Here is a 288,358-nt window from a genome sequence, read left to right as displayed (position 1 = left end):
GGAGCACAGCCACTTAGTGAGAGCTTATTGGGCCCAGACAAGCTATTTGGGTTGCCAGATGACCACACCCGGAGACAGCTGAGTTCCTGACAGAAGGCAGGTGCTGTCCCATTTATTGCATTACTCAGTTTAGGCACCTCATCCTTGATCTGTACCATTCCCCCGATATTCCAGCCCCAAGTCTCTTTTGAACAGACATTGCCAAGCTTTCCAAACTGAGGTAATTTTATATGTAGATTCATGTTTACTGGAACTAGATGGAGACAATCAGGGTATGTCTACTCTGCAAAGAACCCATAGCACCAAGTCTCAGAGCCCGGGTCAATAGACTCAGGCTCACCAGGCTCGGGCTGCAGGGCTAAAAATAGCAGGTTAGGTGTTTCCACTTGGGTTGGAGCCCAGGCTGTGAGACCCTCCCCCTTTGCCAGGTTTCAGAGCTTCGGCTCCAGCCCAAGTGAAACATCTACACTGCTATTTTTAGTCCCGCAGCCCAAGCCCAAGTCAGTTGACCTGGGCTCAGCGACTCGGCACTGTGGGTTTTTCTTTGCACTCTCGCCATACCCTTAGATTCATTTCTTCACTTCTGACTTCAGTCAAATTTTAGCCAAGCTCTGCAGTGGTAAAATACAACTGCGCCGCCTCAGCTGCGATAATTATCAGTTTGTTTTCCAGCTTTTATCAGGCTGAGGCTCCTGCTTTTTGAGTTATGTTTATTACTACTCGTTTCATGTTCCCTTTGTCAGAAATGTGCTACACTTTGATCACTATTTTGATTAAAACTAGTGAACTGAATTTCTGGAGAAAGATTAAAGGTCATAGTTTCTTCAGTTATTCCAGAAACATCATGGCTATGGCTGCCTATGAGGAGCTGTATGAAAAAACCGTTCTACTCCGAGCCTTCTAAATTACATTCAGCAATGCCTACCGAGGAGGAACTTGGTGGAAGCAGACAAAGGAGTTGATGGGTGCTCCACCATCTGCTCTGACTGAGGGTGTATGTCCATGTTTGTGACCAAAGTCCACCCTCTGGGGCTATGATTATTTGATCTACTACCTTTGGACTGTCACATAGCACAATGCACAATTAACATGTTGAACTCATTGCCACCAGATGTCATTGAGGCAGGGCCATCCCTAGGGGGGTGCAGGGCCGGGACAAATGTTTTAACATTTTTTATATAGGTGAAATCTGGTTACAGTGAACTTCGAGGGCAGCTGCTGGCCGCAGGTTAAATATTGATAGCGCCCAGCTGGTATAAATATAATGTTGTTATATTATATTGTAGTTCATTTTAATAATTATAATGAAGTTCAGATAATTAAAAAAAAACCTCATCGATCACGATTAGTGTCGCGCCACTTACATTCTGAAATCCACCTTCCTGGGCTTCCTTATAGCAAATTCACTTCCCAGGTGCATGTGGTCTCGCTACACTCAATGGATTTTTTTTAAAAGTAATTACACATTCGCACAGGCTTTACTTTAAAAGTAATTACACATCTCAGGAACTGGGTGGCTCTTGGAGGACTTATATGTGCACTGGTGCTGGAGGACCCCAGACCCTCCAGCATGGAGGAGGGGCTCTAAGATCTGTTTTCTCTGGGGGTTGGGAGAGGGAGGGGAGGTGGAAAAGCAGATGGATGGAGGACCCCAGTCCTGGTGGGTGGTGGAGAGAGCAGAGTTGTAGGACCCCAAGTCCTGGTACTGCGAGGAGGGGGACCCCAAGGCTGGAGAGATGAAAGGCAAGGAGGCCACTGAGGCAGAGGAGTGATAAGGGCTGGCCCTGGCCTGGAGGTAGCATTGGAGGACCCCACCCAGTGCTGGGAGAGGGGAGAAAGGGCAGTGGAAGTGGGGGGTGTGGGGCACTGGGAGGACACTAGTGCTGGGCAACAGGCGAGGGACAATGAAGACTATTGGATGGCACTCACCTGTGCTAGGGGCGAGGGGGCCCCCTGTGCTGGTGGAGGGTACCACTGGAAAAGTGAAGGGTCAGTCCGAGGCGGAAGGGCAGGGTCAGGGTCAGCCAGGGTCATCTTTCCCAGGCACTAGTGATTGGGGGTGCTAGGACCCTGCGGCAGCAGGCAACACCGGGGGCAGGCAGAGTGGAGCAGAGCGGGCTGGGGCCAGGTTGCTCGCTGCTGCTGCCACAGAGACTGAGCCTGAACCCAGGGGGCTGTGGGCAAGAAAAAGAAATAAATGCCCAGGCTGGTGAGTGCAGGGTGCGAGCCTGATCCCTGCTGCCGGTGCCAGGCCTCCCACTAGCCCCCCGGGCCGCCCTGCCCCCCACCCCCCGCCGCATCCCTCTGAAGCACAGGGTCCCCCAAAGCGCAAGGCCCAGGGCGGTTGTCGCAGTCTGGCCTATGGACGGAGCGTCTCTGCATTGAGGCCAAGAGTGCAGAAGGATTCAAAAGAGGAATTAGACATTTATAGGGATAATAAGACTATCCAGACGTGTCTGACGAAGTGGGTATTCACCCACAAAAGCTTATGCTCCAATACATCTGTTAGTCTTAAAGGTGCCACAGGACTCTTTGTTGCTTTTTACAGATCCAAACTAACACGGCTACCCCTCTGATACAAGAATATCTAGCGTTATAATAATAAACACTAGAAAGAAATAAAAGGGTTTTGGAAAGGATATAAATCCTCTTCCTGCGTGGGGTTAGCAGGAAACATTCCCCGCAGGCAAATTATCCCATAACTGCCTCCTGCAGGGTTCTGAAAATCTGTATCATTATTTTTATAAATCCAACAATTATACATTGCTTACTCATAAGTATTAAAAATGCATTACAAAAAATCAATTTTCAAAAAAGAGTCACGAAATTCATCAGTGTTCCAATTATTTATTTACATTGGGACACTGCTGAATTTATTTTATATATATAATCAACAGCCCTAATATATATATATATTAGGGCTGTTGATTAGTCACAGTTAACTCACACGATTAACTCAAAAAAATTAATTGCGATTAATAACAGTTTTAATCACACTGTTAAACAATAGAATACCAATTGAAATTTATTAAATATTTTTGGATATTTTTCTACATTTTCAAATATATTGATTTCAATTACAACACAGAATACAAAGTGTACAGTGCTCACTTTATATTATTTTTATTACAAATATTAGCACTGTACAAATGATAAACAAAATAAATAGTATTTTTCAATTCACCTCATACAAGTACTGTAGTGCAACCTCTTTATCATGAAAGCGCAACTTACAAATGTAGAATTTTTTTTGTTAAGTAATTGCACTCAAAAACATAACAATGTAAAACTTTAGAGCCCACAAGTCCACTCAGTCCTACTTCTTGTTCAGCCAATCGCTAAGACAAACAAGTTTGTTTACATTTACAGGAGATAATGCTGCCCTCTTTTTATTTACAATGTCACCTGAAAGTGAGGACAGGTATTCACATGGCACTGTTGCAGCTGGCATTGCAAGATATTTACGTGCCAGATGCACTAAAGATTCATATGTCTCTTCATGCTTCGGCCACTGGACATGCTTTGACCTCTGGCTACAGCTACAGCTACAGCTGTCCCCATCCCCCCATTCATCTTCAGGGGGATCCCTATCCCCTGCTTAGCAAGTGAGGTTCAGTTTAGGGTGAAATCCTCAATCAAAGCATGCTAAGTGTAGTTCTGCTACCCTTTACTAATACAGTAAGGATAACAACATTTCATTATCCCAGCATTCAATTTAAAAATGTTTATTAAAGCTAATATTAAAATGATCTAATACACAGGTTAAAAAAAAGAGTTTTTATACATCTGGGTATGATGCTTAAATTTTCCAAGAGTGCAAAGTTTGGTTTATAAGGTCATAAAAATACATATAATACATAACCTGCAATAACCCAAATTAAGGTTAATAAATGTAATAATACAGTTTAAATATTAGCATCCAAATATTTGGATACATCACTCATAAAAAGTTATACTAAGAGTAGCTTGTGGAAAGCAAATATAGCAATGAGTGTAGATTGCCCCTCAGTAATTGAGAATTTAGGATAGGTTGTCCCTCAGTAAATACAATCCATCAGAGAAGTACTTCAGTTACTTTCCTGACTTTGTTTCTCAATGGCACTCTAAAGTGAATTGCAACCCAAAGCCAGCCATAATTGATCACTTTGGCAAAACAGGTCTATCTGCCGAATACCTAGGTATGTCTATGCAGATATGGACTGCTCAAAAGCTTGTCTTTTTCACCGACAGAAGTTGGTCCACTAAAAGATATTACTTCACCCACCTTGTCTGTCTGTCTCTCTCTTTCTACACACACACACACACACACACACTCCTGTGTTTCGTAAATACACTTCTTATGGCATATTAACTCATTTCCTGTACTCTTATGGAAGAAGACAACTATGTTTTAAAGTTCTAAAATCTGTGAACAGATGGAAGATGATGCAATTGATTGTAGACTATCCACATCGTCAAAAGACTTTGGAAATATCCATAGATATTGGCACACTGTACTTCTTATCTTCTATATTTCCTTGCTTTTCTGTAATATTTTGAGCTTTGAACCCTAATAGTGTATTAATCACCTGATAGGAATACCACAGATTGCAGAGATCTGCTGGGAAACAGATTTCGGAATGACTTCACACTGGTCAGAAGTTCATGATGTCTGTGATTTATTGACTCTGGTGAGTTTCTCATTGCTATTGAGAATTTAAACTATTTCAGCTGCTCTGAGTGATGAAGCATGGAAGGAGAGTGCAAGGCCACAGCAATGTCTATGAAGCCCAAGGTTGAAAGAGACTTTTCCAGAGTGTACTGACAAATTATGCATTTAGCCCTCAGGTAAATAAGAGAAGCTGATTCTTCAGCTGTTGCAACATTTCTTCATGGATGTGCCATAAAGCACTACACATATCAGAAGAATAAAAGACCCTTTGGCTTTCCCTAGGCCAAATCCTGAGGTTCTTCTTCAGTCCTTACACAGGCAAACTATCATACCCATCACATGCTTCTCTGCAATAAGAGTGAGAGGTCCACTCCTGGGTATGATCTTGTGTGTGTAGATCTAAAAGGAAAATATCAGGCCCTGGGTAAAGATCTCAAGATCTTAGCCTGAAAATTACTTGAGAAGGAGACAGTAGGAAAGCCCAAAGACTCTCTATGGAGCAAAGGACATCATTTGTGTAGTTTGGCCAACATACTTCAAAATTACCAATTCACTTTTAAAGCAATTTTTGTTAATATTGTCCCATCATAGAGCTTTGTTCTTTAACTTTTTTCAGGGTTGTCACTCTAAACTTTTAAATATGTCATTAATATTTTCTTCCGTTTTTATGCGTGATTAGAGGTAGTGTTTAATTATAGAAAGCTATTGCATAAGATTTTACGTAAGTAACCTTTTGCAGTGTCTAAATAAACCTCAGGGAATCAGATTGCCTTCGGAATAGATATTGGCCCAAAGCAGCTTAAAAGGCTGTTTTTACATGTTATAATAGAAGGATGAAACTATTAATGACCTTCCAAATGTTTCAAGTGATGATACAAAAAAAATCCAGATCCCCAGAAAGATTTTTCATTTATAAAGCTAATATATTTCTTGTTATTGTATAGAAGTTTGAGCGTACAAAAAAACACAAAGGCCTGATTCTCTCCTGCCTTGAATCTTGTCTAGTCATTTGCAAAGTAGGTGTCAAATACTACTATTCTGATTTGGCACAAGTGTAAATGACTAGACAAAGTGCAAAGTAGTGGAGAATCAGGCCCTCTGTATCCAATTCATAACTGGTAGTAAACAAAATCAGTGAGTCAAATCATTATCTTTTCATAACCATCATTATGCAGGTATAAGTCTCATGAAATTGGGGACATAGCAAAAGGATCTCTCATTTAATTGTCAGGAGACAAGAAACCACACAGGGGAAGAAGCCACTGTTGCATGAATGGGAACCATGATCCAGGTAAGAAATTCTTCCTGGTATTATTTCCCTTCTTACCCTGATGTCTTTGTCCTCCATTTTAGGAAGCTTTGCTGTCCCCCTTCAGTAGAGGGAGGTTTGAGACACTTCTTGCTACCATAATCTGCCATCATACACACCTCCCTGGTAGACTTTCAATTGCCCAGGTCCTTATGACAGGGGGTGAGTGAAATCCTGACCCCACTGAAGTCAATAGAGTTTTGCCATTGACAAAGTCAGGATTTCACGCAAAGTTTATATTGGTAAAAGCCCGGGCTGAATGTAGCACATTGCTTGTAATGTATTTTGAAGCTGGGTACTACAGCGCTGCAAGTATTGTTATTATTGTTATCTATTATTATTAGGGCTGGGCTGTCAAATGATTTAAAAAATTAATTGTGATTAATCATGTGATTAAGAAAATTAATTGTGATTAATTGCACAATTAATCACACTGTTAAAGAATAATTGAATACCATTTATTTAAATATTTTTGCATGTTTTCTATATTTTCAAATATATTGATTTCAATTGCAACATAGAATACAAAGTGTACAGTGCTCACTTTATATTTATTTTTTCTTACAAATATTTGCACTGTAAAAAAACAAAATAAATCGTTTTTTTCAATTCACCTAATAGAAGTACTGTACTGCAATCTCCTTATCATGAAAGTTGAAATTACAAATGTAGAATTATGTACAAAAAAATAACTGCACTCAGAAATAAAACAATGTCAAACTTTAGAGCCTACAAATCCACTCAGTCCTACTTCTTGTTCAGCCATTCGCTCAGTCAAACAAGTTTGTTTACATTTTCAGAAGATAATGCTGCCCGCTTCTTGTTTACAGTGTCACCTGAGAGTGACAACAGGTGTTTGCATGGCACTGTTGTAGCCGGCGTCACAAGATATTTACAGGCCAGATATGCTAAAGATTCCCTCATGCTTCAACCACCCTTCCAGAGGACATGGGTCCATGCCAATGACTGGTTCTGCTCGATAATGAGCCAAAGCAGTGTAGACCGACTCATGTTCATTTTCATCATCTGAGTCAGATGCCACCTGCAGAAGGTTCATTTTCTTTTTTTTGTTGGTTCAGTTCTGTAGTTTCCTCATCCAAGTGTTGTTCTTTTAAGACTTCTGAAAGCATGCTCCACACCTCGTCCCTCTCAGATTTTGAAAGGCACTTCAGATTCTTAAACCTTGGGTCGAGTGCTATAGCTATCTTTAGAAATCACACATTGGTACCTTTTTTGCGATTTGTCAAAACCGCAGTGAAAGTGTTCTTAAAACGAACAACATGTGCTGGGTCATTATCCGAGATTGCTATAACATGAAATATATGACAGAATGCGGGTAAAACAGAATAGGAGACATATAATTCTCCCCCAGGGAGTTCAGTCACAAATGTAATTAACGCATTTTTTTAAATGAGCATCATCAGCATGGAAGCATGTCCTCTGGAATGGTGGCCGAAGTATGAAGGGGCATACGAATGTTTAGTATATCTGGCATATAAATACCTTGCAATGCTGGCTACAAAAGTGCCATGCAAACGCCTGTTCTCACTTTCTGATGACATTGTAAATAAGAAGCAGGCAGCATTATCTCCAGTAAATGTAAACAAACTTGTATGTCTTAGTGATTGATTGAACAAGAGGTAGGACTGAGTGGACTTGTAGGCTCTAAAGTTTACATTGTTACATAACTGCAGTCAAAAAACAAAACAAACATCTACATTTGTAAGTTACACTTTCACAATAAAGAGTCTGCACTTGAGTACTCGGATGAGGTGAATTGAAAAATACTATTTCTTTGTTTATCATTTTTACAGTGCAATTATTGTTATTGTTATTATTAAAAATAATAATAGACAGTGAGCACTGTACACTTTGTATTCTGTGTTGTAATGGAAATCAATATATTTGAAAATGTAGAAAAACATCCAAAAATATTTAATAAATTTTAATTGGTATTCTATTATTTAACAGTGCGATGAATCACAATTATTAATTTTTTGAGTTAATCGCGTGAGTTAGCTGTGTTTAATCAACAGCCCTAATTATTATTATTGAGTGAATGACAAAGAAGAAAGGTAGAATACCTCAAAATGAACTGGCAGAAATGCTGCTTTTTCAAATCTTTCTCAAGGGACAGTTCATGAAATTTTTCTAACCATTTCCTTTAAATGTGTCTAGTAAATTTCTCTTTCAAACTAAGTACTTTGTTGGCATGTTAATCAAAATCAGACCTTTCCACCAAGTGCAGTCATCCTGACTGAAAAAAGTCCCATCTTTTCCTTTGCCTTCTTTTCCTGGAGCTTTATTATTGCCCTCTATGGATTTACTTAAAAACTCTACAGTCAGAGTTGAAGACCAGAAGGGAACACCAGATCATTTAGTCTGGCCTCCTGTATAACACAGCCCACTAAACCCAACAACCAAAATTAGACCAAATTATTACAGCCCACAGGAGACTAGACTATGATGTGTCACAGGCAGAGAATAGGAAGGACTGAAGTGCAGCAGTGCCTGAGGCCCCAAAAATGGCAGGGAAATGATTAAGTGAGATAATCCTGGCAAGTGACCTGCACCCACACTCTGCACAGAGAGGTCAGCTAGTCCAGTCCCCTGCACTTGTGGCCGGACTAAGTATTATCTAGACTATTCCTGACAGGTGTTTGTCTAACCTGCTCTTTAAAATCTCCAATGATGGAGATTCCACAACCTCCCTCGGCAATTTATTCCAGTGCTGAACCACCATGACTGTTAGGAAGTTTTTCCTAATGTCCAACCTAAACGTCCCTTGCTGCAATTTAAGCCCATTGCTAGCCAAGGCTAGAGCAGGACTAGGAACAGGACAAGAGCAGGCTAAGGCTTGTGGAGTCTGTTGCCTCTATCAGGCAAGGGAGAGTTCCAAGCCCTAGAGTGATGCTGAGCAGACTGAGTTTCTTTTCCTTCTGTGAGGATTATACGCCTGCCCTGAGAATCACAAGGGCAGTTCCTGTCTTGTGGATTGGCAGGAGCCTAGCACAGGAATGACTCATCAATGCATGTGGTTTAATCAGGCTCTAGTTCACGGATGACTCATCACCTTACAACATATGGTGAGCAGTTAGACCCTGAGCATGTGGGCAAGAACCAGCCAACCAAGCATCTGAGAGAGAGAATACTGGGTGCACCTCAGATCATCCTCCACCCCATTTAATGTCCCATCTCCAGCTCTGGCCATCCCTGATGCTTCGGAGGAAGGAGATAAAAGAAACAGGATATTGGGGGTGGGACAATCCTGTCTGACCGCTGCCCTTGGCCAGCTGAAGCCCTGAAGCATGAGCTTTGGGAATTTGGGACATAAACTGGAAGTCAGCCCTGGGGCTGTTGAGCCCTGCCCCCCACCATCATAAACAACCCCATCATACAATTGCGCTCATAAATTTGTCCAGCTCTCTCTTAAACTAATTAAGTTGGTTGCCTCCACAATTCCTGTTGGGCAGCTGTTCCAGATTTGTTCATGGCCAGTTTATATCCATTTGTTCTTGTGCCAACATTGTCCTTTATCTTAAATAGCTCTTCTCCCTCCCTGATATTTACTGCCCTAATGTATTTATAAAGAGCAATCATATCCCCTCCCAGCCTTCTTTTTTCTAGACTAAATAAGCCAAGCTCTTCTAGTCTCCTCTAATAAGGTAGGTCCCTCCATTCCCCTGATCATCCTTATAGCTCTTCTCTGCACCTGTTCCAGTTTAAACTCATCTTTTTTGGACATGGGTGACAAGAATTGTACACAATATTCCAGATGAGAGCTTAAAATGTTTTCAGCAACTGCAAAACCCAATTGAGAAGGGAGTAACAATTGTTTCCTTTCTACCTGTCTGTTGATCTTTACAAGTACAGTGTGGCCTTTGCAATCCAGGTCAATGGAATGGAGAGCTTGAGATTCAGTAAATGCTATGGATGATGAGCTATTTCAGTAATTGGGCTCTGTTACGTATTATCAGCAGAGAAGACAAGAGGTGATCATAAGAAAGATAATTATCCCAATTGGTTCTGTCACAGATTCATTCAAAATGGTTTTCTAGTTGCATGGACATCAATGTAATCAATGAAATGCATTAGCTGCTACTGTAGGAGTTTGCATTTAGACCTTGTCTGACTGTCATTTTCAATCAGGCTGTAGCATGGGATCTCTTCCAAATATCTTCAGTCTACAAGGGCGTTGCAGTATCTCTTTATTTTTTGTTCATTAGCAAAGAACATCTGGGTTTAGATACCCAGGGGCAGATCCTCAGATAGTGTAAATTGTCAGAGCTCCATTAACATCTACAGTGCTATGACAAATTTTCACCAGCTGAGGATCTGTCCCCACATCAGCAGATGTGAGCAAAGGATAGACTAGAGTTAGGTCACAGAGTCTACTCCAGCAATTGTGATTCAGCCACTGGCACACCCGCTCAGTTGAGAATTCCCAACCACAGCCTACAAGTGGGAGTTTTTACATCTTGATTCATCACATATCGTTTGCTTCTTTCACTCTCTCCCTTTTTTGGTCATCTCAGTACATAGGAACATTCCCAGGGGTTGAAAGCTTCACTAATCTTAGTCATGTGGGCCCATGCTAAGACTCCGGCTGGCAAGGGGCCAGCAGCCGGAACCCTCGGCCAGCAGCGGGTTGAGCGGGGCCAGTGGCCAGGACCCCGGCTGGCAGCCGGAACCCCAGACTGTCAGCAAGCTGAGTGGCTCAGCCCACTGCCGGTCTGGGGTTCCATCTGCCGGCTCCTGCCAGCCAGGGTCCCAGCCACCGGCACCGCTCAGCCTGCTGCCGTCCGAGGGTTCAGAGTCAACTACATTGAAAGGGGACTCTAACACACTCTTCTATGATTAATCCACAGTACAATAACCTGAATAGGGCCATTTGAATCAAGGAATAATTTGTCATTAAGCATTCAACTAAATATTTAATAGATTTAACTATAGCTGAATAGAAACCTTAACAACCACAAGCTAAGAACTACACCACATTACTCTCAAAAGAGTACCTTAATATCACCTTCCTCTGACTTAAGCCTAGCCTAGTAACAGCCTACTACTGCTGATGTGCAGGATGTCTGGATATTAGTTGGGGAAACCCATGCATGTTAAGCCCCTAGAAAATGAGATCATGCTAAATTGATTGAGATTCAAATTTATAAAATGTATGTTACAAGGCCAACAATTTCAAATGTGGGTGCCTAAAGTTAGGCTCTCAACTCCATAGTTAGACACCTCAATAAGTAGCTTGATTTTTAAGTGGCAGATTTCAATAAGTAGAAGCTCAGGATTTCTGAAAACCAGGGCACTTATTTAGGTGCTGAAATAGGGATCTAAGTGCCTAACTTTAGACATCCACATTTGAAAACGTTGGCCTCAGTGCTTGAGGCTCTGGACATATGCACAAGTAGCGAAACCAAAATGAATCACATTTTTAAATAGTTTATTGGCAATAATTGGCTATAAAAAGGATATGCTCCACTGTGAAAATTAGTCCAATAAAAATGATAAACTCAAAGGCAACATCCTAGCCAATGGCCAGGACCATTCTTAAAGACATAACCACAGCCTTTTTTACCACCTTGTCTCAGGCAAACAAGATGACATTGTTAGTTTTGTGATGGTGGAGATAAGTATTGCAAAACTACTCCTAGTGAAGCAATTCATGGAGTACCACTGATAATGAGGAGGTAACAGGATTTTTTTTTACTCTCCCCTCATCCTTTCTTCAGAAAAAACAGAATGCCATACAGGTCAAAAAGGCCCCAAATGCAGCAAATCACATAAGCATGTGAGTAGTCCTATTGATTTCAATGAGCTGGGTGTAGAAAAGGAGGAGGGAGAGGGAAGGAACGTGTCCCTAAAAAGAAATTGGACTTGAAAAGGTTACCTAAAAATTAGGCAGATTAACAGCTCCTTTTACCATTGACTTCAATGGGGCCAGGATTTCACCCTAACTGTTTTGCCTAATACAAAAAAGCATTACCTTTTGCTGGAGTAAGTCATTTTGCAGTGTATCAGCCATAAAAGACAGACAGATGCAAATAGGCTCCAGTATGCCAACCTAAAACACTAGAATGTAACTAGAGCTTCCAACCCCACTGTGTAAATGGGCTCACACCTGTTAGCAGTAACAGTGAGTAAAGATTATATTGTGATGTGTCAACCCTCTCTCCCCTGCTGCTGTGGACACACTGCTGTCCTCTGGAAATGTTACTTATTTCCTCCGCAGCCCTGAAGGCCTGTGGTGGGTCGGCTCCACTGATCAGCTGGAGATTTTGTTTAGAAGGGTTCTTCATGCTGTTTATGTTGCTGTCAAGCCCAGCTCACCACAGACCTAACACTGCCACCTCATTGTTTACATACCTCCATTCCAGGACATTACCATCCTCAGCTACTAATGTGCTCAGTGTGTGAGAGAGCAGTTTCTCTTTCTCTCTTTTTTTAAATAAGGTTTGTTAATTGCAGTGCTGTAAGATATGCATTGAAATTCCACCCAGAGAGACCTCTTGCTGTCAATGTTTAATTATGCCCGCATTCCTATGTAAGTAGAGTTTTAGCCAAAGGAGAGCTCTCCTTTTATGGAAGATAAGGGCAGGAACATCTTTACAAGAGAAGGAAGACTTGGGAGCTTCTGGGCTTTTGACAAGAGTAGCTTTTTGAATGCAAAAAAAGTATAAACTGGAGCAAGGTCTGCTAAACACAGACCAGTCCTCAGAGTAGCTCTTATGCCTTTCGCTGTGCATCTTCCTCGTCTGATGCGCAGTTTTATAAGACATATTTAAAATGCCAGTGGATATTTATCATACATATTTAGATTCTCTCTTTAGGACTATCCATGAAAAATAATGCAGTCTATAGAACATCCCTTTTTAAAGGATCCGCTGCTCAGGAGAGATTTCTCCAGGATAACCACTGCTTTCCCCCCAAGCTGGGTATCAAATGATTTAGCAGAATCGTCACTATTCAGTTATTGTATGTAAAAACATCTGCAGAAACACAATGTTGCATCTCAGTTTAACCCCAGATTGTATATCACAGGATAAATATATATTTTAAAAAACTATAATAATCCTAATGTAAGACTTCAAATACTGAAAGCTCACAAACTCAAATGAATTCCCGGTCTTCCAAATTTAGATGCATACTACACTGCAGATATCTTGGTGCTGGTAATATATCCCTTCAGGTAAGAATTCCAACCCACAATACCTTTGGATTTGGAGAAATTGTGCCAAGCCATTTGGGACCTTTCCTCACATATGTGAACCTCAACACAATTATCCACGTCTTTGTAACCTACAGCCTGAATTACTTTAGAGCAGGGGTCAGCAACCTCTCAGAAGTGGGGTGCCAAGTTTTCATTTATTCATTGTAATTTAAGGTTTCGCGTGCCAGTAATACATTTTAACATTTTTAGAAGATCTCTCTCTACAAGTCTATATTATATAACTAAACTATTATTGTATGTAAAGTAAATAATAGTGCAGCAAGGTGAGCGGGGCTGGCAGCTGATATCCCAGGCTGGCAGTGGGCTGAGTGGGGCCGGTGGCCAGGACCCCGGCTGGCACAGGGCTGGTGGCCAAAACTCCAGACCAGCTGCAGGCTGAGCAGGGCCGATGGCCAGGGCCCCGGCTGGCAGGGGGCTGGTGGCCTGAACCCCAGACTGGCTGTGGGCTAAGCTGGGCCAGCGGCCGGTATCCCAGGCCGGCAGCGGGCTGAGCTAGGCTGGCGGCCGGGACTCCGGCTGGCAAGGGGCCAGCAGCCGGAACCCTCGGCCAGCAGCGGGCTGAGCAGGGCCGGTGGCCAGGATCCCGGCTGGCAGCCGGAACCCCAGACTGTCAGCAAGCTGAGCGGCTCAGCCCGCTGCCGATCTGGGGTTCCATCCGCCAGCTCCTGCCAGCCGAGGTCCCAGTCACCGGCACCGCTCAGCCTGCTGCCGGCCGAGGGTTCCGTTCATCCAGGCAGGCAGCGGGCTGAATGGAGCCGGCGGCCAAGACTCTGGCTGGCAGCAGAGTGCCACTAAAAATCGGCTCGCATGCCGCCTTTGGCACACGTGCCGCAGGTTGCCGACCCCTGCTTTAAAGGGTAGTACAGAACTGATGCAGAATGTTGTGGCCCTCTCTTTTGAGTACACTGGGTCACTAAGGCTAAAATCCAGATTCCTGCACCCATCCTGAATAGCCATGCTGAATGCTGGGAAGATGAGAGGCATGCAGGTAGAATCCTGTAGTACAGCTGCAAAACTATTCCATGGATGGGAGATAGTAGTTAAACATGTATGTAAGTGTTTGCAGGAACCGGGCCTGTGTTTCAGCCTTTGTACAGGTCAAACTCCCATTGAGTTCAATAGGAGTTACAACTGCGGACTGGACTTTACATTGATGTGAGCAATCATCACTTTATATATGAAACTGACATCTTTCTGCACTTGAATCTCACAGCTGTTGCTATCAAAGTTAGGGCATGTCTGCTGCACTACCATGCAGTTTGAACTAAGAGGGTGTGAATAGTAGCGAGCACCAAAGGGCTTCATTGTAATTTTCCCATGTGGATGCTGTGGGCATAAACGTAAAGGTCTTGAGTTCACACACACACAGGAGTTACAGTGCAGCACTTTGGTGCATGCTGCGATTCACACACACCCATAGGCCGAACTGCTGGGCCGCGTAGACATGCCCTACCTTTGGCAGCTGCGGTTGTGAGATATTCCTCACAGCCCCCATCTGTGTTACTTAAAATATCCCATGACTATTTAAAAAGTGTAAAAACAAAATTTACATATAAACATCAAATTAGTTTCACACAAAGAACTATACATAAATGCATGCTGCTGTTCACATTAAAACAAAAGGCATTTTAATTTGGTTGCAAAGGATTTTGTAAACAAGAGATCTTACTGATGGTGATACTGATATGCCCTAATGAATTTTTAATGTATTTGGTTGTTTTACTGGATCATATTACAAAGAAGCTGAAGACACAGAAGTGTGGTGTTTCTTCTACTAGCCCATGTAAGAAATCCAGCAGAAGGAGGCGGGAAAATGTGATGCAGTCAAAACAGGACTTTGAAAAATAACTCTAGGAAGTGTTTAAAGAAAACGTGTTTTGTGCTGGTTTTTAGAGTTAAATTACTGTCATTGACTTTAAAACCTATATTGCTGTTTCCTAAGACTGATTGTGCCTCTTCGGATTTTTACTTCATTGCCAGTATGATACATGGGGCTATGATTTGCTGGCAGGCGGTAGGAAGTGCTCAGCTTTGAAGACAAATTAAAGGCCACAAATTGGCAATGATGTAGGATTAGATTCTCATATTAATACTTGCATGATTTTCTCTTTAAAGCCAATGGGAGCAATAGAAGAGCTTCAAGAGGAGGGTAGGGTTACCATTCGTCCGGATTTACCCGGACATGTCCTCCTTTTGTGTGCTAAAAATAGCGTCCGGGGGGAATTTGTAAAGCACTCACAATGTCCGGGATTAGCAGAGCGAGTGGCTGGGAGGGCTGCAGGGAAGTCCCGGGCTGGACTCAGGAGCAGCTGTAGAGGAGCCGGATCCGCCCTGCATTCTGAGCCGGCAGCTCCCTTGCAGCCCAGTCCAGCAGCACTGTGCAGGGCCAGACCGGGTTTTGTTGTGCAGGGCCAGGGACCGGGTTTTGTTGTGCTGGGGAGCTCAGCCACGTGTCCGGCTCGGCTGCACAGAGCCCAACACTCTGTTCTGAGCAGCAGGGTAAGGAGGTCAGGGGGCAGGAAGGTTCTGGAGGTGGCAGTCAAGAAACGGGGGGGGCTTTTTGGGGGGAGTGGAGAAAGTTTTGGGCAGTCAGGGTACAGGTAGGGGGTAGGGTCCTGGGGAGCAGTTGGGGGGGGTCTTAGGAGGGGGCAGTTAGGGGACAAGGAACAGGGAGTCTTAGGTAGGGGGTGGGGTTCTGGAGGGCAGTTAGGAGCAGGGGTCCCAGGAGGGGGCAGTCAGGGGACAAGGAGCAGGGGGGGAGTGTTTGGGAGTTCTGGGGGGGGCTGTCAGGTGGCAGGGGTGGGGAGATGGATCGGAGCAGTCAGGGGACAGGGAGCAGAGGGGTTTAGATGGGTTGGGAGTTCTGGGGGGGGCTGTCAGGGGGTGGGGAGTGGTTGGATGGGGCGTGGGAGTCCCAGGGGTCTGTCTGGGGGTGGGGGTGTGGATAAGGGTTGGGGCAGTCAGGGGACAAGAGGCAGGGAGGCTTAGATAGGGAGTGGAGTCCTGGGGGGCAGTTAGGGGCAGGGGTCCCAGGAGGGGGCAGTCAGGGGACAAGGAACGGGGGGAGGGTTGGGGGTTCTGGGGGGCGGGAAGTGGGAGGGGCAGGGGCGGGGCTAGGGCGGGGCTCCTCCCGTCCTCTTTTTTTCTTGCTGAAATATGGTAACCCTAGAGGAGGGTATACCTCATATATTATTGTTACAGTGTTGACAGACTATGCAAAAGGAAATTCTGTCAAGGGATCCCACATTAATAAAGAAGATTAAGAGGATTATCCAGCCACAAGAAATCAGTATGCTCTCCACCACGGAAGTGAAGCTGTTGAGATGGTCAACTGGTTGGACACTCCGTGGTAGAAAACGAAATGAGGTTGTGAGGGGTCAAAGGCGGGTTGGTGCAATTGAAGACAAGTTGAGGGAGGCTAGGCTACGTTGGTATGGACGTGTCCAGTGGAAACCTGAGAGTTATATTGGTAGGATGGCCCTTGCAATGATCTTGTATGGAAGACAACCAAGAGGAGACCAAATACTTGGTACATGGACCAGATATCAGCAGACCTTAGAAAGACCAATATGAATGATAGCCAAGCATCCAATCATGACTTTTGGAAGAAGACTATAAAAGTTGCCAACCCTGAATAGGGAAGTGGTAAGAATGAAGAAGATTGAGAGAGTCAAATCTTAGAAAAAATCTACAAAGTTTCTTCATATAGTAACACTTTGTTATTAGCATTCTGATGTCTGTGGTAAGTTTAAATCTCATACCAAATACTGAACAACATCAATCTTGGAACTTAAAGCAGAATAAAATTATATACACATCAATCATCCCATTTTTTTCATTCACAGATCCCATTTTAAGGATTCCTTAGCAACCTGTCAGTTATACTTTGAAAAGCTTTCTAGTTTGCCTTGAGATTTGCTTGAAAAACCCATGTGATGGGCTCAGGGCATGATGGTAACACAGTGCACAGAGAATAGCCACATTCAGAAGGGGCCACAGGCATGTGATACAGTGGGTCTTTAGAGTGTTAATGCCGGAGGAATTGACATGCTAGCACTCCATTCAATGGGCTGCTCCTTCTGGCTCATCTACAGAGCACTATTAGTACTGGTCAGGAAGCCAGGTCACTTGCCTAACTTCCTCATGAGAGAATGGGTTTAGAAATAAGAGAGGGACTTCATCGCATACAAAGACATGAAAATGGTGTCCACAAGTGAGCAGAAGGGGGAGCCTTCACATATTGGCTTTCAGCTGAGTGCCAGGCATTGTGGGAAAGGACACACGTTCCGATGTTCAGTTCTTTAGTTTAAAGAAAAGTAAAAATGAAGAGGGTCTCCTTTCCACAGAACACAGTGGGGATTGTTTCATTGATTTTTAAACTGAAATGTTTGAATAAGGCCAATCAGTACACGAAGGATGTAGGGGGTACCATATTCCCCATCTGCCTACCATCTCTTCCCCTGCAGCCCCAGGAGTAGCTCTGGTGTGAGCTGGGGGAGCTCTAAGAAGCTGCTGTCCCTTCCCTGTTTCAGCTGCTGAGCCGCTTTCCTGCTAGCTGCTTGCTGCATCACAGGGAACAGAGAAGAGAGCAATCCTGGTTGTTCTATTGCCTGCTTCCCTGCTGGGTTATAGGAGCCCCGAGGGAACTGGATAGGAGTATGATTTGCTCTGCCTGAACCTGAGGGTTGTTTGGAAATGGCCTTTACTATATTTTCATGTCTATCCTTTTCCTTAGATCCTTTGCTGGAAGATGCTTGTACTTCCATGTGTCTCACACTCAGAGGCACGTTGGGTTAGCACACAAGAGATTTGCCTTGGCAACCTGCTTCACAGGAGAGACTAAAGTTGAATTCTCACTGCAGCTGTCTGAACCAACAATCCTGAAGAGCTGGGAGGAGCGAAGTGGGGAAAAGAGGGTTGGGTGTTCTGCTCTAAACACCAAGTCAGGCAGCAAGTAACAGAGATGACTGAATACATAGTTTGAAAATGTAACATTTTGTAAAATTGCAGGATTTATCAAAGCTTATTAGCACTGTGGTGCAGGTGCCGACAGTCATGACATTCCACAATGAATGAATGAATGAGCTTTGGGCAGAAAATTAAGTGGGAAGTATGAACAGACTGCAAAGCACCCTCTCTCCTCAGCCTATGTTCCCCAAATGGTGCTTCCCAACCACAAGATCTGCCTAAACCCCTTGACTTCAGAATTATTTACATTTGCAAATGCTCCTCTCCAGATCAACTCAAATACAACCAGTAGGATGGAACCCACCTCCATGGCACGTAGGAGATGCAAAGTGTATGCAGGACTTCCACAACCCAGAGAGCCTTGTGCAGGCCATTCCCAAGGCAGTGAATTCTGTCCAAAGTTAATTTATTCACACGGTCACAGAAGCACCAAAAGGACATTTTGCAAAACTTTTTGCTTGGGTCTAACAACAGGGCACATCTCCTCAGAGAAGTGGCAAGCTACTAAAAGAGGTGAGAAAACCCAAAGGGATTAATTCCAGATCAAACACCAATTAATGTCCAAGGAAGGTTCCATTTAGGGTTCTAGACCAAGCTTTTGGAACAAACCAAACAGGATAGCAACTAAGGAATCTGTCCCCCATTTTATACTGCATGCTGAAACATGACACTCTGCTAATCTAAGTATACACATCTAGTCAGAATAGACATGTTGAATAAAGCTACTAAGTCATTATCTTGACAGAGTGCGTATTAAGGATCTCAATGTTTTAGGACACAACTTGGAGCTGGCAAAAAACAGGATAGAAATGGGAGTTGTACTCTTCCATCTGAAATCAAAATTGGGCTTCATATATGATGCAGCAAAATGGATTGAGAAAAACATATCCAAACACATAAAGGGTAGCTTCCTTCAACTCCCATTTGAGTCCTACATTTTAACATGAGGGCCAAATTTGGGTCCCTTAAATAATAACCTCACCAAGGTGATTATATCACCATGTTACCAAGCACCAATAGTGGATCACCATGACAAGAACTCCTTAGCCATTCTACAGGCCACTGCCTGGATGAGATTACCTTTTTCTTTTTTTAAATGGGAAATTATGAAATCACACTGAATAAACTTATAATGTTTAAGTGTTCTGGAAAGGGAAGCCTACTGCGCTTGTAAATTCTGATATCATAATAGTGGAATGCCACATATCCATTACGCAAGCTTTTCCATACCACAATATATGTCACCCTTTTCTCCAGCTGATCGTCTTGCTTAACCTTCTGCAGTTTCCATGGCATCATGACGATTTTGCTATATAGTAATATTTACTTTTCCCCCATCTTATAAAAAGTGTCACCCAAACCTTACTGATTTAGGATTAGTTCATGGCTGGTTCCTTGCATGGGTGCTCTAGGGAAGGTTCAAGGAGTACCTGCTCTCTCAAATGCACTGCCTACCCTTTTCAGTGCATGTGGACTGCTCCCTACTAGTGCTCCATGCAAAGAAAGGCAACCAAAGAAGATAGGAAGGGTCAGAAAGGAGGAAGGGTGATGGCTTCCCCCACATTGTACTACCCAGCAGGGGTGGCTGACCAAAGAAGGGAGCATACACTGCATCCTCCTAGGTATGCTCCCACTGTGCCTGAGGGAGCTTAAAGTCTGGTGGCTCCTTGAAGAGCAATGCATTCTGTGCTCCTACTAACAGTGCTATGTTGCACAACTTCCAACACAAGGCAATGATTAACTGCCCATTTGGCACTTACTGTTAACTAGGTAACTGGCTGAGTTAATTGCTGCTGACATTTGCACAGTATTACTAAATACCAAAGGTAGACATCATTGTAAGTATAACATACATGTGCTCCTGACTATATTGAGGTATATTCTCCTCCTCGTGCCTTCTCATAACAACTGAATATTAATATGAGTTTCCAGTATGTGTCATAGGGGTGAAAAACTCAAGTCTTTGGGGAAGAGAAGCTCCAAGTAGACTATTTTCACCAAAACCAAGACTCAGAAATAGATACCATAACAAGTAAAAGTCAGAAGTATATTGACCTACTTCCACACTTCCAAGAGTTGAATGGGGGACTTCTATTTATTAGTTTATTTTCACTATATTGTCAGAATGGGTGGGTTCCCAGAAGAGCTGGATAAACTCATCGACTTTGGTGGTTCTGCTTTCACCAAGAGAAAGTCATGTCACTTAATTATTGTTAGAAATCTAAGGATACAGTTTGTATTCTTCAGACCTTGACAAATGAGTGGTGTGGTAGAGTATGCTCTGAGATATATGCACCTCATTTTCCAGAATCCAGCCCTGGTACATATAACAGTATATCTAGTGTAATGTTTCTATTTTGCAAGAAAACTCCAGGAACATATGCCTTCCATATTGTATGTCAGAACAGAGGTGTCATAAAATTGCCAAAGCTGCATGTGGCACTTTTTGACTTGTAAGAAGAAAATTTGGTGTTAATGGATATTATGTGCATTACAGCTTCTGTGCTTGGCAATCTGTTCCCCTATTCTGGGGTCACCTACAATCTCTGCCTTGGAAATACAATTAGAATGCAGAAATATAGTCTAAGAAAATACTGAGACAGAGAGTAAAACCTCCTGAAAATGGAAAACTCCTGCCATCCTTTAAATGTAGCAGAATCTGAAAAGAACATGGAAACTTTCCATTAGCTTTCCATTAATTGAAGATAATTAAGAAAAGACAGAGTAATGATGACCTCTGAAACAGTCTTTGCCTTTGGTAATTGGATGGAATAAGTAAAGCAACAAATACAATTCAGGAAGATTCAAAGAGACAAGTACTTTTCTAAATGTTACTGACTATTCTGAACTTCTGAGCTCTCTCCTGACTTTATTTTGACAATGAGAAATTCCAATATTCAAAAAGCCTTTAGCTCTTATTTTCTGACCATTAAAGATCAATCCTATAATGACAAAGTGTTCTGTTGGATAGTTTCCAATTATGTAGTGATTGTGAAACCAATCCTCCAAGGATCATTTTTAGGTCAGTCAGACAAACCCAAGCTATCCCATCAGAGAACAGTAAATGTTATTTGTGTAGGTGACTGCATGCATGTATAAATTCTACTAAGAAATAAAAATAATTACCAGATGTTGGAGAGATTACAGACAGATTACATAGGCTTTAAACACTCATATTTCCCTGTCTATATGGCAACTCAGTGTGTTAAAATGTAATTTTTACTCCTACTGCTCTCTCGCTTCTGTTGGGATTTGAGCTCAGGGTTTCAACTCTTTCAAATATATCCCAGTTTTTACAGCTTCTTCTTCCTCTATTTAAGGTGGGTGAGGTAGGAAGAGAGATTGGTGTTAGGAACAGCACTTGCTTTCCCTTCCTCTTTCCCCATAGTGCATGACATCGCATAAAAGCTAGATAAGCTCTCTAGAAGCCTGAAGGAATGCAAGAAGCAGCTGGGGGAAATATGCAGGAATCTCTGTGAGATCCAGACCTAGCACTGGAGATTCTTACAGCACCTTGGGTATTTTTCTTTATTTGTTATAGATGCTTTAGAAATTTTGGCCCCAATTCTCTGGAGTGTTAGGGCTGTACCAGCGTGACATAAAGTAGCCCAAATGCCACTTTACGATCCCACTCACATAGTAGAATCCTCCAGTGGAGTAGAGCTGCCATAGCTGATTCTCAGGCAGCCACTTCCCAGCTCCCAGCATATAAGGGAAAAGGAGACAACACAATAGTAAAGCCCCCTGAACTGTGCCTAAGTCTTTTCTACCCTTCAACCCCCAATTACAGATCCAAAAAATGGTAGGGCAGACAAAGCCTCAGACTCTCTCCCGACCCCCACCATCCTCCTCAAGGATAAGCTTGCACGCTGATTGTATATGGAAAGGATGCTGTGCAAATTATATGGGATTTGGTTTTTGGCTGTTTGAACTCACTTTTCAAGCTCTTTGAAAATGGGGCTTTTAGGCTTTTCAAAGGTTTTCAAATTTTTGAAGTTTGATTTTTTCATCAAAAAACTGAAAAGCCCCAAAACAGGGGGGAAATTGCCAGATCAGTTGGACACCAAAATGTTTTCAGTTTTTGATTGAAAATGTTGGGGGGTTGGCTTTATGACAAAAAATTAACTAATTGAAAATTTTCAAGAAAAGCAAATACGTTCTGCAGAAATATTTATTTGGTTAAAAACCTGTTTTCTGTTCAAACAAAAGTTTCAATGGAAATTTTTCAAAGAACTCTATTTGGTATGTGATTTCGAATGCTAACAGAGGTGGTTCAAAGTAAAATGACCCCCACAATTTTCACACAGATTAGATTTTCACACACTAAAAATGGGTTTCTTTTAAGAGCTAACTGTGCATTCTGAATTGCCAAACATTTAATTTTCTGTGTGGTCATTAACAGTGGCATACATACTCATGAAACAAGTCTGAAATGTTCCTCTAAGTTTCCAGTCTATCAAGAAAAGACAAATGGTAATGCTGTTTCTGCCTGATGGGGTGGACTAGGCCCTGAGGCCCCCTGCTGGAGGCATTGTGGCCCTGCCACACACCACTCCAGAAAAGGGCAGTGGAGAGGTCCTCCAAGCTGCCTCTGTGTGGAAAGCAGCCAATCAGGACCCAGCAGACTAGTATAAGAAGAGGTGCAGAACCAGAGCAAGTTCTGTTCCTTGCTAGAGCTGGAAGAGAGTGGATGGTGCTTTGGGCTGGCTGCTGGGACTCCATCAGAACAAGGCCCTGAGACAAGGGTGAAGAATGTGCTGGAGGCACGGGGAAGTGGCCCAAGGAATTGTAGCACCAATGCCATTTATTTAAAGGGACATGGTGGAAGGCTTCTATCTATAGAGTCCTTGGGCTGGGACCTGGAGTACAGGGTGGTCCTGGGTCCCACCAGCCACTGAGTAAGTGGCCTGGACTTTGATGCAGCCCAGAAGGGGAACTGAACATTCTTAGTGGCTCACCTGAAGAGCTGGGGCCAGAAGGAGCCCTGGGGGATGTGGCCCACACTAGGGCCAGAACTGCTTAAAGAGCAGGAATAATTCAAGGGAGCCCAGCAGGGGCTGAGAGACAGTTTGGACCAGGTTACTGTGATAGGCCCTGCTGGACTGATTGAAAAGGGAGCCCCAGGACTGGGCTGCAGATCGAAGGACCTTACAGAGGGTGCTGAAATAGGCCCCTTGTTGGACTTATACCCCAGAAGGGGTTTTCTTTGTTTTTATCATGCACACAGACTGTGTGTGACTCCACCAGAGGGCTGAGTCACCGAAGACCCAACACAAACAGGTAGAGAGAGAGTGCAGGCACACACACTTGGCCAGGGGGCACTCATGAGAGATGAGTGCCACCCCATTACACTGCCTTACAATATCATTTCATTTTGAGAACAATTAATGTCAGAACTGCCACTCATTCACATTCAGTTCAGCAGTATGTTAGGTTTTAGTATGTCTAGTGGTTTAACACAGTGATTTGCATTGCTAAAAGCAACACCTGGATACAGACTGTATAACCCCGTGACAGAGGATCATAACAGAAATGAAGGATTTGTTCCCTTCCTGTTTGGAATGGGTGCTGCTGGGCACTGCTTTCCCACAGTTCTGCCCAACTACCTTACCATATACGGATCACATAAGCCATCTATGATGTGAAATACATCATCAAAGCACTGGAAAAGAAATGTCAGATAACATTGTAGTCATTGACATTGCACGGGGATCCAAGTAGATAGAATGTAAGTTACCTGAGTTGGAATGGGCCAGGACACTGACACCCCTTCTCTAACTACTCAGAGTACAGTTGTCAGGGCCATATAAATACATTAGGCAGATTAGATAGAGAGATGATCAATTCTCTTTTATGAGAAGCTGATTGAGATCTCTCATGGCCACAGATGGTTGGAATCTTGGTTTGTATCAAACCAGTAGTGCCATTAAGAGATACTGAGCTGTTGTTTCAGTGAATCTGGCTGTATTCGGTCATCAGAACCGCAGAGCCACCCTCTGCAAAATTTAATAATACTCCTTCTGACAATTCAGTCCTATACATAGGTGCATTTATTCTCAGTGAAAACTGACTTCCGCTTTATATCGATTGCATTCATGTTCCCAGGGGTTATATTTTTCTGTTGCTGGAAGTCACTGGATCATTCAGCAGGCTCTCCAGAAACATGAAGCCCTTGAATAATCTACTGTCATTATCTCTTCTCAAACATCACATTCATCCTTTATCAGTAGGGGAAAAAATAACATCAATGAATCAAGACCCATTGCCTCTTAGAGCAGATTATATGGGAATTCAAATGTCCTTGTAAAATTCACAGACTCCTAAGTTCACAGGAACAGCAGCAGAAGAGGAAAACTGCTCCACATCCTGTAGAGAGGAAATGAAAGGTATCAGGGAGAGAAGAATGTGCTGTGCGGTGCGAAAACTCTATTTTGATCCTTGATGCTGCACATCTGCCACATTTTTGTGTAGAATCACCCGACTTAGTGGGAGAATATAGCATCTTCAGTCTCATATTCCAGACTCTATCTGTCTAAACTGCCAGCTGTGGGAACACCCACAGGAAGCATTGGACCCTGGAAGAAAGTGTGGGAGTATATCCTGTGGGGACAGATAAAAAGTCAGAGCAGGGCTATGGGAACCTCTTCAGAACAAGCATGCAAATGTAGTTTCACAAGTTCAAGTCCCAACTGTTTGTTTAGGGATTTTTGTTATTTGTTGCTTTTTATTTGGCTTTAACTCAATTTCTATAAATGTATCTCAGTAAAAGATGAATGGAATCAAAACCATAAAGCATTTTTTTATTCTTCTCTTCGCTGTCAGTTCAGCTGACTGCACAAAATGCCATACCTTTCTTTTTTCACACTTCAGGATAGAAGAATTGCCACGGGGCACAGACCATTGGCCCATCTATTCTAATATCCTATTTCCAAGCAAGACCAATTTGGGTAGTATTACAGCAGAGGAACCCGCCTTTTTTTCATAGTGTGGAACACACCTTAATAGAGAGATTGTCTCATGGTCACCACTCCCCCACACCTTCTCCCCTCTGCCCCCCAATAGGCAACCACACAATTATCCTGGTAGCCACTACAGCAGAGGTCCCCAAACTATGGGGCACACCCCCTATGAGGGTTCAGAGGAATCTTCGGTGGGGGCATGGCAGGGCCCTCTCTGCCCCCAGCTCTGCTCCAGTCCCTCCCACCCTGCAGCCACATCCCCGGGTCCCAGCCCTGCTTCTGGTCCTGTCCCCAGCCTTGGCTGGGAGCAGAGCCAGGAGCAGAACCACACCTGGCCCCAGGCCCAGCTACCGGCCCAGATGTGGCTCCGCCCCTGCCCCCAGCCTCGGCCCCAGATGCAGCTCCATCCTTGACCCCATTCCCAGCCCCAGGCCCACTCCTAGCTGCAGTCCCAGCCTGGGTCCTCCCTTACCCCATCCACTTCCCCCCCACCCACCTCAAGCTACAGCCCCACTCCCAGCCCCGGCTCGGGAGGGGGAGAGGGCGTGAGCAGGGTAAGGGGGGACACGACCCTCAAAAGTTTGGGGGATCACTGAACTACAGCAATTGCTTACATGGAAAAGTAACACTGGGAAACAATTTCATATATTGTAATGATCTTTAAAATGAATTAGGAGCTAGAAGTAAGTAGAAGGAGCCAATATCGTGTAAACTGCCCACTCTCCACCGTTTCTTCACAGAATGCCAGCAAGTGCTCAGGGGCTCCTCTGCTCTGAAGAAAGGCATAAACCCCCTCAGTGCACCTAGTTTTATACTATTATGCATTGGGGGGAAGTTTATTACATACCTCAATTATATACCCTAAAGTCTGAGGCTTGATGGTCCTTAGGAGATCCTGATTCAATTCCCTCATTTAACAAGTCATTTAGCCTCTCTCTGTGTGCCTCAGTTCCCCATCTGTAAAATGGGGATGATAATAGCAGTTCACTGTCTCACAGGGGTGCTGTGAGAATGAATACATTAAAAATATTGTGAAGTGCTTTGAGATCTACTGATTAAAAGTGCTAAAAGCTAAGTATTAGTAGTAGTATCATTTTTATCATACTTAATATAATTGTAGACTGGTTTAAATTATTTTAAGTGTCTGATTGTTTTTGAGTCTATTTGCTAGCTAGCTATTTTTGAACTCATATCCTATGGAAATAGGTCCCATCGGTTAATTATAAGGAAATAATAATTTACCCAATATAAATTTTTGAGTGTGCCTTATTCCAGTATGGTGGGAAAGGGTAGACAGGAGTTCTCAGTTGGCCTTCTCTCTACTATCTCTTATTTTGTATATAGTACCTCTGTTATATCATCTCTTGTAGTCAAAATGAGGCCATATCATAATTATAATACACCTATATAATATTTTCCTTGTAATTCTTAATCCCCTTTTAAATGTACCTAACATATTATTAACTGCATGGAATAGTGAGAGCAGACATGCATTCAGCTGTCCATGGTGACTCCTAGATCCTAGAGAAGGTTCAGGGAAGGGCCATAGGAATGATTAAGGTTTGGAAAATATGCCTTGTGGTGATATACTCAAGGAGATCAATTTATTTAGCTTAACAAAGGGAGGGTAGGGGATTTGTTCACAATTTAAAAGTACCTACATGGGGAACAATAATTAGATAATGGACTCTTCAATCTAGCAGAAAGGGATATAACAGGATCCAAACTCTGGAAGTTGAAGTTAAACAAATTCAGCCTGGAAATAAGGCACACATTTTTATCATTGATGGTAACTAACCCCTAAAACAATTTACCAAGGGCTGTGGTGGATTCTTCATCACTGGCAATTTTAAAATCCAGTTTGGATGTTTTTCTAAAAGATGTTTTTCTTAGTTCAAACAGGAATTAATTCATGGTGTGTATTATACAGGAGGTCAGACCAGATGATCACAGTGCTCTCTTCTGGCCTTTTACTCTAAGAATCCCTGAATCTTTTTTCCTCAGAACCCATTCACATGAAAGAGTCATTTAAAGCAATTGTTCAATGTGCATTACCATGCCCTTCTGATGTTGTTCTCTTTTCAAAAGAGAAAAACACCAAGAGTAGAGTAGTAGTTTAAAGAAGCAAACTTTCGACAAGTTTTAATGCAGTGTGGAGAATTGGTGACCATCTCTCAAAGCATCTTTTGAATCCCCAAATGCTCATGGGAAATATTCTGAAGGCATAAATAGAATGCAGATGTTGGAGAATGCATCTTAGAATTCTGCTGAACATATTACCCTACTGGGAGGCTGCTCTTAGTCTCCTGGGACATTCCTTAGAGAGCCCAGCTGATTGTCTCATATCAAAACATGTCCAAGCTACATTCCAACTGAAAGAAAATAGAACAGGGGTACTCTGACCAAATATAAATCAGAAGGCTAAAGGGCAGTTTATCTTCCTTCTTTCTACTCTTTCTTTTCTCCCCAACAAATAGTTCCCCAAGGGAAACAGAGCACAGGGTAAGCGACTGCCAAACATGATGACTCAGGCACTAGGCACTGTCCGCAAGTGCTTCACAGATGGCTGCTGGATGGGAAGTTCACAGCTTTCAGCACTACAGACCTCACTTTGTTAACGTCAGTGCCACATTACTTCTGATCTCCTGTCAATTCCTTACAACATCATTGTGTCCCATTATAAGGTCAAAATCAGAATTCTATAACTAATGCCATGGGCAAATAAAAAAAGATAAGAGAGAGTCCAAGCCAACCTAAGAGAGAGTGGAGAGGACTACAGCTAACACAAAAACATTGCTTAAAAGATTATCTTATCTCCAGTGAAAAAACTACTACCATATATTTAAAGGGGGGACAAGCTGATGTTCCAAAAGATGCTCCAAGAACTGAAGTGCCTTGGCAGAGTAATATATGAATAGATGGTATGAAAGCAACTGTGCTATGCCGAGCTTATTGGTTTGCTTCTTTTTATAACATCCTTTTTCTTTCAGTTTGCTTTATGTTCCCAAAAGTTTGACAATCCCCAGGATGCACATCTGGACATGGGCAGGTCTTCTGGGAATGGCATACGGTATGTACTTCTCTAGTACTGTATGTTTACACTCAACACTGGAAAAGTCCTCTGTAAAAAAACAGTTAATTCTCCCCTCCCCCCATGTAGACAAGTTCAGGAAAAGCCCTGTAGAGGCCTGCAGATCATGCACTATGAATCAAGCCATCACAACTGTAAACAAAACATATCATGGGAAATGTGAACTAGCCCTTCCTCACATACATGCAAACACAAACCCAGCTGCAGGGGATAAAACAAGAGGGATAACAAATTGAGAAGAAACAGGTCCAGAGTATTTTTTTTCCTTTTAGGATTCATCAGCTGTATCATCCATAGTGGCTACAGGAAAAACGCCTACTGCAGCTGTCTTAAAGTGGAGAAAATTGGTTCAGGAGAAATGGGTGTAGCTGCTTGTTTTTATGGGTTCTATTACGTTTCAAAGACACTCCATGCAACATAACAATACATTGGAATCTGGGCCTGATTCTCCTCTGACTTACATTAGTGCAAATTAGTAGTAATTCCACTCAAATCAATGGAATCACCTTGACATTAAACTTTGCAAGAGAAAAATGAGACTTTTTGCCTCTAAATACCCAATTAAGTGTCACAGAATGATTAAAACTACCACCATAGCAGTCAACCCAGTTCCCTTTTTCCCTCCATTTAAGTGACTTGACCAAGGTTATACAGGAAATCTGTAGCTAAACTAGGAACAGATTGCAGGTCGCCTGTGTCACAGTCCAGGGCCCTATCCACTAGACCAGTGGTTTTCAAACTTTTTCCCCCGTGACCCAGTTGAAGAAAATTGTTGTTCCCCTGACCCAACATAATTATATCTTTTGACTAGATATTAAAATCATAATATTGCAATACATTCCAGCTTAACCCACTTTACATAACTAACAATAGACACTAGCCTTAGTAAGCCTATGGTAAGGAGTGTGCGAGGTGGCCCAGGGTAGGGCTGAGGGTGGGGTGTGGGGGTGAGGTCTCTGTCTGGGGGTGAGGGCTCTAGGGTGGGGCCAGGGATGATGGGTTCAGGATGCAGGAGGGGGCTCAGGGCTGGGGCATAGGGTTGGGATGTGTGGGGGGTGAGGGCTCTGGTTGGGGGAGCGGGCTCTGGGGTGGGGCCAGGGATGAGGAGTTTGGGGTGCAGGCAGGCTGCCCCAGGGCTGGGACCAGAGGACTCTCCCTGCCGATAGCAGCTAGCTCCAGGGGAGGGGCCTCTTTCTCTCCCTGCCGGCAGGTACCACGGAGCTCTGGGGGAAGGGTCCCTCTCTGCCCGCTGGCAGCAGCGAGCTCCAGGGGCGGGGTAAAGGCCCACAGCAGCCCTGCAAGCCCCAACTTGCTCCTCTCCCCAGTTCCCGCCCACCCCCACCTCTCTCCTCTCCAGGTCCCTGCTGCAAGGCCCTTTAGAGCTGCTGCTCGGCAATGATCGTTATAATTTGAATCAGCCAGGCAACCCAGTGCCTGACATTCCACGACCCAGTACTGGCTCACGATCTGTACTTTGAAAAACACTGCACTAGACAATCCATTCTCTCTGGTAATTCCTTTCATAGAGAATGTCATTATTTCAAAAATTGGTGTCATGCCAATTCAGAACATATCCCAGCATTTTGAAATTCACCTTGAAAGGGGATGAAGACATAATTCTGGGGCAGTCCCCATGACGAGCTGTCCTGGAGTCACTGGCCCTGAAAGCCCTGGGGTCTGTTGTAATAATTGGGCCTACAAATTTGCCTTAATTGTGAGCTCAGGTGTAAGAAATAAGTGAAAGTTCATGGAATACCACAATAACCAATAACAAATGTTAATGGGAAAAGGTGTAGAAGCAAGGCAGACAGATTGAATTAGTACAAACAAAAAGAATATAATTCAAGGACTATGTTAAGATTATTACTGGTAAATAAGAGAAGCAGAGGACCAGAAATAAATGAACCAAAATTGGTATGTCAGAAATTAGGCCTAATTAGTGGACAAAATAATAGGGTGTGGGCTATTCCGCCCATCAGCCCCTTTGGGGGTCCTTAAAGAAAGAGACTTTGGGAGAAAAATTGGCAACTGGAACAAGCTTCATCCTCATGTCTGCCACCCCCACCATCTCCTGGGAGCTCAGGCCTTAATCATCCTGATTCTGAATGATATCCTGACCAGACCAGACCAGAGAGAGGGACCAGCAAGACACCACCACCTCTATTGGTGCTGGCTAAATCTCAGGTACCACTATTGGTGCTGGCTAAATCACAGGTACCACTCAAGATATGAGAATTTTTCTTCCACCATCTCCCCACATGTTCTTTTCCTTTCCTACCTTAGTTCTTCTCTTTCCTATCCCCCTTCCTTTTTTCCTTTGGTCTAATCAGAGTCTGGCTTAGCTGGCCAGGACTGCATATTTTGCAACACTGCTGTGAGTCTGTGATCAGAGTCAACTAAAAGCAATGCCCTAAACAGACTGATGCTGGTACATATTTGTCAGGTGGCTGATAAGACTATGTCTGTTCCTGTGTTTTTCCAGCATTGAGGCTGCAAGTGACAATCAATGCCAGAGACAGAAACTGCATTTTCTATCTTTGTTGTTCTTTTCTCTCCCCTCTTGTGTATATGTGTCTCGTTTTGTCTTGTAGGAAATGAGATTGGACTTTAACAACAACAGCAGTAATAACAACAGCTCCAGCACATCTCAGACAACTTCATCTCTTTTCCCCAACAAGGACAGTAACTACCTAGCCAGATTGCGCAGGGAAAAAAAAGCTGTGTGATCATGGAGGACTTCAATTTGACTCTCATATTGTAAGTACTAACACATCCTTGGAATTTCTAAATATTGTAGATGACAATTTCCTAACTTAAAAAATGCAGTATCCATCATGGGGAAATTTGATATTAGACTTTGTCTTGATAGATAAAGAGGAACTGATCACATAATTAAAAAATAATAGTAACTTAGGTGCAAATGATGATGATTTGATCACATTTATAATATACAAACTGAATAAAGTCCAGACCAGTGATATATACACTTGGTGCTTTGAAAGGGCCAGTTTCTCAAAGCTGAAAACAATTATAAACCAATCAGCAGGAGGGGAGAATTTAACCAGAAAAAATGTGATTGATAATGAGGAATTATTTAAAAACACTTTACTAGGTGTCCAAAAAGGAGGGGGGGAAGGAGGGATAGAGAGAATGAATATAAATCAGAAGCTAGGAATTGAAGAAAATTGATAAGGGAAGGAAAGTGACACAAGGAGAAATCTATGTCCAGCAGAGTTAGAGACAATAAAGAGGAGGTTTTTTATTTATATTAGGAACTAAAAGAATCCTTACAATGGTATTAGTCCATTACTAGATTGAAATGGTAAAATTATCCATAATTCAGAAAAAGCAGAAGTGTTCAATAAAAATATCTGTTCTGTATTGGGGAAAAAACAATGATGTAGTAATATCATATGATAACACTCTTTCCATTCCACTAGTATCTCAGGAGTATGTTAATCAGTAGCTACTAAAGTTAGACATTTTCAAATCATCAGGTCCAGCTAATTTGCATCCAAGGAACACCAGAGAAGTTCCAGAAAACTGGCCAATATTTTAAAAGGGTAAACCCAGGTAATGGATGACCCAGGTAATTATTGGCCTGTCAGTCTGATGTCGATCCCAAGCAGGATAATGGAGCAGCTAATATGGGACTTAATTAATAAAGAAATAAATGAGGATAGTATAAATAATGCCAATCAACACAGGTTTATGGAAAATAGATCCTATCAAATTCACTTGGGATTTTTTTTTTGAGCAGATTACAAGTTTGGTTGATAAAGATAATAGTGCTGATCTAATATATTTAGACAACATTGTAATTAAAAAGATAAAAAGATATAAAATTAACATGGCATGCAATAAATGGATAAAAACTGGCTAACTGATAGGTCTTAAAACATAACTATAAATGGGGAATCACCATTGAATAGGTGTGTTTCTAGTGAGGTCTTGCAGAGATGAGTTCTTGGCCCTATGCTATTTAACATTTTTATTAATGATCTGGAAGAAAAATCATCACTGATAAAGTTTGCAGATGACACACAAATTGGGGGACTGGTAAATAATGAAGAGGACTAGTCACTGACACAGAGCGATCTGGATCCCTTGGGAAGCTGAGCACAAGCAAACAATGTGTTTTAATAAGGCTAAATGTAAATTTACACATCTAGGAACAAAGAATGCAGACCATACTTAAAGAAATGGGGGACTCTATCCTGGGAAGCAGTGTCTCTGAAAAAGATCTGGGATGTTGTGATAGATAGGGCAAATGCAATGCTGTGATGGAGTGCCAGGAGTGAACAGGTTAGCCTACACTCTGATCACTCAGATGTCAATTAGTTCTTGAGAAAGCTGACAGAGGTAATTAGTAATCAGGCTGGTTGGCTGGATTGGATAAGGAACCAATTAGGCCATCAGCCCAAGGTCAATAAGGAGGCAGAAAGGAAGTCCCATGGGGGACAGTAAGAGAGGGGGGACTAGAGCTAGGTTAGCCCAGTTATACAGAGGCCTCTAGGGAGGGACACCTCTGCTCCCCTAAGGTCCTGGGGAGAGGGCCAAAAAGTGCTGTTGGTGCTATAAATAGACTGTTGTATGGGAATCGTTGTAGAAATGGAAGAGGGAACGTAAAATAAAAGGATATGGTGAAGACACAACCACTAGAGTCTGTGCAGTTTCTGCAGGGAAAAAAGTGGGAGAGAAGCCACTCCCTGTGACAGATGTATAACCAGGGAATCTTGAGTAGGAGTAGAGAGATTATTTTACTTCATTATTTGGCACTAGTGTGACCACTGCTGGAATACTGTGTCCATTTATATGTCTGCAGTTCAAGAAAGATGTTGATAATCTGTAGAGGATTCAGAGAAGAGCTGCAAGAATGACTAAAGGATTAGAAAACATGCCTTATGGTGATAGACTCAAATAGCTCAATCCATTTATCTTAACAAAGAGAAGGTTACGGGGTGACTTGATTACAGTCTATAGATACCTACATGGAAAACAAATATTTAATAATAGGTTCTTCAATCTAGCAAAGATAGGTGTAATACGATCCAATGACTGGAAGTTGAAGCTAGACAAATTCAGACTGGAAACAAGGCATAAGCTTTAGCAGTGTGAGTAATTAACCATTGGAACAATCTACGAAAGGTCATCCTAGATTTTCCGTCACTGACCATTTTTAAATCAAGATTGATGTTTTTCCAACAGATATGCTCTAGGAAGTATTTTGGGGAAGTTCTATGGCTTGTGGTGTACAGAAGGTCAGCCTAGATGATCACAATGGTCTCTTCTGGCCTTGAAATCTAATCTATGAATCTACAAATTTGCAATACTACCTAAGAAATTGTCAAACAAGGGGTTTCTTCCTTCTAGGGTGACCAGATGCCCCGATATTAGGGGCTTTGTCTTGTATAAACAATTATACCCACCCAATCCCACCCAAAAAAGGGTCCCGATTTTTTGCACTTGCTATTTGATCACCCTACTTCCTTCTAAATATTGTCTCCAGCTAAAAGGAAAGGGAAGTTGTTAAAATAAAAGCCTTATTTAATACTTGTATGCAGTGTAGTTGTAGCCATGTCAGTCCCAGCATATTTGAGAGACCAGGTGGGTGAGGCAATATCTTTTATTGGACCAACTTCTGTTGGTGAGAGAGACAAGCTTTCAAGCCACACAGCGCTCTTCTTCAGGTCAGGGAGTACCTTTCCCAGCCTGGAAGTAGAGCTCCGTGTGGCTTGAAAGTTTGTCTCTCTCATCAACAGAAGCTGGTCGGTACAATAAAAGATTTCACCTCACCCACCTTGCCTCTTTATTTAATACTTTACATTTCACATGTTTTAACTGCTTTTCCTCCTTTAATAAAAGTTCAAAAGGATTTTTCAAGGTGTGTAAGCAGGCTGAGGTCTCTGTATAACAAAGCCTTGTTTAAAACTGTTTAATGCTGGAAAGTGACTGAGTGATGTTAACACCTTTGGGCCCACATAGTCCATCTAAATTACTACAACAGGTCCCCAGCCTCAGGGCAGGCCAATAATGGACTGTCCTATTCTGTATGATGGGCTGTTCTGGCACTGCAGGACCTAGAAGCCCAGGCTTCTCAGCAGAATGCCAGGTGAGTGGCTGAGGAGCCCAGCAGGCAAGTTGGCATGATACCATGACAGTTTATATCAGAAACCTGCCTGGCAGACAGGTTTCAAACCGTGCCTGATTTCCAGAGGAACGTTGTGAAAATGGAACCATCTCTGCAGAGCGTTTCAATTTCCATAAATCAGAAAATTCCAGTGAAAACCTATTCTGTCAGAATTTTTCTGACTAGCTCTACTTCCTGCCACATATAATGATGCTGCAGGTTTTCTCCGAACCCCAAAGTGCTATATTAAGATCAGTAAAGTACCATTATCCCCATTTTGGAAAACTGAAACCCAGAGAGGTAACGTGGCTTGCCTATGGTCAAACAGTGAAGCGGTAGCAGCATTGAAAATAGTTCCTATGTCCCCTGACTCCTAGCCCCCTGCTCAATCCACCAGACCTTAGCTGCTGTAATGTATATCTACATGGTTAGATTTGCTTTGAATGTCTAACTATCAGGAACTCCCATCTAGTATGGGCGTGTATGTGAAACGGGGTGGAGGCTAGAAAAGAAAAGGCCAGAATTATTTTCAGAGGTTTCCATCCTGGGCTGGCAAAAACAATGCACTGTGCTGAGACAAGGTGTTATTTTTTGCCTTTAAGTGCACCCTCCCTTTTAAGTCTTTTCTTTCTTAATAAAGTATCTGAGGTCATACTATTGTCATTAGAGCTTGGCGAGTGCTCAGCATCTGTCACCGTGGCAGCAGGAGTGTGCCTGGTGCCAGTCCTCGTTGTCACGACAGCTGCAGCAGTGTAAGGAGAAGGGCCTTGCAGGATGCAGGACAATACTGGGAAGGAAAAGGAGGGAATCCTCGACCTTGGGCCAGGGCCTGGTGGCAGACTATTGAACCCTGTGTGTCTCGACAAGCCACAAGGAGTAAAAATTCTTGGAAGCTGCAAAGGTTGCAAGTGAAAACAAAAGATTCTATCATGTAGGAAATAGAACAAAATGCCGAGCAAATTGTTTTATTTTCAGAGATAAAACAAGCAGAGAGCCTTCCACTAGGGTCAGGAGCACTCTGTATCCTTCATATTGAACTGACAGCAGAGAAGGGGGTGGGGAAAAGCAGGCATGGATTTGATTGCAGGTAGCAAATTGTTCCACAAAGATATGGCTTTTTAAACCTTAAATTGAAGCTTCTGGGGAAGAATTTCCATTCAAAAAACGAACAACTGAGTCCCTTATCAGAATTTACACAAATAACTGTACTAAGACGAGGCCCTGAAACATAAACTCTTGTGTCAGGGACCCAGTCTGAGGCCTGAAGCCTGAACCAAAGTACTTCCAGGCATTACTAAGCAAAAGCTGGGCTGTGAGCCAGAGGCGGGCCCTGCTCACAGAAGTTGGCGAGAAGAGGGTTGCTAGAAACAGGTGCATCCACACATAAGTGCTAATAAGGGGAACTTGTGCCAAGATGGCATCAGAACACTCCACAGAGATAATGAGGAACAGGCAGGTGCATCTTAAAGACAGGATCAAAAGGACTCACTCATACCAGGAACTAATATGTATTTGGGCCTGACCCAGCAAATTAATTTATTCATGAGAGTGTAGTCCTTACTCATACAGATAGGGAGAACAAGGTATGCTCCAATTTGGGACCGCAGCAACAGGCCATAAATGTATTGTCATTTGCCTGTATTCGCTGGTGTGGACTTGCCAATTTAATGGATTGCCTACATTGTAGAGTATTTTCTGTCTTCTTTACCTTTGTTTGTAACAATGAAGTTTTAAAAAGTGGTCTGGACTAGAAGTTGCCTGGCTATTTCTTTCTCTGTACTGCAATACTGTTCATTTTTGACTGCAGGTTATGATTGTAATAATAATAATTAATAGCTCTGTTATATAGTACCTTTTGTTCCAAAGCATCCCAAAGTGCTTTCTTAACTATATGTAGTTTGAATCACTTTAACCAACTTGTGGGTGTTCCTTTAGGACTGGAAGTGAAGGAGTATTTCATATCCAAGTGAAACTACAAGTGGAATTTTGGGTAGACAGAATATTATCCAAAGTGGAATGTGGCTTTAACTCTAAGATTAGCACCCCTTACTATTTTGAAAAGTTCTTTGGAATTTTTAATGACCACAGGTGGCCAGAACCACAATTTTATCTAATTGAAGGGTACACCAAGATAGTGGAGAACTGGAAGGTGCCATCGGCTGACTCTCTAATGTCACATCTGAGCTTTTCTTGGAGACTTCCCATCAAAGGCCTGATTCTGCTGACAGTATCTAACAAAATCATTGGCCAAGGTGCTATTACTACAGACTAGTAGTACTTGTTTATACTATTCTATTCCATAAGTGACAAAGGTAATCCCTTTCAAAAGTGAGGTTTTTTCATTTGCTTACACAGTTTTTGAGCTCACAAAACTCTAAATCACTGTCTCCATTACTAATAGAGGAGACAGGGCCAAGAAGTCAGGTGATTTTGTGACACAAGAGACTCTCATGTTTCAGGAGAAGGATCTGCACATTTAAATTTTTTGTCAGCAACTTGGGCTGCATTATTCTTTGTGCAGATAGCATAACCTGCAGATTTCTTTTTTAAATTTTACAGCCATGCTGTTTTCTTCTTCTCCTCCTCTGCTACTCTCCTCCACCTCTTGGACCCACTGACAAAAGATCCCCTTATCCTTAAAGCAGAGGTGTGAATAGAAGCAGGCTAAGGCTGCATAGACTTTCACTCACCTTTTACCAGCTCCGTCATCTTGGACTCAGGCATTCTCTTATTCTCCTGTCTGATTCAGCTTGAGTATAATTTGAAGGAAGGAGAACTTGTCACACAGTTCCCCCTACTCTCTACAGTACTGTACAGTCAGTCATCAGGAATGACTAAGAGCCCAGTTTCTACAGTCAGGCAATGAAAGAGGGGCAACCCCAGTATTCACTGATGGCAGGTGCTGTGGTCTCCTGAATTATTTCCAACATAGAGTAGGGTGGTCTCCATGTGGATTGTCCCTCTCTAGTTATGCTATCCCTATCTGGAATGATACAGTGCTTTCGAAGCTGGGAGACACGTCCCTGATGCAGCTCAAAAATACAGAAGAATGACATTGGTAAGGGAATAAATGGAACTCATTTAATCTAGCATCCGGTACTATAGGACACAGGACAGAGAATAATAAAATATTAGAAATTGAAACAGGGTGGAAAGCTTATGATCCACTCTTCCAAAACGTAGGCTGGTTGCCTCTACAATCTGCATCACAGTCAGAACGCAGGAAAGAGGTGAATACTTTTATTCAGTTCTGATACAAAATAGGTACACTGAATGACTTAGGACAAGTGTGTGTGGCATGTATGTTTCCAGCCATGCCTACAGCAAAAAGATTTGCATGGCACACACAAATCTGCTTCCTCAGTCCCTTGTATCCTGTTTAATCTCATTTATGCTTGTGGTGTAGTCCATTTTATACCTTCCTGGTAGTAAAACAGAAACAATTCATTTTCTTGGCTGCTCATAAAATTTTCTACACATTTATTCTAGAGAAGAAAAGGAAGGAGTGGGGGAGTGAATGTGGCATTGGCTTTGTGACTGTGGTTTTTTATTTCCATAAACCTTAGAGCACAAGAATGCATGAGATATTTACACAAATCTTTCCACAATTCCTGTGGCCTTTGGGAGCATTGCATTTGCATGACTTCACCTCTGTGGCTGGGTTGTGCTTTCTCAGCAGCATTGCCTGCAACAAAGAGTAATCCTGGCCATTCCAGTGGTTCTTCCTCTCATATCCTATCTCATCATTGCCCATCTAACACAAGCCTTGTTATGATACCAGGAGTTCTGTCTAGCTTGCTGCCCAAATTCCCAGTGATGGGATGGAGCGTTTCCCATCATTCTTCCTAATTATTTCTTTTGGAGGTGAAAAAGGTGAAACACTATTTCAAGGAAGAGTAAAAGTTGCTTGTCATTCACACCATGATAAAAATATCTCACTGGGGGAAATGCTGCTTTTAAAGTTTACTAAAATGACATGAGGAAATACTTGACAAAACCATAATGAAAAGTGGAACCATTAATGTTAAATTATGCCTCAACAACTCATACTATCCAGTTATGTCCCATTCTCTTGCATCTCAGATTGATGAGGATGAAAAATCTGATGGAAGCAGCATGTCCAAGTGGATAGACCACTGCATTAGGCCTCAAGAGACCAAGATCTTCTTCCCAGGCCAAATTTTGGCTAAGCTATTTTACCTCTCTCTGCCTGTTTCTCAATCAGTAAAATGGGGCTAATAATGCTTACCATCCTTTGTAGAGTGCTTTGAGATCTATGTATGCTATGTAAGAACCGGGCATTGTTATCCCCTGAATGAGTCACTCAGCAGGTCCTCTGCTTGCCAGTAAAGGAACTAAAGTTATAATTTCCAAAAGGTCTTCCTACAGAGTCTTCCTATTTTTCTAGCTGCAATCTTTTGGCTGTTTTACCCAAGCATGGAAGCCCTAACTTATTCAATATTAGTGTAGAAAATCTTTTCCAAGTAGAAACAAAGTGCACACTTAACGATTATGAAAGCTTGAGGTGGCAATCTTGCATTCTACAGCAGGGCCAATTTTCTTAAAGTTGTGTTCAAAAGGATGCTGCATATCTCTTATCCACTCTGAATGCACTCTGGTTGTGCAAGATCTAGTCCAGAGACAGGAGTGACAGTAAATTCATTTGCAGGAATTAAAAACTTGGTATCACAACCAATGAGGCAGAGCCCAGCCACAGGTGGCTTGTAAAATCAGCTTCATCTCTCTAGAAAAATACCCAGCATTCAGACTCAATTCTGCTCCCATTGTAGTCAGCGAGTTTTTCTATTTACCTAGGCCCTTATTTTATCTTCCTTTATTATGAATAATCTTAAACTATTTGATGTTGGCCAATGGCTATTTTAAACTGTTATTTTCCAGGGGAAAAGCAGACAGTGGCACTTCAGAGGGGAACAGGAAGTTATATTATGGTTCAGCCTGAGACACTCCAGTGACTCTTTGAAAGTGTTGAAATTACAGGTTTATGACATACAACGTGTTGAAATACCATGTTACTGCAATACTTGATACAATATGAACTTGTAATTTCAACACTTTCTAGGTCTTTCGTAAACACCAAACTTGACCAGAATGAATGTAACTACCCTAATGTTCTATAAAAATGTCCAAGACTATATTGCAGAATGGAGACCCCATTTATTTCCCAGTGTTGGAACGATACAGGACATGGTCCCACTTTATTCCACTACCCACAAGTTAGGTTGTCATTCTCAAAGCAAGTGTTATGTTGTACAGAATTTTGTTCAAACTGATATGATTCAGCAGAAATGCCTGGTTCAATAAAAGTGAAGGAGGAATGGTAATTTTTGGTCTTGGATTTTTTAATAAATACATTCTAATAAGAATAGGATCAAATGTTCATCGAATCAGAGAAACAAGAGATGGAAAAGATTTGCCAAGTCATCTAGTCCATCCCCTTAACAGTGCAGAAATGCAGAATAGAAGTGGTCTGTGCAAACAGGCTTTGCACCCTCAAAAGGAGCAATTGTGCATATACCTGCGTGATTGTGTGCCTCACTTGTGCACAGTGTTGTTGTAGTTGTCTTGGTCTCAGGATATTAGAGAGACAAGGTGGGTGAGGTAATATCTTTTATTGGACTAACTTATGTTGGTGAGAGAGAGAAGCTTTGGAACTTACACAGAGCTCTTCAGGTCACACACACATTTCTGTACACACACATTTCTGTCTGCGCACACCCATCTTTAGAGATACAATAGGTGTGTGTGCATTGTTGTCAGAACAGAGCACCCATTACATCCTTTTTTGACATTCTGGCCCTCATAAATTATCTTTTGCAGTCACTGGTTTCTTATTTTGCGTTGGTGCCTTTTGTTCCATAAAGTAAATGTACGGGTTTCCTGCATCTGCCTCTCAAGTATCTGGGACTGGCCACTGACACAGACAAGTTACTGGATTAGATGGACCTCTGGTCTGATCAGATATGGCAATTCCTATGTCCCTTTATTTTATAAATTAGCCCTTTCGTGGGTGTCACATACATCACACAATTGCTATAACTGAGCGACATTCATGGCAATGCCACAGGCAAGTGTCTTTTACATCCTATGCCAAGGATGCTCCAAAGACAAAGCATTACTCAACCCAACTCCAAAACATAACAGCATTGATTCAAAAAAATACACCATAGCATTATTTTAAAGCTCTGTTTATTATAATCAGTAACAGAGAATATAGGGCTTATGTGGGATTTACATAGGGTATAAGATTTGTGCTTGCTCTCTTCCTGAGGCTGAAGTTCACCTACTATGTTTAGCTCAGTCTGTTGTGGTTTAGGGATTGGAAGGAGGCTAGTTTTCCTTTTGGGGAGCTGAGCTGCCCAGCAGTAGCTTTATGGCCCCAGTCCTGCAAATTGCTCCACTCTTGGCTCTCAGCACTCTGTCACAACTAGGCAGGAGGATTGTGCCACTGTTTCCTAATTCCACCACCTGAACAGACATACAGAAACAGACAGGGTGAAATTCACCTGTATGCTGAGAGCCCACACAAGGTCTATGCATCACTTAGGGATGAAGTGTGACTTAAACAGTCCATAGGCCTCGTGGGGACTCTGCCCAGAGTTGAATTTCAGCTATTGTACATACGTTTTAAGACTCTTCAACACATAAGCCAGACACTGTGAAATAAGACTGGATATGGAATCAGAGTTTTAATAATACGTTTCCTTAATGCCTTTGCTTATTTACTAGGAAGGTAAGCATGTGTTGGGGTTGTAAATACATAAATACCTAGTCACACACATACATACTGGCTTGGTTTCTCTGCATCAGTCAAAGCTGGAATAACCGCAATATCAGCAGTTTTAGTGTAATATGCAAATACAGCTGCTTATTTATTTTTGGAGAACATAGTTTCTTAGGATAGTGAATTGAAAAATCATGATCAATTCTAATAGTCTCTCCTCTCCATAACTACTATTTTTTTTTGGACTGTTGCAGCTTGCTGCATATTAGGAAGAAGGTACTTACAATAGGATTTATTTGTAGCTGAGAGCCAAAATATATATTGCCTTAGATGAGAAGCAGTATTAACCCAGAGAATCACACAGACTAGGGTATGATGATACTGGACCTGGTGTCAGAGTTTAGCATGGTGAAATAGCAGATGGGAGGAGTTGATCAGAAATGTGTTGTGTAACAAGATTTCACTGTCACGCTAGCAGTTGACAGTGTAGCTACAACAGCAAACATTAAATAAATAAATTCCATACGTAACACGACACAGCAAAACTTTTCAGGAAAGCGCCTTGGAGCAGCATGGCCCTGCCTCTATAAATCTCCATTAAATCAGTTTGAGTGGGGTGAGTGTTAGAGACAGAGCTGCCAGAAATAGCTCTTTTCCTGCAAGATGTAGAAAAGATTACAGCTGAAATTGAGGCAGCGGGGAGGGGGAGGAAAAAAAGTTGAGCTGGAGGAGGCGGGGGAGCTGTGAAAGGCATCTCATAAAAGTCCCATTTGTTGGAAGGCTGGAGGAAGTGGAGGCAGCTTTGGCACACGTGTCCATGGTGCTAAATTAACTGTTAACACAAATAATCAAAGTGCAAGGCCCATCAAGCCGCTGGCGCCAGCAAAATGAGGGAGCGGCCAGGTCAGCCCTGCTTCAAGAGCCAGCCAGCTAGCAGGTGGAGACCAACCAGGGACTTGACAGGATGGAAGTGCTTACAGAACACATTGACCCACTGACAGAGGAAAACACCACAGCACTCCCGCTTTCCAGCTATTGTGTGCACAGAGCGTTTGGTGTGTATTTTTTTTTTCAGTAAGTCATTTGAGTCAAGAGCTCGAACACTACAGGATAAGTTATAGTACGGCTGAGCCCTTATTTGGCAGTGGCGATGGCGGAACAGCTGAGCAAAACAAGGGAAGAATGTTATCAAAAGGTTGTGAAAGATCCAGTCAATCCCACTGCTGCCCTTCAGAAGAACAACTGCTTTGCAGAAATAGGATCTGCAAAACAATACACGCTGGGACTCAAGGGCCCGTCTACCTGTTCATTTCAATGCCTTTCTGGAAAGAATAAAGGCTCCATCCTGCGCTGGATATGCAGCAGACGTATTGTTGTGTGTCTTGGAAAAGCAGTAACCACAGTGCCTGTTTGCCAAGAAAAATCTAATGCATGCAGAGCAGACATAGATACAGTGCAACATATTGTTGAATGGAAGCTCATGTTCACTGTGACGCTCATAATCACCTACGTAGCCCCAGTGAGTGGGATTACTCATGTGAGTAAGTAGAGAAGGGCTGGTGGTATAGGGAATTTGGATACAGCGAAGTTCAATGAAAGTCTCAAATTATCTCATTGCACCGTAATAAAAAAAGACCAATTATTCCAGCTATAGCCGTTCTCCACTGGTATTGAAGCTGTTCTGTGAAAAGATAGTCCCGCTGCCTTGAAAAATTAATAATCTTGTGCCGGATTTACTGGTACACTCTGGCTGCTTGCTCAATTCCAGGACACAAAATAGTTGTAAACCCAGTTTAACTGGCCAATTAAGCCAGGTTTAGAGTTACTTTGTATCATTGTACCAGAGCAAATCAACCAGAATGCACTGATGAATCTGGCCCCTAAATTATGAAGACCATCTTTCCCTTGCCCAGGCAACTAGAATACTGTACACTCATAATAATATATATTCCCAGACAAAAATGCTAAAATGGAGTTAAGTTTTAAAGCATGCCTCAGTAATTTAAGGTAGATCACATAAAATGCATCCCAAAAGTAAGCATTATAAACCCAAGAAATTCACAGTTAAAATTAAACTTTATATCCAGACATATTTAAGTGTGGAAATGCAGTTAGGTAATCCAAAAATCCTTAACTCTCCCCCTGTGGTAACCCTAGGAGGGGAAAAAGTGAAAAAAAAATTTAATGTGTCTTTACAAATCTATTTAATCTAATCTGTGCTGACAAACAGTAGAATGCCTTATAAATTGTATGGGTTTGGTATGATGTAATCGCAGGACAGAGTTAAAGTTTCTGCTCAAGGATAAGCTATCAGTTAAGAAGAAGAATCATGGAAATTACCATTAATTGTAAAAATTAATATTAAAATGTGTTATATACACTAGATTTCAGTGAGTTTTATATATGAAAAGTTTGAAGAGTCTGTGACAAGCAGAGTTTATTTGAGGGTCTTAAGTGTACATTTCTATACCTGAGCCTGTTTGGATTTCTTTTACATTTAATTTTAACTGTGTATTTCTTGGATTTGTAATATTTTGTTTTGCAAGAATTACAATACCCTGTAATGAATATCCTCTAATTTACTGATATTTTTCTAGGGAGGCAGGGTGTTAAATATATTTTGCCCGATAACACATAGCAAGTTTGTGGCAGAGCTAAAGCTAAACCATCACTCCACCAGGTCCCAGTCCAGTGCTTTAAACACAAGAAAACATCCTGTCTCAGTCTTGTAATCCTCTGCCTCATTCACCATCCATCCTGTACACTGAATGAGGTAGGGGTCCTATCGGACAAATAGAATGTGATCATGAACTTAAAGACCATATCATAATCCATACCCAATAGATCCACAGCACAGACCTCTACCAGATAAACTAACGGAGTAACTGTTAGGGAAGTATTCTGTTATCCTTTATGTGGATAAACCACTAGAGGGGTCCATGACACATTTTGTCAGTGACTTAGGCCTGGTCTACACTAACCCTCCAATTCGAACTAAGGTACGCAACTTCAGCTACGTGAATAACGTAGCTGAAGTCGACGTACCTTAGTTCGAACTTACCGCAGTCCAGATGCGGCAGGCAGGCTTCCCCGTGGACTCCGCGTACTCCTCGCGCCGAGCAGGATTACCGGAGTCGACGGGGAGCACTTCTGGGTTCGATTTATCACGTCCAGACAAGACGCGATAAATCGAACCCAGAAGTTCGATTGCCTGCAGCCGAACCAGCGCGTAAGTATAGACAAGCCCTCACACAACTATTTGAGCTTGCTGGCTTGCCCCACTGCCTTATGGGTGAATTCAGGAAAATATAATGGTGTGAGAGTAAACTAGACAGAAAATCTGAAGTGGCGCCCCCAAGACGGTCAGGTACTAACATCTTAGTATCTTCTGGCAATTCCTGCAGCGGATCGGGTACCAGATATATTGGTTCTTCCTCTCCTCTGGATTTTACAGTGATGCCAAGAGGGGGGGTCTTGATACATGGGCAACTCAGGGCCTCCATATCATCTGCCCAGGCTTGTGCCCTGGAGAGGTACTCCAGTTCTTTACCTCTCAGGGGCAGATACTCATGGTCTCTCTAGACTGAAGGATGCCTACTGTTGCTACACAGCTATTTGCTAGACAGCAGAATAACGTTGGAAATCAGGAATCTGTTTCTGGGGGGAGGGAGATACAGCGGTTACACACAGCACATCCAAGCACATAGATTGGCACATTCATTCTGAAAGGCACTATGACCAAGTCGATGCAATTTGCTATACTAGAGGCCTGGGTAATATTTCCAGATTTTACAGAGGTGATCTTATGAAACCTCTCATGTACTTTATTTGTCATTAACAACCCTCTACCAAGCTCTATGGAGCATGTGTAAATGGCGATTTTCAGATGTTCAGAACTCAGCCAAATCTGAGTGGATTTTCATAGGGATAGTAAAAGGCACCTTTCACCCTACCAAATGTCAAGCTCCTGCTTAAACCAGGAAGGTGCTAGAGATCTTCAAAGAAACATTTGTGTGTGTGTGGGGGGGGTGTATTAACATTTGCCAAAACCACCTATACCACCACTAGTCTCATTCTTGGGAATGACTGAACCAATTTCACAGCAACTTTCCAGACAAATTCAGCCTGAAGTATAGAGCAAGTATAAAAGACTTCTGCCTGAACAGTTAAAGCTTGGCAAAGTTATCGACAAGAGAAAATGTGGGAGGAAGGCTTAGGCAGCCCTGCTACCAGCCCCACCTATATTTATTATACACAAATACATGCACAAATTAAAATACAAAGACAAAGACCCTGGCCAAACTCTGGCCTCACTTATATCTGCCCAGCCCCATTGACTACAGTACAACTGAGGGCAGGAATGAGTGCGTGTGGGGGTATGTTCAGCTGCAGGATTAAAGGAGAAGACATAATCGTTCTTAAAACTGAAAGGTAGGGACTTCCTGAGTAGGCAATAAAAGAATATTGAAATTATTTACATAAGAAGGTCCTGGCTAATTGAATAAGAAAACTAAAAGAAAATTCCATAAGCCTGAACATGTATAATTGAAAGTCACCACTCTGACTTGGAGCCAAGTTAGAAAAAGTACATCATTGTTACTGTCTGATGAACTATACGGAAGATTCAAAAAAGCCAAATTAGAAAAAGTACAGTTCCAGACACATGAAGAGGAGATAGCTACAAAACAGTTCAAGACTGAGTTAGAACTAACTTGGCCCCATTCCTACAGTTCATCAATCCACTCAAGTACCTGGGGAGGAGGATCTGAGTTAGCACTAGCTGTGTCATATTTAACATGGCCAGTTAAATGGCTAACCCTTTTCCAATACATCTAGATACCATGGATCTGACTCTGGTGTTACTCACGTTGCTCCATTGACTTTCGTGGAGCTGCTCCTGATGCATACCCATATGAGACAGAATCAGGCCCCCTATATTTACATGGCTGAACAGTTATTTCTCTCAGCTCTTTCTTTCCTGAGTTAAAGGACAGCATATCCAATGGTGCCAGCAGCAGGAGCAACACCTTCACAACTGCAGGAGAAAATGGGGCAGGGATGACTCCCACTCCTCCTTACTAAGGAGCTTGGGTAAAATAAGACAGCAGGCTGCCCCTCAGTCACCCCCTGGAGATGCAGGAGGAGAGAAGAAGACCACGGGACTGCTTCCTAAAGTGCAAGAATACAGGGCCAGGTAAAAGGAGAAGGGAACTGGGCCTGTTGGGGAAGAGGTTACAGACTATTGGATGATGAGGGCCAAGAGACTTTTATTTAGATATTGGTGGTAATCAAATATAATCCCATTATTAGAAACCCCCACTTTCCAATATACAAATATCAACAAATCCTGATATCAGTCTATTTGCTCATCTTTAGTGAGAACCAGACTGTCTATAATAACGGCATTAAGATATGCTGATTTCCTGCTATATCCCAGACACATCTTACTGAATTAATTTAAACCTCATTGAATTAAGTTCAAGTATCTTAGGCATTCCTTGTATTTAAAATGCAAATGTTTATGTGTTATTGTGGATTGTGTGTAACATCTCCCCACTAGATATATGACCAACATACACCCTGTGAAGTGTTATGAGCTCCAAGCGACTATCTGAAACAATGTGAACTTTTAAAGTTAAGTGGATTTCCCAGGAAATCTCTAGGGGAGATGTGTATGTAAATGTACCCCCCTCTGGTTATGCAAGAACTCAGCCTTCTGAAGCTTCACCTTGAGGAAGGGACCTTTGTCTGCTGATCACCTGATACATGAGGACAAGATCAGAGGCCCATACTGTATAAAGGAGTGACTCACATATTCATGGCTATGCTGGTTCAGAGTCAAGGCCATTGTGAAAAACACAGAAAAACCTCAGTTTAGGGTTTGAAGGACTGACTCCTACCAAAGCTCTTGGAGTTGGGGGCGATCTCTGGTAAGCGTATTACCATGTGCTTAAGTTCTTTTATTGTTTTTAATATGTTTTCTCTGTTTTTAATATGCTTTCACCTTAAGAATAAATGTGCTTGCTTAAAAAGAGCTGTGTGGTAACTTATAGCTGTGGCAATTACATCATTTATAGCCTCTGAGGAAGGAATGCGAAGCACACCTGCTGAGCCAGTCTGCCTTGCTGGGGAATTCACAGTGTAATCAGGGAATTATGCAGCCTGGAAATATCCCAGTCAGGAGGGAGAGAGACGCATGGGTGACCCTAAGAGTTGAGCCCCAAAGCATCACATTGGCACAGTCAGCAGGATTTACTTGCCATTTTAGCTGATGTTTACACTTTAAGCAATGGTGAAATAGTTTTATGTGATTATCAAATGAAAAGGCTGGGAACAGCCAAAGAAGTGTTACAGTTTTATTATTTTCTGTTTGTTTATTTCAGGTACAAGGAAATAGAACAAAGGAAAGCGTTCAATAAATAGAACAGCAGCAAGGGTAAGATGAGCAAAGAAACATATGCCAAATGCACCAGAAAGCAGTTACAAGAATTGTGCTCAGATCACTGTATATTCTATACTGGAAAAAGGCCAGATGAGTTAATCTTCTCATGGAATATGACAAGTCCCACAGAGGGCAGATGTCTTCCCAGGATACATCTGAAGTCCCAAAGTCCACAGCAAAGGGAGAGACAGACTCTCCGGCTTACAATTGAGAACAGAATGGATGCAGCTGGAAAGACAGAGACTGCAGCAGGAAACTCTTTGAATCCAACATGAACAGGAAGAGAATGAAAAGCTACGTCAACATGAAATCAAGATGTGGAGACTAAGGGTAGAAAATCCTCAAGCAATAGTCAATCCTATCCAAGGAACATACAGCTGGGATAAGTTGTGCCTTGCATACAAAGAAGCTGGCCGTATTGAAGAATACCTTATCACTTTTGAAAGGCTACGTGAGGTACATAAAGTTCCAGAGGACAAGAAAGTCCCCATGGTGATTGCAAAGCTGTCTGGTAAAGCATTGAATGTATTTAATAAAATGTCAGTTGACCAGGCTTTGAGATATGATGAGTTTAAAAAGGTTACATTGCAAAGGTTTCAAATTACTCCTGAAGTGTACAGAGTAAAATGTAGAGGTCTCAGAATGAATGACAAGATGACTCATAGAGAATCAGTGCCTAATTTGTGCCAGGGCTGACCCTGGCACCTCTAGACTTGGCGGTTCATAGCTCCAGCACTTCTGGGCTTGCCACGTCAGTTATGAAAGTTAAAAAATTGCTTGAGCCCCAGCACCTCTTTCATTACAAATTAAGGACTGTAGAGAATATGTATAAATCATATGTGATTTGAAAAGAAAATGGGCCACGGGAAAGGATGCAGAGAATTATGATCAGTTGACACTGGATTTATGGCTTATTACAGCAATCTATAACCCACTAACAAACCGCCGCCCCCCATCCCAGCTACTGCCCCCGCCCCCTGCTTCCTTTCTCCCCTATGACTGGAGGGGTGTTAATGGGCCACTTCACTTAGAATGATCCCTTGAAATATGTGCTAACTACTTATACTAAACAATCTACTCCACCTTGTACGGAACTGTGACACTCTGAGTATCTTCCCCAGACCAGAAGAAGAGCTCTGTATAAGCTCGAAAGCTTTTCTCTCTCACCAATGGAAGTTGAGTCAAAAAAAATGATACTATCTCACCCGCCGTGTGTCTCTAAGAGTACATCTTCACTACCCACCGTATCGGCGGGTAGCAATCAATTTATCCGGGATCGATATATCGTGTCTCGTTAAGACGCGATATATCGATCCCCGAACGCGCTCACCGTTGACTCCGGAACTCCACCAGAGCGAGCGGCGGTAGCGCAGTCGACGGGGGAGCCGTGGCCATCGATCCCGCGCCGTGTGGACCCCAGGTAATTCGATCCAAGATACTTCGACTTCAGCTACGCTATTCGCGTAGCTGAAGTTGCGTATCTTGGATCGATCCCCACCCTAGTGTAGACCAGCCCTAATATCCTGGGACCAACACAGCTACAAACACCACTGCATACATCCTCTGACATAACACACATGACCATGAACCTCGTTACCTTAAGAGCAAAATGTAAAACTCACTGCTTCCACTCAAATCCCACAGAAAAGAGGAAACAAAACCCCACTACCAACAGGGAGAAGGAGGGACAGAAACAGAGGTTTTTTTATTAGTATCATTTCTAGGGACAAATCTGCACAGATGCAGCTGCGCTGCTGTTGCACTCTAAATCAACGGGAGAAAGCTCTCCCATCAGTGTAATTAATCGACCTCCCCACAAGGCAGTAGCTATGTTGGCAGGAGAAGCCCTTCCTCTGACATAGCGCTGTCTACACCGGGGATTAGGTTAGTATAACTACGTCACTCACGGGTGTGGATTTTTCACACCCAAGAGCGACTGGTAGTTATACCAATACGGATCTGTAGTGTAGACCAGACGTTGAACCTGTAAGGCCCATGAATGGGTGTGGTATAAATGCCAATGCCAGACCCATACTCCTGAGACAGCTGTGTTCCCAGGAGGATGGATAGTGAGCAACTCACAAAGGAGGTAGGACACATTGTCCAGTTACCTCGGGATGCACTCCTCTGGAATTAGGGTGACCAGACAGCAAATGTGAAAAATCGGGACGGGGTGGGAGGTAATAGGAGCCTATATAAGAAAAAAAACCCAAAATCGGGACTGTCCCTATAAAATCGGGACATTTGGTCACCCTAGCTGGAATCTGATTTCTTCCATAGATCTTGACTTTAAAGGACATTCTCCCATCATCTCCACATATCCAAAAGCCACTCCTTCTTGAGGGGAAAATGCCGTACTTCAAGCACCTTTTCACTTTTCTTCTGTTTCTTTTCATGGGACAGGTGCATTTGTACCATAGCGTTCAGTTAACATGCATGGGAATCTGAATGAATGTATCTGGGTATGGGAAGGCTAACACAGGAGAAACATGAAACGATGAACTAATAAAAGTTTACACAGAAGAGCTAGACATTTCAATCAATGTGTTTCCAGTTTCATCCCAAGATTTACATGCATGAAGTTTACATGCATAAATCAGACTTATTTTATTTTGGATTTTTCTTTCTTCAACAAAAGTACAAGAAGACAAAGATGATCATTTGGCTATTCAGTTACTCTGCAAACAGGGCCCCTGTTTACATAACTAGTCCTGTATAAACTCAAACAAGGCAGATCTACTCAGAGCACCACTTAGATCTCATTTAAGCACTCAAAAAAGGCAGAACCCCACTGGATTCCTGACAAGCCACAATGAGAGCTTCTTCCTGTGAATGCTTTCAGGCTCCAGTCCACGATGTAGCATGGTTTGTTAGCTTTGCTATCACTGGCTTCTAGAGAGCACATGAGCTTGGTGATCCCCTCCAATGGTGGTTACAGACTGGACAGAAAGTTAATGCTGCTTCTAGAAGCATTAACCAATCCTTCCTTTTTCAGCACCCATTAATCCAAAGAAGAAAAGGAACATGCTGCTTGAAGTAGCCATTCCCAGCTAGGAGTTTGTGTGGAAGGAAGGAGGATCCCGTAAAGCCAACTTCCACCACTGAAAGGCACCATCCCCCAACTCCACAGCTTTTCCCATGGGTTTTGCTCCCCTCTTCCACTCACAGCAGGGAACAATGAGCAGAGGGACCAACCCATTTCAGCTAACTTTTTAGAACATTTATGATGGATTATTGTTTTATGAAGGGGAATTTTAATAAATATTAATTTTGCTAGATGTGAAATGTTTGGGGTCAGATGCAGTCAGCATCCCTTTATGTATCAAAGGCAATGGGAATCTTTTCATGGACTTCCATGAAAGCTGGATGTGATCCAAAGTTCTAAAGGCTCTGAAAATAATGTCCTGAGGTAGCTTAGTCCTCGTGCCACTGAAATCAATAGCAACCCTCCCACTGACTTTCATAGGAGCCACTCTGGGTCCTTTAATTCAAATGGGCTTTAGCAACATTAAATTAAATTGTCATTCATTGATTATAAGGCCAGAAGAGACCATTGTGGTCAACTACGCTGACCTTCTGTATAACACAGGCCATAGGACTTCCCTGTTTGCACAAAAGCATACCATTTAGAAAAATATCCAGTCTTCATTTTGAAATTCCCAGTGATGGAGAATCCGCTGCTACCTTTGGGTAACTGTTAACATTGTTCAAAATTTGCACCTTATTTCTAGTTTGGATTTGGCTAGCTTCTAACTTCTGCCTGACAAGAAAGTCTCAGAGACCTTTAAGCCTGTTTATCTTGTACCTTATTAGTAAAAGTTATCACTTTAAAATGTCTCAGTTACTGTTTGTATTTCGATCAGTTTAACTACAGTTCAGACAATTTGCTGTATGAATTGCAAAAAAAAATACAACTTTTATAAACCACATTCCGGTAGGGATAGTAACTATTTTTTTTAAAAAAAGGCCATAATACATCCCAGTTCTTGAATATACATGGATCATTCCCATTAGGAATCTCATAAGTGAGGTACTGAGCCCCGTGGGGCTATTTCCATATGCAGCTGGTTTGGGCTCCATTTTTATCTAAGCTTCATAATTCCAAAAAACATAACTCCAGCCTCATCACCGGTGCCTAACTTCCAGAGCTCACGTAGCAAGCAAAGGATTCCTTTGATGCCTGTCCAGTTTTGAAATAACATTGACACCAAGAGAAAGCTGTCATTCAAATAGCCTTTCTTGTCATTTGTACTGATTACATAACATTTCAATCTTGTATCTCTTTTTAATTCTTCATGTAACTGTAGGCTTTAAAATCAATCATCAACATTTAATCAGAAAGAAAGAAAATGAGTCTTGTACTTTTTGTTTGTTTGGGGGTGGGAGGTGTCTTTCTTCTTCAATTTGTTTGTTTGTTTTGCGTCAAGGATTATTTTCCCCCCTCCAAAAATAGCTTGGGTTATCATGAGTAAACTTCAACAAGTCCAAGAAACTACAACCAAAAATCTCTCAGTGTTCTAAAGGGGAAAAGACACCTTTTATCTTATCTGTTCTACACATATTTTTAATTCTGACTCTGACATCATCACTGGCAAAATCTTCATAGTTACCAGAAAGCTAATAACTTGAGTGCAGTAATGAGTTTCAAAAAGCAACCTTACAGATTCTCTCTGTTTCCAGATGTCAGCATGGGGAAGTCTGAAAAGTCTAAGTTTTACCTGATATTATTCAGAATAGTAGCTTCTAGCTTATCCAATTCCTGTTGCTTTATTGTGTTTGTTACCTCTGGAGACAGAATATGAGTATTCCACACCAAAACAGCCAAACTTACTTTGTTTGCAGAGAGTTTGGAACACAAATTTAGTTCAAACCAAAGTAATTGATTTCAAATTCTTTCAACCTTGAGATACCTAATTGATTAAATTAAACCATTAAATATTCCCCCATCTCTGCCACTCTCATCTTCTTGGATTGGAAGTTTACATCTTTCAATGTGTTGCTTGTATTGAAGGGCAACTCAAGGGAGATTCCAGAAAGAACAGAACAGCAACAGAGCTGACTGTGCCAATAAGGCTGCTAAAAAGACTGCAGTCCCTCTTGTTAATCACCTGTTCAGTTTTAAATCAGGTTTCAGAGTAACCGCCGTGTTAGTCTGTATCCGCAAAAAGAAGAACAGGAGTACTTGTGGCACCTTAGAGACTAACAAATTTATTAGAGCATAAGCTTTCGTGGACTACAGCCCACTTCTTCGGATGCATATAGAATGGAACATATATTGAGGAGATATATATACACACATACAGAGAGCATAAACAGGTGGGAGTTGTCTTACCAACTCTGAGAGGCCAATTAATTAAGAGAAAAAAAACTTTTGAAGTGATAATCAAGCTAGCCCAGTACAGACAGTTTGACAATAAGTGTGAGAATACTTACAAGGGGAGATAGAGTCAATGTTTGTAATGGCTCAGCCATTCCCAGTCCTTATTCAAACCGGAGTTGATTGTGTCTAGTTTGCATATCAATTCTAGCTCAGCAGTCTCTCGTTGGAGTCTGTTTTTGAAGTTTTCCTGTTGTAATATAGCCACCCGCAGGTCTGTCACTGAATGACCAGACAGGTTAAAGTGTTCTCCCACTGGTTTTTGAGTATTTTGATTCCTGATGTCAGATTTGTGTCCATTAATTCTTTTGCGTAGAGACTGTCCGGTTTGGCCAATGTACATGGCAGAGGGGCATTGCTGGCACATGATGGCATATATCACATTGGTAGATGTGCAGGTGAACGAGCCCCTGATGGTATGGCTGATGTGATTAGGTCCTATGATGATGTCACTTGAATAGATATGTGGACAGAGTTGGCATCGGGGTTTGTTACAAGGATAGGTTCCTGGGTTAGTGGTTTTGTTCAGTGATGTGTGGTTGCTGGTGAGTATTTGCTTTAGGTTGGGGGGTTGTCTGTAAGCGAGGACAGGTCTGTCTCCCAAGATCTGTGAGAGTAAAGGATCATCTTTCAGGATAGGTTGTAGATCTCTGATGATGCGCTGGAGAGGTTTTAGTTGGGGGCTGAAGGTGACAGCTAGTGGTGTTCTGTTATTTTCTTTGTTGGGCCTGTCTTGTAGGAGGTGACTTCTGGGTACTCGTCTGGCTCTGTCAATCTGTTTTTTCACTTCAGCAGGTGGGTATTGTAGTTTTAAGAATGCTTGATAGAGATCTTGTAGGTGCTTGTCTCTATCCGAGGGATTGGAGCAAATGGGAGTGGGAGAACACTTTAACCTGTCTGGTCATTCAGTGACAGACCTGCGGGTGGCTATATTACAACAGAAAAACTTCAAAAACAGACTCCAACGAGAGACTGCTGAGCTAGAATTGATATGCAAACTAGACACAATCAACTCCGGTTTGAATAAGGACTGGGAATGGCTGAGCCATTACAAACATTGACTCTATCTCCCCTTGTAAGTATTCTCATACTTATTGTCAAACTGTCTGTACTGGGCTAGCTTGATTATCACTTCAAAAGTTTTTTTTCTCTTAATTAATTGGCCTCTCAGAGTTGGTAAGACAACTCCCACCTGTTTATGCTCTCTGTATGTGTGTATATATATCTCCTCAATATATGTTCCATTCTATATGCATCCGAAGAAGTGGGCTGTAGTCCACGAAAGCTTATGCTCTAATAAATTTGTTAGTCTCTAAGGTGCCACAAGTACTCCTGTTCTAGTTTTAAATCAGTGTTCTTTCTTTGAAGTCTGATATTTAGAAATAATTGTTTCCACTAGAAAAACATTTAAAAGTCTGTTTTTATACCTTTCAGTGACATGGGCCCGATTCTAATGGAGCTCATCAGGATTTACACTGATGTAAGGAAGAGAAGAATATGGCCCATTATGCAGAGGGATGCTCTGATCCTCATCTCTGTTTTTCTTTGCAGATGTTAACTCTCACAGAAGCACAGTGTAAATAGTTTGTAACATGTCTGTATTTATACAACAGGAGCCAAATGCACAAGACTCTAAGTGCACTTATAACCTTCAAAACTTTTGGCCAGAATTTTCAAACTTGAGTGTCTGTTTGACTCCTAAATAAATCCATATTTAATCACATGAGTAAGTGCTCTGATTATCAGAGGTGCTAGTATCATAATGGTACAACTCATGCTCCCCGGTTATGCGGCAACACCACCCTGGATGTGCTCCTTTCACGGTGTTAGGCAAAGCAGACGCACTGTATAATGGCTTGCAGAGGCAGACTTAACAATAACCTCCAGTAGCTGTGACGATTAGTGTGTATAGTGACAAAGTAGCAGTTGTTGGAGTTCCCCCTCTCCTCCCCCTTGAAACAAAACTGCAGTTCTCTCTTTTTTTTTAAATTACTCTCCCTCCCTCTTGGATTATTGGGGGGGGGGGTGCAAGAGCTACTTACAGGGTTGGGAGTGCTCCTATTGTACAGCTGCAAGATTTTTGTGGGGAAAGGATGGAGTGGAAGAGAGCTACTTAGCAGGTTTGAAGAGAAAATACCCATAAGATTCATGGGGGGGAAGGGGAGAACCATTTGGGAGTGGTTGCCAGTAGCATCACCAGAGGTTTCTGTTAACTCTGCCCTTCCAGGCCATTATACACACACGCCTGCCCTGTCTAAGCACTGTAACCTTCCCTGGCTATTACCTGGGATTATTTTGGTAGATTTGGGATTAGTCATGCCACATATTTGATATTGGAATTTCTCTCTAGTGGTTTGTAAAATACTTGATCCCCTGGGGATTGTAATGCTGGATCGACTAATGATTCACACAATGGCATTAATGTCATTCATGGATGAAACCACATATCCTTCTCCTTCAGGGTGAGGATTGGATGGGAAGACTGTGGCTAGCAGTGGGAAAGGAATTGGGTGAGAAACAAGAATTGAAATGTGCAGGCCAAAAGCAGCAAGAGGTGCTTATATAAAAATCCAGGATTTCTGATCATTTTGGGGGAAGAGGGTTAAAAATGGACCCCTCACCAAAAAACAGACAATAATAAATCAGCACCCAACTAAACAATTAAAAACCTGCCTTTGTGAAAACAATTCTTAAAAATGAGTTGGCAAAACATTGTTGGGTATTTCCATAGCAATCCATCATGAAATCACAGAAAAGGAAGCCATAGATTTAGCAGAGTGCTTTGCTAGTGTGTACGTTTAGTTGCCCTATTGTCTAAAACTAGGCATCCCACATTTTTTGATACTCAAGTTTTAAGAGTGCCTTTTTTGAACTGCCTGCGTATGAATCCCTTAAGCCTATCTGAACTTCAGAGGTGTTTCCTGTTCATCCCAGGGAGAGAAAAACACTAGGATTTAGATACAAGTCTACTAATTAAGGTGCACTTTTTGGCAGTCTTGACGATGTCCATTAAATGTGATGGACAGAGAGAGAATGTACCATCAGCTTATTAAACAAAACTGAACAATGTACCAGACATTGATGTGGATTTCAATATATGAATAATACACAGATTTTCAGCACCAGCTTCATTTTTTGTGGGCACAACTCCTACCAATTAAGGATTCAATCTTGGAGGCAGTGCCTCATCTGAGCAGTAATTTCCCACCGAAGTCCCTTTTGCACCCACAAATCAAGTGCTTAAATACTGTAATGGTACAATGTTTTGCCCTCAGTTAGTTGTAAAAAATGCTGATGCAACTAATTGCCTGTGCAAAATTATGCCTCAAATGAAGAGGCCAGGTCAAAGGCCCTTTAAAAATCAAGTCCTATAGGGTTAAACTGTGCTTAGTTGCTACACGGGAGTGTAAGATGAGGGGGCATAAGGAGCCTTCCTCTATATGCCACGCACCACTCCAAACACAGGGCTGATCTAACAGACCAGGAGAGCCAGGCAGACAGATTTTATGTGAGGCAGGATGAGAAGAAGATGGATGGAGGGACAAGGTATAAAACAAGTAATAGGCAGGCAGCCCTTACTTAGCTTTCCCCTTCTATTCACTGCTCTGAAATGTGGAAGAACCTTAGGAAGAAATAAGACACATGGCTGTGGGTAAAGGGGGGGAGGAATTAGAAGCTGTAATTCAATCTAATATTTGAGGCTTGGCAAGTGCACCTATGGGATTTCATGAAAACCCCCGAATCTTTTTCATTTTGGAGCAATTAACTAGATCCCAGCATCACTGGCTCCAGTGAGCCGCTTAGCTCTCTGTTTTATTACCCATTTCCTTTCCTCCTTGCCAGCACTAGCTCCCATCCTTGCACTTGGGGGGGCAGAGGGGAACCCATGCTGTTACAGTGCCACAAAGGGGCCACCACAAACAAGTGCCAGGCAGTGCATTTCAGAGCGAAAGCAGAGCACACATAAATGAGGCTCACATTTGGATTAAAATGCTGTTGTGTTCAGTCATTTATGTGTGGCATAATTAAAAACATCCAGCTGTAATTTAATAGTTCCCACCAAGCACAGACATAAAGTCTAGCAATTTTTCCCTCCGCATATTTAACCCTTAGAAAGAGAGAGAGGGAAGAGGAGGCTGGGGGTAGGAAGTTGAAGAGAGAGAGAGAACATTCTTTTGAACTAATTATTTTTTCTTCCTTTGTGCTACCCTGTTTTGTTTTGTTTTTTCAACTTCTCTGGTCTTTTGGCTTCTACAAAGAGAAAGCAAATACCTTTTGAGGGCTGATATAAATAGGAATCACATTTAAATGGCATTTCTTTAGCCCAACAGCAGCGCGGCTGGGTAAGGAATCTTCAGTTTGCACAGTCCAACATCTGCGGCTAAATAGATAGATTCATGTACTGTGAAGCTGCCAGATTTTTCAGCATTAAAAATTAACTGCTAAAAAGGATTTACTATATATGGGCTAGATTTTGCCACCATTACTCACACGGAGTAGTGCCTCAGAAAGTCCCTGTCAAATCAATGGTTCTACTCACGGAGTAAGATACTGCTTATTGTGACTAGGAGAAGGATGGCTCAGTGCTTAGGACACTAGCTGAGTACTAGAACACTATCCTGGGTTCAAGTGACAGACTTCCTGTGTGACCTTCAGCAAGTCACCGAGGGCCAGATTTTTGAAGGTATTTAGGAGCCTAGTGGGATTTTCAAAAGCACCACCATGGGAGTTAGGCACCTAATGGGTGCCTATGCACCTATTTGCATCTTTAGGTGCCTAAATACATTTTAAAATCTGTCCATTAGCCTCTCTGGGTATGTCTACATTGGAGCTGAGAGGTGTGATTCCTAGCACGGGTAGACAGACTTACTCTCGATCAGCTTGCGCTAGCACACTAAAAATAGCAGTGTGGATGTTGCAGTCTAAGCCAACCCTGCTCCTTACATCTCAGCCTGGTGGCTAGCCCAAACCACTGCCAGTGCTATAATGTCCACACTGCTATTTGAGCTAGTGCAAGTCTTTCTGCAGGTGCTGGGACTCATACCTCCCAGCTTCCGTGTAGCCATATTCTCTGTGCCTCAGTTCCCCGCACCTCACAGGGGTGTTGTGAGGATTAACTCATTGAAGATTGTGAGGAGCTCAGATACTGCAGTAATAGGGGCCAGATAAGTATGTAAGATAAGTAAGAGTATCAGAATCTGGCCCTATATTTCCATTTGAAAGCAAAGTTAGGGCCTGGATCCTATATTCTTCACTCAAGCCACTGACTTTGACTAGACTGTATTCAGCAGTGGTAGGCAACCTGCAGCCCATGGACCACACACGGCCCATCAGTATAATCACTGGCGGGCCGCAAGACAGTTTGTTTACATTGACCATCCACAGGCACCGCCACCTGCAGCTCCCGGTGGCAGTGGTTCGCCATTGCCAGCCAATGGGAGCTGCGGGAAGCAGCGGGGGCCGCAGGGATGTGCTAGCTGCCACTTTCCACGGCTCCCATTGGCTGGGAACGGTGAACCGCAGCCACTGGGAGCTGTGGGTGGCCATACCTTTGGATAGTCAAGGTAAACAAACCGTCTCGCAGCCCACCAGTGGATTACCCTGATGAGACACGTGCAGCCCACAGGCCACAGCTTGCCCACCACTGGTATAAAGGATTGACTTCAATAGAAGTTATGCCTGAGTGAGGAATGCAGAATCAGGCCCCGTATTCTGAAGCATGGAAGACTAAAGCGACATTTAAAGTGTAAAATAAAGTAACTTACCGTCATGGTGAGTTGGGGCCTGATCATTCCATAGAGCTGTGTGTTATTCCCACGCAAGCAGGATTACCTACCAGCTTTAGGAAACTGCAGAAAATACTTTTTTTCATTATTTTCTCGGCTCTACCTGTTGTGCATTAATTAGTGCCTTCTTGCAGGAATGTGCAATAATAAAAGGAGAGGGCCACCATCGGGCAGCAACATGCTCAAAGTTGGAGCTGAGCAAGTAGTGAAAAAAGTATTTTCTGCAAATATTCATTCTGCGAAGGCCATGCCCCCACTTTTGTGTTTGCTTCCCATTATTTGAGCAGTCAAGTTTCACTGGCGTGAATGTTTGCAGAAAGTGCTTGAAGTAGTCACAGAAACTGAATTTCACATTCACACATACAATTATTTGAGCCAGAAGAGCTGTGTGTTCATCCAATCAGGGAACAGAAATAATACCATGTAACTTATCTGAACAATCGCAATTAACCACCATAGCTCAGCGTAAGTAGTCAATACCCACAGAGAGTTCTGTGTGTTCAATCCACAGAGTTAAAAAATTGCAAAATACATTTGTCAAAATATTATGAATAATGAATAAATTAGAGGAGATTGTGATCTGCTCTTAGGTCTTCACAGAGAAAAAGAGGCTAAATTTGTCAACTTTATTATGAATTAATTCCTCAGCTCTACGTGTAGGTGACCATGACTATGGATATGTCTTCTTGAGCTGGAAATTACATTGTGTAGACAAATGCTAAAGGGCGGTGCTGTCAGTGTTTCTGTTGTCCTCTGTAGCAGCACGGTACAATATATTCAGTGGATTCAAATTACCCTAAGGATAGTGAGGTGGGAGCTTTGTAGTGGGGGGATAGATAAATAAGTTCCAAACAAAAACCCACTAGCTGCAGCTCAGGACTACATATGTGTTTCTTTTTATTGTCATTTTATTGCATTTTAGAGCCTCTTGAATGGATTGTAGAGAACATGACATCCTAAGATAGGAGGATGAGGTCCCCTCTGCTAGTGAAATTGTGGTTTTGTTTCAACAAGCAACCCTAACCATGATTTCTTTTATGTAAATTAAAAATCAGAGTACGTCTTGTACTGTAACAATTTCTCACAATGTCATCGTAAACGACAATGTGTCACAAACCTCCATGCAAATGTAAACAATCCATTTGCCCATGGAATCCAGAGAAGCACTAATGGATGATAATGAAATGAAGATGGAGCAGGGTGATATGGTGCACCAGCACTTCATGAGATCTGTTATCTACGTAACAACACATCAGTGTGAAAAGCGAACTTCATTGTGTCCTAAATGTTGTGAAATCACAGTTGAGGATCAGCTAGCAGTGTCCACCAACAGTATTTTTATTATTATTATTACTACCGTTTTAAACAATGCTGTTGGGCTTCGTGTTTTACCTCAGAATGCAGACTGATGAAAAGGAACAACTTGACTGATTAACAAAGGTTCCAATCTGCCACTCCTGGTGATGTGATGATGACAGAGGACAACAGCTACACATCAGAATGTGTTTGCGTCATAAAAAAAATCATAGGAAAAAAAGGTAGAAAAATCTGTAACAGCTATAGAGTGAACAGATATCTTGCTTGGGTGGCTCAAGCCTGGTATTCTAGCCAATTCAATTAAATCAGGTTTTGCCTTAGAATAAATTGCCTAGGGAGGTTGTGGAATCTCCATCATTGGAGGTTTTTAATAGCAGGTTAGACAAACACCTGTCAGGGATGGTCTAGATAATACTTAGTGCTGCTTTGAGTGCAGGAGACAGGACTAGAAGACCTCTCAAAGTCCTTTCTGGTCCTACACTTCTATGATTCAATAGCATGGATGAGATGGAAATCTGGCATCTTCTTCCCACCTCTGCTCTGCCCCACCTACCACCCATTCCCATCCCTTCCTTCTCACATACTGCTGAACTGGACCTGATGTGCCACCTCTCCACTGTACTGTGCTGTGTTATAGCAGCAAAGGATGGGGCTTGAGCTGCAAGAGGAGTTGCAGGGTGGGACTGTCAAGCCACAAGTGGGAATGGGTACTTCTCCATCATAGATCACTAGTGATATGTGCTCCTCCACCCCAAGCAGTCTACCTTGCAAATCTCAGTAGCATTTACTCCATCCTACTTTCCTCCCCATCCCAATGTGTCCCAAACAAATCTGACTCCAGGCTGCAAAAACTTTCCTGAGTACTGAATTATCTTATGACAACCAGCAAAGTTGCCAAAGCCCTGCATTTTCTCTTCTGTGACAAAGGAACTCAGCTGTTTAGCTTCAAAACTCTGGTTACCCCACACAGGAGAGGCCGAAGCCACTCTAAGCAGGAAACACTAGGATGGTCATGTGACCCATTATGTTTAGTAACCCCGCAGTGTCTGGAGGAATGAATACAAGGTTGGGAGACAAGGAGGGTGAAGTAATATCACTATTGGGCCACCTTGTGTGGGTGAAAGAGACACTTTTGAGCTTACACAGAGCTCTTCTTCAGGTCTGGGAAAAATACTCAGAGTATCACAGCTAAATACAAGATAGAACAATTCTTAAGTGTAAAGAATTAACACATGTTGCAGGAGACCATTCAAGGTGAAGTGGGTAGTTAACACCTCTACAGTCAGCAGACAAAGGAGGGTTAGTGGGTCACAGACTGTTGTAATGAGTCATAAATCCAGTGTCTTTATTGAGTCCATGGTTTTTAGGCCATGTCTATACTATGGAGCTTACAGTGGTACCGCTGCACCACTGCAGCTGCACCACTGTAAGGTCTCCTGTGTAGCCATTTTTTGCCAGTATGAAACCACCCCGCAGTAAGCGGCAGTAGCTATGTCAGCAGGAGATGCTCTCCCATGGACATAGCACTGTCCACACTGGCGCCTTTGTCAGTTAAACTTATGTCAGTTGAGGAGTCGGGGGGTTCACACCCCTGACTGACAAAAGTTTTGCTGACAAAATGCTAGCATAGACAAAGCCTTACGATAGGTCTACACTACCCGCCGGATCGGTGGGCAGCAATCAATCCAGCAGGGGTCGATTTATTGTGTCTAGTCAAGACGCGATAAATCGATCCCCGAGCGCTCTCCCATCGACTCCTGTACTCCACCGCTGCGAGAGGCGCAGGTGGAGTCAACGGGGGAGCAGCAGCAGTCGACTCACCGCAGTGAAGACACCATAGTAAGTCGATCTAAGTACATCGACTTCAGCTACGTTATTATGCAAAAGTTATAGTAAGTCGATCTAAGTTATGCAAAACTTAGATCGATTCCCCCCCCCCCCCCCCCAGTGTAGACCAGGCCTTAGTGTCTAACAAAGTTATGAATTTAAGCTCCCAGGCTCTTCTTTTGAAAGTGTTGTGCAGGTTTCCTTTGAGGAGGAGGAGGAGTGAGAAGTCAGAAATGGAGTCATCGTGTTGAGAAAAGTGTTTTCCCATTGGTAATAGGGTGTTTTTGTCTTTTATCATTTTTCTGTGTGAGTTCATTCAGGAGTGTAGTGATTGTCTGGTTTCACCCACATAGTTGTTACTGGGGCATTTAGTGCACTGGGACACACATCATGTGTTGTGATAGGCATGTGTAGGACCCAGGGGTTTTGAAAGGTGTGTTTTGGATATAAATATTTACCCACTCCCTATGTAGAGAGGTTAGATAATGTCTGTTCAGTGCATTGAATATATCAAGTGCTATAAAAATGCCAACTATTATTATTGTTGTTAAAAAAATACAAAGAAGCAATTATGTCCTCACTGTACATGTTATATAACTATATCACATGCTTACAATGTAAAAATGGGAAACAGTTAACATGTGAGAAATGTCAGGGCACTAAACTTATCCTAACAGTACCAATAACACCACTTCATTATATACCACCTCTCGTTCTGAAGGATCCCAAAGAGCTCCATAAAACATACCACTACTGAAATGCAGCCACTTCTGGATTGGAGAGTAGCAGTCAGGTGGCTCACATCTCATTGCACAACAGTTGCAGGAGGATTGAATTATGGTCAAAGAACACTGAAACAAACCGCTACTTTCATAAAAAACAACATGGGAGCTTTAATGTCCCCAGAAAGTAGACAGGAACTTGGAGTCCAGCCCTGCAAACATGAGGAAGCATACTCCTGAATATGTGAGAAGTACCATTAAAGTCCACTGGCAAACTCGTGGTAGTAAGTATTCCACTGGGTTGTTAGGAACCTGATTCTCATTTACACTAAAGATGCTTTTTCTCCCGCACTGGGAGTTTGAAGTGGTCTTACTGTAGATGAGAATCAGTGGGTATAACTAAAATTTTCACCCACTTTGAGTCCCCTTTACAATGCCATTCTGAAGTAAAGGGGCCTCATTGTAATGGAAAATCAAGTCCTAAGTGTTTATAGGATTGAGCCCTTGGTTTTTAAGATTCCCTTACAATTTAACATGTGTTTTGCCTACTAGTCAGAATGCACTTTGTTGTGAACTGAATCACAACAAACGAGTAATGTTTAGCATCACAGCTGAAATTAGCACATCCCAGTGATTAAAATCCAGGCAACAGAAATAAACACATCAGCAGGATATGCTGCACAATAGTGATTTGGGACTTATTTTTATGACTTTCTTGAATGTTAAATATTGAGTAAGAAAAATGTTGCTCAAAGTGAACCATCTGTATTTGGTTTATTTTTGAGTGCATTACAATCAACTTAAGCCTAAAATCAGTAAACTTGGTTGTACTTGTGGAGCACTAATTGCTGTAGTAAAAAGTGGCTTAGATTTTGTTTTACTGCATTTATTAGCATTTTCTTGTTATTACACGGGGCTCTTCCATGAAGTGGTGCAGTGCTATCGGCAAGAGCTGTGCAGAAAACTTTTATCCCCTCTCATGAACATTTTTAAGATATTGAAATATTTTCCCAGCCTGAATCAGGACAAAAAGTCTAAATCCTGAAAACTTTTATAAACCAAAATTCCCCAAAAAATTTTGGTTCAAGTCAATTGAAACATTTCATTTCACTTTTGACTTGCATCCACAAGGGATCACGGCCTGCTGTCACACTCTACAAAGGAGGCTTTGTGCGCTGCCCCCGAGTGCTGGCTCCACAGCTCCCATTGGCCGGGAATGCAGCCAATGGGAGCTGTGGGAGCGGCGCCTGCATGCGGGGACAGCACATGGATCCCCTTGGCTGCCCCTGCACCTAGGAGCTGTAGGGACCGGTCACCGCTTCCAGGAGCCACCTGAGGTAAGCACTGCCCAGAGCCTGCACCCTGAACTCCCTCCCGGAGCTCACCACTGAACCCCCTCCCACACCCTAAACCTGTGCCACAGCCCTGAGCTCTCACCCACACTCTGAACCCCTTGGTCCCAGCCCAGAGCCCCCCTGCACTCCAAACCCTTCATCCCCAACCCCACCCCAGAGCCTGCACCCCCAGACAGAGCCCCTTCCCACACCCTGAACCCCTCATTTCTGGTCCCACTCTGGAACCCATACCCCCTCCACACCCCCTCCCACACCCCAACCCCCTACCCAGCCCAGAGCCCCCTCCCTCACTCTGAACCCCTCAGCCCCACCCCGCAGCCCAGAGCCCCCTCCTACACCCCAAACCCTTCATCCCTGGCCCCACCCTGGAGCCCACACCCCCAATTGGAGTACTCTCCCCTCCTGCACCCCATGCCTCTGCCCCATCCCAGTGAAAATGCATGAGTGAGGGAGGGAGGGGGGCTGGAGTGAGCAGGGGCAGAGCCACAGAGAAGGGGTGGGGCAGGGGCGGGCCTCAGGGAAGGGGCAGGGCAGCGATGGGGCAAGGGTGTTCCATTTTCTGCAAATAGAAAATTGGCAACCCTAGGCCTGACTGTGTTGGGGTTCTTGATTCACACTGTAAGTGTGATACAACCACTTCCTCCTCACCATCCCTCCATCCCAGGTAGCCTGTTACTCACACTTTCTCCAGCACTCCAGGCAGTGCATTTCTAGAGCTTATTGTGCTTCTCTGGTGGTTAACGTCATTCAAATTTTGGCATTGGGCCTTATAACTCCACCCAAACCATGCTGTAATTGCGCAGCAATGCACCCCTTGTTGTATTGTTAAATACAATCTAACTTGCTATTTCTTGAGTTGGCTACGTGCGTTTTCTTTGTGCCCCCATTAGCAAGTGTGTGAGCATGCATGTTTCAGCAACCTTTGTCATGAGTCTGCTGCCCAGAGACTGTATTCATTGTGCTAATGCTTACCTTGCTCATGCCACTGAATGGAAATGTGATGTGTTGCTTACCTGGATGCTGGCAGCAAAGCATGAATGTTTAGTATCTCAAAAGGGGTGAACTCGTCTTGTTTCATCATGCCCTCTTGGATTCCAAATGATCACTTATTTTCTTTACAGCTTTTGTGCATTTCCTTTAATTAATAAGAATGAATATGCAAGGTCAATACAGTAGTTTGCTTATTACAGCATTTTTTTGGGACATTCATCATGTCATGTGGGTCTTTTTCATTTTTCTCAGAATTTTTTTAATATTGCAAGAAGTAACATTAGTGGACCCTGAGGGGATGGAGGGCAAGCACAACAAAGGTCCTTAAGATGTTAAAAGTTTAAAAAAAAATAGCTATGAGATCTGCTTAGAGTAATTACTAGAAATTGATCCAAGTAAGTCTGGGAAAGTTCAAATTTGACTCCATAACACAGTGTTGTTTGGATGCAAGTAGTAAAACAGCTGCAGTGATGCTCTCAAGACTGGGCCTTACTGAGCATGCATAGAGATCTACGGAAAGAGAGGGCTGCAAGCTTGGATTGTTTGTAAGGATAATTACTTCCATAACTACAATATGGACTGAATCCTGAGATAATTACTCACACAAATTCCCATGGAACATAGTTGAGTGGAGGCCAGAAGATTTCCCCCAAATATCTGACAGAATTGTAATAGTTATGGTAAGTTATAAAACATAGCCAAAGATGGAACGACTATTCGCTGGAATTACCCTGTTCTTATCAGTGATTCTGGTCTGATTTTTCTCTTTCCATTTTACTTTATTTCATGATGCTCAGTTGCAAGACATCTGCTTTATCTCACTGGGAATTCCTTTAAAATAGGAGTTATACATTGAAAACGTTAAGTATTTATTAAGAAGATACTATAAGCAGTCTTTGTTAGCACAAACACATTCGTTCATTTGAGGGACTTGCTTTCTTTTCATTTTCCCTTTCTGAGTGGGAGATGGGAGGAGTGGGAAGGGAAGGACTTGCTTTTTGGAGCCAGCAATGCCTTTTCATTGCCCAGTTCTACTTCCTCTTTGATCAGCAGTCCCCAAAATGCAGAGCTGCTGTTTAGAAGTTGCACTTTAGGGACTGGGAGTTCAAAATAACATAATTTTCTCATTTTGGCATCATAGAGCATGTTTCAGTTTGGAAGTCTTCAGCCAGAGTCTGATGTCATTTACCGCAGAGTACATGCGTACATCCAAAGTAAGAACACTGAGCAAACAGTGGCCCAGCTCCTCAAAGGTACTTAGGTATTGCTCTGCTCTGCATTTGCAAGATCTGACCCATAGGCAGCCTGCCACCCAGTGGACTTTTCAGCCCTCAGCCCTAGTTCATGCCCTACAATGCATAGGGAGTCTCAGGCATCTAAGGAAGGGTCTTCAGAAGCCAGCATGCTCAGCTGGGAGAGACCTAAGCTAGCCAGGAGTGAAATGCCAAGGAGAGAGGTGAGGAGAAGAGAGGGCCTTAGGTGATAAGCAGGTGATCTGGTGCACCGGACTGACTGGTCAGAGATAGGCCTCTGCCTCCATGTGGGATCTTCAGATGCAAGGGCACGCACAAGAGGAAGGGGGGGCACAACAGGGGCATGTCCCCCCCCAATCTCTGTGTGTCCCTGTAACCCCTGCTTTGCAGACTGTCCACTGAAGTGAGTCAGGGGGTGGAGGCAGAGGCAAGAGAGGGACTCCAGCATCAGGGAAGGAGAAGCAGCAGGCTGCCGCTGTAGGAGTCGGGGGAGAAGGAGCACAACCAGCAGCCAGCCACGCTGCTGCTTCCTCCCTCCCTGGACTGCAGGGACATGGAGAGTGCTGCTGCCGGGGGGAGCCGCTGCCTCCTCACTGCTGGGCATCCCCACCAGAGACATCCTGAGAAATCAGGAGAGGGGATCAGTTGTGTGTGTTTAATGTGCCTCTTCAAAACGGTCAGATTTAAATTCCGGCGCATGCCCCTGTTCAGACATGAACACCCTCCTGGAGTCAGGCACCGAAGGCAAGTCAGACAATCAGGTAGCCCATGCCCTAGCAGCTGACACTCTCTCTGTGTTTCCTGCTCACACTCAATACCTCTCTCACACTCACCCTGCATTTCTCTCTGCAGCCGGCTATCTTTTGTACAGCTGCTGTGCTGCTCCCTCCACCTGTCCGTGGCATGCATCCAGCCCTCCTGCTGCAGCATCTGACAGGTACATCAGGTCTTAAGTGTGCTCAGAGCATGCCTCTGGGATTGGGCCCGGCTGGTGAGGTTGGTGTTCCCTGCCTAGTTTGAGAATCCTGCTTCAGGGCCTTTAGAGCTTTGGCTTGAACTAGGGCTCCAAGCAGCTTGTTAGCTGTGGGCTGGCCTCAGCACTTAGATTGCTTTAGAAATGCTGGCCAGTAGAAACTTAGGGATGAGGAGGTGATGCAGAGGTGATTCTTTAACTGACAGAATAGGCACTTTTACCTTTAAGGAACATTGACTAAACCTAGATTTGATATTTAAACTTGACAGAACAGTGGACAGATCTGCAGCATAGGGAAGGATTATTGTCCCTAACCTAGTCATTTCTATCAGAACCTAAAGAATCTATGATTACATTTAAAAAAATGTAGTCCTTGTGGTTGAAAAGAAAATTTCTGACTGTGAAACAAGAACCAAACCATCCAAATGTAAACCAGTGTGCTGTCTGAGTCTGCGGGCAGAAAACCCAAAACTACTGCTAGTGAAATCCCTCCTATTTATCAAAGTGAAGTGTTAATTGAAAAGGCTGTCTCAGGCCATTTTAAATGCACACACTTAACTATTTATTTCACAGGGAGGGGCAGGGAGACATATGCCTCTGTCTTCAACTCCTAGAAAGTGAAAAGCTAATGTAAATATTAATACCACCAATTAATAAATAGTTTATTTGCATATTCATTTGCATGGTGATATACAACTCTCATCCTTATCCGTCCCCTGCAAAAACTGCATATCACTAGTGAGTGAATTTTTTTTTGGCTTTCGCTCTTCTTCTGTACCACCTGTTCTCTAATATATAGCACAAAAATATCCAGTCTTTAAACTGACATTTTTGTACATCAATTTGCAGTGAAGAATGGACATTTACAGCTAGTTTGTAGCCCCAGACAATAAGTGGGTATTAAAAATGTTTCCTCACAAACATTGATACATGAGAAAAATCTAAGATTTTTGTCTCCAACCAATGAGCTATGAACCATGTATGTATTGAGAGATATTGACACAGGCATAAATATTGCAGGCTGCCCACTAGATGTTTTTCCTAAGAATTCTGTGCGTTTTCTTGATAGTTACGATATGATAAATTAATCATGAAAATTTTCAAGTACAGCTAGCCTTATGTACCCATGAATCCTATAGCAGCAGAGGACTGCAGAACTGATTTGTATACAGGGCTTTTAAATTACAAAATTAATTTTTCCCAAAAAAAGTTTCATCTAAATATTTTGATGCTATTATTGATGTCTGAGTCTGCTTAACTGGTTTCATGGAAAGAAGGAACGATGAAATAGATGAATGGTTATCAAGCTGGTCTGTTACAATTGTGAAACATCCATCAAATCTTCATGCAGTGCAGGTTACTATAATCTGTGATCTAGTCCAGAGACCTTTTAAATCTTCCAGGGACATTTTTTGACCAAACTTTTTAAAAAACCCAAGTACTGCCTTTAAAAATAGGTGCCCTGGTGTTAATGTAATATGTTTACTTGTAGTTTATTACTCAGCCACGAGTTGTCTCTGCATGCTATATAGTGTTCCAGACAGGGTATGGCAAACATGGCAGACAAAGCTAGAAATCAAGCTGTGTGGAAGCTTATTTATTTATGTCTTTAGTTGTTTTTGTTATCACTTCCTTTTTAAGAAAGACTGACACAGTTAGACTGACAACTGCTAAATATTAATCTAACACTAGTATGAAAATGTCTACATTAATATCAGTGCTAAGCCTCTGAATATGTGTAGCACAAACTAGATGTTTCCAGAAGCCTGAGCAAGTTTAGACAGAGGTGGGTACTTCTGCAGTTAAAACAAATGCTGTGACTTTTTTCCAACTAGCCTGGCTCTTAAGTGTTTTGTAAACATTAAAAGTCTCTGCACAAAGCAAATGTTTTAATTAAAACAGTTTCACATAAAACTGGGCTTGTTTTCACTGAAAATAGTACACATTTTAATTTAAGCATGGAATTATCACAACAACAAAAATAAAAAATTACTCAAACTTTAAACATTTTACATTACAATATTTTTGCCAATATTTAACCCACTTCTCATAATGAGAACATATTTGAGAGCAAGGAAAAGCTACAAAACATTAGTGGCCCAGAGACAGAGTGACAAGTGCCTTCTTCTTTAAATTCCCTTTTGCAATACAAACAATCTGTCTATAGATTTATATATTTTAAAACCCAAGAGAGACCATTATGATAATCTGATCTGACCTGCAACTCAGGTCATAACTCATGACTGAATTAGAGCATATCTTTTTAGAAAGACATCCAGTCTAATTTAAAGACTTAAAATGTTGAAAAATCTTCCATAGTCCTTAGTTAAATTTTTCCAATTGCTAATTACCTTCATTTAAAAATATGCACTTTATTTTTTGTTTGAATTTGCCGAACTTCAACTTCCAGCCATTACATCTTGTAGTACCTTCATCTGCAAGATTAAAGAACCCTCTAGTATCAGATATCTCCTCCTCGTGTAGGTATTTATGCAGGGTGATCAAGTCACCTCTTAACCTTCTCTTGGTCAACTGAAATAAATTGAGTTTCTTAAGTCTCTGACTGTGGTCATGCTAGAGAAAAGGGTACGCGGATGGTGAAAACTGGGGCAGAAGAAACAGGACAAGTGAAGAGAGCAGGGGCGATGCTAGTACGGATTTCCCTCAATTCCCCGAGGCAACTCCCATCTCAGTGTCCCATTCTGCAATAAAAGGTGGTGCACACCCAAATCCTGCAGCAGCATTAGGGAGTCCTCCAGGTATCAAAGCCAAAAATGACATAATGGGTGTGGCTGTTTTATTAACAATGATTCAGCTGATCACAAAAGAAGTTTGTTGCTTGTATCGGCAGAAGATTAGCCAAAGACTTGAGTCTAAATCAAAGCCATAAGGGTATCTCCATTTTATTATTAACTATTGTTATTACACTGCTCTACAGCCAAAATGCTTCTGAAATAAATGTAGTCAAACTTTACTAATTCTGGGTCACTGAGAACGAAAATGATGCTTAAAATTGTTGATTGGCTCTAGTTTTCAAGATATGCTATTGGGTCAGTATATATGACCCTTGACTTGGGAATGGCGGAGGAAAAGTGAGTTATAAAGGGAAGGGATCTCAATTTAAACCAGAAATGACTAAAATACATCTTTGACTGGATCTATGAATAAATCTATGACTGGGTTTGGACAGTACTTGCTTTTTAGGCAAAACAATGAATGATGCAATCTGAAGCTGGTATTGCGTCATATATGATATGAATTGCATCATGTTATTCCTAGAAGTCATGGATGATGCAATCATGACGAAGCTTACATCACTCTGCTGAACAAATTGCCCTATATCAGCTCTAGAAATCATACAGAGTCGTGCTCTCTTATTTGTCAGTGTTTGATTTTGCAAAGGGACACATTTCTGTTTAGCCAAAGTGAACAGAGATGCCTCATACTTGTGTGAGCAGTGCAGATAACTTCTGCTATGTTTGTGGTGAAGTGACTTTTGCATCACAAAAGCACAGTATAACCACTATGGTTAAGAAAGCCTATCACCTTTATTTTGGCTGCAAAATTGGAGATCAGGACAAGAGGTGGGCCCCACACATATGCTGCAACACTTGTGCAACAAATCTTCGCCAGTGGTTGAACAGGAAAAGGAAATCTATGCCTTTTGCAGTGCCAATGATTTGGAGAGAGCCAACAGATCATACCAGCAATTGTTACTTCTGCGTGGTGCCTCCAGTTGGGAAAGGTGTGACAAAGAAGAAAAAGTGGACTGTGCATTAACCAAACATTCCATCAGCTATACGCCCAGTACACCACGGAGAAGGACTGCCGGTTCCTGATGCACCAGAATCATTCTCACTTGAGTCAGACGAGGAAGAGGATGAAACTTCTGGTCCTGAACCATCAATGTCACAGGACCCACATTTTCTCCCATCCTCCTCCTCTGAACCACACCTCATAACACAAGGTGAACTGAATGACCTTGTCAGGGATTTGGAACTACCCAAGAGTAAGGCAGAGCTGTTGGGCTCCAGACTACAGCAGTGGAATCTCCTGGCAGGTGATGTTAGGGTTTCCATGTTCCATGACCGTCAAAAGGATCTTGTCCCATTCTTCTTCATGGAAGGTGATCTTGTAGCCTGCAACAACATCGATGGTGTGATGGCAGCCCTCAACATCGTTCACGATCCAGATGAGTGGAGACTGTTCATTGATTACTGCATAATGGCAATGTTTTGCCGTCAATTCCAGTTGGTCATGCAGTCCATATGAAGGAAACCTGTGACAACATGAAACAACTTTTGAGGTGCATAAACTATGACCAACATCAGTGGCAGCTTTGTGACGATTTGAAGGTTGTTGCTCTCTTGCTTGGTCTGCAGACTGGATACACAAAGTACTGCTGTTTTCACTGCAAATGGGATAGTCATGCAAGAGATTCCCACTACATCAAGAAAGATTGGCCACTCCGACAGTCATTGGAGCCTGGGAGGAAAAGTGTTTAGCATCCACCACTTGTTGAATCAAGGAAGATTTTGTTACCACCCTTACACATCAAGCTGGGTCTGATGAAGAACTTTGTCAAGGCCATTGACAAAACACAAGCAGCTTTCAAGTACCTCCATGGAAAATTTCCAAGGTTAAGTGAAGCTAAGATAAAGGAAGGTGTCTTTGTTGGTCCTCAGATTCGTGAACTTCTTTGAGATGACGCATTTGACCATGCACTGCGTGGCAAGGAAAAGACGGCATGAAAAGCCTTCCAGTTAGTGGCAATAAATTTTCTCGGAAACAACAAGGCAGACAACTACAGGTTGTTGGTGGAAAACCTCCTCAAGGCATACAAAAGCCTTGGTTGCAACATGTCACTAAAGATACATTTTTTGCACTCTCATCTAGATTTTTTTCCACCAAACTGTGGAGCAGTGAGCGACAAGCACGGCGAGCGATTTCACCAGAACATTGCAACAATGGAGAAACGCTATCAGGGCAAATGGAGCCCATCAATGCTTGCAGACTATTGCTGGACAGTGACAAGAGATTCTCCATTTAATGAATACAAGAGACAAGCCAAGAAGCGCCGAGTAGACACTGAATAGGACTAAACTATGTATAGAATAGTTTTTTGCCTTTTGTTTCATAATAAATTTTATTTATATAACCCTTTTGCTGATTTTTAAAGTGTTACATAAACAGGACAGGTGAAATATTATCATGTAAAGCAACCATAAACACATGAAAAGACCTAGGTTTACAATTTACGATTAAAACTCTATCTACACAATATACATAGACATAAAATGTAAAAACTTAAATATCTTAGAAACAGTAGCCAATCAGTTGTTTTAATTGTCATATTTGAATTCAGCACATCAAAATACATAATAAATAGCACATTTTATCTCTTAAGCAGACGACTTCTCAAAAATTGTAGACCAGTGTTATTAATCATTTATAGGGTACTGTAAATGTATACAGCACTTTTTCATAACAGAGTAAGGCACGTTCCTTGCACTGCAGAGCTGTTTTCGCCAACACCTGCAGAACAGGCATACTGCTGCATTCAAGGAACATCAGCATGGAAGTCAGCGTTTTAAGGAGAAGCTTGCTAGAACCCAGCCTGGGGTCTCATTTTCATATTTATATATATACACACACATTCATGTATGTATGGAGAAGACATCTCCTCCCAGTTGATTCTGTCAGGATAAGAAGAGCATCTCTCAGGTGGCAGTGCAACAGCCCAAGCCTGACTAGATGTCCCACACCTCAACTCTGAGACAGAGAGGCTGCATGTACCTCAGAAGATTTTTCCTGCAGATTTGAAGGAAAGTGGGACTTTCCTTGTCAGCCCCCTGAATAATGGAGGGTGGAACCAGCCTGATCAGCACCCAAAGTTATTGGGAGAGGAGGCCCCTAGAATAAAGCAAAATGCAAGGGGACCACCTGGACCTGTTGATGGGAAGGGGGCCAGTGAAAAGGGGATCCTGGTTAAAATTTTGGATCAAGACCTGGAGAAGAAACTCAGTGCTTTCAGCTGAACTTCTCATACCAAGAGAGCATGGGCCAAATCCCAGAGGTCTTGCTTAAACCCCCTATTAAGTTAGTAGTGCTTTTGCCTGAGGAAGGGCTGAGTAAAGATGTAGGATTGTAACTACGTAATAAAAGGAAGATGCACTTACATTTATAAGAATTGGGAATTGCAAAATTCCTGAGTGGTGGAGGATATCAGGAACTGCAAGGCAAAGGAAAAGGAAAAAAAAAAAAACAATTTTCCATTCTAAATGGAATTCTCTCACACCTATTCTTAATAGCAAATACAAAACACCTTTCCCAAAAGAGGCCATGCCCCAATAATTAATTTAAAACTAGAGTTGGGAAGATTCAGCGGGATCTGTGCTGATTTACTTCTTTGACTTTTTATTTATTAAAAAAGGCTCATTCATAAATAAACCCAAACTAAGTCCAAAAACTCAGTTCATCAGCAGGGCGGCAGGATATTGTAAAGATATGTTTGTAGAAGATGATAATTTAAAGATGCTCCCTCATAAGGGACAGTATTATGAACATAGAAATTTGGAGATGGGCCCTGAAGGTGGGTGTTGGGAATACTATATGGCTGTGTGCAGCAGCTCACTACAGAAGCTCTCCAGTTTGTTTTATTACTATCTCATTCACTGGTTTGTTATTTAATAAACCCCAAGATTGTTATATGGTGTCAGAATTGCTGAATGAGAAGGAAACTGCAGTGATTTTGAAGTTAACTCCTGTGTTTGCAACTGAAAGCAGAGACAAAGGGAGGCACCCGAGAACCACATGGAGCACCAGGCACAGAGGCTTTTGCCTGTATTTGGTGAGCACAATAGTAGCTTGACTAGAAGGGGGAATAAAAGCCAAAAATGGACATGTTGCAACCTCTTTCCAGTCTGCAATTGTCAGGCAATGTTGCAGACAACTAGAAAAAAATCAGAGATTTGAATTATATTTAGCAGTCAGAGGGGCACAGGAGAAAAATGATAAAGTGAGATCATCAATCTTTTTGTATGTTGTTGGGGAGGAAGCATTAGATATTTATAACAACTTTAAGTTTGAAGAAGCTGAAAGCATGAAGTTAAGTAAAATACTGACTAAATTTGAGGAACATTGCATGCCAAAAAGGAATGAAACCTTTGAGAGACGCACATTTTTACATGCATGCAAAAAACTGATGATATCATATGGTAATATGTCACAGAATTAAGGAAACTCAGTAAAACCTGTCACTTTGGTGAGCTGACAGGGTTTCTGGCCAGAGAGAATCATTTGTGGCATTAAAGACAATGTGTTAAGAGAGAGAAACTGCTCCACGAAGGAGACTTAACTTTAGAAAAAGCTCTCCAAATATGCAGGGCCGCAGAAACTGTGGAAGCACAAGCCAAAGAATTCACCAGAAAAGGTTATCCATGTAATAAGTACAAAAGAATATAGCCTGAATAGGTCAAATCAAATAGTGGAACCACTCTCTATGAAGACCACTGCTAAGGGGAAGACTGGGTACAGATGGTCATGTGGAAGGTGTGGATCACAGCATGGCCCGTAATAGTGTGTTGCCTTTGGGAAACTTTAATAAAAGTGGGGAAAATAATTTTGCAAAATGCCGCAGATCCCAAATGCAGAAAAGTCAAGTGCATTCAGTTAAAAACGATCTGGTTGAGGAGTTTTTCATAGACATACTGGGATCTAGCAAGCCTGATGAGAGGGACTGGATACTGCCTATGACAGTGAATGGAACAGTTATTCCCCTGAAACTGGACACAGAAGCTCAGGTTCTGTCTGAACAAGATTATGAGAAACTGAAAATGAGACCAAAATTGGAACCAACAAAAATAAAAGTAACTGGTTATTCTGGAACAAATATATCAATGAAGCGGAGATGCATTGCTAGCATCAATCATAAAAACATCATGTACAGGCTCCCGTTCATTATAGTGTCAAAGGAGGTGACACCAATTTTAGGCCTAGATGCATGTGAGAAACTCAATCTGGTAAAATGGGTGCTTTCACTACAAAATCATAGTGAACCTGGCTATAAGACACTCTTTTCAGGAATAACATGACCTGTTTCAAGGATTGGGTTGCTTGCAGGGTGAACATACAATCTGGATAAACAAGCAGGTCCCTGCAGTTATCCATCCATGTAGAAAGGTACCATTTGCACTCCGTGATAAAATCAAGGCTGAGTCTGCAAGGATGGAAGCAATGAAAAAAACTGAAGAGCCAACAGAATGGGTGAGCTCCCTAGTCATCACAGATGAAAAGTAACAGTCAACTATGCATATACATAGATCCCAGAGACCTTAATAAGGCTATAAAAAGAACATTTCAAACTACCAACCAGAGAAGAGATTATGGCTCAATTTGCAAATGCTCAATATTTCAGTAAATTGGGTGGAAGAAAGCTCAAAACTATACACAGTTAATATTCCGTTTGGAAGATACAGATTCTTACGCTTACCTTTCGGCATAGCTTCAGCACCTGAAGTGTACCACAAAAACATACATATGATCTATGAACATATTAATGGAGTTCACACTTCAATGGATAACATCATCATCTGGGGCTCAACGAAAGAGAAACATGATCATAGACTTCAGGAAGCCCTGGATGCAACTAGTGTGGCAAACCTCAAACTAAATAGGTAGGAATGTGTTTTTAGGAGTTACAGAACTGACTTTTGTTGGGGACATTATTTCCCACAAAGATGTAAAATCTGATAAGAGGAAAATTTCAGCAATTGAAATGATGCCACATCCCCAGTCAAAGAAAGATGTCCAGCGGTTCCTTGGAATGGTTAATTATCTTGGAAAATTCATAACTAATCTACCTACCAAAGCAGCAGCTATGAGAAAACTCCTAGAGAATAAAAATGAATGATATTGGGATACAGAACAGGAGAAATCATGGGATCATTTAAAACAACAACTTATACAAGAACCAGTGTTGAAGTTTTATGCACCTGGAAGGCCTATTAAAATCTCAGCAGATACTTCACAGTCTGGGTAAAGTGCAGTGATTTTACAGAAGCATGAGGAGTGTTGGCAAATAGTAGTTTATGTACCCAAATCACTGACTAAGGAAGAAACCATATATGTAGAGATCGAAAAGGAGCTTTTAGGAATATTGTTTGCCTGTGAGGGATTCAATCAGTATATTTATGGATAGAAAATGGAAGTTGAAACAGACCACAAGCCCCTGATAGCGTTATTTAGCAAACCGCTAAATGACTGTACCTTAATGATTCAAAGAACGATGATAAAGCTGCAAAAGTATGATTTGGTTGTGACCTACATGCCTGGTAAATTCATGTTCAGTGCAGATGCATTTTCCAGAGCAGTGGCTCCCAAAAAAACAGAAAAGACTTTAGAGACAGAGATGCAAGCCTATGTAGATTTGATTGTAAAGTCAATTCCCATAGCTAACTGGAAACTGCAACAAAGAAGAGAGGAAATGGAGAAAGATGAATCGTTGGGAATCCTTAAAGAAGTGATCATTAAAAGGTGGCCTGAAGAAATAAGCAGTTGCTGTCCATGTATAAGAGACTATTGAAACTGCAGACATGAACTTAATGTGACAGATGGGGTGATTTTCAAGGGCAGTAAGGTTGTAATTCCAATGAGCCCTTGAAAGGAAATGCTACAGAAGATCCATAAGGTCACTTAGGAATTGAGAATGGCAAACAAGCACAAGAGATGTAGCACTGGCTGTGGATCAATCACAACATCACAAATGTGGTAGGAAACTGCTTTTCCTGCTTGAAATAAAAGCCACGGCAACAGACAGAGCCACTGAGACCTCATCCAGTTCCACAAAGGCATTATGAGAAGGTCGCCACTGACTTATTTATCTGGCGATCAAAGGATTATTTAATAGTCACCGATTATTATTCTCTGTATCCAGAAATTTGCACTCTGCATAGTACTAATAGTAAGTCAATGATAGCCGGCATGAAGGGAATCTTCTCCAGACATGGAATTCCAGATGAAGTCTTTTAACGATAATGGGCCACAGTTTTTCAGTGCAGATTTTAGACAATTTGACATAGATTGGGATTTTCATCACAGAACATCAAGTCCGAATTACCCCCAATCAAAAGGACTTGTGGAAAGATCTATACAGACAGTAAAGACCCTTGTGAAAAAGAATTTTGACAGTGGGGGTGATTTGTATAAAGCGTTACTGGTATACCAAAGTACACCCCTGGAGAATGGCTTTTCTCCAGCTCTGCTGTTAATGGGAAGAAGGATCCGATCTATTTTACCAATTACTGATAATTTGCTGAAATCTCATAACAATGTAACCATATGGAAGATGAAAGAAAATCAGAGATAGAAGCAGAAATATTATTTTGACAAAAGGGCCTGGATCTCCCATCTCTTAACCCTGGTGATAGAGCGTGCCTGAGGAATCAGACCTCTAATACTTGGGGCCAAAGAGGTGCCATTAAAGAACAGCTGCATCCATGGTCTTACATTGCCCAGTCCAGACAGACCAAAGGGACACATTTTGATGTAATCAAAGGGATTTACAAGTAATCCCAGAAAATTTCAACTCTGATAGTAGATGTGGACTCTAGCATTTCCCACCTGACTGATCCTTTATCAACGCACAAAGGAGAAACTGTCACGGAACAAGAGAACAATCCAGACTCTAATGAAAGACTGATACTAAGATGATCAGAGCAGGAAATTAAACGTCCTGAAAGTCTCAGAGACTTGCTAACCTGCCTGGAGAAGTGGAATTTGAGGAAAGTGAGTGGCAAAGACTCATTCAAGAGTGATGTTCTGATACATTCTCCTCTCTAGGTAGTTGACATTTGGGGTTTATGAAAATATACTATATTGGTTAAGAATTTGACGTATGTGTTATATACATAAAGAAAAAAATATCTAATAAGAGTTAACAACTAACTATTTTTATATAAGAAGGAAGATGTAGAGATATGTTTGTAGGAGATTATAAATTAGAGACATTCCCTCATAAGGACAGTATTATGAACATAGGGATTTGGAGATGTGCTTTAGAGGTAGGGGTTGGGAACCCCGCATGACTGTGTGCAGCAGTTCACTACAGAAGCTCTCCAGTTTGTTTTATTAGAGTTTTATTCCTTTCTCATTAACTGGCTTGTTATTTAATGAACCCCAAGATCATTACAGATGTAGGATTGGAAGGTCATCATGTATTAGACCCTGCAACCCAGGTGGTCCTGGCCTGCTTCAGAGTGTTAGTGTTAGCATCAGAGGCCAAAAAGAATTAATAACACTGCAATGCTAATAGTGGTCCAGACCATTTAATTAAAGAAATAGTAAAAGTCAGATATATTTCCCATTGCATTTCAGTAAAAGAAGTTGCTATGAGAAATTTTAGGTTTATTGAGAACACAGAGGATGTTATACAGCATATTGCAGTCTTCAAAACCTCTATATTGGATAATATATTAATATAAGGTAATGGACATGAAATCTAGGTAATAAAATTTATAAATGGAGCTTCTGAAAAAGTATTTTAAAAGAAATATCTTATCTGCAGAGCACAATGATAGTACCGCTAGCTCTGCTAATAAGAGTTGAATTCTGCTGTATTTCAGCATACGTTATTCCCATGAATGACAATGGGGAGCCAAGTGCATATATTGAGAGAATAGTCACTATAATAAATAAAATGCTGATACAAATGTTCTGTTTTCTAGCTATTTTTCACTCAAGATATTAAATTTTAAAGTTTATGAGATTATCTTAAATTGCCTGGATTCATTCTTGGATATATGGCAGATTTTTAGGACTGTAAAAATACAAAACCAAGGAAATTAAATTTTGAGCACAAACAATGCGTGCCAAGTTCGTAATAGCGATATAAAAGATAATGGTTTTGTAGCAATGCCTTTTAGTATTGCCATAACTAAGAGTCTGTCCCCATTTTCTTTCTAGGTATATACCTTTTTCTAACAAAACATGCAAATTCTGCTGACACCGCAATGGATGCTTTGTTAAGGGCAGTATGTGACTCAATCAATAATTTTCTCCAGGTTAAAATTCAAAATAAGAGGAATTTATTTTCAGTCACTTCATTGCTAAGTCTGACTTTTTAGGAGAAAGACCATTGAAATTATGCCTCAGATTCTTGTTACCTTCACCTAAAATCAGAACTGCTTGCTCTAAATTAGTACAGATTTTTTTATGCAGTTAGGATTCAGGGATTACCATTAGCATCAATGCAAGGTGCACTTGCACATTATTAGAAAATTTACCTTGAGGGTTTTATCAGATTCACTTTTAAGACAGAGCAGAGCCAAAACAAATAGAGTATTTGATTAAATCCCCAACCTTTTAGATTATATAATTGCTCAGTGTTTTCTTACAGGCATTTTTTTAAATTAAATTTGGGGTGGGGAGAAATGGCTCAAAGAATTGGCAGTCTCTCTCCCCTTTTGGTCAATAGTTCAAATTAAGCACAGTACTGAATGACGTAAGTTATCATGTTCATGTCTTTCAGTGTCTGTTCAAAAGTCAGTATTAGTTGTCCAAGCATGTAATGCATTCATTATTACCATGTGTTCAAGAGCAATTAGTTAGGTACTACTGGATAGATGCTTCAGAAATCCAAAAGTGACTGGTTGAAATAGATGGATGTAAGGTGTGTTCTTATGGATGCATCAGTTGTCACAAAAAGTGTTGCTATACTATACTAAACTGCTGCAAGGACAAACAGGGCAACCAACCACTTCATGTAATCAGTGTCCATGCAGCAGTGTCCTTGATGATGACCCAGTCAGACCAAAGCTGACTCTCAGAAGTAGTCCTTACTAATGTGAGTTGTCCCAATGGAGTCACTGGCTCTAAATGCCTACAAGGCCTTTGTGTGGATGGAAAGATACCTACTCCCAGTGAAACTGACAGGAGAAGGATGCTTCTTTCAGCCTCCAGTGACAATAAAGTGACAGTGCAGAAGCACAAACTGGGCTCCATAGGGCTCTTCCAGTCCTGCTGCTATGGAGTTAGCATCATTACCATGGAGAGGCCTCACAAATTAGTTGATGACCCTCCTCCCAGTTCTTAGAGAGTAAATGTCATCATGAAAGCATCATCACAAGAAGCCTTACATTTGTTGCAAGGTGAAATTTCACCATATTCCTCAGATAAACTACTATATGCCAGAGAATTAGCACTTTTTCACCTGTGCCCTGCCTGTTGTTTCTCTGACAGCAGGAAATATTGAGAATAGAATGTATAAAATGTTCTGTTTCACCAGAGGAGAGAATGGGTATTAAAAAGGAATAATTTATTTGGTGTTGGTGACCATCTATGATTACAGTAGCCACTTTGGCTAATTTATACAAATGCACCAATCTCTACAATTACCTTGATCTCCCATTTCCTTCACTACCCCTATTTGTGTCTTTAGTCACCTTTTGCATACTATCTAGATCAGTGGTGGGCAACCCGCGGGCCGCATGTGGCCCCTCAGGGTAATCCGCTGGCAGGCCATGAGACAGTTTGTTTACATTGGCATGGCTACCCACCGCTCCCAGTAGCCCTGGTTTCCCGTTCCCGGCCAGCAGCTCCTATTGGCCGGGAAAGGCAAACCGCAGCTACTGGGAGCTGCGGGAGGCCGTGCCTGCAGACGGTCAATGTAAACAAACTGTCTCGTGGCCCGCCAGTGGATTACCCTGATGGGCTGCGTGCGGCCCACGGGCTGCAGGTTGCCCACCACTGGTCTAGATACTAGATCAGAAGCTCTCTGGGGCATGGACTGCCTTTGTGTTATGTGTTCAATCAATGGCTCCAATTCCCATCCTCTATCCCCTAGTGAGTCATTTTTCCTCACTAATTTAGGCCCTGGTCCAGCAAAATCCTTAAGTACGTGCCTAAATCCATGCCTATTTAGCAAAGCAGTTAAGCACATGCCTTAATGAGAAACAGTGGAACCCAGTTCTTAGAGTGTTTAAATTCAAAAAGCTTAAAATTAATAAAATACAGAAAAGTAATATGAAGAGCTACATTGCTAAAATCACGTCTAAAAATGCTTGCACCTGCCCTTTTCATCCACAAAATCTTGCATTATGCTTTTAAATACCAATTTGCATGTTCAGTTACCTGATTTATGAACACAAATGTGGCTACACATATTGGCGGTTAGTTGGTGTTTTGGGAGAGGGAGGTTGTGCAACTTGGCCTCCAGTTCTTGAAAATGTGACCCTGTGGGTCTGAAATGTGGACCTTGAATCACTCAGAGGCTAGGTAATTTAGGTGTCTCAAAAAAGTTATTTCATGATCATCTGTGGTGTGTACTACTTATGCACAATGGGTGGACTAAGAATAAATGGAGTTTCTTCTTTAACTCAAGCACTCCTACATTTATGGGAGCAAGGGCAAAGGCAAAACACTGTTCTTACTTTAATAATTTATGGTTCTACTTACCACTGACCTGAAAGTATTTATTATATTTTGCCCTTCTCTAGTGACTTTCATCCTAGAATACTTGTCTTATCGTACGCCACACATCATTTCATGGCAACAACAAAATATGGAATCAGCAAATACTGTAAGCCATCACTCTCTGTCTGCAAACAGATGTGTGCCAACTACAGTGTGTAAGATAATGAAACACTTCATGTATTATTTATAAAGTATATGAGCTGTTAAAAAGGGGACCTCACAATCTTACAGCCAAACACCTGGCAGAGTTCAAATGAATTCTGCGGCTTTGGTAAAATCTCATTCTTCTTCACTTATTCAATGTCTGCTCAGAGGAATTTTGCATGTAAAATAAAAAGGCTTTACAATGTAGCCTCCTGGGAAGGAAATCCTCCTCCTCTTCCTAAAAATGAAAAACAAGAACCACTCAATCTTTTCCCCAAATTGAACCAAACTTTTATCAAAGTTTAAAAAGTTCGGTAAATTCACCCTCACCTTTTTCCCCCTGCACTTCCTAATACCAGATGCAGGATTAATAGAATGCCACAAAAAAGGCTATGCTTCTGATATTTCCAATCCTACCAGAAGTGGGAAGTACTGGCAATCTTGAAATCAAGCTTGTTCTCATGATTCTTTCAGAACAATCTTCTGATGAGCATCCCAACTCCTAACAGAACCCAAATTCCAAACCTTGTAAGATCTGCCCAACCACACCAGCATCATTTTTACAAGGTTGTTTCATTAACTTTTAAACAATGTTTTCTCTTATATACTGTATAGGCCTGATCTTGCGAGGAGCCACGCACATTCAAACTCCCATTGACTTCAATTGGCCTGGCAATTGCTCATCTTGTTTGCTAAATCCATATTTAAACATGAAGAGTATTTTTTTCAAACACAATGCTTCAAATCCTCAGCATAGTTTTCTATAGTTGAAGAGAGGCAACATCAACAGCCCAGCACTCTTGAATGACACTGCAATTGCAAAGCAGTGTATGCCCCCATGTCCTGCAAGAAAAATCCATTTGGGGATCTCAGCGCTGCTGATACTACAGTCACTCACAGTGTTATCTGCTGAATCCTCGTTTCATAGTCTGATGGTTTTAGGACACAACCTGATACCGCATGTGTCCTGTCAAGACTAATAAAAAAAACTCTTGGCGATGAGATGCTGACTGTTAGGAGATACACAAAAGAATTTTGAGTCGCTCCTTGGTGATCTTACCATAGATAATAACTTGCATCAGAAAAGCATAATGAACTCAGTGCTCCAGTGCAACTGCTTGAACTGTGTGGCCAGTGCACTGTAGGTGGTTGTTTAGAAGCCTGCTTAGAGACTGAAAACACAGAGCAGAAAAGGATCCAGTCCAAAACAAGAAAGTTACACAAGGGACGCTGGATAATTCAAGGACTTGATAAAGACTTAACTTTCATATCTAGGACACTGACTCAGAGCTGTAATAACCAAGATTGGTTATTGAACTAGCTATGTGCTATTCCCATCTGACAGATGCTCAGTGGCCTGTACAAAATGAAACGGTGGTTTCTGTGCAGTTGCTTGGTGGACAGATGTTTACATGATGGCTGGAACTCCATGGCATCTCATCAGAGGAGCCAAGCAACTTCTGCATGTTAATACTCCAGAGTTAAGAGGAGAAAGTTTCCAACTTGTGCATTACTAACCCCCACTCTTCATTTATGGGGGTCACTCCAGGTCATAGCTAAGGCATATCATTGGTAAAGCTTGCATTGCTACTACCCATTCTGTGTACAAATAAAGGAGTCCAGCCAATACAGCATCTCACACAAATGCTAAATTACTTAATTAGGTGTCAAGTATCAGAGGGGTAGCCATGTTAGTCTGGATCTGTAAAAGAAGTGACGGGCTGTTCTACACTGGGGGGAGGGAATCAATCCAAGATACGCAACTTCAGCTACGCGAATAGCGTAGCTGAAGTCGAAGTATCTTGGATCGAATTACCTGGGGTCCAGACGGCGCGGGATCGACGGCCGTGGCTCCCCCGTCGACTGTGCTACCGCCGCTCGCTCTGGTGGAGTTCCGGAGTCGACGGTGAGCGCGTTCGGGGATCGATATATCGCGTCTTAACGAGACGCGATATATCGATCCTGGATAAATCGATTGCTACCCACCGACGTACGTAGTGAAGACGTACCCAAAGAGTCCTGTGACACCTTATAGACTAACAGTCTGTTAGTCTATAAGGCCTGGTCCCCACTAACCCCCCACTTCGGACTAAGGTACGCAAATTCAAAGTACCTTAGTCCGAACTTACCGTGGGTCCAGACGCGGCAGGGAGGCTCCCCCATCGATGCCGCGTACTCCTCTCGCCGAGCTGGAGTACTGGCGTCGACGGCGAGCACTTCCGGGATCGATCCGGGATCGATTTATCGCGTCTAAACCAGATGCGATAAATCGATCCCAGAACATCGATTGCCTGCCGCCGGACCCGGAGGTAAGTGTAGACGTAACTTAAGGTGCCACAGGACTCTCTGCTCCTTTTAATTAGGTGTGTGCTTGCATTCATTTATTTTAAGCTACATAAAACCTTTTTTTTTTTTTAATGACATTTTCTTTGTTTCTTTCTGTTGAATGGATAATTTTATTTTGCATGACCAGGCTAGAAGCATGGATAACCCAAAGTCTCTGTGTCCCTGACACTTATGAGAGGCAGTCTTCACATGTGGATTAACTGCTCTTGAATATTTTCTCCAGTGTAATCTAAACAGCCGTCCAGATGCTGGCGCACAGTCATGTGCTTTGGAGGATTTCGTTGCTGAATACTATGCAGCCAATGCATCTGTTGTTCTGAAGAGAAGACTGCAAGGAGGAAAAGAAGAAGCACATCCTCCAAAAATACAGCACAGAGCTTTGCTATTGCAATTTAATATTAAAGTAATTTGCTTCAATGAGTCTGTGGGTTCTCTCTCATAAAGTGTCATCTGAGGTGCCTTTCACTAAAGGACAGCAGAAAGGAAATAAACACGAAGTCTCCATCACCGACATCTTTGCAATATCTAATCTATTAATTTTCCTTTGATATTTATAATGCAACCAGCATTGAACTAGCTATGTGCTAATATAAACACTAATGGCCAATGGAAATGTCTCTTCGGTTTAGCGTTGCTGCTCAGTGCCTAGATGCGTTTAGAACATTCTTCACAGAAATGAAACAACAACTTGCTGCTTCAGGAAAATAGCATAAAGGTAAACAAGCTCTTTCAACAGTGATTTAAAAAAAAAAGTGTTTCAAGAGTTAAGCAACGAGAGACTTTGAGAACCCTACCCCGGGATGTTTAGCTCTTTTTGATTCATCTTTTAGCCTTCATTTTTAGCTTGGCACAAAACCACTGAAAATGGTCCAAAAGCTATAAACTTCTACTGAGGTCATTTTTGCAATACTGTGGTGCTACAGTTCTGTTCAAACACGGCAGGCTGTGTGACTCACTCAGTTCATTAGTAAGACCAGTCTATCCTGTGAACATATTGAAAAGAGCGGCATCTAGTGGTTCCTATTAGCAGCTGATTTGCACATGTCAAACCAAAACCTTTACTAATGAGAAGGTTATAGAGGTGAAATGAAACAGAAGATAAATGGACAATTATAACGTGGCTCTTTAAAAAACAAACTGTACATTAAGAACAATAATGCTGAAGAGAAAGCTTAGCCGGAAAATGTCCCTTGTTTGTGTGGGAAATTGCTTTCGTTAGGCTTTTTCCATCTGGCTAAACCACGAGCCAGAATTGCTTTGCCGGAGGCAGCAAACCTTACGCTGAAGCAGGTGGGTGTATGCTCATGAGCTGCTCTTCAGGGTGAGACTCACTGCACAGGAATGAGACGTGGCATGTCAGAAACAATCAGACAGGAAGGAATTTGCCATTGATAAAGCATGAATATGACTGGAGAATGATCAAGTTCTGTGTCAGCTTACAAAGTGTTTACTATGTAACTAACTGTTCTCCTCCCTGGGTTGATTGGCATTTTCACTCTTGATGCTGTATGATCAAAAGTGGGGGCATAGATAATAATGGGGCATAATTCCAGCATTGATAAGGAGATTGCTGTGTCAAAGGAAAACAGATGCAAAACCTGCAGACATATCCCTACCACTACAATGATCCGCTCCCCCCACAACACACCTTTCAAGAGCCATGAATCCTACACTTGCCTGTCACAACATGTGGTATACCTCATCCAGTGCACTAAATGCCCCAACAACAACTATGTGGGTGAAACCAGACAATCATTACTCTCTCTAATGAACTCACACAGGAAAATGACAAAAAAACAAAACACCTTCCCACCTGTCAGTGAACACTTTTCACAAAGCGATCATTCTGTGTCTGACCTATCAGTTCTCATCATCAAAGTAAACCTGCATGACACTTTCAAAAGATGAGTCTGGGAGCTTAAATTTACTACTCTGCTAGACAATAAAAATCATGGACTGAATACAGATACTGGATTTATGGCTTATTACAATAATCTGTAACCCACTAATCCCCCCCCTTTTGTGTGTGTGTGTGTGTGTGTGTCCTATGACTGCAAAGGTGTTAACAGGCACTCCATCTTGTATGGTCCCTTAGAATATGTACTAGCTACCTAAGCAAAACAATCTGTTTTACCTTATATTTAGCTGTGATGCAGGGAGTACCTTTCCCAAACTGGAAAAAGAGCTCTGTGTAGTTCAAAAGCTTGTTTCTCTCACCAACAGAGGTTGGTCCAATAAAAGATACTACCTCACCCTTGCATCTGAAGAAGTGAGGTTCTTACCCACGAAAGCTTATGCTCCCAATACTTCTGTTAGTCTCAAAGGTGCCACATGACCCTCTGTTGCTTTTTACAGATTCAGACTAACACGGCTACCCCTCTGATACCTCACCCACTTTGTCTCTCAAAGGCAAACAAACAGATACAAATGCAACGTTGAATACAGTGCCTTTTCTAACCTGGAATCTTAAGTGGTGCATAAAAATCCATAAAATATAACGTTTGCCAAAATCTAGTTATTTAGTTAAGTGTGTACAGTGCTTTAAATATGTAAAGCCCCATATAATTACTAAAAAATAAGAACCATAAATAGACCCTTTACAGTATATTGATGCTCATATTACAGATATAATTAGAGAAGAAAAGTGAAGGTATGGTATCTAGAGTAATAGCTTACATTTATTTAGAAACTTTGCAGAGCGTTGTTTGATTGAACTATATGCAGAAAGAACAATCATTTCACCTACCACTGAAATGCAGCCACCTCCAGGTGGGAACATGAAAATAGTTTAACAGGACACAGCAATATAACAAAAATTTAGAACAAAATGTGAAGAATTCTGTGTCCAATTGAAACTGCAAAGAAAATTAGGTTGCACAATGTAACTAATACAACTGGAAGTTAGCCAGGATGCAGGCGTCAAAGTCCCTACTTACACAAAAAACTGACTCTCAATGACCTCAAGCGGTTATGACCTGTGTCCAGTCTTGTCTGAAAGACAGCATCTCCAGTAACACAGTCCCCCTACATCTCACTGGGGCATTTGTTCAGTGATGATTCTGAGGGAAGACTCCTATCACTGAATCACCACCACCACTTCCTGTAGCCTGGGTTTTTCCATGCAAGTCTCCCATCCAGTATACTAGCTCCTGGAATTATACTGCTTATTGTGCGAAGCTGTGATGAAATCACAGCCCTCCTCCAACTACATCTATGCTCATTCTCCCTCCTCCAGTCTTTTGTCTGGAAATCCATTGCTCATATTTTTCATGAAGAAATTTTTCTCACCAAAAAACCTGAAAAATCATTCATAATATGAATCAGGTTTGCTAGTAATTGTATGTACAACAAGCGTTTTTTGTCAATGAAAACCCATCAGCTAATGCTCCCCTACCCCATCAAAATTCAAGTAGGGTGAACCCAACCCTGAAATACTTAATTCAGAAAGAACTCACATTAAAATCAATGGGACTGAGAAAGGGTTCCTACTCCTAGTGGTAGACCAAAAGAAGATTCAATGTCTTGTGCCATCTCAGCCAAACAGTCTATACCAGGGGTCGGCAACCTTTCAGAAGTGCTGTGCCGAGTCTTCATTTATTCACTCTAATTTAAGGTTTCACGTGCCAGTAATACATTTTAACGTTTTTAGAAGGTCTCTTTCTATAAGTCTACAATATATAGCTAAACTATTGTTGTATGTAAAGTAAATAAGGTTTTTAAAATGTTTAAGAAGCTTCATTTAAAATTAAATTAAAATGCAGAGCCCCCCGGACCGGTGGCCAGGACCCCGGCAGTGTGAGTGCCACTGAAAATCAGCTCACGTGCCGCCTTTGGCACGCGTGCCATAGGTTGCCTACCCCTGGTCTATACTCTATCTGCTGCAGAGCACTTGAGGAACAAATCCAAATGGAAACATAATTCACCCCCACATAAGATACAGGACAGGGGGATCAAGTTCCTGTATTTGGTGAGATTCTTAGTTTTGCACACTGTTGTTGAAGCCTGCCTCAACATACTAATGAAACAACTCCAAACTCCAAAACTCGGAACACAAAATCGATACCTAAGTTAATATACAAATCATGGGGGGAAACATACTACAATTCTCTGCAGAGAACTTTCATGCTGATAAACTACTGCAATTACTACACTGTGCAAAATGAAAACTATCACTGCATTCGGGATCACGTGTCATGACTCCACTCCCATGTACCATGTTGAATAATATGCACCAGTACAGAGTGAGTGGGTGGGCATAAAAACTGCCTTCTGATTTGGTAGTGTTTTATATCCACTTTGAAAAAATGTAAATGGTTACACACAATGGGTAGGGGGCCATGGGAAATCAGAGCCGTTGCTCTTAAATTAGAAATAGAAATGGGGGTACACGAAGCATAGCACAAACCTGGAGAACAATCACTGCATCACTAATGTCAGAGAAAAGAGATTTAGAGGAAGGATGGTTAGAGGACTAGCCTAGCCTAGGGATTCCAGGGTTCAATTCCAGCTCTGGCACAAACATCCTATGTGACCCTGGGCAAGTCTCTCTGCGCCTCATTTGTCCATCTGTAAAATGCATATAATAGCACTTCCCTTCCTCATAGGGGAAAGATACTACAATGATGGGGCCATATAAGCACCATAGGTAGATAGATTGAAACAGTGCGCCATTTTTTCTGCCAATGCCCAGACTACGTGGGAGCATAAGAAAAATATTTCCTGAAATTAGCCCAAACTAGGGCTGTCGATTAATCGCAGTTAACTCACGATTAAAATTAATCATGATTAAAAAAATTAATCACTATTAATCGCAGTTTTAATCGCACAGTTACATAGTAGAATACCAACTGAAATGTATTAAATATTTTTGGATGTTTTTCTACATTTTTAAATATACTGATTTAAATTACAGCACAGAATACAAAGTGTACAGTGCTCTCTTTATATTATTATTTTTGATTACAAATATTTGCACTGTAGAAATGATAAACAAAAGAAATAGTATTTTTCAATTCACCTCATACATGTACTGTAATGCAATCGCTTTATCATGAAAGTACAACTTACAAATATAGGTTTTTTTGATACATAACTAAACTCAAAAACAAAACAATGTAAAACTTTAGAGCCTACAAGTCCACTTAGTCCTACTTCTTGTTCAGCCATGCTTAGAGAAAAAAGTTTGTTTACATTTACGGGAGATAAAGCTGCCCATTTCTTATTTACAATGTCACCTGAAAGTGAGAACAGGCATTTGCAGGGCACTTTTGTAGCCAGCACTACAAGGTATTTGCGTGCCAGATATGCTAAACATTTGCATGCCCCTTCATGCTTCAACCGTAATTCCAAAGGACATGCCTCCTGCTGATGACACTCGTTAAAAAAATAAAGCATTAATTAAATTTGTGACCGAACTCCTAGGGGGAGAATTGTACGTCCCCTGCTCTATTTTACCCACATTCTGCCATATATTTCATGTTATAGCGATCTCGGATGACGATCCAGCACATGTTCATTTTAAGAACACTTTCACTGCAGATTTGACAAAATACAAAGAAGGTACCAATGTGAGATTTCTAAAGATAGCTACAGCACTCGACCCAAGGTTTAAGAATCTGAAGGGCCTTCCAAAATCTGAGAGGGACGAGGTCTGGAGCATGCTTTCAGAAGTCTTAAAAGAGCAACACTCTGATGCGGAAACTACAAAACCCGAATCACCAAAAAAGAAAATCATGTGAACATCTGTTCTCAATTTCAGGTGTCATTGTAATCAAGAAGAGGGCAGCATTATCTCTTGAAAAATGTAAACAAACTTGTTTGTCTGAGCGATTGGCTGAAGAAGAAGTAGGATCGAGTGGACTTGTAGGCTCTAAAGTGTTACATTGCTCTGTTTTTTAATGCAGTATTTTTTACATAATTCTATGTTTGGAAGTTCAACTTTCATGATAAAGAGATTGCAGTACAGTACTTGTAATTAGATGAATTGAAAAATACTATTTCTTTTGTTTTTTACAGTGCAAATATTGTAATCAAAAATAAATATAAAGCGAGCACTGTACACTTTGTATTCTGTATTCTATATTTGAAAATGTAGGAAACACCCAAAAATATTTAAATAAATGATATTCTATTATTGTTTAGCAATGCAATTAATCACGTAATGAATTTGTTTAATCGTGCGATCAATTGTGAATAATTTTTTTTATCGTTTGACAGCCCTAGCCCAAACAATAAAATAATTTCCATTAAAAAGTGATGAGGAAGAAGCAAACTCCACCAAAGATAGAGAAATAAATGCAATTCGGCGGAAGGTGAGGGATCGTCTGCAGAATTGCCGCTGAATAGCTGGACCTGCCGCCCCTCTCCGGAGTGGCCGCCCCAAGCACCTGCTTGCCAAGCTGGTGCCTGGAGCCGGCCCTGCTCTGGAAGCTCTTCCTTCTTGTCTTCTTTCCCATCCTCCCTCCTCCACCCATTTTTATGTTCCCCTTTTCTTTCCCTCAATCCCCTGTAAGGTTCTTGCCCTTTCTTCTCTCCCACCCAACTCCTGGAAGGTTTCCTGTGCTCTCTCTTCTCCCCATTCACTACAGGGTTCCCCCTTACTATCTCTGGTCTCCCGGCACCATCGAGTGACCTAGTACTTCTCCCCTCCTCTCTACCAGCACCACCACTACACACACTGCAGGGCTTTCCCCCTCTAGGGGGTTCGAGCTGGAGCAGCCCCTTTCCTCTGCCTTTTGTCCCTGGAAAGCAACAGAAGGGAGGAATCAACAGCAGCTGCAGAATGGGGTTCTATGGCTATTCAGCATCTCTCAGAGGAGCAGCCTCTGCTGTCCAGAGGGAAGATCTGCAATCAACAAACAAAATGCTAGATTCAGGGCAAGGACTTGAACCTGTCTTCCCACATCGGTGAATGCCCTGACCACTGGACTATGTCTCTCCCTGGCCCAAGGAATATTTGTTTATATAAAGTGGAACACTCCTCCAACAGGTAAACTTGAGAAAGAGACTATCGCCTGGTGATTAGGACATTCACCTGGGATGCGAATGAGCTGGGTTCAAGTCTCTGCTCCAAATCAGGCACAGCAGGGATATGTATCTAGGTTTTCCATATCCCAGGCGTATGCCCTAACCACTGAGCTAGTGGCTATTTGGGGCACTCTCCCGCCCTGTGTGGAGCTGAGAAACCCTTCCTGATTTCGCTGACCCTAGTATGTTCCCACAAAATAATTCAGTTTGATGAATCAGCATTTTCTGATGAGAAAATGTTTTGCTGAAAAAGTCCAGACCAGCTTTAGATAGAATGCCCAAGACCCAGGCAATTGTGCTGAGAGCAAACCCCTACCCTAAAATTAGAAGTTAATCAATTTATTGATCACCCAAAGTGCACTGACAGCTCTGTTGATTGAAATCCTGTCTTTATAAAAAGCAGGTATAGCACAGGCAACATTAACACAGATTTTACTGCACTGCCTCACCAGTTATTCTCCAGATGTAAGCCCACGGGGACCACCCAGCGATGGGTAGTTATTTTTCCATTCCCATTCAGTTTTTGGCTTCTCAGAGAAGAGGCTGGCATAAAGGATACCAGTTGGAAAGGTGTCTTTCTGTGGTGTGAACACCTGTTCACTAAGAAGCTACACTTTTCACTTGTTTCAAAATACACATCAGATGACAATGCTTTAATCATCTGAACTAGATTCAAATAGAGGACCTGGAAGAAAGAAAGTCCATAGCAGTTTACCAATACTACCTTGTGCCATGCAGTCCCCCCAGACCACGGGACACTAACACACCTTTTTTTCATACAAATAAATATTCCTTTTGCTATTTCCAGTCTTGCAGGCTCCTTTCTCACTGGCCAGTAACTTAAACAGGGACACGTATCATTATTTCCCATTGGAGAAGCAAGCAATGTGTGGTGGTGAGATAAACTTTTCCTCATTCTCCACTGGAAAGAATGTGATAACCCACTGAACAGGTGCAGCCAAGAATATATAATGCCTATTTAAAAGCAGAAGTGTTCAATCATAAATTCCCCATTTGCAAGTAAGCTAACACCTGAATCAAGCCACATAGATCAACAGAACAAAAGGAAAAAACCGACATATTTTGGGAACAAGATACATTTGAAGAGTCAGATAGTGTGTGTACTTCTCCACTGCCTCCTCATTCTCCAGTCCTAAGCCAGAAGCTTTTGGTTGCTAGGAGGAGATTGAAAACCGTATCAGACAAAAACCAAATAAGTCACTAAAATGTAACAATAAGCAAAGTTTTGCAAAGTTAAGAGAGAGTTTAAATTACCTTTGCCCTCTTTCAAGTATGACATTAAACATAGTTATGTCATACTATAGGACCTAGACAAATTGGAGGATTGGGCCAAAAGAAATCTGATGAGGTTCATCAGGGACAAGTGCAGAGTCCTGCACTTAGGACGGAAGAATCCCATGCACCACTGCAGGCTGGGGACCGACTGGCTAAGCAGCAGTTTTGCAGAAAAGGACCTGGGGATTACAGTGGATGAGCTGGATATGAGTCAGCAGTGTGCCCTTGTTGCCAAGCAGGCTAACGGTATATTGGGCTGCATTAGTGGGCGCATTGCCAGCAGATCGAGGGAAGTGATTATTCCTCTCTATTCGGCACTGGTGAGGCCACATCTGGAGTATTGCATCCAGTATTGGGCCCCCCACTACAAAAAGGATGTGGAGAAATTGGAGAGAGTCCAGCGGAGGGCAACAAAAATGATTAGGGGGTTGGAGCACATGACTTACGAGGAGAGGCTGAGGGAACTGGGCTTGTTTAGCCTGCAAAAGAGAAGAGTGAGGGGGGATTTGATAGCAGCCTTCAACTACCTGAAGGGGGGTTCCAAAGAAGATGGAGCTCAGCTGTTCCCAATGGTGGCAGATGACAGAACAAGGAGTAATGGTCTCAAGTTGCAGTGGGGGAGGTCTAGGTTGGATATTAGAAAACACTATTTCACTAGGAGGGTGGTGAAGCACTGGAATGGGTTACCTAAGGAGGTGGTGGAATCTCCATCCTTAGAGGCCTTTAAGGCCCGGCATGACAAAGTCCTGGCTGGGATGATTTAGTTAGTGTTGGTCCTGCTTTGAGCAGGGGGTTGGACTAGATGACCTTCTGAGGTCTCTTCCAACCCTAATCTTCTATGAGTCTATTCATAGTGGCAATAATGATGTGTTTGGCTGCCAACCGTCCTCCGTGCTGAGCTGCAGTATTCTGAGGGCTAGCCAGATGGCTTGACCATTATATTAAACCATGCTCCTCCTAACTGGGACAATTTGATGCATGCCAGTACCATGGCTTCCTGTGTTAAGCAACATTCCTGTGTTAAGCACTCCTCCACACATCCATTGTGAGGATGCTACAGTCAGAATGGTTAAGAAGATCAGGGCAAACCCAAGTCTACCACAATACACAGGCTTCTACAACCACTCAGGAGCACGCTTGTCATCGAGGCACCTGTTGTGTGCCCGCTAGCGCTGCCATGATTTCTCTGTGCCATCGATGTGGCCTGAGGAGAGGTCTGCAGCTGATGTCAGAAACCAGTCTCTTATAACTGACCTGCCCACACACGTCCCTGGCTTCACCACATTGCCAGTTTTGAATGCAACTACAGCAACTGCTTACATGGAAAAGTAACTTTTGGAACATATTTAATTTATTTAGAGCTTCTTTTAATGCAGTTTGGCAGCTAGCAATAAGGCAGAGGAGCCAGTACCATGTGACCAGCCAACTGTCTGTGACTGAGGCAGCAAGTGCCCCAGGTTGAGAACCACTGATGTAGGATAATCTCCATAAAGTAACATTTTTAGGGATTAACATTTTGCAGAGTTCAAAGTGAACACAGATTATTTTTGCACTATATTATTCAATAAATATAAAGTACAAAGAGAGCCTCAAAACGTGGCACAATTGGGAACTGCTGGCGGAACAATATGAAAATTAGTTTAGGGAAAAGAAAGTTCCAGTGGGATACCTTATACATGCTATAGATTTTCTTTCGAAAGGGATCTTACTACAAAAAAAAAAATCATTTTTCATCATTTGGGTGGATTTTGTGTTACTTTAGGGAAAGTGATGTAAATGATTTACCATCACTGTAACCAGACCACCCACTCAGGAGTAGGAGAAAAAGTTTAGGCACTATAAATAAAGATGAAGTGTGGCGTTAGTCTATACTTTGTAATGGCTCTAATAAATAGAGCTCTTTGTTGGCTTTTGCATAGTTGCCTTTTAGATATTATAATAGTAATAATACTAGTATAATGAGCCCAATAACTCATTTAGAAACCAAGGAAATTAAAAAGGAACTTGCATTATGATGAGTTACACTTTAAGCACTAAACAGCTAATTCCAAAGTACATATCAGACCAGTGTAGTGTGACAGGAACACTAATGCAATGAATACTGGAATAAGTACCTAAGAACACCTGGGTCATATGACCCACACAAACTATGTAATAAAGTGGTATAACATTCGCCCAGGAGACATGTGGCAGAAAATTATTTACCTCAGCAATGGCCCTTTTTAGGATTTGATGCTCATGTATAGGGATTTGTAATAACTACTATATCAGACACAATGTTGCTAAAAAGTAACCCTTTTAACTCGAAAGGGGGCTTTTTGCCTCACTATACCTTATTTTGGATCTTTCTGTCCCAAATCTGGACAAAACAAAGGCAGTGTCATTTGCAAAATGGTTTTCATTCTGGGGTACAAATAAGTGGTGGGAAACAAACATCATAAAAATGGAGTCAGTGGGAAGATGTATGACTGTATACAAAGACCAAAAATGATGGTGAAGGACTTGAAATGGACCTTCCCTGGAGGATCTCTCCCCCTTCTTCACTGGAATTTGTGTTGGCAAATTGTGAACTTCCATAATCTAAATGCATATCTCATGCAAAACCATAAGACAATTTATTTGTTTCTCAAATCATTATGCCTAAGCACCAAAAGATTCACCTACCTGTTGGATGTGAGGCTCATGAGAGCCAATGTGTTGATGAAGTATCACGAAGGGCAGACTGCAGAATGCCATTTCATTTTCATCATTTTGTACATATTGTGTCATGAGTGTTGTCAGAGTCTCTAAGTAGGACACTTTTGACTGTGGGGCCCACAATACATCTCTCCCTTTGAGCCTCATCTTCATGTCTCTTGGGAAATGTTGAAAGGAATTCTATTTGTCGGAGTATATGCACATGTTACCTTGTATCCTTTTGCCATTTTAGGCCTCATCTGCTGGTGATATTGGGCATAACATGAGGGAGAATGCAATCCCCATAATACATAACAGAGCATTTAGGTGATGTGTGGTAAATTGGATGAATGTTTCCTGAGAGATACCACATTGTCATGATGGCAAAATTAGCACTGCTTTATCATTGGTATGAGATAAATAATTATAATTTAATATTAATAGTTCATATTTATATAGCACTTTTCATATGCATTGCACAAAGCCCTTTACGAAGATGGCGCACCAGTAATGTCCCCATTTTTCAGATGGAGTTACTGAGGCACAGGAAGTTCAGTGACTTGCTCAAGGTCATGTGATAAGATAGTGGCAGTGCTGGGATTTGACTCAATGAATCTTACTCTCTAAGCCTTGTGTTCATTTCAATAGACCACAACTACAGAACATAGTTGATACTGTTTTCCTGAGGTAATCAGCCTGAGATGTAATTAGTGGAAAGATGAAGGAGATTTACACTGCATGGGTGGGCACATAATTACTGAGTACTACTGGGATAGCATTGTTTATGCACTCAAGGAATCAAGGAGCCCATTTACCAGCTGGAGTACTGGGCCTTAAACCAAGAGCACAAAATTACAGCAAGCATGCTCCAGATATGGGATTAGCTATTAGTTACCAGAGGGAGTGGGACTCAAAGCCAGCTTCATAGCACCAGCTTTTTAGGGTAATTCACAAGAGGACTCTAGATTAGATCTACTGTCTTGCTGATGCTCAGTGATCCACAAAGTTCAGGACACCCCATCCCCATCCCTAGAGTAGGTGAAGCACATGTCAGTAATGACAGTGATCCAGCCAATATACTAGTTAGTATAATATTACTGGTATGAAAGGGAGATGATTAAAAATTCACCTGTTCCCCACCACCTACTAGCTAGATGGTCCACAAGACACTCCTAGTTCATTATCTCTCCTGTACCTAATTATAGCTTTGGACTGCAAGCTCTTTAAAATTTCATTCTCTGCCCTTTGTCTTGTAAACTTTACATGCTTTAATGCACCCTGTACCCTCTGCAGTGCTAGAAAAACAGCATTACTAAGTGAAGAACTATATCAGGGGAAAGTCCTATAAATCTTTTGACTAATAGGAAGCTAAAAGCTGCACAATTCAAATATTGGAAATCTACTTTCAGATAATCTGGCAACTTGTTATAACCAGTAAACAGTTACTAGTTTTTCTTGGTATTCATTATAACATTAATCATGGTGGACTCTTGGAACAATAGTGTGGTTTTAATATGCATGTCTATGGGAAATTATTTAGCAGAACGAAAATAACAATTAATTATGATGTCAGAGAGGAAGTCTACCAGTCTCTTATCCAACAGATTTGTCACATTCATTTATCAATGTTTAATGAAGTTTCCATGGAAGCATATAATGTTTGAAACCAAAAATCACAAAGAATGGGGCCTTGTATATTGTGTTCTGGGTGCCTGGTTTCCAAATATGCTATAATATAAATAACAACTACATCCAAACCAGAGGGACAATTGTGATCATCTCCTCTGTGTGTGATACTCATTACATATTAAATTACATCAGGTGGGTGTACAGAAAGAGAGACTGTTCTAATAGCTGCAAACATGAAAGGAAATATAGTCAAGAGCAGACATACTCAAACTTTGCACTGCTGCGGGCCAAACTAGCAGTTTGCCCTAGGGTCTCAGGACTATGCCTGCCTGGCATACTCATTGAAACCAAGATTTTAAAATATATCTCAGGCAAGTAGGATGCCCAATTCCCATTCATTTTAATTGGTTGTCCAACTGCCTTAGGCAGTGCTTAAAATCAGCCTACAAGTACATGCTTTTAAAATCAAAAAGAAAGGTGCACACAGTATATTTTTTAAAAGCTTCTAAGTCACTTAGGAGCCAATGTCCTATTTTTTAAAAGTGAAGTAGACACTTAGGAGTCTGACCTCTAGTCTGCACTTAAAGTTTTACTGGCATAACTATGTAGGTAAGGGGTATGTTTTTTTTACTGACATAAATGTGTCAGTAAAAGCCTTAGAGTAGACACCGTTATACTGTAAGTTGTTTTATACTGATATAGATTATTTTGCTTTCGCCAAACCAGAATGTTATACCAGTATAAGCACTTTTATACTAGTATAATATCATCTGTGCTAGGGCATTTTTGCATCTAACTATGCCAGCATAGTTATAGAAGTACAACTTTAAGTGTTGACAAAGCCTAAGTCTCAATAAGAACAGGAGTACTTGTGGCACCTTAGAGACTAACAAATTTATTAGAGCATAAGCTTTCGTGGACTACAGCCCACTTCTTCGGATACATAAGAAGTGGGCTGTAGTCCACGAAAGCTTATGCTCTAATAAATTTGTTAGTCTCTAAGGTGCCACAAGTACTCCTGTTCTTTTTGCAGATACAGACTAACACGGCTGCTACTCTGAAATAAGTCTCAATGAAAATCAGCAGGACTTAGGCTGCTAAATGACTATGTCACGTTTGAAAATAGATGCTTTTGGACATTTTAACCTCAACCTTCATATCTGCTTGTACTTCTGCCTTCCATGGTAGATGAGTAGAAAATTCCTGATTTAGTTCACAAGCCTTAAAAATATAAGAACATACATAAGAACAGCCATACTGGGTCAGACCAATGGTCCATCTAACCCAGTGCCCTGTCAAATCTGCAGTCAATGAACTTTGCCATCATCCTATGGTTCAAGGGAGCTAGTGGTAGGATACATTTAAGGGCCCAGGTAGGATGCCTTTTGAACTTCCCTGCCCTAAAGGAATCTAACAGCACAGTTATATCCATTTTTTCCTTTACCTAAGAAAAATGCAGAAAAAATTAAAGTGACAAAGCTTAAGAAATGAAACATTCACAGTTCTGTTCTCTTTTCCTAATCTAAGGGCTGCTCATCTGAGTCATGTTTCTGCGATGCCAGCTGACGCGCCAGCCTCTCCTCCAGCTGGAAAGACATCAGATCTTTCCTGGTTATTATCCCAACAACTCGGTTCTGTAGGTCAACAACTGTCAGGTGGCGAAGCCCCAAGGTCCGAAAGATGATATATGTGCGTTGCAGAGAGAAATGAGCCTGAACCGACACCGCTGATTTGTTTATGTACGGCTCCTGCAAGACAAAGAGAGAGAAGGTGGGGGTTGGAGAAAATAAGTGTGTAGCCATTCCTGTTACAGCAGGCTTCCTGAGTGGTGGGGGGTGAGATTACTACACTTTCTTTTATTTCAGCTGTACCCAAATCAGTATAAAGTACACAGTAATGAGCCCTTTCTTTTCTACTAAAAGATCAAGTTCACATTAAGCTGTTATGACTGGAATATACCCAAATATCTCAGGCTGGAACAGCTAAGCTGAGCTCCATTGATATGGTCTGAATTCCTGTTTGGAAATAGTAAATGATCAAGTATTTATTAAGTCAAAGAGATGTTTAATAACTGCTCTCTCATTATACAACCCCATTTGTGACATCCTGTAATATTTTTTAGTTAATGTTAGTAAAAACATGAGAGAGAACAAAGAAAAATATATATACTGTGAGGTCTGCTGGGTGCTGAATGCTGATCATTGAATCCCACCTTAGACATAAATGTTTCTAGATTTAGCTAAAGCTAATTTGGTAGGTTTCCAAGGTAAATATTGGTATTTTAAGTAGGTGTTCACCAAGTTTCTATATCTTACCTATCCATACAGCATCCTACTCATAACTTTTATCCTCAAGTGCATATGGGTGCACTGGGAAATCAGTGGAAGCTCCCCACACCCACCTGAGGATGGTGTGTCTTGTAGTCTCTCCAGGAATATTTTTGGATAGTGGGTAGATTGGAAGCAGAGGAAAGAGAGCATTCAGATGTCTTTTACAAATTTTTTTTTTTTTTAAAAAGGACTAATGAAGGGCAAGATCCACCCAGAAAGTACTCGGAAGTACAAATTGAACCTCACTGCAATCGGGAGGCCCTCAGCAGGATTCATCCCCATAGGTCAGCTTGAATTCTGACCAGGAGCTCTTTAGGAGCCTATCAGCTAAGGCCATCAAGAGGTTGCTGCACTGAATCAGTGCATCTCTCAACTGCCCTGCCCATACCCTCACCCCAGCCATGTCTGGCCTCTAGGCCACCTGGCAAAATGAGGTTACAGCCACTTTGTCCTCCACAAACTCCTCCATAGTAGACTTTCCACCACCAGAGACGCCATGCTTTGGCTTATGTGTAAGTTAAGGATGTATTTCACCCAAAAGGCCCAAAAGGAAACACTACAAATACGTTCTCAAGCTCTTTCTATAGGCATTTTTCTCCCATTAGCCCTGACCTGCTATTGTGGCTATTTGCCAGAGTTTCTTTTTCTGCTATTATGAAACAGATTTCCTTGCTTCCCATTGTCAAACTTTTGACATTTCTTGGTGCAAAACTGACTAAAACAGTGTGAAACAGACAAGGTGTGACATAAAAAATGCAGACACACCTCACTGATTGACCTCATAGGGAAATCAGCAAGAGTTGGTTAGTAGTTAAGATTAAAGCTCGGTGAATAATGCACTTTGAGGTTTGTTGGGAATTTTGAAAGGCTGAAAAAAATTGTGTCATGTCAAACAATGTTAATTTCAACAACAACATTTTGTTTCAGTTTCAACCTTTTTATTGTTTTGGAATTTTAAAAAAAGGAAATTTTGAAAACATTCTTTCAAGTAAAAATATAGAATATAGGTTCAATTCAAGTAAAAATAAAGGTTGAATAATAATATACTCCTTAGTATTCTTTGGTCTGGTCTGCAGTCATATCACCTCTCAAGGTGTAATCTAGTCAAATCTCACAAACTAAATAGGGCCAATATTGTTTGGGAGACTAGCAGGGAAAACCCAGAGGCTGCAGGAAATTAAAATCAGTATCGTCAAAAATCCCAAGCAAAATCTTGGACATATATCTTTGATAACAGCCAGTTTAATCAGTTGTGGGGAATTTCTAATTAATGAATCCACAATGAAGAAAATGAGCAACTACTTTTACCTTCACATTTCTCTACTATTTTGAGGAGCAGATAACTAAATGTGTAAAAACAAATATGAAATTCTTTAAAATGTTTCAGAAGTAGAAAGCTCACAAAAGAATTAGTGACTTCACTGGATCACCAGTGGATGAAGAGAGCAATTAAGGAACATAAGGACACTGTTGAGATGCTACAGTCCTACTTCTTGTTCTGCGAAGACAAACAAGTTTGTTTACGTTTACCAGAGATACTGCTGCCTGTTTCTTATTTACAATGTCACCAGAAAGTGAGAACAGGCGTTCACATGGAACTTTTGTAGCCGGTGTTGCAGGGTATTTACATGCCACATATGCTAAACATTCATATGCCCCTTCATGCTTCAGCCACCATTCCAAAGGACATGCTTCCATGCTGATGATGCTCATTGAAAAAATAATGCGTTTATTCAATTTGTGACTGAACTCCTTGGGAGAGAATTGTACGTCTCCTGTTTGGTTTTACCCACTTTCTGCCATATATTTCATGTTATAGCAATCTTGGACGATGACCCAACATATGTTGTTCATTTTAAGAACACTTTCACTGAAGATTTGACAAAAACGCAAAGAAGATACTAATGTGAGATTTCTAAAAATAGCTACAGCACTCAACCCAAGGTTTAAGAATTTGAAGTGCCATCCAAAATCTGAGAGGAACAAGGTGTGGAGCATGCTTTCAGAAGTCTTAAAAGAGCAACACTCTGATGCAGAAACTACAAAACCCGAACCACCAAAAAAGAAAATCAACCTTCTGCTGGTGGCATCTGACTTAGATGATGAAAATGAACATGCATCAGTCTGCTCTGCTTTGGATCATTATCAAGCAGAACCCATCATCAGCATGGACGCGTGTCCTCTGGAATGGTGGGTGAAGCATGAAGGGACATATGAATCTTTAGTGCATTTGGCACGTAAATATCTTGCGATGCCAGCTACAACAGTGCCGTGCAAACGCCTGTTCTCACTTTCAGGTGACATTGTAAACAAGAAGCGGGCAGCGGCATCTCCTGCAAATTGTAACCAAATTTGTTTGTCTGAGCGATTGACTGAAGTAGGACTGAGTGGATTTGGAGGTGCTACAGTTTAACATTGTTTTATTATTTAATGCAGGTTTTTTTACATAATTCTACATTTGTAAGTTCAACTTACATGATAAAGAGATTGTACTACACTACTTGTATTAGGTGAATTGAAATATACTATTTCTTTTGTTTTTTACAGTGCAAATATTTGTAATAAAAATAAATATAAAATGAGCACTATACACTTTGTATTCTGTGTTGTAATTGAAATCAATATACTTGAAATGTAGAAAACATCCAAAAATATTTAAATAAATGGTATTCAATTATTGTTTAACAGTGTGATTAATCGAGATTAATTTTTTTTAATCACGCAATTAATATTTTAATCGCTTGACAGCCCTATACATTATACATATGCATTACAGGTTGTAAGTTAACTGTATCAACTCAAAAAAGGGACCTGGTCTTCCCTGTAGACAGCTCAATGAAGACCTCTGCTTAATGTGTAGCTGTGGTTAAAAAAAAAAATAAAGCTAACAAAATGTTGGGATACATAAGGAATGGGACATGGTATAATACAAAGAATATTATAATAATTTTATATATATATCAGTAGTATGGCCTCATCTGGAATACTGTGTGCAATGCTGGTCACCCCACCTCAAAAAAGAATACTGCAGAACTAAAGGGGTGGGGGCGGTCAAAGAAGAGCAGTGAGAATGATCAAAGGCCTGGGGAAACTCACAAATGAAATGAGATTAAAAAGACAGATTGTTTTGTGACACTTTCTCAGGACGCCCAAAATTGTAGGTTACCATGCGTCTACCTCAGTAAGAGATATTTGCTGGTTCTAAACTCCCTGTTAGCCCAGTCTGCTAACTATCCCAGACAAATTTCTCAGGACTCTGATGGCCCTTACTTTGCTTTGCAGGTAATACATGCAGGTCCCAAGCCCCTGGAAGATCATTCGCCTGGAGTACCCAGCCCCCGTCACTGGACACTCACAAAAATTACCAACTTCATAGATTCTAAGGCCAGAAGAGACCATTGTGATCATCTAGTCTGACCTGCATAACACAGGACACAGAACTTCCTAAAAAAGTTCACTATCTCCAAAGAGAGTGTGCACACCAGCTTGTTTGATTCAACTAATTCACATTTTGCTTAATATTATAGCACAGAGATCTACTCATAAAACCCAGAAGTTTATTAACAAAGACAGAGACTTAAGTGATACAAAGCAAGGATAATGGAAACAGAATTGGTTACAAATGAAACAGAAGTATAACACATTTCTAAGAGACTAAACATAACTTTAGCAAGCTACAATCCTTTGGCTAAAGCCGTTTTCTTACCCTCTGAGTTTTTCAGTAGAGTTACCTGATTTTCAGTCAAATCCGGATCCAGATTTTCATGATTTTCCCTACTCCTTACCAGGGGTCTCCTCAGTAAATAGATAACAGAATGTTCTTTTGCTTCTCCTTATATTTCCCAAGGTTCATAGGGAGTTTATTCCCAGAGACAGGATGAACCGCTGGGGTTCAGATTCCAGTGTCTTCCCAAGCTGAGTTCACACACCCCTGTCAACCTGGCTTTTCCTGTTGACTTCCATGCAAAGGTAGTTCCCATTATATTTGGCTCCACAATGCTCAATTTACATTAGAAACAGGGAGATAACTACCTTCCCTCCCGTCTGGGAGAAAACCTGTTTCTCCTTTTGTTTGGTTACCAACTTTAAAGCATAATATCAGTGAGTATCCATAATTCTTCATATAGTATTAACATACATGTTTCACAATGATATTAATGACCCTTATGTTACCAGTTTTCATCTGATACCTTACAAGACACTCTTTATAGGTAAATACTATGTCAGCAATGTGTTAGGCATAGTGAGTTTGTCAAGCCTGTTAAGAGTAGCTGTTACATGACAGTGAACCCTTTGCCAGTTGGCACTGAGGGGCTGTTAAGGTCGCATGTTTACTTTGGAAAGGAGAAAAAGAGAGGACAGCATAAGATACTGGTATCAAGAAGGTAGATCAGGAACTTGTGTTCTCCCAATCCTATAGTATAATACAAGAACAAGTGAACATTTAATGAAACTGAAAGAAAGGAAATTCAAAACCAATAAAAGGAAATATGTTCGCACCCAATGTGTGATTAAACTGTGAAACTCATTGTCGCAGGAAGTCATTGAGGTCAAGAATCAAAAAGAGATGAGACATGTATATGGACACCAAGACTATCCAGAGTTATCAGAAATAATAAAAATTTAGAAGGGATATTAAACCTCATGCCTCAGGGTTTAAACCCATCTCTAACTATTACAGATCAGGATGAGATCCATGTAGGAGGCAGATTATCCCAGAAGGGAAGCAAGGTGCTTACACTTTCCTCTGAAGCACCTGTTTCTAGCCAATGTCAGAGACAGAATACCAGCCTCGATGGACCTTGGGTCTGACCCAGTATGGCAATTCCTGTGTTCATTAGGATCACTACAATGAACTCGAGCAGAGCTCAAAATATTTTTTTTTTAAATAAAAACCCTCTAAGTCAGTCCCAACTCTGAATTTCCCCATGTGCCACATTTTATCTGTGCCTACTCTGTGCATTGTGAACTCATTGAGGCAAAGACTGGCTATGTTTAATTATTTATTTATTTTTCTTAATCCTTGTACAGTGCACCAAAAACTATAATGTGCTTGGGCCCAGTATTCTGGTGCAGTATTTAGGAAATAAACATGGAAATGCTTTATGTTTGCTTTATAATGCTAAAGGAGCCAAATGATGACAGTTAAATGATCTATTCCATTAACGTTGTATCTTTTGGTCAATCTGGAATGTATTTTAATCAAAAGCCCCCTTGAAATGGTCTCCTTTGTTGTATTTTCTTGTTGGCTCGTTTTATCAACATCTGTTACGTTTATACAATATGAATTAAAACTTTGGAATGCTCTTTGTACTCGGCTACTTTTGTTGAGAGTGTAACGTCCCAGGATTGGCAGTGTTTATGTAAGTCAGTGTGGCTGACACAGCCATCATAAACAAATGAGAAAATATAACAAATACATTGTTCATGGAGGAAATGTTTGTTTTTAGAGTTGGCTTCACTCTTACCAGATTGATGAAGAGTTGCTGATACTGAGGATCTGTACTGTAGCGATTCAGCAGCGTGGTCATCTGTGGTGGATCAGGCAACTTCTCCACCGTTATCTGCAATAGGCAAGATTCTATTTCTCCTTCCAAACCTTTCTAATTTGACTCTAAACCATATGATGGATTTTCATCTGCATCCTAATTTATTTTTACCAATCTCATGTTTAGGATTTTTAAATCCTTTCTTCGTTTTGATAAATTAATAGTACTTAGCTATTCTATAGTTCTTTGCACCTTCGTTATGCATTACCAACATTAATTAAACCTCATAATTTGCAAAGGTGATTACACTCACAAAGCTAAATATTACCTGCCCCATTTTACAGACAGGAAACAGAGAGAGGATTGGAGTAGCTGATTTAAAGACTGTGTCAGAACCAGGATTAAAATACAAAAATTCCTGGCTTCCACTCCTGCGTGCCTCCCAGAGTCTGGGCTGCTCCAGGAGCGCCTGTAACTTATTTCAGTTTTATCTGGCTGTTTATGGGCTGCCCTTTTATTTAGTTTATAATTTTACTACTTAAACAACATATTAATAACTATTTTCATTCCTAGTACAATCCCTGGACATATCAAATATGCATCAATTAACAAAAGGGAAAAATAAAGAAAAGTGATTACCTTCTGGTAGAGGAGAAAAGGACAGCAGGAAAGAGAATCGTGGTTAGTCTCTGTTTCAAAGATGGCTTCATGTTCCAGCAGCATGCATAGTTCTAACCTAGTTTTTATAAGGAATACATTCACCATCAAAGCCAAATTAAAAAAGGGCCAACATAATGGATTATAATCTCCAGAAACCAGTGCCTGACAATGCTAAAAATATACAGATCTGATGAGTCTAATATTAGTGGGCAATACATCATTTATACAAAGCTTTCCTAGATTTCCAGCAAAAATTGTCTCTCTCTCTTCGGGTTTCAGTTTGGTGTGGAACTCCTCCCAAACCTACATTTTTTGAAAATGGATTTATCCCCTCTACATTTTTATTTTTGATCTGAATTAATATGATTGGCAAGAGCTGCTTGTGTAGTCTATCTAGTTTGTTCCAATCAAGTCATAATTGCAGTTACAAAGGGGGTCAGGTTTGTCATTTTTTTTTAATAGATTTTTTTCAGTTCCGCCTTATGTCCACATTAATGCATGAGACCCATGTTTGTAAAACATGTTCAGACTCATTGTGGTTTAAATAAGAAGTGAAATCCTGGCACCCAATTACTTCAGTGGGACCAGGATTGCACCCACAATCTGTGTGAGACATCCATCTTTGCTGTCTGATTAAATTCAAATGGCCATCTTTATCGATATATGAAGAATTTGTGGCCACTGAGATACAAGGAACAGCAATCACACAACCTTTAATTAGGAGTTCGGCAGGGAAGAGATTGAAATACAAGGTGACTTGTCTAAACGGAGAATGAAGAATTAGGATCAAAACTCTAGTTCACAAGTTATTGTTATAAACTCCCAGTGTTCTCAGAGTACAGAGTCTATGGGAGTGTAATATGCTCCCATATACAGAGTTCAAGATGGAGACCCAACCTCAGATCCCTCACTTCCCGACAGGAACGCTATCACCGCTTTCTAGTGAACCTTCTGGATGACAGAAGATGAGGCACTGACAGGTTCCCGGAGGGAGGAACATCCAACTTTCCTAAGCCAGAAGATGATCAGAATGGCATGGGTCCTTCAAAGCTTCTAGCAAGCCTCCTGGCTGGCATAAAGGAAGGCTATAATAGACTCCAGCAGGAGGAACATCCATCTCTTCCCAGCCAGAAGGAGAGTCACATGTCTGGTGCTAGTGAGGGCAACTAATGGAGGGGGATCCACCTATGGAGGGAAATGATGACAGAAACTTCCAGGATTCGTATCAGTGCATAGCTCAATTTGTAGACAGTAGGAGAAATTTAAATAAAGGGGGACTATTAGGAAAAATGACCAAAAATATTTAATGAATTTTAAAATGAAAAATACGGGCAATATAGTGTTTTTCCCTCTGATTCCCGGGACTTTTTATAAAAAGTGTGTGTGTGGGGGGGGAAATGCATGTTGCCCATAGTAGCTAGGGACGTGACCAAGTTACTAGTTTTGGTTACCTGGAAGTAGGTTAAAGAGGGATTTATGCTTTAGATGAATATACAGTAACTAGAGATTTGCTGATCCAGTTTAACAGTGATTCAAGCTGTTCTTGGTGCACTCAAGATAATCTCCAGGACAGCGTGTTTCTCAATCTTGTTATGGCAGGTAATGTGCTGGGGGTATATCAAGAACTTAAAATATTGCAAAAGAAAAAAATCTTATTTCATTCAAATCTGAAAGAATATGCAGCAATATACAACACATTAGAATCACTTTCCTGCACATTGTCTCAATTAGCTACAGTATTTATTACAATTTAATACAATTTATTTCTTCTCTTCTATTTGTTCAGTATTTTGAAAAACACTTGTCATCAAACTTTTCTGAAATTTAAAATGAGATATTTTGCCCTTCATCCAGGGCTCTCAAAGAGCTTTAGGATTATTAAGCATCCCTGTAACTGGGGCATATATATGCCCTTTTCACAGATGAGGTACAAAGAGATGAAATAACTTGCCCAAGGTCACATAGGAAATCAGTGGCAGAGCCAGGTAGAGGTCCAGTCAGCTGCTCCAACCATTAAACACACTTTCCCCTCCCAAGAAAAATGAGTAAATAACTAACATAGCTCATATTCACTACTGCAACAAAATTACTCACTCCACATCCCCCCCCCCCCCCCCAACAACCTATTTTGGCACTGACATTTTAAAAAATCACTTTCACATTATTAATGAGAGCAAAGCTCTGAGGCAGCCCTCGGTCTGTACCTACTAATGCAGTTATAACTCTTGATAGACAGTTGTTTCTGAAGAGCAGCCAAGTACTCTTCCCCAAAGCAGGTACTACTCCTGATATGTTCACTGCAGCAGGGGACATGGACAAGATGAATATCCAATAATGTAGTATGTCTTGTCTTTAATGTATTATGCCCTCTGATTGCAAGGATCACCTGTTCACAGTTATATTTATTGGTTCACATTCTATAACATTTCTCACAAGCCTCCAAATCACATTAAGTAACTGTGAATTATACACCTGGGCCAAATTCTGCCCCCAGACATTCATTTACAACTACTATGGGATCATTTCATCCACCACTGAAATGCAGCCACCTTCAGGGAGCAAAACTGTATGGCTTATCTCTGGGCCAGAATTCTATTTGTGGCTTTCAACAATACATTGCTATACAAACTAGAGATGGACCCCAAATGCAAAGTTCTGATCCATAGTGGTACTTTTCCAAAGTCTGGAGGTGTTCATATCCAGGATATGGTTTGAGCCTGTCCATCATACAAACCCTTTTGTTTTCCCACTTTAACAGTGTCTGACTGGAGGAAAAAGCAAGCAACATTTACCATGAGCTTAAAGAGCAGAAACATTTGCTCATCACCAGTGGTTTCATGGCTGGTTTTGGCAGCTTGCAATTTGCTCAACACTGTTCTTAACTAAACTCAGTGGGGAGTCACTTAGCAGGACTTTGAGAAGTGAAAGGAATTTGGCTAGTCAAAAAAGGCACACAGAAACACAATGAAGGAAATTGTTGGAACATTTCTGATAAGAATCCAATCCTATTAAAGCCTGCCATATTCAAGAGAAAAATGAGCGTACATTATTGGATATGGGCCTCCAGAAGTCATGCGTTGGAGGTATAACAACATCACTCTTTGATGTTACACACAACATCCTTCCTATCACATCATCAAGCCTTAGAAAGAGCAGACCAAACATGTTCCTTGCACTATTTTTTGGACTTAACAGGAAGTGCTAGGATTCAAACTTGGACTCAGCAATTGTTCGTTTACTCTTTGTTTATTTAAGAAGGAAGAAAACCCTTAAGTAATGAATCTCATTTCAAAGGCACTGTTGTAGTTTTATATACTATATCTGTTACAAAACATGCATCATGAGAACACACATAATTAAGATAACACATTATTATCACAACCTCCAAGTGTCACATTCGGCATGATACTCAGGAATTAAAAGTATCTGACAACTTAGAGTGTCACCCTTTTCTTGTCAGAAAAGCCCATTTATCAGAGGAAACTGCAAATTCTGTGCATAGGGGGAGTGACATAAGAGGAATACAAGCTCAAAAGTAGCTATAAATACAAAGACAGTAGATTAAACAATTGGCAAAACCGTTCAGGGCATGATTCTTTCACCATGAATGCAAAGGATAGCCATGGAGTTTATTGAGAAAATTAGAGAACCTGGAGTATTTGTTTCAGTTTGTTCACTGATGTTTAAAACCCATTTTTTCTGCATTAATTCACCAAAGATACCTGCACTGCTTCTTGCATGTGTATTTTGTTTCTGAAATTTTATTGTCTATGTGTGGCTTGATATGGACTGTGAATTAATGTGTGTCGTGTATGAAGCAGAGCACAATGAAGGAACTTAATATAATTATCCCTCCATCTGCAAAAAGAGCCGCTTCGCTGTTGCATCTTCATTAAGGCATGATCCAAAGGTCCAGTGACAAGTCCTGGTTTCAATGGGCTTCAGACCAGGCTCCATATCCTAGCTACGCTTTTTGTAAAGTAAAGAAGATAAGTTTCAAAATAGCATGATAAAATGATACAGAAGCCCCTCTGTGGTCTCTAATGATCCTGATTGTGTAGGGGTGCTACTGATTGCCTCATCCAATGCACTGGCAGGTAGATTCTTAGCTAGGATTGCCAACTTTCCATTAATGCTAATCATTAATTAAAGATTAGGTCATGTGACGAAACCTCCAGGAATATGTCCAACCAAAATTGGCAAGCGTATCCTTAGCTGGTGTAAGTTGTAAAAGCTCCATTGAAATCAATGGAGCTATGACGGTTTCCTGCAGCTGAGGATCTGCCACCAGGTACCTTCAACTTTTTACTGAAGTCAATAAGAGTTGTAGGTGCTCGGCCCCCTACAGAAAACCCTCAGCAGAACTGGGTCATAACTCTACTACTCATTAAAAGTTAAGCACTTGTTCTAACACTCACGGTAATGTGGCCTTCACAAGATAATACAACGGGAGAGACTTTATGAATAAAACTATAAGAGGGATAACTAGTTTGAGGCAAACAGGCCTACTTCTCTGAGTTATTTATGCTTTGTATTAACATAGCTGCTGTTAAACTAGGAAAGATGGTTTTCACATGCGTTTCTTAAAATTGTGGAAAAACTGACATTTTTGTAAAATGGGGAAATGATTTATTCCATTTAGGGAGGATTAGCGAGGGTATGAGGATTAGATCCCTGGGTACAGGGCACAGCTAGAGAGCTCAGATTTTTCATTTATGACAGGAAAATCTCAGAACAGTTAGAGGGTCAGTTCAGGTTAAGCAGCCAAAATTGCCAGTGTTTATCCAAACCACTTGAGCCTACAAACTTGGGCTGGAAACCATGTAAGAACAGTCTTTGATTAGATTTTGGCACTCTGACTGCCAAAGGAATGGTCTTGTGGTTGATGCACTGGACTCGGATCCTCAAATTCTGGGATCAAAAACTGTCTATGCCACAGGCTTCCCATGTGACCTGGGGCAAGATATTTAATCTCAGTGCCTCAGTTTCCGACTCTGTAAAATGAGGATCATTTTCCCTACCTCAACGGCAGGTTATGAAGTCAAATATTTAAAGGTTGCAAAGTTCTCAGATACATATTTATTAGGACCCCCATCACTGCAATAAGTAAATGAGTGAATGAATAAATAGACAGATAGGCCTAGCCTCAATGTGAAAATGCAGAGATCACACCAAAATTGGAAAACAAATGGGAAAATGCAAACTTAATATTTCTGAATCTTCAAAAGGTTCCATTTGGTTTGATTCTAGAAACGGGCAAAAGCCCAGAATTGGATTCGTATTTGTCCCTCCCTCCACCCAATCTGGTTTGCTACCATCCAGATTTTCAATTTCAGAAGAATTTACCACACATTTAAACTATAGGACAAAATATGTGATCAGTCTTTCCATACACACACCAGTTTTCCCCATGCCCATATTTGATTTCCACATTTAACAACAGTCTGCACTTGCCTAAAAGCCACCCACATGTGGCTGCATACGTTTTTAATTTAGCTTTTTGAGTTAAGCACATACACTCTGCAGCACTCTGGCATTTATTCCAAAAGGCTGTGTGGCAGAATCCTGCAACACCTGCACAATTATTTGTATAATGAAACAGGCCCACTAATTTTGAAAGTATCAAATAATGTTGTTCTTTGTAAGAAGTTTCACATTAAGATCCAAAATAAAAATGTGTGTCATAAACTCCAAAATCTTCCTCCATCTTCATTGCCCATGAGCTACACTGTCCTAGGATTCTGACAATATATGGGGAGGAGTGTAATGTCAAAGGGCTTTTTTGAAAGTGCTGGATTCAGTTTATTTTAACAGGCAACCCAAATCAGCAATAGGTTGCTCTCAGTGAGTTGTTCTAATTTAAATGTCAGGTTACTGTATACTGTATCATTTTTTTTAATCTCACATTTAAGCTAACTGGGCCAGCTTTTCAAACTCAGGAATTTATGACATCGTACAAACAAACAATATGCCCTCAGATCCCATACTTGTACTCAAATAATTGCAAAAGCACCTTTATATGCAGTCAACTACCCCATTTGAGCACACACAAAAAGTTTTCATGTATGTAATATGCATTTTTATTTGTTGCTGGCTCAACTTAAATTCAGCATTTTAAAGTGTAGTCCACATAATTTGCCTCATTTCTATCACTGATCAGTGCTAGAAGGATCACCATTATGAAGAACGGATGATGGAAAGACCATGGATGATCTTCTAGAAGAAAAGAAAATCTTTATGCAATACGTTTATCTCCCTATGTATTGCATGAACTTTGCAGCCTTCTGTATCAGATTGAGTAACTTTGCATTCCTGGGATCTGAACTTAGTATCCTCTTAACAAAGTGCCAGAAGGAAAAGGTTCTCCAACTTGCAAAATGACAAATTATTTTAGAGGGTGCCAGCAGAGAGACTTTGCTGATATTAAGGTTAATCTTTCCACAGTCACACTCAAGAATTACTTAACATATTAAGTGTTTTGGGCATCATGAATGTTAAGATCTTTTCTTAAACCTTCCATTCGCTCCCAAACTGTTGTACTGCATTTTTCTTTTCAAATGCAAATGCTTCTCATATAAAATATAGGGACATTGGCTTATTAAAAGGGTGTGTGAGAATGTGTGTGTATATGTGGGGAGGCATGTCATATTATCCCCCATCTGGTGAAGTGGATGGAAGTAAACTAGAAAAAACTGTCCCCTCTTATGGATGCATTCAAGTCATAGAAGCATTTCTAGGATTCTGTCCTGAACAGATCCGTAACTTTTCACAATTCCTTTCCCAGCAGCACATATCAGAAGTCTGTACCATGCCACAAAACATTCTTCACTTACAATAGTTTCTATTCACTTTGCTGACCAGAGACAAATCATACCTAATAAACTGCCATGAAATATACATATATACAGTACTTCGGAGCAATTATTTCCCTGTTAAAGGATGTTACTGTGTAATACAGCTTTAAGTTTTCAACTTTGTCATATTTTCTAAACTATGATCTCTTCGATTTACTTTCAGGTCTGTGACATTCCCCTTTACTGGAGTGAAAGCATGCAATAGCTAAACAATGTGGTTTGGATTTAGTGTTCCCATGCATCATCATGAAAATGTTTGTCTCAGCAATTGTGTCATTATTGTTACTTGGAACAGCTGCTCTACCATCTCTTTAAATTGAGGAAAACAAAGCATCCCCTTTCCTTACTAGTTTACAAGCAGGGAATTTAAAACAAGACTATCAATAGAGGGTTTATGAATATAGTGTTCTGTACTTGGTTTCCTAACAAAGGAAGCAGAAAGACCAGCACAGCAACAACAAATAACAGTGTTGCAAATGTAAATGCTGTTTGGTTCCCTCTGTTGGTAGCAATTTTGCCTCTAGATAGAAGGTTATCAGAAGTTCAAGCCCCACACTAAAGCTTGGTCTCCTAGGTGGACTGCAGCATTGGACATTAAAGGTGTCCTCTGAATGGGAAGTCAAACAGAATTTTCTAGCGGATGTGTAACTGAAGGTTCAATATCTCGATGCACTTCCTGAAATGAGTAAAGAATAACCCTGGGTACCCTGGCCAGCATTCCCTGCCTAACTAAAACAGGTACTAACATCCAGTGTGGTGTAGGAACGGTTAATGAGAGCGTAACAGCAGCTCTGTTTGTCTGTGTAGTAACTACCAGTGTTCCTGTTCTCCAAGAATGCAAACTTTCAAACTTTAGTCACAAAAGGAGTCTTACTCATACAAGTAATACCAGTTTTATTGAAAGTTCTCACATGAATACAGACTACTCACATGATTAGGGTACCAATATGATGGATCAAGCCCTAATTCAGCTTTTAGGCCAAGATTTTCAAAAAAGTCACTAATGGTTTTGGGTGCCTCAAATGTTTCAGTACCCAAACATGATACACTTTAAAGGAACCTGACTTTCAAACAATGCCAAGCACCAACTCTGGGAAAAAAATAGACCCCTTTAAGATGTCTGAAGATGAACACCCGTTATTTGAAGCATTTAGAATCATTAGCCACTTCTGAAATCTTGACCTCAGTTTCCACCTTTTCAATTAGAGGAAGGGTAAAAATGAATTAAAGTGGCTAAGTGACTGGGGAGCCTAAGTCCCATTTTCCAAAGGAACAAACTCTCAAGTTAGTTTTGAAAAATGGGATTTAGGCACCTAAATCACTTAGATATTTTTACCTGAAAGCTTTTAAGCTGAGGTCGTTTGATCTGAGGGAGGCAATTGCACAGGACACAGCCATTCCTGGTCCCGTGCAGCATATCCAAAACTGCTAAAATAACTGCAACCAAAGTGAAACTGGTTTGTTTGTTTGTTTGTTTTGGCTTTGTGACAGTTTCATTTTGGATGTAAAATTTTTGGCAGTGTACTTTTATTTATTTTTTTAGTTTTGTCTGAAGTATAATAATTTCCATTAACCATAAATGCTGACATCTCAGTGAACACCATGGGTGGGAGGAAATGGGGTTTCCTAGGTGAAAAAAGTACACACACAAAATGTGGGCACAATGCCAGAAATTTCCCACTCAGTGGCAGTAAGCCAAGATTTTACCAGTTTTTCATTAGATCCAACATATTTTGTACAGTCCTGCTTAGACTCTGACATTTTGGTTTCTGTGCAATTACCTTCTCCTGATCAAACTAAATCAACCTAAAAAAATTCCTTCAGTTAAAATGGGAAATAATGGATAACAGCTGTGCAGGTAATGATGCAATGACAAAAATAGGGAAAAGTGCCCTGTCCATTCCTGCAGATAAATTGTATAAGACACAAAGCCTACAGGTTTAGGTAGAAAGAAAATGGCCTGTTTTGTGTTACCAATACCCAAATTGCCTACAAAGTGGTCATTAAATAGCCTATCCCCATGATACAGCTGTAGCATCAGGCACTCAGTGCCCTGTTTGAGCAGAGTTTAAAGCTGCAGCAATTAGGATAGGGTGGGAAGAACTCAGGCTATGAAAAATCCTTCCCTCACACCTCAGTGACACCTCATCAAAAGGAAGCAGAAGAAACAGATCCTGCCATGAGAAGCCATCCATCCATCCACCTGCCTTTCCTGGGTGAATGTTGGGAGGATCTTTTTCACTTTCTTGGACAATGGGGAATTAAGTCTTGACAGGCTATCCCTGGTTTTGGAGGAGACACTGGTGAAAGGTGCTATTCCCTCACATCTCAAAGAAGAAAGGAGAGCAAGTTGGAGAGGACTGCTTGCATGGGGGTGGAGAAGGCAAGCGTCTTGGGAGGCACAAACGTTGGACGTGCTAGATATCATGGAGGATGGTGCCCATATGAGGGTTGTCAGGTGCAGGGAGGAGACCAGATCTGAGCAGTGAATGTGTCTCACAGAAGAGTGCATGTGGAAGGAACTGCTAAGAAGGAAGTAGTGATGTGTCATAGTAGCAGCAAGTTTCTCAGGGAAGTGGGCATGAAGGAGACAAGTATGCATGGGATAGTAGGTGCCTCAAGAAGGTTACCCTTTGTCCTATGGGGCAGTAAAGGAGGGAGAACTGCAAAGGAGGTCTCTTTCCTGGAGACAATAAGCTGCTATCAGCTTCCCCACCACATTCCAGCTGTGTCCATAGCCAGGGGAAGAAAACCAGCTACCAGCAGCCATCCTTCACACTCATCCCCAGTGTATTCTACTTTTACTATGGTTTATATTATATGGTTACCTTTTTGTCAAAGAAGGTGCGGCACAGTACAGCCCAAAGAGTAATCTGTCAAGTAGCAACCTCTCAGTGTCTCCATTGCACTGCATCATGCTTACACTGATGGCACACCCCCTACATCCCACAGGTGTTCGGCAAAATAGTTCTAATTTACCCTTGTACTCATAAAAGTGAATTCAGAACCCCAGCCACCCCTACTCCCCCAGGAGGACCTGGTGACAGTCAAAGCAGCCAAGACAGTTGGAAGGTCAGAGCAACTCCCAAGCAGCTTCTGCTGAAAATGCTCTTATTGATCCCCAGCAAGAGTTTAAAGTTGCATCTCGTTTCTCCTGCAGAACCCCCATGGTAGTGTAGCAGCAGTACCTCCGGCCTTCCTCAAGGGTAAATCCCATCTTGGACACAGTTACTTCCAGAGGAGCAGGGCATTGCAATTTTCAGCCCTCTGAATCTCTGGGAGTGACCCATTTATACAGTGCTTTTCATTTGCTGTATGTGCTAAGCATCCTGTTTCACCTGCCCTGATAGAAAATAGCTTGTTCTCTTTTGGTGAGCTGGGATTATCTGGAGCATTTTTAAAGCCAGATTCTGAATCCTCTATATTCAGCAGCATAAATCCCCCATTCTTATTAATTCCATGCATCAAGTTCTCCAGACACACGTTCCTCAATCTGAATTCTGTGAGAGTTTCCCTGGACTGCACTGTGTACTGCATGTGGCAAAATATCAACATCCTTACTCTAAGGAGTCCTTTGCTCTGGAAGCTTGTGCTTCAGTTATAGCTCCTTTCTCTTTAACAACTTTAGTCTCTATTGCAAATATGTTATTAATTTCATATAGGACTTTCTCAACCAGGGAAGCTAAAGACCTCACGCTTAGGTCACCCAAGCAAAAATAAGTGTGGTGATCTCATCCTAAACCCAAGTGGATGTGTGTCCATATCACAAAAGCGAACACAACATTTGGCTCTATTAAGCAAGGCTGGAAGTCTGAACAGGGTTGGACTAGCAGGGTGTTTGTTACAAGTCAGCACTGAGGTGCATTTGTAGACCTGTGTGAGAAAGCTTACAAAGTGCCTGCCAACACTGTCTGACTCTAGTCTTTGCCTTCGTAAGAACTAAAGTTCACCAGCCTTTTCTTGTTAAAGAGGCAGAATAATTCACACTTATAATAAATAATACTTTGCCCTCATACAGCACCTTTCATCTCCAGCATTTCAAAGTGTGGGAAAGTTCAGTATATGCTTTTATATTCACTGTGGGGCAGCCATAGCTATTTCATGAGGAGAAATGGTAGACAAACACCAATGACTGAAAATCTTGAAATGAGAAATAGTTTTAAGATTATGTGCTCCAAGTCCTGGTGCATGAAGGCAGCTAGTTCAGCACAGAATTCATGGCTGAAATGACAGGTTTCAGAGTAGCAGCCGTGTTAGTCTGTATCCGCAAAAAGAAGAACAGGAGTACTTGTGGCACCTTAGAGACTAACAAATTTATTAGAGCATAAGTTTTCGTGGACTACAGCCCACTTCTTCGGATGTATGCATCCGAAGAAGTGGGCTGTAGTCCACGAAAGCTTATGCTCTAATAAATTTGTTAGTCTCTAAGGTGCCACAAGTATTCCTGTTCTTCTTTTTATGGCTGAAATGTTACTTTTCCCTTCTTCGTTCCTCTTTCTGATTTATTTTTACCTATTGCCATCATTTTTTTGTGCCAGAGGAAACCCATTTGATAAAGTAATAGCAATGTCAAAACAGGTCCATATGAAAACCTTGGGGGAGTGTACTTTTTTTTTTAAATGGAAAAATGCTGAAACTGAATTTTTTTTGCCTGTAATCACACCACCTTGGCTTGTGATCGTGTCAGATCTCACAACATAAGCAGAATCAGGCAGCTTCAGTACTTGGATGGGAGACGTCTAAATGAAATCAAAGGAGCTACAGAGAATGGTGTCTTAGATTCAGTAAGCAACACTCTTCCCTCTGAATCAGTTCAAAAGCATTTCTCCTCATGGTCTTACAAGACACAGTGGGTGTATCTACACTGTAATTAAAAACTCATGGCTGGCCCATGCCAGCTGACTTAGGCTCGGGCTCAGCGCTTCCACTAGGCGACCCTAGGGCGGCAGGATTTGGGGGGGGTGGCATTTTTGCATCCTTGGCGGCAATTCGGCAGCAGGGGTCCTTCCGCTCCGCGTCTTCAGGGCACTTCGATGGCGAGTCCTTCACTCGCTCCGGGACCCGCTGCCAAAGCGCCCCAAAGACGCAGAGTGGAAGGACCCCCGCCACCGAATGCTCTGAGGAGGAGCGCTGCTGCCTAGGGCAGCAAAAACCCTGGCACCGCTTCTGCTCAGGCTAAGGGGCTGTTGTATTGTGGTGCTGACATTCAGGCTTGGGCTGAAGCCCAGGCTCTAGGACCCTGCAAGGAGGGACAGTCCCAGAGCTCAGGCTGCAGCCCATGCCCAAAAGTCTACACCACAATTGAACAGACCCTTAGCTCGAGCCCCATGGCCCCAAGTCAGCTGCCATGAGCCAGACATGGGTGTCTAATTCCAGTGTAGAAACACCTTGTGTTATGGGAGGTAAGTCATAAAATCAAGTCCTAACTATCTGTGCTCATTAACAGTCCCATGGCATGTCACAAGTTCAATGGATAGATTCAGACAATGGCTACACAGAATTCCACTCATGAGGGTGGAGGGGTGTCATAGCAATACAAGGAAACTGTCCACAACCTTCATTTCACCAAGGCACCTTGAGCTGGCCAGCAAAGCTTCTGCTGTGATTGACACTGGAGAGGGCAAGTTGTTAACTAGAGTCTTCAGGACACCAGGATTCAGCACATCCCCTGGGCAGTCTTTGCCTGCGGAGCTCCACTGACGTGAGCAACAAACTCTAAGACAGTCAAAACAACATCATCATCTACTTCTTCTGGTTGTCTCCCCAGCCTACAAGCATTATCTTGGTCTTTTTCCAGATTGAGACTCAGATAATATATCATGTATACCACAAATCCTACAAAAAAATCATTTCCATTCATCCATCTGTAAAATACGGTTCTAATTGCTATGACTCTTCTTTTGACAGAAATTAATATTATCCTACCAGGATTACCTGGGATTGGTAGCTTGAAATATTTCATAAAACTGGGTCTCTCTTTAAGATGTGATGCCTCTTTTGTTCCCACCTGGCTTCAACTATTGTTATTCCTCCCATGGTACAAAGAATTAAGATATGCATGTGAAGGTAGAATACTCATTAACAGCCTACAACTCTCGCTGCAAGGTAACATGATGAGCTAAAGGAAACAATGAGACTGTAAATGAACATTTGGCTGGATCAGTTGTTTGCACGAGTTCTCATTTTATTGCAGCGGATAGTTGGGAAATAAATGAATGTGTTTGTTTATGTTACGCAACATCTTCAAACCAGCACACACTGCAGCTTGTCAACCACTGGATTTGTGTTTCAATGCTTTATCCTTTACTAATAACATTAACGAGAGCAATAGTACGTGGGAACAAGCAAATCAGTGTTATCTATATGACATTCCATTTTATTGGTGCCTACATTCTGTTTGTTGGGTTTGCTTGGTGTGCAGTTTTCCAGTCGATTTTCTTGTATTAAGCACTTATTTCCCTCCCTTTGGGAATCCCATACAGTGTTGTCCCTCTCAGTGAAGCATAGTCAGTTTTTACTAAAGCAAATGTTCTCAAACACTTCCCCCCCGCCCCATTAATTGTTCACCTAAACTTTATCTGACCATAAAGCCAACAGGTAAGCCCAATAATGACCAAGTGGAAGCTGCTAAGTATGAGTCTATTTATTTATTTGAAAACAAACCTCTAAGAGCAAAATTATAAGCTCTGGGGGATAAGGACTATCTTTGTGTTATGTGCTTGTACAGTACCTAGTAAAATGGGGCTCTGATTGGGGGCTTGCAGATGCTACCTTCATATAGACAAATAATAATAAAGTACAAGGTTTAAAATCAAGTGCTCCTCTTTTTAGGGATTGCTTTAATAACTGGAACGCCCAAAATATGTGGGCAGCTTGATCCTGAAAGCTCATCAGTCTCAAGTCGCTGGAGCTAAAATGTTAAAGAAGACCTTATGTACGTGCAGAGTTACTTCCAAATTGCCCTCAGGAAAAACACATTAATGGTTAGGGTGTGGGAAGGACATTTTCTGGGCAGTCACAGAAAAAGATGTTATTTAAATGTTCCCAGGCTCCCCTCTCCCAACCCGCAATGAACTCATTCACACACTTCTTGATGTTAGTCCATCAGGGTAGGGCTAGAGGTGGTAATGTGAGTCTTTCCAAAAAACAGTTAATGCTGTGCCTCAATTTGAGCATCATTTGGGACAGTAATTTGGCTAGCAGGTTTTGTGCAAGAATCTATAGAAGTCATCAGCTTGGCCTATGAGGAACAGAGGCAATGGTTCTTGGCTAGACATTTCCAACAGAATGGAGAGATTATGTTACACATCTCCTAAGTGGCCTTTCTAGACCTCTGATGTGTCAGTTTGGAGAGGATTTTAGTTGTAACTTCCAGAGGTCAGGTCTACACTACAGACCTATATCTGTATAATGATGTCGCTCACACACTGAGTGATGTAGTTATGCCGACCTAACCACACACACACACCCCCGGGTAGACAGTGCTACATTGATGGAAGAGCTTCTCCCTCTGACATAGCTACCACTTCTCCCATCAGAATAATAGCATCTTCACTAAAGCGCTACAGCGGTGCAGCGCACCAGTGCAGCTGTGCCACAAAGCACTGTACATGAAGACAAGCCCTTAGTCTTGTTCCAGGGGTTAATTCAACCAGATGATAAATGCCATCTCATTGACTTGTCCATAAAGATCCTTGAGTACTTCTTCTAAGAGTAAGTCCTGGTCAAATTTCAATTGAAGAGCCTCTGCCTTCACTTTACCAGTTCAGTTGGATACAGTATTTGTATCCTTGTGTTGTTATTAAGCAGTTTCTGGCTTCAACTCCAGTGGTGGTAGAACTCCAGCAGTAGGTGAAAGGACTTCTTTTAAGGAAAGCTTGAAAAGACTCAAGAGTTTTAGGAACTTGTATCTACATAGTGTCTTTCATTGCACAAGACACTATAATATTATTATGAAACTGAACAGCTGCATGTTTATGTTATGGTGATTATATGGATTAATACTTTATTGCTTTTTGATATATGAATTCCTGTTTACCAGCATTTGTGTGCATTATTTTCCTTCTCCCCCTCCTCCCCAATTATAAGCAAGGTTGTGATTAAGCTGCAATTTCTTCCACTTCTGACCCACCCCTCCCCAAGAATGGAGGCTAATCTTAAGGTCCATTCCTGCAGGAATGGAGTCAAACTTGTGTTGTTATGAAATGGAGTTCCAGCAATAGTTTCTTTATCAGGAGATTTTCTTTACCCTTTGATAGTCCGCACTATGACAGAGTTTGCTTAGACTAAATCCTGTTTACAGTAATCTGTTGTTTGCGCTTCTGACTTTGTTGTTTTATCTTGACTGTGATATGTTTTATCTTAATAGCATTTAATTCCAGTAAAAGCACATATTGAAAAAGGAAGATGATTGTGATTATTCAGCAGGTTACTTTTCTTTTGACTTGGCTTATTTTTATGGTTAGTTTGATCTCCTAATTCTTTCTGCATTATAATTCTTGTGAGCTTTCAAGGATTTCCCATTTCCTATGGACCCACATTACCATATTGGGGCACCTCTTTGGAGCTCTCCAAGCAATATCTTATATGACACACATCCGTGTCCCAAATCTGCTTCAATCAAAGGGAGATTTGCTGTTGGCTTCAATGAAAGCAGGACCAAGACCTGTATTTACACCCTATAATCTTAGAATTATAGAATATCAGGGTTGGAAGGGACCTCAGGAGGTCATCTAGTCCAACCCCCCTGCTCAAAGCAGGACCAATCCCCAGACAGATTTTTGCCCCAGATCCCTAAATGGCCCCCTCAAGGAGGGAACTCACAACCCTGGGTTTAGCAGGCCAATGCTCAAACCACTGAGCTATCCCTCCCCCCTAAATACAGTGTGTGAAACATTTCTTTCATAACCTGAAAGATGGCCAGAAAGGCCATACAACAAAGAAATAGCTTGATAATCTTTTACCTTGTAATAGTACCTAGGAACACCTCTACTTGGTCTGGCTTGGGTTTGTAAACCACTGGGAATCCACCGTGGCTAGTGCTAGCAAGAAGCTGAGCCAGTGAGGCAATGTTTTCCCTCAAGTGGAGGACTCTAACACAAGGCTTCATGACATCGCTGGCAAAAAACAATTCCAGGTTTAACCTGAAAGACACAAAACAAACATCCAAAGGATTATTTAGTAAACAGGAAATGAGGCGTACTGTACCATGTTAGCATCTGACGAGTTTATAATGTGTTAGTAAATTACTTCAAGCTGGAAATCAATCTGTTTTATTTGCGAATATAAAAAAAAAAGTAATTACCCAATAAAATTGCTTATCAAGCTTTGCCTCTCTGTGTGTTAAGATGCATGATAAATTCAACCATATGCATGACAGGATGTTGTAAAAGCTATTCATCAACTTCCATTACTTTTCTCACTTTAAAAAAATCTTAATCCGAACTAAAATCCTCTGGAAATCTGTCCCAGATTAGACAGTTTGAAGTAAAGTATTTTGGAAAAATTCTAGCTTCCACTCAACTTTGCTGTAATTTTCACGGTAGAGGTGGTGACTGGGGGTGAGCCTTTGAAGATTTCTGACAAACCAAATGTAAGGAATTTTTTTAAGTCTCTTGTAGCATCTTTAAGGTCCCGGGCAAGCTTTATGGGTTGTAGCTCTGACGTACGTTAATTGCAAATGATGTAGATACACCTGGGAGGGGCTTGATTTGTTTTTTATGGTGGAAAGGGATGTAAAATTAAGATATTTATTGCAAAATTCTAAAGTAACCTCTAAAGACATATACTGGGATAGAGCCTGACCCCTGAGGTCAATGGAACTACATCCGTTTACGCTATCTGTAGACCTGGCCTGTGTTGTTTTATTATTTTATTGTCGTTCTTTTTAGATAATATATTCATTTTTAAAGATGTCTATGTGATAATCACGGAGACCAAAATCCTTTAACATCAGGATAAACTTATCTACATCCTGACTTACCAAGGTACCTTTCAACCCTGACCTGAAAATACCACCTCGAGGGGTACAAGAAGAATGCATTATCTATATGCTGTCAGTTGTTGTCCTCCCTACTGAGAGTCACAACAAGGGTACCAAATAATGCCAGCTGTAGTGGTGGTTTTGTGATGTGCCACCTGTCTAGGAAGAACTGAATTGAGATGACAAACTCACTTCCCATTTGGCATTAAGTAGCCATGAAACAATAATGAGTTTCGGCCACTACTAATCTGGACTGGATTTTTGAACAAGTCATATACAGGTGCAAAGTCCTGTATTCCCTTTGCAAGTCCCCTTGCACCACACAGTACCCCATTCCTACTGATCCCACACAGGCTTCAGGCAATAACAGACATGACACACCATCCTCAGTTCTTATGGCCAAATAAAAATCTAGTGGCCACATTCTGTCACTCTTATTCACACTTACATGGGTCTGCATGCAGAATTTAATGCTATTCAGTGCAAATAAGGCTGCTAGAACCAGGTCAGATTCTTCTATCCTCACTCTCATTGAGAAACATTAATTCTTCCATTGTAACCAATGAAAGTACTCACAAAGCAAAGGTGCTACTCTCCATGAGATGGCTGCCAGAATTGTTGTTGGGTACATTGCTAGATTTAGGTAATGTTTTATTTTTTAATATCCCTGTTTCCCCAACATTTAAATAGACTACAATAAAATATACTTCCCGTCTTAAGTTATATCTGCACAAATCATTAGTTATACTACTTCAAAATGTACTGCACATAATGTACTGGATTTGAATGCAAACATATGATTAAGTATTTCCTGCATTACAAGATGCAAATGAAAGATGTATATAATTTGTAAATAAAATGTGGAAATCAATGTTATTTGATTACAATTGAACAACAGAAGCTTCTACAATTTATTTTTATTGGTAAAAAATTGTTTCTTCACCACCAGAGAGTATCTGGGTTTTGCTGTCTCCTTACCCCTCAACTTTGCTATTTAGCATGCAGGATGAATGTTTCAAATTATTGTAATATATCATTAAATGTCCTTAAGCTTTCTCAAATAAGTCATTAGTGTAGAAGAAACAGCTGGCTTGTTATATGGTTAACTATTCTTGGCTGTGCCTGGGATCACAAAGAGAGTCCATTACAGCTATTGTAACCTCAGAGCCTGAATTATCACAAGTCAGCTTTTACAGATGTGAGACAATTCACTAAAGGGAAAAAAAATGTCATCCCTCAGTGCTGACTTTCTGTTCAACGTCAGCAGCATTTTTTTTTTTAAACTTGTCCATTATTCTTAGGGAGAACACTGCTTTAAGGAAAAGCACGCAACAGTATTGTTTATAAAACAGAGTTATATGGCAAAGGGAAATTTAAACATAATTGGCCAAATTCAGCCCTTTCCAGTTTGGTGCTGCTTGGAGGACATCAAGACAAAGTGGAGTTATATCCACCTATGCAATGTGTACCTTGGCTTCATCAACCAGGCTGAATTCTAAGCAACAACATTTAATTTGTCTCTCTTCAAAGTCCCTTTAAAGAATTTAGACTTGAAACGACAGATACTTAACTATGGATCTAGATTCTATAGACCTTTCTGATGTGAGTAGTCAGTAAAGGAGGCATGCAGGATTGGATTGGATAGTGGCATTGCCTAAATACGGTTATATCAGTAAAATAGAAATGGCACAGGTCTTCATTTATTAAGACACATGAGAACAAAGTTTTCCAATGGGAATCACTAAGTATAATATACCGTACAATAGCACTGGGGTATTTCAAAGGACACCAAAGTTTCAGATTCTTTTTTCACCAGAGCACAAATGTCTTGCATAACTCCCATGAACAGTAATAAGAGTTGCAATACAGAATAAAAAATATCTGCCCCTTAATCAACAGGAACTCAGCAAGACACATGCATTTGGTAAAAAAATGAATATCCCAAGAGGTAGGACTGTCTTGAAATGGTTAATGAAAATATACGTTCTGGTCCTGCTACTCTCTAATTCAATGGAAATTTTCCCATTGAAGTAAATCGCAAAAGGATCCAATCATAATATGGAGGTTTCCTTAGACAACAGCTCACTTAATCAAAGGGGACACCACTTTGCTTCCTCAAGTATAGTTTTCTCTTAATTTTGGGCAACTTTCAAATGACTAAAGCATTTAAAGTTATTTTTAAAAAATCCAAATCAGACCATTTTCTAAGGATTGAGTTGCATGAGAACATAGGCCATTCTGCTTGTTCAGATTTATTTGCTTTCCTCTTTTTAGCAGTCACTCCAATCTCTCACTTTATGTGGTGAGAATGTTTACTTATTGACTAGCTACAGGCCATCTTGCTCAGAAGGGCACTGGAATTTATTTGGGCTTCTTGTAAACCATTGTTTTATTATCCTGTCTGATTATTGGCTTTTATATAAATAGTTCTCAAGAGTTTGTTGTTGGGTTTGCTTTATGTTTGTGATGGTTGCCAAGAGCATTTAGACAGAACAATTCAAACTCCTAATAATTGAAAGTTCAGAGTGATTAACTTAAAGAGACAGTGTCTAGGTGGAAATTGTAAAAAATACTTACCTGTGTTATTAACACCATTGATCATCAAAACTGTTCAATTGTTTAAATATAATTTATGTTCACCAGGTATGCTTTAAAAAATACTCAGTTTGGACAGTGAAACTAGATGGATTTGTTTCATTACTTCCATTCAAGTACAGCACCCGCTCTTCTTATTACTGGGGCCTCTGGGCTCTACTGCATTAACCTTCACTTTCTGGTTCTCAAGCAACCATACAGGAATCCGGGTGTGCTTGGGCTCGCAGCATAGCAGGGGGCTGTTTACATTTAAAATCCATTTTCTTTTTTTAATTTAATAAAAAGGTTTCAGTGTATATTAGCTATGTATTAACGCCTTTTCTTTTACACAATTTTTTAGCTTAAAGTAGACACTGTCATTAATAAAAGCCCAGCAATGAAAGTATCCTAATCAGGAACCTTGCATTCCAAAATTGATCTAGTCATATTTTGGAGTCAGGATAATAATACATACATCATATATACTGCCCTTAGAGCCCAATCCTGGGCCACTAAAGGCAACGGGAGCTTTGACACTGATGTCAATGTATGCAAGTCAAGAGCAGTATAAGACCTTGCCTATGCTAGAAAATCACACTGGTTTAGCTAGATTTATTTTAAAACTGATCTACTTAAATCCATGCAGGCACTTAAGATACAGCTATTTAAATTTATTAAAAATTACCAAATTAAACTAAACCAATAAAAGCAAGATTTAAACCTACTGAAGTATGTCTACAGTGTGGGTATGCACTGTTTGCACTAGATCTATTTAAAATATCTTTCTAATACAGATGTGACCGGAGATTCTATGCCATCTACTGGATAGCTGAGTACTACTGACAGTGCCTTCTCGTTAAATCAGGAGGCAAAGGTTTGACAGAGACTTCAAACTTGGTTCAATACAGTTACAAGTATATCTATTGATCTCAAAAAGGCAAGCTTCCCAGCATCCTCTGGTCCTGGCTTTCTCAAGCTATTCAATTGAGAGGGTTGGCTGTTCAGCTAGAAGTCATTTAGATAGTACAGTACTTAGTTTGAAATGTGTTGTTTAGGTTAGCTAAATGTCTCTGTCACTTGTTTCCCAGAGAGGATTTAAAAGTTCTATCTGTTTAGCAACTACTGTACACTGATGACAAATGGATTTCCACATGATCTCAGATATCTGTTGGGAAACAGAACCCCTCTACATTGTGAGAACATTCAGAGCAAAAGGGAAAAAAGGAATGGATGAGAATGCTTATGACTAAGGCTAAGATTTTGTCACAGAGGTCACGGAAGAATCCATGACTTCCAGAAACCTCCGGGACATTTTCTGCTTCAGCCTAGGGGCAGCATGGCTGGATGCATCAGCTGGTGGAAGCCCAGCAGCTCTCAGCTGCCAGGCCGTGGGAGATCCCGCAGCTCCCAGCCCCTGCGAGTAGCAGGGAGACCCTGCAGCACCAAACCAACATGGGTGGTGGGGATCCCCTTTCTCCCTCCTGCAGCTCCCAGCCACACGGGCTGTGGTGGGGACCCCACAGCTCCCAGCTAACAGTAGCACCAGGGGAGGACCTTGCACTCTTGGCCACCGTGGGCAGCAGGGGGAACCCCCGAGCCACAGCAGCCATGGCTGCTGGACCCGCCTCACTTCCCATTTTGTCATAGTTATTTCCAGTAAAAGTCAGGAACAGGTCACTGGCTTCCCTGAATTTTTGTTTATTGCCTGTGACCTTTCCGTGACTTTTACTAAAAATAACCATGGCAAACTCTTAGCCTTACTTATGACTTCTGGAAAGGAGAAATTCTGCAGCTTAGGGGATTTGCAGAAAACAACACAAACATTTTTTAAAAAACACATAAATCCTGATGCTTTGCTGCTGTTCCTAGGGTTGCCAGGATTGTCCTGCAGTCTCTAGGAATTAAAGATTAATCTTTAATTAAAGACTATGTCATGTGATCAAACCTCCAGAAATATGTCCAGCCAAAATTGGCTACCCTAGCTGTTCGCCTTGTGAAGTCTTTTACATCAATGCAAAGTGAAAATACAATACTAGCTATTCAGAACAGTAGCAGTTTATACCCAGTTTGAGACAGTATAAATGATGGCACAAGGAACAGGCCAGTAGAAAACCAGGCCCATTGTCTGTAGGGTTGCCAGGCATCTGGTTTTCAATCAGAATGCCCGGTCGAAAATGGACCCTGGCGGCTCCAGTCAGCACCACAGACCAGGCTGTTAAAACGCCGATCGGCAGTGCTGCGGGTCTCAGGGTACGTCTACACTTACCGGAGGGTCCAGCGGCAGGCAATCGATGTTCTGGGATCGATTTATCGCGTCTGGTTTAGACGCGATAAATCGATCCCGGATCGATCTTGGAAGTGCTCGCCCCGTCGACGCCGGTACTCCAGCTCGGCAAGAGGAGTACGCGGCATCGACGGGGGAGCCTCCGCGCCGCGTCTGGACCCGCGGTAAGTTCGGACTAAGGTACTTCGAATTCAGCTATGTTATTAACGTAGCTGAATTTGCGTACCTTAGTCCGAAGTGGGGGGTTAGTGGGGACCAGGCCTAAGGCAGGCTAATTCCTACCTGCCCTGGCACCACGCTGCACCCAGGAAGTGGCCAGCAGGTCTGGCTCCTAGGCGGGGGGGGGGGGCTCCATGCACTGCCTCTGCCCCAAGCACCAGTTCCGCACTCCCATTGGCTGGGAATCACAGCCAAGGGGAGCTGGGGGGGCAGTGCCTGTGGGTGAGAGCAGTGCACAGAGCCTCCTGCCCTCCCCCTACCCTGGAGCTGGCCACTTCCAGGACACAGCACGGAGTCAGGACAGGCCAATGGGGGCTGTGGGAAGCGGCGCGGGCTGGGCCACCTCTTCCTGCACCCCCATTGGCATGGAACGGCGAACCGTGGCCAGTGGGAGCTGTGATCGGCCGAACCTGCAGACGCTGCAGGTAAATAAACAGTACTGGCCTGCCAGCGGCTTTCCCTGACGGGCCACGGGGCACAGGTTGCCAATCCCTGGTCTACTCTGTGATGAAAGACCCATGGCACAGACACAGCTGGCTTGGTTCAGCTGACTCAAGCCCATGGATCTCGGGCTGCACGGCTATAAAATTGCAGTGTAGACATTCAGGCTGGACCCCAGGCTCTGAGATTCTCCCCCCTTGAAGGGTCTCAGAGCCCAGCCCAAGCCCAAATGTTTATATTGCAGTTTTACAGCCCTGCAGCCCAAGCCCCGCAAGCCTGAGTCAGCTGACAAGCACTGAGATTTGGTGCTGCAGGGGTTTTACGTAGTGTAAGCATACCCTGTCTTATTTCACAGAGTTGTATGGTTATACTTCAGCTATCTCTGCATTCTCCAGACCATTACAAGAGTCTGCAAAAATGTTCACTTAAAAAGCTAGGCCTGTCCACAATCCAACTGTTCTGGCAGTATAACCAATCAGAGTCAGAGAAAGTAAGTTATTTAAATTCAAACAAATGTTCCAAACAAATGTCCACAGGCATAGAGAGAGAAACCTGTAATATTGTGTGCTAAAATAAATACCCCATAATCCAAACGGGAAAATAAACATTTTCTGGATAGATCATTTCAGAGCATCTTCCATTGGAAATCTGAAAAAATTAAATTGACTCTTGCTGTTCAGATGCAATAATCTGATGAGTTTCTTGCAGGCCTGTGCCAGTAAAACTATTTCAAAACTGAAAGAGTGAGGAAGGCTCCTGTGGGACCATTTTTATGAAAGCCTCATGCGAGGCCTCCACCACCATATACTGTACCAGCCACCTTAACATTTCCATTCTGGCTGATGCACAATAGCACAGACTAAAATTTGAAACACTGACTAACCCAGTATTTGGGCAGGGCAGAATGACAACAAGTGTTTTAAAGTTCAGGTAGAGTTTATCAGATGGCTTTTCAGACAAACTGAAGTTTGGAGATCTGGAATTTAGGGAGACTATAAAAGTGGAGATGGCAATCATCAAGATGAGGGAATATAAACTCATGGATTTGAGGGCACTTGGCCTGTCCTTGGATCTGGCCCTTTATGTCGGAAAAGGCCCGTCTTGTAGCTAAAGCACAGCAGTGACAGACAAAAGATAGGGGGTGAAATCCTGGCCGTAGTAAATTCAGTGGGAGTTTTGCCATTGACGTCAACGTGGCTAGGATTTCACCCATGGGCTCTTTCCCCAGCTGTGCTACAAACATCCCGTGTGACCTTAGGAAACTTGTTTCGCCCCTCAAGCCTCAATGTTCCAGTGTGTAAAATGAGGATGATACTAAATCCTACCTCACAAAGATGTTGCCAGGTTACATTTACTGTACAAACACAGATATTTTCAGAAGAAAGGTACTATACAAATTGCCAAAACTCATCCTCATTATTAGAGATATTCCCTTAACCAAAAACCTACATCTATAAGCACCACCGCTATTTCATAGGTTTTTGGATCCAGATCAGAAATTCATAGCTTTGACCCATCTATAATTATTAAGGCTGTATGTTTGTCAGGGCCATGACCAAAAAAATTGACTTTCAGGATTTGGTTCTTTCCTCCTCCTTCCCCCAAAAATATAATCGTGATTGTATCACCTTGGTTATTCTACAGCTGAGCAATTCTCCTCCATGTATTTTTCCTAATTTGATTCTACATATTTCCAGTGTACTGAAATAGTCCTCCAATGACTATTTTTAAAATATTATAAAATGTTTTTAAACAATTTATATTATTTTGAAAAGGATATTTGACTTCTCATGGAGTGCACTGATAATTCAATATTAATTAAAATACTGTGTGCTTTCACTTTTATTGTAAATAAAGGATAATTGCTGCTGTGACAACCACAATTGCTAATTTTTTATTATTATTGAGGCTGAGGCAAAAAGTGTGAAGGGCTGTAATAGAGAAGAAATTATAGATTTGAAAATCAGCAAAAAATATAATAATAATTTCAGCTTGAGGTGAATTTGGAAAGGTTTCCAAGTAGGATAATAAAGGTATCATTTAACAGAGGCGTAGCCGTGTTAGTCTGAATCTGTAAAAGGTAACAGAGGGTCCTGTGGCACCTTTAAGACTAATAGAAGTATAGGGAGCATAAGCTTTCGTGGGTAAGAACCTCACTTCTTCAAATGCAAGTCATCTTGCATCTGAAGAAGTGAGGTTCTTACCCACGAAAGCTTATGCTCCCTATACTTCTGTTAGCCTTAAAGGTGCCACAGGACCCTCTGTTACCTTTTAAAGATATCATTGTATCTCAATAGCATTAAAACATTTATAATGAAAATATTTATTCTGATACCATAACATATACCCTTATACACTCGTTTAAGGGCCTGATCCAAAGCCCCTTGAAGTTAATATAAAGACTCCTAAATGACTTCAATAGGTTTTGGTTCAAACTAGTTATTCTGCTGAACAACTGATTGAATTCAAATCACTTGTAATGACATCTTCAAGAAAATGGGCTTGTCTGACTGGCTGCTGTGCAAGCATATCTGGTTTTCTGGTGGGTTTGGTTGTTGTTAAGTGGAAAATGTCAGTAAAGTGTCTGCCAACTGGAGGCCAGACATTAGAACAGGCTTAACCAATTAGTGGAATATCCCTTCCGGTTGCTGAACTTGCTGTGTGTTCCACCTGCACATTACCACATCTGAAATCTGAACTGTGACCCTCCTGATCCACAGGCAGCAAGTTTCAGCAGGTGAGCCAAAAAGGAGTCTCCCTCTAGCTGAGCCAGGAGAAACTGTATCAAGCTTTCCCCCAGCTGGAAGTGACTCAATGCATCTTTTACATAATGGCCTATAGGAGGCTGGAATGGCTCATGCACTACTGCTGAAATAAAACTTATTCATTCCATGTGCTGCTGTAGTCCATTTCTTTCTGTGGAAAGTGTGTAGAAGTCGCTCCTTTTGGTTTTGTGGGACTCCTCAGAAATAGAAAACATATTAAGAGAGAGTGTGGATTTGACATTCTCCTCCCTCAACATAAAATGAGTTATACTGGTAACGGAGATGTTTTTGGAAAGAGTTCTGCAGGATCTAAAAAGCTGCTTTGGTGAGAGGTCTAATGCTTCTAGCGAGGTAGATTCTGTTCTCACTAACACCAGTTTTACATTGGTGTAGTACTACTGGTTTAAATTATGTTACTTCCGATCTATACCAGTGTAAAAGTCTGATTCTACTGGCTCTCAAGTCAATGTTGAAACACCCATTGACTTCAATAGTGCAAGATCAGATCCTAAATGAAAGACAATCCTTCTACAAGGTCAGATGCACAGTAAGATGCATATTGTGGGCCAAATTCTGTGCTCACACCAGTATAAATCCAGAGTGACTCTGTTGAATAAAACTTCATCATACTGCCCTTCTGGTTTGTAAATTGCTTGTCTTAAGACCTCCACTCCAGACTGGATCAAGTCCCCACGTATTTTTACCAAGACAGAATCTGATGATTTATGCTTACATACACAGAGCCAAATTCCAGTCTTAATTAAAGCTTCTCTGGATTTAGCAGCAGTATAACAGAGACCAGAATTTGACTCCGTGTATCTAAGCCTTTGGGTTAGTCTTAATTGTGTAAATTATCACCCATGAAAATTCTGTCCTGATAAAAGACCAGCTGACCTGATCCTGTCCAGACAGCAGGACCTAAAATATGCATTTTACAAACCAGAATGGCACCATAATCAGACAAATTACACAGCCATTGAATCCCACAGTAAGATCCAAAGGACAAGGTACAAAACAAAAATGTCAAGAAGAAATAGGACAGGTAGGTTCAAAGATGTAAATCTGATAAGGAGAAACTGATATCAGAAACATCAAAGATTTATGGGAAGGAAAGAAATGCTCCGGGCATGTGATCTGATGTGATATCCTCTCTCAACCATATCTGGCTCACTAAAACCAGGTCTCACCATATAGAATCTAGGTTCAGGAAGGGCTATCCTTTCTCACCTCAGAGCCTATCATGTAAGGCCACATTTAACCATCATTACAACCAACCAAGGGACTCAGCTGCAATATAGTTGTCCCCTAACCCATTTATTATGTATGGCACAAACGGGTGCTTTCTGGTTTAAGCTTTGGGCATGTTAGAACACTGGCATACTAACTGGTCATGGAACCACCCAGCATTAAGCATCCAAGTTTGTAGAGGCACAAGTGGCACTCATCCTACAAATGAAGACTGACTAGCAACAGCTCTATGATGGCCTTACACGCCCAGGGCTTCACATGCAGTGCACTAACTGGTTCTGTGTATGTCCACTCTATGTCAACAGGAGACCTGCTAAACCTAGGGTTGTGAGTTCAATCCTTGAGAGGACCAGTTAGAGATCTGGGGCAAAAATCTGTCTGGGGATTGGTCCTGTTTTGAGCAGGGGTTTGGACTAGATGACCTCCAGAGGTCCCTTCCAACCCTGATATTTTATGATTCTAAGTAACCTGGAGAACACTATTCATGATGGAGATTGAAGTTCGAATCACCATACTTTGTACAGACGTGTCCTGTACTTAAGCCAGCTTTGACAACATCTTTAAAGTTCCATTCACATGACAAATTGAAGCCATCTTGTAAATGGATCAGAGGACAACTTGATTTATGAATGATATAATATTAATATATTAAGAAATCCATTAAAATTATCTAGGAACAAACTTCATATTTTAAAATGACTTGAATCTATAAGAGAGATTCTCCACTTTGCAATGATATATATATCATTATGACCACCATTCCATATCTCTAGCGAGACTGATTTTTAGAATGACAGACCTTTTCTATTATGACAAAAATAAAGAGTGTGTGTGTGTACACACACACACACAATTTATTTATTTGTGCCATAATAGAAAAAGTCTGTCTATTAGAAATCAGCCTTGCGAGAAATCTAGAACAGTCAACACAATAACATACTATATATTATTGTAAAGTAGAGAGAGAATGACAGCAGGATAGACAGACAGATCAGATCAGATCTGCAAAATAGCCCTGCCTATTGTTACTTGACAGTTAGAAAAACTCAAAAAAAAATATTGGGCATTCAGGTGAACACACAGTAGTAAGACTACATCTGGCAATAATTTCAGTATCTCATTCATGCGCACATAAAACAATATTTCTCATTCAGTTACAAACCTACAAAGTCCTGATTTTTTATGAATGGTTCTTGAGAGTTCAGAACCTGGAGGCTTATTCACAGGTAAGTGGGCTGACCAAAACCCCTCTCTCAACTAACAGAACTTATAAATGGAGACTGGATGTACTTCAATAAGTATCTTTACTATTAGGCTGTAGATACAGTATTTGGCTACATACAGTAGCTTCCCAGCTAATGAATGTTACTAAAATCCTCAGCTATGCTGAGCAGCGGAGCTGAAAGGGGAAGAGAGCAGCCAAAGATGGCTTTATGCCACCTTTACACTCCCCTAAAACTGAGGCCATTTGGGGCCATTAACTTAGAACACACTCACCCATCTTCCAGCTTGTCTCCTGTGCCAGTTATATGGCACCCAGGGTTTTCCCCACACTAGGGAACCCTCAGCTGTTCCATTAGGGAAACACTCTCCTCCCTTTGTGCTGCCAATGCAGGGACCAGGATCTGCTCCCAAGTCTCTATAACAGATGGGCCATATGCCCTCTGATGTGCAAATATGTCTCTCTCCATTTCTCTTTTGTTTTGTTATAATGCCCATCAGGATGTAAGCACTGATTATGCATGAAATGCATTTGCTTTGAACAGAGGTTTAATGAGATGTGCTGTGTATGTCTTGGAAAGCTCTATTTGAATTAAGACTTCCATCAGCAAAATGAGTAAGGAATCTTTTAGTCTGGTTGTTACCAAAACCCCAAGGCTGATCACCCCCAAAGCCTAGGGATTTTCAAAATCCAAAACCACATCTGAAATTCACTAATTGCCCCTATCTTTATAATGAGCCAAACCAAGACCTTGGATCCAAAACAATCCTCGAACTCTGGTTAGTTTGATATCTGGATCTGAAGTCTGCAGCATGAGCTCAGGGAAAAGTAGACAGGGAAAGAAAATCTCATCCTTATTCCATGGATCTTTAATATGAGACCACTTCTGATATACTTTTAAAAAAAAGGAACATATAATGAGCCCACTATAACATATTCTGCAGCCAGAATTCTTGGCTCCCAAATACATCTTTATATGGTAAGTAATACAGAAACACCCAGGAGACTATAGAAGAACTTTGACAAGGCTAATATTAAGCTAGAACAAAACAGAACTACTGGCACCAGATCGACTCAGCTCTTAAGTAAACTTGTTCCATTAAAAAGTAGCCTCTAAGATACTTTCTCTCTGAAGTGTATAGTAGCTTATAAAAAGCAGGAAGAGTTGCCAAGTCATAGATGTGTTCAAGTACTCTTTACCCTCATTAAAGAGCATTCCCTGGCAGCTAGCAGCTTTGAGCGTTCCAGTGAACTAGATTTTTATAAGGAGGGTGTTTATAGTGGTGTGCAGTATAGCTGGAAGTGATGGTGCTCTGTAGCAGCCATGAATTAGATACAGCTGTATTGGGAGCCTTATCATGCAGAGCACAGAACGTAACAGACTGTAAGATCAATGAGGTTCAGAAATGCCGAACAAAGTGAGTTTCTCTGCTCCATAGCAAGAAAGGCAACAAAAGCGTTGGGCCTAATTGTTCACCTGTTTGTCAATGGATAGTTTGCTGGTCTCAGTTTAATATCTGACACATCTTCTAGCTGGGGATTGATTATACCCAGCTTTGTGAGGAAGCTGGGATTGGAGGACAGGGGATGGATCACTCGATACATTGCACTGTTCTGTTCACTCCCTCTGAAGCATTGGCACCGGCCACTTTTGAAGACAGTATCCTTGGCTAGATAGACCTTTGGTCTGACCGAGTATGGCCATTCTTATGTTCCTAAGGGACTAGATGAGCTAATACAATAGATATTTTTCATCTCTAACATCTATGATGTACTGGGAAAGGGGAGACCCAAGCTGGGCCTCTTTAGCTATGGGTGCCAAAGGCCAAAAATGTAGGACCTCTCTCTTTCCCTCATTTCCACTCCATTACCAAACAAGAAGTTATTATAATGTAAGAATGGCCATACTGGGTCTGATCGATGGTCCATCTAGACCAGTATCCCGTCTTCCCACAGTGGCCAATGTCAGCAATCATCAGGCAATCCATCCTGTCGTCCACACCCAGCATCTGGCAAAAAGAGGCTAGAGACACTCAGAGCAGGCTGTTGAATCCTTGACCATTCTGGCTAATAGCCATTAATGGACCTGTCCTCTATGAACTTATCTAATTCTTTTTTGAATCCTGTTATATTTTGGTCTTCACAACATCCCCTGACAATGAGTTCCACAGGTTTGCATTGTGCATTGTGTGAAGAAGTACTTCCTTTTATTTATTTTAAACCTGATGGCTATTAGTTTCATTGGGTGAGTCCTTGTTTTTGTGTTATGTGAAGGGGTAAATAACACTTCCTTATTCACTTTCTCCACACCAGTCAAGATTTTATAGACCTCTATCACATCCCCTCTTAGTTGTCTCTTTTCCAAGCTGAAAAGGGTTTTTAATCTCTCCTCATACGGAAGCTGTTCCATACCCCTAATCATTTTTGTTGCCCTTCTCTGTAACTTTTCCATTTCTAATGTATCTTTTTGGAGATGGGGTGACCAGATCTGCATGTAGATAGTCAAAGTTCCTTCCAGTTTTATTTGAAAGAGCCAAGTGGAATTTATTATGGCTTTTGAGAAAGCAATTCCAGATATGTCTTAATTGTGTGTGTGTGTGTGTGTGTGTGTGTGTGTGTGTGTGTGTGTGTGTATATATATATAACTCAGCTATGCAAATTATCAGTTGTTTTCAAGGGTAAGTTCATCACTAGTTTCTGTATTACTGACCTTGCTATCTTTTGTGTCTTATTTAAAAGAACATTAATATGCAGAGCAACTGAGCTGTTTCAAAAAGCTCTTTGGAGACAAAAAATGGTCCTGGGAGGAGACTGAAGAGGAGGGAAGGGAACAGAGTGGGAGTGAAATGACTGAGATGATATATTTTTCTATGTCTGTGCCTTCAAATGTATGAGACCTCACTCTGAACCAGGAAAACGAGCTGTAATTCTTTCCATGGCCATGTCATCTGACTGGAATACCAAGGGAAACTTTAATCTCCCTTTCTGCTCTATTTTATCTGCCATGTTACATACATAGGACATCCATAATTTTGCAGATTGTTTTTATTTCCTCCTACCACATTGCTAGCTCTCTCTTGCATCAAATGCAGTTAGTAACCCCTGTGCCTGATAGCGACTTTTTATCAAATGTAATGATAGTCAAAAGTGACAAAGCATGGACAGTAAGAATCACTGATACTTCTGATTCTTCCAAAGGAACCTTTGGAAGAATCAAGACTGTCCACTGGACCATAATACTAAAGGAAATAGGCAATACAGCAGTAGACATCTATGAAGAGCTATTGGACCTGGCTAAAAATAATTCAAATGAGTCTGTTAAACAGAAAGAAACTTTGGGTGTCTACACTTTGAGCTGGAGGTATAATTTCCAGCTCCAGTAGACATACCTGCATTAGCTCTGATCAAGCTCATGCACTAAGAACAGAACTGTAGCCCCCAGGGCAGGAGGTACTACCCATCCAAGATGCAATCCCATCCGAGACACTAGGCAGGTACTTGAGGCGTCTAACCCCTCCCTCTGCTAGCACTGCTGCAGAAACACTTATTTTTAGAGCACTAACTCAATCATGGTTAGCATAGGTATGCCTCCTGGAGCTGGGAATTACACCTCCAACTCAAAGTGTAGACATGATCTCAGTCAGTCAGAACCCAGATCGATACATAAATAAATACTTTCACTTTTTCCCTCATAGTTTCCTCAAGATTGCTCTACTTTACTCCTGGTTAGCAACTATTGCGTGGAACAAGGATTAGGGCTGTTTAGTTTACAGAAGAGAAAAATAATGAATGGTACAGAGAAAGTAAATCAGACACTCCGTTTTATCTTTTCTCGTAGTGCAAGCGCAAGGGGACTTCTAATTAAACTGAAATTTATATGGATAATGAGAAAATACACAGTTACATTAGACAACATAAAAATATAAAGGCTATAAAACCCCAGGCCTTGCAACACCAGCCAACCTGTAGGGAATAACTTCCCCCTGTGGGTCAGATATCACATAAGTGTCCACTACAGTGATGAAGCTTTTGGCAGTGGCTGCGGTCAGAGACAGACTAATGCACTAGACCAAATACTAGTCTGATCTGGCATAGCAATTCCTATGCTCCAGGACAAGAATCACATTAGCCAATAAGCAAGCCCGAGAAATTAGCCAATAACCAAACCAGAAAAATTATCATGATTCCCTCACAAGTCTCACAGAATCTCTATTAGACCAATCAGACCTTTCTTTTAAATACTGCCTACTTAGCTAGCTTAGGCATTGCTATTGCACGTATCACAGTGATGTCTGAGTATTGAATATAGTAATTTAATTTGCATGGCATTGTCCGTGGTATTTGCATGGCACAAGCCCTGCCTTTGGTCCTTTATTCAATATTCCAGAGCATCAGGTCCTAAATTAACAAAGATCACCCATGTATCTGAGGGCAGAATTAGGCCCATAATCTTTTAACACCAGAAAAATTAGTAAACTCACCTTTTTTTCCTGTGGCTAGCAAGAGGTTCAGAGTCTAAGTAAGGAATGCCTTTCAACTTCAGTAAGGAGCTATACAGGGACATGTTAAACCAGTCACCGACCATCTTGGCCACCATGACAGCCAGCATCACAAGTAGCAAGGACTGTACATCGTTTGTGATCTCTACCTGAAAAGGAGAATGAGGAACTTTCCGTTACTTTATTGACATATTTGGAGAGAACAGTGGTAGCAATGGCTGTGATGCATATCCAGTGGGAATTGGAACAAGACCACCAACTCCTTAACATAATACAGGGGTTAAGGTAAAAGGAAGCAGGGAGGGGCACTACTTTTCCCTGCTGAAAGTCGAAGTGAACTCCTCATCCTTTAACAACTGCACTTATATTTAAAATACATTTGACTCCTAGATTTCAAGTGGCTTGTGACAATCTCTCTCATTGGGCCAGAATAAGGAGAGAAGGAGTAACTAGATTTGTAATGCCTTGCCACTGTGACAAATACTTTCAAAGAAAAACAAACAAATCAAATTAATAATTTTCCTTTCTTGCTGGGTTCACGATAGATTAGGCAGACAGACCGTTTCCCACCAATTCTCCTTCCTGACAGAGCAAGCTCCTTGTACAGGCTGCCTTGGGTGGACATCGTTCTAGAGGATGCTGGAGAAGGAAACAAGAAGCCCAGGTTCAAGTCACACAAAACCTGAGGAGGAAGAACACTAGCAGTGTGACACTATTACAGCTACAAATATTGCATTGGATTCCCCATGATTAGGCACGCTTCTCTGGCTGTTCTTTCCTAGCAAAACAGCACCCTGCTCCTCATTCTCCCCAACCTCAGGGCTGACAATTGCAGACTAGACTGTAGATGTGTGATATATGTGTTTTCAGTGTGTTATCATAAAATAGTCTAAAATCTAGTAAGAATAAACTGAAGGTAATCACTCTCCCTTTCTTTCTAAACACTAACTACTTTTCACTATACAAGACGACACTCTTGGTTACAGGACAGCAGTGCAGCATCATAAAAAAAGTGACATGGATGAAACCAATACAATTTATGCCTAACTGACAACTGAGCCGTTAACAAATATTTATGCTGGCTAAGATAATAGTGCAGCATTATTCCATTGCAAATTTTCTTTTTAAAACATTTGCTTCCTAACAGTAATTTTTATCCAGTCTCCATATTCTCCAACTGACCATTATTTCCCCTGCACTTACATTCTAAAAATATGTTTTTCATTTATTTTCCATTCAAACTTCCTTCCCAGTGTGCTGCAAGACAGACAGACGCACATACGCAAAGACCTTACTTCATTTTTAGATAAAGTAAATTATAGCATAATAGTATGTGTTAAACTGCAATATCAGCTAGAGAATAATAAGGACCCCCCAAAAAATATATGTTCAAAGAATGTCAGTATGCCTGCCTGATAAATTGGTAGCCTTAGCACATTCGCCCGATGATTACACTCTCATCCCTATCCTGCCCTTGTTTCTGTGTTCCAAATCATAACATCAAGGGTGATTTAAAGACCACGAAAAGGGCTTTGTGTGGTATGTGTGACCTTCTACGACTGGGTCATGTGACTGTCCTTTCTGTTTGGACATACTTAATGACATCTAATAACTTTGCAGCATTCTTTGAATGGCTTCATAAGCCTAGAACCCAACTGCTTTATTTTTAAAACACCAGTAAAATGTCATTTAAAAGAAAAACAGCAACTGAGGGATTTTAAAAATTCCGTCATCATATGTGCCACAACTCACTCATTTGGAAGGAGACTCCATTGTGGATTTCATTTAAAAAGCATCTTGCTATTCTCCCTTATGGAAAAACTTTTATAGAATTAATAGGCATAAAATCAATAGGATTCTATAGAAACTATTTTAAAAAGCAATGAAGAATGGTATTGTTCCTATAGAAGTCTTAAGTCATCATATAGAATTTAACAGAGCATTACATTATAGCATTCTCTACACTGGTTTATAATTCTATAGAAAGATCATTATTTCTACTAAATTCTAAAGAACTTCTCATGAAGGACAGATGAAGAATTTTGCTAAGTGTTTCAGTTACACATTTACAATCTTTACAAAATTTTAGCCTGCAATGGTCATGGACAATCTTGTCTGTCTCACATGTAAGCATGTTTTTGGTTCTTGCATTGGTCTGAACTCACATACACGTTCTTCTTCAGTGTTTGTTGAATCCTCATACGTCAACATCAACACGAGATTCCATCATCTATAATCTTCTTCAGAATATGTTGAGATCTCATTCATTAAATTGCCTAGATCTTAACAGTCCTGCTTTATAATCAATATTAAGATTTCTATGTTCACTAGTTTTTAATCCCTTCTTCGGTTCTATTTCAACCTATGTGCTTCCTCCTTTCTTTCAGTTGCAGATGGCAGACTGTTCAACATACAGCAGACAAGATATGCACTGAAATAGGCAAAAGGTATTTGCAATAATGGGCCATAGCTTCAAAGTGCAGATGCAATCTGAAATTTCCCAGAGTTTTGGGGTGTTGTGATCCAGGGGTTTGGTTCAGGTCCTTCTCTATAATGGTGCATTGCAAATATTGAATGCTCCATCCAGAGGGAGTAACAATAGCCATTGTGTGTAACATTAGCCACTGGAGTCCGTGAATTCTAACTACTGTTGTGCAACAAAGATATTAATTTTGATAAGACAGGCCTATGTCAGATGGCTGGGGCCAATTAATAAAGACAGGTCAGTAACCAGAACTCTTGCATGTCACATCTTTATTACATGGGGGAAGACAAACTAAATCTCTGGCAAAAATAGAGCAAATGAAGTTCCCCTGAATCTTCATTAGATAAGGGAACTGAAGGAGATGATTATAGTGCTTTGAAATTTTCCTGGAAGCAAGTGGTACTGAAGCTAAAATGGGGAAGGCAAAAATATCAGAGGCCTTGGGAACCATAGTACATTCAAAGTGGGAATATGAAGGGGAGAGCAAACTGCTAAACAAAATAATTCATAAATGTCAAGGAAACTTTGATCTGTGCAAGAATGTCACTTGATATAGGCACTTTTTCTTTTTTAACAAACCAGATGCCAAGACCATTGATCCTTACCTTAAAGGCCTGATAGTCACACGAATTTGAATAGTTAACATATAGACCAATTAGAGAACAAATTATTTTTGGTTATTGGCACAAGCAATAACCGGTTTAAAGTACATTTGTCACAAAAAATGGTCTTGGCTTCAGAGGGCTAAAGAAGATTGAGCTTCCCAAATGATACTGTTAGCAAGCAGTAGGCAGGGGCGGCTCTATATATTTTGCTGCCCCAAGCACGGCAGACAGGCGGCTTTCGGCGGCATGCCTGCGGGAGATCCGCTGGTCCCGCGCCTTCGGCATACCCACCGCCGAATTGCCGCTGAAGTCTCGGGACCGGCGGACCTCCCACAGGCATGCCGCCGAAGGCAGCCTGATTGCCATCCTCATGGTGACTGGCAGGCCGCACCCCGCGGCTTGCCGCCCCAGGCACGTGCTGGAGCAGCCCCTGGCAGTAGGGTGACTGTATTTCCCTATGCTGAATATGAGACACCTGGTAAAATTACTCATATTCAAGCGAGTTCAACGGCAATCAATCAGAACTAAACAGTACAAACATTAAAATTACCATCAAGTTGACTGAGCCCCTGTTAAAAAGAAATACTATGTAGTTGGATTCTTTTTATTTATCTTCTTGTCTTCAAGGCTTTAGGGTTCACATGGAGAGACACACACACACCCTATCCCCACACACACACACACACACACACACACACACACACTCCCGTACACCTCCCTCACACGGGGTAGGGGGAACGGGGGTGACTGACCTACCCGGCACTCTCCGCTCTACATGCCTGGCTGGGCCCCTGGGACTGACCCGCCTCTACTGGTACCTGGCGCTGTGTCTTTCCGAGGCAGCACATGGGGCGGGCACGCAAGGCCACATGCCCCCTCCTCCCAGATTTCTCCCAGGATTCACACCAGAATGTGGCCAGCAGAAGGCTTTCGGCACTGTGTGGGAGGGAAGGGATGGGAGCTGCTTCCAGCCACAGGGGCGGAGGAGTGGGGGAAGGGATGACCTGGCACATGTCTTTGCAGAGCTCATCTCCCCTTTCCCCTCCTCCCCCCACCCCCATGTGGCTGGAAACAGCTTGTCCCTTCCTGCCTGCACAGGGTCAAAAGGCAGCTAACACTTCCAGGCTGCTGCTGGCCACCTACATAACTCAGCTACCTCTGGCTACAGTGCAGGCAGGAAGGGGTTAAGCCCTCAGGATGTATTGTACGCCAGGGCCCAGGGAACCTGACTGCAGGGGCTTCAGCGAACTCAGCCAGAGAGGTGGCTCAGCAGGGGAGGGTGCCTAGGGGATGGAGCAGACCCGTGCTCTCTGGAGGCAGGACCCAGGGCGGGGGGGGGTGTGTGAAGAGGGTGCCCCAGGGGCTGCTTTGGAGGCTGCAGGTTCGGGGCAGGAACAGGCTGGAAATCGCTCCCACACACACACCACTCTAGAACTTAGCTATAGGGCAGAGAGGCTTCCCCATGCCAGTGCTGGGCGGGGCTTTGGCACATGCGCACAGGCCAGAGGGTCTTGGGTTTTCCCCAGGTGCCAGCTCAGCCATAGGCAGTGGGGAAAAGAAGGAGCCTGTTGGTGAGTGGGACGTGCCCTGCTGGGTGGGATATGGAGGAGCAACAGGACTGGGAGGGGGGGGTGAAGGGGCAAAGCAAGGAGAGGACAGAGAGAGGGGGAGCACGTAAAGGGACGATGGGTGGGCAGCAGAGGAGACATAACTGGCCGCCGCTTGGTGCCTGCCCACACTCACCAATCACTGCAGCACGCAGCCAGCCCCATCCGGAAATGGGACAGGGGATGAGCGCCCTGCTGGCCGAGAGCTGGCACACAGCGGGGGTTGCATTGACAGACCAGCAGAGGAAGCGGTCAGCCCTGTGCGTTGCATCTTTGCTCCGCCACCAGCCCCCTTGCACACCCACCCCAACACCAGCCACTGGACCCTCCCACTCAGTGCTGGTGGGTGAGCAGCTGGCAAGCAGGGATCCGGCCAGCATCAGGACCCGCCGGTATTGGTGAAGGGGGGAGACAGAAAATATGGGACAATTTGCCCATTTTTAAGAAAAAGTCAGGACACCTGCAGGAGGGCTTAAATACAGGACTGTCCATCCCTTTAAAAATGGGACATCTGGTCACCCTAGTAAGCAGTGAAAGACTTGAAGTGCATCTCATTAAAAATGCACACAAAGGCACACAGAATACAAGGCTAGAACAAACAGAGTTTCGATTTGATTGCAATACACGGGGAAGGAATCACAATACACAAAGCTGTCCAGCACAAGGGTACAGTGTCATGAGTACAATAAAAGCAACCATTCTGTAAAAATGTCACTCTTAGCACTAATTTCAGAGAAATGCAAGAGCAAAAACCAGTCAAAAACATACAGCTGAAGGACAAGGTTCTGGTGATGATAATGATGCAAAGTGATGATACAAAATGCTTTTTGGGGGTCTTGCAATAAGATTTAAGAAGCAAAGAACTTGATTTGTAAAACCTCTGATGGCTTCAAGTGATCCAATATTTAACATACATCGCTCCTAACAATGCTTTATTAGCATCCTCAGCTCAGAGAAGTGTCATCTGCCTCCTGCTGCAGAGAGGTTCAAAGTATAGAGCCTTAAAAGTGCACAACAGCAGCAATTCAGCCCAGCCCTGGCCCTGCACCAAAAGGAACTTTGGCCCAGGCTGGAGGATCATTAGGCCTGCCCACACTGTTAGGGTTACCATACGTCCGGATTTTCCCGGACATGTCCGGCTTTTGGGGGCTCAAATCCCCGTCCGGGGGGAAATCCCCAAAAGCCGGGCATGTCCGGGAAAATCGGGAGGTCAGCCGGGCCGGCGGGGAGCCGGGCCGGCGGGGAGCCGGGTCAGCCGGGCCCACGGGGAGCCGGGCCGGCGGGGAGCCGGGTCAGCCGGGCCCACGGGGAGCCGGTCAGCTAGGCCGGCGGGGAGCCGGGAGGTGCGCCGGGCCGCCGGGGGCCGGCAGTGCTGGGCGGGCCGGGGGTGGTCGGCCGGGGCCGGCACCCCAGGGCCCGAGCCGACCCAGGCTGGAAACGCCGGGGGGCCAGCCTGGGCCGCGCCTCCTCCCCCCACACCCCCCTTACCTGCTTCAGGCTTCCCGCGAATCAAATATTCGCGGGAAGCAGGGGAGGGGGCGGAGACTTTGGGGAGGGGGAGGGGTTGGGCGGGGCTGGGGGCGGGGCCGTGGGCCGTGGAGTGTCCTCCATTTGGAGGCACAAAATATGGTAACCCTACACACTGTGACAGAAGAATCTTCAGGCTAATTACAATATAGAAGGAGACATGGAGCATGGAGGAGAACAGAACAGATGTGGAGTGTGGAGAGAGACAGAAAAGCAAGTGGGAGATGGAACAAGATAAAGACATGGAAGCAAAGGAAAGATAAGAGCAAACAAAAACACTTACATATTCTTTCCAACCAGCATTTTAGGGGCAATTCTGCAAGATGTAATTTAGTTTTATATACATATATATTCAAAGCGGGTGCACATATTTTTAATATATAGCCAAACTTTTTTCCTTTTGGTCTCATGGGTGCAACAGGCCACGCCAAAAAATTCTTTGCCCAAAGCCAGATAGAGTATGGAAGCACTCTGCGCTGGCACTTCATAGATCAGCAAGCTCGTAAGTTTCACCTTGCTTTTGCTATGTAATTAGTTTACTAGCAAAATGTTTCAAAACAATATCTCCTTTTGTTACCCATGTCACTTTTCAGCAAGCTTCATGGCCCTGAGTTTCCCAGGCCTCCACGTCATTATAATCCATTAGTGACATTCATGATAGTTCGGTTTTATTACATAACACTTAATTATGTATTTTATTAACAGCATCACCAGGCATGACACATCAAAGCGAGAAGGACAGATGCTCAGGAAATTTTAAAAGATGCAGTTTACTTAAAACAGGCTTTTAAAAAACTCCCCCAGTTTTCAAACAAACTATAGTTAACATGTTTCTAGGTTTTATTTTACCTCTGTGAATACAGTCACAACAGAACTTCATTCTACGCAAGGTTGCTGATATAGAAAACACTTCCCCCAAAGATTTTTTATTTCCATTCATGAAAAAGTAATACACACCCAGTCACAAGGAATGAATCACCACCTTCTGTGAATAGTCATTTCATATTTACACTTATCATTACAAATGCAGAAAAGGCACAGTTCATGATTTCATTCACGAACAGGAAAGATGCAAGTGACTGCAATACATATGACTGATCTTTCAAACATACAAGCTGCCTTCCTCATTGAGCAGAATCAAGGAAGGGACAGAAATTACTCCCTCCCTCCCCAGATTTACAGAACATTGTCCATGGTAGGCAGGAATCCTTTGTAAGAATTCACCATTATTCTTTACAAATATAATATTCACCTGCCTGGAGGTTTAGAATTTGGGAAGATACTGAACAAACAGCCTCTCACAAGCATAGGACAATTTAGCGCTTAAGGGGAGAATTAAACAATGGGCATTCTAGTCCTGCTAGGTCCTTAAATCCCATGGTTTCCATGTAAAGACTGGCACTGGGCAGCAACACTGGCACTTGGCATGCCCTTAGAGACCATCACTCTACAAAATTTTACAGAAAAGGAGATGAAAACACTTCCCAAGGAAAGCCTCTCTTTTCTGACAAGTGGAAGCAGAGCTGTTCCACTTTAAGCGTATGCTGCCATGAGCTGAATGCAGCCAAAAAAACACTTATAGCTTCAACAGCTGTTTCAGTTCTCTGTAGTCAACAGAAACCTTTTGATCATTTCTCTCATTTTCCAGGAGGAAATGCCAACAAGACTGTGATATGACCACTTAATACCTCTACCCCGATATAACGCTGTCCTCGGGAGCCAAAAAATCTTATCGCGTTATAGGTGAAACTGCTTTGATCCGCCGGAGTGCGCAGCCCTGCCCCCCCGGAGCACTGCTTTACCGCGTTATATCCCAATTCGTGTTATGTCGGGGTAGAGGTGTATAATTTTATTTTTATACACACACACACACACACACACACACACACACACATTAGGATAAGGGTTTTAAAGCAGTAATGGTTGTACCTATGCCACCCCAGTCTAAAGGTATTTGCCAGTGTCAGTACCAGCTCATGGGGTACAGAGATTTGCGTCAAAAGTTTCCAGTAAACAAACTTATTGATCTATATATAGGATATGATCAGGTTGTTTTTCATAATTTTGTGCAAAGCACTTGAGCCATCTTCTCTCCCGAATAATAATATACCTACAACACTTCTGACTATTGGGTGGATTGTCAAACTCCCCCCATTTTAATTTGGGATCAGGCCATGAGGAAGGCCTTCTCAGGGTATGGACACCCACTGTGTATTTCCCCCCTAAGCAGGTTTCCTAGTTTCTCTGTGTAATTGTCTTCAACATTTGGAGAACAGATATCAGTTCAGGACAGTTCATCTTTAAAGAAAACTATCCTGTCTAAGACCACGTCCAATAACAGGAATTCTTTTCTGTCACCATTCATCTTTAGATTAGTCAGTAAATGAGTATGTCTCTCCCATCCAGACATATATGTTTATTACTTTATTCTTAAACACTGGAAAAAAATTCACTCTAAGTGGTTCAGTGAGCATAAACTGATGAAAAACAGATTAATTAAGAACTGTAAAGTCAGTCACTTCCTTAATAAATCATCTCTGCTGGAGGTAAGCTGTAGAAATGGGATGCTGAGATATAGTAAGCAATAATAATAAATCCTCTCAAAAAACTCTATTGTCACACTGGTCCTGAAAAGTTATGATTTCCAGCTCCTCACACTGCTGAAAAAGATTACTTCTTAAAGCATCTTGCATATGGGAATTGTGCATCAGACTCCACAAAGGCAACACACCCAGAGTAGATTTACAGTTTGTAAGGACTTCATGCCAAATTACAAATGCTATGAGAATTGCACATTTAGGAAGATTCTTCTATTCAGAGCTCGCAGGTCCTCAGCAATTCCTGGGCCATGGAGAGGAGTGAGGAGTCTCTAGCATCCTAAAGACAAGTAATCTCCAGGACCCACAAATGTGTAGCCAAAATATCTAAAAACAGGGGTCTGACAAAGCTCATTTCTCTAAAAGAAGAACGGCGCTAGCCTTACTATAGCAATCTTATTCCAAAATGAACCAACTGACAAAGGTGTCTTCTGTATCTTCTGAAATATTGTCTCCCACAGTTTATGTACAGGAAGGCTCTGGAGCATAGAAAGGACTCTAGGTAATACACTCATTTTAATGACATTGATGTACCCAACTTCTGTGAACTCTAAATACACTTTTCTATACTAACTTTTAATTTGCTTTGATAGAAAAAAATTTCAGGGAGATCTAGTCTGATTCTCCGCCTGTGAGCCGAAATATTTGCACTTGTCTGAAGCCCACCAAAAAGAGAGAATGTTCAGCATTTTATTTATTTATTTATTGGGTGAATTGCTCATTAAAGACTAATGCTCTTGAATCTCAAGTAAAGGTAAAACATAACAAGTAGACGAGCTTTGGAAAGAGAACTGTAAATAGATTAAGGCAGAATAACATCTGAAAAAGAGAAGCATCATGTGCGATTCCTTTCAGAGACTCAGAAAAGTGCTGAGAGATTTTTGGATGGAAGATGGTTCTCAAACCCCAAAGTCCCGACCCCCTTTAAATGGGGTCGCCATGGTTGGCTTAGACTTGCTGAGGCCCAGGGCTGAAGCCCGAGCCCCACTCCGCAGGGCCGAAGCCAAAGCCCGAGGGCTTCAGTTCAGGTTGCAGGTCCCCTGACTTGAGCTTCAGCTTTGGCCCCCCTGCCCGGAGCGATGGGGCTCAGGCTTTGCCCCCACCCTCCACCCATCCTCGAGTCATGAAGTAATTTTTGTTGTCAGACGGGGGTCGCGGTGGATTGAAGTTTGAGAACCCCTGTACTAAATAAACCCAGATTGGGCTTTGTATATTAACCCGGGTAAACACCCTTCAACTCTCCTACCTTGCAATTGAGCTAAAAATCTTAAAATCATTGTTCACAGGGATTACTTGCTTATAGGAAGGAGTCAGGAGTGGATCTCTGCCCAATTTAAGCAGTACTGAAACCAGAACCTTTCAAATGCCCCTGTCATGAGCTGGATTAAACCTTGTTATGGGCTGACTTAAAACCTTGTTCAAACTGATGTGTGAATGTACCCTTCACTTAAAATACAGTAGTTGTGAGACAGTTAACAGCCCACTTCTAAAACAAGGCCTAATAGATCCTGCCCAGGAGTTTTGGACTGTGAGGGGAGGGCTTTTTGCTGAGTATCGGGGAGGAGGAGCTGATGTAAACAGAGAGACTCGAGGAGGAATAAGGTCAAGCAACAGCCTGTGAGCACAGTGTGATCCTAGAAAAAACGAGCAAGTGTGCTTTGGGGTCTGGTGTTGGCTGAGGAGTGTTCGTGGTGCTGTGAGCAAAAGAAGCTGTATCCTGCTATTTGATTCTTTCTGAGTTCAGAGAAACAGGACTTTGTACATTCTTGGTTAAAAAAAAAAACTGTATCAAAGAAATACCTTTGACTATCACCGTTTTCTACTCCCAACTGGAACATCCTCAGGCCCCTAAACTTAGCTTCTCGGGTAGAAAAGGGGCAGCAATCCAGTTCTGTATATAATTAATATATTTGAGGTTTTGTGATTATCCTGAGGTATAAAGATCAGTAATTGCAATTCTGAAGTATGGATAATTTGAATAAAACTGGAGTTAATTCCATTTATAGATTTAGAGATTCTAAAGCCAGAAGGGACCATTGTGATCAGCTAGGCTGGCCTCCTGTATAATACAGGCTGTAGAACTTCCCTCAAATAATTCTAGAGCATAAATTTGGGGCATAAACACTAGCATGTGTCACCCTTTCTTTATAAAAGGTGCTAGACTTCATAATCTATGAGGCTCTGGTGCTGCTTTTTGGAATAAGATGAACTATAGTAGCTCCTCCTGACTGCAAAGAGTATTTTAGTGAGACTGGCTGGTTCACTAGACATTCTAGCCCTGAGAAGAACTTGCTGGATGAGTTTCCAGTTAATTAAGCACTTCCTCTGGGTCAGCAAAGAGAAGATGCTTCCCTTCAAAAATCCACTCTCAGCTTTGTAGGAAAAATATGGTGTTGTCGAGATTTCTTTCACTAAGCTTGCCCTTGCTTCTTCAAAAGACTTGCACTTTTTTAAAACCTTCCAACCAAAACTAGTAGGGAAAACAACAGTGCAGAGCCCTTGGTGGTGATTTTGCCAAAATATTTGGCTGCTTGAAGGGTCCTGACTATGAGCCAAATCTGGCCTTGAGTTACAGCACTGTAAATTTGGAATAACTCCATAAAAGTCAAAAAAGTATCTCTATATTTACATGAGCGTAGCTGAGAACAAAATTTGATTTTGTCTTAGGAGTGGATGCATGTCTGCTCTTGCTAGCCAAAAAGCAGCCTCTGGGTGAGGTCCCTGTAGTATGTGCCTTGTCAATGACTAGTGGTGCAGGAAATGCTTCATGCTCCAGAGATTTAACTAGCAAATCCTGCAGAAAATCCTCTACAGTGCCTGTGTCTGAGCCCTCAGGTAGTTCCAGCAGCCTCATATTATTTCTACGTGACCTATTTTCCAGGTCATCTAATATTTATTTATACCAAAACAGTTCTTTCTTAATGGCAGGAGTGTCTTTCCTACTGCTCTCTGAAGATTGCCGATGCAAGTTTCTTCAGCTGGAATGCACTTGTTCAGTCAGTTTGATTTCTCTTTAAGGCATTTCATTGTCTTGAGGTGCGTGGTGGTTGTTTTCTCTCTCTCTCTCTCACACATACATACACACACACAAATCTGTGTTGCCATCAGAACAGTGAGGAAAGCCTTTTACAGCCCTCTCTCTCTCTCTCTCTCTCATTGTCTGTGTCCCCTCAGAATTGGGTGCAGTATTCCTAGGCAAGGAGAAGGAAGGGAAAGATGAGCCTTGCGAGCAAATGCACTCTTCTCTTTCTCTTTTGTTTTGGGGCTTTTTTAGTGTTACATTTGGCAGAAAGAGCTGCATCTAGAAGCTGTTTATAGTGTACTGCCTGCCATTTTAATATAAAACATTTTTGAGGAGGCTGTTATGAGATTAAAACTGGGCTGGAAGGACAGAAAGGCAATACAGCTCTTTAAACAAGCCTGACCGCCAAATAAATGTTTTAAAAGACATTTTTGTTGATAGCATCTTCTAACGCTCATTTATAATGTTCGCTTATGTTTTCCCATAAGGGATGCTGCTATATATCAATGTATGGGATAGGGGCTCTTTTCCCACCCACGTCTTTTTTTAAAAAAGAAAAATCTACCTAGTTACTTACATGGCCCTTACCACCCTAGTATCTGAACAGCTCACTCTCATTAATGGAATTTATCCTCACAGCACTCTTGTGAGACAAGGAAGTACTATTTTCTCAATTTTACAGCACTGGCTAGACTTGTGTGATCTTGGGAAGTCCACGTGGTAGTCAGAAATTCAACCAGAGTTTCCCAGATCACTGCCCAGTGCCATTTATCCTCCCAAGCATTAGTAAAAATTAATGTTTGTAGAAGGTAACTAACGGACAGGAAAGGAGGAAAGATGCTCCCGTGGTTGCAACACTGATCACAGCAATGCAAGTTTCTTCACTGATATGCTCTGACCTGGACTGACCACTTCTTGGACTGTACCTGCACTGGCACATTTGGGGACATTTCTAATGGTCACATTACTGCCATTGGAAATGCTAGTGTAAGCAAGGCATAGGATCTTCATGACCATGTAACTGAACCCAGAGCAGGTCTTGATTCTGCACATCACTTGTACAATGTTACATGTGTAAGTACAAAAGAGTGTTGAGCAGGATAGCAAATACAAGAGAACTCAACTCTGCATTCACAAGAGCACTGCTGTGCATCTGCTAAATTACCCCCATCTCGGAGGAGGAGCAGCAAGGCCAGAGAGGGAAACAGTAGAACTAGTCACAACATTGTGATTCCCCATCCCCTCAGGAAAAAATTCAATGAAAATTAAACATTTTTTCCTTTTTGTCAAAAATATTTGAGTTTGAGACAAACAAAGCATTTTCTTTTTGGTAGTCCAAAAAAACCAGTGAAAACATGAACAATTTTGTAGAAAACAAAAACAAACCAAAAAAACCTTCATTTTTGACCAAACCCCATTTTTTATAAAAAATACTTTTAGTTGAAAATATTTTGACTAGCTCTAGAGTTCAGCATACTGAACCCTGGCCATTTGCAATACTTCAGAGAGTGCCAGTATATGTATTATAAACCCCAGGGCTTTTTAATTCTGATGATGATGATAAATACTCCATGCTGAAAGAAACTTGCTGTACCAGACTTTGTCCCAGAAATAATTCATTTTCTCAAAATTTGGAAAAATTGTCATCTGTATTCTAGAGTTACATAAATTAAAAATAAAATATAGCTTAATGGTTTCAGATACTTTTTAATGACCATGTAGCTTCAAAATTGATTTAATTTGGAAACAAATTACTTTTGGCAAGGATTTAGTTTGTAGCAGAATCCAACTGCTTTTTGTAATTTGAAAGAAATTAAAAACAGAGAAGATATGAATTAAAAATAACTTCTGCCCAGTAAATTCTCATGAATTTTCATACTACATGTCCCAAATGTATAATTATACAGTGGAATATATTAGATCATTTGATAAATAACCTTTAAATCTACTGTAAGCCATGGTCAGAAAAGTGACTATACAATGATATCTTCTTACACCACAGTTCTGCACTTACAGCAGAGATGAATCTGAGTGGCAAAAACCAGCTCCAGGTCTGAACTTTCCCACAGAATAAGGATTTTTGAATCTTGAGTTTTGATTTTGGTCTATTTCTAATTCAGAATCATGTCTACTTATTTAGCTAAGAAAAAGAAATGTTACTGCACTTTATTTCAGGTAGCCAAGTGTGTACCACTATCAAAAACACAAACCTGGATTTTCTTCTGGCTTGCAATATCTACACAATTTTTAACTAAATTCTATTCTAGCTGTAGAGATGTTTCTCTACTGGTGATTATGCATAAGCCAGTAAGAGCCCAGTTTGACTTTTGGATCACAGGTTGAGTTTTCAGGGCCAGAAGATCGGGAAAACCCCCACCTATCTAAACTATACAATTTTTTATGGTACCAGTGTTAGAGCTGGTCAACAAATCAGCTGTTTTCCCTGCAGACAATTTTCATTTTTTGTCAAAAAAAATCAAAAACCAAAAATGTTGATGTGGAAATGCTGTCACAATCCCTCATGGAAATTATTATTTCAGAGCCTCCTATGCTCCCATTTTCTTCTGTGGATTGAGCTCCCTGGCCAGACTACATGTCCTATGATGGACCAGTCTTCTCCCTTACTATTCCTCTGTGCTATATCACAGAAATCTCTAGCCATGAAGTATCATGGGAGATGTCATCTGGCTGGGGAGCCCAGTCAATAAAGTAAAATGAGACAACCAAACCATAATTTCAATGAGGCACTGTGGCAGTATTTCCAAATCAAAATGTTTGAGTCTTCAGTTCTTCAGTTTCTTGAGGAATAGTCAGAATTTTCCATGGAAAGCAGACACTCCTTGCGAAATAATCTGTTTAGTCAAAAAACCAATTTTCTGTCAGAAAATAGTTTTGATATAAAATGTTCAACCCACCCTAACCCATTTGACTCTATAAACATGGAATTCTGCCATGCCATTTTTGCAGTCACTTTATTTGCTGTATTTAACTTCAAGCCTGTTTAGGTCGATCATAAACATAAAACTAATTTCTTTTAAAACAGTGTGTAATTGTTGTGCTGCTCTCACCATACAGGAGACCATGGGTCAATTCTCAGCCTAGGCACTTGCTCAATGGGCCAGCAAGGACTGCTGGTGCAACAAAAGCAGAACACTCATCTCCTGAAGGAAGTGTTTGTGATCAGGCAACACCTGTTAACCATGAACCTTATTGCTTTTTAAAGGAATGATGACCTCTGAAGGGAATCCCATCCTGTCTCACTAGCAGGCCAACACTCCTCATTTTGGGACAGTGTTCTGAAAACAAGATTTATAGGTTTTAAGGCCACAGGGGACCATTAGATCATCTAGTCTGACCTTCTCTATAACAGCCAGTTACCTCTGTACTGAGCCTAATAACTTGTGTTTGACTTACACATATCTTCCAGAATGGCATCCAGTCTGGAACTGAAGACTTGAAGAGACAGAGAATTCGCACCCACTTTGGTAGTTTCTTAATCTTTGTACCATCCTCACTAAACCATTCCCACTGGCTATTGCCAGCTCCAGGAGAGAATGTTAAGGCCCCACTGTGGGGGGAGGGCAGGCACCCCAATCCCATATCTCCTGCTCGTTAGAGGTCTACACCCCATTACTCCAACTCCTTACCACCTGATCCTCAAAAGCTCAAGGTCAGCCACCCCCATACTCTGGAAGGGCATGAAATATCAATGGGCAACCTGAACTCTGGACCAATTCAGTTTGGGGGCACTTGAGAATATATTTAACAAAGAATAATGCAAAACAGAGAAAACTGTGGGGCCAAAGAGAAACACCTGCAGTGGGGAATTAGTGGATGTTTTAAAGTTAAGAGATACCTTGATTAAAAAGGAAGGTATGGGAAGAATAGGATTAATTACTACTACCCGCCCCTCTTACAATAAATCACTGGAGCTAGGGAACAGGTAGTTTGGAAGGAAGAGCAGATGAATGAGTCTCTCCCCCACATATGCATACCTCACACTCTTCACCCCCAACTCCTTCCTAGTCATTCAACTTGGGGGGGAGGGGAAGAACCCCTCTCCCAAGTAACACCCAGCCCGCTTTATAGGTCCCACCTCCCTCACAAGTGAGAAAGTTCTCACAAAACCACAAAATAAGGGGGAACATCTAGGCAGAAAACTATGAGATTGAGAATATAGATCATCTAGGCTACAGTTCTGCTACCTGTATACTCTCTCCTCCCTCTGCCAAAATAGATGCTGCCTATAAATTAGAGTCTCAAAGAGGGGAAGTGAAAGAGCATAGTAAAGAGGCAGATACCGTGATTATTAGCACAATATAAAACATAATACAGTAGACAGAGTGTAACAGCTGGTGCAAATGACAGTGTGGAGAAACCATTTGAGTTCTGATAGGGACACTGAACTCCCCAGGAAAACAAAGTTGCTTGCTCACCACTCTTTCTCATCAGAGGACAGAATATTTATGAGTTTTAAAACATTACATGGACTACTGGGCATTTCAACAACTTGAAACAAAATTAACACAAGTAATGGATGAAGGGAATGACATGGAACAAAATCCTTTAGAAAGAGCACAGAATAAGTGACACACAAGCTAGCAGAGAAAATTCACAGAAATGCCAGAAGGTAAAACTGGGGAGATTGAAAACAAACCACAGCTGCTGGCAATCTAATTTGTGGCTCTTATGTATCCCAGAGGAAGAGGCTGAAGTGGAGAATACACAATCCAGCTACTCACAGCCTGATACAAGGCACATCTCATCAAGCTAGAAAGTACACTCTGATGTTTACAGTCCAAGCTTAATCTGAGTGCAGTAAGTTCCATGATTTTATTGCACAAACTAGCCATTTTCACTTGCTAAATTTTCACCTGTTAAACAGGAGAACTGGGGTCCATTATGTCAACCCTGCTCATATAGTGCAGAATTGATTTGCCTACAATGATGCTGCTGCTTCCCATTACCCAAGACAGTCTCTTTGCAGATGGCATAGACAACCAAAGTCCCTGCCATTGACTATTAGATTCTATTTTCATCATATTGCCTCATGTCACTGTCTGTAATGTATTGCCAGACTGAGAGCTTCACTCAGTAAAGGAGGATTTAGAATTTCTGGTCTGCAAGTTTAGTGTTTTCAAAGCTTTCTTGTTTTCAGGAGCTCCAGCTTTTATCAGATCTACCATAGGATGCAGCTCATCCAAAATCCAGCAGATTGCATCCTAATAAGCATTTGGTTGTCTGAGCACATGCCTCCTATTTTTAAATCTTTCCACTGGCTTCCTGTCAAAATTCACATTGATTTTAAATTCCTTATACTTTATATTTTCAGCTTTGAATAGCTGTAGCCCATCTTCCATAGCCAGTCTGCTGTACTTACACATCCCCAGCCATTCAATTGGATCTGAATTGTGGATCATTTGCTTTGTGCTATAATCTTGTCTCTATTTAGGCATTTCTAAGATATCCATCACTACAGTATGTACTGTTGGTGCCAACATTTGATGCATTACCAGAATCTCATGTGAACACGCAAATGACCCACAAGTCTGTTGAAAACACTTCTCAATACATTCACTTGGACCTTCTAGTACATGCCATATAACATGTACTATTAAAAACTATGCTTTCACCCAGTATTGGCAACATGACCTAGATTTCGCAAGAGTGCCATAGCACGGTAGGGAGTAAGGAGACAATGGATAGACTCTGTGTAGTTACCATCACCTAAGATTTGACTGCTGGGTTGCAATATCTGACCAAAGCTGAACTGGAAGTGCCAGGATTTCGCATGTGTAATATTCAAATATTCTATACACTTTAGGCTAAAAATTAAGCTTTTGAAAAAGCACTGTACTAGAAGGAGTAAAGGAACAGAAGCTAATTAAAAATAGCTTTACCTACAGATTAAGAGAAAAAAAGATATGCTAAGAGTACAATTTGGGTGCCCCTTCCACATTTGGGTAGGGCTGGTTGGAAATTTTCCAGAAGGAAAAGTGCTGAGGATCTCTACTTCATGGAAATTTTCAAAATGTCCAAATTTCCCATAAACTAGAAATTTGGAGTTCAGGCCAGCTCTACATTTAGATGCTCATACATCAATAGGAAGTAGTGTACATGAAAAGAAAAGTAGACAAGATACAACTATTCTCAAAGTATAGGACAAGAGGTTCATTTGCAATGTTCTTTGGTTGACTACAAGCAATGCCCTACCAACGTGCCTCAGCCTTCATCTGGGCACTTTTGAGGTTGAGATGCTAGGTAAGTCTCCATTCCCCATAAATCTTTGGATTCGCTGCTGAACTAGCATCAAGTGACAGTTAGTGCCATTTGTGGTTTCTGCTATATGAATATGTGTCCGTTATTAGGAAATGGACTGAGACAATGTCACACAGTCTACTGAACAACCATCAGATGGTTAGCAATTTTAATTCACTACCAGAGTTCCCCTACCACTCCCAAGCCACACGCTTATGCAGCCACACCCTCTGCTGGCAGGGATACAGTAAGAGGGTGAAAAGGTAGGAGAGAAAGAGACTCAAATTATAAACTTGAGGTCTGGGAGTTGTTCATTCTGAACACAGAAAAAAAATTAAATGAATATTTCTCGTTATGGACTAGAGTCAGATTCAGACTGGTGTCCCAAGGTTAAATGCTCTGTATTCTGTTACCAGGCCGCTGACCTATCCAGTCCTCTGAGTATATTTTTCGTTTAATTTTGCTTTATGTAAAACTATGCTTGCCCTTTCTTTCCTGAGCATGAGGGAAATCTTCTGAGCCCCAAGGACATCCCACTTTTTTTCCTTTTTATCACCCTTCCTACAAAGGCCTCGTGTCAAACAGACCCTTCCTCCAGAGATGGAGCATTGGGTATAGCTCAGGGGTGGACAAACTATGGCATACAATTTCCCCACCCAGATGTGGCCCTTGGCCCAAAAAGCTTGCCCACCCCTGGTATAGCTCCATCTAAATGCCACCAACTCCATTCCCCGTATCCACCAGAAGAGGGAGCCCTTACTGATAAGGGCCTGGTATATACACAGTTTTGGACTGATTTAATTATTTCAGGCAGGGGTGTGATTTTCTATCAAAATAGTTAAGTTAGTGCAACCCCTAGTTTAGATATCAGCATAATAGTACCTTATACCAATATAACTTATTCCCCTTCACTTAGGGAGAAAGCTATGTCAGTATAACTGCATCCACATTAGCAGGGCTTGTAGCACTTTACTTAGACTAGTTAAAGAGAGACCATTTTTGTCTGGAGTCAAGCCCAGAGTACAGGATTTGAACTCTAATCTCACACCAGGACAGCCCCATCCTGTCACAAACAAAAAAGTTACTGAGACAAAATCTATTTCAATAAAATGTGCCCTGAGCATCCTCTTGAAGTGAACTCAGGACAATTATGCAGCCTCAAGCAACAGGAGGATGTGGGGACAGAGGTCTTGCACTTCTTGTAGTCTCCAAGGGAAACATCACCACATCTACCATTTGCCACAAAGGGCAGACGATGAGGATCAAGTGTCAATACGTGGGGGGGAGTGCACGCGGGGGTAGAAAGAGGCAGCCAAGAAAGAAGAGGTGGCCAAATGCCTGTGGGGTCTGCCACAAAAAGAAAAGAAAGCATTTTACAAACCTGTTCACTACAAGCCCCACATTCATAACTGTTTCCAAATGGAAGGCTATGTGGAAAGCCAAAGCAAACATTCCCAATTATTTTTGAACTTATCAGACTATATAGGAAAATATGTGCATTTTATGGTTTGGGGGCACAACCTTATAACTATGTTTTCGCATTGTCACGTCCAAGTCCTTTTATTCCCCCTCAAAAATTAATATTTCCTAAAGCAATACAGCTATTTATTTTGGGTGAACTTGAATTGAAGCACAATCTCCCTTTGCAAAACAACAAGGCACAGAGGAGTTGGAACATGACACCTAGGGGATTTCAGAGCACACTGCAGTGCAACCATAATCATTTTTCTGGTGCCTTTTCAACTGATTCAAGCTGTTGTCTTAGCAGTTCAATGCTAATTCTGTATGCTCATAGTTGGCACTCAGAAAAACAGGAGTCAGGGAAGGGGGGCTGTAAAGAACAAAATTTACAGTGTCTGCCTCTTTATTAGAATTGTACTAAGCACAGTTCTGGTTTCATCATGCAAAACTGGTAAGTGTTCTGGCAAGAAATAATTTTGAACTTCCCTACTGTGAACCACAGCCTTTCAGGCACCAAGCTAAGGAAGACGTCAATCAACTGTCTTCCCATTGAGGTGCTAGATCGGCAACAAGCTCCTAAAGTGACAGGATACAAATGATATTTAAATTGGATTTTCATAGAGCCAGTGCATGTAAACCCAGGCGCCCCTGGCAAAGGCATTAGGCTAATGCCATCTTGTAGCTTTCAGATAACTTAAAGCAGCTGTGTAGGGAGTAACTATCCCAGCTCCAGTTCCTCCAGATTTCACAGAAGAACACTTTAGCACATACACACTTAAAAGGGAAGGAAGTGGGCATGGGATAGAGAGGGCTTCAGTAAACAATAGCGTCTGTTCATCATTTCATAATAAAATAAGAATATTTTATGTATACATAACACTTTTCATCCTGAAGGAGCCAAAAAATGCTTTACAAACCATATACATAAAGCATTACTGACATGTAACCACCTCTGGGTTAATGGTGACAAATAGAGCTGGTTGGAAAAATTTCAACTATAAACTGACAGACTACACAGTTCCATCAAAAACACAATGCTTTGTAAAACCCCGTGGATTTCCCCAGAAATTTTTTTCAGAAGAAAATTGGTGGGAAAGGATTCTGACAATGTCAAAATGTCCTGTTTCAACATTTTTTAAACTAAGCATTTTTTATTTTTCATTTTATTTCATATACTATATTATAATATAATCATGCTAATCTAGTCAGACCTCCTGCACATTGCAGGCCACAGAACCTCACCCACCCATTCCTGTAATAGACCCCTAACCTGTGGCTGAATTACTGAAGTCCTCAAATCATGATTTAAAGACTTCAAGTTATGGAGAATCTGCCATTTACACTAGTTTAAACCTGCAAGTGACCCTTGCCCCATACTGCAGAGGAAGGTGAAAAAAACCCAGGGTCTTGGCCAATTTGACCTAGGGGAAAATTTCTTCCAATCCCAAGTATGATGATCAGTTGAACCCTGAGCATGTGGGATGCTCCTGGGAAAGAATTCTCTGTAGTAACTCAGAGTCCTGCTCATCTAGTGCCCCATCTCTGGCCATTGGGGATATCTGCTACTGGCAGTTTCAGATCAGCTACAATCTCATCATACCATCCCCTCCATAAACTTATCAAACTCCATCTTGAAGCCAGTTACCTTTTTTGCCTCCCACTGCTCCCCTTGGAAGCCGGGCCGGTGCAAGGAAGTTTTGCGCCCTAGGCGAAACTTCCATCTTGGGCCACCCCCCCCCCACCCAGCTAAACTCGCCCCCTGCCTCAGCTAACCACGCCCCCCCCCCCCCCCCCCCCAGCAGCTAACCCCATCTGCCACGGCAGCTAACCCAGCCCACCAGATGGGGAGTCCCCACTCCCGCAGCAGCTACCCTGTCTCTGCAGCTAACCCCACCCAGGGAGCCCGCCTCCATGGCAGCTAACCCCACCCACGGAAGCTAACCCCGCCCAGGGAGCCTGCCCCAGCTCACCTCCCCTCCGCCTCCTCCGCTGAGTACGCTGGCACCGCTCTAATTCTCCTCCCCTCCCAGGCTTGCAGCGTCGATTGGAGGAGAATTAGAACGGAGGCTGTGTGCTCAGTGGAAGAGGCAGAATGGAGGTGATCTGGGGCGGGGAGCAGTTCCCCTGTGCACCCCTCCCCATTACTGCGGGAAGCCCTCCCCGCGCCCCTCTGCCCCAGCTCACCTCCACTCCACCTCCTCGCCTGAGCGGGCTTTTAGGCGCCCTCAACCACTAGGCGCCCTAGGCGACCGCCTAGTTCGCCTAGTGGTTGCACTGGCCCTGCTTGGAAGGCTATTCCAGAACTTCACTCCTGTGATGGATAGAAATCTACATCTAATTTCAAGCCTAAACTTGTTGATGGCCAGTTTATATCATTTGTTCTTGTGTCCATATTGGCAGTTAACTTATGGCACTGATGTATTTATAGAGAGCAATCACATCTCCCCTCAGCCTTCTTTTGGTTAGACTAAACAAGCCAAGCTCTTTGAGTCTCTTCTGATAAGGTCGGTTTTCCATTCCTTGGATCATTCTAGTAGCCCTTCTTTGCACGTGTTCCAGCTTGAATTCATCCTTTTTAAATATGGGTAACCAGAATTGTATACACTATTTCAGATGACATCCCACCAGTGCCTTGCATAAGGGTATTAAACACTTCCCTGTCTCTACTGGAAATACCTCACCTGATCCATCCTAGGACCGCATTAGCCTTTTTCAGAGCCACATCATATTGGTGGCTCATAATCATCCTGTGATCATCCAGTACACCCAGGTCTTTCTCCTCCTCTGTCACTTTCAACTGATACATCACGAAAGCATAAGAACAGCCATACTGGATCAGACAAAAGGTCCATCTAGCCCAGTATCCTGTCTTCTGACAGTGGCCAATGCCAGGTGCCCCAGAGGGAATGAATGGAACAGTGATCAAGTGATCCACCTCCTGTTGACCATTCCCAACTTCTGGAAAACAGAGGCTATCCCTGCCCATCCCAGCTAATAGCCATTGATGGACCTATCCTCCATGAAATGATTTAGTTCTTTTTTGAACCCTGTTATAGTCTTGGTCTTCACAGCATCCTCTAACAAAGAGTTTCACAGGTTGACTGTGTGTTGTGTGAAGAAATACTTCCTTTTGTTTGTTTTAAACTTGCTTCCAATTAATTTCATTTGGTGACCACCCCACCCCCACCCCCAGTTCTTGTGTTATGAGAAGGAGTAAATAACACTTCCTTATTTATTTTCTCCACACCAGCCATGATTTTATAGACCTCTATCATATCTTCCCTTAGAAGTCTCTTTTCCAAGCTGAAAAGTCCCAGTCTTTTTCATCTCTCCTCATATGGAAGCTGTTCCATGTCTCTAGTCATTTTTGTTCCCCTTTTCTGTACCATTTCCAATTCCAATATATCTTTTTTGAGATGGGGCCACCAGATCTGCATGCAGTATTCAAGATGTGGGTGTACCATGGGTTTATATAGTGGCAATATGATATTTTCTGTCTTATTATCTATCCCTTTCCCAACATTCTGCTAGCTTTTTTGACTGTAGTGGATGTTTTCAGAGAACTATCCACAATGATTCCAAGACATCCCCAGTTTATAGCAAAAATTCTTGTTGTTACTCTCTAAATGCATGACTTTCCACTTTCCACTACTAATTTTCATCCCATTTCTATAACCCTAGTTTACAAGGTCATAAAATCATGACATTTTAAAGACAAATCAATTAGGGCAGACAGAATATTGGTTTAAGGTCCCATCTGAATGTTTTTTGTGCTTACGCAAACACATGCACACCCACACACTCACCGATATCCATGGAACATGATTGATGTACCTTGGGTGGATGAAATGTTGAGTCTTTCCTGACAGGATCTGAACCTGTGGTATCCACATCACTTATCTTGTCTAGTGTGAATTTCAGCCAACTCAAGTCTCATCTGTCCCTCCCATTCTCAGCACAACTAATTGCTCAATCCTTAGGCACAGGTATTGAAACCAGGGTAGGCTAAGACCCCTCTAATTGTAATACTTTTCCATTTAGCCTTTAACTTTGTCCCCAATGTAAACAGTCCCAGTGTGTTCTAAAGAAAAAAAGTGTTCTGCTCAAAATTAGAGGTACACAAAAACAAGTGGGGCACCCCGTTGTGAGGGAATCTCAGGAGTACACTTACAAAGACACATTGTGCAAGACCTCCCTCCCCACAAAAGTCACCCCTCACTTCAGGTGTCAGATATTTAAATATAATAATCCAGGTTTTACAACTAATCAAAAGAGAGGTCCTGGATTCTGCTCCCTTGCTGGTACATTATTGACACCTCGGTTACTATGGAGACAAGAAATGGATTCTCTTCTCTCTAAATTTAAGTGCCAATTCCAAACATATTTTGCTAATGAAAATCCTTGCAAAAACACCCCAAGAAAACCAAAAATAAAACAACTAACCAACAAGCCTCCCACCGATGAACTTGTGTCTGTGGGTCATAGACTCATAGACTCTAAGGTCAGAAGGGACCATTATGATCATCTAGTCTGACCTCCCGCATGATGCGGGCCACAAAACCTGACCCACCCACTCCTGGGTCATGAGTGTGGAGTTCATGTGACAGCAGAAGATTTACGCCACCCCAGCCTGCAAGTTGGCCAAATATCTGAGAACTTAATACATTTACCATGATAACTGTGAGGGAGATGGTTAGTCTTGACACACCGCTGAAAAAAGAAGCAGCTCCAACAGCAGCAAAGAGTCCCGGATCAATCCATGCCCCTTGTTCATTGGTCTGAACACCAAAAATGGACACAAGTATCAGGCCAACTATCCTGCCATATAAAGCTCCTGTGTACCTGCATGTGAGGAGAAGAAAATAAGGACACTACTTTTGCCAGACACATTATTTTCCAGGATTTTTTTCTTCTTCTCTGCTAACCCAGCATTTCATTCTGTCAGCTCTACTTTTGTAACATAGCACTGTTCCAGTAGCACCAGGGTCCTTGGAGTTATGGGGGCCCAATCAGCCAGGGGGAAAGTAGAGCCTGCTGGCCCCACAGGGCAGAGAGGAGGCTGGAATGAGGGACCCCTCCAGATGGGGCGACCCCAGGCATGAGCAGTCAACAAGGATGTGTGCAGAAGGCATGGGGGAATCGCAGTGCTGGGGGAGGGAAGGCTCTAGAGAAGGAAGACATGGCAGCCACCCAGAGACAGAGCACAAAGGTAAAAGCATGGGCCACTTTGCATGGGGCAGGGAACTGGGGGGACAACAAGCAATGGTTGGTGGCAGGGAGAGCTGGGGGAGGTTAGTGGGGGTTGGAGCAGAACTGGGTGAGTAGTTCAGAGCTGTTGAGGGTGGTTATAGTGGTTATACTGCGCTTTTGTGATGCAAAAGTCACTTCACCACAAACATAGCAGAAGTTATCTGCACTGTTCACACAAGTACGAGGCATCTCTGCTCACTTTGGCTAAACAGAAATGTGTCCCTTTACAAAATCAAACACTGACAAATAAGAGAGCACGACACTGTATGATTTCTAGAGCTGATATAGGGCAATTTGTTCAGCAGAGTGATGTAAGCTTCGTTATGATTGCATCATCCATGACTTCTAGGAATAACATGATGCAATTCATATCACGTATGATGCAATACCAGCTTCAGATTGCATCATTCATTGTTTTGCCTAAAAAGCAAGTACTGTCCAAACCCAGTCATAGATTTATTCATAGATCCAGTCAAAGATGTATTTTAGTCATTTCTGGTTTAAATTGAGATCCCCTCCCTTTATAACTCACTTATCCTCCGCCATTCCCAAGTCAAGGGTCGTATATACTGACCCAATAGCATATCTTGAAAACTAGAGCCAATCAACAGTTTTAAGCATCATTTTCGTCCTCAGTGACCCAGAGTTAGTAACGTTTGACTACATTTATTTCAGAAGCATTTTGGCTGTAGAGCAGTGTAATCACTCAGCACAACAGTATGTGGAGCCCCACACCCAACTAGATTGCATGAATGCTCCCAGAGCCACTCATGAATCCTACCAGCCAAATCCCCCCAGCTCCCAGCACTGTACCCCAGGAATATACCATCTTGCACTGGTTGACTGATACCCCACCCAGGTGTTGGTTACTTTCCTTCCTGTTGCCTCTGGGGAACTAATATCTGGCTGATTCTCCAATTTACAGCATGTTTTAGTGGCAGCCATACCACACAATTCTCATAACTTCACATGCATTAATGCTACACATATATGGATAGAGAAATGACTTTCAGCAGATCACAACCTTTCCCCTGATACGTTACAAGGCATGCCTTGTAAGGTAAGATCACGATTATATAAAAATGAGGAATAGGGGGGTTCCAGGACACTCCCCCAAGGTATAGAATGTTGCAGTGAGTTGGAATAGAGCTAGAGGAGACCAAGTTGGGGTGCTGGGGAAGGGCAGCAGGAACCAGGGGAGCTAAACAGGAGCTGGAGAGTAATTGGATCTGGGGGAGCTGAGGACTGGATTGAAGGAGGCTGGAGCAGGGTTGAGGGAGAGCTGTGGGGGGACAGGATCAGAACTGGAGGGGAGCAAGGGAGGCCCATGGGGCAAACTGTGGATTTACAGGGGAGTCATGAAGGGGCTGGAGGGAAGCTAGGCAGCAGCTGGGGGATGGGAGGGCTAGGTTGAGGCTATGGGGAATTAGGCAGGAACTGGGAGTATCTAGGCAGCAGCTGGGGGTTGGAAGGGCTGGACTAAGGCAGGGAGGCAAAAGTTTGAGGCAGGGATTAGAGGATGATGGGGATAAATTGAGGCTATGCGGGAGCTCAAGGGGAGTGGATTTTGGAATTGGGCCCCAATCTATTCTTGCAACAGGGTCCTCTGGGGCCTTGTTATGGCACTGATTTAGTGCCTATCACTATAGCCTCTAGTACAGTATTGAATTACCTACCAAATTTCCCTCACTTTGTATGAAGAGGCTAATATATCAACTGCTTTTCAAAAAGAAGGGGTATAGTATGATGCAATATTTAATGCTCTCCAACATTCAGTGACAATGGGGTTTAGAGGCATACACTAAGGCCTGGTCGACACTAAGAAATTAGGTCAGTATAACTACATCACTCGGGGGTGTGAAAAATCCACACCCCTGAACAACACAGTTAAACCAACCTAATCCCCAGGACAGACAGCACTAGGTTGATGGGAAAATTCTCCTATTGACCTAGCTACCACCTCTCGGGGAGGTGGAGTACCTACACAGATGGGAGAACCCCTCCCATTGGCGTAGGTAGTGTCCTCACCAAAGCTCTACAGCTGTGTAGCTGTGCCATTGCTGCATTTTAAAGGAAGACTACCTTCAGATGGCAGAGATTTGGGGTATATCAATCAGGCCAATCCAAATAACATCAATCTGCACTTCTATAGCTCCAGCCTAGAATCTCCAAATGGTTTTTAAAGCATTAAATATACCTCACAACAACCCTGTGAAGTAGGCACGGACAGTATTATGATGTCCATTTTACACATGGATAAATTGAAGTGAAGAAAGGTTACTTGCCCTAGGTCATACAGTGAATCACTGATGAAGCCAGGAATAGAACCCAGGAGTCCGAGTCCCAGTCCCCTGCATTCAACAAAAGGCTACACTGCAGCACAAGAATTTTCAGTACAGACAGCCTTGCCGTAAAGGTAAAATTGTTGGGTTTAGTCATAATTTTTTATTTCTTGTAAAAGAAATTTAATTGACAAAGAATTCAAGCCTTGAATAAAGTCTTGGGCTTGTACAACTATTCCCCCTGTCAGAAGAGGCATTGTATTACCTGAAGTTAGAAGGATTTGAATAGTATCATATCTCACTATTACTCAAATTTTTTCATTTACTTGTGTAACTGATATATTTTATTGATGTCTGGCGTCCAGATATATTGGGCCGTAGATGTCAGGTTACCAGTTCATAGACACAGGAATTGGCTGTTAGACGTATAGACTACCCGATATCTACTTAAGCAAAGATGTGCCAGGCTTTTAGCAACTACTTTCTAGTGAAAAATGATTTAGATATCAACTCTCAGGAAAAAAAAGTGTTGTGCAAAGAAAAGACAGAAGATTTCATATTACAAAACTATCTCAAACGTAGGGATTCCTTCAGCGTCTAAGTGATATTACCTTGGTTATCCATTCTCCAGTCCTCAACAATTCATCCTTTATAGGTTTACTATATCAGTATTCATACTACATCCTCCCACCGTTACTGTAAGGATTCCACACTAGTATGCAGCAACCTACTCATTGAAGACATTGGTCTGAACCACAAAGGCAAGACCTAGATGCAAACTTCCCCAACATTTAGACATATTCAGGTTGACAGTTTAAATTCAGTCCATTATGGACACAGGGTCCAAATGAAAAGTCTGAATCCAAACTACTGTTATAGAGATGAAACCAGTTTGAATGCTTGCTCCAAATGTAATGGGTTTTCAAGTTTAGGGTTTTGGTTATGCCCCATCCATAGCTATATGGGGATGTTTTCTCCCTCATTTCCCTTCTGCAATTTTACCCCTCTACCCAACTAAACTCCTGCTGAGTGACCCTGTTCCAGCGAGGTGACCCAGTCAAAGCAATGACAGCATTCCTATTGGTAGCCTTCATTTTCCAACCCGTACGACTGCCTCGCCAACATAGGCCTTTCCTATATATAACCTATTAATTTACATATGCAATACTTACAACATGGGTATAACCAGGCCACTAGCAACAGCAGAACCCGCAGTCCAGCAAGAGAGAAGGAAATAAAATGCCAGAGCTGTAATGAGAGAGAGATATCCAAACTCTTCATGCGTCCCACGTCTGAACAAGTACATGATTCCTCGCTTACCGTTCTCAGCTAGGAGTGCAGCTGCTTCAAGGGAGAGAGAAAAGAAAAGCAGGAGTACAGAAAGGTAAATAGATCCTTTAAAAATACCCACTAACAGTTCTTGTAACTTTCAACCTTGATTATGATTAAATAAAGTTCATAGCCAATAGGTTAAGTCTACAGTGCTAGTTGAGATATACAAGACTTCAGGAAAATGAGAACCATTTGTGTTTACCCTCTGCAGACTGTGATATTATTCTTTTAGATGACCTAAATGGAGAGAAACAGTAGCCATTTAGCCAAGAAAAAGGAACTTCTTGGCTTCTCCCTTTATTAGTCTCTCTGATAGACTCTCTTTCCCTCCCCTATAAACCTCAGAAATGCTATAATTCACAAGCGTCCCAACTCACACATTTTAAATGGGGGACTCAGTTCTTCTGGAGAAGGAAAATAAAATCCACTTTAAAGAAAACCTACGTTGCAGCTAAAGATATTTGGAGACCAAGTTCAAATTACACAAACACAATTTATTCTTAGCCACCATTCAGCAGACTTCTCCTTACCTTCATTAAAGGTTTGATTGGAATATTTGACTCCATCTGGTCCTATCCACACTGTGCCTGATGGACAACTATATTCCGAAATTTCTCTCTCAAATGGGCTTATGCTTAAAAATTAAAGGGAAAAGAATATTAAATGGATGAGTGTAATGCAGAGCATCTGTGCAGAATATATTTATTGGACACTTCTGATAGATATCCCTCAGAAAGAATGCCCTTCTGTATCTTCTCTAGTAGCCCAATCCAACTCCCTTAAAGTTGATCTTAGTTTATTAGTAGTCATGTCCCACTAGATATTCTCCTGCCACTGAAAAAGCTAAAGTTTCCAAAATTAAGGAGTCATGGGTTTCACTCTACAACGCTGGAGAAAAAAAATTCTATTTTAAAAATCCAGTGCCCAATCTGGTCATGACCTCATTACCAGGTGAGTATTATTGTAATACTGTAAAATATCATTAGCACACCAAATTGTTCCTAATAGATCATAGAATCATAGAATATCAGAGTTGGAAGGGACCTCAAGAGGTCATCTAGTCCAACCCCCTGCTCAAAGCAGGACCAATTCCCAGCTAAATCATCCCAGCCAGGGCTTTGTCAAGCCGGGCCTTAAAAACCTCCAAGGAAGGAGACTCCACCACCTCCCTAGGTAACGCATTCCAGTGTTTCACCACCCTCCTAGTGAAGTAGTTTTTCCTGATATCCAACCTGGACTTCCCCCACCGCAACTTGAGACCATTGCTCCTTGTTCTGTCATCTGCCACCACTGAGAACAGCCGAGCTCCATCCTCTTTGGAACCCCCCTTCAGGTAGTTGAAGGCTGCTATCAAATCCCCCCTCATTCTTCTCTTCTGGAGACTAAACAATCCCAGTTCTCTCAGCCTCTCCTCATAAGTCATATGCTCCAGACCCCTAATCATTTTTGTTGCCCTCCGCTGGACTCTTTCCAATTTTTCCACATCCTTCTTGTAGTGTGGGGCCCAAAACTGGACACAGTATTCCAGATGAGGCCTCACCAATGTCGAATAAAGGGGAACGATCACGTCCCTCGATCTGCTGGCAATGCCCCTACTTATACAGCCCAAAATGCCGTTAGCCTTCTTGGCAACAAGAGCACACTGTTGACTCATATCCAGCTTCTCGTCCACTGTGACCCCTAGGTCCTTTTCAGCAGAACTGCTACCTAGCCATTCGGTCCCTAGTCTGTAGCAGTGCATGGGATTCTTCCGTCCTAAGTGCAGGACTCTGCACTTGTCCTTGTTGAACCTCATCAGGTTTTTTTCTGCCCAATCCTCTAATTTGTCTAGGTCCCTCTGTATCCGATCCCTACCCTCTAGTGTATCTACCACGCCTCCTAGTTTAGTGTCATCTGCAAACTTGCTGAGAGTGCAGTCCACACCATCCTCCAGATCATTAATAAAGATATTAAACAAAACCGGCCCCAGGACCGACCCTTGGGGCACTCCACTTGAAACCGGCTGCCAACTAGACATGGAGCCATTGATCACTACCCGTTGAGCCCGACGATCTAGCCAGCTTTCTATCCACCTTACAGTCCATTCATCCAGCCCATACTTCTTTAACTTGGTGGCAAGAATACTGTGGGAGACAGTATCAAAAGCTTTGCTAAAGTCAAGAAATAACACATCCACTGCTTTCCCCTCATCCACAGAGCCAGTTATCTCATCATAGAAGGCAATTAGGTTAGTCAGGCACGACTTCCCCTTCGTGAATCCATGCTGACTGTTCCTGATCACTTTCCTTTCCTCTAAATGTTTCATAATTGATTCCTTGAGGACCTGCTCCATAATTTTTCCAGGGACTGAGGTGAGGCTGACTGGCCTGTAGTTCCCCGGATCCTCCTTCTTCCCTTTTTTAAAGATGGGCACTACATTAGCCTTTTTCCAGTCATCTGGGACCTCCCCCGATCGCCATGAGTTTTCAAAAATAATGGCTAATGGCTCTGCAATCTCACCCGCCAACTCCTTAAGCACCCTCGGATGCAGCGCATCCGGCCCCATGGACTTGTGCACGTCCAGTTTTTCTAAATAGTCCCGAACCACTTCTTTCTCCACAGAGGGCTGGTCACCTTCTCCCCATGCTGTACTGCCCAGTGCAGCAATCTGGGAGCTGACCTTGTGCGTGAAGACAGAGGCAAAAAAATCATTGAGTACATTAGCTTTTTCCACATCCTCGGTCACTAGGTTGCCTCCCTCATTCAGTAAGGGGCCCACACTGTCCTTGATTTTCTTCTTGTTGCTAACATACCTGAAGAAACCCTTCTTGTTACTCTTAACATCTCTTGCTAACTGCAACTCCAAGTGTGATTTGGCCTTCCTGATTTCACTCCTGCACGCCTGAGCAATATTTTTATACTCCTCCCTGGTCATTTGTCCAATCTTCCACTTCTTATAAGCCTCTTTTTTGCGTTTAAGATCAGCAAGGATTTCACTGTTTAGCCAAGCTGGTCGCCTGCCATATTTACTATTCTTTCTACACATCGGGATGGTTTGTTCCTGCAACCTCAATAAGGATTCTTTAAAATACAGCCAGCTCTCCTGGACCCCTTTGCCCTTCATGTTATTCTCCCAGGGGATCCTGCGCATCTGTTCCCTGAGGGAGTCAAAGTCTGCTTTTCTGAAGTCCAGGGTCCATATTCTGCTGCTCTCCTTTCTTCCTTGTGTCAGGATCCTGAACTCGACCATCTCATGGTCACTGCCTCCCAGGTTCCCATCCACTTTTGCTTCCCCTACTAGTTCTTCCCTGTTTGTGAGCAGCAGGTCAAGAAAAGCTTTGCCCCTAGTTGGTTCCTCCAGCACTTGCACCAGGAAATTGTCCCCTACGGTTTCCAAAAATTTCCTGGATTGCCTGTGCACCGCTGTATTGCTCTCCCAGCAGATATCAGGGTGATTAAAGTCTCCCATGAGAACCAGGGCCTGCGATCTAGCAACTTCTGCTAGTTGCCAGAAGAAAGCCTCGTCCACCTCATCCCCCTGGTCTGGTGGTCTATAGCAGACTCCAACCACGACATCACCCTTGTTGCTCCCACTTCTCAACTTTATCCAGAGACTCTCAGGTTTTTCTGCAGTATCATACCGGAGCTCTGAGCAGTCATACTCCTCTCTTACATACAATGCAACTCCCCCACCTTTTCTGCCCTGCCTGTCCTTCCTGAACAGTTTATATCCATCCATGACAGTACTCCAGTCATGTGAGTTATCCCACCAAGTCTCTGTTATTCCAATCACATCATATTTCTCTCTGTGTAAGTCCAAATCACAGGGGCCCCAAGACCAGAGTGGAGTTTGCCATTTGGATTGTTTTTTGCAAGGAAGAGAGAAGAGCCATGTGCACCTGTCGGTACCAGGTATTTCATTTCATACAAACTTGTAAGCAATGAGATGGGCCTGTCAGCATCCTGATTGCCTTCTTTATACATAGCATTACTTTTGCCACCCTTCTTCCCTGTCTCTTTGTCCTTTTAGACTGTGTGTGTGTGTGTGTGTGTGTGTTCGGGCAGGGATTGTCTCTTTCTCTGGGTTTGAAAAGTACACACCATATTTTTGCTTTTACCACAAACAATGTGAACCCCATTTGTTCCACCAACAGCAGGAAATTGGTGGTGACTGGCCCACCTGATCCCTGCTCAGAACTCCAGAAGAAAGTGAAAACATCAAGATTCTAGACAGAGCAGGAAAGTTTCTTACAGACCCCAAATTGGCAACCAAAGGAACACAGGATTCAACCCAATTTTTGATTTGCCTTCTTACATCAGTCTCATCCACACAAAAGAAATTAACTGCCAATTTTTAAAAAAGTGACACACACAATAGCCCAAGAAAAACAACCTTCTTGTCCCCATCTTGGGTCAGAAATTGTGTAATTGATCCATATACTCATCAGCAACATCTCATGTCTTTTCCTCTATCACTCCCATAGTGCAAGAATGCCCTAACCCTGGGCAATAGGATAGTCTGAGGTGGGTCTCTCTCAATCTGTCCTGCAGGAGCTGATCCATTTTGTATAAAATATTTGAATAGTAATTGGGCCAAAGAGAAAGAATCATTATGGCGCTAACCTAAGATGTGGAAGACCCAAATTCAAGTCCCTGCTCCAATGGCTATTTAATTATTTATACACAGTGGAACAGCTTCAAGAACAGAGATTGAGCACATTCTGTCCCAGACTATCCCATAGCCCAGTGATTAGTACACTCACCTGCACTGTGGGAGACCCCAGTTCAAATCCCTTCTCCTCATCAGGCTAAGGGAGGAACTGAACCCAAGTTTCCACATCCTGGGTAAGTGTGGTCCTCCTGGCCATTTTGTGAATTTAGCCCTTCTTTTAAAAAATTTAGCCCCGGAAATGAAATATTTTGTTTGACTGAAACTAATTTTTGTTGACTTTTTCAATTCAACAACATTTTCCAGAATTTTCCGTTTCAATTTGACCCAACTGCAATTTTGTTGTTGTTGTTTTGATTTTTCAGGGTTGGTTAGTTTGTGGGGTTTTTTCAAACTGTCAGTGAACTGAGGAATCAGTTACTTGCCCAGCTCTAGCGTAGGTCAGGCCTAGATGTGTTATGATAGGATGTATTCTATGAAACAAAGACATTGGGGAAAGAATTTTTGCTATTTTTGTGGAGACATTGAAGTTTATAAATCTTCCTCTGGAGCACTCAGTGCGGGGTCATATTACATTGGAATAGGTATATCCCAGATGATCAATACTAACTTCCTACAATTGCAAGGATCAATGGATCTCAGTCATACACTGTCTGCTTCTTTGTTTCTAAGAGAATCGTGAACAAGGCTTTAGTCCACTTTCATTCTTGTGGTTTATTATAGCCGGAAGCCTGGTGAGACTATGTATAGCCTGGTAGAGTTCATGACAACCTATTATTTACTTCTCTTTAGGTCTATCCAGTTTCACTAGGATGGAGTCTTTATGACTGGGCCTATTTAAGCTGCACCAGACTAAAAGTTGGCGCAAAGACTGACAGCTTCTAACACGGATCAGCTGGACAATTTTTGATTCAAAGACAGGCAAAAAGACATAAAATTCTTGTGATTTCAGATGCACTTTCTATACAACTTTAGAACCAAAACATCTTTGTTTTGAAAAAATGACATTTTACAAGCAGTTAGCCCTTAAAACATAAAAAAAAGATGTTGAGGTGAAGGAAAAGGCTTTTCCCTATAAAGATCCAAAGAGCTGTGATAAGTTTGCCAAATCCTGATATTAAGAAGGTGACAAGTTATGTTTTTTCAAAAGAAAAGAAAACCTTTACTACAGCACACAGCATTTATTCATGTTACATAGATCAAATGATACTCTGAAACTAGTAGTATACAAAGTAATACATGTCTGCATTTTTATTTGACTTTTGTAAGGCACTCAGAGTCCATTGTCATGAGTGGAAAATAAATCTTCATATAAAATTAATGCAATATAATATAATGTCCCGCCATCCTTTTCTACAGTGTAATTGTACCATATTCACCCTTGTAAACTGGTGAAAATTCAGAGATAAACTGTCATTTAACTTAAACTTTGTCCAAATCCCCTAGATTCTTCACAGATATTAGCTAGAAAGAGAAATATACTTGGCTGCAAGATCAAAATCAAACCTGAGGCGGCTCATCTATATAACATCTCTACAAAATTTACATACATTGGATTGTATCACTCTCACATGACACTTGTCATCTTAGGCCCCTACCTGAAACTTATTCCTTGCTGGTGTACCCTTCTACCATGCAAAGGCCTGTTCAAGTCAAGTGAGAGTCATATAGGTACAGATGGAACAAGTTGAAGGTTCAGTCCACTACAGTCTAATCCAAAGCCTACAAAAGTCTGTGGGATCTTTCCATGGGCTTTGAATCAGGCCCTTAAAGTGTAAGTTACTTGAGCCAGGGACCATGTACTCCTATATGTTTGTACTGTACATGGTACAGTGGAGACCCATTCTGATTGGGTATTCTGGCTGCTACCACAGTACTAACATTAATCCAATTACTTTGTCTCACTTAATGGATCAGACACGGATAAGTAAAATGCACCCCATTCCAGAGGATCAGTGGAGGGCCCTCCACCCCTATAAACTCCAGGTAAGATCTTAAAGTAAGTCTTCTGCATGGCTTAATGCATGGGCTCTCTGCCTTGCACCAAGTTCCACCCCACGCATTTCTTGCATAATCAGGGCTGTTAGGTATCTGTTATCTTGTTCTACTTTGATTTATATGGTTTCTTGTTTCTGAAAAACTGATTTGTTCACTTTTGTTGTGTGTTTTGTCACAATGACGGGCTTTTGTCGTTGCTTTTTAAAATTAGGGGCAAAGCAATGCAAGGGAAGTTTAAAAGAAAAAGAAAATTATTATATAAGTTCACAACCAAATATGCCCCTTAGTAAATGGATTTGTTAGAAATTGAGAGCAAAAGAATTTTTCTTTACTTCTGAGTTCCTCGAGCATAGATATTTATCATCTATAAACTTTAAAGCAAAATTATGACTTTAAACTTTAAAGCAAAACCTAAGTTGAAAATGCACTTGTAGGCTCAAATATATGAATGGTCATACCCCCAGGCCTGCTCATTCATTTTTGCATTTGTCTTTAAGCATGCACTGGTTGTTGCATTCCCAACTGCCACATTGGAAAAGTTCACATGCACAAATAAAATTCTGCATTTCAAACACCCAATTCTATATCAATGTTTATCCCTGGATGTCATAGAGACTAATGGAAATACTGTAGTAATAATTAGCATTTCACACAAAGATGCTTGTGCCATTCTCACCACTTACATTTCTGAACTGTTCTTCAGCTGCAAAGTTCTCAGACTCATGACTGGAGTGCAAGAAAAGAAATATGGCAAGTAGACTGTAACAGTGATGGTACACACCTGCAGGTGTAAAAAGTCAAAAACATCAACATGTGAGGTAGAAACACAGAAGAAGAAAACGTGAAGGATCTAGAATCACCAACACCAGCAGCTATCGCAAGAAGATTGTTCTGTGGGATGTGCCCAACATATCTTGAGAGATCTATCTTGTTTGACTACAATCACTTAAACCTCAATCCTGAAACATCCCACACACAGTCAGACCGCTGTGTCCACACCAAACCCTAGTGAAGTCAATGGGAGTCCACCCGTGACAGCCACCACCTTGGCCAACCCATAGGGATTGAACTGGAGATCGCCATAGCTAAAAGCATGGGCTGAGCTGCTACAGCTCGAGTTAAAGAATTGAGGTTTTGTAGCTGGGGGCTATATCGACTCCTATTCTCTGTGGATCAGCATGGAGGGGCACCTGTAAAACACACACACAGATGGGTTATACCCCCAAACAGAGCTCCTTGCAGGACAGACTGAAAACTGAAACAGTGTAAACTGTATTCTATGTACCTTTTGGGAAGAATCTAGCACACTTTTGGGCATCTTAAAATTATCTGTGCTCTTAAAAAGCCCCAAGCCCACCCCCCTAAAACCCTGTAATGTCTGGCTATTTCTATTTTACTACAGTATTACTTATTTGTAGACATGCTTACAGTACTCATCATCATAGTACACAGGTACTTATTTCTGCCTTGTAGCCTCATTGCTTAACCAATCCACTCAGGAGAGACTTCTGAAAGGTTTGAAAGAAATATTGTTTTGCTGCTCAGTGACAGAAAGCTCTTAAATATCAGAGGGGTAGCCGTGTTAGTCTGGATCTGTAAAAAGCAACAGAGGGTCCTGTGGCACTTTTAAGACTAACAGATGTATTGGAGCATAAGCTTTCATAGGTGAATGCCCACTTCGTCAGACGCAAGAAAGCTCTTAGACACTATAGTAGTGATGGGCACCTTACAAATGCCTGAAATAAATTAGATAAAATATTGTACACCGACAAGTAGAGATCAGGTTTAGCCAGGCACTAATCCTTCATGAAGGAGAGCCCTCACCATCCACGTTCCTTCTGCTAGTTCTATTGTACCATTTGGAAGAGGATACTAAAAATAAAACTAATGGAGGGTTTTTTCCCTGATTATTTTGTTCTTGTTTAAAAGCCCCCACAGCGTGTAAATCAGCAGTCTGAATGTATTCCGGCTACAGACTGGGCTAAGCCACAATGCTGAGATCTTGATCCTAACTGCCCCAAACCTCAAAACTGGTTGGACCTTGAACTATGATTTAGGTCCATCTATAGTTCTAGCCAAATGAAGGTAAAAGTACTGTAAGGAAAGAGAGAAGATTTTTTTTAATAGATCTGCCCTACAACTAGGCAGGTGTCTGTGAGGAAACTACTGAAACACACTGGGCCATTATAAAAGTGCCCTTTTTTAGGCATAAGTGAGACATTCAGACACACTCTGGAAAGTAAGGTGGTACACTTAGGGAAGAAAAACCAAATGCACAAATGCAGAATGGGGGATAACTAGGTTGGCAGCAGCACTGGTGAGAAAGATCTGGGAGTTGTGGTGGATCACAACCTCAACATGAGTCAGCAATGCAATGCTGTTGCAAAAAAAGGAAATGCAATTTTAGTTTGCATTAACAGAGGCACAGGTTGCAAGTCATGGGAGGTGATAGTACTTCTCTGCTCGGCGCTAGTTAGGCCTCAGCTGGAGCACTGTGTCCAATTTTGGTCACCAATGTATAGAAAGGATGTGAAGAAACTGGAAAGGATGCAGAGGCAAGCGTCAGGATGATCAAAGGGATGGAATGCAAGCTATATGGGCAAAGGCTGAAGAAACGGGGTATGTTTAGTTTGGAAAAAAAGAGATTGAAGGGGAACATGATAGAGGTTTTCAAATACTTGAAAGGTTGCCATAAAAAAATATGGAGAAAAGTTGTTCTCTCTTGCCACAGAGGGCAGGACAAGAGGCAATGGGTTCAAACTACAGCATAGCAGATTTAGATTAAAACTTCCTAACTGTAAGAACAGTAGGACAATGGAACAGACAGCCCAGGGAGGTTGTAGAAGCTCCTTCACTGGAGGTTTTCAAAAGGAGGCTCGATGGCCATCTGTCTTGGATGGTTTAGACACAACAAATCCTGCATCTTGGCAGAGGTTTAGACTAGATGACCTCTGCAGTCCCTTCTAACCCTATGATTCTATAGTTATTAAAACACATTAGGTAGTACATTTATGGAAACCAAGAAGCTAAGATACAACTGTATCTACAATTATAGCTGCTTGTCATACAATTGTATCTCAAGTCTTTGTTTCTCTATATCGCAAACATAACAAGCTTATGGGCACAGCCCTGCTAAAACAGACAGACTGAACTGGAAATAGTTTGGGTCTTACAAAACGTAAGTTGGGTTTTGTTTTTGCAAAATCAAAATCAGATATGGTTCAGATCCAGCTCAAACTTTATCCAAAGCCCCCAAAATTTGTACATGGGTGTTAGACAGGTGATTGGCTAGGGGATTCCAGTTGTGGCTGGTTTTCATTGCTAAGTCAAGCAACTTTTAAAAGTTTTGATAATTTAAAAAAATGTGCCATGAAACTGTTTACCCAACCTAGGGAAACTCTGAGCTTTTGGAACTTAACAACTAGACATCATGATAAAAATATAAAAAAAAAAAAGGAAAGATATGTTCCCTAGATTCCTGGCAAACACTATCCACATTGTGATTTCCTTTTTACAGGGAAAGGTTATGAATTATGGAGAAGCAAATATGGCCATAGGTCAGGAGGGCACTTTATAAAGACAACCACCCCTATTCTAAGGGCTGGAGATTAGGAATTCAGTTCCCCTTAAAGGGAAAGTGCTTAGGGTTATCTTGTGGGAGTGGGAGATACCACTGTGATTTCTTTCCAAGTTTAAATGCTGACTTGTTTATATAAGATTAGTCTTGGTTAATTAAAGTCACGGTGACATAGATTCTTTTAGTTTCCTGACTCTACATCATTTTAATAAATGCATTATATGGTTCCTTTCAGATCAAATCACTACTGCCCTGCCTTCCTTTGACCAAGACATGATAAGACAAGGCTTGTAACCTAAGAAGGACCTTCTCAAGCCAATAAAAAGGAAAGAATCTGAATAGGAGTTCACTTTGTTGCTTTCATTAACTTTGGTGAAGAACGTAGATAAAATGTTTATTTTAAAAAGTAAAGGGGGGGAAGGGATGAAATATTTAAACCATGGGAAATATGAAGCTTTAAGCAAAGCTATTTTAATAGCTAAAACATTTGGGCTATTTTGATGACTTCAGCAAGATGCTGAACACGCTCAATTCCCATGGACTCAAACTGAGGACTATCTATTATTTTTAGGAATACTGTGCATGCCTCTGTGTGTTTATGCTGGGTTACTTGCTATGAGGTGAGATCAAAAGGGGAGTTAGAGGAATCAAACAGGAAAGGCAAAACAATGACCTAGATAAGAAGCATCCCACAGTAGCCAGGTTAATTAGTTGTAAAGAAGCTGAAGCCAGTAAAGTTACACAGTGCTAAGATATCAAAAAAGAGAGATTAAAAAAACAACACTTGTCTGTTAAAGGATTCATAGCAGAAGGGGAGGGGTAGAAAGGGCTGTCCACAGATTGAGGCTAACACAGAGGCTGACAGACACTTAGGCTACTCTACAGATGGAGCTGGGAGTGAAATTCCCAGTTTGAGTAGCCATACTCGTGGCTACCTCTCATCAAGCTAGCGCACTAAAAATAGTAGTGTGGCAGCAGTAGCACAGGATCGTCACCCTAAGTATGTACCCACAAGCTCCGGGTGGGTTTGTACTCAAGGCAGCTATCCCTGTACCACTGTTGCCACTGCTTGTGCTACCATGACTAGACTACTATTTGTACTAGCTCAATGTCTGCTCAAGCTGTGAATCACACCTCCAGCTCCAAGTTTAGACATAGCCACAGAAGGAGGGAGAAGCTGCAACAATTGTCTGCGTCTCGCAGCCAGAGATGGGGTAACTGGGCTGAAGGGAATTTACCAAAACCTGCAAGAAAAGATTAAGATGTAAATAAGACCCATGCTTATAGGCTTTTCATTGTTTAAGCCCTTTACTCTGCATACTATACATCTTTGGGTAAATAAATAATGCGCCATTTTGAAGAAGCTATTTGAGTCTCTTTAATCAGCTGCTGTCACAGGCCACCCCGAGGGTGAAAGGACTTATAGGTCCTAATCTCAGTTGGGCCTCTTATTAGTGTATTTGGTCAAGAGGAGGTGGGGCTGCAGTCCAGAGATCCAGTCTAAGAGTGGTGGTACTGTGTGGTTCCACACACAGTGAGGTGCAGGGCAAGCCAGCTCTGCCACGTGAGGTGTGCACTCAAGACTGACTGAGAGGGATCTAAAGCACAGCTCACCTGGTAATTGTGACACTCTCTGAATCCTGCTAGTGCTCAGTATCATGTAGGATTGGCCCTTTAGTGGTGTAAAATAAACTTTTTATTACATCTTGTTTTCTCTTTATATCTGATCCCAGATCTTGGCTAGCTGGTCGTAAATTTAAAACCCATCTTGTGTCCTGATAAAGTAATAGTCTGTTTTCGTACATGTAAGTAGTTCATGCAAGGAGTTTGTAATGTGTTTCTGAGAAGGCAACAACAGGTGAAGCTGTAGAGGGAAGAAAGAGAGGCTTCCATAGCTCAGACAATCTACAAATAATAAATGAATAGTTGCAATTCATGACGTTACGCAGCAAGGAAAAGCATGAAGCTTTCTGGACATAAAAAAAGCCCCTGGTTATTATTAGGCCTCAATGGCATTGCAATTCTGTTTGGAGCCTCCCATCAGCATAATTACTCTGTGAGAGGTGGAAGCTATGTCGGAGGGAGAGCGTCGCCCACCGACACAGCACCAGTGTGGACAGCGCTAAGGTCGATGTAACTTATGTTGCTCAGAGGGGGTGTCTTTTTCACACCCCTGAGCGACATAAGGTACATTGACTTAAGTGGTAGTGGAGACCAACCCTTAAGCTTTAGGGCAAGAACACCATCTCACTTTTGCCTCTTCTAAATGAGGTAAGTAAGTAAAGGAATACAAGAAATTCTGAAGTAAAACATCAGAGACTGATAAGGGGCAGGGGTTTCAAGAGGTTTATGGAACACATGGTTTAATGCCTCATTTAATTAAGTCTTTTCTACGCTACCATAACAATAATTAGTGTCCCCTTGGGGCACTCAACTACAATGGGATTGTGATCCAATCACGTTCTAAAACTTTGAAATTTGCCCAGGGCCACAGTATATTTTTATATATTTATTTATAATTATATATCCTGTTATAACAGAGGTGGATGCTGCCTATACCAATGGGGTACAACTGTTATAAATGGATACTCTCTACTCTGGTTGCAATTGTGTTGTAGGGAAGGACCTAATGTCAGTATAGCTCAAAAAGCATAGAAGAATTAAACCAGTAACCATTGTTCTCCTGTGACACCAATATCCTTTTGCGGTCTCAGAGCAGAGGTTGGCTGATAGGGTCATTTGGGCAGACGGGCAGGCAAGGATTTGCATGGGTGGGCTCAGTGCCCTTTAATAACATTTCCTCTTCAGAAGGGAGCCTGAACTCAGTAAATATACTGGCACGTCGCCTAAGAGATGTCAACAGCATGAGGTTTTGGTTTGCATACGTTTCTCTGAAGAAAAAAAGTACAATAGGAATATTCAGACACTTTAAAATATCTGAAAACCCTGCAAACTTCTGCAAAAAATGGAGAAAGGAAAATAATGGGAAGTGGGCATTCAGAAGATAAAACTGGTGGAGAAATCCAACTCAGAGTAATCTACAAATAAAGTACAGCAGAATATTCTAAACACTTCACCCTCTCCACCCCGAAGCCCCCTCTCCATATCTTTCACCATAATTTTGAAATTGAAAATGATGGAAACATACACATAGACACACACATAGAAACTTTTTAGGCTTGCACTACTTTTCTAGTTCTTATGGAAAAATCCTTCCCACAAACTGAAAACTGTACTCAGTGGGAGACTAGATAGCTCCAAGGACTGTAAATAGGATAGATCCTTTCACATCTAGCCCAGGCCTCAATCCAGTTATGAAGCAACATCTAAAAAGTTCTCAAAATTCATCCAAAGTTCTGAAGTCCTCTCCAACCCTTATGCCCCATGCATCTATCATTCCCCCAACAAACAGAGATCCTTCTTCATGGTGTTTCAGAGTAACAGCCGTGTTAGTCTGTATCCGCAAAAAGAAGAACAGGAGTACTTGTGGCACCTTAGAGTCTCTAAGGTGCCACAAGTACTCCTGTTCTTCTTTCTTCATGGTGTGTCATGTTACTTGATATGTCACAATCCTAAGGGGTATACACTCCCAATTGCCTTTTACGTTTTAAAGGTGCAGATGTAGCAGAGGGATCTAATTGATTCTTTTGCACCAAAGCAGGGGAATAGACTGACCCCACAAAATGACAAATGGATTAGAGGGGAAACAGGCCTTCCAGACTGCCACCTGAAGATACCAAAGGCCAAGGAGGAGAACATGTCACCCCTCGATGAAGGCAGAGAGGATGGAGAGAGGATGCAAGCAACCATGCCTCTCCCAAATGCCAAGGTGGTCTGTCATTGCTGAGGAAAAATGAGGAGAAAGGAAATGTTTGGAACCTACTGGTGGCAACCATCCAAACACCAAAAATGAATGTGACAGCCATCAACCCAGCAAAGCAGTTCTCCATACTGCTAAATAAATGTAGCATCATGAGAATGAAGGAATGGCTTGGGGCAGCACAGAAAGTAACGTGGTAAGTGCTGTAAAAATAATAAATGATGAATAATAACAATAAACACACACTGTACACTCCTACCCATGTGTACACAGGCTGAAAAATCCCTGTACAACATTTTGGGTCCCTTCTGCCCATTGCACATCAATTGTGCTAAATCATGCACCAGAAAGTCACTTTTCCCTGTCATCTGCTGTTTCATCTAGCCACCCTGTGACTGGCCTTCACTCTTACCTGAACTATTTTAAACATGACTTCAATCTTTAATTGAGAAACACACATTTACTTACAAGAACCAGCACAGATTCCAAGAGCTTGCTTGTTTTTCTGAGGGATGTTTTTTGAATTGAGCTAAAGAAACGCTCACGTAATTTATTAATCTTTATATTTAGGGAAACAAAGAGAGCTCCAAAAAGTCCTCCAAGTATTCCAAGGAAAATGGTTGGAACGAAGGCCAAGACACTCATATCCAGCAAGTTTTTAACCTGAATTGAAGGAGAAAAGAAAGACAGTACGTTCTGAGAATTCTGCCAGTGATTTGAAATACAGCAGCTACTCTGCTAAGTGAAACATGATATAACAATGCAACAAATAAGCAAAATTTACTTTATAAGAAACAGATCTTTCCTTGCAGCTTAAGGAGTGCAGTTCTCAAATTTAGGGATGTTCACATGAGGAGCCAAGAGCCGTCTCCTCAGAACCTTGCAGGATCAGAAAGTACAAGCCCAGGCAGCACATAGCTCCACCAGCCAGTTGTTTTGATTTTTAAAAAGATCGGAAAGGACTTGATCAAATCAGGCTGAAGGCTCAGTACTGCAGCTCCTTCTTTGGCCCCTCTTTCTCTGAGTAAAAGCAGTCGATCAGGCAGAAATCTTTGTGCTGCATCTCTTATTACTGAGAGAGCTCAGAACTTCAGAGTGTAATGCAGAAACTTACCTTGACTTCAGCAGGACCAGGATTTTACTCACTGTACCTTAAACCACCTCATCATTCATAATCATTTATTAAGCTTCAATCTGCAACTATCTGTTTCAAAATCACTGAATAAACTGCAAGTAAAACTGGAGGTAGGGCTAATCTGTAACCGTTTATTAATACTGTGTATGACCTAGTTATTTGGACAGTTATTTTATACTTATATTGGAAATATTTACTGTATGCATATGTTGGTTTATAGCAGGACTGTTAGGAAACCAGCAGAAAGGCAACACAATGTGATCTAGACCAGTAACCTCCTAGTAAACATGGCAGGGGTCATTAAGAATCAATACCGGGCTATTAAGCTATGTAAATGCTACTTCCTTTGCTCCAACCCAAGGTTACACTGCTATTTTGCCAAGGCTGGGAACAGACAGATCAGAAGGACACAAAACAGTTAAAAGGTGACTCACTAGAAGAGTGAGCAGGGACAGTTGTCAGGGGCTGCAAAGGGGGTTTGAAGTAATCAGGTCTTCCTTATCTTCCAGGGAATGGCAAACCTCAAGTGAGGTAGATGTGTATAGACGTAACTGTTTTAAAACCCTTTTTGTCTTATGCTTTGTTCCTACTGTTAAGATTAAACAATACGTAGTTTTAAGAAAGATGCCTGGTCACTGTATTAACCACTGAGCAAATCACCTATGAGGAAAGACATGCAGAGGATAAACCCAACTGGGACTGCTAAGTACTCATTGTTGGTACACAGGATGCTGTAGCTCTGGGACAAGGTCTAAGAGTGGGGGAATTATGGGATTCCAACTCAGAAAAAATGAAGACAAGAGGCCTGACACCTAACGGGGGTGCACTCGGAAAGACTATGGAGGGGACAAACACAGTCTCCAAAAATTTGCACAGACACAGAGTACTGTGACACATGCTATCTGTCCATAGTGTACAACCCTGGCATTATTTTCAGCAATTACTACAATGAAATCATCCTCTTTAGAACAATGATCTGTCTACAGACTTAACTGGTTAAATAGGTAGTATAAAAAATTAAATATAGAGGCCAGTTGCTAAATCTGAAACATCAAGAATTCTATTCTGTTCAGTTTCTCACACCATCCTCAGCACTAAAGTATCTGAGTGTCTTCCAAGACTGCATTAAGTTATGTGACTAACATCATGTGTGGTTCTCTCTTTCTGTCTCCCTTTCCCTGGGAGAAATTGCATGAGGACTATTGTTTTAATATATTATATGTACGCTGTGCGTTTGTATTAGCAAAGGCAAGGTGAAGCACATAGGCCTTGCATTTGGAACAAAAAGTGGCAAAGTGTATTGGTAGATCTTAGTTCCTGTGACAGTTCGAGCTGCAATCTGAGACCAGCCCACAAGAGAGATCGGTCGCCTGCCCCAATGAGCTTCACACTTGTAAATAACCCAGTGGTCCAAGTAACAATAAATAAAGTCAAGCTTCCTAAAAATCTTGAGCTCTGCAAATTCACATGGAGCTGCCATGCAATAAATTCCTCTTGTAACATTATCCTGGATAGAGTGAAACTGAGGAAAATAAATATTTTTCTTGAGAAACATAACCCACAAGCTTTCAATTCAGAGTTTATTCATTATAAACTGTGTTGGTTAATGCCACAAACATGAAAGAAGTGAAATTTCCCCTGAGCCCCAAACTAACTGAAGTGAAAATATTTCTGATTATCTGTACCATCTGGACAGCCAAAACCTATAGAACACCAGCAGAAGTCATGTGCTGGTAATTCTATCCAGTTTTTCCTCTGACACTAAAAGAAGATGGAGAGGGCCAGCATCCACTGCCTTTTTCTGAAGATGTCCTAATATGAGCTTGTAAAGGGCTACAAATACTAAAAACAGAGGTCATTCTCATATTTTGCCCTCTTGTGTGTTTTTGTTACAGAGAGGTGTTCTCCTTTTGTGTTGGGTCAACCTCCAGTTTGTTTTCACAACTGCTATGTATATTTATATACTTTTCCAGTACTGTGTGGCAGAATGAGACTTTTTCCACCGCAGGTCATGATAACTAGTTTGAGTGGGGTATTGAATTCACAGAACACAACAGTACAAATATATTACAATTCAGGACAGAAAATGTCAAGGAATTAAAAAACAGAGTGGTATTGACATCTGTGAAAAGACATGCACAAGACAGAGGTATTAAAATGTGTCAGTGTGAAAGAAGACTGGGAAATTCTAAAAGATGCTCTAACTAGAAAGCAGGAGACTTCAGTACCTCTATAAAAGGAGTGGCTGTTGTGATTTCATGAGGAACAGCTTAGAAACATGAGGTTTAAAAAAAGTTTCCAGAAATGCAAAAGGAAGTTGGTAACTAAATAAGCATGCTGAAGTTAATAAAAGCCTGCAGCGATAAGGGGTACCAGATACAGTAAGTTAGATGCAAGTCTAATGTGATGTGGAAGCAGAAGTGCCCAATACAATTTTGTACAGAACATGCAGAGTCAGCATAGCATGGAGCATGCAAGTAAGAATCCTCTCTACACAACCAGGAATACTGCCTCAGTTGCATGCACTACATTACCAGAAATGCAGAGACAAACTGGAGAGAATTAGAGAAAAGCAATGAAAAATTATCAGGGCCAGTGAAGTCTACTTATGGTTAAAAGACAGGGAACAAAAGGTAGGAATAAATGGTAAATTTTCAGAATGGAGAGGGCAGGGCCAGCTCTAGCTTTTTTGCCACCCCAAGCAAAAAATAAAAAAAAATAAAATAAAATAAAAAAAAGGGCGGCCGCAGGGAGCGTGGTCAAGGTGGTTCGCAGGGGGTGAAGGGCGGCATCCGCCCGCTTCCTCCGCCCGTGGGCAGCCAGGCGCTGCAGCCCGCTCGCAGCTGGGCGAGAGGGGCTCCCCGCTCCAGCCTTGGGGTACCTCTCTCAGCCAGGCAGGCAGAGCCCCCGGGGGCTGCAGGAGGTGCTGGCTCAGCCGCTCCTTTAAAGGCAGCTCGGCTGGGCCAGGCTCAGAGCGGCGCGGGAGGCGGAGACCGGTGCAGGAGGTGGGGAGTGGCACGTCCCAGGGAGCCCAGCGGCATGGTGAGCAGTGGGGATCGCTAGTTCCTGCCCCCCGGGCCAGGGTCCGTGCCCCTGCAGGGCTGGGCTGGGACTGGCGGAGTGCGGGGAGCTGTCCGGGGGCTCCGCAGCTGCAGACCAGGCTGCCAAAGCAAAAAAAAAATTATATATAAAGAACCATGTCAGGGCGGCCGGAATGTGCCACCCTTTACAATGTGCCGCCCCAGGCATGTGCTTTCTCATCTGGTGCCTGGAGCCAGCCCTGGGAGAGGGGTAACTAGTCACGTTCCCCAAGGGTCAGTCCTAGGACCAATCCTATTCAACTTATTCATAAATGATCTGGAGAAAGGGGTAAACAGTGAGGTGGCAAAGTTTGCAGACAATACTAAACTGCTCAAGATAGTTAAGACCAAAGCAGACTGTGAAGAACTTCAAAAAGATCTCACAAAACTAAGCGATTGGGCAACAAAATGGCAAATGAAATTTAATGTGGATAAATGTAAAGTAATGCACATTGGAAAAAATAACCCCAACTATACATACAATATGATAGAGGCTAATTTAACTACAACTAATCAGGAAAGAGATCTTGGAGTCATCGTGGATAGTTCGCTGAAGTCATCCACGCGGTGTGCAGTGGCAGTAAAAAAAAAAAGCAAACAGGATGTTAGGAATCATTTAAAAAAGGGATAGAGAATAAGAAGGAGAATATCTTACTGCCCTTATATAAATCCATGGTACGCCCACATCTTGAGTACTGCTTACAGATGTGGTCTCCTCATCTTAAAAAAGATATACTGGCATTAGAAAAGATTCATAGAAGGGCAACTAAAATGATTAGGGGTTTGGAATGGGTCCCATATAAGGAGAGATTAAAGAGGCTAGGACTTTTCAGCTTGGAAAAGAGGAGACTAAGGGGGGATATGATAGAGGTATATAAAATCATGAGTGGTGTGGAGAAAGTGAATAAGGAAAAGTTATTTACTTATTCCCATAATACAAGAACTAGGGGCCACCAAATGAAATTAATGGTCAGCAGGTTTAAAACAAATAAAAGGAAGTTCTTCTTCACACAGCGCAAAGTCAACCTGTGGAACTCCTTGCCTGAGGAGGTTGTGAAGGCTAGGACTATAACAGGGTTTAAAAGAGAACTAGATAAATTCATGGAGGTTAAGTCCATTAATGGCTATCAGCCAGGATAGGTAAGGAATGGTGTCCCTAGCCTCTGTTTGTCAGAGGGTGGAGATGGATGGCAGGAGAGAGATCACTTGATCGTTACCTGTTAGGTTCACTCCCTCTGGGGCACCTGGCATTGGCCACTGTCAGCAGCCAGGATACTGGGCTGGATGGACCTTTGGTCTGACCCAGTATGGCTGTCCTTATGAGGAATGCACTAAGGAGCGGATACTCAGCTGGGACTCAGGATAGCTAGGTTCTAGCCCCAGTTCTGCCATTGCCTGGTGTGTGACCTTGGGCAAGTTATTTCATCTCTCCCTGCCTACATTTTCTCATCTGTAAAACAAGGATAATGATACTTACCTCCATTATAAAGTGCTTTATAATCAACAGATGAAAAGCAATACATAACAGTTGCGTAATATTTTTATAGGTTAAGACAAGCTAATAATCTACAAGTATTTTAGAGAGATCACACACCAGAGAGAGTTAGAGTGGAACATGAAACAACAGAGTAGCAGGAAGAAATCAAGAAAGAGAGAATGTAGCCTATAAGGAATATCTTCCTGACAATGAAATTCTGAGATGAGAAGTCCCCACACAAACAAGGTAGTGTGTACACCTAACAGTGTGTACCCAGGGGAAGTGGTGCAGATTTCCTGGCAGCTAAAAGGAATCAAAGAGATACAGTTTCTGGTCTTTCCGCTGCTTTCCCATACCTAATTTTGCATGGATAGCATGGAGTTGCTTCCCTCCATACCATGGTACAGAAAGAAGCATATGGTTTGGTATTAATGCAATGTGTAATTAACCTATGAAGGAAGTAGCTGTCAAAAATCTTATTGAAGCAAAAAGCTTAGTAGAATTCAAAATAGGGTGAGACATTTATGTGAATAATAAGAATATCCAGTGCAATACTGGACAGAATAAAAATTCAAAAAGAATATCAAAACCCTCAGACTTCAGGACATTAGCCAACCATTAACTACTTAGGGTTAGGAAAAAAAAGAAAGCAATAGCTCAAAGAGGGATAGCTTAGTGGTTTGAGCATTGGCCTGCTAAATCCAGGGTTGTGAGCTCAATCCTTGAGGATGCCACTTAGGGATCTGGGGTAAAACAGTACTTGGTCCTGCTAGTGAAGGCAGGTGGTTGGACTCAATTCAATGACCTTTCAGGGTCCATTCCAGTTCTATGAGATATAATAATACATATATACCTAACTTCCTTCAAAGGAAACATTATTGTCCACTTCAGGGGTTTTACATCCCCGCCCTCAGAAATAAAGAGTAGTATATTTGAGTAGCATCTGCAGTCTTTCTTCTTCTAGGGTGGGGGATAATTGTTGGTACTCATGATGAAGTATTACTAAGCACTGGTTAGAGGCAGGGATATTGCAAGATTGTTCTGTGCAAACTTCCCCACACAGCTTGTCCAGTGGATCTCAAATCTGACCAACACCACACTGTTCTATGGGGTTTTGAGTGCTCTTATCTCTGCTTGAAGTCAGTGGGAACCAAGGGCACTCACTCAGCACTTTGCAGAATACAGACCCAAACCCTCAACCGTACTTGAGCAAAGATTGACAGCTATTGTCCTACGGCTATTTTATATACATGCTGCTATTGAAAAACAAAGGAAATTATGGAATTTCATGTCTGTTGTTGTATATTCTTCCTGAGATCAAACAAAATTTGTGGGGATGGGACGTTTTTTGGAGTGCCATGATCTGGCATGTTCAACAATATCTTTTTGTATGTAAATAAATACTTGTGTCTTCCAAGTATTATTTATTTTTCTTCGTATTTGTATCCATTTACAAGCAACAAAATGAAACAGCTGGTAAACAGCAACAAAGAGAGCTTACCAGGAAGCTATTCAAGACTTAGCTGAGCCAAGTGTTAAACCACCACCAAAGTCTCCCTACCTATTGTTGCCTAAACACTGCTATTTTTCCAATGTATCCTTTGTTTTGAGTATCATCCAATTTTAAAAAACATGTCACAGATTTTGGCCGCAGCAGGTTGAAAATGTATGGATATTAATGTTATGCCAAAAAGATACCTTTGCCCCCAATACCTCACATTTTTTGGTATGTTTCTTGCATATCCCAGGGAACCTCATACTGTTCTCTGGTAACAGCTGGGGCTGGGATTTTCAAAGAGCCTAATAAAAAGGAGCTATATGCCCAATTCCGAGTTCAGTGAAAATTGGGCAGCTAACCCTTTGATAATCCCAGCCAAAAGCACTGCAAGCTGTTGGCCATCTAATAGCCTGAGCTCAATGCAAGGATCCCCACGGGGAAGGAAAAGGGCTTCGGAAATAATTGTTCTGTTATGTTAAGAGCTAACCATTTTCTATTAATTACCAGGAATGCAGTTCCCACTCCGAGGCTGAGCCATTAAGCAGAAACCACGTGCGGAAATCAACAAGATTGCCCGTGGCATTGTTTCACTCTAATGCCAGCTCAGCAAAAACTGCAACAGTTAACAGGTTTCAGAGTAGCAGCTGTGTTAGTCTGTATCCGCAAAAAGAAGAACAGGAGTACTTGTGGCACCTTAGAGACTAACAAATTTATTAGAGCATAAGCTTTCGTGGACTACAGCCCACTTCTTCGGATGCAACAGTTAAAATAACTATAGTCAAACCTATCTAAGCTTCCACCCATGCAGATAGAGAAAACTCTATTAGGCAGCTGAATTTTGCTAACTAATGGTTGACCAAAACTGTGTTGGACAGGTTGGAGGAGACTAAGAAGTTGCTTAAGAAAAAAAAATTGCATACAGAAGATGGTTCTGAGAGAAAGTTTAACTGATTGGGCCAGACGCACATCAAGGAAAATTGGAAATAGCAATTCTCCCCACTTGCTACCCACAGGCGTAGCCTGCTCAGGGAGGGAAATTTACCCCTCAGATAAGGTGACAACAGGAAAGTGCAGCTTTAAATCTAGAGGTTTCAGAGTAGCAGCCGTGTTAGTCTGTATCCGCAAAAAGAACAGGAGTACTTGTGGCACCTTAGAGACTAACAAATTTATTAGAGCATAAGCTTTCGTGGACTACAGCCCACTTCTTCGGATGCTAGTGCCTCTCCTGGCTGGGCTGGCTCCCTCCCCCTTCTTTGTCAACCTCTCTCACCTTGGAGATTTCACTGGCTATCTCCAGCATTAAGGTGGAGCCTAGGGTTTACTTCCAATTGCTAATACATTTAAAACTACAAACTGCCTCAGCTTCACTAGGATATATCTCATGTTAGTTACCACTTGTTAATGAACACTTGGTAAGAACACACCTCTTTTCCTAGCTAAGACATGGCCTAAGACTGTATCACTAAGTGCTTCATCAGAAATGATGTTGCTGTCAGAGGTAGTCATTTAATATTAGCTGGTATGCGGTATGGCATGGTAAGAGAAGGGGTCCTCCGGTCAGTGTCAATTGCTGTTAGACCCCTAAAGGCTTAAAAACAGTCCATAAACTATTTTTAATTTTCATAGGCTAATTTCCCATTTATGCTTCTCAAGATTCTTCACTTCAGACAGAAAACAGGACTAGTGCCACAGATTATTTTTTCCCAGATTCCAGGCCCAAAGAGATATGGGTATTTGCCGTATAAATTATAAATCCATGAGCTATATTTGTATTCAAAAATAGTCCGTTTGGTACATACCCAAAATAAAATTCTTTTCTCTGCTTTGAAAAATCCAAAATGACCTCTGTAAACAAACCCAGAAAGAGATGAAGAGAGTAAATCCGTAGTGAAGGCAGCCATCAAGCAGCAGAAGAAAGTTTGCCAGGCCAGTCTGATGTCCCAGAAAGAGGCCACCTCTTCCAATGTGAACAAGAGTCCACCCACAGGAGCACGGAATACCGAGGCTATTCCTGCTCCTGCACCAGCTGTAATGAAATTCCTCCTACAACATGGAGAAAAATAATTCATCAGAAAACAGTGAGGCACAGCAAGGCATGCTGGGCCACAAAGAGTATGACAACCTACTACTGCTATAGTTACTCTGTTAGCTCAAGTAGCAGATGTCTGTGCTGTTGATCTAAAAGTCCAAACCCTACTGATGAACCATGTGGGAGTCAATATAGTTTCACATGATTGAATTTCTGGTGGGTTTTTTTTTTTTCCAGTTTGCTTTTCTTAAAAAAATCAAGGAAGTTATATTGAAAAAGCCATGTTAAAAGAACATTAAATCTGCTGAGTCGAGCACACACAAAAGTTAGGAAATACCAGAATTAAGGTTGCAGTGCAAAGGCAGCACTGGAACCACTATAACAGGAAATGGTGGATTCAGTGGGCGAGGTTTAGGTTGGATATTAGGAAAAACTTTTTCACTAGGAGGGTGATGAAGCACTGGAATGGGTTACCTAGGGAAGTGGTGGAATCTCCTTCCTTAGATGTTTTTAAGGTCAGGCTTGACAAAGCCCTGGCTGGGATGATTTAGTTGGGGATTGGTCCTGCTTTGAGCAGGGGATTGGACTAGATGACCTCCTGAGGTCCCTTCCAACCCTGTTATTCTATGATTCCATCTCTTGATCCTTCAGAGCAAGACTGGATGCCTTTCTGTAAGATATGCTTTAAGCTCAACACTAGGGTAACTGATTGAAATTTAATGGCCAGAGAGATACAGGAGGTCAAACTAGATTATCTAATGGTTCCTTCTGATCTTAAAATGTTTTAATCTTGTTGTATGAAATAGGGATAATACCACCACCTCCCCTCACCGGGGTTTTACAAAGATAAATTAATTCATTGTTTGTGAAGCCATAGAAAAAGCCAATCAGGAAATAAATAATTCAGTCTTCAGAGCAAGGTTTAAACAGCATGTAGCAAATAAGGCCTGGGACCACACAAACAAGGAGAAAACAAATTATTGAACTGCTGCTCGTTCAGTGAGCACTGTCCATCCTGTGCACTGAATGATGCAGAGATGTGGTGGAAAAAATAGTAGGTGACCATGTCACTAAAGGCTATATCATAATGCATATGCACAAGAGGGCCGAGTTAAGGCTATGCAGGCAACCTTAAGTCTGGCATTTCCTAATTTTTGACGGCTTGACTTTGGAAACTTAACCTTCTTTTAACATAGTTTTTTTTTTTTTTTTTTAGAGTAACATGGCCATAGCTGACCCAGTTCAGCTGACTCAGGCTTGTGGGACTCGGGCTGCAGAGCTAACTATCACAGTGTAGACATTTTGGCTGGGGCTAGAACCTGGGCACTGAAATCTTGCGAGGAGGGAGCATCTCAGAGCCCGGGCTCCAGTCCAACCGGGAATGTCTACACAGCAATTTTCAGCTTCACAACCGGAGCCCTGCAAGCCCAAGTCAGATGACCCAGGCTCCGAGACTCAGTGCCACAGGTTTTTCTTAATTGCTTTATAGACGTGCCCTTATACATATCAACTAGTACTGTCTACTGGAGTAAGGGTTACATGATGCCTGAATACTTACTGAACTGTTGCTTCATCTGTGAAGCTATAACATTTATTTTAAAAGACTTTAAAAAGGGTACCAAACCTATTTGCTGCTCCAAAAATACACCAGAAAGGAGTTAGCATGCTTCTCATCCCACATTCCAAAAGACAACAACAAGGAGGAGAAGCTAAGATGAGCTTGCTGTTCACAGTTAATCCTTTCTGTATAAACAGGATTTCTAGATGATATGTTTCTCTCAGGAGTTTTCCTGCCTCTGTAAATCAATTCTTCTCTAATTATCTTATATTGTACTTTTACAAAACAAAAGCAAAATCTTTTACTGCTCTTCTTAAAGCAATTACTAATTTCTTCCATGAGTAACAATTTGTTTTAATAAGCATGTCTCAGGATTTATTTCACTAACTGAAGATGAAAGTTAAAGACCAAGCATATCACATATCGTACGAGCTGTACTGTATGATTATCCTGTGAGCCACAAATAGTTCACAATGGCCTTTTCTTTTGGCAAATGAGGCTTTTGCCCTGCTTTGCCCTTGCCTTGGAAACAAAAAAAACAAAAACAAAAAAAAACAGTATAATATGGGGCTTTTTATTTATTACTTTAATGAGCTAATGAGCAATATCCAGAAGACAGAGCCTGACCCTGCAAATCCTTACTGATGCAAGTAATCCTTACTCATGTGAGTAATTCCTTTGACTTCAGTGGGAGTATTTACAAAAGCAGGTTTGCAAAATCCAGCCCACAGATGTTCATTAGCAGAGAAGATTCAGATTAAAGAAAGTATGAACAGTCTGTATCATTTTACAGTGGGGGAAAAAGGGAAAAAAGCCTGTGTCTCCTATGCACAATGTGTAGATTGAACTGAAACTGTGGAATCCTCAGGATAGCCAGGAAGAAAGAAAAAACATTTTAACTAAATATATAAGTATTGTGACAGACCCAGACCAGTGGGGTACAGGAGTCTGGTAGAGGGCAAATATATGGTCACTGGATGAGTAGTTTTCTGTTCCCTGAGTGACCAGAGCAGGGGCTGCACTAGAGTAATCAGGAACCTGCTAGAACCAGTTAAGACAGGCAGGCTAATTAGGACACCTGGAGCCAATTAAGAAGCAGCTGCTAGAATCAATTAAGGCAGGCTAATCAGGGCACCTGGGTTTTAAAAAGGAGCTCACTTCAGTTTGTGGTGGGAGTGTGAGGAGCTGGGAGCAAGAGGCGCAAGGAGCTGAGAGTGAGAGGGTGTGCTGCTGGAGGACTGAGGAGCACAAGTGTTATCAGACACCAGGAGGAAGGTCCTGTGGTGAGAATAAGGAAGGTGTTTGGAGGAAGCCATGGGGCAGTAGCCCATGGAGTTGTAGCTGTTGTCATGCAGCTGTTACAGGAGGCACTATAGACAGCTGCAGTCCACAGGGCCCTGGGCTGGAACCCGGAGTAGAGGGCGGGCCCCGGTTCCCCCCAAACCTCCCAATTGACCTGGACTGTGGGTTCTCCCAGAGGGGAAGGTCTCTGGGCTGTTCCCCAACCCACATGGTGAATCTCTGAGGCAAGAAAATCCGCCAATAAGTGCAGGACCCACCAAGATAGAGGAGGAACTTTGTCACAGTATCTTAATGCTATATTAATTTAGACAAACCTAAATTCAAAAGTCTAGTATTTTACACTCACTTTGTAGCAGTGTGAATGACAACACGAGGTGCAAAGCAATGGAGAATTAGGGCCCACGTGTTAAGCACACTGTTTTCATAAGCATTCAACCTACATACTTATCACAAGTCGTTTTAATTATGGCTCTACATTTGCTAGAGCCCAGCACAGCTCACCTATGGAAATCACAGAAGGAGGAAGAGATTACTTTCTGATGGAGAGGGCCAGGAATATCTCCCAGTATTTTCCATCTAAGATCACAAATATCTGAAATGACTAGAATCTTATTAGATCATTCACTCCAACTCTCTGCCAGGTTCTATTAGTCCCTAGCTTTTTGATTAATCCCTTGATACATCTGACTTGAGAGTCAGCATATGGCAATTCTGTCTCAGAAGACTTTTTAAACAATTACATCTGATCAATTACATACTTATCAGCTGAATTCCAAAACCTGGTGAAGAAGGGCAGCTGAATTCCGAGGATGTCTGACTTGAACTGGGTCAGGCCACACCCTATTATTGCCCTAAAATAATGATATAAAAGTTAGTGTTATTTTTAATATGCTATTCACATATCAACTGAAGTTAAAGATAAAAGGGCCAGATCCTCAGCTGCTGCAGAGCAGCAAAGCTAAATTGACTTCAGCAAGTGTAACATGGGACTGTAGAACACATTTGCTTTTCAATATGCAAAGTCCTGTTGACACAAGAGAGGAAGCTATTAAAGGCTTCCAAGTTAATAATTCAGAGATTAAAAGGGCCCCTCACAACATGTACTGTGAAGAAAGACTCTAAAGGCTCCTTTGATGAGCTGCATGTTAGCATCTGCCTAAGAGTACTGACATGATGGATTAGAGAGAGAGAGAGGAAGACAAGGTGGGTGAGGTATTATCTTGTACTGTACTGGACCAACTTCTGTTAGTGAAAGAGACAAGCTTTCGAGCCACACAGAGCTTGTGCAGCTCAAAAGCTTGTCTCTTTCACCAACAGAAGTTGGTCCAATAAAAGATATTACCTCACCCACCTCATCTCTCGAATATCCTGGGACTGACATGGCTACAACTACACTGCATACAACAACTGATTATAGTTAAGGCTAAGATTTTGTCACGATTATTTTTAGTAAAAGTCACAGACAGGTCACGGGTGAGGAGGGTCCAGCCAGGGCTGGCTTTAGCAAGAGCGGGGCCTGATTCCTGGGGGCGGGGCTTGTTGCAAGCCCCGCCCCCAGGAATCGAGCCGCGCCGGGGGGACGGGGAGACCCAAGCCGCGCCGGGGGTGGGAGGGGGAAAACCCGAGCCGCGCCGCGGGGGGGAGGGACGGGGGGACGGGAGAGACCCGAGCCACGCCGCGCCGCGGGGGGGGGGACGGGGAGAGACCCGAGCCGCGCCGCAGGGGGGGACGGGGGGACAGGAGAGACCCGAGCCGCGCCGCGGGGGGGGGACGGGGGGGACAGGAGAGACCCGAGCCGCGCCGCGGGGGGGGACGGGGGGACGGGAGAGACCCGAGCCGCGCCGCGGGGGTGGGACGGGGAGAGACCCGAGCCGCGCCGCGGGGGGGACGGGGGACGGGGAGAGACCCGAGCCGCGCCGCGCTGCGGGGGGGGGGGGACGGGGAGAGACCCGCCCCGCGCCGGGGGGGGGATGGGGGGACCCGAGCCGCGCCGTGGAAGCCACGCCGGAGCCGACCCGAGCCGCGGGGGCCGAGCCGGAGCCGGGCCGCAGGGGCCGGGCTGGAGCCAAGCCGGGCCAGAGCCGCTGGGGCCTGCGGGAACCGGCCGCGCCTCCCCGGAGCCCTTCTCCCACCCCCACCACCCTAGCTTACCTTGTGCTGCCGGCCCGCCCCTGCTTCTTTTCAGACTTCCCGCGAATCAGAGATTCGCGGGAAGCAGGGGAGGGGGCGGAGCGTTCAGGGGAGGGGAGGAGGGGGAAGTGAGCTGGGGGTGGGGTGGACAGCTGCAGCGTGGGGCCCAATTCAGCCGAATCGGCTGAATCGGCCTAAAGCCGGCCCTGGGTCCAGCACCCACAGCTGCTTGGGCTCCAGGGTCCCGGCCCCCGGCCCCCATTGCCCATGGTGGCTGGGACACACAAGCCCTGCTATCACCAGTGGCTGGGAGCTGTGGGGGGGGGGGCTCCCAATCACCTGCATGTGCTGAAGGGTTTCCCCACTACCTGCAGTGGCTGAGAGCTGGCCGCTAGAGCTAGCCCCTGAGAGCTGCTGGGCCCCTGCCAGCTGACACCTCCAGCCACACTGCCCTGGGGCTGAAGCAGAAAATGTCACAGAGGTCTCTGGAAGGTCTTCCGTGACAAAATCTTAACCTTAATTATAGTCCATTTCAATCATCCATTTCAAGTTTAATCACCGTTGAGAGCAACGCAGTCTCACTCCCAGTGGAAGATGCATAGTGGTTTCATTTACTATACCATGTCTCAGACAATGCTTCAGGGCTGCACTTAAATCCAAGAAAACAGTTTTCATTGACATTTAAAATCATGAAAATATTTATATTCTTTGTATAAAACTCTTTGTAACAAAATTGTGTGTGTTGATGTACAATAAAAATTGGATATTTTAAAAAATAAATTCAATTAAATTAGTTCTTTATGCCACTATTTTAAGGCATTAAGTTAATACTGTTCTGATTTTCTTTATGGAAATTTGATTGCATTTTTTTGGATCATGCGTCACTATTACAAAACTAAACATGTGGGGGGGGGATTATAGCTGCAGCCACTGAGCGCCTGGAGACAAAAGTCTGAAAGTAAAGCAAACAAAAGAAACCTGAAAAGGAGAGCTAGGCCTTGGTAATCATTGTCTGAAATGGTTGTGTTCGCCTCTGACTAAACCTTACTCTCTTATTTTTGAATCCTTGAGGGCTGCTGCACCTATGTACAAGTAAAATGATACGAGTGGAGGAAAGGGGTTTCGTGGAGATGAGGAGAGCAAACCTCAAGGATAAATACTTTACCCTAACCCTAATAGGTCAGCCAAAAAAGGAAATGTACTACACAAGCAGAAAGAACCTGACTATCACCTCTACTCATGAGACTGCTTAATAGGAGGAAATAAAAGAAGAGGATTCCTCTCCCAGGGACCCAGCTGAAGGACTGGGAGGATTTCTGTTTGTTTCTTTTTATTTAAATAGGAAAAAAATAAAATCGAATGTTTCTTTCAGCAAGAGCATATTGTGATATTACTTTCCCAACTACAAATATGGCACTACACTGGGATATAAATAATTTGCAGCTCCATTCTGACTTGCAATCTACTATCCTGTGGGAATTGCAAAGAGAAGCAGTTTTGACCAATTCTGTGGTCACTATTGACTATAACTGTGGGTTGTCTTCTTTTTAATCTAGGGATCTTATGGAACCTGAGCATCCAATTTCCCACTCTTTTGCACCTTGTGCAGTCATTTATCCTGTGCAAAGCGGGCCTCAAATACCACCACTTCTGTGAGAAAACAAGTCTGATTTGAGCATTTTACACCACTTGGCACCGGTGTAAAGCAACGGACAATCAGACCCTGACAGTTTAAACTCTTCCATCGTGTTCCTTACCCTAAGTGAATCATAGGGCCTTCCGGTCCACAGAAGAGCCCAGACGCCACAGCCAGCACACAAGAAACAAACGTCCCCAAAAAAGTCTTGACATTAAAAATGTGTAGAATAGAAGCACCATTCAGAAACCCAATGACTTCTGGAAGCCCATACGGTGCACCTGCTGGGCAAAAGAACTGTAAAGAGAGAGTCAAAAATGATTTCCAAATACAGGCATTCAGATCCACCTGCAGCTAATAATTGCAGCTTTCACAAACAGTTCATAACTTCTCTCACAACTTACAGTTACTTGTTCTATCAAGTCATCCATTCTTTCAGTTCCTTCTCTGACATAGCTCAAGACTTCTGTATTAAGCAAATAGATAAGTGTATCCCACATATACCTTTTCCTTAGCTTTTTTGGAAAGTTCCATTAAATGTTTATTTTTCTCTTCTCTCCCCCTCCCCCTTGACGCTACTAGCTGCCTTCTTGTGATTAAATTGAACCCAGTAAGATGGTAGATGGGAAACGGGCTTTCTGTGTTGGCTTTGCAGTCTGGTAGAGGTGCTGGAGCCTCAAAGAAGAACTGGAAATGTAAGTCACACTCATTTCACACACAGGTCTGAGCCAAACCCCATTTGAAGTCATTGTGAGTGTTTATTTTAGGATCAGGCTCCAACTCTGTGCAAGTTACGCTAATTTGCCACTTGTATCCATTTTATGACCAATGTATACCTAAAGTATAACTTATACAACCATTTACACCAACATTTATTTTGCCCGAGACTGCCATAGGAATTGCATGTGCTCACAGGGCCTGAATTTGGATCTCAGACTGGATATCAATCCCAGGATTCCCTACATAGCCAGTAAAACAGAAATCATGGAGAAATTCTGATCATGCTTAACTATAGTAGCACTTAGAAGGCACTGACATAACAAAAAAACACAAGAGCAAGGGATGTGTCTGATCTCAGCATTATAGACCTGTGTTAGGCCTCTGACTGTTTCCCAGTGAGGACTATACAGGGTATATGTTCTAAGACTCCTTTTCTGTAATTAAGCCTCCATCTCTCAGAACTCCACTGATATTTTACAGTAGTTGAGTAAGAGACATACTTACCACCACTAGCCCTGAAGATACAACAATCATGGCCAGTCCTGACCCAAGTATGCAAATCCAGGTCATGTGGAAGTTGCCATTCTGCGTTTTACAAATAATTTATTAGCATAAGCAATGGTATAGAAAACAAGTGTGTGTACTGTCTCAAACCCTCTGCCAACACTAGATAGTGATATATATTTAGAGATACATTTTTCTGTTCATTTGTCCATTTTCTTTCATAACCCACTGTAGCAAGTCCTACAATTTACAGCATATAAGAATGAAAACAGGGGAAAGAGAGAAGCAAGTGTTGCAGACTATTTGAAAATATGGGGTTGAGTCTGGGTTTTAGATAAGAGAAAGGTTCACAGTGGCTCTTAGTTTTCCAAACCAATTTGCCCATGCCCATACAACATAGCAAAGGGTATTTTAGTGTTCCCTGAAGGCCCCAAACCAAGACAGAACTTACTCAAGTTCCATTGACTCCATTGCTTATGTGCTTAAGTGCTACACTGAATAAAGATGCTTTCCTGAACTGCGGCCTGAATCTATTACAATAGATAACTCTTAAAATTTTACCCAATAATACTAACCGTAAATTCATCTAGATAGTTCCCTCTGTTATTTCTTTAATAAAGTGACATCTCTTATACTCAGTCTTTTCAATTTAAACATGTTTCAGTCTGCCAAGGTTGGTTGGTTTGTTTGTGTTTGGATTAACTGCAGTCATGCTGTCTCCAGAACTCATCACAAGCACATCAGCACCCACATACTTTATAAAATTCCCGACTGTTCGGCTTTGATTCACTGTGTATGCAAGCCAAAGCTGTCCCCTTTGTTTCCCAAATCATAGTAGTACAGCAGGCCACCTCAGCCTTCCTGTCTGCACCTCATGCCAGGTCTTTTTTCTAGTGTACTGTACAGAGTGGCAAAACAGGAAGGTAAGGTACACAGAACTGAATTCAGCTGCTGTGTAGTTGGAGAATGAATTTAGGTTGTGGGGTCTTTATGGCAGGAACCCTCTCAATACTTGTTTGTACTGCAACTAGCACAAAGGGATCCTGATCTTAGCGTGGTCTCTGGTACTACTGTAATGCAACACCACCATCACAAGGATAGTGGGATGAGTTCTGCCTGCTGCTTGGAAGCAGTGACACACACAATGGAAAATTTTGTGATCTAGTACTAGGATGATTACAATGCCTGGGGACAAAGTCTGCTTTCAGAGCATCATATAGGTCATACTACTGGAACCCATTTTTAATTGTTTTCATATCTCAGAGGTACACTGATCTTCTCATCCCCCATTTCCTGTAGATGTCAAGTCCACCTCTGCATTTTCCTGAAGTGCTTAGAGCTCCCTTCAGCTGAGAAGACCTTGGAAGCATTATTTCAAAGTCCTGACTTCTCATGAGACATCCAACAAAGATATTAGGTATTCATACCATGCTCATCACTGATATCTGAACACCTGTCCATACCCATGGTCATTGTGCTAAGGTATCAGAGTCCAGCCTAGAATGTCTACATTTTTCTGCCAAAGATGGGAAAGCTCCTTCCTGTTATGAACCTCTTAACTGTGGGCTTGCCAAGTACTGACAACCAGCTTCCTTCTTTTCCCATCCATCAGGTCCTCACCGCCTCCAATCAAGCAAGCACGCACACAATAAACTGCATGGTACTCAGTTTGTCTGTCTTAGAAAGACTGAGCCTGAGTTAACTCCACCAGGATTTGTACCTTTGGTGCCAGAGTGTGTAGCCATTACAAACCTGAAGCATAAGCATCCAAGCCACCCTTTAGCTGCTTTTGTATTATCAGTGATGCAGATGAATTTTATTTCCATCTGCTACCATAGGCATGTATGTATTTAGTTCCAATTTCAAGACACAATGTATTAAAATTCAGATGCAAATCTGATTCTCAAACCAGCTATCCTTACTCATGCAATAAATCACATTGGCCGTGCGATTACTCATGAGAGTAGGGGGTTGTATAATCGGGCCCATAATTTGGTACATAGGTGTATAGTAACTGACATGCATAGTGTTACTTTTTCAAGACATATGGGGAAATTTCTTAAATTTTGGTTAATAGAAATAGAAGTCTTTTGAGACAGTGATTGATGGAAACAGCTTTCTAGAAAATTAAACCTGGTTTCATTTTCCTTTCAGATCTGCAGATCAGTCCAGAAGAGTTTGTTATGGATCACATTTACCGAATAGTTGCCTGTATATGCAGAAGACTTGCTAAACCAACTGCTTATCATGTACTGAATGTCAGCTATTGTATTTCCCAGTTAGTCAGCAGATGCTTCATTCAAGCCTTTAGGAAGAAATTCTTCAGCAAAAAAAAAAAAAAAAAAAAAATAATTGACAGAAGATGCCAGTAGAGTAGCTGAGTAAAAACTTCATGTTCATGGAGTTTTACTACCAATCAGAACAAAGTAAAAAGAGAGGCCAATTTGTTTTTCCTCTGCTCACCTGGAGGTAATTTTTCACCAGTTCCCATTTTAGTTTGATGAGATAGTCAATTATCTGATGTGTCAGGAATCCCAGCATTCCTACTCCTATTCCAATTAGCCCCATCAACATCCATCGATCCCAGTCAGTTCTAAAGATGGAATAGTAACATTAGTCCTTTGCAGCGAGCTCAGGATGGTTTGTCAAATTGCCTCCTGCAAAAAGGTATGCTTGTTTTGATTATTATCTGTGACTGAAAGAGAGGCCAAACCACACAAACCTGGTATATTAAGCAGAAGACTACATATATTCACAAAAAGCCATTTTCCTTTGGGAATCAGTTCCATTTGGCTAAGGAGCTAGATAGTGCTACTTCAAAATACATTTTATAGTAAATACAACATAACACAAACACACAGAGGGATGTTAAAACTTTTTAACCTAAGGGCCAAGAAATAGTATTTCTGTATCTGAGCACCAAAAATAAGTAAGGTGTTTTTCCTCCTCTCTAGTGAATTGAGTGCTCATGGAGGTGCCAGACTCACAACCCTGAAAACTGAAGTTTTCTATTGTCCACGGCCATGCTACATCTGTTCTATTGGCATTGCACATATCCCCACTCTGCCCCGTTCCTGACTTGAAGGGACCACCCCATTGGCAGTCTCTTCAGGTCTGTGTAACGTTTGGTCTCTGCTAAGAGATGAAGGGGCTCCCAATAAGCATCCACTGTAGTGAAGATTTTCTCAGGGGGAATACCTGTGATGTGATCTGAGGTCACCAACTCATTTCAGAGCAATCAATCACATAATAAAACAAACTTTAGGACACTACCATCCTGGGCAAGATTTTTTACCAATAATTTATTGAAAAAAGGCTCTAAAATCTTAGATATACACAACCATAGGGGTCTGGTGGCACTATAATCTCCCTCCAGGTGGGCCCAGGCAGTGCCCAGCACTAAAGAATGTTTGCTGAAATCATGCAGTTTAGTTATGTGAGGGCTAACGGGGCACATATTACTCAGCCATCAGTCCCATGTTCATCTGAGTTAACGTTTGCACTCATAAGAAGCAAAGTGCTATAGAGGCTATTAAGTAGCATTAAATATTGAATGGCAGCAGTGGCTTTATCTCTATCATCTTGGCCTCAAAAGTTTTACTGTGTTTTCCCCAGTTTTAGTTAATGCATTGATACAAAGCATAAATTATATAAAATTATGCCTTTGCATCCAGTTCATATATCCCTTAAATAGAGTGCATATCTATGGTGTTTTATGAATAATTCCTGGTTAGCATAAGGCATCATTTACTGCTAAATCATCCCTGACAGAGTTTACTTATTTCTTGGGCTCATAAAACATTTCTGGAGAGAACATTTTTGGCTTTAGAATATAAGGTCAGATATTTGCAAGCAATTTCCCCTGAAGAGGGTACCCCCAAATCCCTTGCAAAGTCTTTAACATGCCTTTTCCTTCCAAATTGTACAAATTGAACAACGGGTTATACTAGTTGCATGCTCAGTAAGGTATAAGGATTTCCAGGGAAGTGACACTGAATAAAAAGGTTAGTTGTCCAGTTGCCTCCCTTCTTGGCTACGATTACGTGAAGACATTTTCTTAAACAGGGAAATAAATGACAAGGCCACTCAATCCCTTATCCCCATCATTTTTGTGAGCATCTTTCACAATTCACTTTATTGTTTTTAAAATAAGGCTTTGCAGTTCAGTAGCAACTTGCATATAATTAGCTCAGTGCACTTTGTGATTATTAGTGAATTGAGTCTCTCAGAACCCCTCTGAGATAGAATATGTATACTCAAACCATTTTATGAGCTGGAGAAAAAGGCATAAGAAAATGTTCTAGGACAGACGCACAAGGGAATGGGGTATGTTTATATAGCTAGAATGGGAACAAAATCTAGGTTGTCTGATGTCCAGTCCAGGGTATAAGCCACAAGATCATTCTGCCTCCCCAACTCCAGAAATAAAATAATTGTTCATCTCATGATTCTAGTATCTACTTAACTTATTGACCCCCACCCTTCTGAGCAGCTTTCATAAGGGAAAGATAGAGCTAGCTTAAACTTCTTGTGTGATCTTAGCCAAATAATTTATTCTGTGCCTCAGACACCAGCTGTAAAATGGAGATAATACTTTTCTATCTCTCAGGAGTGTTACAGAGATGAATTCATCAGTATTTGTGGGGCACTCAGAAACTACAATGGAGAGGTGCACACATCAGTAGATAGACTTTTTGCTCCCCAATTTTCCACAATTGAAAAAATTTATTCTCTAGAAAGACCTACACACTTCAATTTTTTTGATTTTCTACAGTTTGGTGCTAATCAGAGTTAAAACAAGTTGCCCGCGATCTAGGAGGAACAGGACAGTACATATTGGGGGCATTGTTACCTGTACGTTTTCTCCTGTAGCCACTTCTTGTAAACTCTGCTGTGTGAAGGTAAATAATCCAAACTCTCGTGGGGTGCTTGACATTCTCTCTCCTCCTTTCTGCAATTAGAGTTTGCTAAGCCATCTCGCTTGCTGCTGTAACACCTCCTAGGATCCAGAGAATGAATCAAATCAGGCCTTTCTTCTATCAGCAGCATTTGCTCTTCACTATTATCCACACACCTCTTACAGGAAAGAAGGGACGACATTTCCAAAACCCCAAGAATCGTTGGAGTGTTGACAAGAACTATTTGAAACAGAACACACTAGTCAGTTTGCTTCCCAATGAAAGGTAAAGATGGAAAAATGCACCAGGGTGGTGATGTTCAGCAGAGACCGGCTGACTTATGTTATGGGTTTGGTTTGTTGTGACCGTACATAGATCTGGCTTGTTTGTGTCACTGAGAGCTTGTATGAACCAGAATTGGGAAAAAATTCACTTGACATAGAGGGATTTAATTGTGGATTGGTAAGTCAGAAATAATTCTAGCTTTTCCTCAGTGACTGTACAAGTGAAGACGACTTTAAAAAGGGAGATGTTTTTGTAAAATATCAACTGAACAGGTGTTAGGTTCTTCAAAAGTCTTAGTTAACTCATATAAAAAATAGAATGCTGAAGCATTTGAAGCAATACATTGAACCCACTGTACTGTGCATGCAATGAATGTTAAAGCTCTTTGAAACCCCTAAAATGGGCATTGAAATGAATTGGAATGCTTTCTGGTTTTTAACATTTGAAAATTATATGAGCATTTTTTTAAAAATGACTTAAATGGCACAAGTAAAGAGGTTGAAATTTTTCATTCTTGAACAAATTAACTCTACAACACAAATTCGTAAGATTCTTTGCTTCCCCAAATACACAGTAAATAGGAGATACTTTTGTTGCTGAGGGAGCATAATCTATCTCTTGGTTTTTCTATTTCTATTTAATTATTTGTTTTCTTCTTTTTCTATTACAGAAAAATGCTCAACTGAGACTCTCATTAAATCCTGAAATTTATTTCTACTCTGGCAAACAGGTCTGAGGTGAACTTAATAGAAGGGAGAAAAGACCACCAGAAATCAGCATAGCACAACCACTCTGTAGGCCAGGGGCATTTTTATGAGTACAATTGTCAGATGAGGGCAGACCAGTCTACATATACTTCAGTAGTTCAGAAATATTTACTGTAAACAGAAAATAAAATAACAATACTGTGTGCTTGCCTTCTGTGGTGCAGGCTTTTGGTAATTCATAACAGGACAGAGGAGGATAGATCTGCTACATTCCAGCTGCTACATACTGTTGGCTCTGCAATGAGATAATATGGAAAAGTTACAGCAGATTTGTTCAGATTTGGCATGAATGCTTCCTGGTCAGGCTGCAAGTGATGAGTGTTAAATGGCTGGGGTAAGAAGAATCACTAAGTGTGATTGCTGGTTAACTGGAAGAAATGCATGGAAGTCAGATAGATACATCTTAGATTTGATAATGATCTCACATCTGCATTATCTATCCACCTAGGTTCTTATACCATGTGTCTATTGCTCTAGTATCTGAGTGTTATATTGGTCCTTTGCTTCCAAGATTTTCAAAAGCACTTTACAGATTATAACAAAGAATTGCGACCTTCCCTCAAACCCTGAGAAAAAGAATAGTCAGAGAGGTGGAGAATGAGGTCCCTTTAGGAAAAATGTTAGTGCTATCCTTAATTTGTGTCTTTGGTGCTGGGATGCCACTGCAATGGGTACATTAGGAATACATGAGGTATTCTTGAAAGAGCTATGATAACAAGGAGCTAATTCATCAACACCATTGAAATACAGCCAACTTGAGGGGAACCCAGCAGTTATTTAGCAGCACACAGAAACACTATGCAACAATTCAGGGCAGAGAGTAAAGAATATTTTTTCCAATTGAAACTGCAGGCACAATTTAGGGAGAAATAACAATAATCTGAGTTGGAATTCAGCTGACGTTTACCTAAAGAATGTTAGGGTCTTTAATGAGCACAAGTAGCCAAGCTCTTGGCTTTGCTCCTCATCAGAGTGATAAAATGTATGTTGTAATTAAATATTAAAATTTGTGTGCTGTTTTTGCTTGGATTTATAATTCTGCTCCAAACTCAAAATGGGGAGGAGGGCAGTAGGAGAGTGTGTAAAGAAAAAGAAAACTACCCATTGACGTCAGTGGAGACAGGATTTCACCCGATGTATTTATTTATGTACATCTTGTATGCATGTGTGTATATGTGTGTGTATGTATTTATATTTGTATAAAATGATTTTATACAATATATAAATATTTTGGGTTACATTTGTGTGCACAAATGGCCCTGTATATAATAATGTTCATACTGTGTATATGAAGATAAAAATATACTGAACAGGCATAGAAATGAGTGGAACATACCTAAATAACTTGATTTTTAGCCTGATCTCCTGTATCCAGAATTTAAGCTGTTCCTCACAGATGGCATAAGTATGACTCATTCCAAGTTTACCTTTTGGTTTACACGACAGATTATATCTACATAATCTCAAACAGAGAGAGTCAGTCAGTCTCCTGTATTTGTGGGGCTGAGCTCTATTCTTTGCTTTTCTTAGGTGCCAGGTGGTGTTTTAGGCTCAGAACCCCTTTTCCAGTCAGACAAATCTAGACATAACCCCTCCAAAAGCCGGTGAACCGTGCGGCAAATTAATGAAGCCACCTTGTTGTGCGGTGCAGATGTAAAAAATGTAATGCAACAGAGAACATTCAACACTTTGAAAGGGCTTGTCTATCCAATACAGGGGTAGTGCTTTCGAGGGCCTCTGAGTTGGCCAATGTTTTTATGTCCCTTTTCGGAAATTAAAACTCTGCTTAATTCCTTCGGATAGACAGTTCTTTGGAGGGCTGGCTAGGCCCTGTAATATGTTTCCACATGAGCCTATGGACATTTTTTATTAAGAAATTTCTTTCTTGTGGACCAAAGTCATTGCATGGAGCTCAGTTTGATCTCCACTGGGAGGATGAAGGACTTTTTCATCCATGACAGAACTCAAACTCGAGTCCTAAAGAGTCTAGATGTTCCAAACCTCATGATTAGACAATTAAACCATCTACTTCGCTTTTTCTAACATGGGTGAGCATGAATTTTCCCTTTTATTCAACGAAGGTCCTTTTAGGGTACACATCTTTGTCTTGCATAGTATGAATGAGGAAGAAGAGCTCTACTGCCTTCTATGACAGAGTCTCTCTTCTCCAAAATCCATGCTGGGAACTCTCTCCTTGGTCTTAGGCCTTCCTCCAAAGCTGACTCCTCCACTGAATTCTGGAAGGTGGTCACTGGTGAATTCTACCATTGCCACCACAATATTAGATGTTGAAATTCTTCACAATAGAGCAGAGGAGAGATTTCTGGCAGGAGAATGAAGACGTACTTGTGTAACCCTAAGGCCAGAATCCCCAGAAGGAAAAGGTGCTGCCACAGAGAGCTTCATTTGCATAGGCTACTTACCTAATTGCATAGGCTACTTGTAATTCCTTTACAGACACTTGGCATCACCATAAATATACATGAACTTGGATTTTGGGGGTTACTCTGCTCACAGAGCGAGGAAGGAGCTCATTTCCAAGAAGCTAGGATCCTAAGTTCTCTTGTGTCCCATTCACATATGGGCTCTGCAGCAAGTGATAATGCAGATTGAGAGGCAACACAGAGGACAGACAGCTGAATGGGCTCTGGTGAGGCCCTGCATACCCAACACCTTAACAAAGCTAAATTGCTAAGCTGGGACTGGAGGCAGACCTGTAAAGAGGCACTTGAACTACTGCTACTCACTGATCTAAGCCATTAGTGGGGTGTGTTGATATGGCCACGCAACTGTGAGACAGTCTTGCTAGTTAGTGGGAAAAGGAAGTTGATGGACTATTGCCAACATTAGTCCATTAGTGGTGGGGGGGGGGTATTTCACTCTTGATTTGCATATATGTTCTGTTGCCATGATTTCGCATGTTCACTTTAAAAATATAGAAATAAAACAGGTTCCAGACATTAAACAAAAAGATGTATTACACATTATAACCCTCGATTACTAGGCTATAATTCTAACTTTTGATTTAGGTAATATCGAACCACTCAAGGTTCACTCTCATAGTTCTGATATCACATCAACAGCTCTCTCTGTAGGTATGAAATGCCCAGTTGCCATTTTATCTAGGTGACTCTCCTGTGTAATTTCAGCTCTCTGTATTGGAAGGTGTACAAACACCAGACACATGCTCAGTTGCTTGGCACCCCAGTTCAAATTAGGTATAGGTGAGATGTTTTCTAAGAAACATATATAGTGTACATATAAAAACTGTATATACTTAATTGTATCCATCTCCCTCGCCCTCCATATATCACTTATCTTCTTAAATTATAAGAATTTGGGAGGCAGGGATCATGCCTTTATGTCTAGCACAACAGTGCATAGTCTTCCTTGGGCACTATTGTAAAACAGATAATAGTAATTGTACATCATTATACCCATACAGTCTAGATAAATCACAAAAGGAATGTGGAATTAATTTCTGAATACAATGGAGCACTGGCGATTGATGTGTAACTTTGTTATGTTATTTGTATAACAAGGAAGTTTCAATCAAATTCAAGGAGATAATCCAGTATGTTTTCAACTATATTGTATTTTTTTTAAACTGCTGGGAAGTATTGTTCATCACTATCAGTCAGTAGCGCTAGAAGCTTATATAACTCTGACAGATTGAAAGCAAAACGGTTTAATGGACAGCTTGAATTTTATATTATATCTGTTCAAGATGTCACTAAAAACCCAAATCCATTACATTACCAATCAGGTTAAGATTATTATGGGATTTAAAAATAACAAATCAATGTTAAATACCCACATTCTGAGTGATGGTTTAACAGAAAAATGTAAATATCATCAATAATAGTGACAAAAACATCTCATTATCGAGAAACATCTACAAACATCACAATAGCATGAAAATCTGCAACCAGGTTCTTCCAGTATTTCAAATGGCAAACCATATTTCTTAAGGAAGGAAAAATATCAAACAAGAACGTTTGCATTTGTGGTAAAAATTCTCATCCTGTGGAGTTTCACACATGATGCTGAATTTTATATAAAATATATGGTTAAATTAACACTTTTGGTATGAGCATAAAGATTAAATATTGCAAATAAGATGTACTGCTTCAGGGCAATACTACAGGGCAGGAGATCAGAGATTTTTCTGGTTTGGTAGAAAGTACTTTGGTTTGGACAGTCATGCTAAGAGATAATCCTACATATACAGAAAGTAAAGAGGAAAGAAACAATGTTTAGAAAACAAAATTAAAATAACTGTAAATTGCTTGTAAACCAGACAGACAGTCTCCATTCAATCTGGGAACACAATTCGTTCCAGAAAGAGGTTCTATCTGGGAAAGCCTCAGGGCCATCAAGGGGAACAAGCCAGCCATAGGACCAAAAACTCTCCTCACAAGATTTCAGCCCCGTCATGCCAATAGTAGCTATGGAAGTATTCATTCCAATCAGAACCACCAGCTGCGACACTTGCCTTTCCTGGATTGTAAAAGACAAACAGAGACCTCATGGGGCCCCTATTAACAAGGGGAATCTGTCATACATGTAAAAACATGGAAGTCTAACCAGTGCTAAAGAAGCCATCACTCAAACCACTTAATGTCTAGCCTCCCTTTTTAAAGCAAGTTAATCAAAAAAATCTAGCAAAAATATCATCTCTTGTCAGTATCTTAGATTCTTCTCCCTCAGGCTTCAGGCTAGGGCACAGAGAGCACTTGTTGCTCTTAGGGGGTGACTTTCTCCTTTCCGCAGCCAAGGGAAATGTGCCAAAATTCATCTTGCTGGACCTCACTGCAGATTTAATAATGTTGAAAACCAAATATTCCTGTCCTACCTCTGAAAGATGGAAGAGATGAATGGAAAATGGGTCAGGTCCCTCCTCTCAGATTGAATTTAGAGGGTTGTTATGGGAAAATGCTAGTTCACCTCCCAAACCTTCCTCACAGAGTCTCCCACAAGACTCAATCCTCTCCCCCATGTTATTCAATATCTACATAGTGCCATGGCAAGACTTCGAAGACAACACTGCCTGAAGTGCCAGAAGCACACCAACACATCCAGCTCTATATCTCCTTCATGTCATACATAAACAGCACTACTATTAATTTGCGTTATCATAGCGCATATGAGTCACAATCATAGACAGGACTCCACTATGCTAGGCACTGTACAAACACTGAACAAAAAAAAGACAGCCCCTACCCCAAAGAGCTTCTATTTTTTTTTCAATGTTTTGCTGAAAACAGCACATGGAGCTGCTGGCTAGTGCTAAGGCTGAATCTAGCATCAAGACAGAGGTGATACTACTAGGAAGAGTGAAGTCTCTCGAAGAACTTGAGTACTCAACAGCACTTCCTAACAACGAGGGCATCTGTCCTCAGATTGTTAAATTGATCTAGCAGCCTTGAGGTCCTTTTGGATGCCTAAATAGCTAAACACCTACTTGTGACTAGCCAAAAGGTTGTACTGCATCCTATCAGCCACAGATTTGGCCACTATGATCTACATTTTCATGAGCTCTGGTCTAGATTATTGTAATTCATACTCAAAACTAGGACTGAAGCCAATTGCTATGAAAAAACTGCAACCTTTCCAAATGAACCAACACATCTGTTTAGCTTGGTTACCATAAGCTTATGACCTGGTGCTCAGTTCTCTACACTGGCTCTAAATTAGACACAGTCAAATTCAGTTCATTGAAGTCAGCAGGAGATGTGGATGCTCACCACTTCTGAAAATCATACCACTCTAAACATTCACATTTCAAGTTCATCATCTCCAGTATTGATAACTGCTTCATTATAAATTATATCAGAGAAACGCAATATGGCTAAATTTAAGCTTTGATCTTTATAGAAGGTATTGAAAACCAGTTAATATAATCTGATTAGTTTAGACTATTTGCCTAATGTATTGGCAGTCTGAATAATTAATTACACATAGGAAAACCTATTATCGTGATGCCTAGCAACCTATTTCGTTCAGTTTTGAACTGAACGGAGAGTATTTTTATATCTTCAGGGCCTGATTCAATGTTCATTGAGCCAATAGGAGTCTTCCCATCAATCTCAGAGGGCACCCAAAAGCTCTTAACAACTTTCTTGCATATTATTGTTAGTGTCTCTTTTGTTTGTGGCCCATTATAGTATTTAGTAATGTATGCTGAAATTATAAATAGGAAGAACATGGGGAAAAAAAATTTTTTTCCTCTCTCTCTCTCATTGCACATATGCATTTTTGTCCATCCTCAACAAACATGATACATTAAGTATTTAACCTCCTTCTGCCAGGGGAAAACATTTAAAGGAGTTATTCTAATGAGGTGCCACAAATAGAATGCACTACTTTTCTGGTGCATCAGAATGAGGGAATTCAAATACCCATTTTATCACAGTCTAGAGCCACAGAACAGCCTATTTAGAAGACCTTTAATCCAACACTGAGAATTGCTTTACTTTTTCCTTTGAAACACACACAAGTAGACTATATCACAGGAAACAGGGCTCGCCTTAAAGGCAGCCCACCACCAATGACCTCTACTCCAGATACCTGCAACCCCCAATGTCAGGATCTTCCTGAAATGTGCAAAACTGACCAGTGTATCTATATATAAAAGACAAAAAACAAAACCCCTCAAAAAATAGGTATGTTCCTTAAAAATATGGCTGAATACGAACTGCTGCCAAAAATATCCATCTCAGAGTTGACTGAAATTCAGTCAAAAAAAACTTTATTTGTCAAAGATAGTTAAATAGTTTGGATAAGAACACACACGTTACCCCCCGTAACAATTTTGTTTTATGATTTTGCTACTTTCAGGATATTCATTTTTTACTGTGAGAAATCCACAGGTTATTAGGCCCAATCTTGCAAGTTGTGTTTTGGAGTTTTGCTTCCTAACCAACTTTTTGCCTTCCACAAGGGATATAAGGCCTTCAGAGGCCTCTGGGCACCATATTTCTTTAAAAAAAAAATCAGTGATGCCACCTCATGTGATTGGGTTCTCTCTAGGGCAAAAGCTGCAAAATTCCATAATTCTACTTTTTTCAGCTGCTCATCCTAGGTACAGAGTATTTCATTCTTCTTAATCTTGGATGACAGAAATTGAATTTTCCAGGTCTGTTGCATAAGATTCAACTCAATGTCTTCTCAATGAAGACTGTCCAGGCAGTAACAGCTGCCTTTACAGCCACCAGGCTCACTTCCTAGAGAATCTTTATCCAGCTAAAACAAGAGGGAACCAATCTACCTTTTATTTTCTTCCACTGATGCATTTTTAAAAAAGTTACATACCCTCTGAATGACCCTATCACATAATGAAAACACCCAACATACTAAATTACTTACTTATATATCCATAACTGAAGAATCACTGTGGAGAGAAAAAAATATACACACAATGCAGCTGATGAAAACATCTTCCTTGGTTATATCTACATAACTCCTCCTTAGGGGTATTTTGGGGTAAATATGATATACAACATGCATTTTTATCTGTGATGTACAGTATATATACACACTACAAACCATGTTTATATATTATACATACTGTATATATTAAAAGCAGGAGGTTGAGTTGTTTCCATAAGAAATGATGGAAAGTCATCAATTAGTATAGAAAAAATGCATTAGCACTTAACATCAGGAAATCCCAAATAATGGTTAATCAGGCACTATCTCACCATCATCCATTAGGTTATCTGTTTATAGAGTTTGACAACAGCATAAATAATAAAAGTGATCTTGCTTTACATTTCATCATTTTTTAAAATGCTAACTAAATTAAAACATTATCAATGAAACTACTTAAATAGGAGGATGCTACTTAAAGAGCAGGTATGACATAATTTCATTCTATGGATTAATAAGTAACTGTATATTCATTTGTAACAGTTTAGCATTATATAGTTCAAGGGTACAGATGTGTTAAATACACTGTATTTTTTTTAAATAAATAATGGAACCACAACCAAAATAAAAAAGTTGCTGATTTTAACCACTGAACACATCACATTCATTCTTATAGAAAGGGTAATATTAGTTATCAAAAAAGATAAAAATAGAAATGCAAAACACCTTTAGTGGGCATGGTTGAATATTAACTAATAAAAGGTATAGTCTTTCCTTGGCCATATGTGATCCTTTCCTGTATTTTCTCCCAAGTTGGAAGCATACATAAAAGTAACTTATGTTTTCAACATTTGGACATGATGTATGCCTTGGGTCATTTCAGCCCAAAACCAATCAGGTCAGCAACAGAAAAGGAAAGTCTGAAATGTACAAAAAATTGTTCAGCAGGCATGCCAAGGAGCACCTTGTGATACAAAACACAAGTTTTCAAGCATCATGTTTTAGAGCAGGGGTCGGCAACCTTTCAGAAGTGATGTGCCGAGTCTTCATTTATTCGCTCTAATTTAAGGTTTCGCGTGCTAGTAATACATTTTAACGTTTTTAGGTCTCATTCTATAAGTCTATAATATATAACTAGACTATTGTTCTATGTAAAGTAAATAAAGGTTTTTTAAATGTTTAAAAAGCTTCATTTAAAATTAAATTAAAATGCAGAGCCCTCCAGCCCGTTGTCCATGACCCGGGCAGCGTGAGTGCCACTGAAAATCAGCTCGCATGCCGCCTTCGGCATGAGTGCCATAGATTGCCCACCCCTGTTTTAGAGAATAAAGTGATCACCAAAGCAGTTCAGAAAAAAGTGTGCATGCCTGTCTCAGGCTATTGAGGTACATTTTGGGGGCTTGAAAAATCCTTCTGAAGCATCTATTATTATTGGAGAGGACTAAAAAAAGAGGACTAAGGAAAAGTTATTTACTTATTCCCATAATACAAGAACTAGGGGTCATCAAATGAAATTAATAGGCAGCAGGTTTAAAACAAATACAAGGAAGTTCTTCTTTACGCAGCGCACAGTCAACTTGTGGAACTCCTTACCTGAGGAGGTTGTGAAGGCTAGGACTATAACAGAGTTTAAAAGAGAACTGGATAAATTCATGGTGGTGAAGTCCATTAATGGCTATTAGCCAGGACGGGTAAGGAATGGTGTCCCTAGCCTCTGTCTGTCAGATGGTGGAGATGGATGGCAGGAGAGAGATCACTTGATCATTACCTGTTAGGTTCACTCCCTCTGGGGCACCCGGCATTGGCCACTGTCGGTAGACAGGATACTGGGCTAGATGGACCTTTGGTCTGACCCGGTACGGCCTTTCTTATGTTCATTCCAGAGGTCTCCCAAGAAGTCCCTTCTGGTTAGTCTTTGGTTGGTCTCTAGAATGTTTTGTCTTTTCTTTCTCCATCTGTTTTCTTGGGTTTCAGTGTTTACCAAGAGTTTTTCAAAGCTTATCTGCAGTTACCATTGCCCCCTTCTGATATGGCAATTCCTAAATTCCTAGAATATTTTGAAAACAGATTCTTTAGAGCCGCATTTCTTATGAATACTTTATCAAAATATTATGGCCCTTTGAGGGTCTGGCTGGAATGCACTTTGTGTGTGACCTGAACAAACAGAGGAGATAGGCCAAAGCTAGCTTTAAGCAATCTTTGCAGTACCTTTGCAGCTGAGATTAGCAAGAGTGTAGACATATTTTGGCCATACTGCCTACATCAGGAGCTGCAAGGGGCTAGTGTACAGCTTCTAAACTGCCTCTATACTGGTAGAATTCTCAGGTGGTCAGTTTTACAGTCCCTTTGCAGCAGTGTTTAAGCAGAGAATCAGGTCCCACATATTTGCTCTATTGTTCTGATTACTTAAATGTTCCCAGAGGCTGTTGCAGTGGGGAAATACATTTCCACCTAAGTAAATCAAACCCCCACACATTTAAAAGTATCTAATTAATAATCCAAATATTTATCTTATTGTAGATTACAATTTGGTTTTAGGGCAAAATACATTACTTGCATTGTAATGTTGGCCGCATGTCACCCACACTCTCCATTAATCATAATTAGGGCCGCCAAGCAATTAAAAAAAAAATCTCAATAGCACTGTTAAACAATAATAGAATACCATTTATTTAAATATTTTGGATGTTTTCTACATTTTCAAATATAAGGATTTCAATTACAACACAGAATACGTGTACAATGCTCACTTTATTTTTGATTACAAATATTTGCACTGTAAAAACCAAAAGAAACAGTATTTTTCAATTCACCTCTCTATCATGAAAGTTGAACTTACAAATGTAGAATTATGTACAAAAAAAACTTTAATCAAAAATAAAACAATGTAAAACTTTAGAGCCTACAGGTCCACTCAGTTCTACTTCTTGTTCAGCCAATTGGTCAGCCAAACAAGTGTGTTTACATTTGCAGGAGATAATGCTGCCCGTTTCTTGTTCACAATGTCACCTGAAAGTGAGAACAGGTGTTTGGCATGACACTGTTGTAGCTGGTGTCACAAGATATTTACATGCCATATGTCCCCTTCATGCTTCGACCACCATTCCAGAGAATATGTCCATGCTGATGATGGGTTCTGCTCAATAATGATCCAAAGCACGTTCATTTTCATCATCTCAGTCAGATGCCACCAGCAGAAGGTTGATTTTCTTTTTTGGTTGTTCAGTTTCTGTAGTTTCCACATCGGAGTGTTGCTCTTTAAAGACTTCTGAAAGGATGCTCCACACCTCATCCCTCTCAGATTTTGGAAGGCACTCCAGATTTTTAAACCTTGGATTAAGTGCTGTAGCTATCTTTAGAAATCTCACATTGGCACCTTCTTTGCATTTTGTCAAATCTGCACTGAAAGTGTTCTTAAAACGAACGTGTGCTGGGTCATCATCCGAGACTGCTATAACATGAATGATATGGCAGAATGCGAGTGAAACAGAGCAGATATACAATCCCCCCCCTCCCCCGGGGATTTCAGTCACAAATTTAAATAATGCATTATTTTTTTTAAACTAGCATCATCAGCATAGAAGCAGGTCCTCTGGAATGGTGGCCGAAGCCAGTAGTGGCATATGAATGTTTAGCATATCTGGCATGTAAATACCTTGCAATGCTGGCTACAAAAGTGCCATGCAAATGCCTGTTCTCACTGTCTGGTGACATTGTAAATAAGAAGCGGGAAACATTCTTTCCTGTAAATATAAACAAACTTGTTTGTCTTATCAACTGGCTGAACAAGAAGTAGGACTGAGTGGACTTGTAGGCTCTAAAGTTTTACAATGTTTTGTTTTTGAGTGCAGTTATGTAACAAAAAAAAATCTACATTTGTAAATTGTACATTCACAATAGAAATTGCACTACAGTACTTGTATGAGGTGAATTGAAAAATACTATTTCTTTTATCATTTTACAGTGCAAATATTTGTAATCAAAGATGATAATATAAAATGAGCACTGGTACACTTTATATTCTGTGTTGTAATTGAAATCACTATTTTAAAATGTAGAAAAACATCCACAAATATTTATTAAAATTTCAATTGGTATTCTATTGTTTAACAGTATGATTAAACCTGTGATTAAGTTTTTTAATCACGATTCTTTTTTTTAGTTAATCGCGTGAGTTAACTGTGATTAATCGACAGCCCTACATGTATTCACAGTAACAATGAACATTTAAGACTGGCTGGGCATCCATATCTCAAGGACTCTCACTCTTGTCCCAACCCTGCAAGGTGCTACATACACATCCTCAAATACCATTGACTTTAAGGGGATTTGAGTGTGCCAGGCATGTTGCAGGATCAGGCCTTATATCAATACTTTGCACTTTCTTGCAAAATGTAAAAGAATACAGAATATTATTAATAGCACAGGTAGTAGAAATAAAGGGCAGCCCATTAAATTTTAAACAGTAAGTCACTACAATATATGAAATAAATACAACATATGTAAATTTTTCTCCTGTTATGCATTTACCCAGCAAAATTTAATTTAACACATTTGCTAGGTATCAGAGTACAGCACAAGTTTAAATTCCAGTTAAAGATCACTTCTATTATACCAATTCTCCAACATAATTTGAAAATGCGCTACATGTGAAGCTTTTGATTTTTCTCCCCCACGTGGTTTGATTTAAATTGGTGCTCTATTTACCCTAGTATTGTACTTACAAAAAAAGCACAAACTTCTTTATTAAATTACAAACCACTAACCATTGGAAACCCATGCTTAAAAATCCTATTATATCATAATACAATTCATTTTTTAAAACCTGGTTTAAAGAGTTAACCCCAAAAAAGCACAGAAAATAAATTACCAGACAAAAAACTGGACTTATCAAATCATAATGTGACCCAACTGGAGGACAAGCAGTTATGTTTTGAATCCTTTAATAGTAGGAAATCATCCTTAAGGGTCTCACCTATTGACCTATGTACAATAATCTATGGACATTTTAAGAGTTTATTTAATGATAAACTGTACACTTCTACAACTCTGGCCTTTTTTCAATAGGACAATTGCTTCAAAATTGCCCTGCTTAGATTTCATTATTATGAGTGGTTTTGTAGCTACCCCTTTGTACAACCAGTGTGGCTATTTGAAAATCAAGTGCAGCTTGTTTGCAACATGCAAAATGGATCTTGCTCTCAAAAACTGGAACTGGCATGCAGATTTCCACAGAGATCCATAATCAAATAACAGACTAGGAGGAATAGACATTGCACAGTTAACTTGGACAACATGTGGTGCAAACAGAAAGCCAACACTTTTCTATATTCAGCGACTCAGTGAAGAGTGAGATAGTTTCTCAATGGCTCCACACTCACACTAGTCGTCTGTTAATCTTGTCACCAACCATATGACAGTCTGGCAATGTATCTCAATCTCTTCCAGTTGTTTAATCTAAAGAGATTCCTGAAAGTGAACATTTATTTCTCAGAGCTGAATAGTTCCATTTCTATTTTAATAGATTACATATAGACTAGCAGTGCTAGCATAATGAAAGTTTATTTAGTGGAATCCAAAACATCTAAATTAATTTAAAATTAGGGAATAGGAATACATAGTGGTAAAATCACTTCAGTCAAATTTTCCGTCATATACTGTGATGTGTTACATAACATGGACATGAGGTAGCTGACAGCTATCATTTCACTGAGTGAACTCTGCAAATGTGTCAGATGTGTTTAAGGACTCTCAAATACAGCCTTCCTCTACTGACAACCACCACCTAAAATTTTCTATTAAAAAAAATAAAGCTTAGTTTATTGCTTTTCTTACAATTTTTTCTTCATATTAGGGATAGGCAATAAGGATACCAAAGTTGAAAGTTCCCTGGCTGTTGATGACTTTTGATTAAATTCATTTTTCCAAGAGAATTACTGATGAAGTTTTGAATAACAAGTCACTGACCTAGTCCCAAGGTTACAATTTTTTTTAGTAAACTGGACAAATCTTTGCATTTTCCACACAAGAGACTAGAGTGTCTCATTTCCAGTAAGGTAACATGAACAACATTGAGAAACCTATAGCAGAACTAACCCATGGATGTCACCAACTACAACTATAGTGAGAAAGGAATAAGTAAAATTAGAAGGGGGAGAATTCACTGTTGAAGGGGCAGAAATCATTCTAACCAATGAGATTGTGCCACTGGCACTTGAAGCATAGGAATGCAGATGGATAAATACGGCATGTCCACACAGTTCTTAACAGTAGTATAAGAGGTTTTAATAAAAATGATAAGGCCTGACGTCTCTCACTTATGTGTCGCTGGGGTAAGGAGAAAGTGAGACAGAACAAAAAGGAAACTAGCTTGAAGATTTAAAAAAAAAAAAGCTGTTAAAGTAAGTGCAGGGGGAAAAAACGTGACATGGAAAAACAAGGTAGCAGCTGCAGAAGATGGTTTCAAGGATGAAAAGACAGAAGCAGGACAGAATTTCAGCAGTCCAGTTTGGAAATTGCTCTGGAGTTGCTTAGGCCAAGTGGCCTAGTTAATGTCATTTCTAAAATGAATACTTAAAATATTTTTTTTAAAAAGGGTTTTGAACTGCAAGTTTGTCCAAACAAGTGTAACTGCAGATTATGGAATTTGCTCCTCTGCAATAATCCCAATACCTTCAGTTATCAAATAAAATAAGCATATAGAAATAGTGGTAAGAATAAAAGGTACATGTAGAGCCACTGCTACATTGTGTTTAACTTTTTGCTACCTCTGCAAGGTACTATACATATATTACATTATTATAGAAATGGCACAGCCTCAGAGGATACTTTCCACATTTTATTTACATTTTAAGACTAACTTTAATCTCAATCACATATCCATACACCTATTTCCTTTGTTTGTTTCACTAAAACTTAAATGCATTGTTTATTAGAACAAAGACTGTAAACAAATATTTGCCATGTCCATTACATGTAACACACAGGAGCCGCTTAACAGAATCCATTCCCCCCTTTTATAAATACAGGTATCAAAACAATCCTGAACATACTTTGTGACACTAATAGTAGTCGGCACCCACACCTTAGCAAAATTAAACAAGATGAGCAACAGTATTCACTTTATCTGCTACTTTAAAACAATTTTAACTGCAGCTCTTTTACTAAGCCAGATGGGTAAAGCATGCCATTTATAATTTTTCTTCTTGAGAGATTAATTTTCTGAAACATACATTAATCCACAGCAATCTGACACTTTCTGTCATGCTTTCATCTTGTAAAACCTGAATTTCAATTTTAAGCTACTTCAGGCTTATGCTTAAATGACAGTGTCTTGATAAGAGAAAAAAAAAATTGTGCTGCCTTTTTTTCCTCCCATAGTGCCTAAAAACATACTGGGCGTACATATATTATATATATTCTTACAAATGTCCAGGTCATGTATACCAGCTGAAATTCTTTTAATGTGTGGGTGGTTTGCATTGTGAGATTTAATCAAGACATTAATATGAGTAGAAGGTTGTTGTTTTAAGACAGAAGTTTGAGAATCAGCTAAAATTAATTGCTGTAAGTTTGTCCTTCTGGAGGTTGTGGAAGCTTCATATTTTCTTTGGACATCATTAGACGTCTTAGCTCTTGAAGTACAACTTTAATGCTATAAGAATTTTGCCATTTTGCTAACACTGGTATGCTCCGTGTATCCACCTGCAAAGAAAGACAGCACGAGTTAAATAAGGACAATATGTTTTCGTACCATAAAATACAAAATTCCTGCAGAATTAGTTTTAATTTACTTAATAACTTAAGAAATGGTAGCATATGTTGCAATCTCTTCAGCACTTCCCAACTGTGTTATAAATACATAAAATTTTTATAATGAATGCTTAGCGCATACTTACACACAAATTCAGATCCTGCAGTGAGACCCACAGAGCTGGACCCCTGCATAGCATGCTCAACAACATCAACTTCAATGGTGGGGGAGAGGGTGGGCAAAGAGAAAGTCAATCTATGTAGAGCTCATTGGAAAATTGGGGCCATATCTTAAACTAGGGAAGTTTTTATCCATCATAACAAAAGTTCTTTACTAAATGTTGCAATAAAACATTTAAACAGAACAATCATATGAACTTATTACTTGATTACAGCACCAACATGCAATATGCGGTTTTCTCAAAGTTGGCTTTCAAGTCTTTATTAAGCAATTTGCTACACAATATTCTATGCTTAAATCTTTATACGGGAAAATTTACCTAGCTTTTGTCTGTGATTTGTTTTGAATACTTATTGTTATATGGCCCCTCCGATGCCTTTTACTTCTCCCAGTAAATATGACTGGAAATAGTGAAGTAATTTGACTTATAAAGTTCCATATAAAATCAGGACATTTCTCAATTCTACTTTGTTTCTTATGATAAATATTCTTATGGACCTCTTAAAGCACAGAGACTTTATTGCATATCACTTGATAGTTTAAAGGTGAACTACAAAGGAAAATGTGTGCACCCTTTTCTACTCCTTTATGGTATATACAGCATAAAACATTTTTGTAGGTTGTTTTTACTTTTTAATATAAAAATATGAGAAAAATATCAAGTTCTAGCCATAACAACTTTACCTCCGGAGGAGACCTAGATTGCTTAACTTCAAGCTACCTGGTTTCAGAACACAGAGGATAATGCTGCTTATATTTGCAGGAGCAACTGGGAGATTAAGATTACCAATGATTACTTTCAATATTAGGAAACTAAATACTGAAGGCCAAACAGTATCAAAAGGAAAGCAACAGTCAGTTGTTTATGCAGTGATTTTTGCACCAATTAAGAAACACCTTAAAAAAAAAAAAAAAAAATCTTTTACAGCAAGGTTTGAAAGTAGCATTGGTCAGACCACCATTATAATTACTAGCTCATTTAAAAAAAGTATTTGATCTAATGTGTTAGAGATAACTAGAGCTGCAATTCTGAGGAGTAAAGTGGGAGCCTATGAGACTGCAAACACAGCTTTCACCCATGTTAACATTTGTTTGCAGATATGAGTACTAAATCAATCCACTATCAGAGAAAATACAACAGTGAAGAAATATACCCCTCCAAAATTCCCCTCCCTTCCCCCCCATCTCAGGAGAGACTTCCTGAACTGCAGAGTAGCAGTTCTGGTGAGGACAGCATCTAGTCTGGACCTCCCTCTCCAAGGCACAAGAGTCCCCCTCTTACACACCCTCCCCCTCCCTCCAGACTCCTGGGCCATATTGAGGAAAGGCCTTCCCTGATTGCTGTTAGGCAGTAGAGAAGCAATGTGCCACTGAGGCCCCAGAGCCCAGTAACATCACAGCTTCATTTCAAAATTTGAACTCTGGACATGGTACTGTTTGAACCTACCCCCCATATCCCACACAATGCAGCATAGGGTCCAAGACACTACCCACCCCAGGCAAGAATTCTGGAGTGGAAGGAAACCTCGCACAGTGGAAAGACCTGGCTGTTCGAGGGAAGCGTACTAAGAACAGAAATAAAACTCAGGCTCACCATGTTTTATGGGCACAGGGTTTGGTTGGGAAGGAGATCAGGAGGGAGAGAAGGGTAGATTTTAAGGAAGCGTAATAAGTTGTGGTTTTACCAGATAGGGAATTTTTATAAACCGGAATTAAAAATGAGTTGCAACAGATGATTGTCAAAGGCTGGGGCTGACTGTGGAAAGAGGAAGATTCCAATAAAGAAGCAGGAGGGGGACAAGAACCTAGGTTTGCTGATTTAAGGGAGGTCAGATAGGCAAGCATGGATAAGGAGACAGTTTAGGTGGGATTTCAGTAGGTTTGAAAAATAATTTTTCATGTAATTGTGAGACCGTGGGTGAGAGTTAGATGAGGAATTAAAAAAATGGCTGGAGAGGCAGTTGCAGATTGTTTTAGATAGAAACAAACAGGAAAACTGTGGCACTAACAAGATGAATACTCATTTTCATCATAAGCATTTTGATTGCATGGTATATCCCTCTTCCCCACACTTCATCTGTTTAATCTTCTTTTTAGGCCATGTGTAGACTGGCGACTAGCCTCATTTACAGCTATCAGTGGCCAGCCACTAATATAGCTGCACTAGCACACCTCTAATATAGTCAGTCAAAGCTACTATTTCCACTGGTGGAGTTTATTACAACTTCAAGCAAAACGATTTTTACCAGTGCAAATATTGGCTTTCTGGTCTTCACTAGGGATTTTCAGCTAACAGACAAATATCTTCAAGGCAGAGACTGTCTTTTCCTGCACAGCGCTGAGCATATTTTCAGCACTATCACACTATACTAAAATGACTTAATAAATATTTATTTTAACTCAAGCCATTTTATTTTCTGCAAGTCTTCATCTTTTGTTGCATAACAAATCTTGCAGGCAATAAAGATTTTGGCTTAGGGCCTGCAATGCAGGGAATAAAACTATATTACATGTAAGAGATTACACAATCAATCTACTTATGATACACTCCTTTATAAAGTAAAGTAATCTGAAAAGAGAAGGCTCTCTCATTGGCTCCAACAGTGTTGTTGGGAATGCTCAAAACCAGATACCCAGGGAGTACCCACTTTATATTAAAAATGTATTCAAGTATAAGGAAGCAGCATTTCCAGGGAAGTCTGAAGGCTAATGAAACTGAAAACTGAGAACAAAAACTATTTTTATTCTATCAGCATATCCAATATAAATCTTTAAATAATGACAATAGCAGCAACATTACACATGATCCAAGAATAACCAAGGAATTCTTCTATGTTTTTTAAACATAGAACAAATTATAGAAGAATGCTGCAAAATGTTCAGTGTTTATGATGCTTCCAATAGCATAACTTTAAAAAAGTAGCAAATTGCTTAGTCCTCTATAAACAGATTCAAAATGATGACTGGACAACACAGTTTACAGAATTATAGTTGATAAAATCCCAAGTCTTTAAAAAGGAGAAACAAACACTTCCAGCTGTAAATGGTATTTAAATAAACAGAAGTGATTGCAAATCCTGTGAGATACCAACAGACTGTTAAAGAATACTCAAAAAAAAAAAAAAAAATCAGACATCCTCAAAAACCATGGGAAAATAAATAGTATGTCAGAACACAACCTGTGTTTTATCAATCTAGGATACACAATAGACTCTAAAAAGGAGAGACCCCACAGCATTAAAAATTATAATTTATTTTACAGCCATGACACCCTCTACAGAGGATAAGTAGTTTTGCCTAGTTCTACTCATATATTTGGGCCAGGTTTTCAAAACTAGATTCCTAAATTGTGTACAAATCCAGCAGTTGCATATGCAAATAGATCACTATGAGAATAAGTGCTCATACGCTTATTCCCTATAGGTGGCCACCTTTCTGAAAAGGAGCCTATATTGTGAATTGAAGTGCAACTGGAATGAATTTTTGCTAACTCTGCTTTTGCATTTTTAAAGTGAGGGTCAATGTGGATAAGTGATCAATCTTGGTCTTTTAAAAATGTATTAGTTTTAGGAATTTGAGGATCCCCTCCCCCAAAGAGAGCTCCCTCTGTTTCTCTCGATTCAGAAATCCCACAACCTGCTATATTGCTACTGCAACATTTGGATCCATGCACTGATTTTAAAAAGCCTGTATTACATTTCTGGAAGAGGACCTTCCTTGCTAGGAAGCCTCACACTGACAACACAATCTGGCATATGACAACAACAGGGGGCCTAGACAGCAAAGGTTGCCTGATGATAAAACAGAGTAGACTGATGCCCCAACTCCTCTCCAATGAATTTGACAGCCTTGAACAACAGGATGGGGCAGAAGACAAGAGCTGATCTATGAAACAGGCAGTCAGGAGGGTGGGCAGGAGATTGTCACGAGAGGAAACATCTCACAAAGTGGCAACAAGGAATTTTCCTGAGAAGTTATGAGAGATTTAAATGGAATGGAACCTTAGGTCACAAAGCAGAGAGGAAAGATGTGATCTTGAGATCTGGGCTTACTTCCTGTCTCTGTCAGACTTTCTGTGGGATCTTGGGCAAGTCATTTAAATCTTTTAGTTCCTTAGTTTTCCATCAGTAAAACCTCCGATTTGAAATGGGATCCAGGGACTGGGTTCATTATAGTGTGGGTGTACTGTATATAGGTATCACAGAGTATATCATACCCGTGTGGGAGTGGCACTATGTGAAAGAAAGCAGAGTTAATTACAGTAAAAATCTTAAATGAATCAAACTGTACCATAGAATCTCTATGGATAGAAATTCCATGCTTGAATAATAAGAGTATAGCAACAGGAATATACTACTGACCACTTGACCAGGATGGTGATGGTCATTGTGAAATGCTCCGGGAGATCGAAGTGCCACAAAAATAGAAAACTCAGTAATAATGGAGGATTTTAACTATCCCCATATTAACTAGGTACATGTCACCTATGGACAGGATGCAGAGGTAAAAAGTTCTAGACATCATTAATGGCTATTTCTTGGAGCAGCTAGTCCTGGAACCCACAAGGGTAGAGGCAATTTTTGATTTAGTCTTAAATTGCACACGATCTAGTCCAAGAGCTGAATGTAGCTCAACAGCTCAGTAATAACGACCATAAATGTTACATTTAATTACATCTTTGGGGGGGGGGGGAGGAGAGAAAGGATACGAAAGAAGCCCACCATAGTAGCATTTATTTTCAAAAAGGGGAACTACCAAAAAAGTGAGGAAGCGGGTTAAATGGAAATTAAAAGGAATTGTCAAGAATTTTAAAAACACCATAATAGAGGCACAAATTAAATGTACGCCCCAAATAAAAAAAAAAAAAAAAAAATAGTAAGAGGACCAAAAAAAATGCCACCATGGCTGAACAAGAGTAAAAGACACGTAGAGACAAAAAGCATCCTTTAAAAACTGGAAGTCAAATCCTTCTGAGAAAAATAGAAAGGAACAAACTCTGGCAAGTGAAGTATAAAATTAGGCAGGCCAGAAAAGTATTTGAAGAGCAACTAGCAAAAGACAAACTAACAGCAAAAAAACAAAAAAACAAAAATTTACATACATCAAAAGCAGGAAGCCTGCCAAACAATCCATGGGGCCACTGGATGATAAGGGTACTAAAGGAGCGCTCAAGGAAGACAAGGCCATTGTGAAGAAGTTAAATTAATTCTTTGCTTCAGTCTTCACTGAAGACGAGGGATATTCCCACATCTGAGTCATTCTTTTCAGGTGGCAAATCTGAGGAACTGTTCCAGATTAAGGTATCAATAGAAGAGGTTGAGAACAAATCAATAAATTAAACAGTAAATACAACAGAACCTCAGAGTTATGAACACCTCAGAAATTGAGATTATTTGTGACTCTGAAATGTTCATAACTCTGAACAAAACATTATGGTTGTTCTTTCAAAAGTTTACAACTGAACAACTTAATATAGCTTTGAAACTTTATTATGCAGAAGAAAAATGCTGCTTTCCCTTTAAAAGTAAACTACTAAAAAAACAATACTGTACTGTATTTGATTGGGGGGGGGGGGGAGATGGAGGGGGAGCAAGGAGAGAGAGAGAGAAAAGAGGTCTCTGCTGCTGACTGATTGATTACTTCTGGTTCCAAATGAGGTGTGGGGTTTACTAGTCACTTCGTAGCTCTGGTGTACGTAACTCTGAGGTTCTGCTATAAGTTTCCAGGATTCACTCAAGAGTTTTGAAGGAACTCAAATATGAAATTGCAGAACTACTAACTGCGGTATGTAACCTATCACTTAAAATTAGCCTCTGTATCAGATGACTGGAAGATAGCTAATGTAATGCCGATTTTTAAAAAAGGCTCCAGAGGCTATCCTGGCAATTACAGGCTGCTAAACCTAAGGATGATCCAGTGGATATAGTGTACTTGGACTTTCAGACAGCCTTTGACAAACTCCTTCATCAAAGGCTCTAAGCAAAGTAAGGAGTCAGGGGATAAAAGGGAAGGTCCTCTCATGGATCAGTAATTGGTTAAGAAGATAGCAAACAAAGGGTAGGAATTATGGCTGTCGATTAATCGCAGTTACTTCACACAATTAACTCAAAAAAATTAATGGTCATTACCAAATTAATTGCGATTTTGGATGTTTTACTACATTTTCAAATACATGGATTTCAATTACATCACAGAATACAAAGTGTACACTGCTCACTTTATATTATTTTGGATTATAAATATTTGCATTGTAAAAATGGTAAAAGAAACAGTATTTTTCAATTCACCTCATACAAGTACTGTAGTGCAATCTCTTTATCATGAAAGTGCAACTTACAAATGTAGATTTTTTTTTTGTTACATAGCTGCACTCAAAAACAAAACAATGCAAAACTTTAGAGCCTACAAGTCCTACTTCTCTTCAGCCAATCACTAAGACAAACAAGTTTATTTACATTTACGGATGATAATGCTGCCCACTTCTTATTTAAAATGTGACCAGAAAATAAGAACAGGCATTCGCATGGGGCTTTTGTAGCCAGCATTGTAAGGTATTTACGTGCCCAATATGCTAAACATTCATATGCTCCTTCATGCTTCGGCCACCATTCCAGTTGACATGCTTCCATGCTGACAATGCACGTTAAAAAAAGAATGTGTTAATTAAATTTGTGACTGAACTCCTTGGGGGAGAACTGTATGTCTCTGGCTCTATTTTACCCGCATTCTGCCATATATTTCATGTTATAGTAGTCTCAGAGAATGACTCAGCACATATTGTTCATTTTAAGAACACTTTCACTTCAGATTTCACAAAACACAAAGAAGGTACCAATGGGAGATTTCTAAAGATAGCTACAGCACTCGACCTAAGGTTTAAGAATCTGAAGTGCCTTTCAAAATGTGAGAGGGATAAGGTGTAAAACATGCTTTTAGAAGTCTTAAAAGAGCAACACTCCAATGCGTAAACTACAGAACCCGAGCCACCAAAAAAGAAAATTAACTTTGTTCTGGTAGCATGTGACTCAGATAATGAAAATGAACATGTGTTGGTCTGCCCTGCTTTGGATTCTTATCGAGCAGAACCCGTCATCAGCATGGATGCATGTCCTCTGGAATGGTGGTTGAAGCAGGAAGGGACATATGAATCTTTAGTGCATCTGACATGTACGTATCTTGCAACGCCGGCTACAGTAGTGCCATGCAACCACCTGTTCTCACTTTGAGGTGATATTGTGAACAAGCGGGCAGCTTTATCTCCTGCAAATGTAAACAAACTTGTTAGTCTGAGTGATTGGCTGAACAAGAAACAGGACTGAGTGGACTTGTAGGCTCTAAAGTTTTACATTGCTTTATTTTTGACCGCAGGTTTTTTTTGTATATAATTCTATGTTTGTAAGTTCAACTTTCATGATAAAGAGTTTGCACTACAGTACTTGTATTAGGTGACTTGAAAAATGCTATTTCTTTTGGTTTTTACAGTATATTTATTTTTGATTACAAATATTTGCAAAGTGAGCACTGTACACTAGTATTCTGTGTTGTAATTGAAATCAATACATTTGAAAATGTAGAAAACATCCAAAAATATAAATAAATGGTATTCCATTACTCTTTTTAATAGCGTGATTACTCTTTTTAATCGGTTGACAGCCGTAGCAGGAATAAAAGGTCAGTTTTCACAGTGGAGAGTGATAAATAGCGTGATCTCCCAAGGGTATATACTGGGACCAGTGCTGTTCTACATGTTCAAAAGTGATCAGGAAAAGGCGGAAACAGAGAGGTGGCAAAGTTTGCCGATTATATAAAATTATTCAAGATAATTAAGTCCAAAGGAGATTGCAAAGAGTTAAAGGGATTTCACAAAACTGGGTGACTGGGCAACAAAATGGCACATGAAATTCAATGTTGATAAATGCAAAGTAATGCACATTGGAAAACAAACAATCTCAACTACACATACAAAATGAGGGGGTCTGAATTCGCTGTTACCACTCAAGAAAGATCTTGGAGTCATTGTGGATAGTTCTCTGAAAACATCTGCTCAAGATGCAGCAGCCGTCAAAAAAAAAGCTAACAATGTTAGGAACCATTAGAAAAGGGAAAGGTAATAGGACAATTAATATCATAATCATATAAATCTATGGTACGCCCACACTTTGAATACTACGTGTAGTTCTGGTCACCCCATCTCAAAACAGATATATTAAAATGGAAAAAGGTACAGGCAAGGGCAACAAAAATGATTAGGGGCATGAAACAACTTCCATATGAGAAGATTAAAAAAATTGGGGCTGTTCAGCTAGGAAAAGAGATGACTAAGTGGGGCTATGAGGAAGGTTTCTATGGTTTTCAACCTTTTTTTCTGGCGACGCAGTTGAAGATTGTTGATGCCCGCGACCCAATGGAGCTGGGGATGAGGGTTTTGGGGTGTGGGAGGGACTCAAGGCTGGGGCAGAGGGTTGAGGTGCAGGGGTGAGGGCTGCGGGGTGGGGCCAGGGATGAGGGGTTTGGGCGTGCAGGAGGGGGGTTCATGTTTGGGGAGGGCTCAAGGCTGGGGCAGGGGATTAGGGCGTGGGCTGCTCTCGGTCAGCGGTGCAGCGGGGGTGCTAAGGCAGGCTTCCTGTCTGTCCTGGCACTGTGGATCGCGCTGTGCCCCGGAAGCGGCCAGGAGCAGGTCTGGCTCCTAGGCAGAGGCTCTGGCCCACAGGCACCACCTAGGAGCCAGACCTGCTGCTGGCCGCTTCCAGTGTCAGAACAGGTAGGGACTAGTCTGTCTTAGCCGGGCAGCACTGCTCACAGGACTTTAAATTCATCAAGAATTATAACATTCGAAAACCAGTCAGAGAACACTTCAACTTCCCTGGACACTCAATTACAGACCTAAAAGTTGCAATTCTTCAACAACAAAAAAAACTTCAAAAACAGACTCCAACGAGAAACTGCAGAACTGGAATTAATTTGCAAACTGGACACCATTAAATTAGGCTTAAATAAAGACTGGGAGTGGATGGGTCATTACACAAACTAAAAACTAATTTCTCCATGCTAATTTTCCCCCTACTGTTATTCTCACCTTCTTGTCAACTGTTTGAAATGGGCCACCCTGATCATCACTACAAAAGTTTTTTTTCTCCTGCTGATAATAGCCCACCTTAATTGAGTAGTCTCGTTAGAGTTGGTATGGCAATCCCCATTTTTTCATGTTCTCTGTGTGTATGTATATATCTTCCTACTGTATTTTCCACTGCATGCATCTGATGAAGTGGGTTTTAGCCTACGAAAGCTTATGCCCAAATACATTTGTTAGTCTCGAAGGTGCCACAAGTACTCCTTGTTCTTTTTGCTGATACAGACTAACACAGCTACCACTCTGAAGCCTATTAGAGATGAGTTACTATACCTGAAAAAGTGACGATCAGGCAGGGCAACCTTCAAGCTTGCTAGTGGGTTCTATAGTCTACTATTTACAGTCCCACATAGGCATTGCAGCAATTTTGCAGTTCACCAGGAAGACCTCTTAATTTTGTTGTTGTTTGTAATTTTGTTCAACAAAAACAGTTGAGTTTACTAAACCCAACTCCTATTTAGGCACTAGCCCTGCACAGGCAAGTCATTGACATCAGTGGGCAATGCAATGGTATTGGGAACTATCAGTGCTAATCCAGTTGCAGAAGTGTGGTATTAGTTTGTATAAACATAGATGGTCACGACTCTGTGACCAAGGACAATAAAAGGACACTGTCAACAAAGAGAAAAAAAAACACCCTTCTATATGAAATATTTTCTCCTACAAATAATACCTATGATATAAACAAGAAAAAAATGGTATTTTTTTTATTTTACTCTGATAGCACTTTGTATAGTCAGTTTCAAGGTTTCTACTGGATTATCAATTTGTCAAAGGGATTGCGTTAGTCTTTCACAAACCACTTCACTTGTAACCCATGCACATTTGATATGGAATTTATTGAGAGGCCCCCAATTTTCAAAACAAAACTGCATGTTAAGTTTGGAACGTCATCTGGAGTCTCTTAGCTAGCAAATAAGAACATATTATATAATAATAATAATAATAATAATAATAATAATAATGGAGATCTCCCATCTCCTAGAACTGGAAGGGACCTTGAAAGGTCATCGAGTCCAGCCCCCTGCCTTCACTAGCAGGACCAAGTACTGATTTTGCCCCAGATTCCCAAGTGGCCCCCTCAAGGATTGAACTCACAACCCTGGGTTTAGCAGGCCAATGCTCAAACCACTGAGCTATCCCTCCCCCCAATATTTAAAGACTGCAATTTCATTCTCAGTACTCCCCAAATTTAAAATGTCAAGAGTAACAAAAGTCATTTATAATTAATGACTTGCATTAGCTAAAAGCACTAGCCAAAACCGTTCAGAGATTTAAATGATCCTTAGTGGTTAAGTAAGGTAGATATCAAAAGTCTTGAGCAGTACAGCATTCCATATTCTTCGGTAAACTCAAGCGTCATTGAAGAGGAACACTGTAAAGGAGCTGCTTAAACACAAAGCTGTTTTACTCAACTTAAAAAGAACAGCTTCAATTTATACCTGCATACTGTTTGCAAGCAAAATAATCACAAATTAAACTATTTGTATAAACAAATGATCGTTTATAATGTACAATTTAACTATGAAGGCTCTTTCCCACCCACCCATAATGCTTAATGGAATTTTTACTATAAATAATTGCAGAGTACAGATTAACAAGGAGGTTAGTTTTACCATTTGAACTTACCATTCCATTGGAATTATTTATTCCATTCATATTGATTTTAGTTACAAATCTAACTGTTGGAGGTGCTTCTGGATATTTAGGTCCACACTCTACTTTCAGACTGTATATTCTGTTTTCATAGTTTGTCTAAAAAGAAAAAAACAAAAAGATTAATGCATCTTACTGAAAGTTGTTATTTAAAAAGTACTTTAGAGATACACAAACAGAACTAAACTGGGTTAGGGAGAAGGAATATGTAATGGGATGATTTTAACTGTTTTTATTATTTTACAGTTGATGCCTTTGCTTACTTTTTGACACATCAATGCTTCAGTTATCTTGATTACCTGATCAATGTGTTATATATCTTTTGAGCAAAGATTTAACTATGTTAAAATAATCATTGCGTAAAAAGGCACCTATTATTAGGTATCACAAGCACCACATACGAAAAACAAAGACATTTAAAAAAAAAAAAAAAAACTATATAGAGAAAAGCTAAGCCACACATACGCTTCCTCCCCACCCCTGAACTCTAGCACAAGGGCAAACCTAAACCATCGGGCAAACCACTCCTACCAAAAGGTAAATCCTCTAATGCAGCAAAGATCAGGACAGGGGAAGAGATAGATGAAAATAAAACAAAAGGAGAAAAGCCTAGAAACAGTCAAGAACAAAGACCAAAATAAATGGAACTTGCAACAAATCCTGTAGAAGCAGTTAAGAAGCAACTATGGTAGAACAACTCCAGGAACAAATTCCACAATTTATGGCTTATGAGCAAGAAAGCTCTGCCTGAACATAGAACAAAGAAAACCAATTCAACTGCCAAAGAGGACATGATCAAGTATTCAGGGCTAGATTATGAAAGGATTTATATGCTATGGCATTCAGTTGTACCTCACTCTGGCAACCAACTCTCCCTTTCTCCTCTACACAGGAGCAACCATAGAAGCAGCTACTTTCTGTAAAAACTGGTTACCTACATTCCTACTACTGTTGTTCTTCAAGATGTCCTGCATATGTCCATTCCACATGTTTGCACCTTGCAGTTGTCTGAGAACTTTTCCCCTCAGCAGTACCTGTCGGGGCAGCTCAAGCACCCTCTGTTACCACATGTCACTGCATGCTCGTGTAAGAAGAACCACCCCGACCCTCCTCAGTTCCGGTGTACCAGGTAGACTCTGATAGAGAGGACGACGACGACAGGTTGTGGAATGGACATGTGCAACACATCTCCGAGAATATCAGTTACAGAAAGATAGGTAACAGTTTTTAAATTTGAGTGCTTGTACATGTCCATTCCACTGTAGGTGACTCAGAAGCAGACAAACATGGAGGTGGGCTCAGAATCTACCTGAACAGTGATTATGGGACAACTCGCCTGAAATTAGCATTGGCCCTGGACGGACAGGAAATGGCATAATGAGAAGAAAGAAGTATGGACTGATGACCAGGACATTGCTTTACAAATTACTATGATCAGTACTCGTGCCAAGAAAGCCGCTGAAGTTGCCTGTGCTCCAGTAGAATGCACCAATACTCTAACTGGGGGGGGAGGCGCGGACTATATTAGCCAACTGGTAGTATAAACAAATGCACAAGGAGGTCGAAGATGAGATTCTCTGAGTGGAAACTGGTTGGCCCTTAGCCCAGTCCATAACTGCAACAAATAACTGTGTGGAAGATCTATAGTACACTCAAGGTAGAAAACTAAAGCCCTTCTCACATCCAATGAAGTCTCCTCTCACCTCTATGCACATAAGATTTCAGGAAGAACGCTGACAAACAGATTTCCTAGTTAACATGAAAATTAGAGACTACCTTCATGAGAAATTTTGGGTGAGGGCAGATAAATTTTATCCTTATGACAGGAGGCTCTGACACTAGGGCTCTCAACTTGCCCACCCTTCTGCTGAGGTAATGGCAACTAAAAATGCTACCTCTATGGAGAGCTAGAGCAAAGAGCAAGTTGCAAGGGGTTCAAAAGGTGGTCCCATTACCTTTGCTAGGACGAAGTTCAAATCCCATGGGGTATAGGATCTTGTACATGTGGGTACAATCTGATCAAGCCCTTTAGGAAACTGGTAGTGATGGCATTGGAGAAAAGGAATCTACTATCCACCAAGCTCTGGAAGGCATAGATTAGCTGCCCGATGTCCTGTTATAGAGCTAACTGCCAAACTTTGATGTTTTAGGTATAGAAGATAGTTAAGTACGAGGCTCAGAGGTACATGCCTTTCTTCTGGGACCAAATGGAAAAGCGCTTCCATTTATGCATGTAAGTGCCCCTATTTGAGGGTTTTCCACAATTCAGAAGCACTTCCAGGATATCCTTAGAACAAGATCTCTCCAAAGGCGTTAACCACTAACCATCCACACAATCAGGTGGAAGTCTCACAGGTTGGGATGGAGCATGTAACCGTAATCCTGAGAAAGCAAGTCTGGATCCAGCAGAACAGTGGAGGGTTGACTGACAAGGTCAGCAGGGTCAAATAACAGTGTTGACAAGAGCAAGCCAGTGCTATAAGGATGAGATGAGCATGGTCTTGTTTGACTTTGAACAAGACCCTGGGCAGCAAGGGAATCGGAGGGAAATCATACAGGAGGAGGTCCTTCCAGGGTAGCAGAAAAGTATCTGTCAATGAGCCTGGGCTGACAACTTCCCAGCAACAAAAACAATGGCATTTTCTGTTGGACTCTGTTGCAAACAGGTCCACCTGGGGAATTCTCCAGAACTGGAAGATGGATCTGATTACGTCTGGGCGTAAAAACTGCTCGCGGTGATCAGAGAAGGTCCTGCTCAGTCGACCTGCCAACATGTTCTGCTTCCCTCGAAGGTAGTCAGCCCTGAGATGAATTGAATTGGTTATGCAAGGATCCCAGAGACAATCTGCCTCCTGGCATAGGGAGGAGTATAGTTTACACAGCTCTGTTTATGTAAGACATTGTCGCAGAGCTGTCTGTTAGAATTAACAAGTTCTTCCCTGCTGTATGTAGGAGGAAAGCTTAACAGCCTAGTTGTACAGCTCTTAACTCCCAGACATTTATATGAGCCATTAGATCCTGAGGCAACCAGAGACCTTGATGCTGCAGGGACCCCATATGGGTCCCCAAACCCAGCGCTGATGGAGTCTGTGATTAAAGTGAGGTTTAAGTGGTAGCCATGGGATAAAGGCCCCCACCCTCAGACTTTCAGAGGTCCAGCCACCAATCCAAAAAATGACAAAACTGACGTTGACACTCAAACCACATTGTCCAAATGACGACTTGGGGCATGTACCAATGCTTGCCATGCCTGCAGCTTGGCATGTTGAACCACATATGTAAACACTGCCATGTAACCCACAAGATTGAGGCAGCTGCATGCCGTGGTGAGAGCTTTCAGCTGCAACACCAAGCCCCATACTGCTTTGAACCACGATTATGGCAGCAAGGACATGGCCTTTGTGGAGTCTAAGAGCTCCAATAAACTCTTTCCTCTGTACAGGTTTTAGAATTGAATTGTCCTAATTTACTAGGAGCCCCAGTGCATCGAATGTGGACAGGACTGTAGATACACTAGATAACACCTGAGCCTAGTGTTGGACTCGGGGGTGAAGGGGAGGGAGAAGTCCTGACCTCTGATCAACCAGTTGTCCACGTAAGGGAACATATGGACTCCTGATTTTCATATATTTGCTGCCGCCATTGCCATACATTTTATGAACATCCAAGGAAAGATAGAGATCAAATGAGAGCACTGAACTGATATTAGGCCCTATTTACCACAAATCTGAGAAACATCCAATGGTTGTGCCATACTGCAACATGGAAGTAAGTGTCCTTGAAGTCAAGGGCAGCATAGCAGTTCCCCTCTTCCAGGGAGGGAATAAACAAGACTAGGGTAACCATGCAGAATTTTATTTTGTTCAACTCTCTTAGATCTACAATAGGCCTGAGACCTCCCTTTGCTTTGGGGAATCAGAAAGTAGTGGGAATAGACACCTCTCTCCCTAAGGCACAATGGGACTTCCTCTATTGCCTTTACCTGAAGTAGTGATGGGACCTCCTGCTGAAGAACAATTCTGTGACAGTTGTCCCTGAAGAGAGATGGGGAAGGGAGAGGGGAAAGAGTGGTAGAAATGAACTGGAGGGCATATCCTAGTTCCACTGTGCTTAAAACCCACCAATCCAATGTTAAGTGCCTGGGCCCAGATAGGAAGTGGAATAAGCAATTTGTATACACAAGGTGGGAAACAGATGGAACTACAGTAACTGATACATTGCCCTTAAGTAACACATCAAAATGTCTGTTTGGACGAGGCGGCTGGATGGGATGAGCCCAGGGAGGCTGAAGAGGAGGGCAGCAGATGTCGTCCCCTATAACTCCTTCCCTTTCTCCTCAGTGGATTTTGAAACCAGGGAGGAAAGTCCTGATGTCTGTATGGATGTTGAGGACGGAACTGCTTCCTCTTTGTTGCTGGAGTACAGATTCCAAGAGATTGTAATGTTGCCCTGGAAATTTTTAGGCTCTGGAGCCTATTGTCCATCTTATCCAAAAACACAGAGGGACCTTCAAAAGGGAAGTCCTAGATGGTCTGCTGGACTTCTTGGGGAAGCCCAGATGACTGTAACTGTCCCGGAGAGCAGTTATGGCAACCACCATTACTGCAAACTCCTGCCTGCAGTCCTCTGGTAGTTTGTCTTTAAATTTTACAAAGTTCTCCCAGAAGGTAAAGTAATAGTGGCTCAGGAGTGCCTATTACTTCGTAATCCTAAACTGCAAACTCCCTGCAGAATAAAGTTTGCATCCAAACAAGTCTAGCCTCTTTGCCTTTCAGCAATGATGCTTGGTGTCCTTTATCTTTCCCATTTGTTAACAGCCGCCGCCATCAAAGAAGCTGGAGGAGGGTACAAATACTCTAGATCCCTTAGAGGGGATGTAGTACCTCCTTTTAGCTCACTTTGCTATGGGAGATAAGGATATCTGCCACAGCCCCTTGACCCAGCTCCATAATTGCTTTGTTAATCAGCAGAGCCATCCTAGCAGAGGCTACCGATACCGGATTGTCCACCAACTCATGGACACACCTCCTCTGCCTGAATGTCAAGAACAGAGACCACCCTTCTCAATAGATCTTGATGAGCCCTGTGGCCCTCTGGCAGTGGTGAATCACTTGCTGCCACAACAGTCTCATCTGGTGACGATGAAAAGGACACCACAGGATTCCAAGGTGGTAGCTGCTCCATGACTTGTGATGGGGAAGCTGGTCGAGAGACTTCTGGCTGCAGCTCTCGGTACTGAATACCACAGAATGATGCCCCCATAGCAATCTTAATGCCAAAGAACAAGATAGTTGCAAAGAGGGCCTAACAGGAGAAGGAACACCCCATGGTGTCCAGAACTACCACTGATATTGGCTTCAGACCCAATTTAAACTTGGCAATTGCCCCTTAGGATGCAGAGGCTAGTGCTGTGACTGTTATATGACCCTTGGTTCCCAAGTCTCTGCTGGAGGATATGCCTGCTATCTTGGATGGGACACAGATGAATGCACTTCAAAGAGGAAGAATCTGAAATGCCTGTGCCAGCCATCTATTCACACCCTCCCCGCTATTGTAATAAGCTTTATACAAAGCATGCAAAGCATTGTGAGGTATCATTTGAATATTATAATTTGCTTGTTATTATTGTCCTGGTAACATGTAGGGCAATATTGTATGTGAAATTATAAGATGTCCCTGTATGATGTTATTAACACATGTTCCAAACCCCACAGCCCTGCCCAAACGGAGATGGGTAAACAGGTCTGTCCTAAACAAAGGCATGTGTGCGCGACTTCATTTGCATTTAATTAGTAAAGAGTGTCATCAAGCAGGAAGAGAAACAAATAAAGCTCAAAACAGGTGAGAAAAAGCCAGCAGTAAACATCCTTCCACATAGACTGTCTCCTGGTGCCCAGCTGGAAATGTTTTTCAAGAGAGGGACAAACTATAAAAAGGAGGGACAAACAACCCAGGGCACTCCTATGTCTCCCTGCCCATTGCATTCACTGCACCTGAAGCAACAAAGGAAGCATTCATTGGACTCGGGGGTGAGGGGGAGGGAGAGGTCCTGACACCTGTCAGGAATGGTCCAGTTCAGGGGTGGCCAACCTGTGACTCTGGAGCCACATGCAGCTCTTCAGAAGTTAATATGCGGTTCCTTGTATAGACACTGACTCTGGGGCTGGAGCTACAGGCGTCAACTTTCCAATGTGCCAGGGGGTGCTCACTGCTCAGCCCTGGCTCTGCCACAAGCCCCGCCCCCTCCCCTTAACCTGCCATGCCCTCGCTCCTCCCCAGAGCCTCCTGTGCACTATGAAACAGCTGATCAGCAGGTGTGGGGAGGAAGGGAGAGGCACTGATCGGGTGGGAGGTGCTGGGAGTGGGGGTGGGGAGCTGCTGATGTATTACTGTGGCTTTTTGGCAATGTACATTGGTAAATTCTGATGCCTTCTTAGGCTCAGGTTGGTCACCCCGGTCTATTTATTACTTAGTCCTGCCTTGAGTGCAGGGGATTGCACTAGATGATCTACTGAGGTCCCTTCCAGTCCTACACTACTATGATTCTATGACCTAAGAAGTTTGGTCAGTAAGGCTGCTGAAAGCTATGGTGAGAAAACTGTGCTTTGAATTTAACATAGTTTGTTAAATTAGGCATAATAATGTTTTATCTTAATTTGTCTTGCAACCATTTCTGACTTTTAAGCCTCATTACTTATATTCACTTAAAATCTGTCTCATTGTAGTTAATAAACTTGTTTTATCTAATCCAGTGTGTTTAAATTCAGGTGTCTGGGCAACTCCACTTGGTGTGGTGACAAGCTGTGTGCATATTATTCTCTTAAAGGAATAACAGACTTAATATAACTTGTGCTGGCCAGGATAGGGCTGATCAGTACAGGACACACATTTCTGGGGGCAAATTTAAGACGGAGGGTGTGTTGGGGTCACCCTACAGTATAACCAAGGCTGGTGAGAGCCAGAGTGTAACCCAAGATGGCTGGCAGGCTGCAGTTACACACTGACACTGAGGGTGTGGCTTGCATGCTGGAAGGCTGTTTCTGAGCAGCCCAGGTGGGTGCTACTTACAAGGCACCCAAGGTTGCAGGGCAGGGGTGACACAGCTGCTTATTAGATTGGAGTGCACCCTGGTATGTCACAATGTTCGACATCATGGGGTGAGCAGAACAAGTTGGGACTGGGGCTAGGTAACCTGAGCCAGGGGATTGCGATACCGAGGATATCATTGGAGCCTTGCCCTTTGACTGCACCGGCCTTTCCAGAAGCGTTGGAGGTAACGGTACCATGAGTTCCTGACACGGAGAGGTTGGCATGGCAGGCATAGGTACTGACTATAAACTTTCTTGCACTTCTGGAGATACCTCTACTGGGAGGCTAAGCAAATCCCTTGCAGTTGCATACACCTCCAGGGTGGTTGGAAGCAGCAATGACTGATGGTTCTGCACCAGAGATCTTTTGGGGGATGCCTTTGATGGACCTGGTACAGGTTCTGAAGGTGGTGATTCCTTCTTCTTAGCTGAAGAGTGCTCCAGTGAGAGACTCTCCCTCAAATATCTTTGAGGGTATGTCTATCTTGCAATGAAAAACCTGTGTCTGGCCCATGCCAGCTGACTTGGGCTTACAGGGCTCAGGCTAAGGGGCTATTTAATTGTGATGTAGGCATTTGGGCTTGGGCTGGAGCCTGAACTCTGAGACCTTCCCATCTTGCAGTGTCCTAGAGTCTGGACTTCAAGTAGAGCAATGGCATATGGCAACAGAGGGTGCTTGAGCCATCTCGATGGGTACCACTGAGGGAAAAATTCCTCCAACAACTGTGCACAAGACGTGCACACACCTACAAAGGAATGAAAATGTGCAAGAACTCAAAGACAAACTGTTATAGACTCTAACAATGTCAAGAGAAGCCCAATTTGAAGTTTATTACAGCAGACTAACAGACATGATCAAAGCATGGAGGACTGTGGTCAGTTCTACAATAATTGATTTTTCTGAATAATCTACAGCTGTAGATAGCAATGGCCACTCGAGGCCACTGACATACAGGCCTCCATCCTGAGAAAGCAGGTCAGGGTCGACCCAAGTTCCATACATGTCTCACCAGTGCATATAATAGGAACCCAAAATGGCAACATGCTCCTCAAAACTCTTTCCCCTGACTACAAAGAACCACCCTTAACCTTGTATGTCACAGTTAGCTGTCACTCTCCCCAAGTAAAAATTTCAGCTAATTAGTCCAGTGACCAAGAGACTGTCCACAATAAGGCCAATTAATAGACAAAGTAAGGATTATAGCGATGACATCACAATCCATATCATCAGATTATCTCTCCTGAGAGGACTCTATATACACAAAGCAGCAAAAGGGACAGAATGAAACAGTGGGAAAGATCTCTGGCTGAATATAGGACAGTGCTCATAACCATCCTCTAATTACTCCCTTCTAGGAATGGGTACAGTCATCCAAGGGCATCCAGATCCTCTCTTAGGGATCACAGCTTTATCACCAGCACCTGAAAGTTAATAGCATAAAAGACTGCTAAAAGATCTGAGTGTCATCAGGAACATTTTTTTATTATTCAGTGCCAGGAATAGATTTTCAACTACATCAATCAGGGCAGTCTTGATATGCAGACAGTCTAAAAATTCCATTAAGATGAGAAAACCTTGAAGCTGTACAGTCACTATGTTTTCCAATTTTCTTCTCTGAAGGAGGGAGTTCTAAACAGATTCAAACACCACAGAAATTGATTAGTAGTTTTGGCTTGTGGCTACAATTCCTAAAATTTAGGACAATCTTCTATTATTTATAGAGAAAACAAGGATACTCCAGAAATCTGAGGGCCTAATGAAATGAAGCATGTGACTGCTAAAGGTTTAGGTTTAATCAGTTGCTCTTGTGGTGAAAAAAGGCATATAGAACAGAATATAAAACTAGTTGTTTAAAAAGACAAACAGATCAATCCATCATCCCACTGGGAACTGGGATCAGCAGCAGTATAGTTGGGACAGAGCTTATTTATAATTGCATAGAACCAGTGGATATGAATGGAATATCAATCCCAGCTCCAAATGACCTCAGGACTTCCTTGTGAAATGACTATCCCTCCATGTTCCTATTCACAAGTCAACAACCTTTTGTTCAGTGGCCATGCTGCCATTGTTTCCTTACTCTGCAGCTATCTAATACCTTCATCTTCAAAGCAGAGAAGCTCTTAATGCTCTGAGCAACATTAGCAATTTCCTGCTTTCTGCCAGAAGCTACACACTGCCTCAAGTAGCTCTTCTCTGATTCTATTACCTCCAGGTGTCTGTACCCCCTGAAATTGCATATGGAGTTGTTTGTGCTAATGTGCTGCAGCTAGCTTGAGTGTCAGGTAAAGAATGATTATGTGAGCTGCTTTCCACACTCCACAGTCACATATGGCTGCTATGTGTGCATGTTTGTGTCCCTTTGCACTGGACAGCACAGGAAGGCACAGCACCACTTTGATCCCCAGTTTCCACTGGATGGAAAAATAAGACTGCTTATATTAGTGTCACACAATTGGGAAATACAGTAACTCAACACTTAATGTCCTCTCGCTTAACGTTGTTTCAATCTTATATCCCTGCTCCATTACAGAACATGCTCTGTTTAAAGCTGTGCAATGCTCCGCTATAACGTTGTTTGGCTGCCTGCTTTGTCCACAGCTGGCAGCCCACTATCAGCTCCCCTACCCCCTCCCCCCCCAGCGCCTCCCGCCCGCAGTCCCCGTGGATCAGCACCTTCCCCCCGTTCCCCCCGCCTCCTGTCTGCGGCAATCAACTGGCTTGTAGCATTCAGGAGGCAGGAGAGAAGAACAAGAACTCAGCGCGCAGGCTCCCCCTCCCTCAACGCCGCAAACCAGCTGATTGCTGCGGGTGGGGGGGGGAACCTGCGCGCCGCGCCCTCGCTCCTCCCCACGGCAATCAGCTGGCTTGTGGCGTGTTCAGGAGGCAGGAGTGAGGGTGCAGCGCGCAGGTTCCCCCCTCCCTCCCCTGCCTCCTGCCCGCAGCAATCAGCTGGCTTACAGCGTTCAGGAGGCAGGGGAGGGAGGGGGAGCCTGCACGCCGTGTCCTCCCTCCTCCCTCCTCCTTCCTCAATGCCGCAAGCCAGCTGATTGCCATGGGCAGGAGAGGGAGGGAGGAGGAGTGAGGATGTGGCATGCGGAGTAAAGGGGGAGAAGAGGCGAGTTAAGGGTGGAGGCTTAGGGGAAGGAGTGGCGTGGGCGGGCCGAGGGTTGAGCCCCGATCCCTGGTGCTTGCAGAGTAGGGGAAGCTACCGCTGCTGCTGCTCAATGTGCTTCTCTTAGCCTACAGCACCTTCAGCCCCCGGCCTGCCTCATTGTCTCCAGTGCCAGTGGGCTGTGCCTGTGTGGGGTAAGACGGGGGCACCTCCCAACTATAGTACTGTACTGTATGTACAGTATGTTTGTAAACACACAGCACATGCACACTACCCCCATCCCCAGCGATTCACTGTTACTTTATGGCCCAACGGCCCTGCTCGGGAATAGGGCTCTACACCAAGCGCTTGCGAGGCCACCAGATGCCTGCAAAGCAGCTGAGGGTAGTGCACAACAAAGGCCCTGTCTTGCTACAGAATAAACAATGTTTTATCTGCTCCCCTCTTCGCTGGAGGGAGGTAAGAACACAGGGGGTAGCAGCTTGCCCAAAGCAAGTTACAGGAATAGAGTTCCAGTGCCTGCTTCACTGTAGCAAGGGGGAGAAGCGGCGTAGAGATGCACAGAACCTGGCCCTACTCCTATGAAAGTCTGAAATCCACAGGAGTTTTGCCATTCACTTTAATGCCAGCTGCATCTCTCTGCCCCTGCATGCACACAGCAGAGGGGCACAGCCCTGCAGCAAATGTTATTTTCCTCCTCTTACTACATTGGCTGCAATGCTGCCTGGGTGCTGAGAGCATGGTTACTATGGGAGATACAGCAGGGCCCTTTTTCCAGGGCACCCTGGAAGAGAGGCCTTTGGTAAAAGTAAGAACCTGCAAGAAAGTAAGAACCTCCATAACTAATCCTAGCCTAAACCCACCAGACTTCCAGTAGGGGAGCAGATTACCATGGAGAATGACATGGGTTTTCCAAATTCTTTCCCTTGCAATAGTTGATTGATGCTGCATGACCCCAGCCACTCCAGGCTGAAGGGAGTAAAGAGTAGCACATGCATGTGCATCCGGAGAAGCATCACCCAACATCACGAGTCAAAAACATCCAGCAAGTGATAGTGGAGTGCCTAGCAGTAACAGTACCACTAGCAGCAAGAAAACCAGGAAAACCATTAGTTTGGGTACTAGACTAGACATTTCAAAGCATTTTGATGCAGGCAAGCATGCAGTAGACACTGGCATCACTCTAGGTCTTACTCCAACCACTGTGAGAACAATTTGGAATAATGCCAACAAGATCAGGGCTAGTGCTCAGTGTGCAACACTGCTTAGTGCTACTACAATAAGTCGATCAAGAAGTAGTTTGTTGGAAAACATGGAGCGTCTTCTCTCACTGTGGATAGTGGACCAAAACCAGCGAAACATGCTCAGTTTGCTAGTGATACAAGCTAAGGCAAAAAGTTTGTATGACAATTTGAAGAGAGACCAAGGTGAAGGATCACAGACAGACTTTCACAGCAAGTCGGGAATGGTTTGATCGGTTCAAGAGGCGCTTCCACCTGCATAACATCAAGATGTCCGGTGAGGCGGCTAGTGCTGATACTGCAGCAGCTAAAAAATTCCCTGACTATCTCAAGAAAATAATTGAGGAAGGTGGCTATTCCCCTAAACAAGTCTTCAATGTCAATTAAACGGGCCTGTACTGGAAGAGGATGCCTGAGCGGAGTTACATTTCCCGAGAGGAGAAGACAGCGTCCGGATTTAAAGCAGCTAAAGACCATCTAACCTTGCTTCTAGGTAGTAATGCTGCCAGAGACGTGAAGATGAAACCATTGACAGTGTACCAATCTGAAACGCCACGTGCTCTCAAGGGATTTTCAAAAAGAACAACTTCCGGTCATTTGGAAATCCAATAAGAAGGCATGTATAACTGGAGCTATTTTTTCAGAATGGCTGACTCTCTATGCTGTCCCTGCATGGAAGGAATACTGTGCCAAATAAAATCTTGAAATCAAGATTTTCCTGCTTATTGATAATGCACCGGCTCATCCAATCGACCTGGACGACCTGTGCAAAAATGTCAACGTTCTCTTTCTGCCACCTAACACCACATCATGCATCCAACCCATGGACCAAGAGAGCCATCGCTGCATTTAAGGCATATTACTTACGCCGTACTTTCGACCAGCTCATCAGAGGCACCGATGGGGAAGGCAAACCTATGATTTGTCAATTTTGGCGTGACTACAACATCCTGGAGTTCATTAATAACACTGGTGAGTCCTGGGCTGAAGTTACTCAGGCATACATGAATGGTATGTGGGGGAAGTTGTGGCCTGAATGTGTCAATGACTTAAAAGGACTTAAATATGTTGTCCCCGCAATGAAGAAAGATATCCTCGGCTCGGCCAAGAAAGCAGGTTTTGATGAGGTGGAAGAAGCCGATGTTACACAACTTCTGCAATCACACAGAAAAGAGCTAACAAATGAAGATCTGATGCAACTAGAGGTGACAAGACCAATGGAAGAAGAGGGCCAAGAAGTAGAACCACCACCAACCCATCAAAATTTGACTGCCAAACATCTTTCTGAAGCTTTCCAAATGATTGAAGCTGGCTTGCAAATCCTGAGTGATGACGATCCTGACAGAGAACTCAGATCCAAAGTGATCAGGGGAGTTGGTCATCTAATGACTTGTTATAAAGAAATTTACCAAGAAAAAAAAGGAAAGCAAAACAACAATCTCTAGATGTGTTTTTAAGAGTTCAGAAAGTTCAGCAAGAGGAGCAGCCAGACAATACACCCTCTTCCGCTCTCTGACTCCACCACCTCAACCAAGCTGCATACTCTGCAACGATGATTGTACTATTAAATTGCTTGTTTAAAATGGTTTAAAATGTATATAAATGCCTTTTGTCTGGCAAAAAAAAAATCTGGAACCTAACCATAATTCTTATGGGGAAATTGGATTCGCTTAACATTGCTTCACTTAAAGTCGCATTTTTCAGGAACATAACTACAACGTTAAGTGAGGAGTTACTGTAGATAGATTTAAACATCTCTAAGGATGTTCTGTATAATCTAAATATTTTTTTAAAAGCCCTATATTTAAGAGTATGGGACTAACAGCAATGGCGTGGGCCAGACAGTGCAGAAAAATGCTGTGTGGAGAAACTGGTACAATTTTGATAATCACCTCAATCATGACCTGCAATGACCCTATTATTACTGTCTCTATTTAATAGAGACTGCCAACCATCCAAAGGTTTTTAATATGGAATAGGCTAATACTAACTGCATGTTCACTTGTGACCCAAGTTATCAATAGTTCATTTTTGGGGCCAAGGTATTAACCTCATCACTGGAATCATAGCACTGAAAAGCTAGTTCCCAGTCTTCCCCAGTTCACATGGGCACAGGGCAATAAAATGTGATGATCTTCCTCCCCCAACTTTCCTTTTGCTCCCAGTTGCTCACCCTCATCCTGAGTCCCTTAACCTTCCTCCAACTCCTAGCTTGGGGGATTGATCCCACCCTCCCAATTCTCACTCCTAGTAGAATCCTACTGTTTCCAACCCCCTGAGCTCATTTGATCCACCACCTCTCTTTGCTCATGCCCCCTAACTAAATAATAAAATATTGATGGAAAATAAAATCATAAAGTTTTAAACTAAGCAGAATTTGAACTTTCATCCCAGCCTACATGGTCTCTCCTGCACTCTAACCAGCAACACCAAAAGGTTTGCTGGTTGTCTACCCTATGGCTCAAATTGAAGCAGATAAGACTAGGTAGGTGACTTGATACCTCTCTCCCACAAGGCTGTCATCTTGTTCTCCAGAATCTCACTTTATTTAAAGAAAAAGATATTGCTAGCCCTTATGGTACTGAAGAAAACCTTCAAAATGTAAACCAAGCACAAACCACACAGTGACATCTGCCTAATTCCACACACAATTCAAAAGTATAGCTCAAAGGTGTTACCACCTTTTTTTTTTTTTTTTTAAAAAGGGTGTTAAATCAGATGCCCAATGATGATCATTTAAAGGTCTACATCAGGGATGGGCAAACTATGGCCCGCAGGCCACATCCGGCCCGGCCCCCGAGCTCCTGGCCCAGGAGGCTCGTCCCCAGCCCCTCCCCTGCTCTCTCCCCTCCCCCACAGCCTCAACTCGCTCGCTCCGCCGCCAGTGCAATGCTCTGGGCGGCGGGGCTGTGAGTTCCTGGGGCAGCGCACTCCTGGGGCAACGCACAATGTGCTGTGTGGTTGCGGCGTTGGCAGCGTGGCCCGGTTCTAGCCAGGCGGCGCGGCTGTAGCACCACCAGCCACCAGTGCTCCAAGCAGCGCGGTAAAGGGGCAGGGAGCAGGGGAGGTTGGCTAGACGGCAGGGGATTTCAGGATAGTGGTCGGGGCGGGGGTGTGGATAGGGGGTGGGGTGGTCGGGGGGAAACAAGGGGTTGAATGGGGGCAGGGGTTCCGGGGGGGCAGTCAGGAAGGAGGGGGGGTTGGATGGGGCATGGGTCCCGGGGGGGGAGGGGCCATCAGGAATGAGAGGAGGGGTTGGATGGGGCAGCGGGAGTCCGGGGGCAGTCAGGGGACAGGGAGCGGGGGGGTGTGGATGGGGCAGAGGTCCCAGAGGGGCCGTCAGGGAACGGGGGGGGAGGGGCGGGTTGGAATGGTGCAGGAGTCCGGGGGAGGGGCAGATAGGAGGTGGAGGCCTGGCCACGACCCCCTCCCCTAACCGGCCCTCCATACAATTTACGAAACCCAATGTGGCCCTCAGGCCAAAAAGTTTGCCCGCCCCTGATCTACAAGGTAAACAATTCCACTACTGATCAAAGCATGTAAGAGCAGGGACTAATGAGTCCCACCAAGGGAACCCAATCCTGCAGAGCTGAGTGGGGCATTTGAGCCCCTGCCATGACCAGGCCAGCCCACTTCCTCAGGGTAACGAGTATCTAGACTGCTCTGGTAATGAGCAGGGGTCCAAGAAGCACTCTCCTAGTGGCTGCTGCTTTTCCTCACACTGCTGGAGGCTGTCTGCAGATCCAGGCAAATACTACTGTATCCAGGGCTTTGGAGCGGAGCCCAGAGCTGGAGCGCGGAGCAGTTCCGGAGCAGTGCAGCTGTAGGTTTTTGCCTGGAGCTGGAGCGGAGCCGGAGCACAGCTCCAAAGCCCTGACTGTATCAGTTAACAGGTTACATTTTAAATGCTTTTCTCTACAATGATGAGAAAGGGGGGTGGTATGGTTTTAAATAAAAGCTTAGATTCTGACATCACACAACTCTGGAAACCAGGGTCCAAGGCATGTAACTATTGTGCCTATACATTATTTGCCCTTGCCCCTTGGTACAGCGTTCCCTCTAATTTTTTATGTCCATGTGTAGAATGAATTTTGTTATGTGCACCATTATGAAGGTGATGTGTGACACATTACTTTCATATTGGTGCACATAACAAAATTCATGTGGTGGAGGTGGGACCAAGAAGTTCAGGGTGCAGGACGGGGCTCAGGGCTGGGGCAGAGCATGGGTGCAAGAGATGAGGGCTCTGGCTAGGGATGAGGGGTTCAGGGTGTGAGAGGGGGCTCAGGGCTGGGGCAGAGGATTGAGGTGCAGGTGGGTGCAGGCTCTGGGGTGGGGCCAGGGATGAGAGGTTTGGGGTGCAGGCTGCCCTGGGGCTGCAGTGGGAGAGAGGACTCCCCCCAGCCTTCTCTCGCTGCAGCAGCTCAGGGCCGGCAGGGAGGGGCATGGGGCTTAATAGGCAGCTGCGAAGCTTAGAGGAATTTAGCCTTGGTATATCCAAACCTCAGAAGCCTAGAAGAACACGTGTGATGATATTCTGAACCTCTGCAAAATCTACTGCAAGTGACAACTCATTCCAGTTTCCCAAGTAGGCTGAATTTGGATCGTTGGTGGAGCTTGGAGAGTGCCATCATTATACCACCCCCCCCCCCAACTATCAATATGAGCCTTAGTTTACTTCTTCCAATAAGACTTATGACAGGGAGGGACTTACAGCACAATAAACTATATCACTGCTATCATGGTCACTCAACGCTAGCAGTAAAAGTAACCTAGTAGCACAATGCCGCTTTGAGTATCAGCCCAAGTCTCTATTTACGTAGAAGTATGTTTTGTACTCGATCATCATTGAAGCTGCTTGTCAGCAGATTTCCTTAGCATAAAAAAACTCCATTCTAAGATCTGTCCATTCACTTTTGGTGATGCTCGTATAAAAAGAAATAAGTAATTTAGGATTACTAGTTGTTTTTCAGGATGTTTCATTGTAAAATATATTCTAAAGAAATTCAGAGTTCAGTTGGAACTTAAACTTTTGTTAATGCTGCTTTGTCTCAGAGGTAACTATTAATTGTCTGGTCTTTGAAGGTGACACTGGTGGATTTTATACATGAGCTACGTTAACACACTGTGCAGTGAATTATGTGATATAGTTGAAAATACTACTTATCCTTTCTCTTAAATTCTGTAAATTTCTCATACTATAGGTGTCTGTCAATTTTTAATGATATTGTTTATCATATGCTCCTTGCAGATTTAGTTCTGCAGTAAAACATTACCTCCCATGTAGCAAAAAGGTGGTTGAACACCCCAACAACAGTTCCTGTATAGAATTAGTTTGCTATCATAGGGCATAGCTGCATATTAATGATGGAAATACAGCTTTAATTTGTGCCTATATTCCAGGCAGCAAAAGCCTCAAAGCACAACCCCTTTACACAGGTTACTCAATAGACATAAAAATAATGGCAGAGATGTGGATACACACAAGCTATTGCTTTCCTGAAGACATAAATATGTGCCTACACCATGTGAACCTTAGGCCTGTGCAATGTTCTATGCAATTCCTTCTAGCCTTTCTACAGATTTTAAGGAAATCAGAATTGACGTGGATAATTCCCCAACACGAACTATAGGCTTGCTGGCAAATATATGAATGTACTAGAACGTAGCTTCTCATATTTAGCGCAAGTTACTTCATCAGTCTATGATTAGTTATAAATTGAAGACAGTTTAATTTACAACTGTTCTGTCACAATCTATTGTTGCAACTATGCATTTTTCATTTTAAACATTTTTAAGTGAATGTAAATGTAAAATGTAATCTTAATATAGGATTTTGTACCGCCCGCAAACAAAAAAAATAGAAGATTTAACCTACTGTACTGACCCTTGGTGGTCCAATAATCATGCCTGTCCACCTTGTAAGTGTCATATCTTCATCATCTTCAAGGCCCCAGCTTACTGTACCATCGCCTACTCCTTTTTGACCTTCTTCAAGTTCTTCCAACAAGCGAAAATTACGAGGGACTTTAACTATTTAAATAAAGTGAAGTAATGTAAATAGCAATGTTCACAAGAAAACATAAGTCAGAGATTATTTAATTTATAGCCTGAATGACATCTTAAACATCACAACTGAATATCATTTCAGTCATAAAAATCCTCATAAAGCACATTTGGAGTATCTTAATACAAAATATTTTTAGGCACCCAGTTTGAGATTAAGTAATTATGTTGCAAATCCTACTGTGTTCAAATAATGAAGTATTATATAGTAGCAATATGCCAAATATGTCTAAGGTGCCACAAGTACTCCTGTTCTTTATGTCAAATAAAGTAACCTGCTATCTTAAATGCCCACGGTAAATGTGTTTAAGAAAACAGTAACTTTGGGTCTAAGCATACCACCAGATACATTCGTAAATCTAAACAGCCATATGTTAATAGATTTCTCCCTGCTGCTTTCAGCTACTGTGCCACAAAGACAATGAAATTCAGATTATGGAATTTTCTGCAGTGCTAACAATAATTTTGTTCTTAAATTGGGAATGTATCAAGTCCCATTGTTCTGGACTGGTGGAGTAGAGAAGTTATACTATGATTATAGCAGCAGTGTTGGGACCACACACATTAGACAGCATGGTAAATGGAGTGCTAGGTGACTCCAGCACCTAACAGATTGCCATTACAATACAATTATAATGCATATATATTTATTTTCTGTAACAACATTCCAATTGTCATAGTGATCTAATTATATGTAACCAAATGCACACACTCCCATCACTGCCACTTTGATTACAAAAGGGCTTGAAAAATGTACGAGATATCTGACTAATATATAAAAGACAAAAGTGGGCCAAAAGCAATGTCCAGAGGTCACACCTTCAGTCTGTCTGCTCTTGCTCATTGGTATCCCAAAAATCAGAATGAGCCTGACATGATCCTTGTCAGTTTCACTACTGCTCAGAGGATTCCTGACCGTTTCAGTGAAGCTGACCAGCATCTTGTCATTGGCCAAATGATAAGCAGCAAGAGAAGCATGGACGCTATCTTTGCAGACTCATGCAGACAAAATTACATCAGTTTAAATTTGCTAAGTTTTCAGAACCATATGGGCTACAAACTTTTAATATATGAAAGAGCTAAATGGGACATCATTAAAAAAGCTCACTTTTCTTCACAAATACAGTAACACTTACATTTATTTTAAGTGAAAGAAATTAGAGAAAACAAAATTCTCTGGGCTAAATCATCAGCTGGTAGAAGTTTGCATAGCTCCACTGAAGTCCATGAACCTACACTGATATACCTGGCCCTCTATCTTTTCAGTTTGTTTATTTTATGCTTTTGACAACACCTTGTAAGTAGATTTCAAGGCCGGAAGGGACCATTTGTGATCATCTAGTCTGGCCTACCTATATAACAGAAAAAAGAAGAACAGGAGTACTTGTGGCACCTTAGAGACTAACAAATTTATTAGAGCATAAGCTTTCGTGGACTACAGCCCACTTCTTCGGATGCATCTACTTATGCTTATTAGAGCTTATGCTCTAATAAATGTGTTAGTCTCTAAGGTGCCACAAGTACTCCTGTTCTTCTTTTTGCGGATACAGACTAACACGGCTGCTACTCTGAAACCTATATAACAGAATTTCCCAAAAATAATTTTAAGATCATATCTTTTAGAAAAATATCCAATATAGATTTTAAAATTGCCAGTGATGGAGAATCCCACCATGACACTTGGTAAATTGTTCTAATGATTAATTACTCTCAATGTTCAAAAATTTAAGCCTTCTTTCCAGTCTGGATTTGTCTAGCTTTAATTTCTAGCCATTAATCATGTTATACCTTTCTCTGCTAGGCTGAGGAGCTCATTATTAAATATTTATTCCCCATGTAAGTATTTGCAGACTGGAACCAAGTCACCCCTCAACTTTCTCTTTGTTAAGCTACACAGATTAAGCCTTGAGTCTGTCACTATAAGGCAGGTTTTCTGATCCTTCAGTCATGGCTCTTCTCTGAACCCTCTCCAATTTTTCAACATCCTCCTTGAATTGTGGGCATCAGTGCTGGACATATTATTCCGGCAGTAGTTATACCAATGCAAAGTACACAGGTAAAATAACCTCTCTATTCCTACACAATATTCCTTTGTTTATGCATCCAAGGATTGCACTAGCTCATCTAGACAGCCACTGGGAGCTCATGTTCTGCTGACTACCCACCATTATCTCCAAATCAGCTTCACTGTTGTCCTGTATAGCCAGTATAACTCCTAACCTACAAACACATAATTACACATGTAAATTTACTCGTTTAAGAAATCCCATTGACTTCAGTGGAACTAATCCCATGTGATTAAATTACACACACGCTTAAGTGTTTGCAGGATAATGGAGTAAATTAGAGTTTCCAGTTTTGATCTTTTACATTGCAACGGGGGGGGGGGGGGGAGCACAAACATTTTAAAATAGGGAAAAGTTATTTTAAAACCAAAATTGGCAGATAATTCTGGGGCAGGTGTAATTCCTGAAACTACATTGAAATTATTCCGTTTTTTAAAAATTGGTCAAAAACAACAATTTAGGTCCTTCACTTGCTTGGAAATGCTTCACAGTTACCAGTGGTGAGTAGATTTTTCAAGCCCTAATTTACAGTAAATAGGTTATGTAGCTTAATGTGTTAATGCAAAAAACTATTCACTTCTTAAAACCAGCATTCAAACTATAGTTTAAGGTCACAATTACCTAAAGTGAAACAGTCATTATCAATATCAAAAAGAAATCACAAATGTTACACATTTTGAATATAGCAGCCTATTAGGAGAAAGAGGTCAGAGCAGAAGTTTATCGACATGAAACAAATTTGAAACTTTATACTATTGTAAATTTTATTATTATTATAAAACTAAATTTCAAATGCTGTTTTTATAGGTCACTGTTGGCAAGTATCTTATTTGAATTTTACAGAATTTCTACAGACAAAAACCAAAATATTGGAAACCGAGACCTGATCCTACAAACATTTAAGCAGGTACTAACTTTACTCATATGAATACATCTAACTGACTTCAATAGGACTACTCATCTGCTTTAAATTAATCATGTACATAAGTGTTTGCAGCATCAGGCATTAACATTGTATTTTTATTAAAAGCTTCTCTTTAGGGCATAAAATCTTTAACACTGAAAGCAATTTTCTTTTGAACTGATAACAATACAAAGTTATTTAGACTTTCAATATATAAACAAAGTTAGTGTTTTTTTTATTTTAAAATAAAAAAACACAGGCCAAATTTTTAAAAAACATTTAGGCATCTCTGGATGGGATTTTCAAAAGTATCCACTAATATGAACTACAAACCTTGATGAGGGACTATAACTTAGTTGAAGCACTGCTAGTTTCTTGACTTGTGAAAGTTCAATATATTAGAAGATGGTGTTGATGCTATTGCTTATCAATTTCGTGTTTGAATTTATCAGTAAATAAGGAGGAGGCGGCGGCCCTGGACTTGTCTTTAGCACAAAGGAGCACTTTAAGTGTGAAATATCTTAGCAGAATTTCAGATGTCACTGAGATTTTTTTTCTAACAATTCAGAAGCAATTAGGTTTGCTAGAAGGAAAGTTGCCTCTTGAGCAGAGCTGTTAACTCCATTACTGACACACTTTCAGCTGCAGTATTCCCCCCCCTTCTCCCTCTTAACAACTATGAGGGAAAATATGAGACCTGAGGCCTAGAGTTCAAGATCTATTAGAAAAATTTCAGCTCAACTCTGGAGGCAGCTTCTTTCTCTAACAAACCTCCTACAGTTCACCAGTAGGAAGTCCCAGTCTGATGGATCTCCACAGGACAGACCAAAAACCTCCTCCTCCTCTCTCCAGCTTGCCTCGGAAGTGGAAAAGTGGACCAGAGAACAACTTTGTTCTGATGAACCTCCTGTGATTCAAAGCAGATATGCCCTCTGACAAACCTCCTGTGGTCTGGCAGAATTCTATTCCGATGAATCAGAGGAAGCTTATGAGAGTACACTTCTTCTCCACTCCCAGACCCAAACCTCACTTATTGCCCCATGCTCCAGCCCCTGAAACCCAACTCCCAACCACATCATCTTCTCCCCAACACAATTAATTTATAAAAAGTGATAGTATGTTACAATGATCCTATATATAATGCTTAAAAGGTGAATGCGGCATGCATATACAGAAGCATGATAGTGATTGTGGGTACATGGAGGTCAGGAGGAACAAGTTGTGGAGTGAACACGAGTACACTAGTGATATGAGACTACAGATATGAAGAGGCATGGGAGACACTGGAGCACTGCAAGGCCGCTAATACGGATCAATGTTTGCAGCTATTCACATTAACATAACAATGCTGATAATTGTATTTAGGTTCTATCTATACTGTATTTTTTGAACCCATGCAAACCCTCAGAGAACGACCATAGAACTGGAATAAGACTAACAATTAACCCACAGCAATATCATTATATTAGGGGTCTGCACCAGTGTATCTACTCTGATGAAGTTAAAAAAGGGAAAACGTTGGGAAATTCTCACACACAAGACTTTCACCTTATCGCTATTAGTAAATGTTCACTGAAGAAACTAAAATAAATCCAGCAACACTGGTGCAAACTTATAACATACAGGCAGCTAAACTGATTTAGATGCATTTAAACTGTACTAAACTATCTTACATTTTAAATGGATATCATTACACAAGTGCAAGCTTTCTAATATAGGTAAGGCCTTTGTTAATTTAGGGCTTGTCTATACTTGACACGCTACAGTGGCAGAGCTGCAAGGCTACAGTTGTGCAGCTTTAGGGCCTCAGTGTAGACACTCACAACACCAATAGGCAGTAGTTCGGTCCACAGAAGAATTCTTCCATAGACCTAGTGCCGTCTACACCGGGGGTTAGGTCAGCCTAACTACTGTATATACTTGATCATAAGCCAGTTCGTTTATAAGCCGACACTCCCTCACCCCCCCATGGATAAGTAAAAATGGAACAAAATTCATAACCCGTTCATAGGCCAACCCTATAATTCAGGGGTCAGCAAACTTTGGCTCCCAGGCCATCAGGATAAGCCGCTGGCGGGCCAAGATGGTTTGTTTACCTCAAGCATCTGCAGGCACGGAGGTAAACCTAAAGTAAACAAAGTGTCCCGGCGCACCAGCTGCTTACGGGCCGGGACAGCCCAGGAACCCTACACTCTCCCCATCCCATCCCTTCCCACCTTATCTGGGGAGGGCCAGGGGAGGATGTCTCTGGCCTGGCTGGAGCTACTCCGGCAGGCTGGGCAGCGTGGCCACAGCCTGCTCTGGCGGGCCAGACCAGGTGGCACGGCCGCAGTGTGCTCCAGTGGGCTGGGCCAGGGTGGCCACAGCCTGCTCTAGGGGGTGGGGCCGAGCAGCACAGCTGCAGCCTGCCAGCCCCGGAGCTGCAGCTGCTTCGGAGGCTGTGGGGAGAGCAGCGTGGCCAGAAGCGGAGAGACTCTGGCCCCGCCTCTTCCCTTCTGGTTCTGTTGCCTCTCCTTGCTCCCTCTGTTGGGGGGAGAGGCTGTGTCTCACCTCTCCCTCTCTATACCTGTTTATAAGCCGACCCCCTTCTCTGGTGCTTCCCTTTTTTACTAAAAAAATTCAGCTTATGAACGAGTATATACAGTACATCATTCATGTTGTGGATTTTTCACATCCCTGAGTGACATAGCTGGGTTGACTTAACTTTTGAGTGTTGACGTGGCTTTTGAGTTAAGTTGATATCCTGTATGTTCTAGTAATGCAAACTAAAAAACCCACAAGGAAATAAGCAGGTAAGTCTTTTAATAGCTCATCATTCAACACCTCAGGGTTGCTCGGGAGGAGAGTGGAGAGAGGTGAGCTGAAAATTGTGGAAAGGAGGTAACTGAGTTTGGGATGAGGAGCTAATGAATGTAGCATAGATGGGATGTTGAATAGTTTCACTGCTTATTTCTGTACTTTTTACTATTTGCTTCCTGGTATATGAAATGGCACATTCTGGGATTTGGCAAATTGCCAATTTTATTAGAAATTAGATTTTGTACAGCAGAAAGTGACACAGGCAGCTGTGAACTCAGGCTTAGCTCAGGGCCCATTCTCTGTCCCAATCATTTAAAAGACACCATCAAATTAAATTTGTAACTTTTTTTTTTAATGTTTATAAAGCCTAATCTTTTCATTGTATCTTTTTAGAGCCCAACAAATTTAACTCCAGCATTGCAACCCTAAAACTGAAACCAACTATACAAAATTGTAAGTGACAATCGACTTTTCACTGTCCAACTAGAGAGAATGAAAAAAGTAAACAAGGAGTATGGTGACAAGTAAACTAGAGTTTAAAATAATTCATTTTTAATAATCCAAGATGGTGGTAGTCACATAAGTAAAGAAATTTGTTTATTTTTAATTTATAGTTTTAAATCTTAATATCCTTTTAAGATAAGGTGAAGGAAGGCGATTTCATGGTTTCATCAGGAATCGTAACATTCAAAAACCAGTAGGGGAACACTTCAAACTCTTTGGTCACTCAGTAACAGACTTAAAGGTGGCAATTTTGCAACAGAAAAGCTTCAAAAACAGACTCCAACAAGAAACTGCTGAGCTTGAATTAATATGCAAACTAGATACCATTAACTTGGGTTTCAATAGAGACTGGGTGTGGCTGGGTCATTACACAAATTGAATCTATTTCCCCATGTTAAGTATCCTCACACCTTCTTGTCAACTGTCTAAAATGGGCCATCTTGATTATCACAACAAGTTTTTTTCTCCTGCTGATAATACCTCATCTTAATTAATTAGCCTCTTACAGTTGGTATGGCCACCTTTTCATGTTCTATGTATATATATTTCTTACTATATGTTCCATTCTATACATCTGATGAAGTGGGCTGTAGCCCACGAAAGCTTATGCTCAAATAAATTTGTTAGTCTCCAAGGTGCCACAAGTATTCCTGTTCTTTTTTCATGGTAAAAGGATGTCACTATATGGTGGAAGCAGAAATCAAAATTCCTGAAATTGTATCCATGACAGTTTCCCCTCATGGTGAGGCACACAATGGGAGCCCACTCATGCAGATAATGTTGCAGAGTCTTAGTTTGGCAAACTAGTATAGTTGCCTAAATAGATTAGGAATCACTGTAACAGCAAGCACAATAAGCCTCAATCTTGCATATGGGACTCTCCTTGACATGACTCAGTATTTACTATGATATTTCCATACAGATGGAACCCTAATCTATGTTTGTAAAATAATCACAGATCACAACATTAATCTAAGATTTATATATCTGCATAATTGTAGGTGTTGCCTAAAAATACTATACCAGAAACTATGTACCACTATATAGTCCAGGCTACAACACAATTGCCATTGTATCCTATTTTCATGCACTCATTGCTTTCTGAAAGTCACATTTTGGCCTGATGTGAGGTCACTGATCAAAGGTAATGATTTAATGTTTGCACAACCACTTCAAGCATTCGACTTCAGCAAGGGCTAAACACTTTTCCTTTAAAAAAATTCTAACGAGCGTGAAAGATGTTTGAAACTTTAATCATAGCATTGACATAGTCCTCCATCAAGGACATTGCTTTTGCTTGTACCAGAAAAAAGTGGTTTTGGTTTACTTAAGTTGTGAGCATTTGAAAGCTACAAACTGAGCATGGGCAGTAATTTCTTTCCCATTATTTCTGCAACTTTTTTTCCCTTGGCCGCAGTTAATGTATTTCTAACCCAATTGTTTATGTTAAAAAGGGATATAGGGCTTAGGATATATGGCCTTGCAAATTTATCTGAATGCCTAGTTTATTTTATTAGTATGTTTAATTCTCATTTTTTAGGCTTTTTTTTCCCAATGACGCAATTGATGAAAGAAATTAATAGTATGTTAAATTAAATTGAGCTCTGCAGTTGTAAGTTAGAGTTGGATGTTCCACTCCTTTCAAAATGAGAAATAAAAATATTTATAGCCATGCACTTGAAATGCACTACATATGTGTTATTCAAAAGGCTACAAAAAAGGGTGCACTCTTCAAAAATAGCTTGACCACTTTATATTCATAATGCTGGTATTAATGCACAGTTTTTCTTTAAAATACGGCTTGAATTAAATCTCAGTAAGATCTCAGACAGGACAAATGGGGGAGGGGAATCAGAGACTGAAGTAATTTTAGTTACAATTTTTAAAATTAGCAAAAGCATTCTGAAACAGGACATGAACCAAAACGGTTCTGAATGTTGCTTCTTCAATGGTATGCTCTTGCCCCAGGATTAGCCTCACTGCTACCTCCACAGATTGTCCTCTTGACATCTAGTCATGCCTAAGACCTTCAAGCCACATAAACAGTTTAAATTTATTTAAATTGTTGTATCAGTATAAGTTGCTTATGCAGCTTAAATACCTTGAGTCAGTTTGAAATACAACACAAATTTTAGAAATTTTCAGGGAAGTCAACAAAACAACCATGGGGCTGTATAGCTGGATGGGAGGCACTTCTGTTGCTGTAAGGATGTTTTTACACATGGAGATGTCCAAAGTCACAAAGGGAACTTAAATAACCCAACTCCCATTGAAATCAAATGGGAGCTGGGCACCTACTTTGAAAATCTCCCTCTCAGTGCTTAAGGTTACATTATGGAGCATCCTCACCCCCCCAAAAAAGATAAACCTTCCAGAAATTTCACATGGCACATCTTATCCCAGGTTAGAGTTTTTCTGGAAAGTCAGAAAATTAGCTTTAAAGTAACATCCTCTGAACATGTGCCTGAAGTTAATTGATTATTTTTAAGCAATTTTTGTTCATATCTCCAAAATGGCTTAGCATAGAACCCCCTAAATTTGATTTGCTGGCCTAGCTGAGACATGCATTTTAGTTGGGTGGTGTTTTGGGGTTTTTTTGTTTTGGTTTGGTTTTTTATCGGGGGGGGGGCCTGAGGAGTGTGCATGTGTGGAGGTCGGGAGGAGGTAAAGGCAGTTGTGATATACCACACTGAGACAGGTAGGGAAAGGAGTTAACTAGCAGTTAAGGCAGGGTTATAGAAAGGAGTCACCAGACTGTTAAAGGAAGGGCCTTGGGGAAAAATAAAAAAATTCTTGCCCATCTATGCCACAAGATAGGGAAGAACCCAAGGACTATATATAGCTTACAAAAGCCTTTTGTAAACTATAGATTATTTGTTTTCACCCTGGCTGAAGCATACCACTATTTGTTGCTTGCTGAGTTTTACTCAACCAGGCAAAAGATGGTACCAGTTTCCCCAACTTTTGTTGCCTGCAGCTACAGCCAAGGCCATTCTTACACAGCTGAGCGTGCAGAGCAAAGTTTAAAATGATTGTAAAAGGTTGTTAAACACAAATTTATCTGCTACTGACTCCAGGAATGGTTTCTTGGTAGACAGTAAAAAATTTGGAGTCTAGGAATCCAAAAGGGGGGCAACACCCTGGACGGGGCATAGACTTCAGGAAGAGATTGCTTCCTGGTCATGGAATGAGGAGCACCAAGGGAGGAAGGAGGCAGGCATAGAGAATAGAGGCATACACATAGAGGGACAGAGAAAATGCAGACTTATTTATGTTTGTGTTTGAAGTTTAACATTTTACAGATTTAAGCATGCAAAGTTTTCAGTTTAGTTTAACAACACCACTTCTCCTCCTACAGACTTACTGAAGTGTAGAGGAGGGGAGACCTGCTCTGAAAAGTCATAAGATGTGTCAGAGGCTAGGTCTATACTTGAAAGTTTTATCAGCATAGCTGCATCAGTCAGGGGTGTGAAAAACCACACCCCACTTAGTTATGCTGGCATAATCTTCAGAGTAGACAGAGCTATGAAAACCTACATTGACAGAAAAACTGTCGGTGTAGGCCGCATCTACAATATGAGGTTATGCCAACACAGCTATGGTGCTACAGTCTCCATAGTGTAGAAATACCATCAGCAAGGTGCTCTATTGCTGTACAATGTTTCACACACTCATTCTCACCCCACCCAGTTTACACCTCCAACCTAGTTAACTACGTTCCCTAAATATTTTTTAAAGATATGCAAGAGGTAAACACAAATTATTAGGCTATGATTGCACACTGATTTACTGAGTGGGAACTGAACATGTATAATCTTGATTTTTTAAAATATTTTCAAAATTTTGGAGCAAAGATAATTTTGTGTGGACACTGCAATTTGGGCGGGTCAAATGCAACAGGATTATGGGGCAGTGTGGAACAGGTTGAATGCCCTAACAGTTCTTTTTGAGATATTCTGATTTTTTTGTTTGTTTGTTTTTTAAAGATGAAATTTTGATAAAGAAAGGTAATATTGGTTTGACGTGCTAGCTGGACTCCTCCAAAACACACTTTCAACTTTACCGCTGTTAAAAAAGTCTGTAATTAAATATAGAGGTAAACCTTCAAATCTAAAACTAACCTTTGGCCAAAAGCTACCAGTTATAAGTCTCCGAAGTTGAAACTAATGGTTACCAGTTGACTTTACCATTCGGTAGCTACTAAAGATCTGATAACTCTCTCTATCTCATTTCCTTTAATTTATTGGTGTTTTAGTTTTTAAAGGCAAAACATTTGTTAAGGTTATATATTTAAGCAATTAGAAATAGAATATGAAAAAAATGAAGATAAATGCACAGTTTAAACCCTGATAACTCACACGTCTTATGATACAGTTTAGTTATTTGATCATGACTCTTAGATACAAGTGCACCCAGAGTTGCAGAAAACACATATCTGAAAAATAATATATTTAATAACCATTATAATGCAAACGTAACAGAAAACAGAGTGTAGATTATATATTTAGACTTCGCTTTGGCATTGCCATAATTTTGGTTGTATTAAGAGTTATATATTGTGTATTTTAATTGGTTATAAAAATCACATTGTTTCCTCCCTCTCTTGCTCCAATTTTATAAAAGGCTTTAAATATTATTCTTTGATCATTTTTTTTTCCTTGTGGCTGGTAATTTTATGCCTTCCAAAAAAAATTTACAATGTATTTCAAGGAACTGAATGCAATGAGTCCCATCTAACCACAACAACATTTTAAGTGTACTTTAACAATAACCGTCCTTTTCCTAAAGAAACATCTTGACCCAAGTTTTCAAAAACCTTTAATGTTGCCCACAAACTGATGTAGGCTTCTGAACGGGTCTAATTACAAACAGAAATAATTGCAATATTGAAGGCCAGATTGAGGAGCTGCTTAACAAATATAACATCTGCACATGAAATAAACAGATGAGGGTGTTTTGAAAGGTAGATAATTGGTTATGGTGAGGATGTTATCGAACAACAATATAACTGGCCATGTTGAAGTATATATTTTCTTTAAGGCATGTTCAGGGACAGTTATTTTCAAACAACATTTCTGCTTGTTCTAAAATGCTCTGTAGTTTTCCTATGTGCTCAGATAGTTGATTAGTGGTTTAAGTCTCAGGAAAGGAATACCTGGGGTGGAATCCTGGCCAAATTGAATTCAACAGGAGTTTTGCCATTTACTTCAACGGGGCCAGGATTACACCCCATAGAGTTCATCCAAACAAAAAAAAATACATACTCTGGCAGTTTCAGCTCTGACCTTCCTCTTTTTGAAATAAGGATGAAATTCAGCCATGACGTAAAGTAGGTAGAATCTCATTGACCTCACTGGAGTCACACTTGCTTATACCTTCACATAGCGCACAGTCAACTTGTGGAACTCCTTATCTGAGGAGGTTGTGAAGGCTAGGACTTTAACAGCATTTAAAAGAGAACTGGATAAATTCATGGAGGTTAAGTTCATTAATGGGTAAGGAATGGTGTCCCTAGACTCCGTTTGTCAGAGGGTGGAGATGGATAGCAGGAGAGAGATTACTTGATCATTGCCTGTTAGGTTCACTCCCTCTGGGGCACCTGGCATTGGCCACTGTTGGTAGACAGGATACTGGGCTAGATGGACCTTTGGTCTGACCCAGTACGGCCGTTCTTATGAGTTTTGTCCCAAGAGAGTACCGTGCAGTTTTTTGGGAAAGGGATATGTGTGTTTGGCTGAGAACTTAAAAACCAACTTCCCTTCCTGTTGTGCAGTTCTCTGACTCTGCCCGGTTTCCCCCTCTACTGAAAAGATGGCGGATTTTCAGTGGTGCTAGGGAAGTATGAAATAAAGCACTTTAGGATCTCTGGAGATGAAAAGGTATATGCATACAGTTAAACACCAACTATGTTTTACGATGCAAGTAGCTGCACTTCAATAATAAGGAAAGTAATTCCTGTAAGTGTACATATACACACATACAAGCTTTACAAAATACCCTCTATTATTTGTTAATATGCAAAGAGTTCTGGGATAGAAAACGCAATGAGTTTTAGCAGCTTATTATTTCTACCTTACAGAACTGAGTGAGTACACAGCAGAAGTAGGACAGTTTTCTGATTCAACAACATGAATTTTTAGTTACAGCCGGAATGAAAACTGTTTTGAATGCAAAAAGTTGCAAGAAGCAAAAAGAAGAACAGGAGTACTTGTGGCACCTTAGAGACTAACAAATTTATTAGAGCATAAGCTTTCTATATGCATCCGAAGAAGTGGGCTGTAGTCCACGAAAGCTTATGCTCTAATAAATTTGTTAGTCTCTAAGGTGCCACAAGTACTCCTGTTCTTCTTTTTGCGGATACAGACTAACACGGCTGTTACTCTGAAAGAAGCAAAAAGATTCACTCACAAGCAAAACCAACTTTACTCCCTGTTTATTGGAGAAAACCAGAAGACCTAGCATTCAGAGACAGGCAGGAGTGCAAAGAATCTGTGAACTCACTCTACCCCAAAAGTACTTTAAAAAATATATATCTTATTTTAACTCCAACATCACAAGTCATTTCTACAAAGACTAACAAAATACAGTTCTCCCACAACTAAGTAAATACATAGTTCCTTCAATATACCCATCCATCTCACATGGCGGCCCACCCCAATTCAGCCCACACTGGGCAACACAGGCTTTTCCATTGCCACCAAAGGTAATACAGCAGCACCCGGTCTCTGTGGTGGGAGCTCCCTGAGTTACTGAGGGCTGCTCTCTCCCCTTTCTACAGGATCTGTCATGCATACCCTATTTCCAAAGTCAGGCACAGTGAGGGGAGTTTTTCTCCCCCAAGTTCTACCTAGTATTCTCTATTCCTCTTCCACTGCACACCACCTGCATTAACCACAGAGGGGGGTACTGCAGCCCTAGCTCTCCATAAGCTCAATAGATGAGACACTAAGTCAAATTAGCTTGACCCCCATATTCCCTGAATTGAGCACTGAAGTCAGTTCATTCCCCTGCCTCTGGGCTCTTCCCTCCCGTTCCCTCCATTCGTTCACGTTGATTTCTTTGCCTCGTAAATCCCCTCTAAATCCTCACTTGGGCATTACACTGAAGCCCAGAGCTAAGACTCTGTCCTGTGCCCAATAATGCCTTTATTGGGCAATAAGGTGAGCTCCGCTCCCGCAGGCTGGGCTATTGAGCTACCCCATACCACCCAAACTGGTTACCGAGGTGGGATAGCCCAGCCCCAAGTACTGCCATACTGTCCGTCACCATCTGCAGCAGACTAAGAGATGGTATCCATCCCCCTTGGCTGTACAATAAGCCGCTCTGCATTAGACACTGAGATGAGTGTTGTCCCTCCTACTCGGCCCTGCCTTTCAGACACCCACACCTCGGCAGTGGGCACTAAATCATCATCTCCCCTTGGCTCTGCCCCGCCGCTTCCCTAGCCTCTGTACGGGCACTGAGGTCCGCTCCCTTCCCGCCGTTCGGATTCGGGCTCCGCTCTCCCAGGCTCTGCCAGGCGGAGACCCCAGGCCCGCCGCACGGGATCCGAGGATGCCCCCGCCACCCCGTCCTGTCCCGCAGCCCTTTACGCGCCGCATGAGGCACGGAGGTGGAACTCCTGCCCTGCCGCACCTACCCCTGAGGAGGGATGCGCTACCGTACCGCCCCCTGCACCGGGGCTCCGCTGAGGACCCCCCCCCCCCAGGTTCTGGCTGGCGCCGGGCCCTGTCACCCCGACTCAGCCCAGACACCAGCTCCCCTTTGCCAGAGAGAGGCAGGTACAGCCCCGCCCCCACCCCGGGGCTCTTGCCGCCCACAGAGCGGAGACCCGCTTCCCCACATCCGCCCCAGGCCCATTTCGAGCCCCCTCACAGACCTGTGGATCCAGCCATCTTGTCCAAACCCCGCCCACCGGCCCGAGCCTGCGCGCCCTACGTCACCTCCGCCTCACGCAATGCGTCACTTCCTAATAACAACCCGCGGACTCGCGAAACTAGCAGGAGAAACAGAAGCCAGCCCCGCATCCATAAGAAGGGGCGGTGACAAGAAAGCGGGCCCGTGTCGCGAAACTTGGTCAAGTATGGGTGATACCATTATCACCAGGGGGAAAGGGGGAACCTTGCCTGTGAATCTGATCTAGGCTCTACGTGAGTAAATTCCCTGTATTGTGGGAGAATCGGGCTCCTGTCAGACTTTGCTCTGTCCCCGCAGAGAGGCTCACAGAGCCGCTAGAGGGCGATCGTCCGTACCTGGAACCTAGATGCGTGGTTCCGTCCCCCTTTCTGGGCCGAGTTGGGCTCTCCCGGGCGACCATTGGTAGGAAAACACGTGAGAGCCCACCCACGTGACCCTTTTGGCGCGCAATTTTCTCGGGGTTCACGGGCTGGCCGAAGGTGCTTGCAGAAGAAAAGTGGGATAAGAGCGCGAGTCACCGCCGCCCCTCCCCCCCGGATATCTGCGCGCGAAGGGGCTCGAGTGGCGGGTGCGTCCCTCTGGGGCGGGCTCGCGGCGCTGAAGGGGGCGGTGCGGGGACTCCGTGTCGTGCCGTTAATTCCCAGTAACTTGTTGGTCTCAGGGCCCGGCTCGGAGCAGGTGCCGCGGGGCGGCGCAGAGCAGGGCTGTCTGCTCCCGGTGCGGGGCTCGCGGGAGAGGGGCTCGGTGCGGGCTCTGGGCCGGGAGGGGGGCGCTCTGCTCCGCTCCGCCTCAGTATCTCTCTCCACCCGCGCAGGGAGCAGCAGCCGCCGGTGAAGCAGCGTCATGTCCTCGCCGGCCTCCACACCGAACCGCCGCGGCAGCAAGCGCGGGCGGAGCAGCAACCCCCCGACTCGTAAGTGCAGCTTTTCCCTGCCGGGTGCGTCGGGATGGGGCGAGGGGCCGCTGACTGCTGCCGCAGCCCTGCAAACTCCACTAGGAGATGAGTGTCCGGCCCGGAAGGCCTGGGCAGGCCAAGCAATGTCTGGGGAGGGGGACGTGGGCAGCCCCTCGCTCTCTGTTTGGGCCTCAGTAAAGGTATATTCACAGTACAGAGAACATAAGAAAGACCACACTGGGTCAGACCAAAGGTCCATCCTGCCCAGTCGCCCGTCTTCCAACAGTGGCCTATGCCAGATGTCCTAGAGGGAATGAACAGAACAGGTAATCATCAAGTGATTCATCCCCTGTCGCACATTCCCAGCTTCTGTCAAACTGAGGCTAGGGACACCATCCCTGCCCATCCTGGCTAATAGCCATTGATGGACCTATTCGCCGTGAATTTATCTAGTTCTTTTTTGAATCCTGTTGTAGTCTTGGCCTTCACAACATCCTCTGGCAATGAGTTCCACAGGTTGACTGGGATTTGTGTGGAAAAATACTTCCTTTTTTTTTTTTTTTTTTTAAACCAGCTGCCTATTAATTTCATTTTGTGATCCCTAGTTCTTGTGTTCTGAGAAGGAGTAAAGAACACTTCCTTATTTACTTTCTCCACACCAGTCATATCCCCCTTAGCTGTCTCTTTTCCAAGCTGAAAAGTCCCAGTTTTACTAATCTCTCATCATGGAAGCTGTTCTATACCCCTAATCATTTTTGTTGCCCTTTTCTGTACCTTTTCCAATTCCAATATATCTTTTTTGAGATCGGGTGACCACATCTGCACGCAATATTCAAGATGTGGGCGTACCATGGATTTATATAGAGGCACTATGATATTTCCTGTCTTATTATCTATATTCTTCCCATGATTCCCAACATTCTGTTAGCTTTTTTTGACTGCAGTTGCACATTGAGTGAATGTTTTCAGAGAACTATCCACAATGACTCCAAGATCTCTTTCTTAACTGGTAACAGCTAATTTAGATCCCATCATTTTATATGTATAGTTGGGATTATGTTTTCCAATGTGCATTACTTTGCATTTATCAACATTGAATTTCATCTGCCATTTTGTTGCCCAGTCACCCAGTTTTGTGAGATCCTTTGTGAGTCCTTCGCAGTCTGCTTGGGAATAAATATCTTGATTAGTTTTGTATCATCTGTAAATTTTGCCACCTCACTGTTTTACCTCTTTTTCCAGATCATTTATGACTATACAGTACTGGCGTGGCATAGCTGCGCTGCTGTAACCCTGGCCCGTAGCATAGGCACTGTCTATGCTGAGGGAACTCTGCTCCCCAAGTGACAGTAGCTACCAACTACCAGCATACACCCAAGGTTGGGTCTTCCTAGCTACACTCAGGAGTGTGGCTTTTTCACATCCCTGACAGTCTAGGCCTAAGCGACTAATGCCCGAGAACAGATGGAGTCTAACTTACTTTCACCCATGTTTGCTCTGCAGGGCTAACACCTTGGGAAGAACAATAAAAGCATTTTTTGTCATTAAAGCAAGGATTTAAAAGTCTTTGGGCATGCAGGATGCAAGAAGTTGTTGGTTTAGACCCTTTTCAGAGGAGCACGACAAGTTAAACAGCATTGATCTTTGTTAAGGCTAAACTGGGCTAAACTTGTTTTTTCTATAAGGCCTTGTCTGCACTACAGAGGCTTTGCCAGCACAGCTATACGGGAAGGTAGGTAATGTCATTTGTAAGCTCAGCGTGCTGTGGGGCAGTCTTTCCCGTTTCTGTGAAAGTCTTCTGTCAACATAGCTGTGGCTACAACTGTGGGTTTTTGCTGGCATAGCTGTGTCAGCTAGGGCTATGTTTTTTTTTACATCCCGTCACTGGCATAGCTATGTTGACAAAACTTTGTTGTATGGACCTGGCCTTAGTCTTCAACAATGCATGGGTGCAAGAGGATGCTTTTTAAAAGTAAAACGGAGGCAAGTTTACAAATGTTACAAATATGATGCGTGAAACTTAGCACTGCACTTGAAAAGCGTCGCTTCCGCCTCTCTCTGCCTCGGTTTCCCAAGCTGGATAATGATATTGCTCTCAAAGCACTTTACAAAGGAGTCCACTGATGAAAAGCACTATATGAGCTAGGTTTTCATAGCACAAGTAGTAGCAGCTCTGATTTCTTAGGCATTTAGGAAGATAATTGCAGTATTAATTATTTTAAATTGTCTTAAGCTGTTTTCCACTTTTGGAATCTCACAAATATTTTGCTGAAATGAAAATGAAGAATATTGCACTTTGTTTTTTAATTTTATATCAGCCAAGTTATTGGCTATTCTGTCGTATGATCTATTTTGTGATTTGGTCTTTTAACATTAATCTGTGTAGAATGTTGCAGCTAATGTATGAAATAGCTACTTACCAGCTTTCATCTTCTTCCAGCATGCCCTGAAGATGCTCAGTCTCCTCCTTCACAAAAACGTTGAACAGATGACTCCACATCTACAGGAGATCTACAGCCAATGCGAACTTCTCCAGCAGTGGACATGCAAAGCCCAAATGCTCAAGATGTTCTGTTTTCCAGCCCACCACAATTTCGAGAATCGGGTATGCTTGTCAGTGGTAGGAGCAAAATGCCGATATCTGTGTATTGTTGGCTATTAAATGGCCTATACTGAAAGATTTAATGTACAATTTTACAAAGCTGTCAATTTAAAAACAAAAAGGGCCTTTTTGAATGAACAGGATTGTTTTCAATTAAGGTTAATTGGTGCCTTGCTTTTAATTTAATTAATCGATCTTAGCGCATAAAACATACAACCAGTAACCGTATACTCATCCTAAAACATCCCTTTTTGCCCTGAGTGTGAGGTGCTTGTTAAGTTCTACAGTATTTTAAAATATTGTTGGGGTTTAAAATAAACTATTTTAGCAAAGTGTGTTCCTTCTGGCTTGGAGAAATATGGATTAAAATTTATACAGTACATTCTATGGTTAGTACAGCCTTGTAAAATACAGTTATAAAATTAACAAGACTTACAAACTTTGCTAGCCTGCCATCACACTGACTGACTAACACTAACTTGTTTACTTCATTAGGGCAAAGCATAGTAGTTAATATTTTGAAGCTTCCCCAGCACCTCGCAGCCCCACCACTGAGAGCATTGTGCCGGTGGCGCAGTGAACTGATGCTGCGGGGGAGGGGAATGAGGAGGGGAGGGGCCGGGGACTAGCTTCCCTGGCCAGGAGCTATGGGGCCGGGCAGGAAGGGCCCGTGGGCCGGATGTGGCCCGCGGGCCGTAGTTTGCCCACCTCAGTCCTATACCAACGGGAGAGCTTTTCCTGTCAGCATGGTTAATCCACCTCCTGAGAGGCAGTAGCTGTGCTGATGGGAGAAGCTGTCGTGTCGACATAACATTGTCTACAGAGGGGATTAGACTGGTATAACTGTGTCGCTCGGGCGTGAATTTTTCACACCCCTGAGCAATGCAGTTATATCAATATAGGTCTGTAGTGTAGACCTGGCCTAAAACTCTCCTCTTGTGTCTTGATTACTGCAACACCCTTTTCTCTGGCCTTAACAAATGAAACCTTACCCTGCTCAGGCCAGTTCAGAATGTTGCCACAAATATTTTCTTAGTAGGTTGTTTTGAGCAGATCACCCCTCTCTTTCCATCTCTTCACTGGCTCCCCCTTCTCAGCTGCATTGAGCATAAGCTGCTTGGTCTTCACTTTCAAGGTCTGTCATGGCCTATCCCCACCTTACCCATCAACTCTCATTAACTATTGAGAAGTCTACTTTCTTTTCCAGTTGGACTGTTTCTGTCGCACATTTGTTAAATTTTCAAATAAGCACCTTTGTGTGTTTTCCCATGCTGCCCCTTACACTTAGGAGGAGTTCCCTGTAAATATCTATAAAGCTACCTTATTGTTCTTCTCTAAAGCTCTTCTTAAAGCTCTCCTTTTCTGTGATGCCTGGCCGTTGTAAAGGTTTTTGTAGGCTGCTGGTGGGCTGAGATCACTGCCTGTCATATTGATCAATACGGTTTCCTTTTTTCTTTTTATGTCCCTGTCTGTATCCATCTGTTTTCTCTTGTCTTATACTTGGATGGTAAGCTTTTTGGGAGAGATCTTTTTGTTCTGTTTGTACAGAGCTTACTATGTTGGGATTTTGGTCCAGGAGTAAGGTTTGTAGGCATTAGGGTGTAATAGAGGTTAAAATCCTAAGTAAAATTTCATATACTTTTTTTTAATGGTAATATGTTTAGCATGTTATCCTATTCCCCAAAGTGTTCTTTTAACTTGTATTTATAAAAAATTAGTTCACTAAAAAAGAATAATAGCTTGATAAGGCTTTTTCAAAGTAATTGGTATGCTTTACTGTGTGAAATTTGAAAGATATTGTTGGAATTAAGAAACTTGTAGTGTGCATGCAAGAAATATCCTGTAAGGGATGCATTAGGGATGCATATATCCCTACCATTTAGGATATATAGAGAGTATTTTTGAAGGTAATTTGAGCCAGGAAAATGTCATCCAGTGTAGGAATGTGTAGCAGTGAAGTCACAGCTCTGTCCCTTTGGGCACTCTTAAATAAATTTGCAGTATTCAGAGATTTCTTCAGCGTTTTATTGATCCATTGGCTAAAGAGGAAGAGAATGTTGGGTTGGATCTTAATGAACCACTCTATATGCAGCAACTTGAGGAGGTACTACAGTAATATGGGAGAACATCACCAGACAGACATGTTGTTTTAGTTAAACAAAACAATTTACAACATTAAGTATTCTGGTTCTGCAGTATCAGGATCATAATTTTCAATGTTTTGTCACAGCAGTTTTGTAAAATTTAAATTAGACTAGTGACATTAAAGAAAGCACTTAGAATTTATAATGAAGTAACTATAACCTAAAGTTTCAAAAGCACAAAATTTAAATTAGTTTCATAAAGCCTCAACCCAATTTAAATTACATTAATTGAAATAATTTCAACATGCTTCCTCATCTGTTCAAGAAATCAAAAGCTCTAAGTACATGTGAGTTTTTCAAAAGCTGTCCCATGATAAAAATACTTGTTTCCCTTTGAAGTATAGGTTAAGAGGTGTAATCACTAATTTTTAGAAATTGTATAATACAAACATGGCAAAAACATATACACCCTTCTGTCTACACAGATATAGTCCCTACTGGTAGCTGTGGTTACATTATTGTTGATCTAAGAAAGGGGGAATATTTAGAACGCTAAAGGTATTTTACACCAAAATTAAGATATCACTATATAATCAGATGGTATTTCCACTTCACACTTAAACAGTATTCTGTCACCAATTATGATGTACTCAGTTAATATTTAACAGATACTATTCCAGACCATGGTGGATAAAAATCAATGATTTCAAAAAAATTAAAAAATCAGATTTTTTTAATTTAAATTGGATTTTTTTGATGAAATGCTTTTTCAGGAAAAAACCTATCTAAAGATAGTTTTAATTAAGATATCTTTGAGCTATAATGTATCTCATCATGGAATAGGGATTATAAATTCTAATTCTATAGTATGAGACAATATATTCATGTCTTGTAAATGAGTTCCAATAGTTCATGGATTAGGTACCCAATCTTATGTGGTTACAGGGGCTTCTGTATATATTATTTAGGTTAATCTTTCTATCTACCCAATGGGACTCAGTGCTCAGTCTAGAAGATACCCTCAGAGATGCTTAGTTTTACAGTTCTCAAACTGTGGATTTGTGTCTCCAGAGGTAACATGCTTGTTAACAGCAAAGATGTTTTTCTGTGTGTGTGTGTGTGTGTGTGTGTATATATATATATATAGCGGTGAGAAATAGCAGACCTTCAACTCTATTGTCCCTCTCCAAATTTGTGTACACAGAGTCAATCCCTTACCTCTCTCTAAAAGTGCAAAGTTTCAAAAAGTTCAATGAATAGAAGATTGTTGGGGGCGGAATAGATCTGGACACGGAGAAGTCTGGAGATAAATGTGAGAAGTGAGAGACATATGCTTGTTTTGTTCAACTATTATATGTTTGCTGTTGAAGAAAAATATCCAGAATACTTAACGTTATTGTTTTAGTTAAATAAAACAATTTAAATGTCTGCCTGGTGATGTTCTCCTCCTAATACAGCATGGCAAGAAAATCCTCCAAATATTAATGATTAACCTATTAAATTAGAGAGAGTTCACCTCCCAATGACTTCATAAATATCTGCTTCAGTTACCTTTGGTAAATGAAATAACCAATCATTCATTTTCTGATATAGCTGTAAAACTAATCTGAAAAGTTTTCAAAATAAATCACTGTTTAAAAATGTATAGTATGTACCTTCTAAAAATGAAACCTACATCTATCTCTGAGTTGTGAAGAATGTGTATTAAAGTTATAACAACCAACAAGAATGCACTTTTATGTAGAAAACCATGATTAAATGGAATCTTCCTGACTAGTGATTTAAATCATGATTTAAATCAATTTGGTTTAAATCAAATCCACCCTGCTGGTTAGCCGTGATGTAAATCTGTCTAGGGGGTCTTACCCAGGATTACAACAGGTTTGAGATACAAACACACAGCTAAGTTTCATAACTTCATATACAATGATGCTACATGCACACAAACAGGATAATCATACTTAGCAGACTATAACTTTTCCAATGATACCTTACATGACATATGTATAAGATTTATCACAATTGCGCAATGCATTGCAATTGCGCTACACACAATACATGCTCACCTTCTTTTATACAGCATCACACCACCTGTAAAGTCTTTGTTGATGATGAGATCCAGAAAGAACCTAGCTCAATGTTTAAATTCAAAATTGACTTTGCAGAGCTGGCGGTTTAATTTAAAAAGTAATCTAAGCAGATTTGACCTGGAAAATCTTTGAAGCTTCAAAGATAGAACTCCACTACCCTTTTTAGTGATACTTGACAGAAAACAGTACCCCAGCTTTACATGTGTTCTGTTAATGATTTGAGACAATTTTCATTTGACATTTCAGTTAATCAGAGATTGGCTCATGTAATTATCAAGAATTTTGGTGTCTGAGTTGGAAAAAATCTTATTTTTATAGGGCATTCTGCTTCAGCTGTTTGGGGGACCAAGAAAAGATTTCAGTCATACTGGAAGAGGCAATTTTCGTGCTGAGATCAACATTCTTCTCTGTGATGATCCTGGCACTAGTAAATCACAGCTGCTTCAATATGTCTATAACCTGGTTCCTTAGAGGCCAGTACACATCTGCTGCATTGATGAATTTGATAAAATGAATGAAAGTACAAGATCAGTTCTGCATGAAGTAATGGAACAACAGACTCTATTGCCAGGGTAAGACTCTAACTCAACATTGTACCATGCTACCCAGGTTAATATCTGTTAGATGCTTAATAGGGCTGTCAAAGGATTAAAAAGATTAATCGCACAAGTACAAAGATGATGGCCCAAGCATGAAGGGGCATACGAATGTTTAGCATATCTGGCATGTAAATACCTTGCAATGCTGGCTGCAAAAGTGCCATGCAACTGCCTGTTCTCGCTCTCTGGTGATATTGTAAATAAGAAGAGGGCAACAGTATCTCCCGTAAATGTAAACAAACTTGTTTGTCTTAGCGATTGGCTGAACAAGAAGTAGGACTGAATGGACTTGTAGGCTCTGAAGTTTTACATTGTTTTGTTTTTGAGTGCAGTTATGTAACAAAAAAAAATTGTTTGTAAGTTGCACTTTCACGACAAAGAGATTGCTTGTATGGGGTGAATTGAAAAATACTGTTTCTTTTATCATTTTTACAGTGCAAATATTTGTAATAAAAAATAATGTACACTTTGATTTCAGTTACAAAACAGAATACAGTATATATGAAAATGTAGAAAAACATCCAAAATATTTAGTAATTTTTAATTGGTATTCTATCGTTTAACAGTATGATTAAAACTGCGATTGCAATTAATTTTTTGAGTTAATCACATGAGTTAACTGCAAATAATCGAGACCCCTAATGACAAAATAAGATAATTGAAAAGGTAATGTGGGAACTGGAGAGAAGACTATTGACAGAAATACAACCTCAATGTTGAGTAACAGTATAGATGTTGGAGCTGTATTTCAGTGATAACATTCAGTATGTTGCAGACTCAGTATGTTGCAGACTCAGTATGTATGGCTGCACACTGCATGTAATACTCCTTCCAGATAACCTTGTTCCATTTTGTACCAAAGCTTTCGTAATGAGGTTGTTTCTCTTGATCTAGAGAACCCTTTTTATAAAGCATTTTTGGTGAACCCAGCAAGAGTTAATTCTTTAAAGTATTTTTTGTTAGAATAAGCGAGTCTTGGGACTCTTAACATAGCTGCTGGAATCTTCCTTCCACTAGGAAAGGTTGTTTGCTCTCAAATACGTTTCCTTTTGACAGGCTGGAATTATTTGCCAGCTGAATGCTCGCACGTCTGTCCTAGCACCTGCTAACTCTATAGAGTCGCAGTGGAATCCAAAGAAAACTACTATTGAAAACATCCAACTTCCTCATACATTGTTATCCAGGTATTACAATTAGACTTCTAGTTCCATGCTGCATGCTTTGTTTTTACAAAACAACTTTCTACCTCTTCGTGTGTGTGTGTGTGTGCGTGTGCGTGTGCGTGCAGAAACATGTTGATTGGGAGTTGCATTTGCAATGTAGAAAGCTGAAGTTTTTTTTCTAAATTTACTTTAAAGGTAATGTTTTTAACTAATACTCTAGCAAAGGACTGTAAATGACTGACCAGTATATAGTGCTTGATATTGAATAATGGCATTTGGTAGTGTCGCTAAGGTTTTGTTGTATCCATTGTTCTGCTTGTTTCAAGATTTTGTGTCACTGCACAGGCACTGGGATTTTAAAATCTCAAGTATTTTACATTTAGTTCTAAGGGCATGTATCTACTTGGAGCTGGAGTGTAATTTCCAGCTCAAGTAGATATACCTGCTGTAGTGGTTATCAAGCTACAGTGCTAAAGATAGAAGTGTAGCCACAGCAGTGCAAGCAGTGGGACAGGATAGGTGCTCCAAGCATGATCCCATCTGAAAGTGCATACTCGGGCAGCTAACCTGGGTATGTCTATCCAAGCTGGAAGTTACACCTCAGCTCCAGTGTAAACATTCCGTGAGTTGCCTTTTCTTCCTGTCAGGCTGTGTTAGTAGCTGGAGTAAGTGTTTAATGAACAATGATAGAGGCATCACATTTTAGGAAAAGTATAAAAATTAGTCTTTAAGCCATTGCATGCTTTACAAATTAGGAAGCCAAATATAATAGTATACAAGTGTATGGTTTGTATTCTTATGTCAAGTGTCACCCTGTTTTTTGTGGGCCTGAGCCTGTTGATGATAAATTAAGGTTTTTAACCTCTTAAAATAGGTACTATATCTCCTATCATGAGGCACCTAGAACTCTTTTAGGCAGTGTAGAAAATAAGTAACTGTGGATGATTATAAGCATCTAATTCCATTGATTTAATAAATGTCAGGTAGTTGTCATCTTTTGAAATCTAACTAAAAATATGCCCATCACATTCTTCTCAGAATACAGTTGCACCCATGAATTATTCAATACATTAAGCAGACAAACTTCAAATACATGTAAATAGATTTCCCCCTCAAGATCAAACTGGAAGCATGTGTAGACGCCACCTCATCACACAGAATCTTGAGTAAATGAAGTTTACGCTATGCCTTCAAGGTCCCAGCCTTCAGAGGTTGTTAGGTGAATGATGGGAGAAAATTCCATAGTTGGAAGCCCTCTGAAAACATCCTGCCTTCAAATATTCAACTCTGTAGACAGAAAGCAAAATCACATTTTCACTCTCTTTTTTTACCTCCTGAGAGTATCGTGTACTCCTGATGTAATGAATAAAATGTTAGATTTTAGATTTCAGACAGCTTCCGCTTGGTTGATCAAAATCATAAAACCAAGTAGTGTAAATGGTGGGGAAAAGTTTATGCACTAACTATTGGATCTTTATTCCATGCACATTTGATCTGATCTTTCTAATGTTGGACCCACATGATGAGGCCTGTGACAGACGTCTTGCTCACCACTTGGTTGCGCTGTACTACCAAAGTGAAGAGCAGGTGGAAGAAGAGTACATGGACATGGCAGTATTGAGGGATTACGTTGCGTATGCTCGTAGCTATGTTAATCCTAGACTAAGTGAAGAAGCAAGTCAGGCCCTTATTGAGGTAAAAAGATGTGGATGTGAAATTTAAAGTAAAAGATTTAAAAAGTGGAGTGGGGGAGAACCTTCCTGTGAGATAAGATGTACCAGAACAGTGTACACCATTTCCTTTATTATTAGGCTCTTGAAATCTTTTTAAAATCTGTGATATGTATTGACTATTCTCCTTCCTTTTAATCCTGCATGGAAGTCATCCTTTCCCAACCTGTCTGTCCCTGAGCAGGTTTCCTGTACTCTTACAGGGCCATCACATCATTTCAGTAGAACTTTCTCATGCTTTTGTGTAGATATTCCTGTACAGATAGTAGTGATAGGCTTTAGCATTCTACATATTCCTTTGTGGTTTGAGACCAGATTTAGCATTAATGATAACTGTCTCAGTTTCAGGGTAACTGCTCCTGTATTTTCCCCCTCCATGATTCACTCTGGAAATGCCCAGTCAAATCTTCAGTCATCACCTGTCTCTGGATAGGGACCCTTCTGACAAGGGATATTAAGGCTGCACAGCTCCCTGCTATCCACTGTGATAGCCCCAGCAAGCTAATCTACTTAAAGCAGTGGTTTTCAAACTGCAGGTCGCAACCCAGTACTGGTTCGCGGAATGTAAGGCACTGGGTCGCGGTAGCTCTGGTCAGCACCACCAACCGGGCTGTTAAAAGTCTCATCAGCAGTGCTGCCTGGCTAAGGCAGGCTAGTCCCTACCTGTTCTGACACCGCAGTGCGCCCTGGAAGCAGCCAGCAGCAGGTCCGGCTCCTAGGCAGGGGGGCCACGGGGCTCCACATGCTGCCCGAGCCCCGGCTCTGCATTCTCATTGGCTAGTTCCCAGCCAATGGGAGCTGGGGGGCAGTGCCTGCAGGCGAGAGCCGTGCGGAGCCGCTTGCTCACCTCCTGCACCCCAAACCTCTCATCCCCAGCCCCCTAATCATTTTTGTTGTCCTTTGCTGGACTCTTTCCAATTTTTCCACATCTTTCTTGTAGTGTGGAGCCCAAAACTGGACACAGTACTCCAGATGAGGCCTCACCAATGTCGAATAGAGGGGAATGATCACGTCACTCGATCTGCTGGCAATGCCCCTACTTATACAGCCCAAAATGCCATTAGCCTTCTTGGCAACAAGGGCACACTGTCAACTCATATCCAGCTTCTCGTCCACTGTAACCCTTAGGTCCTTTTCTGCAGAACTGCTGCCTAGCCATTCGGTCCCTAGTCTGTAGCAGTGCATGGGATTCTTCCGTCCTAAGTGCAGGATTCTACACTTGTCCTTGTTGAACCTCATCAAATTTCTTTCGGCCCAATCCTCTAATTTGTCTAGGTCCCTCTGTATCCTATCCCTATCCTCCCAGTTTAGTGTCATCTGCAAACTTGCTGAGGATGCAATCCACGCCATCCTCCAGATCATTAATGAAGATACTGAACAAAACTGGCCCCAGGACCGACCCTTGGGGCACTCTGCTTGATACCGGCTGCCAACTAGACATGGAGCCATTGATAACTACTCGTTGAGCCCGACTATCTAGCCAGCTTTCTATCCACCTTATAGTCCATTCATCCAGCCCTTACTTCTTTAACTTGCTGGCAAGAATACTGTGGGAGACCGTATCAAAAGCTTTGCTAAAGTCAAGGAATAACACGTCCACTGCTTTCCCCTCATCCACAGAGCCAGTTATCTCATCATAGAAGTCAATATTATATCCTTTGTAACTTTTATGTACTTTTTTCCAAGAGATAACTGCCACTGCCCATAAACGTAAGGAGGAGCTGGCTCAAGCCTTGAAGAAGCTTATCCAGTCAAAGGGTAAAACACCAGCTCTAAAATACCAACAGCTCTTTGACGATCTCCGTGCACAGTCTGATGCAGTAAGTTTCTGCTTTCTTTGTATACTACTTTGATTTTTCCATCTCATGGGGGATCTTCTGTGTACTCAGCAGGGTCCTCAGTACTGATTATAGTTGTATCTCAGTTGAATAGGAAAACTAAATGGAAATCTCGACTAACAGTGGAGAGGTTATTTTACCTCTGTATTTGGCAACTGCTGCTGGAATACTTGTCCAGTTCTGGTGCTCACAGTTCAAGAATGATGTTGATAAATTAAAGGGGGTTCAGAGAACACCCCTGAGACTGATTAAAGGATTAGAAAACCTGCCTTAAAGTGATACTCAGAGCTTAGTCTATTTATCTTAACAAAGAGATGGTTAAAGGGTAAGTTGATTGTAGTCTAAGTATCTACATGGGGAATAAATACTTGGTATGGGCTCTTCAATCTAGCAGAGAAATATATAATGTGATCTAATGGAAGTTGAAGTTGGATAATTTTTAAATCAAGGTTGGATGTTTTTCTAAAAGATATGCTCTAGAAATTGTATGTATGCCGTTTGTTATACGGGTAATCAGTGTTTACAGTAGTCCCTTCTGGCCTTGGAATCTATTTACTTGCTGTCCACCTGACACATCAATAGGCATAAGATTAGCCCGCTTGCCAGTTGGTCATCAGGTGTTCCTGATTAACTAGCTTAATTCTGGTTTCAATTAGTGTTTCTTTCATAGACATAAGTTCCACCTGTGGAATAGAAGAGATCTTGATTACTTACACACTTGTCTTGCTGACAAAAATAAACTGATTATTCTTGTCAGCTATAGGTGTCTATTCTGGTTTGTACGTCAACAAAATCGTAAGCCAGGATCGCAGAATCTCTTATTACCATTGAGGATGCACAAGCCAGAAAGAACCCACTTTAACTGTTGCATTCCAGGATGAATTTCACAGCTTAAAAAGACAAAACTTTTACCTAAAACCTGGCAAATTTGACATGGAAGTTTGGTGAGACAAGCAGAATCATATGATTTTTTGTTTAGGGGCTTTATAGCATGTAACTTTTTGTATATGTTCTCAAGCTTTTCTCTTTTCTTTAAGGCTGTCACTAAAGAAATGTTCGAAGAAGCACTTCACGCCTTGGCTGATGATGACTTCTTGACTGTGACTGGAAAGACTGTTAGATTGCTGTAATGAAATGCTAACTTAACAGCAGAGTTTTACTGTTTTTTCCAAAGTACTTCCCTTGAGACCTTTCACATTTAAGAATATTATTCACTGTGGCCAAATTCATGTTGGCGACCTGTTGGTGAACACCATTGCCAGCACTGTAAATAAGGACTGCAAAAAGCTGAAATTAAACACAGCGATATTTGTTTGAACAAAATGGGTTACTAACATTTCATTGCAATGTGTATTTTCAATAAAGTGCTTTGTAGAACAAGCTAACAATTTTTATGCATTTTAAAGCACAAATGTCAAAATTCTTCTAGAACCACTGCTTTTTGACATCAATGCAACCTAAATCAGTGCATATTATTCTTTAGTATTTTTACTACAGAGAGATTAGTGCTTGTGACTTTTGGAAATTAAAATCCATTGGCTTTATTAATAGCTTATTTTCCTTTTTATGCATTTCAAAAAGTGAAGCTAAATCTTGGTGAACACTTCAACCCAGTGTTCAGAAACTGCAAACAGACTTCATTTTGTTTTCTAGCAGTTTAAAAGAACAAAGTAACCATTTTTCCTTTTCCCTCAGATTACTGCTTTGTTTCTCTTCCTCCCACCAATGTTTGTAATTGCTGTTCAAAGATGTTTTTCTGCTTTGAACTTAAACTTTTACCATAACGAGCTATAATAAAGTCAAGGTTTCATATTAGGTCATTTTCCTACAGTAAATACATATTGCGGTAAATTTATAATGTATAGGACAGCTCAGGATGTCTTCCCAGTCATTTTCTCTCTCTTGTTGGGGTGAGAACGTAAATCAGAGGATGCAGCATGCAGGCATAACACTAATACTACAGACATTTTATAGATGTGGAAAGGGGGCCTTTAGCTATTGAATTATGCTCCTCATCTGCTCTCAGAGCACAAGGTCAGTTCTCGCACTGTTTCAGATTATGCACAGCTTCCCTACATGTACATGAGATCAAGAGAGTATTTGAACATGACAAAAGAAAGTTTCTTGAGAAAACAAGCTAAAGATGAATAAAGTTCAATACATTAGAAACTGATCATTTAATCCCACTGTATTGAATTTGTCAACATTTAGTACAGTAAAAAAATTTAAGCAGGATATTCCAGTGTTCTAACTAAATTATTGAAAAGGGGGTAAACAGCAAGGAGGATTTGTAAATGACAAGTGTTAGTCAGAAGTAGCACGTAAGCTAGCCACACAAAAACAATGCTGACATATGCCTGGGAATGTATGTTAGAAGGAATAATTTGAAATATTAATACAGGCTGCTGGGTTCTAAATTAACCACTGAGAAGAAAGTTGTGGGTGTCTTTATGGCTAGTTCAATGAAAAATTCTGGTCTCTGTGGAGCAGCAGTCATACCAAACAAGGCTGCATAAGGAATGGAATAGAAAATACTACCAAAAATGTCAACTCATTGAAGTCATGGTACACCACATTTGGAATACTTAGTTCAGTTCTGGTTCACCCTATCAAACAATACAGCATATCTAGAGAGGGTTCTGAAATGGGTGTTACTAACTTGTAGAATATATTGTTATGGCAGAGGCTAAGAGCTTATTAGGATAAGATACTAATATGAATAAAAGATTTAAAAATAAAAAAGGCAGGTGGGGCATAAAGATGTAAAACGTTATTTTTCAGACCACAAACCAACCTGTGATTCGTAAGTGTTAAGCCTGGTCCACGCTAACCCCCCATTTCGAACTAAGGTACGCAAATTCAGCTACGTTAATAACATAGCTGAATTCGAAGTACCTTAGTTCGAACTTACCACGGGTCCAGACGCGGCAGGCGGGTTCCCCCGTCGATGCCGCCTACTCCTCACACCGAGCTGGAGTACCGGCGTCGACGGCGAGCACTTCCGGGATCGATCCAGGATCGATTTATCACATCTAGACAAGACGCGATAAATCGATCCCAGAAGATCGATTGCTTACCGCTGGACCCGGAGGTAAGTGTAGACCTACCCTTAGTGTGATGCATGGGCAGGGGTGGGGGGATGTAGCTCCCTTTGATGGAGACCCAGCCAGCCAGTTAGCTATAAAATCAAATCCCACTTGGTCTGTTCTCTGCTTGCTTTACCTGTAAAGGGTTAACAAGCCCACAGGTAAAAGAAAAGGAGTGGGCCCCTGACCAAAAGAGCCAATGGGAAGGTAGAACTTTTTAAAATTGGGAAAGAAACTTTCCCTTTGACTGTTCTTCTCTGGGCTGCAGGGACAGAGCAACAATGCTGTGTAAGACTTGAACCAGGTATGAAAATTCATCTTCCATACCTTGAAAAAATTACTTGTATAGGGAATGTTTAGTTAAAAAATAAACCTGATTGTGTCTATTTTGGCTTGTGGATCTCATCTGTGCTAACCCCAGATGCTTTTGTTTCCTTGTAACCTTTAAGCTGAACCCCCACAAAAAAGCTATTTTGGGTGCTTGATTTTTTTTAAATAGCTCTTTTAAAATCTAGCAAAAGCCTAAATTCCTGATGTAACTTTTTCCTTTTTGTTTTTAATAAAATTTACCTTTTTTAAGAACAGGATTGGATTTTTGGTATCCTAAGAAGTTTGTGCATGTTGTTTGATTAGCTGGTAGCCACAGCTAATTTCCTTTTTCTTTCTCAGCTCTTCCCTGGATGGGGGGTGAAAGAGCTTTAGCGTACTGCAAAGGGAGGAATTCCCAAGTGCTCCTTCCTGGGTTCAAAGGTGTTGGGGGTTTTTTTGTTTGTTTGTTTTTTGCATTTGGATGGTGGAAGCGTTTACCAAGACAACGTCAGAGAACAGCTATAACCTTGGGAGTGTAATACAAACCTGGAGTGGCCAGTATTTTTAAAATCCTTGCAGGCCCCCACTTCTGCACTTGGAGTCACAGAGTGCGGATTCAGCCTTGACAATTAGGAAGAAACTTCTATGTTTATTTCAAGTTGTCCATGACATGTTTTCTTGCTCTTTTCCTTTAAGCATCTGGTACTGGTCTTGATCAGAGAGGACGGTTAGGTTTCTCCGGGAAGGAGGAATAATTGAAAGCTATTTTGTATAAAACTTGAATTAAAACAACACCCCCAGTTACTGCTATAGGAGGAGAAATCCCTAAAGTAAAGATCAGTCTTCAAGGACAGAAAGAATTATCATACAGAAATAGCAGACCCCATCTGCCTACAACCTAAAGCTACATTTTACCTACAACAAATTTAAAATGCATGTTGAAACATGCCTCTAAGAAACACTGCCAGGCAAGTTTTTTTTCCCCTGAAATAAATACAAAGCACTAATTAATCATGTGGTGTTTTCCAGCTCTTGTACTTCAGCTCCCTTTCAATTCAGCAGCATTCCCCACTCTCCATTGGCTGATATTTTTGTCCCCCGTTTCAAAAATAGCAAGTAAGGCTTATATAGTACTTTCTTTGGGGAAATTATGCTGGAGCTTAATCAAGCTGTCAGAAACCTTTTCCTAGGCTTCAGCCTATGTTTTCATCTTCACAGCATTCATAATCAATGTATTATCCTAAAAATAATTCCTCTCTAATCCTTACTGTTGCAGAGAATAGCTTTAGAAGAAAGAGGTAGCAGCTTGCTACTCATTTGACTCTTCTGCTTTTTCTCAAAAGATCCTATTCTGTGAAGGAAATGAATTGGAAATTCTCTGGAGCAGGGGAATAAATTTCCAGATCACTGCATGATCCTATGAGGTGGCTCTTAAAATTTCTACGTGGTCTTACACATATGTACCAGATCTATTTGAAGAATTTACATCTCAAATCCCACATTAGTAACTAGTAACATTAGTAACTAGGTGAATAAAATTATGGAAACATTTTAGAATTGTATTTGAAAGCTGTTCTTTACTGAAGCTTCTAAGTATAGGATTGGATCCTTCCCTATATGAACTAATGCTTTCCCATCACAAACATCAATCCTAAAATGTACAGTAGAAAGTAAAAAAACAGAAGAGAAAGGCGTACATATCTCTACAAATGGTTGCTCCAAACAGATTGAGAATTTCTATTCATGTGAAGTCTCCATAAAAGAGTAGTATTGTTTTCAATTAATCCAGTGTTCATTCCACTTTATTGTTTAGCTACCCTTCCATATGGGTGATTAAACCTAGCTGTAAATGGGGAAGGAAATGCACAGCAATGCGAGAGCAGTCTCTTGTCTGTCCAAGATCTGACATTCCTAATATCAATAATAAGCAAGAAAACCTTATACAGGCTCCTTTATGCATAAAGTAGTAAAGAGGGTATAAGATAAATGTTAAAGATACTTTCCACATCCCCATTAGAGGACATAGCATTGGCAATGACATTGCCTTAGCGCTAAAGGGAGAAAAGCTGCAGTCAAAGTGGAATGGGACAGCAGAAATTTCTACTCTCCTGGCATGGAATGCTTTCACAAAAGGGGATAAAGGGGGAACTAATGGAAATAAGTATTATGTCATAAGATTAGTTCAATAAAGTCAGGAGAGATGGAATAACAAAGCAGTTTAGGTGGAAAAATGTCATTTCACTTCATTGCTAGTTTCTAATTTTGATGCCTGTACTATTCATTTCAATGTACAACTATATTAGATCTACAATGGGCACTGACTTGCTCCTGCACTACTGAAGACAATGGTAGTTTTGTTACTGACTTCCCTAGTCACAGGATTAGATCTTAAGTGAGAGCCAAATGCCTTATTCCCCGTATCCCCCATAACAAAACTAATATAAAGATTAATATCCTAGGCCAGCCATCTTCACAAAGCCCCAGCTGCATGGTTGATTTCATTGGGGATTGGTCCTGCTTTGAGCAGGGGATTGGATTAGATGACCTCCAGAGGTCCCTTCCAACCCTGATATTCTATGTGGGATTCCACATTAACTTCTCAGACAGCCCTGTGACACTTAAGGTTAGTGCTGAAAAGAGGCACAGCGTACAAAGTAGCTGTGCAGGAAGATTTGATCATACATCCCGCAGTATTTTTGCTTTCTTATCTTTTCAGGTAGTCAGTCAAAACAGGTGTTTTCATAATCCCACAGCTGCCATGGTGCCTGGTAATTCAAGGGTTTTGTCACCTGTATACAGCAGCATCAATTAAAAAACATTTTGCAGATGTTTCTGACTTTGAAAGAGTAAAGACCACACAGATAAGTCATCCTAAAATAGAACTGGTTCATAACACATTATGAGTGGTTTGCTTATGATTAAAGAAATAATGTATTCACCCATAGTACAAACTGCTGTAAATATGGAGGTGCTCACCAGCTCTCATTAAGGATTATCACTTTACAGAACTGTATGGAGTAAGATATAACTATACCACAGCCTGTTGCTAGCTTGATTCACCTAACACACAAAAGGAATCCTTATAATCACACTACTAGATTTCCAGCTGCTTTTCAACTGTCCTGGTAACCTGCTAACCAGCGATCTGTGTCAGAAAGCATGGATCCTGCACTGCTGTTCAGTCTTGGGCTGTGCGTTATGAACACAAGGCTACAAGAGGAGCTCAATGGGGAGGCTATTCACCACCACCCTGATCCCAGCCCCCTCCTTGTAGAAGCATCATGTCTGTGGTTCCACACCAGAGGCGACTATTTGCCTCCCTTGCCTTCTGCTATTACTGCCGCAGCTCTTTCATTTTTACATGGCACAGATGCATGTCCCTATCGTGGCCCTTCTCCTCCATGCCCCAAGCAAGTTCCTATGGCTGGAGTGGAGCCGTGACAGCACAACCTCCTCTCCTCACAGACCCAGAAGTTCCACCATCTCCCATGGACTCCAGGTAGGAGCAAGTTTGGTGTGTGGAGCCGGCCTGCTCAGCTGGGCAGTTGCTATGTGAGCTCTCAACACCAAGCAAACAGGAAAAGCAAGTTCAAAACTTCCTGGGGCTTTAAAAGGGGAGGGGTATTCACCTGTCTACCTGGATGCAGGGCAGCGGAGTTCAAAACAGTGACCAGAGTGGCCATGGTGGGCATTGCGAGATATCTCCTGGAGGCCACTTAGGGCAACGTAAGCAACACAGTGTTTAGACTATGTAAGGTGTTATTGGTGTATGGTTATACTTTTGTTATGTATTATAATAAATGTTGCTGCAATTGAAAATTTGAAATTAAGAATTCAAGATGGCACATGTGGTAGGAAAGGTTTGAACTCCATCTTGGCATCCTGTCTTCATGGCATTTTCCCGCTGAAACTTTGTTTCCCGCCAGAACTTGAGGGACTGAGAGCCGTCTGGAACTGCTTAGGGGCAGTGTCTGCCAGAGTGTGCCTCAGGAATTCACACCACGTAGAGCATATAAGGAACTGTCAGCGATGACGCAGGGGCTGTCCACTATTGAGGCAGCCACCTCCAGTTTCTTTGCGTGGGCATCGGATCAAGACTTCAGCCACTAATACCTGCCAAGGACTTTGATACTTACCTGATATCTGATTCCTGCATTCCATCAAAGGATCCAGTGAAGACTTTGCCATCAGCCCAGATTTGTTGATCTCCAGCTTCAGCGGTAGAGAGCCATATCCTCCGATGTTCCTGAGACTCTGAGACGGTCCATCAATTGCTGGTGACCTCCATCTGCAGTAAAAGAGAGACAGTAATTATTTTTGGGGCACTTAATAGTTTAACCAAGGAACAGTTTAAGGGTCTGGGCACTATGCCTCTTGCTGGAATCTATTCTTGGGTATTTGTAGTGATCCCCCTTAGTGTACCTCCTCTCCCCCTAGTTGTAACTATCCCTTAATAAAACTTTCTGTTTAAGGCTATATTCTCTCTACCCTTTATTTCAATGCAACACAGGAGGAAGGCACTCAGATTTCTAACTCTTGCAGTTGATAGATGCTGGTAGGAGTCAAACCTGTTATTTATATGTTACTTCCTTATTATTCTATAACAGAGATTTTGGGATAACAACCGACACTGCGTCGCTCTAACTTCGTCAGCCTAAGCTCCACACCTTTAGTCAAGGCGGTTTTATTATGTCGATATAGCAAGCAAATTAAAATGGCGGGAGGAGCATTGCAATGTGTACATCTCCATAGCTAGATCAACGTAAGCTGCCTTATGTGGACAAAACTGTGTAGTGTAGACATGACCTTAGTGATTCAAGTAAAGTCAAATGCTTTATTCAAAAAGAGATCATGTATGATTCTGTCTTTATCACTGTCTGATCTTCCATTCAAGTTGGATTTGGGTGGTAAACTAATACTGAAAAATCTCTGGCTGTAAGTGAATCTTAGACCATGTCTACACTATACAGTTTTGTGTACTGTGGATGCGCTCTGCCAACACAAGGAACATAGTGTGGACACACCACAGTGGTTTAATTACAGTGGTGACTGTACACAGATGTAACTTAAGTTGTCTTAACTTGGTAGTGTAGACATACCCTTAGAATATACAATCTTAACAAAAATCTTCTGTAGGTTTATACAGTCAGGGATAAAACAAGCACATAAATGAAGTTACCATTCCTGAAATGGTCACTTTTCAAAAGGTGACAGTGCTGAGAACTGGTACATTTAAACAGAAGCAGATTAGCAGGACAAAGGTTGTAGAGGGTTAGCATTTCCCAAGTTGTTTGATGAAACTGTGGAGTTTATAGGCCAAATAAAAACTCAAAAGCTAACTATTTAGTTTAGCAGAATTTAATTGAAATAATGGGCTGTTTAATCACTCATATTGTAACGGTGTCTATATGCATAAATATATTTTTTTGAGTTGGCACTGGAACAATTCTACGGGCGCATGTTACAACATATAAAAATCAGACAGTCAAAGAGAAATCAGAGTGCAGTGTAGATACAAAACCTTTACATCAGGACTGAAACAAATTCAAAGCAGCCTTTCATTGCTCCTGTTAATGATTTAGTCTTAATTTAGGTTATATACCAAAGAGGAATATTTGTTCCTGTTTTACAGTTATATTTTCATCCCCCCCCCCCAATATAAACGAAGAAATATAGAAATTCTGCTTTGTGCATGTGACTGTGTCATTATCAAATAAGAAAGTTTTTGCTTTGAATAAAGCTAATATTAAAAGTGTTTATTTGGGGAACAGACCTGTCCTCGCTTACAGACAACCCCCCAACCTAAAGCAAATACTCACCAGCAACCACACATCACTGAACAAAACCACTGACCCAGGAACCTATCCTTGTAACAAAGCCCGATGCCAACTCCGTCCACATATCTATTCAAGTGACATCATCATAGGACCTAATCACATCAGCCATACCATCAGGGGCTCATTCACCTGCACATCTACCAATGTGATATATGCCATCATGTGCCAGCAATGTCCCTCTGCCATGTACATTGGCCAAACCGGACAGTCTCTCAGCAAAAGAATTAATGGACACAAATCTGACATCAGGAATCATAATACTCAAAAACCAGTGGGAGAACACTTTAACCTTTCTGGTCATTCAATGACAGACCTGCGGGTGGCTATATTACAACAGAAAAACTTCAAAAACAGACTCCAACGAGAGACTGCTGAGCTGGAATTGATATGCAAACTAGACACAATCAACTCAGGATTGAATAAGGACTGGGAATGGCTGAGCCATTACAAACATTGAATCTATCTCCCCTTGTAAGTATTCTCACACTTCTTATCAAACTGGCTGTACTGGGCTAGCTTGATTATCACTTCAAAAGTTTTTTTTCTCTTACTTAATTGGCCTCTCAGAGTTGGGAAGACAACTCCCACCTGTTTATGCTCTCTGTATGTGTGTATATATATATCTTCAATATTTATTCCACTCTGTATGCATCTGAAGAAGTGGGCTGTAGTCCACGAAAGCTTATGCTCTAATAAATTTGTTAGTCTCTAAGGTGCCACAAGTACTCCTGTTTATTTTGTTTTACCAATTTTCAGTTTTAGAATAAATAATCCAGTCAAAATGCATACTGGAGAACATGAGTATCAATCCTACCACCTCCCCTATACTAAGCAAGTAGACTACCATTTGAGCTAATTTCCCTTTTTGCAGAAGTATATGAAAGCAGTTTGTAACCACACAACTGTGTGCTTATCCAGTGTATTATATTCTACTGTAACAGTTCATATTTCAAATGTACATAACTTCAGTATTATTGCTGTTGTGTTGGTCTTTCTATTCACAACAGAAAAAATGTACCTTTTATCTAGCTTCCAACATTAGATAGTACATTTTTTTAATATTATTCACTTATTTCTTTACAACTGCAGTGTTTAGTACTATTTCATTTTGGAATTAAGCCATGGGAAAAAGTGAAAACAGCAGAAAAGAAGGTTTTCAGGATATGTGTAATAATGTAAAGAGTTCTGATGACGTTTTACAGTTATTTTAATTAAATAATCAATGGGACAAATCATTTTGTATTAATTGATTTTCCAATAACAAAAATCAAGTAATTAATTGTGTTTTAATAGCTTTGTTTATGAGCCTTCTTCAGCTAAATAAATATCAATTGCATTTTCTTTGGTTTGTTGCACATACAAGTCTGAGAAACAAGAAATGCAAATTAAAACAAAAAAATCACATAAAAGAATACAGAAGGGTAAAGAAAAAAGCTTTTGTAATTAATTGCTATTTGCACCCTTCTCCATGCAGCCAAAAAAAAAAAAAAAAATTAATGGATCCCACTACCTCTCACATGCTAAGTGAGTGCTCTACCATTTGAGCTAATTCCCTCCCTGTTTATTTATAAAGTAGGTTGTTCACAAAAAGTGTTTGAGCAGTTATCCTCAAATACTACAAGTTCTCCAATCAGAGAATAAAGTGGTATCTGATGATTCATCCTACCCATTTAGTGTTAGCAAGGCCTCTCAGCTGCTCAGCCTACTCAGAAAGTACAATTCTTTCAAGGAGTAGGCTGTTTGTGTCACCTCTGAGAGGCTGTGTCATCAGTCTGACCAACTGTGATCTTCACCTGCTTTCATCATTTTGTGTGTTCAGTCAGTAAAATAATGGTAATCTGTTCCACCTCATACTTAGCTATGACATTGAGTACCTTTCCCAGTTATGAAGAACAGCTCTATGTAAGCTCAAAAGCTTGTCTCTTTCACCAAAAGAAGATGGCACAGTAAGAGATTACCTCACTCATTTTGCCTCTTTAATATCATGTTAAAGGTGTTTTTATGGACACCAATTTCTCTTGGAATTGCCACACGCCTCTTGGTCACCTTGCTTTTCCATGCTATAAGAACAGACACATGACATAACCCTCTGCCCTAACCATATTTGCAAATGAGCTGTCCTGATTAAAAAATCATCCCTGACATAGCTTTTACAAAAATTATATTTATACCTGCTATAATGCAACCTCTCTTGAATTGCCTTATCCTTTGCATTGTGCACATTCTTTCAATACTTATGAAAGAAAATAATTTGTGCTGTCAAAATTATGTTTATCTTCAATAAAGAGTTACAAAATATCATTCAAGCATATTGCGAACATCCCTTTATTAAAATGTGGTGGATTCATTTAATATGTACATTTATTTTGACCCCTTACAAAAATGTTAAGAGCAGGATGCACCTAGAATTTAAAAAGAAAATAAGGACAAGTGATTAGAGGGGTGAAATATCAAAGACAAAAATCACAAGCAACAAGTGGCAACCCTCTTGCAGTCCTTTTGTTTCATTTTTTTCAGCTGTCAAGAATTACCTCTCTCTTCTGTGCATGCAGCTGTGATAATCTTCAAGCAAACAGATCACACACCAACCTTCCCACAAAACAAAACGCCCCCCAAAATCGCTTTCTAAAATTAGAAAGCCTCAAGAAATAACTTAAAATATGCATATTCTTCACAATTGAAAAAACGGGTCACTTGGAAATAAATGTTCTCTGATTTAAAAAAAAAAAACCTTCTGGAGAATGCGGGCATCGATCCCGCTACCTCTCGCATGCTAAGCGAGCGCTCTACCATTTGAGCTAATTCCCCTTACAGAGAAAATGATACAGCTATGTGTGAGTCACTGTTTTCTAGCTCCTCTGTTGCCCAAATGATTCAGGAGAAATGACACTGTAATCTTCTAAGGCACCATAAAGCCTGAGTTTCCAGCACAAGTTATTTCGGAAGGCACCTTCTGAACTGTTAGCGGATTATTAGTGGGACTAAAACCCATAGTCTTTACAAGAGACTGCAGAAATTGTTTATTTTAGGACAATTCCTCCGTTCTTTACAAGCAAGCAACAACAAACTGATTTGGATTTTATTAAGACGAGTTTTGCTGGAGTAAAATAGGAGTCAAGAGCTCAGCGTTTGACTGGTTACAAATTAGCCAACTCAGCTGTAACTGGATCACACACCTTTTCAAACAGGTCTGCGTAGCCAAATGACGTGTAGACTCATCTGCACAACCGAACAGTTATCACACTTAAGCTGTATCATGTGGCTCTTTAAAAAACTTATATAATTATCTCAACAGATTTGAATTAAAAGTATTTAACAAGCTACACAGAAATTTTCCCCAGTATAACAGTAATCCCTGGATAGCAACAAGCCAGCCAAATCGCTCTAATACCCTTCACACAGCCACTATTGTAGTAGGTGTAGCTGGGGGAAAACGGCATGGCTGTACTGCCCCTGAAATCTTCAGTGACCCTTTGGGGCTGTGGGAAGTAAGGTGTACATTAAACAAAAGGTAAAATCAGCTCCCAGTCAGTCCCAAAACTGGGAGCTGCAAAAGGTACCTTCGTTTCTCCCTTGGGTCCTGCACTTCCCACAGCTTGGCTGAACCCAAGAATTGAGGCCACTGTGGTTATTGGAGAATCTCCTACCAGTATATTCCCATTCATCTCTACTTCTATTTTTCTGTACTTTTTCATGTTCCCCTTTTTAAAAATACTGTATTGATTTTTAAAGTAAAAATACTCTATTCGATGCAGAAAGAAAAGGAATTATGACTATTTAACAAACAAGGGAAGTAGTTAAATTATTAGTCACTTCAATACACACTTTCCAAATATATTATCAACCTGGCCAGCAGTGAAAAATGGGTGTAACAAATAACTTATTTCACTATAGCAATTGTGTAGGGTGCAATAATATGAAACAGTGCATACAAGGAATAAGTCCCTATCTTTCCATAGAACAAGTACATCGTGGACAGTGCATACTTCTTCATGTTGTCCCACCAATCTGACTCACCCCTAGCCTTGAGACCACCTCTGGCGTGAAAGAGTAGTTAAGTCTCCCAACCCCACTCAGTCCTTAGTCTCCCTGCTGAGACTGCCAACAAAGGTGTCATTAATACCATTTGTGTAGTGATTTTTGAAATGTTAACATTACATTTGGACTTAGAAATACAATAAATGTACTGAACTATTTGTATTTGTATTATGTCTTCATGGGATTTAAAACAATACAAAATTATACATCAACATTTCAAAAGCTACAAGCCAGTAAAAAGCAAAGATTTACAAAAACTAAATCCTGAACTGGTCTCAGGGCCGGCTCTATGTATTTTACTGCCCAAGCACGAATTGCTGCCGAGTCCGCGGGACCGGTGGACCTCCTGCAGGCATGCCGCCGAAGGCTTCCTTACTGCCACCCTCGCAGGGATTGGCAGGGCGCCCCACTCGGCTTGCCACCCCAGGTACGCGCTTGGAGCACTGGTGCCTGGAGCTGCTGCTGACTGTTCCACATCTATTCTCCTTAGAAATCATGTGGCTTCTTGTATATCTATGTTTTCCTTTAGATAAACAAATTCCTCTCATATATTACATTAATCAATGTTGTCAGTCATCTTCTAAATATTGTGCTCTTTGGAATCTCTTCAAACTAGGACTCGAAAGATTCTCCAAACCTGAAGTATCAATCTCTTGCATAACCCAAGATAATTGTAATTCATCTTGAAAAGATTTTTGTAGTCCTATTTACTGATGAAACCTCATGTAGCAAATATTTCATTTTCATATTGCACTCCTGGACACTTGTTTAAATGTGTTCTACTGGTCAATGAAGGGTGCTGGTAATATGGGAAACAGGATGGTAATTTGTCATATTATTTGGCAATATATTAGTATTAGAAATTCCTGGTCAAGTATTACTGGTGTTCACTTCTGGGGCAATTCTGCACCAAAAAATTAAAAATTCTGCATATTTTATTTTTCAAAATAATACTATATAATCATACCAGTTTCAATTATTTTGGTCATTTATTTCAAAATACCTGTCAGCAACTATGTCTGTGACAATACAGACAAAAAAAATTCCCCCAGCAGAAGAGAGTTAAAGAAACCCATGTGACAACCCAGTGCCTGTATCTCTGCTCCCTCCCCGACCCCCACCCCCACCCCCACCCCCCACCCCAGAGCCCAGCACCCAGCCAGGGAGCCATATACACACACCTCTCCCCCAGAGTCCAGCTGCAGGGCGCCCCTAGTCCAAACACTCGCCCCCACCCCTTGTAGCCCAGTTGTGCCCCCCACCCCAACCCAGACACTCACACCCCTTCCCCCAGAGCCCAGCCTGCAGGGTGCCCCCAAGGCCCAGACACTTCACCCTTCCCCAAAGAGCCCAGCTGCACCGCCCCCACCCTTCCCCGCAGCCCAGACACACACACTCCCTACCGCCCCAGTGCCTAGCTGCAGGAGTAAGTGTTATAGAAATATACTGAATCATAAAGTAGTGGATGAGTCAGAATTAAATTTGTTACATATGCCTTTCTTGTTTAGTTTTTGGCAAGAATTTCA

The 288,358-nt window shown here is 41.5% G+C and overlaps 3 protein-coding genes and 1 non-coding gene across 30 annotated transcripts; 1 reads left to right on the top strand and 3 right to left on the bottom strand.

Moving 5' to 3' along the window:
* Nucleotides 1–97,697: 97,697 nt before the first annotated feature.
* Nucleotides 97,698–202,308, bottom strand: LOC101953259 (chloride channel protein C-like). 2 transcript variants are annotated; one of them, XM_042857038.2, is made up of 16 exons: nucleotides 201,673–202,308; nucleotides 199,284–199,413; nucleotides 196,821–196,901; nucleotides 195,718–195,893; nucleotides 192,589–192,681; nucleotides 188,741–188,984; nucleotides 180,220–180,414; nucleotides 173,038–173,135; nucleotides 166,239–166,342; nucleotides 165,549–165,720; nucleotides 161,515–161,686; nucleotides 137,265–137,431; nucleotides 121,012–121,191; nucleotides 105,174–105,270; nucleotides 104,514–104,609; nucleotides 97,698–98,463 (listed from the first exon to the last, which is right to left on the bottom strand). In XM_042857038.2, exons 1-16 carry the CDS (start codon nucleotides 201,918–201,920, stop codon nucleotides 98,233–98,235), a joined length of 2,484 nt encoding a protein of 827 aa, XP_042712972.1. In that variant the 5' UTR covers nucleotides 201,921–202,308; the 3' UTR covers nucleotides 97,698–98,232. The 2 variants fall into 2 exon arrangements, with proteins under 2 accessions (XP_042712972.1, XP_065441593.1); XM_065585521.1 differs by having other exon boundaries at nucleotides 165,549–165,717.
* Nucleotides 202,309–215,684: 13,376 nt separating this feature from the next.
* On the bottom strand, nucleotides 215,685–260,675 carry UBE2V2 (ubiquitin conjugating enzyme E2 V2). Of its 5 annotated transcripts, none has more exons than XM_024105444.3 (4): nucleotides 260,524–260,675; nucleotides 246,184–246,338; nucleotides 228,834–228,959; nucleotides 215,685–217,845 (listed from the first exon to the last, which is right to left on the bottom strand). In XM_024105444.3, exons 1-4 carry the CDS (start codon nucleotides 260,537–260,539, stop codon nucleotides 217,699–217,701), a joined length of 444 nt encoding a protein of 147 aa, XP_023961212.1. In that variant the 5' UTR covers nucleotides 260,540–260,675; the 3' UTR covers nucleotides 215,685–217,698. The 5 variants fall into 5 exon arrangements, with proteins under 5 accessions (XP_023961212.1, XP_005279994.1, XP_023961213.1 ...); XM_005279937.5 differs by having other exon boundaries at nucleotides 246,193–246,338; XM_024105445.3 differs by lacking the exon at nucleotides 260,524–260,675 and adding an exon at nucleotides 257,909–258,475.
* On the top strand, nucleotides 260,616–277,034 carry LOC101953547 (DNA replication licensing factor MCM4-like). 22 transcript variants are annotated; one of them, XR_010598853.1, is made up of 7 exons: nucleotides 260,616–260,725; nucleotides 261,376–261,474; nucleotides 263,142–263,188; nucleotides 263,897–264,076; nucleotides 268,551–268,804; nucleotides 269,888–270,015; nucleotides 273,411–273,542. XR_010598853.1 is itself a non-coding variant. In XM_065585517.1 (6 exons), the coding sequence occupies exons 4-6, from the start codon at nucleotides 263,977–263,979 to the stop codon at nucleotides 274,690–274,692; spliced, it is 312 nt and encodes a 103-aa protein (XP_065441589.1). In that variant the 5' UTR covers nucleotides 260,996–261,129; nucleotides 261,376–261,474; nucleotides 263,142–263,188; nucleotides 263,897–263,976; the 3' UTR covers nucleotides 274,693–277,034. The 22 variants fall into 22 exon arrangements, 8 of the variants coding, with proteins under 8 accessions (XP_065441585.1, XP_065441588.1, XP_023961209.2 ...); XR_010598851.1 differs by having other exon boundaries at nucleotides 260,656–260,794; XR_010598852.1 differs by lacking the exon at nucleotides 260,616–260,725 and adding an exon at nucleotides 260,967–261,040.
* An 8,495-nt stretch (nucleotides 277,035–285,529) lies between these two features.
* Nucleotides 285,530–285,602, bottom strand: TRNAA-AGC (transfer RNA alanine (anticodon AGC)). The gene has a single exon. It is a non-coding gene; the product is annotated as a tRNA-Ala (tRNA).
* Between the last annotated feature and the right edge of the window lie 2,756 nt (nucleotides 285,603–288,358).

Source organism: Chrysemys picta, chromosome 2 (genome assembly GCF_011386835.1).
Source record: "Chrysemys picta bellii isolate R12L10 chromosome 2, ASM1138683v2, whole genome shotgun sequence".
Classification (NCBI taxonomy): Eukaryota; Metazoa; Chordata; order Testudines; family Emydidae; genus Chrysemys; species Chrysemys picta.
The sequence above is the reverse complement of the archived record's forward strand: the minus strand, read 5'-3'. Positions and strand labels throughout refer to the sequence as shown.

What these genes read in the sequence shown, in the direction of transcription:
- LOC101953259 (XM_042857038.2), bottom strand. Translation starts at nt 201,920, where the DNA reads ATGTCGTCCCTTCTTTCCTGTAAGAGGTGTGTGGATAATAGTGAAGAG. An exon ending in TGGAATCTGTGCTGGTTCTT is followed by an intron (nt 173,136 to 180,219) that starts GTAAGTAAATGT and finishes TTACACCTGCAG; the next exon opens with GTGTGTACCATCACTGTTAC. An exon ending in TTCCTAGGTACTATTACAAG is followed by an intron (nt 105,271 to 121,011) that starts GTAAAAGATTAT and finishes TATAAAAACTAG; the next exon opens with GTTAGAACTATGCATGCTGC.
- LOC101953547 (XM_065585511.1), top strand. Translation starts at nt 261,405, where the DNA reads ATGTCCTCGCCGGCCTCCACACCGAACCGCCGCGGCAGCAAGCGCGGG. An exon ending in CAGCACAGCTATACGGGAAG is followed by an intron (nt 263,189 to 263,896) that starts GTAGGTAATGTC and finishes ATCTTCTTCCAG; the next exon opens with CATGCCCTGAAGATGCTCAG. An exon ending in ATCGGGTATGCTTGTCAGTG is followed by an intron (nt 264,077 to 268,550) that starts GTAGGAGCAAAA and finishes TTATTTTTATAG; the next exon opens with GGCATTCTGCTTCAGCTGTT.
- UBE2V2 (XM_024105444.3), bottom strand. An exon ending in GACCACCAAGGGTCAGTACA is followed by an intron (nt 228,960 to 246,183) that starts GTAGGTTAAATC and finishes TTTTCTTTTTAG; the next exon opens with ACAAACTATGAAAACAGAAT. An exon ending in TAAATAATTCCAATGGAATG is followed by an intron (nt 217,846 to 228,833) that starts GTAAGTTCAAAT and finishes CTTTCTTTGCAG; the next exon opens with GTGGATACACGGAGCATACC.